The 288,358-nt window shown below is 42.9% G+C and overlaps 1 protein-coding gene and 1 long non-coding RNA gene across 11 annotated transcripts; both read right to left on the bottom strand.

Moving 5' to 3' along the window:
• Positions 1-9,036: 9,036 nt before the first annotated feature.
• Cobl (cordon-bleu WH2 repeat protein) lies at positions 9,037-237,992 on the bottom strand. 10 transcript variants are annotated; one of them, XM_085692229.2, is made up of 16 exons: positions 237,751-237,992; positions 161,919-162,122; positions 152,389-152,599; positions 150,230-150,458; positions 147,732-147,776; positions 144,112-144,209; positions 140,814-140,888; positions 119,291-119,464; positions 82,698-82,836; positions 79,099-79,269; positions 42,976-43,285; positions 30,838-30,935; positions 27,790-29,675; positions 25,727-25,846; positions 24,544-24,807; positions 9,037-10,421 (listed from the first exon to the last, which is right to left on the bottom strand). In XM_085692229.2, exons 2-16 carry the CDS (start codon positions 162,113-162,115, stop codon positions 10,404-10,406), a joined length of 4,035 nt encoding a protein of 1,344 aa, XP_085548355.2. In that variant the 5' UTR covers positions 162,116-162,122; positions 237,751-237,992; the 3' UTR covers positions 9,037-10,403. The 10 variants fall into 10 exon arrangements, with proteins under 10 accessions (XP_085548355.2, XP_085548350.2, XP_085548354.2 ...); XM_085692224.2 differs by having other exon boundaries at positions 237,747-237,992; XM_085692228.2 differs by lacking the exon at positions 237,751-237,992 and adding an exon at positions 182,576-182,710.
• A 3,791-nt stretch (positions 237,993-241,783) lies between these two features.
• Positions 241,784-251,466, bottom strand: LOC146893922 (uncharacterized). Its single transcript, XR_015002801.2, has 3 exons — positions 251,209-251,466; positions 247,592-247,701; positions 241,784-244,249 (listed from the first exon to the last, which is right to left on the bottom strand). It is a non-coding gene; the product is annotated as an uncharacterized LOC146893922 (long non-coding RNA).
• Between the last annotated feature and the right edge of the window lie 36,892 nt (positions 251,467-288,358).

Here is a 288,358-nt window from a genome sequence, read left to right on the forward strand (position 1 = left end):
CAGGTTTGTTACACTCATCCTTCTGAGAGCAGTTCTGGAATTTGTCTCCTCAAGTCATGCACCTAAATGAAGGTGTTTCTGGATCTTGGTGGACACAGCATGAATTCCAAAACACCAGGACTCTAGAGAGGCCTTGGTGAGCACTGTAAACTCCTCACGTTGTGAAGAAGCTCACTAAGAAGAGGTACTTGTCATACTCTACAGATCCTACTGCCAGAAAACCTGTGGCCAAAGCCCAGGGCTTAAGTCTTCTTGCCCCACGAGCACTCAGCATCGTCCCAAAGAGCATGAGTTGGATAGCTGAGCACTCCTGCCTTTCTGTCTTCCCTCTCCCATCAGGGGAGGCTGTGAGGCCGTGGGTGTATTCACTCATCACCTTCTGGTCTCCAGGTCTTCCAGCAATACAGGTGAGGAAACCCAGTGCCTAAACTGCATCATCAGCCACATGGCCTGGGGAATGCATGACAAGCAGGGCTGCCTCTCACCTGGATCTGACAACAGAGCTATATTTGAACCGTGTTGCCACTGGCTAAGCCCAACCCCATCATGTGGGCTAATCTAAAAATCAAAGTAGAGTTCCGGAGGCCAGACCAAATGGCAAAGGGTGTCTTGACTATGACAGCTGGACAAGGGGAGAAAGTAAGGTGTGAGGTCACCAGACTACGGCTAACATAGGTTGCTTCATTAAAATTAAGCCAGAGGCTGTCTTTTTCATGGAGGAGGCCCTGAGGAAATGGGCCAAGTGCTGATAGTGGGAGCTGCTCTCATGAGTTTCTGAGCAATGTTCACAGGCAGCCCTAAGGTCCAGGATCATGCTGAAGTCCAGACTCAGAACTGGGAAGCTGTTAAGTTCACTGGAATTATTGTCCCATAAAGCCAGGAGCATTTGGGTATGACTGTACCAAGATCTGGCCTTCCAACCCAGGGAAACTCAAAGAATTACATGCATACAGGTACTCTGACAGCCTCCTGTAGGCAGGATGCAGCATGGATGCCTACCTAAGTAATTCGGCCAGTGGAGGCCCTGCAAAAACATTTATCACCCTTAGGGAAATGCAAATCCAAACCACAATGACATATCATCCGACCCCGGGGGGAGGGGCTGTAACTGAAGACTCAGAAGAGAACACATTCTGTGTGAGAAAGCCATCAGTAGAGCTCTGTTAGAGACATGGACAGTCAGAGCTGCTATGGAAACCACAGAACACAGGTGGATCCACTATATGATCTATATATCCCATTACTGAGAGAATGGTCAACAGAAATAAGCTCAGTACTTCTGTGTTTACTACATTACCGTTCCCAATGGCCAATATATGGGTCTACAAGTGTTCATCCATGGATGAACGGTTAAAGAAAATGTCACACACACACACACACACACACACACACACACACACACACACACACACACACGAATAGTATAGTATTCAGTTATAAAATGAAGTCCTATCATTTGCAGCATCCAGATCCATGCATGGATCTAGAGGACATCATGTTAAGCCAGGCACAGAAAGGCAGATGCTGCGTGATCGCCTTTACATGTGGAAAGAAAAAAAAAAATAACACTGGTTTTCCAGAAGTAGAGAGAATAGTGGCCACTAGAGGCTCAGGAGGGCAGGAGAAACAGAGACAAAGAGATGAATACAATCAGTACCAAAGTAGAGTTCACCACGAGGGTTAAATTCCAGTGCTGTGCAGCACAGCAGGGTGACAGCATTCTACAATTTATTATACGTTTTATAAAGAACTAGAAGACAGGGTTTGAAGGTTTCTAACATAAAGCAATGCTAATTAACCTAATCTGATCATTTTACACTGTACTTATGTAATGAATGCTCAAATTGCATTCCATAAATATCTCTGATTAGAAAAATAAAATGAACCTGGGAGCGGTGGCACATTCCTTTAGTGCCAATCTTTAGGAAACAGAGGCGGGTGGATCTCTGTGCATTTGAAGCCAGCACGGGCTGCACAATGAGTTCCAGGTCAGTGTCAGTGGAGCTATGGAGTGACATTGTGACTAAGAGAAAAAAAAAAATCCCTGAGCAGGTGACAAGCGTTTGGAGTCCTGGCTGCTCGGGAAACTGAGGCAGAAGATCACATGAGCTTCAGAGTTCAAGCAAGTGTAGCAAGCAGCCAGGTCCTGGCTGAAAATAGCAGCAGTGATTTTAAGTGACAAAAGTTTTCAGGAATTCTGCACAGCCATGCTTCTTGCCTATTGTCCATATGATAAAGTCACTGCTTGGTTAATAAGGAAAAGCTGGAAGTAATGGTGAAAAGAAAAGGAACTTTTCAGGCCTGCTGCCATGCCGTCCACCACAGGGGACAGTTGGGACAGCTATGTCTGGAGAAGAGATGGCTGTCTTCCCTGTGTCTGGCAGGGAGTCCATCAAGGAAGCCCTGCCACATCCCACTGGGGCTCACACCCCTTGGTCCCTGAGGATCCCGGAAGCAGCAGGGGACCAGACACTGACTCGCAGCCAGCACACTTGGCCCTCACTCAGTTCGGTTGCTGGTGGTGCCCTCTGAGGCGAACTGTGCTGTTTCTCTCATGTGTAAGGGAATAGGCAGACTGGCCAGAACAGCTCTGCAGTTCCCTGGATGCTCTTGTCTGATGGCTGAGTGTCTGCTTGGGGAGAAAGCTGAGAAAGCACGCATGTGTGAAGAGAGCTGGGTGCTCAGTCTCTCTCCCTGCTCAGCCTCACCTCAGGCCTTGCAGTCACATGATGTTGGTAGCAGTTCCTTGGCCTCAGGTCTGAGAGTCACAAGTACCAGGCAAGCAGAGTCAGAAGGCCCTTGTGGGGGACTCTAGGCCTGCTGGCACCTAGAAAACTTCCTCCCAGGCCATGCTTCACACCCCCCCTTGGGTATCCTTTAGGTTTTTGTGCCAAATGCTCAGGAATGCATATGGTGGGGTCTAGGCTGAAATGGTCTTTTCTTGTTCTCAGGCGAGATGTATAAGAAGTTAGGTCCTTATCGCTCAAATGTACCCAAAGATGCGAGGATCAACCAAGGGCCCAGCGGTCTTGACTTGATGCTGCTTGGGTGCTAGGAGGTCTTAATGAGGAACGACGCCCCCCACCCCCCGTGAGGTTCCTGGCTCAGGAATTCTGGCAACAGAGGGCCTGCCTACTCTCTTCAGCTGTGAGTCAAACTCATATACACACATACGATCAGGTGCAGCTTTGAGTATGTGAGTCCAGCCAATGAGAAGCATTCATTTCTCCTGAGACTAGAGCTCTTCCTAGGGTACAATGGATGAGGGGAAAGTCAGATTTGGGGCTTAGGCCAAAGTCAGGGTGAACTCAAGTGTGACCATCAGCAAGTCACTTGCTATCTCTCTACTTTGGTTGGTAGGAAGAGAGATCTGACAGAGCCAGGGTTTGGCTTTCGGAGATAGGTTCAGGAAACACTTGTGAATTGGGGCAATGCTTAAGAGGCCCCAAGTTACTTGGTCTGTTAATTACTCCTTTTTGTATCAAGAGGAGAAAGGAGCAAAGCAAAGGAAGGTAGAGGGGAGTGGTAGGCCCTGCCAGCTGACGCCTTAACTCCTGTGTGGTCAAAGATGTCACAGGGCTTTGGGAGCACCCCCAACTTATAAGAAGGGTCCTTAAAAGCCCACTCTGGAAATGACACTGTTTGGGTTGGTATCCATGATGTTACTCAAGAAGATCTGGGATGGTAAATGTCACGGTGCCATCGCTGAGGGACTTTGGCTCTGTGAAAGTCATTTACCCCAGGGCATACTCCAGTCTGCTTTCTAAGCTCAGCCTTAGTCACGTGTGACTCACTTGCTGACTCCCAGCAGCTTCCTCATTCACACAGCCGGATTCGGAGTGGCTTGTGGCCATCTTGTTCTAAGCCCCACCTCAGCCAACTCCTCATCCCCAGTGCCAGTGGCTCTCTGCCCAACCTGGGGCTTGGCCAGCTGTACCCTTGAGTTGGAAACCTGCCAGCAAGCCCATTCTTTGTTCCGTCCCTGGCCACTGCTATCCCTGCAGTCTGGAGGCTTTCCAAGGCCTCTGAGTCGCCCTGCAGGAACACTGCAGCCTCCCTCTCTTGGGCATCTGCCCACTAGCCATTGGCCAAGCAGGTCGTCAGGAGTTTTGTATTCAGAATGTGCTGCCAGTCTGGTTGGGGCAGACTCTGCACCATTCAGCGAATGCCCATGGCACCAGTCCTGTGTTCTCAGACATGACACTCCCATATGAATGAGGCCCACAGAGTTCCGGGTCACAAACACCAACAGATTCCATTGAGAAATGGCCATAGTAACATGACATTCCACAGGGGACTAAGTGGCTATAAGAGGCTTTCCTTGGGAGGTGGTTGGGTTTTGGAGGATCAGTTGGTGCTCTGATAAAGCTTGGTAGAATGAGCCCACATGGTATTTTCAGAGACATCAAAGCTGCTGAGGTTTAAGAGGGGCAGAAACTGAGGAGTAGCGGGAAATCTGAAAGGCCACAACTGAGTGGAGGGGCACCAGCAGAGCTCAGCCTTGAGCAAGCAGGGCCAGTCCCACCTTGGTCACAGAGTCCGGGTACGAGAGGGGTGGCAGGGCCTAACGCTGCTGCTCTCAGAGATCTGGTAGAGGTGAGGGGGAGAGCCATGTGTGGTCCCACCTGGATTGACAGCCCATTTTTTTCTCCCTCATGAGTTGCTAGCCTCTGCATCTAGAGGAAGGGTTTGCAATGCAGATCCAGAACGCACAGTGCATGGCTCCTCTGGAGGAGTATGCCAGGCAGTGTGAGGCAAGCTGCTGCCACCTGCGCTTACTCGGCGCACACCCCAGTTGGGAACACGGCCAAACCACTCATGAGCAGGTGCCAGCATGGTTAATCGCTTCTTGATCTTTCCGCTTTGAACACATTTGTATTTCTAGTGGAACACAGGAGTGGGTGGCAGCAGCCTCAGCCCTAGGAATGTCTGCAGTGGAACAGAGCCCTGGTGCAGAACCTCTAGTCTGAGTCTTCCGCTGCAGCCCTGGCTTCCCTGGCCCTCTGGCTATGCCCTGCTCCATTAACCTGCCAAGGAGCCTTTCTCTTGAAACTCCTGTGAAGGACTTCCACTGCAGCCACCCACCAGGAAGAGCCTCCAATCTTTGCCCCGCATCTCTTCTCCCCCAGGATACTTGTTACACTCTTGACTGGCATTTCCATGTGGCTACTTGCCAGCAGGCTTACTGGAAGGCAGAGACACTAATTTGTAATTGTCTCAGGCACCCATCGGGGATTCCAACTGAGAGAAGCTCTCTAGTATTAGACAGGAAGAGAGAAGGGAGAGGAAAGGAATGAACCAAGGAAGGGAAGAAGGGAGGGAGGAATGATGGATGGAAGGAAGGAATGAGGGATGGGGGAAGACTGAAAGGAGGAAGGGAAAAGGAGAAGGAAGAAAAAGGGGAGGAAGGAGGAGAGAGGAAAGAAGGGGGCATGGGTGTGCCAAATGGTTCTGTACCCTTGGGTTGGGGGGTTGATCCTGAGAACAGAGCCTCAAGATGAGGCAGAGCCGACAGAGGCACAGCATGGTGGTGATTTGGGCTACCTGCCGTCTCCACCTGCTCTTCTTCCCTCCCTGCCTCAAGAACATCTGTCATGCTAGCCATCAGCCTCCTGGATCTCTGGAATCACCCGTCCTTGGCCTTCTGACCCTCTTCTTACTAATTTACGGACCAATCCCCCTTTCACTGACAGTGCAGTTCTCTGTTACAACAAACAAAGAGTTATCAGGAAAAATATATCACTCTGATGGAGTATTAGCGCAAATGCCGGGATCAGTCGGTACCCGAATCCTCTGAGTCCAGGAACAAACACACTTTTGCCCACCATGGTGGTCCCTAAAAAAGTACCCTCAGCGAGCCCCATGGATCTCAACTTGTACTTCTTCTGATGGCTTCTGGTCCAGGAGAGGAGAGATGTCCCCTGGCTCAATCCCCTACTGAAGAAGAAAGTGACAGCATGGTAGGTTCCAGAACTGCCCTCAGGCCAATCGCTAGTGTGTGCTCATGTGCAGGGAGCATACCTGCTCCTCTACTCAGAGTGGAGGGATGTGGCGGCACCCAGGCATAAGCTGGGGTAGGAAACACTTACTTTCTTCCTCTTTCTGAGCCATGTGCACGGGATGAAAAAGGACAATGGAGCTATTGATCTTACTAATTTGCGAAGTGACTCTGTTGGGCTCTTTTATTCCTTTGTGTCTCTGTGATGGAAGAATAATGCCACACTCTCGTCTAAATATTTTGGGTTCCAAACCCATGGGTATGTGTCCCCGAAGTTAACATGATGAACCGCACACAGCACAGCTGCGACCCGCGGGAAGCAGCCTGACCAGCAAGCGCCATGGAGCTACTCCTGAGCCCAGTGGTCAGAACACTGGCTGTATATAGGCCTGGAGGTCTAAGGAAGGCGCTGTGGGTAGAGGCTGAACCTTCAGGAAGCTGGTGCAAGGCAGAGGCAGTAAGGGGAGCCGTGGAGAAGCAGCAATGAGACAAATACCCACAGTCATGGAAGGAGAAAAATCACAGAAGAATTCAGTGATTAGCAAATGTTTCCTTGTCTTTCTGACTTGGAAACCACTGAAGTGAGCCACTCAGGAGGCGCAGGCACAAGGCCCAGACACACACACGACAAAGTGGGGTCATGGTCAAGTGAGGCGAGCTGGCAGGACACACAAGCCAGCAGCCTTCCAGATCGGGAGCTGAGCTGAAGGGCTTTCCAGAGGCCTAGAAAGGGACTCTATTTGTGTAGTAGAGATGCTCATAGCAGGACTTCTGGGATCCATCACTGAAGAGGCAGCTTGGAAAGCAGAATGTGTTAGGCAAGCTGTCAATGGCCTGCCTTCTGAATCAGAGTCACAAACAACTTCCTTCTTGAGAGCCGATCAGCAGGTTTTAGAAGTTAGATCCATCAGGGAAGAGTGGCCAGGATTTGTTTTTGTTTTTGTTTTTGTTTTTTCAGGCTACTAGCCCTGCAGGGGTGCCTGTAAGGACTTCTTCCAGGAGGCTTTCTGGCCATAATGTGCCACACAGAGGCAGCAAACAAAGCAGACAAACCTCAGGCAAGATGTGAGCCTGCGCTCTGATCTCCTCCACTAATCTGGGCTTTCCTAGGAGACGGAGGCATTCACTGAACCTTTACTGCACTGTGTGGGTCAGAATCTGGCAATAGATGCCATGGATTTTATGAGCTACATTGGGATATTTGGAGACTGCGTTTCCTTATTAGCCAGGCAATGACTGGAGCTGAGCCATTTACTTCTTGTTTGAGATCACTCACCTTTTGCTCTCTGCCTCTGTGTTGTGCAACATGGCTGGAAGGGGGTGGCTAGATGTCTTCGCGGGCTTCCCGCCAGGACGGTGACCTGAGTCTTAACCTCTGTTGAGGTTTCCCTGACTGACCTAAGTCTTTCCTGCTCCCTGCCTGGAGGCTCACCTTTGCAGCCAGCAAGGTGAGAGCTGAGAAGCTCGGTGTGTGGAGCACAGCTGATGGAGGCTGAGAGGAGACAAGGTGCGAGCACACTGGAGAGAGTTGTCTAGAACGAGGCTGGAGACGCCAGCTGGAGGGGATGACTAGTGGAAGATTCTGGGCATAGCAGGCAGGGGAAAAAATCAAAAAATATCAAAAGAATACAGTCTCAGGGTCTCTCAGAAAAAGGGTGGTTGGATGTGGACAAAGGAAAGGGTGGAAAGGCTGTTTAAATGGGGCGGTAAAGGGCCTGCTTTCTAAAATCAGAAAGTCACAAACAGCTTCCTTCTTGAGGGCTGATCAGCAGGTTTTAGAGGAGGAGAGATAGGGCCTATGAGTCTGGTAGGCTAAGGAGAGAATTCAGACTTAACTCTGGGCAACAGGAGCCCCAGAAGGTTGCTGCAAGAATGTAAGCCACATGATGGACCTGTCTCGTCTTCTTAGCCTCCAGTTTGCTCATCTGGAAGTTGGTGCTTTGATATCTGGGTTTATTAAGAAGATGAGACAAAAGTAACTATGACAACACTTGGAAGAGACTGCAGTGTGAACCTGGAGGCTGCGATTATTCTACGTCACCTCAGAACCCGAAGCTTTATGTCCTTGGAGAACAGAACACGAGCACACATAGCATCACATTGATCCACATGAACAAAATTAACTAAAGGAGGGGGCCCTGGTGCTCCCCGAGGACCATCTCTGGACCTCTTAGGTTTGGTTGGGGAGCACGGCGTTACTGAAAAGGACTCCAGACAGTTCACAAAGACCTGTAGGGGTTGGGAGTTACAGGCCTGAAAGATGCTCATTCACACTGTTCTTCCATCTACAACAGCCTCTTCCTCGCTCCTCTCCCCTAGGATGTACCCCCAGAGCCCTTGTACTCGCTCTTCTCTCTGTCTTATTTATATCTCTTCATTCAGTGATTTACTCAAACCGAAGCCTTTCCCAGCACCTCCTGTTTGAGTCTGCCGTCCGCTTTTCCTGATGATTTTTCTCTCTTCTATAATCTAACCTATATGGTGATGTTGGCTTTGTCTATTGTATTTGCTGGGACTAAGGAATGCGGAAAGACTCAGTATAGTTTTGACTTTGAAAGGCCCCCAAAGAAAGGCCTGTGCATTAAAAGATTGGTCTCCAGCCTGTGGCACGATTGGGAGGGAACCTTCAGGAGATGAGGCATAGAGGAAGTTAGGTAAATGTGGTTGCACATCTGAGATATCTGAGACAGAGAGAGAGAGACAGAGACAGAGAGAGAGAGAGAGAGAGAGAGAGAGAGAGAGAGAGAGAGAGCAGGATCCCAGTCCCTCCCCCTGTCTTCTGTATCATTCCTCTATAAGGTGAGTTCCAGCATTCACTTCTATCATGATGTGTTGTGTTCCCAGAGGGGCAGCAATGGGGCCAACACCTCTAAAACCGGGAGCCAAAATAAACCCTAGTAAACTGTTTACCTCAGCTGTTTGGTCACTGTGATGGAACACTGATTAACACAGCAGCCAACATATATGTTGGCAGAATCAATTAACTCCTCCATTTTACAGGCAGGACATACACTGGTAGCATGAAATGCACAAGACAGTTACAGGGTTGGATTTGCATTTATTTGTGGCACCAAGAGAAAGAGCAGACAGCTGTGACTAAGAGCAATTGGCTGGCAGCTCTCGCCTCACTGAGAAAGTTTAGCAATGGTAATCATACAGTACCAAGTCCCCATTCTGCCCGGCGCCTAGATTTGAAACAGGGTGAACCAACAAAATGATTTCATGTATATATATATTTTTTCACTAAGGCAGAAATTTTGTATCATGAACTTCTTTTGACTTCTATTGCTGTCATGGTTTTCTCCATATAAGAAAGGGTTTTAGAGACACATGAAAAAAAAAGAAAGAAAACCACAAAACTTCCTGCTGAGCATAAATTCTTTAAAGATGGTGTCTACACACCATGTGCTAAGACTGTCATATAATACCAGAGCAGCTGCTGGACGATGCTGAAGTGTGTCAGGATAAAATGTAAGTCACAGAATATGCAGCACAATTTGGACTGCCCTTGGTGACATGTAAGTACCCAACACCTTGCTTCTTGGCCCTCTGCAGGATCTCTGAAGGCTATTGGTGAAGTCTCAGGCTCCATGCAAGGCTCCTTCAGTGGCCTGCTGCACTTCATAGCCTGCTGGGGCACTGGGGGCAGCTATACAAGTGGGACACAAGCCTTAAGAAAAGGGACAATCCTTCCAGTGTTTTGATCTTTGCTTCCCGTCATCTTGTAAGGAGCCAGGAATGTCCTGCTCACAAAGTCAAGGAGGGCTCCTATTCTGGGCAACACCAGTTGATTGTTAAAGGCTTAGTTGGTCAGACCATGGTCTCAGATCATTTGCGGTGTGAGGACTCACTGTGTGAGGGATATAAATCTTATGCTTTACTGTCCTGCACAAGTCACTCTGTAGCAGCCTTCCTCCATCACTCTTCGTACTCCAGAAACTGAGTATCAGGTAGCAGAATCTAACTGTTTCTGTTGATTTATGCTTTTGTCCACCTAGAATTGAAAAGATCTTAAAGAAGTGATTTTTTTTTTTTTTACCACGGGTATACGGTCAAAGACTCAAAGATGCAAAAATCAATGTAAGGCATGATTCCTTGTGCCCATTACTATACTCAAGTATGAGTGTTGAGTTTCAGCCTGTGCGTTCCCATTACTCTGCCAACAAGAGCAGTTTATTGGCAACTGTGAGCATTCAGAGGCAGATCACATGTCCTTGGCACACAAGCCCCACAGCAAAGCACCATCTCCCCTTTGACGATTATGCAGGAACACCGAAAAATCCACTGTGGGCATTGGCCTGGAGACAGGGAAGTGCCACTTCTTGATGGTTTCGGTTCCTGTCGCATGGATTCCTCTAGTGATGATCCTGGGAGCTGTACAGGTGGTTTCTGCAGCCGACGGACCTCACACGAGCAAGGGGACCTGCAGTGAAGATGGGGAGAGTCACTGTCTCTGTGGACAACAAAGAGTACAGAAGAGAGATGCGCATGTGTTGGAGAACTCAAGTCTAGACGAATGGCCATGCTGCTTACTGTCCCAAAGAGCCTTTGCAAAATACAAATATACTGTAATCTTCCAATGACCTGTGATTACATGTGAGAAAAGAAAAAGCATTGTGGAATCCATAGATATTTGTTTGTAGGTCTCTCCCCCAAAACTATACTCATTGCTTCCTGTCTTCCTCCTCCTCCAGTCCTGCTGGAAGGGACACCTGGAGTGAGGAGCCCTAGCAGACTTACTCACTGCCACATATATGAAGTGCATGACCAGTCTGTGATGTGGAGGAAGGAGCATGAAAGTTCATCCTCTATTTAGCGGGAAGGGCCACATAGCTTCTGCTGGTTCAGTTCTCTCCTGACAGACCAACAACAGGAAATCCTGGTCTAGGGGACCGTCTCTAGTGCCTCTGATCACGTTTCACAGAAATGGATTTTCTACGAAGTAACCACTGTTTTTCTCCTAAAGCATCAAACTGGGAAACAGTTTGGACAGTGCTGGATAGAGAATTCAGCATCGTGCTCTACCCTTACAGTTTATCAACCAAAGCAAATACTCAAAAGACACAAACAGATTCCTTCAGGACTAACACAAGCACACTGGGTCAACAGTACCCAACTTAAGTCCAGTGTATCTGCTGGGTGCCGAGTACCCCGTGTACTGCACTAGTCTACCTTCTGTGAACCAGGTACCACGTGTACTGCACTAGTCCACCTTCTGTGAACCAGGTACCACGTGTACTGCACTAGTCTACCTGCTGTGAACCAGGTACCACGTGTACTGCACTAGTCTATTTGCTGTGTGCTGGGTACCACGTGTACTATACTAGTCCACCTGCTGTGTGCCGGGTACCACGTGTACTGCACTAGTCCACCTGCTGCGTGCCGGGTACCACGTGTACTGTACTAGTCAACCTGCTGCGTGCCGGGTACCACGTGTACTGTGCAAGTCTTAACTCATCTGCATGTCAGCTCAAGGTAGAAGTGACATACTATCACTGTCATTAGGAGTTTTGCCTCTCACATAAAGGCAAGGTGAACTGTGCTTCAAATCAAGTGTCCACACTTGAATTTTTATCTTAGTTTAGTTTCATCTTAGCCAGGCCTGCAGACCTGGATGCACAGGCCTTCTGTCCATGGGCATATACAGCTCTAATTTCTTTTTTTTTCCTTTACAAGCACCAGGAATTCATCCCCTGCAATCCTGTAGGATCCCCTCTACCTCAGTCACCCTGACAGTCAAGAGATTCCCCTCCCTTTGCAGTCTTGTTAATGAAACTTTGGACCAAGGTATAGGGAGATCCCCTGTGAATATCAGCTCATTCTGAAGAAGCTCCCTTGGACTGTCTATCCTGTGTATATTTTCTCAGTTGTCCCTCACAAGGGCTTGGGGTTCTCCAGTCCATCTGATGTCTATAACCCTCCAATCCTCCGCTCTCGTTTCTTTCCTCCACCCTCAGCCTGCATGTATAGGGCTTTACTCCATCAGGGGGTCTCCATTTAGCTGGCTCTTCCCAACAGTCCTACTATAACTCAAGAAGAATGGGCACACTATGTCTGGAAGAGTGTATTCCCTCATGTTTGTAAGCTGAACATCTCAGCCCCAGGTGGCGGCTTTGGGAGGTGACTAGGTCGCTAGGAGTGGAGTGTCTACCCAGGGCTTAGTGTCTGGTCCAGGCCTGTGACAATTCTGTACTCTCACTGCTGTGACATTGGACATCATCATCATGGGCTTGCCATCTGGGAGAAGTCACCGTATGCAGTTCCATCGGCCATCTGCCTGTGGCCTCGTCTCTCAGCAACAGACATGGACCTGGTGGGGGATACTACCAGCACCATCAGCCCCAGAGCTGACCTAACACCTGCGGCATGTGTGGATGAAGGGGGTGGTGTGGCCCTCTGCTTCCACCTGCGATGCAGCCATGGGGGGAAATGTGTGAATGATGACCCTGTAGGGATGGCGGCACAACAGGTGAGGCGGATATACCAGCTTTGCAGTCAAATGAATACTTTCTGTATAGTGACATTTGATCAGAGACCTGTGGTGCAGACAAAAAGCACGTTCAGCTGGGGGCCTCTGGGTCAAATGCTCACAAGCAGCTAGCTCAGTGAGTCCTACCAAGAGCGCAGGTCCTCTGACCACTTGCATGTGCGGTTCAATTCCTGTTGTCTTCATGTGGGCCCAGTAATACCTTCCTAGCTCTTTCAGCATTCTCTGACCTCTGGTGCCTCCACATTCTGGGTTCGCCTTCCTAGTGAAGCTTGGGAGCAAGGAGATAAAGGTGGCAGCCCTACTAACAACTACCAATTATGCAGCCATACCATGTTCCTTACAAGGACTTCTCCTGTCCATCTGACACCTGTAACCCTCCAAGTCAGTGTTCTAGCTTTGTTCCTCCATCTCCAGCAGAAGCAAAAGCGAGATACCCATGGCAGATCTGTTTTTGCAGGGCTCCAGACACCCTGCAGAAAGCTGCTGAAAGCCAACCAAAGTGAGGGGGATCATGGCTGCCTTAGTCACTGGTTACGAAGGGATAAGGGCTAGCATACCCATGACATCTCTTCTGTGTTCCCTTCCCAGGGAGATCCGAGGCTTAGTGAGTCTGATGTAACTTTCTTCCTCTAAACTGCCTCAGCAACACTGTTGCAAATCAACTGACTATTTGTACCGGTTGCTTTCTGGACTTTATTGTATCCACTGATGTAGTTATCTGCCCTCACTTACTGTATCTATACAAGGAATCTTAATATCAGCTAAAGTATGCCCTCTAGCTTTGTTCCTTTTGATTTGAAAGATTATTTTGTCTATCATATGTCCTTTGCATTCCAGTATAAATTTAAGAATCAGCTTTTTCAATAAAAGTTTTAATTAGGAAAAAGGGAGAAGCGAAAAGAGGTCGGGAGCAGAGTAGGAAAGCTGTAGCGACATTCCACAGGTAAGATAAATTCTACTGTGCTGGGACAAGCAGCAAAGAGAAGATAGAGGGTTAAGGGTCCAATGGGGCAGGGTCAGGATGTGGTCAGTTGCCTCAGAAAGGGTGCCTGCCTGCAGGTGCCACAGATAAATTTGGGAGGGCTGGAGTGGACAGCATAGCAGGGATCCCCTGGAAGGTCCAGGAAGGAGGAGATACAGCCAGGGCCATCAGTGTTCCATAAAGAAATACGGTACAAAGGAAGCTGAGAGAGGGTATGAGTTAGGAAGAAGCCGAAGAGGCAGCTCCAAGGGCCATGGTGGAGGATGGGTAAGGGTGGTACCTCATAAAGGACTCTGGCAGAGCCAGAGTACAGGCCAGCAGGCAGGCAGAGATCTGTAGGCTTGTAGAGTAGGGAGCCCATCCTTTATAATTGTGCTTTCCTCCCAACTCCAGAACCTGCCCTCCGTGCTCCTCTAGCCAGGTTTCAGTTGTTAATCCAAACCCACGGAATAAATTCACTTCAGAGTCTAGAACATCAAGAAGCCAGAAACACTGTGCCCAGAGGGTCGAGAGAAACCCATGGGGGACACTTCTTTAAAAAGTACCCAGTAAACTGCTCAGAAGATTTTCTCCGATTCCCTGTGGTAAAAGCCTGCAGGGTGAGAAGAACCCAATGTCTTTGTGGTGACCACTGGGATAAGGGGAGGTCCTAGGAAGAAGACAGCCAGGAGAAGGTGGGCAGTACTGAGGGCAAGAGGGCATGCCAGTGGGGACAGCCTTTAGGTAGCTGTCTGGATGAGGTACATGGAAGGAAGGAGAGTTTGGTTATAAATAAATGATTACTGTATTCAGTAACAACTGAAATATGACACATCATCTCTCTCTCTCAGAGATAGAGATAGATGATAGTGTGTGTGCACACCACACACACACACACACACACACACGCACACACTCATTCACACACATTGCAGACAAAGTCTCGGTATGTAGTCTTGGCTGGCCCGGAACTCATTATCTAGACCAGGCTGGACTACCACTTACGGGCAATTCAGCGGCCTTTGCTGCCCCTAGTGTTGGGATTAAGTTGGTATGTTTTAACAACGCATGAACCGCTGGCAGGCACCACAGCCACACTCAAGATCACAACCGCACTCTCAAGATTTCCTAAAAGTCCCTTCCGTCTTCAAATGCCACCAATAACCCAGCACTACAAAGGAGTTTATAGTTTCCAGAATTTTATAGTCATCAAACAATATGGCATGTGCTAAGTTTTATGGCCAGGTTGTTTTCGGCATAATTGTCTTGAAATTCATCTATATTGCTGCAGTCATCCAAGTTGCTGTTATTGCTGTTATTACAGTAGCTAACTGTATGGACGCATCGTAGCTGACGATTGTTTGCTGATGGGCAGCTCGTCCCAATTTTGCGGCAGTTATAAACGAAGCTACTGCAAGCATTGTATGCCAATGCAAATGCACCCATCTTCTCGCCCCTTCTTTTGCTTTCCTCCACAAGCATTGAAGAAAATCAGATAGAACAGGCGCGTTCTGACTTTTTCAGGTTCTACTGTCACGTATGGGTGAGCTGCCAGTTTTCACTGATGGCCTTTATCAGTGTGAGGAAATTCCTTTTTTTTTTTTTCCTGTTTTACGGAGTTTTCATGAGAAAGGAAGTATACTGTCAAAGGCTTCAAAGAATCTATTAGGATGACTTAAAATGGTCATATGGGGATAGACTTTAAATGCTAGCCAACCTTGCACTCCTGGGGCACAATTCTTGGGGCCACCACACACCATCATTTTCATATTTTTTTTTAAACTGGTCTTCGTCTGATAGTGGAGTCTTAGTGGAGTCATAGGATAGGTTGGGACCTGCTCTCTTCTTCAGCTTTTGGGATAAATTTGTTTAGAGGTCTTATTATTGGTGAAGATATCTAGGAAGTTTGGAAGTGTGTGTGTGTGTGTGTGTGTGTGTGTGTGTGTGTGTGTGTGTGTACGCACACAAGCGTGTATATATGTGATTGAGTGTGTGAAGGCTTTTAGTAAAAGCCTTATTATTTAGTTTCTTTACCAGACCTGGAGCTGTTCAACTTATGTATTTCTTCTGGAGTTCTGCATTTGTATTTTCGTAATCTGAAGTTGATGTGTTTAAAGTAACATACCCATGGCATGAAGTCGTGTGTGATACTCCCTTTGGCTAATAGTCTCTTATGATGTATGCAGAATCTGTGTGATGATATAAATGCCTCCTTCCCCAAACTGACAAAGTATCTTTTTCTCTTGATATATTCTATGCCAGTCTGACCCATGTGCTGGTTTTGTTACAGAATCAGCTGTGGGGTTAGCTTTCAAAATCAGTTTTCTCTTATTTTATTGGTTCCTGCTTTGACCTTTACTTTTTCCTACTAACTTTAGACTTCAGTTTTGCTCCTCTTTTTCTAGTTTCTGAGTGAAGAACATAATCTGGCTGCAGAATAGCAAAACATCATGGAATTCTCTGGAAAGCACACTGCTTAGCAGCATCTACACTTTCATGGTGTCATTCACAATCACCTCAAACTACTTCCTAATTCTTTTTTTTTTCTTTTGCCCATGGGTTATTTAATTTAGAACTATATTATTTCAATACTTGAGAATTCCCTGAGGCCATTTTGTTATTCATTTATAATTTAATCCTGTTATGATCATGAATCACTGTTTTCTAGTATCTGAGTTCGTTACGGGGCATGTCTGAGCCATCTTCAGTGGCTAATGCTGCAGGCTGGCTTTTCATTGGTTACCTGATCAGTTTTGATTGGACTCCAGACAGTGCTAATTTTGCCTTGAGTGTTAAATGGTTTCACGTTCATATGTATATCCTTAAGCTTTGCTCTGAGATGTGGCCATTTGGAGTTTCTTTGATCCCCGTTAGAAAGATTTGGGGGCAGTAGAGGACCATGTAAACTGTTGCCCACTGCTGAGTCCAGCTTCTGGTCACTGCATTTCATCACAGTTGCAGGAACCCTAGCAAGAACAATGGGCCTGTGTCAGCACCCTTTCTACACTCCAGCTCAGCTATTGCTGGGGAAGGAGATGCCTGATGTAGGCCTCACTATCTGCTATGATGTCTCTCAAGGACCATGGACTTCGTGGCTTAATGGTTATTTACTCTGAAGTCACATCTTCCTAAATGTTTAGCTGCTTCAGCTAGGCTGATAAATCCAATCCCTGGAATTACCTTCTGGATTGTAACAGCTCCCAGAGACCCATCGAGTACACTTAAAAAGCTGTGTCCTCCCTCCTGTAATTTGATTCTACTGGCCCAGCTCCACTGTTCTGGGTTAGCAGTCTTCCAACTATACCAGATTGTTTTGCCCTCACGACTCAGCCTACACAAAATGTGCCAAGGCAGAAGCAGGCAGTATGAGCAGCTACACATTCCACACATCCATATACACATCCTGGCACACCTGTAAACTCCCTATAAATACCGTTCCAGCCTTATTCTTCTTGAGATTCTTATAAAAAAAACTAATCTCAAGATGGTTAGGATGGAGTTCCACTAAAATAACCTGTGAGCTTCTTAAATGTGTGCATAGCACCTTATGTATCTGTTCACCTGAAAAACAACTGTACAAAGCAAACTCCAGTAACATGCAGGGGAAGTCACTCAGAAGTCAAGTATGCTAATGTTTGCAACATACTTCTACTGCGCACAAATAAAATCCTCAGCCAGGTGTGAGGGTGACACGCCTGTAATCCCAGCATCCTGAAGATGAGACAGGAAGACCATTGAGCTCAATGCTAGCCCGGGCCACACAGTGAGAGCTTGCTTCAGCAATAGAAGAAACAGTGTGTGCAGGTCAGCAGCGGGGTAGAGAGAGAGGATGGCCACGATGTGAGATAAAACAGATACAGCAAGCTGTCATCAAAACCTTTTGGGGCTAGACATAGGGATGTTGGCTGCACAATTATTTCAGCTTTTTAACATGTTTGAAATCTTTTCTATAAAAAATGATAAAAACTATATTTCATGCAAAAACAAAGAAATGGCGCTTGCTCAACTGTGTTTTAGAGAAGTCAGAGTAAGGAATGGCTGTGAAGCCTAGGCAGGCTTTCAAGCAACTCCTCCAGCCAGCCTTGAGATAGTTCATTTAAAAAATCCCACAATGTAAAACCACAATGTGTGTGAGTGTCGGGAGCACACACTGTGGACTGTGGACTTGCACCTCGGCTGGGGGAAGCTCTGAGAAGCTCGCACCCTTGTCACCCCTGTGTCTTCCACTGGTAAGATGAGAGCAAGGTCTCTGTTATAGCGCTGTCAGGTGGCCAAGATCATTCCACAGGGTGCCCAGCACAATGGGATGGCCAGCACACCTGCTCACTGTGTGGTTCCAGGGCGCTTTTATGTTGGCATGCTTCCCCACCCATTGCAAAGGGCTGCCGTGGCTCTTGGTTTTGGAGGTCTCAGCCCACAACTGGGTCAGCCCAAAGTTTGGGTCTATGGAAGCACATCACAGAGGCAGCAGAGGACAGGGCATGTGTGGCAGGGTACATGCGTTCCTTTCACAGGAGAGAAGCAGAGAGCAGAAGGAGCTGGCCAACAATGACCAGAACTCCCATTAGACTTCTCTTTTGGAGAATACGACAGACACAGACTGCATCACCTCCCAGGGCCAGGGTTAGTGATCTGTAATGAGGGTTTGGCATGGAGCCACAGGCTGAGTGAGCACTCCCAGAGCGCTAATGCTAGGATACTGAGAGCATTCTTCCTGGGGTATGATGATACCTTCCTTACCTAGGAGAATCTCTCAGGACACACGAGGATAAGTGAGAATGGGGCAAGCTGGTGACGGAAGGAGAAGGCAGACAGAGGAGGCAGGGCAGCTACCTATCCTTCGCTCTCACAGACGGTGTAAGGGTGTGGAGGTAATGCTCACTTCTAGCAAGACCAATATGATGATGCAGCATTGGTTGGAACAGTTCTCAGTATGTTAGGAAAAAGTTTTGGAGAAGAAAGCAATGCTCATACTTTCTTTCTTTCTTTTTTTGGTATATGTAAAAAAGAAATCTGCAGAGGAGAGCATGGGAAAGATCTAGCTAGACTGTCACTGAAGCAAGTTTGGGGAGGCAGGAACCTGTCAATGAAGCCCGAGTTTATTCTGACAGCAATTGATGGCAGCTCAGGCTTCAGCTACATCACTGAGTTACTGCCATCTAGATGGGCACCAGGGATGGTCCTACTGTTGAGAGTCCGCTTCTGTGGCCAGCAGACCAGCAGCAGCCTGGGAGACAAGTGTGTGTGCACGGAGGAGAGAGGCGGGGCCTACAGAGATCAGTCCGGATGCCACACACTACAACCTCCTCCAAGACCCATGCTTCCTAAAAGGGTGTCATATTATTTTGTTTAGACAAGAAGAAAAGTTCGTTGGGGGTCACTAGAGAATACGGGAAACTACACATGTAACATTTATTCTTCTTCCTTACTTGCAGTTACCTGCCAAGGAGAATACTCTCTGCATGGAAAAAAGTGAAGTGAACAGTGCTTCTGGGAATTCTGGGAATGCTGCTGCTGGAGAATGAAGTGTGTGTGTGTGTGTGTGTGTGTGTGTGTGTGTGTGTGTGTGTCTGTCTGTGTGTGTGTGTGTGTGTGTGTGTGTTTTGTAAAAAGAAATCACCAAGAGTGCAGGAAATTCTCTAATTAAGTGCTATTCTTCCAGGTTGGGTGGACAGACTCTAGGCACTGAGGAGTCTTGGGGAGACAGCAGCTGATTGACAGCTGAGGGTGCAAACAGGCCAGGAAGGAAGACGGAAGATGTTGAAAGGTCATTTCATTTCCCCAGAGGAAAGGAAGGTGTGAACTTCCAACGTGAATCAGATATCTGGCAAGATTTTCTACTGATTCTTATGGGCAGTGACCTCTCGGTGTATGGACAACAGGACGCATGAGGAGGGCTGAGATTTGCAGTACATCGTGAATGAGGCACAGTCTCCTAGCTCCCCTTCCAGTTCGTGACCCAGTGTCTGCTCTATGCCAGCAGCTGTTGATGGGGCTGCAGATGCAGTGGTGGGTGAGCCTGGTTGTGTAAGGACATGCTGTGCAAGCAGAGGCCAGAGTCCAACAGGACTCGGAGCTGTGACCTGCACTATGAAGGTCACATAGTGAAGGGAAAATGACATAGTGACAAGGTGGGAAAATAGAGCCAGCCTGGGGACTGAAGGAGCCTTTTGGAGAGTTTAGAGTGCATGCGGAAACAGGAAGGATGAGCGCACCCAGTAGTTGCAGTAGGAGCACTCTAGCTCCACTTTCAGAGATAACAGGTAGCGTGGGGGAGCAGTCACAGGATCGTCTTGACTGCCTGTCTTGAGGCCATTCCAATCTAACTACACACAGCTAGGCTTACACGTGAACAACCTGGGCCCAGTGTTCAAAGCAACGTGACTTCGGAGTCAGGTCTGTGCTGACACAGGTTTCTGCTCCCTAGTTCCTGGAACATAGCGTTCCCTTCAGATGCAAAGGAAGAGGTTTGTTTTTCTCCTCCCTAGCTTGGGACCTCCTGATCACGTCATATGTCTAATCAGTTCTTGGGGCTTCCTGCTGAGGTCAAGAGGCATGACATGCATGTGTCTGCATCTGTGATTCCTCTACTGGGAAAGAGGGCACCTGTGCTGTGTGAGCTCAGCGTGGCTCGTGGGCCTTTGCCAAGGCGGCCAGGAGCTGATAAGATGTCTGGGCATTGCAAAGGTGCTGACCTAGGAATGCTTTGCCAGGAAAACTCGCAGAATATCAGCACCCCACTTGCCTATTTATCAAATGGAAGCCACAGCCTTTCCTCCCAGGGGAACAGAGCGGGAGCTGGTCATGTCCTCTCTGTGCTGCGGGGCGGGAATTCTAACCAAGTTCTTCAGTGAGTCTCGTTTTGGGTCTCTGTGGCACAGTGCTCTTTGTAGGCACAACGAGGCTTCGTTCAGCTGTCCCAGTGCCAGCATCCTGGAAGGTGCTGCTGAAGGCTTACGGGATGGAGCACTGCCATGTGCATGTTTACATATACACACGGATAAGAGGAAACCGTGTGCGCTCCAGGGCCCCTGACACAATTCCTTTAGCACACACAGATCTGCCAAAAGCAGGTGGGTGCAGAAGGCTGCTTCTGCTATAAATGAAGGACTGAAATGAGGAGGAGAAAGACACCATGGGGATGGGGTTGTGCTCTGAAACCTATCTATGGGAAGAGGAGGGTATCCTAGGAAGAAACCTGAGTGGTTACAGCGGAGCTGCGTGTGTCCTCATATGGAACCAGAAGCAAATCAGGCAGCTGGGAGCTGCACTGGCAGCTGTTAATAGCCAGAGACCTGGGCCACTCCCACCATGCAGGCAACCGTGAACGCGTTGATAAACAATGATGTCATCTTTAAGATATTTAATCTTTCTCCATCAAACTGATCTTTTTGGATCATGGGCAGCATCTTCCCAAGGAGCCCTGAATCACAGTAGGGTGAACAACCATCCCACTTTGCCTGCTGTGGTTGGTTTCTTTGTTCTTAAAGTTCTAAACCTTCGGGAAGTCTCCCGCCCCAGGATCTGAGCTGAGAAAGGGCTTCCTCAGTGGCAGAAAGCATCCTGTGATGTGGACTGCAGTCTTTTACAAAGTCCTGGAGAGCCAGATTCAAGGACCCATCTGATCAGGAACTTACACTGATCACCCATGTGTGAAGAGCCACACAGATGCCTAACTGTAGAGAGCTCAGTCCAGGCTGCAAAAGTCACAGTCGTACAGGATTTTCCTCAAAATCAACTGGATCAAAGAGGGGAAGTGAAAGAAACAGTAAGAGAGAAAGCCTGTGTGTTTCACACTCCAGAGCCATCAAAGCCCGTGGTCCACACAGCAGGAAAGCAGCACCTATCAGCTTTCTGAACCCATTGCCCGAACTGTGAGCATTTCCCCTGATGCCCAGCTCTACAGAAAGTTGCAAGGGGGAAGGCAAACCAGTGCCCCTAAGGACCCAGCGCCTGCCCAGGAGAGAGCACTGTAGTTAGCTCACGAGCACCTGCACTCCCTCCCCACCAGAGGGGCTGCTGGGGGCTGCTCAGAAAGGTACATCATCCCACCCTGGCTTCCTAAGTCACATTCTGCAGCAGGTGGCAAAGGTCGTCAGGGCACAGTAGTGACAGACGGAGTGACAGGAACCTGTTCATTGTCACCTTGCCCCATATCACCCAAGACGCAGCTTCAAGTGAGTTCACCCAGGTTGACGGCCTGTTGGGTTTCCCATGTTTATGGAATTGGTATACTTCTGAACTTGTATCACGCAGGGCTCAGATGGAATCAAGGGAATCAGATGAAGAACCTTCCATATCCAAGAGGCCTGGGAAACCCCAGAAGTCGGTGATTTCACAGGATAGCCCTGAGCTCAGACAGAGCTTGGAAGCCAGGCGGAACTGTTCCTGCTTCGGGGGGGGGGGGGGCCCGTGTTTTCGACAGTGTCTAGGTGGGGAATAGACATGCAGGCCTGCGTTAGACCGCACACAAAGAGACATGGGGGTAGCAAAAAGTGTCTGATCCGCTGGGAAACTCTGAATTCGCCAAGAGCCCCCAAAGCACCCTTGTAAACAAACAGGCCTTATAAACCCTTAAAGATTACTGACCCACACTTTCCAGAGTGAATAAGGGGAACGCAAGAGCTAAGTCAATCCAAGGAATAATCAAAACCTAGTCTTGTGAGTTCCATTGAAGCAGCTGACCGAAAGCTGAGATCACGCGAGAACTGGCAGCTGTGGCTCCCGCCCCGGCTAGAACATTTTAGCTGTGCTGACCTTGCCCCCAGGCAGGCCTGGGGAGCACACTGGCCAACTTCCTCCTCACCTCCAAGCCTCCCGCTGGCCATGTCAATGCAGACCTCCTCGTTCTCAGCCCTCCACGTCTACCCCTCGCTTCCCTAATCACTTAGTCTCTGCTTTCCGACGGTTTCAGCCTTGCTTCTTTTCACCTCTTTGCAAAGCAGAGGCTCTCGGTCTCAGAGAAAGCAAGCCCGAGATTTAAAAGTGTTAGCTGGACAGCCTTGGCTTTTGGTTCCTCTTGACCCAGCGTCCTTTTCGTGGCCGCAGGAGAAAGGAGCAGCTGTTCTGAAAAACTTCAGCTCTCAGCCAGCGAAACGTGCGAAACACTGAGAACAAGTGTGTTCCCACAGCCCTCATGTCAGCAGCTCCCTCTCCATAGCTTCCCTCCTGGGTGCTCACAACTGTAGCGTGTACCAGAGCCTGTGTACTATGCTTTCAACTAGACCCACACATCTCTGAGCCTGAGACGTTTGTATCACACATTAGCACCGGGAGACATTAACAACTAGGATTCTAGTACCCATTTGCTATAAGGAAAGTTCGCTATAGTTCACCAATTGTTACTCCTGGAAATTTCTACATAATAGCTTCAAACCATGGTTGACTAGCTCACGGATAGGGCAGGAAGGGAAGCCTCAGGAAGGTTATACTCAGTGTTTTTTAGAATATTATTAAAGCAGTGAACAAGACATATAACTACCCCAAGGGAGCAAAATCCCTTGCAGACAGTTTAACTCAGCTGACATATGGGTTCTAACTTCTGAGAAGTCGGATTCAGGACTCAGATGTTGCCTATAGACTTTCTGTCAAAAAACATGACTTTAGGAGCTCAGAAATAAAGACTGGTGACGGTTTTCACTCAATTTCTTAGGACTTCCCCCAAAGAAGACCAGAACTACCAGCTCGAGAACACAGGCTCTGAGAAACAGCTGTCAGGGGTCCAGAGGGGCCTCAGAGCTGTACTCACCCTTATCTTCCTCTGGCTCCCAGGACTCCATCTTAGCCATTCACGATACAAGTTCAGAAATACACCAATTCCATAGACATGGGAGACTCAAAGGGCCCTGAATAAAGCCCCCATTCCCCTTCCCAAGGAACCTGCTTGACACATGTCCCTCTCCAGTGCTGCTGGACAGAAGATTGAAGTGGGCTATGCCTCCAGTGAAGATGGATTGCATCCTTGACAGGAAAGGTCACGTCTTGGGTCCCTACATGGAGTCACACCTGCATATCAATGGCTGTCCTCAAAACGGGACAAGCCCAGGGAGGTGGGGGCAAGCCAGGGAACTGAGCCTAATAGATTCTGAGGGATCTTGGAAAAGTGCAACTCAAGGGTATCCAAGAGACTCTGGGAGAGCAAAAGCTGGTGGCCTGTGAGTGTCGATGGGGCTGTGCCGAGGGAAGTACAGATTTTTCTGTCATATGTCCTAGGGACTGTTCCTCTCCTCTAAGGAGACCTGTCTGTCTGATTCATGGCAATAGCAGCCCTACATGAAAGTAACCCAGCCTCCACTTCATGGGTAACCCACTTTCCTTAGAGGATACAGCCTGGGCAACAAGTACCTCTTGTGCTAAGTCCAGTCCATGTGTGACTAAACCAAAGGACTCCGGTTCTCTAGCCTTGTCCATTCCATGTATGAAGCGAAGATTAACTTTCTACCGACCTCTTCAGGGACAGCACCCTTCAGGATGCAGAAATGATCTCTTAGAAAAAAATCTAAAATTCCCTAGCTTTCTTGTTATTAGCCTGACTTTCCATATCCAGGAGGCCTGTGCAACCCCAGAAGTCAGTGATTTCACAGCATAGCCCTGAGCTGAAACGGAGCTTGGAAGCCAGGTGGAATCGTTCCTGCTTCAGGGCCCATAGGTTTCTGCAGTGTCTAGGTGGGAATCAAGCAGGCCTGCATGAGATCGTCCAAAAAGAGACCCGAGGGTAGAAAAAAAGTGTCTGCTCTTCTGGGAGACTTTGAGTTCCCTAAGAGCTACGCATAAGGCTGGCAGAAAGAGGCAGGCGAAGGTGGGTAAGGGAGGCTAGGTGATGCCATTGCAGCCTAGGGTGCTGCTTTCCTATTAGAAGCTCTAGGAAGCACACTGCACATCCTCAGCCTGTCCATTCTTCTAGCGCTGATTTTGGGTTAGGAGGGATACAGAAGTGGGTTTAGCCTAAACGTTGTCACATGGGTAGCAGTTAGTATGTAGAGTTGGCTTTCTCCTCACTCAGTTCTTTTTTTTTTTGCCCACCCCTCCATGGTGCCCTCCAGAAGCTGGGCTGCACAATCATTTTCCATTTCAGCTACCCATACCAACACCCACCTTTCTCAGTCTTGCAGCTCCTGTGCCCGAGCGGATGGCATCCAACAAGGCTTGCCTGGCATCCACTGTGTTGCTGAGGGTGCCGGTGCTGAACCTAGAAACCGTTACGGAGGCTGAGGGAGTCTGGGAGGGTAGAGAGGGTGGTGGGGGCAGGACAGGTGGAGGTGGAGGACCATGGTCTTCTTGTTGAGCTTTGTCTGGACCTGGGGCCAAGAGTGCAGCATCTCGGAAGCTCTGCAGCTCCTCAGAGGCAAGGGATGACACCTAAGGAGACAGTTAAGCGGTTACTAGAGTGAGTGCTTCTGCACCCCGTCTCATCTGTGACACCCCATGGTGATGACACTGGGTGATGCTTTGGGGGGGGTAATGAGATCATAAATGTGGAACTCCCATGAACAGAATCCTACCCTATAAAACAGGCCCCAGAGAGTTCCTTGAACCTTCTGTCTCGTGAAGCCTTGGTGTGAAGGTACATTGAGCCAGAATTGTTCAGACAACCCTACGAATCACCAGTTCTGTAGCTGCCATAATCGTTGACTTCTACCTTCCAGAGCTGTAGGAAATAAACCTGATGCTTCTAAGCCACCCAGCATACAGTGCTTTGTTGCAGCAGCCTGCCAGACTCAGAGAGAGTTACAATCTGTGTAGAGGTCCCTTTCCAAGAATATAGCACACGGCTACCCATGTCACAGTGACCCGCAAATGGCTCCTTACTGATAAACTACAGGAAACAGACATCTGTCTGCTGATGACTCACCCATATCCCTGCGCTCTTCCAAAGCATGGCTCGGAGGCACCAAGTACGGCAAGAGTATGCTCTAACTTCCTTCACACGTGAGGGCAGAAACAGAAGCTAGACACACGGACTTGACTAACTGGGGGTGGGAGTGATACCCACTAAAACCATAGGGGAAATATGCAAGTCACATCAATTCCTTAAATCCCATGTGTGACAACCACAGGTGCACTATCTTGCTCAATTAATATTCTTCCTATAGTACATGTTCAGGGCTAGCTTCACACAGCTGCCTCATTCTATGGATTTGGGTGCCAACGTGCCAAGCAAGTTGAGTGCCTGCCATCTCGTCAGAGTAATGGAAACATCGTAGTACTGACCTAGATTTTGGGGAGAAGGGTAGGCAGGATTCTAAACCTGTTATGTATGGGAGGTCCTTTTCCTCACCTTCTTCAGGCTGAGAGTTCCACTGTGGCCCCGGATGGCTGCCATAAGGGCAGATCGCTCGCTCTCTGTCTCCATGTAGGACGGTTTCTTTGGCCTTCCTTCTGAGGTGTGTTCTGCAGTCTAGGATATTAACAAAGTCAACATATTTCATTCAGACAATAAGGAAAGGCTAACTCTGTATCAGTGGAGGCCTACAGCATCAGCTCCAGTCAATCTGTCTCTTTAAAGGTCAATTTAGAAGGTCCCAGAAGAGCTTTTTGCTCAGCCACATTATCAAAGCACACAACGATTTTCTTTTCTAGTTTCAGCATAGTATTAAAAAACTTTACTGAGTCATTCAACACATTTGTAGAGCAGGGTTTGCACAAGCGTAGGTTGATATAAATGTTCTGGGCACATGCAGGGAGGTGGGACTAAGGCCAGCTGAGCTCAGTGCATTAAGGCTTTTTCAACTTTCTATGGCTACCATGACATAATCCTGTAGTAAGTTGAGGGGGAGCTATCTGAGAATCAAAGGCTATAGATTTGGGGTTGCAGGCAATGTTGTCTTTTGCTATGAAACTCTTCCTGCTATTCTCCCAGCTTTCCTTAGTTGACATGTTGTAAATCTACCAAAATCCTATAAACCTGGATAAGAATATTAGTGGGTGACATTGGGCCAGACCACTTAGATTCATCCTACCTTGTTTCCACTGAAAAGTAGAGGAAATAAATCTTCATTATTAGCACTGGGTTAGTAATAATATTTTGATGTATTAAATGAGCTGATAGTGGAGAAAGTTCACAATATTCTTGCTTTTTTACTGTAGAATAACAATGCCGTGCCTTCACATAATGCTTCAGTCCACAATAACCACACTGATGGAAGTAGACTCACAAGTCTGAAAAGACATGAACTATTCCTGTCTCCCGGTGACAATGGAACTATACTACTGTCCTACTGCAATGAATCTCGCAGGTATTTGGGGTGATGCTGGTGTAGACAAGCCTATGCTCTGTACCGGTAGACACACAGGGGTATGACACAGTTACATGCAGTTGTGACTCTGAGTTATGGCACAAGTGACTATGTTACTGTATAATGCACTAACTATACTCAAGGTCCTATGCTTATGCTGGTATGGACAACTACCTTTAGCAAACGGTTTTATTCCTTTATCTTCCTCAAAAATGATAAGGCCTGCTACACCAGCAGCATCCTTTTCATCGCCTCTTGATGTCATTTGATGTAACAAGAAGCTCCTGCTAAGTGCCGGCCTGTTGCCATATAGGCTTGTGTGACACTTCATGATGTTCACACGACAATGAAACCAAAATGCCATGCAGTTCTCAGAATGTGAAGCTGTGTGTATCAGTATATGGCTGTACAGAAAGCAGTGGCTGTGTCTGAGTCTTACTATCTCAGCATGTCAAGATGCTCCCCAGAAGCTCATGAAGGCATAGTCCTCAGCCTGTCACCATGAGGAGCTGGGGGAGACTTTAGGAGGTGGTCCCTGGTGGGAGGCCCAAGGTCACTGGAAGGAGATCCTTGAAAGGGATGGTGGGACACTTGTCTCTGTCACCTCCCTGGTTATCAGGTGAGTATTTGACCTGCCATGTGTTCTTACTATACTACGCTGCCTCGGTATAAGCTCAAAAGCAATAAGCTAACTGATCATGAACTAAATCCTCCAAACCTTAAGCCAAGACAAATCTTTTCTTTTTCTAAGGTTTTCAGATATTTTATGATGATAACACAAAGAGAACAGAGTGCTTCTGGACCAGAGTACAGACAGTCCTACACCCTGACCTCACTACTACTCTGTCCCAGCGGATGGGGATTTAGTGATGTCTTTTCTGTTACGCTCTGGGCTCTGACAAGCTAGCGCTCATCGGCCTCTCTAGTGCCTTTTATTCAAATGCCTTAAAAGAAAGAGACAGAACGCAGTGAAAATGAAACCCACAAACTTGCAGCTCTGGCTTTGCAGTCTTCCCTGCCGTCCCATTCTCAAGGTCTATGACAGGGATGGAAGCCCTGCTCGGGGAGCTCCCTGCACCCAACCCCTGATGCCCACCACATTCACCTTGCGGAGCTTGTCCCTCCCTCCTGATGAGTGGATAGCTTCCATTAGGGCACTATGCAGAGATGTATCTTTTGGAACTGGCCTTTGAACCACAGGCTTGAATTTTTTCTTTGGCCCAAAAATGCTGGCTGATGGAGCATCCTCTGCGTCTTGAACATTTGTAGTTAATGGACTAGGCTTTTCCTCTGTCTGCAAGATGATGTAGCTGGTAGGGCTAGACTCTTTTGGACCGCGGGGAGGCTCACAATTTCCTGAGGCCCGTGCAGAACCATTCGTCAGTATCCTCCCAGAGTTACGGGCCTCTGCCAAGAGCAGAGGGGGCGGGTGCGTCCTTTCTGGTGCCTGTGTGGGGTTAGACGGTAAGCTCGTCTTTTGGTTACTTGTAGTTTGCTTTCCATTGAAACCACAGCTTGGTCCCACAGAAACACGATCCCTCTGGGAAGATCTGACTGGGAGGAAATTAGAGTTTCTGTGGACAGCAGTCGGACAGTCTTGAGTCGATGACTTTCCATATGAGCTGCTGACCTCTACCCCGGGATGGTCTCCCGCTGGCATCTGCACACCAGCGTTCCTGGAAAGGCAGACGGAGCCCTGGTCCGCACCATGCTCAAGCTGTGGCGCCTCTGAGCACAGGTTGGGAGCATCACGGTCTTTCCCCGTGGGAGGTGGTCTAACTAGCTTTGGTTCTTCGTGACCCTTCTCAGCAGTCTTCTTATGTGGTCTCACCACATCAGCATGGACTTTTGGAGGCCCCATCTTCTTGGCAATAGCAGAGGCCACATACTGGCTGGATGTTCTTCTCTGAGGCTTGAGGAATGTAACTTCTGTGGGGTGAGCTGCTGGCACTATCACATGACAAGAGCCTGCTGGGCGTGGCCGGCTGCTCTCTTCCTCCAGGTGTGCCCCATGTTCCTCTGGGGCAGGCTGCTGCTGGGGCATGGGCAGCGTGAAGGCTGCCTTCAGTACATTATCCTGCTGCGGTTTCGCCGGTGTGGCAGTGGTGGTGATGGAGGGGGGCCTTTTGGCTGTACACTCTGCCGGCCCATTCAGGCATTTTTCCATTGAGTTGCGCCTCCAGAACTCTTTGACTTTTCCAATAGGCTGTGCATCTGTTTCGACAACCGCGGCTGAGTGGGATATGGTCCTGCTCCCATTCATGTGAGGACTCACCAGATTCCCTAGTTCATCGATCTTAATGGCACCAGTGGAGAGAGACACATCCCTGTCATAACACCTCATCTCTGATTTGGGAGGAACAATTTTGTATGTAGTCAGGCCATACCTGAGTCCATAGCTTCCTGCTGAGGTCTGACCATGATGAGACCATGGTGGTAGTGCTGAGGTGGAGCTTTCAGCGTCACCATCTTTTTGACTGACTGGTAGTGAGTTTACCCTGTGACCTGCCTGTGTCTTCTCACTCTGCGTAGAACCATTCACCTTGCCTTGATCCTTCGCTTTTAGACCATCTATACAAAGCTTTGAAACATATGAAGTGACTCTGGGGTCTTTTTCAACTGGATTCTCATCTTCAGATGTGTTGGCGAAGGCCGAAGACTGATTTCTCTTTCTGACCTCTTGGGAAGGAGGGGAGGGGTCAGGCTCTTTTCTGTTTGCCCTTACGTACGGCTGGTTATGCTCCGTCTGAAATGGGGACAGGCGAGATCTTTGGTTGGCAGTGTCTCCTACGTTGAAGGCGGCAGCATTGTTGCTTCTGCTGGAGAACAGTGCTGAGTCAACAGGCTCATCGGGAACTTCCCCGATAAATGTAACGGGGATGTCATCCATGCCATTATCAGGGACTGCGGCGTCTTGCAGGCTGTGGTTGGACACACCATTTGTAGAGCTGGTTAGGGAGCTCGTATCTGTTTCATAATTGTCTTCCCCTCCTGCAGAGAAAGACAAACACAAGTGACCAATTGGTGTCCCTTGTAGTATTTCCAGTGAGTTAATGCGAGCCATAGCCAATACTTTGATTTCCCCTGGGATTATTACTGTGTTTTTTAAAAGCATGCATGCTAAATGTTATCTTGATTATAATCTCTATCTGTCTGAGACCAGAATCGCCAAGTTTCACTAGAGAGCCGTTTGCGGGTCCACAACATTTAGTCACCACGTCTTGCCAAGTCATCCAATTATAAAACAGATTCCTACATCTGATACTCTGGAAAATGTTCTCAAGTGCCCTGGGATTTTGCCCTTCACATTTCTCGTGCCCACTAGAAGCAAGATATGGAGAATGACTTGTCCTAGCTTTATTTCTCCAAGAGAGGAAAAGTAAGCTTTGATGTCTTCAGAACCACACCGACGCCTCGCAGCACTAAATGACGCAGTGGGTCATGTGGTCACAACGTGTGGGAGACTACACAGCCGCCTCAGATCCCCAGCTGTGTCATCCGAATACCGATGAGCAGAGACAGAAAATCGAATTGAACGAAGTCAGGGTCGGTTTTAATGCCTGATTTTTATCCCTGTTTTGTTTCTCTAGTTTATTTTTGAGTAGAAAAAAAAAAGAGTAATGCAGCTTTCTTTGTCTAAGGGAGTTTCCACGACTTACTGAAGTCATCTGCATCAGCCTTTAACTTAGAGTGTTATTTTCCAAGGAACAGCAGGGATATGGGGTGCTCCTTGCTAAGGCTGCTTATCATGGACAGAAGATTGTGTATTTTACCAAGTAAGGAAGAGTTAGACGTTTTAATAAAGATGGCGGCTTCTCTTTGTGCCATCTTGTGTCTCTCTACATCATTTTGGCACTCTGGATATTTCTGTCTCTAGTGTGTGTAGACTACTACCGAACACACAAAAGCAGTGTTGCGAGTCACATATTTTGAAAACTACTGAGACGCTCCCTTAATATGCAAACAGCAGTCCATCAAGAAGAGCCCTCACCCGAGAGAAGAGTTCAGCCCTTACATACAGGCAAAACACATCCGAACCAGGCTACACTCCCGAGACTTCTTCCTTGTGCAGTCACACCAAACTACTCAAAAAAAGTGACTGCCTAGAAGGTCATATGGGATGCTAGTGAGGTAGGAGGCTTGTGGCTGTTACCTTCCAGGTCTTTATCAAGCTCTGCCAGGGTTTGATGGAAGTGTCCAGTAATAAATAGGTCTTCATCATCATTTGGAGGCATGGTGACTTTCTCGTTTCTGAGGAAGACCAAAGAAAAAGGAAAAGTGCTTAATTATTATTATTATTAGTACTATATATTATTATATTATTAGTACGTAGTACTCCTTTCCAGAAACTTCAGTTCATATTCAAAACTAAGTAGTCCCCACATTCACTGGGTTACCACTGTCTTTGTCTACACAGATTATTTCCATGAGGGATGTGTTTATACATGTGTATTGTATAAGGCATGCAAGTTATGCATGTCACAGATGATATATTTGGAGTGTTATGTTAATATTAGACCCCAAAACGTTACCAATGCCTGAACCGCATGTAGTTGTAATGTGGTCCCATGTCTCCATTCTGCTATTCCAGCCAAGTAAGCATGCTGGCAGGTTTCACGTACATATCTAAGTTGCATTGTACCTGGAATTCTAAGAAGTGAGGCACCTGATGACCACCTGAATGTCATGATGCCAGGGCTGTGTCTCCCTGCTAGACTTTAAGGGGCCAGCTTGTTTCTGAACATCTGCATTTTGACAGTGTCCCCAAGGCTGCAGTCATGTAGGCTTCAGCTCTGGCACAGGACACTTTTGAACTTCCTATGCTGTCAGAGACTCTCAGAGAGGAGCACAGGGGGCTGTATGGGAAGTATCAGAAGGCCTTCAATTTTGCAAGCCCCGTGCCTCCCTCTGTGCTGCCCCTCTGCAGCCATCCACCTATAAGATTTGGAAAGGGGGGAACAAGCCATTCCTCTACGATCAGGGGCTTTCATACTGTCTGGTGTGTATCTTTTTCTTCACATTATTGCATCTTATTTCCTGCATTGTGCAGGAGATGGGAGTTATGAGGACCTGGGAAACCTGATTGTGTCACCCACAGAGGTGAACTACCTTTGGATTTTTTTTAATAACCATAAAGACCATGGCAAGATAAACAGAAAACATTATGCCCACTGTAACAAGAAATTGGTCATCAAAAGAACAAATAATCCAATATAAATGGAGTACGGACCTAAACAGAGAACTCTCAACAGAGGAATCTAAAATGGCTGGAAGACACTTAAGGAAATGCAGTATCCTTAGTCATCAGAGAAATGTAAATCAAAACAACTCTGAGAGTCCATCTTATATGTGTAAGAATGGCCAAGATCAAAAACACTGATGACAGCTTATGCTAGAAATGATATGGGATAAAGGGTACGCTTCTCCATTGTTGGTGGGAGTGCAAACTGGTACAGTTCCTTTGGATATCACTATAGCGATTTCTAAGGAAACAACCTACCTCACGACCTAGCAATACCACTTTTTGGGTATATACCCAAAAGATGTTCAATTATACCACAACTATGTGCTCAACTATGTTCATAGCCAGAACCTGGAAACAACCTAAATGCCCTTTGGCCAAAGAATGGATAAGGAAAATGTGGTGCATTTGCACAATGGAGTACTACACAATGGGAAAAAATAATGACATATTGAAATTTGCGGGCAAATAGATGGATCTAGAAAATATCATATTGAGTGAGGTGACCCAGATATCATCTGTACTCACTCATAAGTGGCTTTTAGATATAAGGCAAAGAAAAACCAGCCTACAGTTCACAATCCCAGAGAACCTAGACAACAAAGAGGACCTTAAAAGAGACATACATGAATCTAATTTACATGGGAAGTATAAAAAGACAAGATCTCATGAGTCAATTGGGAGCCTGGGGACCTTGGAAAACGGTATAAAGAGAGGTGAGAGGAAGGGAGGAGAGTGGAGAAAAATATATAGCTCAAAAAAAAAAAAACCCCAATCTTTAAAAATCCTAAAAAAAAAATCTCCCATTCCTAGCCATCCTTGTGTCTTCCTTCTTGGAGGCCTTTCATAGGGACCTCCAGAAGATGGCAAGCCTCTGTGCTAAAGAGGCAACTGTGGCCTGCTGGCCCCTGAATAGAGACTGTTTGCACGAATCTCCTTATTACAACCCTCACAAGTGATTTATAAGGTAAATGGTGTTGTCATGGCCATTGTTCAGATAGGAAACTGTCCAGAGAGACCAACTGGCAAGAGCAAGGTCACAGAGCATCCACAGCCAGGTGCACCTGCTCCAAAGCCTGAGTAAGGATTGGCTGCCTTGACCAGGTGACCCAGCCATGTCTAGGGTCAAGAGGGACAATGTGGCCCCCCTGTGGCACGGGGCATCCTAAGATATGTCATCCTGCTGCTCAGGAGAGGGAGGTCACGATCTATTTGCGTCACAGGGACAATAGCATAAGTGAGACAACCGCTGCCAAAACGATTTGCAAGCCGCCTCTACGAGGGCCTCTGCATCTCTTTTCCTATTGTGCAGAAAACACAGGCATGTCTAGGGCCATTGTCTGTCTTCAGTGAGAGCTGGAGGTTCCTTTCCGCTGATTGTTAAAATCGAGGACCAATTTCCATCTTTGCTAATCAGGCCCAGATAATGATGCATGAAATGTGCCTTGTACAATCCTCACTTACGCAGCAAAATTCTTATTCGAATAAATGAGTCTTTCTCTCTTAGTGACTATGTCCGTTTGGGAGCCAGGAAGTAGCTTCAGGATCAGTCTCAGCTAATGCTCTCCGACAGGCTAGACAAAAGGGGCTGGTTGGAGATGTGTGTGCATGCAGACCAGTTAATAAGGACTGCAAGAGGTGCCCAATTGTCCTTCCCACGGCTTTGCTTTTGGCCTGTAATTGTTTCAGTGCGGTTTACTAAAGCTGTTTCTTTTTCAGGGAATGTGATGGAAAAAAATACATTCAAATATTTACTAGACTATATGGCAGAGAAAAAAACATGGAAATTTCTAGGAAAAATGGTATTCAACATGTAAAGCAGATCACCTTTTAGATTTTTACTTGTAGTTTAGAATGCTTAAAGTCCAGCCAAAGAATATTATATATAATAAGGATATATATTCTTCTACATCAAAATATTTGTCTTCGAAGAATGTATGGCTCTATCACTCAGGAGACAGTGAAGAGAAAATTCTCAGTAAGAATTAAAGCTAAATACCACCAATTTATTCTAAATGTTAAATTAGGAAAGAAACCACACGAACTGCAATGAATATAACACACAAACACACCTGCTGTTGATTCTAAATGAAAAAAAAAACCATGAAATCATATATCTTATCTTGGTAAGGAAACAATTCAGTGGGAGGAGAAAATAAAACGACAACAGTATTCATTGTGTTCTGTGCGGAAATCTAAAATATTCAGCAGCAAAGAGAGCTGCCTACGTTGTAAAGGGCAATACAATCAGTAATTCTGCTATCAGTGAGCCTGTGGAAAAATACAGTTCAATCAGTAACCATGACAATCAGAGAGCCTATGGAGAAATACAGACTAACACTGCTTCTAGCACAATGCATGAAGAAAGCCAAGACACAGAACTATATGCAGGATAACTGTGATGACGTGAGAACACCACAGACGCCCCGGGACAAGGGCGAGCTAGGTGTGCACCCGTGTGCTTTACTGAGGATGGTTTATGGAGGCTGTTTACCATAATGCATCTTGTGTGATAAAGCCGTTTTTAAAAAGGGCATGTTTATGTATCGGGTCCTTTTATGTGCATGAGTGTGAAAGTCTGGGAGACCGGACCTCTCTCTAGAGCACTCCATGTAGGCTAGACTGTCTGGTCAGTGAGCTATGGGAATCCTCCTGTCTCTGCCTCCATTGTGCAAAAATAAAGACACATGTGTCATCACACTGGGCTTTTTTTTTCTAATGCAGGTTCTGGAGATTGGGCTCAGGTTTTCATGATCATATGATAAGCACTTTTCTAACCTGTTTCCCAGGACTGACATGCTGATTTTACAGTTTTCAGACTCTACACTGTTAACATTTTTTTTGTTGTAAAAGAGTTGAAATGTTTCCCACATGAATGGTATGCAAGGTCTTCTTTCCTCCAGGAGCCTCCTGGCCATCCGTGAGGGAGAAGGCTACAGTCGATTTTGAGTAGGCTCTGTAATCACAATATTTCTACCACCCAGGATCAGTCTCAACTCCTCTAGCCATTAGAAACTCAGCTCTAGGTATGTGGGCTTTCCCCACTGGTTTCTTCTCTGCATCTAGACCAACTGTCTTGCTCAAGTCTAAGGTTCTATAGATTCTACTAAATCTATCCCTTCACCCATGCCCTCTTTCCCTTGACCAGTGTTTTTCCTCTTACTGCCTTGTACAGACGTACAGACTTCCCTCTCCACTCACTGATGCTGGCACCCAGTCTCAGACCCTGCCAGCACACCCCTATTCTCCCATGGTCCTGGCCTTGCTCCCTGGCACTTGGATGAGATTTGTGTTCTTAGGGTCAGAGTTATTTGGGAAGGAGTAGACATATGCCAGTAGGAGCTAACCCGGGTGCCTTATGGAGTACACCAAAGTGTACTCCATAAGCCAGGCTCTTGGGGGCCAAGTCCCTACACTCTCATAAGCCAAAAGTAGCGGTGGTCTTCTCACTGCTTCTTCAGCTTGTCTGATTCTTGATGTACCTCAAGGATTGCTATTTCCTGGCCCTGAGCGTTTGCATGGAGGGCTATCTCGTCAAGGTGAATGCCAATGTCAGTTTACCAATTTTGTTTTCCTAGCTAAGGTTTCTGGGGGTAGGGATCCAGTGGTGTTTGCTTTTCCTCCATACCCCTCTCCATTGTTGCAAAGGGTTACACCGAAGCACGACACTAGCATTCCTCTTTTCATCTTACCTGGACTTAATAACGGGGCCTGAAGAGTCACTTCCTGGGCTTCCAGGAGAGCACAAGGCATGTAGCACTGAACAGAGTATAGTGGGCAGAGGGCAACGCATCTGCTGACATAAAGCAAATGCGCACGGATGTTTCTTTCCCAGGCTTCCTCCCCCACGCCCGGCAATGAGCAAATCTTTAGATACAGTTCTCATTGGCAGTTTATTGTGGCTAAGGACCAAGAAAACAGAAAGCCAACAAACATTGAGTGGGCATTTTGCTATCAGCCTTCCCATGTTAAATAAACATAGCCAGAGCTATTTTCTCACACAGACCTGGAGGTGATGGCTGCAGAGAATGGGACCATGTTCATGTCAGGGCTACGGAAGGCATGAGGGACAAGCAAAGAGCACTGGGGACTTCCAAACCCATCTGTCTGGGCGGCTCGTCTGCCTCATCTGCCTCTCCTTTGGGAACTCAGAGTGGGGAGAGTGGGTATGCCTCTTATCCTGCTGTGGCAGCTTTCGCCCAGCTTGGTCTCAGCGTTTGTTTGTGTTGCTCCAGGCAGATGAGAAGAGGAAATTGTCCTGTCTATTCAGGGCTAGGACAAATAGGAGCATGGTGAGGTTTTCTTTCCATTTGCTATTGGGAAGAAAAGGTGAGGAGCAGGGTGAATCGCACGGTTCTGACTCATCGCGAATCCTAAGAAACCCACAACACATTGTCGTGTTTGCTTTTGATTCGGCTGAGCTTCGCCAAGAAATGTATACGATTGTGGAAAAATGTCTGAGAGGAAAATCATGATGTTTTCAGAGAGGAGCTTAATTTGCTTACGGAGACCAAAGCAACCCTGCTCCTGCAGAATGATAAGGGCAGCCTGGGAGCAGGCAGCCTGGGAAGCTGGATGATTGCTGCATATGCTGACCCCTCACTGCAGCTGTAAGCATTCCCCAGCGATAAGGCTTTGGAGTCTGACACTGGTGTTTAACACATGGGGGTGGGGGTCACATGTGTAATTTTACATTTTCTTGCAATCCTGGTTTAAAAGAGAGAAGCGAACGCAATTTTCCTTACTTTAGTTTTAGCTTTATTTATACGTGTGATTAAAACATTTGTTTACTGGGTACTAGATTTGTGGTTTTTTTTCTACACATACCAATTATTTCAGCTTGGACAGTCATGTGGCAAGTGTTTAGCAGCTAGTATGATTAGGGGCGACAGTCGAGTGCAACACTCCACAATTTTTCTGTAGTGTTGGTGATCAAATCAGGGCCTCTTGTAAACAAGGCAAGGACCCTACCAAATGAGTGTTGTCCCCAAGGCTTTCCACATTCGTGTGTATTCTAATTCTCCATCGACGAACTGTACAATACATAGCATGCTTCTCACTGCTCCTGACGCTACCGAGTGCGGATGGTGATGAACACTCAGGGGTGTACATGGTCATGGTGCAGTTTATAAATGCTCCTGTGGCCCCATGGTTTCTAGACTCCAGGCATCAGAGTCTGCACTACATGAATGACTCCTGACCCTTCTGTGGCCACCGCTCCTGGAGTTCTAGTTTAGGGATCCAGAGGCTGGATGAGGTAGAATCCAGGGCCAAGTTCTACTCTAGTCTCAGTCTACGTGCAAGGCTGCTGGAACCATGTGCCCTGCAGAGAGGGAAGAATTTCTCTCAAACTACAACTATGAACCCCAGTCCTACCATCCTACCACTACCAACAAGCTGGGGCGAGGAAGACCCTTAAAGGGTTGCCAGGTTGAGTAGAGACAATGGATGGGATGGGAGAGGGGTCCCTTCTTACCACAAAAACAGAAGCTATACTTCTCTTCACACATATACACGATTTTTTAAGTCCTCTGAAAATTCCAAACATTTATGTAACACATTTTGACCATTTCTACCCCATTCCCTTCTCTCTTCCTCTTCATAGTTCTGCTGACTCCTTCTTCCCAAGTCCCCTCCACTCTCATATGTTTTGTTTTTATTATTATTATTTGTGACCCACTGAGTTTAATTAGTTTTAACTATGACTAGGATGGGAGATTGTTGATTAGAACATGAATAACGTACCAGTAGCCACAGCACCGAGGAAAGTGAGTTCCCTTTCCTGCAGCACCGTTACCTGTCAACAACTCCTGACAAAATGAGAGGTATGAGGCTTCATGACCCCGCCTGTAAGCATGGTGGATGGTGGACAGGCTCCATTTGGCGCAAGTCTTTTGTCGATAATTACAGCTACTGTGAGTTCATGGGTACAATGGCTGTGTCATGCCTAGCAGACAGTGTTTCCCCACACTCCTCCTCACCCTCTGGCTCTTACATTCTTTCTACCACCTTCTGTGATACTGAAGCTATAACGTATTTTCTACTTTGAGAGGCTCTGCATGTGACTGTATTTGCTCCACTGTTAAGAAAAACTCAACTCCACGGAGTCATCTCTCTTAGTCACACTTGACAGCATTTTTGCCTACTGAAGTTCCCCCAAAGAACCTTAGAACTCAGAGTTTTGTGATGCTGACATAGAGACAGGCTGCCTGTGACAGCTGGGTTGTTCTGGGGATCCACTGCTTCGAAACATTGCTAGCTCCTCCATTCTTGGTCCTCTTAGAGAGGGAGGGGCAGTAACCCTTTTGCTTCTCCCTTCTCTCCCTATTATTTCTACTCAGACACAGATGTTATAGCTGGAAGAGGAGGCAGGCAAGCAGAGCTGGAAATGATCGTAAGGACTATCCAAAGACTCCCGCTTCTTTTACTCCTCCAGGACCTGTAAAGGAAAGCAGGGGCGACAAGAACAGCATCGCGCTCCACCTTTTAAGGCGAGCAATATGCCGGCACCATTCTAAGAGGAAATGTCACATATATCTCAACTTTACTGAGGAAGAAATGGAAAAGGGAGGTGAATTTGCAGGCTAAAGACACACATTTGCCAAGCTATTCTGTAAGAATAAAGAATGTTGGCCCAGGTCATCTACAACAGACAGGTGTAAGAGATATATAAGTCCATCCAGCATGAATTATTGAGCATTTTCCTAGGGCAAAGGTACTGATGAAGCTCAGAGAGGCACTCCTGGGTGTTCCCAGAACAAGGGACCACCACCACATGCTTATGTCACGTTAGGCCAGAATTCCTCTTGGGAATTTGTTTTGTGTACCAAGTTCAGAGGAAGACAACAGAAAGGCGATGGACCAATTTCAGGGCAGAGTTTGAATTCGGGGCAATGAAAACTTTGCAACTGGATCTAATCAATTGAGCTGATGGAAAAGTACCCACTTTTCGAACTGTATCACATACAGTAAACTGGAATTATGGTCAACCATTCCGACTTGCTTTAGTGTTTTAGAAGGCAGAGTTTTATTACTGATGTTCTTCAACTTAAAACCTAGACTCCGAGGACGCTGGGTGGTATTCATCCACACAAGCAGCAATGAAGAAGCAGTCCTAGAGGCAATGAGCTAAGTCTCTACCCTCAGCCATACCAAATCAGGGCAGTAAGTCTACCACATGACTGCACAGTAGGAAAAAAAAAAACATAGCTAGTAGCAGAGGATGGCTCTCACAGTATTCTTAGATGGACGCTTGGGAAGAAATAATATTTGCGTCTAAGATTTAAACATGTAAACCCAAGCAATCCTATACCCCCAAATACACACGCCATTGACACGTAAAGACAAAAGAAAGGAGATGCCTGAGAAAAGGTGGACCTTTTGGACTTTTATGGGTCACGATTCATCTTTACATGATGTTCAAACAACATTTAGTGACTTCCTGAGTACTGGAGGTGCGGCAACAGAAGATCTTCTGCTAGTAACGTGGAAACCACGGGTAGTCCTTATCGGGGTAGTCCTTATCTCCCTAGTGACTGACTCCGTACTGGAGACTCTCTGCACATTGAGGGTATCCATGGCAACTTACTGGAATCTACTCTCATCCTAGAGTCCTGACCTTGCTTGTTATGGCAAAGGGTAACCTTTGATGTCCCTGAATTCCTAGGGTCTGGCATTCAGAGGTGACAGGAGGGACATAATATAGCCTGGTCTCATACCATCATTATGTCTCATGCAGGGTGAACCCATCTGGGAACACAAATAGCCATATTAATATCAGTTGCAGAAACTAGGCATTGGTTTGGAATTATCCTGGGTAGAGGCAGGAGTTTGGAAGGAGAGATAAAACATTAGCCACCCAGAGCAGAGTTCATGCCCTTGGGGTACAAACTCAGGTATAAACACAGTGGGTGGGGAAAGTACTACAAGGGGCAAGAAGCATGTCCTCCTTAGGAGGTTGCCAGGAAACATACTCCTTATTACTTGCATCGACCACTATTTTCTGTTGGTACTCTTTATTATTTTTCTCCCTGTCTAAATGGCCAAGGTTAAGGCTACAGTCCTGTGAGTTCTGTTACTTCACAATCTTACCTTGATTCTGGGCCACTATCCTTTGGAATGGCCTGTAACTTCCCTAATTCTGGCCCCTCCCAGCTTTGGTATCTCTGGAAGATGCCTGCTCCACCAGGCCCCATCTGCATTCTGCTGAGCAGTCAGACCCTCAATCCTGCCCACACTTCTCTGCCTTTTTACAATCCAAGTTTTCAGTGTGGTATTCTGTGGAACTAAACACAAAACTCATCATTGCTTTTAAGGAGTTTATGTTATGTGTATGAGTGTTTGACTACATGTATGTATGTGTACATACTTACACATACAAGCCTGGTACCTGTAAAGGTCAGAAGACTGTATCAGCTTGCTCAGATTATAGTTATAGATAGTTGCTAGCCACCATGTGAGCACTGGGAACTGCAATCATGTCCTCTGTAAGATCAATAAGAGCTCTTGACCATTGAGCCAACCTCCCAGCCCCAGAGCCACCATTTCCATTAAGAGAGTCATTTTTCTCTCTAGTCACATGACTCATGCACCTGCATCTTCACTAAGTGTGAACCCCAGCAGGAGGGTGACACTGAACAGTTTCCAAACAGTGATTAAGGGAGCACTCACCCTAAAGACCACATGGAGGGGAGGCCTTTTGTAGAGGGATGTTTAAACCGGTGGCCTTGTCTGCAAGGTTTCAAGAGCTTGCAGAGATTCACAGCTAAGCACTGGGATGAGCTCCGCATGTCCAGGTGATGGGGGACTCCACAGAGACAGCTGACTGGAGCTTATGGGAGCTCAAAGACTCTGGACAGACAGCTGGGGAGCTTGCATAGGCTCAAACTAGGCCCTCTGCATGTGGGCGACAGTTGTGTGACTTGGTCTGTTTGTGGGGCCCCTGCCAGTGGGACCAGGATCTATCCCTGATACATGAGCTGGCTTTTTGGAGCCCACTCCCTAAAGTGGGATGCCTTACTCAGCCTTGATGCAAGGGGGAGGGGCTTGGTCCTACCTCATCTTGATGTGCCAGGCTTTGTTGACTCCTGTGGGAGGCCTTATCTTTTCTGAGGAGTGGATATGAGGTGGGATGGGGTAGGGGAGATTTGGGGTAGGAAGTGGGAGGAGGGGAGTGGGGGGAAAACTGTGGTTGGTATGTAAAATGAATAAAAAAAATTTAAGGAAAAGATCTGGAGTCAGAGGAGAATATGGTGACTTCCCAAATATATTTATACGCGTACTTATTGAAGTGCTATAGCACAGGAAATATCTGAATAGTTGTATCAATATCTGAAAGTTTACAGATGGGCATTCAGGGTAAAAGTGCTTCTATAGGAATCACATAATAGTGAAGGCATTCCTATACACTTACTGAAGGGCATACCTGAGGGCTGACCGCGGCTGCACATCTGTTTAGTCTGACTGTGGATGTTCAGATTACTTAATAGCGTTTTAAATTGGTGAGATGTGAAAAACCAATCTAGATGCCTGGTACATCTCAGATACTGTCCACATAAGGTCTATATCCTCCTCGCTAGGTGATGTCCAGGAAAGGGCTGCGATCTTCAGGTCAAGCCTGCAGGTACTCCACTCACCCTGTCTTCTCCCTTAATGATGCTCTTTGACCTCACCCCACGCCAGGTCCAGCCCTTGAGTTTCAACCCCTTCTGACACTACAGACATTGCTTACAAGTCACATGGCAATGCTCTGAATTTCATATTCAAAAATACACAATGATATACCGTGGTCTGAGACAGAATAATTGTTTAGCTGACAAAGTTCTGCCAAAAACCTCCTCCAACCTAGAGTTCTTCATTTCCCGACAGGAGAGACCTGAGGGAGGCCATCTCTTGGGATAACTTAGTGTATCAGTCAGGATTAGAGGTCACAGATACTTTTCTTCTTCACCCAGTCAGCAAGGTGACCAAGGTCAGACAGAGGATGGCAATAGGGACCAGTGCTATGCAAAGCAGTCCAGGGTGATGTAACTACTGAAACTTGTCAAGTGAATCCTGGTGAAAAACCAGACTTTTTCACACCATGCCTAAATATAAACCACAAGTAGAGAAGCACCCTAGTGTAAGCTAGCAACAGCATTTCAGCCAATTAAGTCCTTGAGGTAATAGGAACAATCCCTTATATGTGCAGAGACTGCATGCATTTGGAAGGCAAGGACACCTTCAACCATATGACCTAATAAGGCGATTGTGGTACAATTTAAAATAACAAAGTTTAATTCAAACTGCAGACTTAGAAACTCCTCATGGTCAAAAAGCCAACGATGAAGTTACTAATTTAAAAAATGGCAATTAAAAAAAAAGATAAGGTTCACAAAAACAATTCATAAAAAGTAAGATCAAATAGTAAACAGATTACATAGTCATTTTTACTACCCAAGGACTACGAATTGAAGATACTTGAGATGCTATTTGACACCCATGGGATTGGCAAAGCTCAGATGTCTACTAACCACAAACACTAGTGTAGACATGGAATGACAGGGTACCAGAGATACACAGAGCATCTATTTGATGATATTCCATGTAGCCGATAAATTTTCTGATGATCTAATTTCTCCTCTGGAAAATTCTCAATATTAAACAAAAACATATATGTAGTTTACTTATTATTTCCAGTCCTATAAACCTGGAATAACCTAAGCCCATTAATATGAAAAAGGATATATACATGAATGGATAGTATACGAGTTATCAAGGGTGATTTTTAACATTGTTGAGCAGAAAAGCATGCTACAACCACCGTGCCTTTGGATCCGGTGTCAAGGCACACTAAGCATTCTCGACGCATGGCTTACAAACATCTTCATGTCTACACGCAGCATGAAGATAGGACTGGAGTTAACCAATTGCTAACTCCAGGGCACATCCGTGGAAGGCACATAGCACTGGGACACGATCATTATTCGGATCACCATGACAAAGCCTTCTTCCACTGAAAACTAGGAGGTGGGTGTAGGTGGCCCCACCTCCAGCTATTCCATGACTCACCTTAGAATGGAGTTCCCAGAGCCATTTCTCCCCCACGATGGGCTCTTTTGGGGACCAAGTTCTGGAGTTCCAGCTAGGTCCTGGTCGCTGCAGTCCTCCTGGTCAGTGGACCATTTGTCCTTAGATCTCACGCTGTCTTGTTGTGAGTCCAGAGAGATGACATCTGAGGGAGAGCTCATCACCCCTGAGTCCTCGGTTGTATCCTCTGACGCAAAACAACTGCCCACAGATGCTGTCTCCTCAGCCTCTGGTGGCACCTGTGAGACTCCACCCATGCTGCAGTGGCTGCCAGGCCCCAGGGGCAGGCTCACTGGAGAGGACACACAAAGACAGGTCAACACAGGCCACTCAGGGTGTCATGCTTCCTAACATGGGCAATATCCCTTTGACTTATCTGAAATGTGTGATTCAGGGAGATTTAAGTAAGGAAGACTCTCTGCCAAACCAATAGCACCCTCCAGAAACATATTAACTCTGAAGAGGCCTTATGTGTATGCATAATTGAATGTAAACTTTCCCATAAAAACTGGGCACTTGATTAATTAGTCTTTTTCTTTATTTATCTTTGTGGTGCTGGGGATTTAACCAGGGCATTGCACATGCTAGGCAAGTGCCCAACCAAGGAGCTACATCTTCAAACCCTTAATTAGCTCTTTAAACATGCATCCTCCAGGCAATTATGGTGATTAAATATTCAAACTAGTGATAATAAATGCAACTGTTTGTAGTCTGATTATTGACTTAAAATGACTTCATATATATGCACACACATATACACATTAAGTATATAACAACAATTAATGAAAAAAACAGAGCTATGAACTTGAAAAAGAGTACGGTGGGGTATATAGCAGTGTTTGGAGGGAGTAAAGGAAAGAGAGAAATAAGGTAATTATAATTTCAAAAATTAAAGAAATAATATAAAATGACTGCCTTAAACACACAAACAAAAACATCAAGAATAGACAGAAGTAAACCATTCTGGTCTGACCAGCAGCCTCACAGAATGATGCTGGAAATGTGGTCTACATAATCTGCATGCTCATGGCGTTCCTCCTCAACATTGGGTCCTGTCTTCATTTGTAACTTGAGATAATACAAGCTTTTGTGTGAGAGATGAACTTGGAAGGGAAGGTAAAATTAAAAGGTATCAGAACCCAAGCACAAGTGGTTGATTGGTGCCTGTGAGCATTAAGAAGCAACACACAGGGGGATGATGTGCAGAGTTGTGTGTGACCTTCAGCTGACTTCAGAGTTTGTCTCTATTGAGACCTGGTCGGGAACACTGCAGTCATCCTGCTAATTGGAGACACGTTAAATATCCATAGCGAGGATGTCAGAAGGCTCCGTGCATAGAGCTGGAGTTTGTAGGACTATAGTCCACCACTGTAGACTAGCTGTTTTCTAGGGCAGCAGTTGAGTCACTAGACGTAGGTTCTAGATCTAAAGATTCGAGGCTAGAACCAGACACTGTGCTCCAAAGTCAACCCCTTTCCCATCTGTAGCCCCTGGACTTGTGATGTTGATGTAGGCGATAGGTGTGTGCAAGTGCACACTCCAATGACATTACTGTGTGTCAATATGAATCACACTCCACATCTCTAAACATCATATCTCAACAGCAACTAACAGCATATAGCCAACAAACCGGAGGAAAAGCTCTTCATGTCTTTCTTTATGTGAGAGGTTGAACAACAAAAGAACATGAAAAAATGAACACTTATAAGAATACAAATTTCACAAAAGAGCTCGAAGCAAGCGGGAACTCCAGAGGGAGTGTGAGAGGCACAAATGCAGAAGGCAATGCACGAAATTTCAGAGCACTGATGAACAAGAGTTGTTCCGATTCCTTTTAAGGCTATCCTGGAACTCAGCATCCTCCTGCCTCAGCCTCTTCAGTGCTGGGATTACCGGTGGGCAGCACCGTGCCAAGCTGCAAAGCTTAGCAGACTGAAGACTGAAGACGAAACAGTATCTGTTTCCCAGTGGCTAATGCAAGCTTGGGAGGACCCAGTGTCATCTAGGAGACAACTCAGGGCCTGCCTGTGAAGGAATCTCCAGACTGGGTTAAGAGCCATAATTGAGGCAGGCAGACCCACTTTAAGGGTGGGTGACATCATTCCATGGGTCAAGGTGCTAGACGGGATAATAAAATCGCAACCTGAGCACCAACGTCCATTTCTCTTCTCTGAGTCCTGAAGTGAGAAGATCAGATATTTCATGCTACTGCTGCCATATTTCCCCCAGCACAAGGGGCTGTACCCTAGAACTGTAAGCTGAAATCAACCAATCCTCCCTCCCTCCCCCACTGCTGCCTTTTCAGGAATTTCACCACATGAGAAAAGTAACTAACACACACTGACTTACGTAGCCTGCAATTCTTCCTGCCCGTGAGTTGGTGACAAGCTTTATGATTCTTCTTTGCTCTCACCATACAGCCCTTCAATTAGCTCCTATGTCACCTCCTCCAGACAGCAATCCCCAATCAGACTCCAGGGAGAGAGTCTGCCAGCTGTCATTCATTTCTCCCTTACCCTGACTTTCTTGTTGCTCTTTATGGTCCTAGGACTCAAACTCAGGTCCTCATGCTTGTGTAATAAATATTTTACTGACTATTAGCTGAACTAATTTTTTTATTGACATTTTTAATACACATACAAATGATGAAAATACATGTATAAAATCATCAACCAAAATATATGTATAAAATTAGACCATTACTATTAGTCCTCTACTTGTTCATTTATATATGACTTTCACAGAATCATCGGGGAAAAATATCAAACCCTAAATATCAATTTCTTCAATCCTTAATTGATGATGATTCAGTTTAACTTTTTTTCAAATCTAGTATGGTACAAAAATGACAAACATTCATTTGGAATGGCATTTTGAATCTCAATCACTGTTGGGGGTCCCTGCTGTGGTCCAAGGCTCTCTTGTGATGTTGCATAGCAACACTGAATAGCAGCTTCCAGTTAGTCACAGGCTACGGAAGTAAAGCACGGATATTCAGCATCATATGGTGTTAGACAAGCTAGAAGGCTTGAAGATCAGATTTAACAAACCCATTTCTACTTCTAATACTTCAAATTTCCTTATCTTCCTCAAGATGAAATACCATCCATCAAGAAGAATCTAAACTTACAATGGATTCATTTTTTCCATTGTTTTGATCAATAAAGGGAAAATGTTACATAATATTCTTTTGTCACTTGTCATCAAGAAAGGAGAGTCCTCAAGAGTTGATTTCACAATTGATGTTTGTCCTTCATTTCAACCTACATTGTCTTAGTTCTTTGTGCTCTATGTCCTGGGAACAAAGAGAAAATAAGGCAAGTGCTTCTGATGGAGCAATGAAAATTCACACGATGCATTTCAAAATGTTTTTATGTATCTTCAGAATAATTCTAAACAACCACGCTTCTTTTTCCTTTTGAAAGCAGCACTTGAAAATTATCATCTTGAGTTCAAGAGATTACAACAAGTTGCAGCAATTCCACTGGCTTATAAACATCAGTACTTTCATATAAATGTTTCACCAATTAAAAATTGCAACCAAAAGATTCAAGAGGCTACTAACTATATTTTCATGATCAGCACCTTCCGTAGAAAAAATGAACAAAAAAATTCCTCCTCTAATAGGCAAGGCTTTAGGCCGCATCTATTCCTCTTTGAATTAATTCCTACTGCATAGCCCAATAAAAATCTACCTTGACGGAATATACTGTTTGCTCAAGATATATTTTAAACACATTTTCTGCAAAATATGCTCATAAATGAGAGATATATTTTATATTTTTTCACTGTCAGGCAATACTATTGAATTCTTTTTTGTCTAGTGAGATATTGCCTCAGTGATTAGCAGTCAGGAAAACCAGCATAACTCTTTTTTTCCTGGGATGCTAGGCATCAACTTCAGGGTATTTTATATTTTAGACAAGCAATCTACCACTGGTATACACCTCCAGCTACACAAACACACTAAAAATGTTGACATTTATTAAAGAAAATGATAAAATGCTGCAAATGAATCAAATTGAGGCTTTTTCTCTCCCATTCATTGCTTAGAAATGTCTGGAGTCCTTACTGCTAAAATGGGGATGTTTAGCATAAATTCAATTCATAACTTTCATTTTTATCAGAGACAAGGGCCAAAAGAAAAAGCAGAGGTGAAAGAAGGGAATTATCTCATGGCTACATCATTCCACTCAATTTTAAAAAGCTCTTCTTATGTTATATGCCAAAAATAATGGACCTGTCACCAAAATTATGCTTAATGATCTATAATTGGGCAGCATTGTTATCATATCATCATAGTCCTTTATAAATCTGGTAGGAGAGGAGGACTGGAAAATGCCTGATATTCAGAAGGATTTGTCATCACAGTGTTCTATATTTGCTCAACCACATGTCAGTATCTCCACTGGCTTAGTTAGGTTCTGAGGGAAAGACTTGTCTCCTGCAAGAAACTGCACCCTAGTGAGGGTCTCTGTGGTTAAGGAGAATGTCTATAATATAAGGGAGAAGAGCCTTTGCAATGCCTGGATCTGGGGAGGAGACATGGAATGATGCTAGAATTTTCAATATGGCAGTTCTCGAAAAGGTAGAGAACACCTAGAAAAGGCTCCTATGGAAGTCCTGGAGATCTCCAATGGAAACATGTAACTGGTTAAAGCTACATCTAAGCACAGTGCTGCAGCTGAAGATCTGAGGTGATGAAGTCCGTGGTTTTCTATGTCAGGAAACGTAGTGAATGGAACAGTCATTCTAGATGGGGGAATCATGAAGCGGACTACTGAAGCAGGTTTTGGAACAAGCTTGTTGGAAGGTAGAGATGAGTAGTCTGATGAGAAGTGGACAGACCACAGGCATCTTGGGAAATGCTGGGTGCTGCTGAGTGGCCAGGGTTACAGTGTCTCATGTACACAGGGCTCAGTATACATGGCTGCATGTGCACAAATGTGCAAATATTCTGGGGTGGCTACAGGAGGTGGGTTTAAGACTAATCTCTGGGAGACCCTCTGCTAGTAGTGCTACATGGCTAGTGCTGTGCTCTCTTTCCTTCTCACCAATTCTCACAGTTCTCATGAAGTGAACTTATGACTCTTCAAAATCATATCCTCTTTATTTTGGTAGAAACTGCTTAGTATCTTATCGTAATGTCTTTGCCAATTAATTCACCCAAGCCTCTGAAGACCATTCCATGGTGAAGGTGGTAAGTATAGGAAACTCAGCATAGACCACGGCTATGTTGAGGAAAAAAAGATGATGAAGACTTGGAAAGCATGAGCGAACCCCCCCAAAAAATAGAGCTGGTTATATTGAGTCAAATATTTTATTCTTTGCATGAACCTACGCTTATTCCTTCAGAGCATGAAATATGTCTCGCCCTAGAATCCTAATGTACCTATTAGAATTTCAGCCTGAGGAAGCACAGACTTACTTCATTATAAAAACAGAGCTACGTTTTCACTAATGCCAACATTTTGCAGCCTAGTTTTCATTTTCTGGGTGAGTCATTGCTCCCATCCAACCCTAGCCACAGAAGGTAGTAAGAGATGAAACAGACGTGGCTAATGTGAAAGGAATGACTAGTCCAGTAATGGATGTGTGTTTGAAACTGGGTGTATCGAAATCCTCTTATAACCTCTCCATCAGAGCTGCTATTAAGGAAGCTGGTTCCATTCATCCAGGATAGATGGATTGGGAGTGAGTTGTAGATAAGTGCTGGCCATGTTAACTGGCACATGGTTTTCCCACTAGTTGGAAACAGGCATAGACTAAGAAAAATTTCAGTTCATGCATGGAGCTATCACACATATGGTAAAGACTGATCTTATAGAACTTCAAGTGATATAAGCTAAACACACACCTGGTGTGGGAGAATTGTCTGTAATCTGTCAATCACATTTTAAATAAATGCTGATTGGTCAGGCAGGAAGTATAGGCGGGAAAATCAGACAGGAAGTAGAGGTGATGCAATGAGAACAGCATTCTGGGAAGCAGGAAGCTCCCTCCAGCATTCCTGCCCAGACCACCGGAGAAGCAACATGTGAGCTGACAGCTGAAAAATGTACCAAGCCATATGGCTAACATACATCAGAATAATGGGTTAATATAAACTACAAGAGTTAACAAGAAGCCTGAGCTAATGGGCCAATCAGTTTATAATCTTATGGAGTCCTGCGTGTGTTTTTCTTTGGGGCTTGCCGGCTGTGGGGTACTGAACGGGACAGATACCCCAACAAGCTGGCCTTCATGTTACACCCCCCCACACTTTCTGATTAAGTCATTCAAAATATAGTTGTTTCTTAGAATGAAGGACTTCTATCTAATAAATATTTACTTTTCTCCGACTGAAGACACACATATTCTTCATGATGATGCTTCTACTGTAGAAAGCTTTATTTTCAAAGTCACCTGACTCATGCCTTACTTTTCCTAGACTTATTCATTTGTATCACACATGAGTATAATCCAATTTAAGATGTGCTTGAGTAAACCTGGAGAACACTTTGGCAGCCTTCCTTCGTCAGACAGTGAGTTTTCTGACTCATTACCTCAACTTTGTGTATGGAGCAATTGCAGTATGACCTAGAGGCAAATCTTCCTTCCCAGCTTCCTTCTTTTTAGCACCTTTCCCAGTACATAAGAAACTGTGTGCTAATATGATTTGTTTATACAATCTACATGTAGAAGGTTGTAAAATTTTCCTTCTTAACACACGGGCATCAAAACTTTGACCAAAATGTTCTATGTGTATATGTTTTGAAGGATGGATATATAATTACCATGAATGTTTTTTTAAAATTTATTTTAAACATTATTATAAAAATTTTCAAAAAAAACATTCACACACCAAAATTAACCAGATCAGATCCAAATTCTATGCAACTCAATAAACTTCTATATAGTTAGAGTAGTTGTTCAAAATGGAAGCTGTGGAGCTTCACACGGGATTTTATACTTTCACTGTCAAATTTATTTTTATGGACTTATCTACCACCAAAAAGGGAAAAACTAAAGAGCTACAACTAAAAAAAATTAGCTTATATCCTCTTTCACAACTCATGTTTATTGTCTGTATTTGGTCCTTACCCATACCCTAATATGTAGCCTTTCTTGTTCTCCTTTCTGCCTGTTATACAGTACCCCCACACATTGGGTTACATGTGTATCTATATTATTGGATTAGATTCTGCACATGAGTGAGAACATGCTTTCCCCTTTCTGAGATTATCTGACCTTGTTTTCAATAGTTTTCATTCTAAGTCCATACATTTTCCTGATATCATTTTTTTAGAGCTGAGCCTTCATTATCAATTCTCTGCTATAGAGAATAAAGCAACCATGAACATAAACACAGGGATACAAATGGCTCTATTGTAAGGAGTTCCAGGTGTAGGCATAGGAGTGGAACAGCAGGGTCACATGGTAGTTCTAATTTTAAGTTTAGAGAAATCTCCAAAGTGATTTCTACAATGACTGTATTAACTTGCACCCCTCCCCACAAACCAGTGACTAAGGGTCTCTCTCTCTCCTCTCCATATTTCCATAGTCAGATTTGTGGGTGATAGCCATTCTGACTGGAGTGACGTGGTGTCTATAAGTAGGTCTTGTTTATATTTCCCTGAAGGGTTTGGATATTGAACACTTCTAAAAAGAGTGATTGGCCATTTGATTTTCTTTTCTCTTTCTTTTCTTTTTCTTTAATTTTGAGATCTATCTACTACTCAGTTCATTTGCCCATTCATTTATTACAGTTTTATTTCCTTGGTATTTAATTTCTGAAATTCTTTGTGAATTCTGGATATTGACTCTTTGTATGGACTGTAGCTGGTGCAGATTTTCTCCCATGCTATAGACTGTTTGATCCTTTGCTGTAATAGAACTTTCTTCTTTCATATGATCTCATTTATTGATAGTTGGGGCTAGTTCTTGCGGTATTGGTGTCCTATTTAAAAAGTTCTTACCTACCCTTAAATGTGTATGTTTTGAAGGACGAATACATAATTTTTCTGAATGTTTTGATAAACATTTGTCTATTTTTAACAATAGTTTAATTCTGTTTCATGCTCAGGATAGTATACTAAAATTTTCTGAAGTTATTAATAAAGCACCGAAAGTTCTGCAACATTTCTTAAGATCTAAGTAACTTTATTTTCTTTAGAGTCGACTCCTTCAATCAATCAATTTCTTATGCATTTAGAAAGTGGTATGGCTCACTCCTTTAATCCTAGCACTTGTGAGGTAGAGGAAAGAAGTTTTTTTTTGTGAGTATAAGGCCAGTCTGGTCTCCATAGTGAGTTCCGGGTCCGTTGGGGCTACAAAGTGAGATCCTACCTCAGAAACAAAGAAAGAACAACAAAATAAAATGGTCTGGCAGCTGTTGGCTGCCTTTTACGTGTTTCACTGAGGGTGGTGGCATGGGAGGAAGTGAGTTTCCTTGGTACTCAAGAATTTCAGTGTTTCCTTACTTTGGTACAAAACATCGAAAGACAGCAGTCCTAGATGTGGCACATGAACCCACATTGGACTAACTAGAGTTCTACTGCAGTGAAAGACAGCTTGACTTCTTGAGGTGAACAATACATTGATACAGGTAGCTGGGTTTCTAACTACAGTGGCCACAGTGTTGGTGTTGGTAGCGAGTGCTTGAACACAATTCTCATTAAAGTAAGGCTCCATTTTCTGTTTACAAGCTGTCCGTGTTGGGTTTTTTTTTTATTTTGTTTTGTCAACTAGACACAAGCTGAGTTATCTGTGAAGTAGCTCAACTGAGAAAACGCTTCCATCAGACTGCCTAACTGCAAGCCAGCCTTGCAGTTTCTTGGTTGATGATTGAAGGGGGGCAGCTCTCTGTGGGTGATGCCATCCCTAGGCTGTGTTTTATAAGCCTGTGAGATATATATATACATATATATATATATATATATATATATATATATGTATATATATATCTCCCTGTGTTATATAAGAAGACAAGGTAAGCAAGCCATAAGGATCCAGCTAGTAACAGCATTCTTCCACGGTTTCTGCTTCAGTTCCTGTTTCTAGAGTCCTGCCTTGAATTCCTGCCATGACGCACTTCAGGGATAGAGCGTGACATGAGAATTGTCGGATGAAATAAACTTTTGCCTCCTCGAGTTGCTTTAGGTTATAGTATTTTATCAAAGCAATAGAAGTCCTAACTAAGACACATATCTTCTTTAGCATATAGCCTAACAGGATTCCTTTTTTGGTAGTAATGTCATGGCTTTGAGAATCACCTCTAATATTTGGGTATTGACTAATTACTATGAGGGAGAGGTCAGGTCAACACTGACATATTTAAAAGCCTCATCATAGAACCGGGTCTTTGCACTCTGTATTGTTCAAGTGGCTGGCACTTACTTATCTTCTGTTTAATTCTCATGACACCTCCAGTGCAGATACCAGATTCCAATTCTGCAAATTGCACAAGAAGCTCAGAGCTAGAGAGATGGGTCATCAGGTAAAGACACATGCTGTCAAGCCTGAGAACCTTAGTTTGACTCCCACGAAGGTCAGAACTGACTCTTTAAGCTTTCCCCCGACCTCTGCATGTGTGCTATAGCATACAGCCCCTACTCATGCATACAGAGAAAATAACAAAATGGATATAACACTTTAAATGTTCAATCAACAAATTACTTTATCTACCCTTGAGAGTACATGAAACAGAAACACTCTGCTAGGCGCAGAAAAGGGGCAAGCACATTAAAAAAAAATCACAAAAGTTTACTTAGGCAAGTTTTAAATCAAGCAAGGTTCTTTCACCAAGAAAATATACTAACAACTTTACCAGAATATTTGCTTTTAACTTTTTAAAGCTGAATGATCTTTTACATTCAATGGACAAATTCTAGTCACATATACTAGTCACATATACCCAAGATTTTCAAAGTATTTGAAAGTTTTTTTTTTTTTTAATAAAAATGTCTCAGCTCTCTAAGTACTCCTGTGGCCTTGCCTCTGAACGGAACAGGAAGACTGGGAGTGGAGGGCAGTTGCTGCTGCCAAGAACCAAAGGAAGCCTTCGTTTCCAGTGTCAAAATAAAAACCCTGTCTCCAGGCCATCTAGTGTATGAAAACTACGTGACTTTTATTTAATCAACACCTCAGAAAACGGACCTTTGGGACTTGCCAAGTTGCTAAGGGGTTCAATTTGGAAGTAAGTGACTGTGACTTGGGTCTGTCACAGAGCAGGTGAGTCATCTGCCCAAGGACAAGGCACTCTGTGAAAAACATCACCCCCTGCACTTTAAGTTTCTCCATGGCCTATCTCTCATCCTTAGGGCTTGAGGGACAGTGTTTGGGGCTCAGTTCTGCACAGTTTCCCATAATACACCACGGAACTACCCCTTCTGACCTCAATTTAATATAAAATCAGCCAAATAGAGATTATTTTCGCATTTTATATTGAACTGTTAAAATATTCGTATCCAAGATTTTTCTAGGCTTGAATAATGCTTATAATTCCTTTTAACAGTCACTGTTATTTAGAAAGAAAACAGATTTTCCCAATAGAAGAAAAAGACGAGTCAGACAACCCTCTCACAAACATTATGCACCTTTGAGTGTCCTCTCAACCATCCTTGCCTGACCTCGAGATGAAGGTCTAGGACTGTAAAAACCAGGGGCACCTGTGGGCTGGGCACCCCCTAGTGAGGAAGCCTCTTTCTACTGCGACACCATGAACCTTAACTTTATGATGAAACAAAGAATAATTGACACATTCAGTAAGTGGAATGCACACTATTGGTTAAAATGTGAGACTCCGGACATCAAAACCTAATCTTCTGCATGACTAGGGACATACGGTCCTGTGAGTCACCTTACACAGCTCAGAAAAGATGACAAGTGACCGGCAATGTCACTGTGAAATGGACATCTCAGAGACTCTCGTCCATGGGCCTGATGGGCCTGCGTGGCCTCTCATCCAGCGTCAGGCCAGTCACCCCTTCATCTTCACACCTCCACCCCCCCTTTTAGTTGTGCTGAAAGCGAAGGCCAATCATTACAGATGAATCTGCCACTGTATATCTATAACAAAACCCTTCATTTGGTTTTTCAAAAGCAAATTAAAATGCAAGGTGACGGCTGTTTTCTTTTCACAGAGATTACATGTTTTTTTTTTACCTGTTCCTTTTATTTTCATATTGATGGCTTCTAAAGTATTACTATTTATAAGTCCACCGAATGCAAGGAGCTTTCAAGCTGCTCAGTAGAATAAGTACAAGATGTTCTAGCTCCTGTCTTGGATTCAGACCGCATTATAAACCTTACACTGAACAGAGCCACGCAGTGGACTTTTGCCACCTGAGTGAAGGTGCATAAGGGGCTGAGAAGTTCCAGATCAATTGAGATCATTACATTACTTTCTCCTTCTGGTCTAGAGGTGACTGACATCCTGAAATTTGGTCTTCATGGCATTCTTCTGAGGTAGTGGCGGATTGTCCTTGCTCTAGCTCAAGAATCTCTTGAGGCCCCTTCCCCTATGCTGTCTGAGTGGCTCTGGGTCTGCACCTTATCACAGACCCCTAGGTAATGGAGACTGGCTCTACCCTCGAGGAGACCAAGGCATATGAGCATCCACATCCTTTCTTATGGCTTCCTCTTCTTTTCACCAGATGCAATAGAAGCAAACTGGAACTTACCGTTTCCTTAAAACTTTCCATTTCCAGCTATCAGACCACTAGAGGTATCAGCATGGGGCCTACCAACCAACACTTTGATTTGGGATATCTGTCCTCAAGGTCTCAGAGGCAGTGTATGTTCATTATTCTACCCCTTCCCTCAAAATATGTTGCCATGGTGGTGTCGTGAAGAGACATACAGAAGCAAGCCGGCTGCAGGGAGCTTAAGGGATGCTTAATGGCTGCTAAAACCTAGGTCCCTGAGGATTACCCATCGCACATCACCGCCCACAGCTGCAGCCTCATCCGCTTGGCTAGCCAGCTCATTATTTTGCCTCCTTATTTGTGTACATCGCCTAAAGTTTGGGACACACAGCCTAGCACAAACTGTGAAAATGACTTATTCAGACTGCTGCCTGGGTCTGTACTAATGAATAAAAGCATATAGATTTAATATGGAACGCCACCTTGACAGGTGTTGTTTCAAGACAACGTCCCTCCTAAACAGTACCAGAGGTTCCCCCAAATAAAAATATACCATAAAATATGTGAAGAAAATCCAAGTGGCTAATATTTATGCTCATATAATGTGTTCTTCTATAACACACACCTACCCTGCAAAATCACCATCCAACGGCCACTCAGTCCCAGAGAGTGGTTAGCGTACAGACCATGAAAAGTCACACCGTGATTTTCCCACGGAGCCCTCTTGCCACTCCAGCAGGCTTGGTGATGTGTATCTGCTTGTAACGGTGACAAGATCAGCATCTGAGGCCATCATTTGGGGAAACTTGTATAGAATTGTTTCGAGCTCTATCCAAAGTCAACAGACTGCACAGCCAGTAAATTAAACGTTTCATACACAAACCACCTGTCTAACGCACAATTATGGTGGACCAAAATAACTCAGCTTTATTGGTCAGAAAACACTCACCTCAGCAAAACTACCAATCCCCAAAATAACCTGCATGGATGCTGAGTTCCAGCCCCAAGTTTTCAAGGCCAGTCCTCAGGACTTGAGGCATCTCTCACTTTCCTGAAAGTATGGTGTACTATCACCAAATTTTACCTGGTATGTTTCTATTAGGATTCTTTTTTTTAATTTTTAAAAATTTTTTTTGGTCTTAAAGTAAGTATCTTTCCCCTCTGGATTAGAAAGTCAAGAAAATACTAACAATTGGAATAAAATCACTCATCCACTCATCCTTAGGATACTCATGGTGGTTTACATTTGATTGCTTTTACTTCTGGTCTGTTTTTTTAAAAGGACACATATATAAGAAATTTTTATAATGTACGAAGAAAATTAGATATATCATCCCACTACTGGTATATCCATCCACTCTATATTCAATGGTCTCAAGGCAATATTTTTGCACTATTTTTTGTGTCGGTGATGGACTCAAGCTTACAGAAATTCACCGATTTCCCGTTTCTTGACATTCTGGTAGAACTGTGGTCTTTTGGAGACTCAGATAACACTGAGGTAGAATATGATGCTGAGCACAACTCTCAGGAGGCTACATGTATGGGATGCTCTCCTCCCCAAAGCTGGGACTCAAAGGGTGGAACTGACATGGTATCCTCTACCATCATCCCCAAGTTACCCACTCACAAAATTTCTGCTTCCTTTGTTCTGCAGGCTTAAGGTTCTTCACTCTAGAGTTCTATGAGTAGACACAACAATGATTTCACTGGACTGAAATCTAAGACTGCTCACACCATCACTCTGACTCTTCATATCTTTGAAGGCTAAGAAACGGTGAGAATGATGGCTAGGGTGACTAATCCAGACTACCCACGGGAAACTGGACTGTACCTCATAAGAAAAGCAGGGCAGTTCTCAGAATTACAATGTCCTATGGTTAAGGTCAATGGAAAACCATCCTAATCCATTCCAGGCAGACTACTAATGGCTCAAACCCTTCAAGAATGGAGGTTTGGGTTATTTCACTAAATAATCAACCAAAACCAGGCTCTTAATAAAGGCCAAGAAGGGCTATAGAAAGAAGGTGGAGGCTGGAAATACCAGTTCATGCCATGAACAATGTTAGAGAGATGACCACAGTCACCCTTCTTAGGAATATGCTTCTAGCCATATACAAATTATGTAGAAATGTATCACTTTCTTCTGGTCTTCTTTCCTTACCATCTACTATCACTGACATTTTTAAGTCAGTGTATACGTATTATTATTTTTACTCCAGGAAAGAGTGAGACATGTCTCAAGGAGTCACTGCCCCTAGAGGAAGTGAGGACTAAGGTTTCAATATTGGGCAGTAGAGCTGCATTGTACTAGTTGATTTCATTATCTTGTCTGTATCTGTATGTGGAGATCGAGTGTGGTTTGAAGACATCCATATGGTCCAGTTGATGAGAGGAGGGGTAAGCTCCTGGCAGCTGTTGACAGGTCATCTGATGAGTCCAAGAAAGCAAAGTATTTCTGGGGTATCTGAGGCTGGTCTAGAACATTAGCGTTTTAAGTAATACAGATTAGAAGAAAAAGAGGATTTACCGAATTCAGTATTCAATCTGCTCAGGGCAAAAGACAATATACTGCTCTGTTTGCATGGGGACCTCCAGGCCTCATCACCTTCAGAGCTCCTGGTTTGAGGCCCTTTACATTCAAACCGACTCACATCTCTGGTGTTCTTGAGGCTGTTGCCTGCTGATAGCAGATAGTAGGGTTTTCTGGTCTCCAGTTACATATGAACCAGTCTGTATTTTAATTCGGCTTCTCCTGAAATAATGAGTGTGTAAAATACGTGTAGGTGTCTCTATGTATCCACAGCCTCATGAATAAAGCATTATTATATCATTAAAGCATTAGAGACTGAACGTGGATAGACTGTTTTCTTGTCATTGCCTTTAAACAATACAGCCATTCATATAATACTTACATTAGATTGAGTAGTGTAAGTAATCTAGAGATAATTTAAACTATATATGAGAGGATTATGTAGGAGACATGCAAATACTATACCACTTCACATAAGGAACCTCGGCATCCAGAGTTCTCTGTGAATACTTGGGGTGACTGTCTAAGTCATTAGTGCTAAATAATAGTCAGGGTTAACATACCCCTATTTCTTAAAAAGCTGTATTATGCTCCTCATGCTTTGAAGTTGTTCAGAAGATGAATTATACAATTAACAATGGTGTAATTGCTCCCAAATCAGCTTTCCCAGGGTGCAACCCTAACTGCATATCCAGCATGGCTGTTTGGAGCGGTCTCCCTCTCTCCCTCCCTTCCTGCCTCTTTCATCCGTCCCAGGAGAGGTACAGGAGTCACAGCCATGGAAACATGCTTGAGGGCTCAACTGCCTCTCTGTAGCTTGAGGAATTCTCTACTCTGGCCAGACACTGGTGGACGGTGTAGCAGTAGTGCTGGCTCAGGCTTAACTTTTAGGTTTTGTGACCAGCACCGGGCCTGCCTGTAGTGACCGGGAGAGAAGCTTCCAATTAGTGTCAGTTATGTCTCTGAAGTGGCAAGAAGCATCCACTCTAGGCATCTCAATTAAACACTGGCTGCAGTGCTCATACCAGGGCTAATTTATTCCTGTATTTTGTTGCTGCCTAGAAAGACTGGTGCTCATGGGCACTGAGACAGCTGGGAATGTTCTGAAGTACAATGAAAAGTGGGTACAGACAAGTACGACTCTTCAGCTCCTGTCTGCCAAGGACATGCTATCCAGAATATAGTGGGAGTGGGTGGGTGGGACATCAGATTCTCTGAGAAGTGACAGGAGCTCCCAGGTGCAAGGCATTCATTTTGAAGAGCAGTTAAAGATACTTTAAGATTTCTCTCAAAGGAGACATGCCAAGTCAACATCTTAAGAAAAAAGAGAAAAGCAATTTCGCCCCACATTTCTCAGGAAAGGGTATGAAGAAGAAAATGAGGTTTTATTTGGGCTTACTTCATAACATGATCAACATTTTTCTTCTGACTTTTTTGTTGTTGTCTACAAGGAGGACTTGAGTTGCTTACTATTTCTAGTTTGCAGAAATCTGAGGACAGAATTGAGAGAGATCTTGGTACATCTGTGAGAGACAGGCCGAGGGACAGGAGTGATAGGGCACAGAGGATATCCAGAAGGTCAGTAGCCATCTACCAGACATAGGCATGGCTGTATCCTAACACTGTCACAGAGACAAACTGTCTTTTTCTTATAAGCAACAAAAAAGTCTAGATTTTAATGTATAATTTCTTGCATCTTGTATTAGAGCCATTTTCATACTGATTAGGATTTGTTCAGTGCTGATTGTTGTTCTAAATGTCTCTGCATTTATTTGCTTGTGTAAGTCTCAAAAGCAGACTTTTCCATAGAAACTCTGGGAGAGAGCAATTAAATTGCTTGAGATTATCCAATAACAGAGTTAAAAGGTCAGTCCAACTAGTATGACTCTAGCCTGCTTGCCTACCTGGAGAAACTCCAGTAGACACAGTGGGGTTGCTCAGCATCATGTCTACCTCTCCTATTTGGAGAAACAGCCTAGCTTTCCAATCCAGTCTTACTGTCCTTGCTATTGCTTGGTCACTGCAGTTTGGTCTAAAAGAACAGCTGCATGGATCAGTCACCCGGCCTCTAGAGCTCTCATGAGACTTACTTTGGGTTACGAGAGCTAGCTCCACCTCTAGAGCCACAGTTCCTGGAGGTGGCTGAGACAAAAGGCATATTGAGTGAAATTCCAGCAACCCATCTCTGGATCTGTTATGACAAACAATGGAAGCATGGCTCTGAAGAGCTATCTGTACATCGATGTTCCCCGGCATTATTTCTGATGAGAAGTGTAAACAAATTAAGTATCTGTAAATGGATGAATGAAGAAAGATAACACGGCATATACAAACAATGGAAGTGGTTGAATCTTCATAAGGAAGGCAATTCCGCTTTATGTTACCAAATGAATGATTCTTGAGGGTGTTACGCTAAGGGCAATGGGTCGGTGGCAGAAAGACAAACGCTATGTGGTTCCATTTACATGAAGTACCCCGAGCGGTTGGCAGAGGTTGGGGAAAAGGGCAAAACAGAAGTTAATGGATGTAGAATGAAGCTCGGAAGAAGGTGAAGACCTGGAGGTCAGTGCATGGTCCTGTGGTGCACTGGGAAATACCTAATGTTACACATTTTGTGTCATTTCTTAAAGTTATAATTAAGAGCTACTAACTGATTCAGCAGTTTACTCGAACAATTTAAGATGCCTTGCATAGGTCAAGCAAAAACAAGTCTAAGCAAAACACAGAGGCTGCCAGGCCCTGGAGCAAGGTCTCGAGGGCCCTTTTGCTTGCGAAGTCTGCGACACAATCTGTGGCTAATGGTTAATATCTTGGCTCAGTTTCCTCAGAAGTCCTGTTAGCTGGCAGAAATCGGTGACAGTGTGGTAACCTTTAAGATGGATAGAATTCATTACAGTAGAGGAGTGTGAGTAACTGATTTCAGGAGAACATTTGGAGGTTTATAAATATGATGCGTCTTTACAATGCTCTGCAAAACACAGGAGAAACAGGAAGTAAAGGCTGAGCTAACTATGAAGTGTCTGTAAAACCCAAAGTTCAAAGGCAAGCAGGCACAAGATAGGTTTCAACTGTGGTGTGTGTGTGTGTGTGTGTGTGTGTGTGTGTGTGTACACCAGCACACGGGTGCACAGAGATTCACAAATGTTTGATAGATCCAAATGGAGGCTGAGAGGTACATGGGGGCAATGGAGTGGCCCAAGCAGAAGCAGCCTCTGATATCAGTATGGTGTAGGGTATCCCAGTTCCTTATTGTTCCTTAAAGCTTGTCCTGGGATTTATAGGTTTTCTCTGATAGTCAGTGGAGAACTCAGTGTCATCAGAATTGCAGACACTCTATAAACTGTCAACAAGGATGAAATTAGTCAGAGTAAAGGCAGGAATGCATGCAGGAAAATGGCTACTTCAGGGACAGGGCATCATAGGCCACACATGACAAACGTGGACAAGATCAGCACAGCTAGTATCTGGAGAGTGGCAGGATACTGACATGGAAAAGGACCCAGGCCCTAGAGTCGGGGTCTAGTACTGTTCCAAGATTACACATGGGTACATCATACTCTCTGCAGCCTCTACTATCTCCTTAGCAACCACTAAGATGACAGCAATTGTTATGGTCCAAAATTTGCTCTAAAAACCCACAGCAGCAGCAAATTAAGAATGGGACATTATGTGGAAAGGTCTTTAAAGGAGTCAATCAGTAAGTCAGGGTAGGCCTCATGGGTGAGCCGGTATGAGTAGCATTCTTAAAAAACAAAGAGATCAGAGCCCAGAACATAGAAGAAAGAGCTATGAGTGCAAAGAGACAAAATGTCATCTATGAGCCAATGAGACAGCATCCAGAAGAACCAATCCTACTGACATCCTGATCATAGACTTCCAGCCTTCAAAGCTGGGGGAGCCTGCATGTCTTGAGTTGCCAGCATGCTATGATGTCATAGCAGCTCCAGCAAGGCAGAAGACCATTGTGTGGTATGACTCTGGAAAAGAATCTAGCACAATCTCGTCTTGAGAGGTGTCCACATGTGGGAAACTATGTGAGCCTAGTGCCTTGGTTCATTTCTGGACTTGCTCTTGGCTGGAGTTTTAACACAGCGCAGCTGGTGGCGGTGGACTCAAGAGCTTCAAATATGAACAGCACCACTGCCCGTACCTCAGATGGCAAGGGCTGCCATCCTCTGCATCTAAGAGGGGGGAGTCAGAGTGGATGCACAACACCTGGCCACACACTAGCTGACATAGTAAAGGGGGAAACAGACACAAGCTCAGTGTGTGGGACCCAACTGGCAAGGAACAAGGTTTGGCTTAAGTGAGCATTAACTTGTTTTTTGGCCCCGACAAGTTACTTATCTTTGTGCCAAAGTTTTCTTATTTGTAAACTGAGGATGTTAACAGCAGCATTGCTTGCTAGGGCTGTGGTAAAGACTAAAGAATTGACCCATAAAAGTGGGGGCTACCTTTAGTCACTTCTGTCTCACGCTTTTACCCTATAAAGGGTGAATCCATGGAGCACAACACACTGCCCATTTCCAGCAGGGTTCTTGCTGTAGATCCACGATAGGCTCTGTGTCAGGTGGCCCCCGGATACAACACAGCCAACGGCTGCAGATGTAAAGATGAATGGCGAAACACACATATCAATATGGCGGCAGGAGATTCCGGCCCACAAAGCTGTATAACTCTCCATTTCAGCCTCTCCTCAAGTTTTAAATCTCCTTTCAGTGGCAAATTAGGAATCATGGCGGTCTGATACAAGACATAATATTTTCCTATATATTTCAACACATGGTCCCCGGTTTGAGGCACTCCTTTAAAAGCTTATGGCACTTTAGGAGGCGGAGCCTCCCTGGGAAACTCTCATTAGGGCTGAGCCTTGGTGTTCTGTAGCTGACTCTACTTCCCTCCACTCTTTGCATCCTAACCACAGAAGTAATGTGACTAGTGCCTCATGCATGTGCTCTGCCACCATGGACCATCCCCTCTCAAAATGTGCTCCAAAATAAAGGCTTCCTCTCCTTACCTTCTCTGAGGAGTGGATGAGGAATGGGGTGGGGGCAAGGTGTGGGGAGCTGGAGGAGGGGAGGGAATAGGAGCTGGGATAGGTATGTAAAGTGGGAAACTATTGTTTCAAAAATAAGTAAAATAAAATAAAATAAAAAATAAAATACAGGCTTCCTCCCTTAAATGCCTTTTTGTTGGGTATCTAGTCACAGCAGTAAGAAAAGGACCTGAAATAGACAACAAAGGAGGCCAACAATGATTTCTGGGAAAGCTAAGTGAACAGTGTCACAGTTCTTACAAAGTCAAACACAGGTTAATGAATATCATGTGTGAGGTGAACTGGCATCCACAAGCTAATAATATCACATACTATACTAGCCTCATATACTGACATGTACACATATAATGCCCTTATATCTTCTATATGGTTGTATATGTATTATGAATATATATATAGATATATATGGATGAATATAGTGTGCCTACAACAATGATGTATAGACATGCATGTATATGGTATGGATATCCATGTGTATTGTGTGTGCGTATCCATGTGTTTACAACGTGTACCAGTGTGTTTCTACATTATGAATGTGTCTATGTATACATTATACAGAGAGACAGTGAATAAACATGTATACCCCCACAAGGCACACACACATGTATATCTGCACACATACATAATGTTCCCAGATACATGATCTATTATTCACCCCCGCAACAGCAGATGGAGAATCTACCAAGCTGAGTACAGGCCTTTCCTTAATTGTGTGACTTTAGGCAAATCAGTTGATTCTTTTGGCTTCACTTTCTTCTTTGTGTGACTAGAGAGGGATCAGCTTTAAAACTGTAGTCACCAAGCCTGCTTGTTCTGTGCGACTGGCTGCAACATAATACTGGCATAAAAGCAAAGCCCTGGTGTTTAGTTTTTGTATCTTTGTTTCCATTCTGCAGAGCCGTCCATCAATGGGATAACTAGAGCTCCCCCTGGCGGTTGTACATATAAGCAGCTAAAACCACTTGTTTTCCAAGATACCTTAAATGAAACCAGTCCCTTAGGGACCTGCCAAGCTTGCTAAGAATGAGGGTTGATCAGTAGCTGGTCCACATCGGAGCCTGGAAAGATTCTGCCCTGGCACCAGCTCTACAAACTCCTGAGATGGTGAGAAGGAGACTGGTTGAAGCTAGCCCTATCAGTTGGCTGTCAAGTGGGGTTAGGATAGCAAACAGGGAGGTTGACATATGTATGAGAAATACATTTGTGCTTTCTTGGCAGGAGAAAATGGTACTAATAACACTCTCCTGATTCCTATGGAAACGGACAGGGGGACAGAAGGCAACATCTTGTGTGCATGCTTACACATCTGCATTTTCATTTAAAATAACATATCCAGACGACTACATGGACTGTAACAAGCCAGACTCAGTTTTCCTTCTCCCAAGATCAAGACAACTTTATCATTAAGGACATTAATTTCAACGTGTAATAATCTTCACTTCAACAGTCTCCTAGTCAGAAGCTTTACTAGAGGTTATACTTCTTAATTGATTTACAATGTCATTATAAAGTATGTTTTGCTCATTTTCCCATTAGATTTATAATTCTGACATAAGTTGAGGTATGTAGATATATAAATATCGTTTTATTTGTGCACAAAATCCACGTCCTTGCAGAGTAAAAATGGCTATGCATGACAGAAAGAGTAGTTTGAGGAACTGTGGTATAGATTAAGAGGAGTTTGCCTATTTACGAGAGGACTAACTAGAAGAAAGAACGGTGGGGAGAGAGGCTGTGAGTGAGGTGCTTCAGGGTACAGACAGCATACAGCAAAGAGAAACGGCCGTGAGAACAAAGGTTCTCTATTGCTACCAAGAACCACCCATTCTCCTGTACAAACAGCAGCTCTATTAGTAGCATATGCTTAATTTTACACCTCTGTCCACCTACGGTCAGACAGTCAGGAGCCCGACGGTGAGACCCAGTCACACAGCCACTCTCCCCTTAATTCTCTTATTGGAAACGCAGCACCTCAAGAGACCTAGGTGCCAATATGAATGTTGGGGTCAAGGGGACTAGAAGGTTCCCAGCCTGTGCACACAGGCACCTGCTGCCCAGTTTCCCTGGAGGGGTACAAGTCTGTGTGGAAGGCTTCACATACCCTCTAGAGGGACTGGCACTCCACGTTAACGCCAACTTTAGCACAGGGAGTTATACTGAACAGTGAGGCCATGCAATTATACCATATATATGCTCTCTTGCCATGCCCAAGCTCCTTTGTGTTGGGATTTGTGTGAGGCAGGGGACTGTTACATTCCTCAAGGCTACTTCTGGCTATGTTCCATCAGAGGATATATTTGTTCTTTAATCTTGGTCTGTTCCAGGCCCAAGAAGAACGTGTGGCACGCACCAGTTATTCCTGCTGGACTCAGGTTTGGGTTATTTTTCCTCACTTCTCTCCCTTCACCCAATTTATAAATCTGAATACACTCTATCCAGTCTACATAATCCTCCTCTCTCTGTCCTCTTTCCTTTTCGTTTCTTCTTTACTGGAGAATACTGGCAGTCTCTGACTCCTATGGAGTTTCATGCATTATGATAAAATGCACTATTTACTTAAAAAGAAGAAGAAAGGGTCAGAAGTCACTGCGGTCACTTACAGATGGAATAAACAAAGAAATAACGATAGGAAGGAGACTCCTCAGTCAATAGTTACCAACTCCATTCAGCTACTGAAGAGAAACATGACCTCCCCACCCCCACCATCCCAAAAGGGACTCCTGAGCCTCATAGCTTCACTATTTAGGTCTTTGGTTTAGTGAAATGTTTAAAGTTTGCTTGCTGTTTAACCATTGTGACTAATGAGGGGATACTACTTTGAGCAATTTCCCTGATCCACATTCCTTGGGTCTCAATGATGCTACAGTGTGCGTGCGCACATACACCCTCAAGGAGCAAACAGGAAGCAAAAGCTCTGTGACAGGTGAATTCCAGGGCCTTAACCATGTGTAGTTGGTTGTGATGTCTGAATGCACCTTGCATCATTGTGTGGAAGGCCTTTACCTGCCATTTTCATTTTTGGAAAATATAATCCTGACCTTATCTCAAAAAGTTTGTTTGGTTATGGGAAATGTTAGGCCTGTGCATAGAAATATTTTGAATCCGATTATATGAACTATAAAAGTTGTGAACAAACTGAATCATATTATAGATCCAAATTAACACGAAAACTGTGAAAATTAGCAGCTGATAAGCACCACAAACACAGATGCAATGTGTGATTGATTATAATGGGTGCGAAAATGAAATACCAGTGAGTAAACAGTTGGAAAATGTCTCCAAATTATTTCAGCTGCAAAATTAGCAGGTTTTTACATAAAATGAGAAGATTTCAGTTTCCATGAAACTGAAACTCATGCAGTTTACAGACTCGGTGTGTCCCACTGTCCACTGTAGAGATGCTCTCTACGGCAAAAACCGAAGCCTTCAAGCTAATTGTAATTTACAGATAATTACAGTTAATTTTCTTTTACCTGAGAATTTGCTGCAGAACACATATTCTTCAGGGTGTTTGCTTTTCCATGAAAGTGCAAGGGGGCAAGCCAGTTACTAGTCTGCTTGATTTGTGGGTCTCCATTCGGGACATGGGAACTATCATCTTTTACAGATAGCATGCACAACATTCTGGAGACTAGATCTCAACATGCTTTCCCTCCGGCTGGCTTATCAGGAGAAGGCACGACCCACAAAGTCATGGATGGGGTCTGGAGTAAGTCAGAGAGGAGTGCCTTTCTGAAATGCAGATGCTCTGGGGCAAATGAATGTTTCTAATCTGTAAAAGACTCCAGTATAATGCACGGCAGACGCTAATCTGCCTGACTTTAACACAACTGTTCTGAATAATGTTGTATAAGATTTCTAGGTACTCTGTCATAAAGGTAAGTTGGGGATTGTCAGAGATTACCCATCCATGTCTTAGGTGACTTTATGATCAAGTGAGTGGGGTTTGTACAGTCAAGTTGTGCTTGCCATGTACTGAACTGCTCTCCCTTTGTGGGCTGTGTGTGCACACTCTACTTCCTCTCATCTTCAGTATGTTTTCCACCATATCTCTTTTGCTTTAACCAATGACTTCACAAGTACCATCACCCTCCCCTTTTGTACTCATGTTTTGCCTTGAGAATTTTTGCTGCCATCTTTCTTAAGCATAATAGCTACTTCTCACACAAATGCTTATTGCTGTAATTATATACAATCTTCTACAAGCTTTGATGTCTGGCTCATAAATCCTGATGCTTTCCCAACATTTTATAAACATTACCTTTTCTTGTTTAGATTTTCTCCACTTAATGATCTGAGGTCAAATGACTGCTACTTATCAGACAAAAGTCCTTTATTTCAATGCAAAAAAAAAGGAAAAGAAAAGAAAAAGAAATAAAAGGGAAAAAATGAAAAAAGAAAAAGAAATAAAAGAGAAGGAGAAAGCATTTTCTAATGTGCATGTGGGTGTGGAGGGAGGGAGGGAGGGAGGGAGAGAGAGAGAGATTGAGATTGAGATTCCTATCATTTTTGGCTCTTTCTTCCAATGCATGGCACTACATTGGTTTTATGTACCTCTAGCTTGTGTTTGTTTTACCACATATACTAGCACCTGTTATGATCATTCCTGTATTTGCTAGCTAATGTTTTCATTGCGATCAACAAGAACAATTGCTAGCTAAATGTTTTCATTGCGATTGACAAGAGCAATAAAAATTCCTCTAAGCAGCAACCTTTTAAAAGATTCGGAGAGAAGCACGAAAACCTCTCTTGATTAAATGTGTCTTTGAACACTCATAAAACTTCACCAAAGCAAGCAAGAAACATTTGCCTTTTCTGCTTAACCTTGACTCTTCCAATATGACGATCCTTACCTACTCTTTCTGGACTGACAGAGGTGACGGTAACAGATGTACGATGACAGAGTTTGTCAGTTCCCTCAAGATTGCAGAGGCATCTTGGACTCCGTAAAGATCCAAAACATTCCTTGTAGAAATAGTTGTTACATTCTTTGGTACCTTTGCCATCTGTACAAATCTTAGGACCAGTATTTGTCAAATTGAGCCGCTGTTTTTTTCCATCCACAGCTAAGTAAAACCCACGTGTTTGCTATCTACTCTTATCTTCTGGAGAGCGGGACAATGCCCAGCATCAGGTAAGTGCTTGATGAGTGTCTAGTGGGAAAAAGATGGATGATCAATGAACAGATGAAGGGAGAAACAGCTCCCCTTCTCCCCCCCTTTTTTTTGGAAACTAGTCAAATGGCAGAGGATAGAGTAACAGGAAAACTACAGGCACCCCAAGGAGGTGGGCCCATGAATGCCCAAGTGGGGAGGGGTATATCCTAGGACCTGAGTTCACGTCTTCAGCACTTTGTTTTACAAGGTAGATAGACTATTTCCATTCTGCCCAAATTGAAAATACCAGACAAATCATGCATACAACCTACTTTTGAGGGAAATGGAGACTAAATTCTGGAAAAGAACCCCAAGTAAGAAAAGTATGAATCAACAATAAAGTAACAGACTTCGCAGGAAGCGATGCATGTATCAGTGAAGGTCAAATAAGTCAATATTATCAATATTACCAACTTCAAATGTCTATTTCCAAGTCTTTACCTCCTTCAAAGAAATATGAACCTTAAGCAAATCTTTGCCAATTTTTTCATTTATATGTAAATTCTAAAGAATGTAAAGGGGGTACAAATGAGCCTTTTTTTTTTGTCCTGAAAGTGGAAGGACGCAGAACGACAGCAGCATCAGAGCTGGGACAGCAGAGACACCAGGAAAAGTCTGAGGCTGGAAAAGGCCTGTCTATCAGGAGCGCTTGCCATGAGCAGGGAACGCAGCACAGCAATAAACTGTAGAGGAAATAGATGGCAGAGTGAATGTAACATCCCGGTAGGGCAATTGCCTGCTGATACCATGCACTTCAGCCCCTGGGGATTCAACACCGCACACAGAGTGGTGCGGACCAATTGACGTCAGCATTGTGTGACAGCATTGCTTTTTTTAGTCTTTCCCTGGTTTGTTGTTAGACAGGTCTATCGATCCAGCAGTAGAACTCTGTCTCCCATGAAAACAGTGTTATAACTATCATTTCGTTCACTGTAGGTCTTTCAGGTCGCCAAATAAAACAGGCAATAACACCTATTAGTTGGAAGGAAAAAGCTATACCTCGTTTATTTTAGTTTAGGTTTTTATGGTTTAAGAATTTCATACATGCTTATTAAGAGTTTTGATCAAATCCACCTTCCCCCACTTCATCCTTTTCAACTCCTCTCCTATTCCCCCATTTTTTAATTTCAACATCCTGTATCCTTTAAAAAATAGCATTGGGTTCACTTAGTGCTGCCAATATGTGTACGGGTATAGGACCATCCATAGGGGGCGGGCACGGATAGCCTCCCAGGGGATGCATCTCTGAAGAAAACTGACTCTGTCGTTCCCAGCAGTTCTTCATCAAGTGCCAATAATTTTTCAGCTAGAAGCAAGACTACCTCTTGGGAAACAATGCCTAAGCTACATGCACAGCTAGTGAAAAACACATTGTATTGTTTTATACTGTTCTCAAGTTTGGATACCCCTTCTTGATGCTGGTGATACTGGGCAGAGAGCAAGCATAAATTCAGAGGTCAGAGTTCACTGAGTTGGAAATAGACATGAGGTGCCGGTGCAGGTTGAGACACAGTTTTTGAAAGTTCCTAAGCTCTTTTTATTTCTTCTATTTCCTTTAGGACGAGACTGACTTGTGACAGAAATGACAACTAAAGGGAAGTAGTTTGAAATTTTAAGGCCTTATGGTTAGGGACAGAAATCAAGGACTTTGAATTTCTACCATTGCACATAGCTTCCTAAAACACATAGGAATGCTAGGGTCATTGTGGTAGTTTGAATGTAACTGGCCTCCATAATCTCATAAGGAGTGGCACTATTAGGAGGTGTGGCTTTATTGGGGTGGGTGTGACTTGCTGGAGGAAGTGTGTCACTGCGGAGGTGGGCTTTCAGGTTTCCTATGCTCAGGATACTGCCCAGGCTCTCAGTCGACCTCCTGGTTCCTGCAAGATGTAGGACTCCAGTACCATGTCTGCCTGCATGCTGCCATGCTCCCCACCATGAAGATAATGGACTGAACCTCTGAAACTGTATGTGAGTCACTCCAATTAAATGTTTTCCTCTGTAAGAGTTTCCGTGGTCATGGTGTCTCTTCACAGCAACAGAAACCCTAACGAAGGTAATCATGGACCTAATTTACTTTTAAATAATAAAAGAAAGCAATGTTGCTTAATATTTTTCTCACAATTCCTTAAAGAACCAATGTATCTATTCCTTATTTCTTAGGAGGATTTAAATTTATATGAATTCAGAAAGAAGTTCTTATAGCACTTCACATTAAAAAAGTTGTATTCCTAACTTAATTTCATTCTACAAGTTAAGGATTTAAGACATACAATAGTTGTAAGGGTATAATTATTGAGTCAATGTGGTGTTTAATTAACTTGTGGAAAATTTAAGATAAACTTGTCTTTAGGTTTCCTAAACAATTGTACTTCTTTTCTCTATTCTATTTATATTTGCTATTTCTTTCTCAAAATATGATGGTAAATAATAACCAGCTGTATAGAAGCAAAAGCATAAATAATTATAAATTTTGTTAAGGACGGAAAGTACAATATTTATAAGAAATAATGAGATATGTAATACTTCTTTTATAAGTTTTATATAATCAATTAATTCTGATAGAATGCTTTCATTAATGTCTGTCAAAGTCCTTAATTTATAGTAGCCAAAATATAATTTTATTTTTTTCTTTGTACCTTGAACAATTGTGTATCTCTGTCTTAATCACCATTTATAGCAAAAATAAGCTTCTCTGATGAGGGATGAGAGAGGTACTAATTTGTGGGTATAACAGTAAGTCATTAAGAGCTGATTTAATACCATGTGATTTGGCAAAGAAATACTGGTAGGTTCTTCTCTAGGACCTAGGAACTGTTTAGTCATAAGCTTTCAATAATAGTGCCAGGTATAGGTTTCATCTTGTGGAGCAGGCCTTAAATCTAATCAGAAAATGATTGGCTACTCACATGGCATTTGTGCCATGATGGGATGTATTGCCAGGTTAGTTATTACTGTGGCTTGCAAAAGTCACAGCTGGGTAATACTGATAATCACTGTTCTCCTCTGGTGTCATGCATAGTGTACCTTCCAGCGCTATGAAAACTAGCTGGTAGAGATGAGGCTTCAAGGTGAGCACCAGCTTGATTTTTCCATGCTCGATAACTCCAATTTGTGGTATCTGCAGGAACAGGATCTTACTATCAAGTTCTTCAGGGGAACCAAGAGCATTGATAATAGCCTGTAATGTCTGGGGTCTTTGGGACCATATTGGACAACAATTCTAAAAGTAATAACCCATACCTGGCACTAGGCTTTTTATTTGTAAGGGTATGATGTCTAGCAGTGGAATTGCTGCTCTGTTACAGAGTAATTCCATTTAAAATCTTTATATTTGTGTATGTATATATGTTAAGAAGTAGTAGATTTCCTATGACCTTGCTGAAATAGCATTAGTGTTGTTCTCCTTCTCTATATTCCCTCTTTTATCCAATTCTTCCATCCCTCACCCCATTTCTTCTTTCCTGTTCGTTACCCTCCGCTATCCTTTTATGGCATGGTGGACTATCCTTCCTCTCTTTATATCTTCTCAGCCCTAAATGGGATAGCTACATCACACTGCCTCCTCCCAAAACTCAAGGACCACTGTGCAAGAGAGAACCGAAAGACAGCAAGTGTCAGAGGCAGTGGATGACTAAACGGAAACTGTTTCCAAGTCACAGCAGGATGGCTGCACACATGAACTCACATATGTGCACAAGACATGTGTGAGCTCAAGCCAGGCCACATCCCAGCAGGGAGATGGTGGAGGTGGGAGCAGGGCCCATCCCTAGCAAAGCAGTTTTCTTGACAACCAATAGCTGCCGGGAGAGGGAAAGTCAGTTTTCTTTAAGGTCTGTCCCCTGGTAGGTTAACTACATCCCAATGAAAGGCCACAAATCTAATACTATACGGACAGCACAAACTGTACTTGATGGGAATGACCAACAGCAAAAAGAGGACACATTTGGATGGGCACATGGAAGAGGAAGATCTGAGAGGATTTGAGGAGCAGGGAATAAGATCAAAACCCATTGTATGAAATTCTCAAAGAAGTACCAAAAAATTCACCCTTAACAATCTCTCTTCTTATTAATAATTCTACTTAGCAATTTGCTTACAAAATTACTGAAAATTTAATGTTATTCTTTCATGATCTGACACAGGCCTAAGCTCTTGCTTTGTCACTAAATTCTTTAGTTCTCTTCCAAGTCAGGGACGTGGCACCTTATAGAGTGCTGAAAACGACGAGCAACAGGAATTGAGCTCCCAAGCTTCTTTTTTCCCCTCACTGCTGTATACAGACTGTAGCTTTCCTTGAGTCTATATTAAAAAGCATCTAATTCTAGTTCTAGGTGGGGATGATAATGTCCGAGGTACAAAAATAACAGGCTGAAAATCTAGTCAGGGACAGGCTCTGCTCCCAGAGTCAATAATTTCCTGCTGTTTTATGGAAAAGGCTATTCGTTCATGATCTATTTCCTGTTTTCCTGGATGCTCTGCCTTTTCCCATGGCAGCCATAGCAGCTGTGTAGCCAGCTCCCTTGCCATGATCAGGAAAGACAGAAATCAATAGGCGAAAGGGGTGAGTGAAGGTTCCTGGGCCAGCTCTGATCTCTACCCACCTGTGGACCTAAGGAGCTTTTCAATGAATGGGTTTGTGTTTAAAAGCAGAAGGCTCTTGTATTTAGTAGGGGGACGGGTGGATTTTAGAACAAGAGAATAGGTGACTTAGGACCACTGATCCAAATTTAATAACATCTACCAAAGTCTTGCTTCATCTCACCAGTTCTGGGCTCTCTGTTCAGGCAGAGGCAGCTGTCACCAGCCAGCAGCCCTCTGGGAGCATCTGTTCCCAAGGTGCAGTTAGATTCCAGGCAGGCATTTACAAACCACCACAGTACGCTCTAAAATCTCCCTGTGCTTAGCTCCTCTGCTGAGTCATTTGCCTGGAGTATGAATTGTTATTGTTAATTCTGCATCAATCAAATTCAAATTACCAACTTGTAATTCAAAATGGTAATTCCTTTCTCTGAATTTTCCTCCACACCCTCCCCTAGTTCAGAATAGAACAGGGTTTCTATTCAAATTTAAAGGAGGATTCTACACATGATCTTAACCAAAAGACCCAGAAGTGATTGCAATTTAAAATCAAAATGCTAGAAATAACACGATGGTGACTGCTACTGCTGAGAACAGGGGAATGACCTATTTTTCCTGTGCCATTATGATTCTTTGCCAATTCTCTTGTAAACACATACTCGGAGACTTATTTTCCCCAAGCCATGCACAAGAAAATGTATTAGAAAAGGATAGTCACTGGAAATTTACTAAAAAATAAAATATTTAAAGCAATGCTTCAGTATAAGCTCCATGTGCTCTGTTCAAATCCCCAGGGTCTTTTAACTGGTGCTTGTAATTGATGAGCCATTAATAGTCCAATTATGATTGTACTGTAAATCCTGAAAACAAACAATTCAGTGCCACTCATGAGATGATTCCCCAAAAGTGATTCAGAGAGCAGATTCAAATGATAGCAGAACGGAAGCTAGTTAGAAAGCTAGGAAGCAAAATCCAAATGCACACATTAGTATTGGTTTAGACATGCGTTCAAAGAGCTTGCATATGTAAGTAGTGTAAGTAGATACCTAATGGGAAATATGAAAGCATTGATATGAATAAGATTAAAGAATACAGAGCAGAGACCTATTAGTCTCCTGCTCTTACAATTATGTTAAGAACCATTCACATGCAGCCATGTTGGAGATGAACTTGGTAACACGAGGCTTTGGGAGGCTATAGAGCCTAATCACCTTTCTTCCTGTAGCATCCATCCTTGCGGAATCTGAAAGATGTTTTGACCATGAAGGGACTGACTGCAAGTGGGGAGGGTCAGGCTCAAAGAGAAGGAACCTTATCTGTATGTACAGCAATGGCTGGTAGAGGGGAGAACTTATTCTCTGGCAGAGACAACTTCACATATGCCTTCTGTTGGCTTTTCAAAGGCTGTGTTTTGATTATAGTTAATTTGTTTAGGAACAGGAAAGAATGTTTTCTAAAGCAGGAAGTAATTTTAAATGACACTCAACGTTCTTAGGACTCGTGAGTTCAATACACACCTTAACCAACACTACTTTTCTATTTTCTTACTACTAAGATTATCTAGAAGGCAAACACGTTAGACTCTGGATACTGAAAAGGCATACAGCAGCCTCCTCCATCCATAAGGAAGGTGTTCTAAAGCCCCCACCAGATGCCAGAAAATTCTGTGAATATTGAAGTACTTACAACTATACACAGACATAGATATGGACGTGTGCGTGTTGCGTTTATTTTACCACAGATCTTAGCAATTTCAGCGTATGATTTACTTTTCTCTTTCACTTAAAGGAAGCACCACTCCACTCCCACTTTGGAGCCATTGTGAAGGAAAATAAGGATTACTTGGACTTGGGTGCTGCAGTATCCTGACAGTCAGCATTAAAACAGAGATGCTGCCAAGTGGCACTAATGGCTAGGTAGCAGCAACGATGTGGAAACAGAGACAAAGGCGTGATTCGGGTCCTGGGCAGGATACAGCTGAATGGTAGGAGATGCCATCACAAGGTTTAGGAGAGTATGTAATTCAAAATGTATGAATTACGTCTGGGATCTTCCAGTTCATTCAGATAATGTAGCTGAAACTGTGGAACAGATGAGCGCAGGTGAGGAAGGATGTCTACATTCTGATGTCAGGAGCTCTAGCAGTATTCCCTCTGCTCTATAAAAGCAGAAAATGAGATATATAGGGAGATGCCAAGTCTGGGGTAGCTTGTCTTGCATGACAGTGTTCCTCCTTAGGAGGACAGTTCCTAGTGATTTTTGGCTTTCAGGTTCTTGGCTGTGATGTTATTGAGCCTACTCTTCCATGAGTCCTTTACCAATAGACAGCACCTTCTCTTTACACCCATTCATAGCATACTCGATGCAGACGACAACTAAACTGAAGGCTTCTAACAAGCATGGCAGACACCACTGGCTCTCTACGCAATGTTAACCACATTACCCCATTGCCACCTGCCAATTTCCACATCCCTCAAGGAGAGCTGGTTCCAACCCCTCTGTGTAAATGAGCTTGGTTCGTTTAAGGTGATATCATTTGTGCCAGACATTGGGCCGCTGCATTTTCCAGAATGATCAAAGAGACATGGATAAATCCTTCAGTGAGTTTGCTTTCTCCTACAGAGGGATTAAGAAAGACAGTCGCCTCCCTCTGAAGAGTCTGGTGTCTGTATGGAATCTAGGAAAGAACCACAGATCTCTTCTGGAGGACTGAGAAGGAAATCACCCCAAAAGTGACAAAGAAAGGAGAGAAAGAACCTGGATCTCTGGTCTCCAGTTTGGGCCAATCTCTGCCACTCCAGCTCTGTGACATGACTTTCCCTCACTGAGGGGCACCAGCCTTTGAAGATAGGCTTCATTTCCTTGCCACTTGTCTTGGCTATCCATTGCTACTAAACAAACTGCCCTAACATCCAGATGCTCAAAGCAATGGCATTTCTTCCTTCACCGCTTTGCGGTAGGCCTGGAAACCAGGTACACGTAGTTGGGTGACCGTGGCGTAAGATCTCCCACAAGGGATACATCATGAGGCTGGGGACTCACATGCAGGCTCTACCAGCAAGATATCTTCCTCCACATTGACTCAGTGGGGCTGCTGGCAGGATTTATTCTTGTGTTCAATGGATGCAGGGCTTCAGGTCCTTGTCCAAGGGTCTCATGAAAGTAGCTTGCCTATGGCTGCCAGGTCTTTCCAGAAGGATGGAGTAAGGGATGTCCAAGATTAAAGCCACAGCCATCCTCTATGCTCATTTTGGAAGTGACAAGAGTCTCCCTACTACTTTGTCACATTCTCTTCATTGGGAATCACTGGGGCCAGGAAAGGAAATTAATGAGAAGGACATTACTGGGGACCATTCTATTGTATTCACCATATCTGAAGGACTAGCTCCAAGTAAAGAAAAATAAGCATGCAAAAATTGGTGTACTAAACTCTACTGAAATGGTCAATCTTTCTTAAGTAAAATGGACAAGGTCTTTTATGACCGTGGACTCACTGAGGATATCCTAAGGTACAACTAGGATGGTGTTGATGAATTCTCTCTCCTTTCGAGTGATTCTCACTTTGATGAAGCTGAATGGAAAAGCAGTTTCTACTACATCAAGCACTGGGCTGTAAAGTAAACAAAAATATAAGACAACAGCCTACAGCTACCTAAGGCATATACCAGGTACATGTAAAATAGGACACAGAAGGGTGAGCACATAGAAACAACAAGAAAACCTCAAACTAGAAGGCTGGCACTCTCATTCTTAGACAGCAGGGTGCACATAGATAATGCTGTCTGTCTGACAAGCTGGAATGTACAGAGTTCATATGCATCTGGATCTAGGCTGGGATCATCTAATTTTGGCTAGAGAACAGGCAATAACAGAGGGGTCCTTAAAGCAGAACCCATACATTAACGTATGGCTGCTTTCTCTTGCTTCTGGAGCCCTTGACTCCAAATACGTTCAAGAGTCCCAACTCTGTGTGAGAGCGAATACATGGATACTGTCTTTCCATTTTCCCCATTACAGATTTGTGTGGTTTCATGGCCATGGATCAAATATTTATAAAGGCTAAGGAGAAAGTGAGGGAAAAGCTGAAACAGAAAGATAGAATGGGAGCTATCAAGACACAGGACCGAGTTGGAGAGCCTATCTCGTGTCTTCCCATTGCCTCCCCACATCTGCATGGCCATCCATCATCTACTAGCTTAGGGAATGCTCTCAAGCTTAGGAAGGGCAGTTGAGCTTACTGTTTCCAAGAAAAACTAACACCTGAGTGATATATACCTGTGTTACACAAATCACAAAGCGTATTCTAAAGTCAAAGGCGTCCCATAGATGATTTCAGCACAATGAGAGAAAAGAGCAGGGGACAGACAAAGCGAGAGAGGGCCTGAGGCGCGACAGTGAGAGAGTTCACTGCAGTACTTAAGGCATTCGAGCTCAGTTCTCTAGGGAGGCAGAGCTAGGGGAGAGTCCACATGAGACCTTGTTCATGAGATTCCTGGAGGACCATCTAGGCCTCAGAGATACTCAAGATATATTCCCGCTGAGGGTAGGGTAATTCCTTTAAAGGGAATGAAGGTTTTAGAACTGAAAGCAGGAGAAGACACAGAAGAGCTTGAAGCGAGCATTACAATGTCTCTACTGAGCATTCAGGTAGCTCCCAAAAGCCAGAAGTCTGACTGGGAGAGCAGGTGAGAAGCATATGATATGGACATAAATTAATACCAGACACTTTATATGCTCACCACTTTGCCTTTCCTGAGACAGGTAAGAGGGGTAACTAGATATCTGCTTTATGGAAAGAAACAGAAGAATACAAAGGTTTTATTTTTCCTCATATTTTGAATCCCAAATCAAAGATGGCAAGTTGTGGTCTGCCTGGTTGGGCAGGTGATCCCAGTTTTCAATGTCATAAACATTAGTCAGGCCAGTTCTGCTAATTAAGCACTGCATTGGATGCCTGAGATTCTGGTGCACATACAGTCAGGAGAGAGGTGTGGCCTCAGGCTTCCTCCAAAGGGTTGGACTGCATTGAGGGCCAAGGGTGATTGAACAAAGTGGCATTTGTTGACTCTCATCTAATGGTTTCTGGGGCCTCTATCTTGGCCTATTCTTCACTTTATTATGTGAATCTCTGTGGGTAAGGAAGGGGGCGAGGAAAGGTGATTTATGATGTGGAGGGCTAAGGAAATGCTGTACTTGGAGGAGTAATCTCAAAGTCAGATGGCAGTGACCAAAGGATGAGAAGTTGAGCCACAAGGCCAGAAGAAATCAAGTCTGATGCTTTACTTCACACTCTTCAGACCTCCTAGGAAGTCTCAGGGCAGGCTGGGAAATGTCTTCATAGTGCCACCAATGAAGGAGGAAGTTCTGCCTCCCAAGCCCAGTGAGGGCTTCTGTAAGCTCATCCCAGATCCTGTTTGCCAAAAGCCTCAACCCGCCTGCTGGGTCTGAAGAAAGGCAAGCAGGGGAGAGGACCTGAGTCTTTAGCTGGCTCTCCCACCCTCTGTAGAGCACTCCACTGCAGATCTTGTGGATGTTCTTTCTTGACAACATGAGCTCCACTGTGCTCACCAGCTACTCCTGTCCACTTGTCCCCACAAGGAGGAGATGTGAGTCAGGAAAATAGTCACAGAAATGGCCTCTGAAATCATCGTGTGCCTTGGTGTGAGGGGCCCGAGAATACCTTTCTCTTTAGAGATGCCACAATTACTTGAGACCACCATAGCTAGCATTTCACTGACTAGTGTCTAGCTGACCTTTTTAGAGATTTGTTTTTATTTTTATATGTATGAGTAGTTGCCTTGCATGCATATATATGCACCATGTGCTTGCCTGGTGTCCATTGAGGTCAGAAGAAGGAGCAGATAGTTGTGAGCCACTGCATAGGTGCTGGAAACTGGGTCCCCTACAAGAGCAACAGTTGCTTCTAACCATTGAGTCATCTCTCTAGCATCTCTAGTTGATTCTTTTTTATTTGCTTCTTTATTTGTTTTTCAAGACAGGGTTTCTTAATATAGCCTTGTCTATCCTAGAGCTAGTTCTAGAGACCAGGCTGGCTTGGCACTCACAGAGATCCACCTGCCTCTACCCACTGAGTGCGGGGAAGAAAGGTGTGCACTGCCACCACCTGGTGCTAGATGACCGTTAACTGTCAAATACCTTACAACAATTCATTTGTATGAAGAAGTATGTGCAATATAAAGAAGATAAAATTAATTGACACGCACAAGAACTATCTGCGGAGAAAGGTAAACTGAGTCACCATTATTTTAGCTAAAGAAAGGAGGTAAGTTGGTGAGCAGGCAACTGCCATTTCCAAAGTTAGAAAAAAGAAAATGCAATGGTGGAAGAGCACACACTTCCTACGGAGCACAGTTATACAGAGGGTGGCAGCTGGGCTGGTTCCGAGTGACGCTGCTCCACTGGAGTACGTGGGCTGTGATGTAGACAGCACTGTCACAGGCTTGGCATGAAGGTGATGCCTTCCAATCATGTATAGCATGCTAGTCTCTTATTCATCTCAGGGGGAAATGCTATACATATTTATTAACGTTTATTAAAAGAATCCCAAGAGGCTGTGAGTGTAGATGATGCAGGCGCAATAGAACTCTAATTCTGACTATGACTAGACAGAAGCTGCTTCCTCTCCAGGTTTCTCTACTTCTTTACTACAGAGAAGCATTCCAATGCCTACCCATGGACCACAAGTTCCACAGCTGACTTACAAGTGGTGTCCTCCCAGTTCCTGAGCACTGACTGCCCTGATACACACCCATAGCCATCCTGAGAGAGTCTCAGCAAAACGGCAAAGTTTCTTCTGTTGGTGACTGTTGCTCTCTGAACACATTCTGAGGAAACTTCCACCCCCAAGAGTACCATCTCCTCCCTAACTGTATAGCCACAAGCACATCTTCAGCTAAAGTCTCACCGAAGTAGAAACAACCACCTCTTTCTTACAGGCCACTGTGTGGTATTCACAGTACCTTTGCTGTGAAGCTAGATGCATTGCATTGAGCATTTGGAAAGAAATTTGGAAAGAAAAGGTACAGATGTCCAAAAGCAAGAAGGGAATGTCTGGAAACAGATTCATATCAGCAGTGACCAGAAAGACAGATGGGTCAACACACAGACGGAATGGAAACAAGAGGCACGTACGTTTGGGTCTCAGCTCTGAGGTCTCGGAACCAGCGCCTTCCCCAGGAAAGGTGACAGGCTCTGTCACATCTGTGTCAGAAGGAGGGTAGGGTGGGGGCGGGGGGAGCACTAACTGGGGTGGGCCCCGGGCTGTGCCTCTGGGAGGCTTTTGTGGCACCTGACGTCCAACACCTACATGAAATCAATAGGAAGGATTCAAAGTTAAGCCAAAGGGTGTCCTGTCCTGTCTTCTAACCATTGCTATTGCTCCCCTGATGCAAAACCAGTCACGCTCAACACCACAGCCCTACCACTCTGCCCCAAACCAGCCATATGCAACACCAAAATCCAACAACAACGCAGACACATACAACACCAAATTTTATACCGAAGTGGTCACGCCCAACACCAAATCTAACACGAAACAAATCACATCTAATACCAAGTCAAATACTAAAGCGCCCACATTCAGTTTCAAATCCAGCCTCAGTCTGCACCAAACCAGCCACACCCAATGCCAAATCCCAGTTCACTCTACATCAAACCAGTCATACCCCATATCAAAGTCACTCACCCGACAGTACGCCATAGCCAACCATTCCAATGCTTAAACATTTCATGTACGTAGTGTTCAGATATAATTTGGAAAGATTTGTTTGGTTGGCAGCCCTTTGTCTCTTTTAGGCACAATTCCATACATTTCCTGAAACAACTCAGGGAAGCCTGGAAGGCAGCACGGTCAAGTTGAAATGAGACTCTTCCTCCCATTGGCCTTTTCCATGCTCACAAACTTCATTCACCTACTATTAACAGACAGTCCAGTGACTTGGGTTATCTCTTAGCCCCACCTCACTACCAACGTCTTTCATTTCTTTAGGACAAAAGTCTTCAAAGTTTTTTTGAAATGGGATCCAGGTTGCAGAAAGTGTTCGGGGTTCTCAGATCATCTGCACCTTGTATTAAGGATCAGACATTTATAATTTTATGGGAAGATAGACTTATTATACTAATGATTTTGTGAAAGTCAATAACTTAGGTTCATAAATGACATAAATTATCATATATCCATGCTTACTATTGTGTTTTCTTAGAAAATACTTTCTTCAAGATGTACAGTTTAGAAGCTTCTAATTATATAGCCTACGGTTTGTGCCCTTCAGCCTTATAACTAAAATATTGAGAAACATCCTCTTCAAACATGTATATCAAAGATGTGTGTGTGTGTGTGTGTGTGTGTGTGTGTGTGTGTGTGTGTGTGTGTATTTACTCCTTCTTTGGATATGATTCTCTAGATGTGGGAAAATACTGACTTCTTCATGCTAAAACCATTTCTTCTGCAAAGTGCAAATCAGTCTGTGTGGTGCTATTGATGGCCCCTGGTGGGCAGCCTTATGTGGGAAGGAACACACCTAAGGTTGGACCATGGGAGCAAGGAACACTGGAAGGATGCTCCCCCATTCCAAGATTTATTTGTGATTTCCAATAAATTATACCTTGGACCCAAATGTGGGCAGCTGAAATATTATTTTACTTCATGTTACAAAACAAGTCTTCCTTTCCAAAATCTAGATGTCTGAGTAGAAAAATCATCAACTATATGTACATGTGTGTATGTGTGCACACATGTGGTGTGTGTGTGTGTGTGTGTGTGTGTGTGTTTGTGTGTGTGTGAAGTTTCTATCTCTCTTCTAACCTGATACCTAAATTTTACTGCTGAGTTTTGTGGGGTGCTGTCAATATCCTCTAAACTCATGGATTCTTCTGAATGGGAGGGGAGTTCAACAAGACCTTGTCTACCAATTTCTGCCCTCAAAGGGTAACACTACTCTTTACTAATAAAGGGTTTCTGGCTTTCTTATATCCACAAAGAAGTTACAGATCAGGTAGGAGAAAGTATGGAAAACTGCCTCTATCCATGTCTTCTCTTTGCACCATCAGAGATGGAATGTTAGTATAGTTCTCAGTTCTCGATACCTACTTTACATCTCTGCTGGCATCTATGGACACCAGCTGATCTCATGCCCAGCATAAGTCTCAGGTTATTTCATTTATCCTTTCATTTACTTATTTATTGTGTATGTGAGTTTTCACACACATATACATGCACATGGGTCAGGGCATGAGTGTCATGTGGATATCAGAGGACAACCTGTGGGAGCTCTCTCTTCTACGTGTGGGTTCCAAGAATCAAACACAGGGAGCTAGGCTTGGTGGTAGGAACTGTATCTCTGTGCTAATCTCTCCAGTCCTTGTTTTTCATTCTGATATTATATTCCCCTGGGAAATGTGATGAACTGACATAAAATGCAGGTTATTACTTCTTAGGATAATTGATTCTTAGGCTGTGAAATATCAAGCATTAAAAATAAAGTACTGTCAGCAAAAAAAGCTGACAAACAGCCAAGTCACCCTTATTAAAATTTCAGAACTTGACAACGTAACCAATTATCTTTGGGAGTATTGTCCTTTTGGGACCACAGATGCACTGTCAATAGAGAAGCAATGGAATGCCTGAGTCAATGAATGGGCATGGTTGCCTCATGGCTTCAGCCAGGGCTCTGATGCTCTTTTAACCATGGGAATCTCAGTAACGGGAGTAAGTAAATTCAACACTTCAATTTTTAATCCCTCCTTTACAAGGGCTAGTCGTATTCCTACTACAGTGAAACAGCAGATACTGAAAGATTTTAAAATAAAATGAGCTTCCTAAAGATCCTGGACCTGGAAATCAAGCCATTGGCATCTTCCCCCCATGATCTCCAGTCTATGAGGGTGGGGTATAATGATTTCACAGGTTATTCCTTGCTTATTGGTGTCAAGACTTCAGTCTGGTTCTTTTGAGTTTCCTTACTCTCAACATGGGGGCTTTGCTAAATGCATAAACAGTATATACATGGGGGTTATTTTCAAATAGGAAATCACAGGTTGATCTCCAAGTGCTCAGAGACAGATGTGTTTTGGATTTCAGATTTTTCTAATTTTAGAGCATTTGCATATACATGATGAGGTATCTTGGGGATGGAACTCAAATCTAAATACGAAATTCATTTATAATTCATATGCACCTTATATATAGAAGCTGAAGGTAATTTTCATGTAATTTTTAAATGATTTTGTTCATGAAACCAAGCTCCACAGTGCAGGATTTTCCATTTGCGACATCATATTGATGCTCAAACAGTTTAAGATTTTGAAGAATTTCAGATTTCAGTCATCCAAATTAAGAATGCACCACCTGTATACGCCATGAGGGGTCTAAGATGTCTTTCAAATGACAAACACTTTCCAAACAGCCTCTACAGACATCCTTCAGCGACACCTGCCATAGCCACTCATACCACGAGCTCCGTTCGTCACTCTCTCCCGGGGTCCTGGGTTCTCTAACCACAAGCCACCCTTCCCACTATCCTTGCCTCCTCGACACCTTCCTCCATGTAAATAAGATATTAGGGGAATTCAGAGCTAATCATGTCCAGACTTTCTTTCTTTAGCATACATGCTTTCTGGGTTTAATGTAATTAACAAGGAGTCCACTGCCAGGGTTAACAACAGTGCTAATGCATGACCTATGTTACAGCAGGCATCTCAGAGGCATGCACACAGCAGGCTACACTACTTACCCATTGTGCTCTTCCTGTTCTCTTCCTTATCCTCCATGCGATTGGGAACCAAAGGACTTGGTGGTGGTGGCTGCGGTGCAGGAGGAGCTGGTGCCCGCCTCTTCTTCTTCTGTAGATCAGCCTGTGAGCTGAGTGAGGTCTAGGAAACACAATGAAGGATGAGAAGGATTAGTTTGTCTGTATGAGGTCATACACATGTGCAACACGCCCTTCAAAAGCAGGCTCTGTGTGACATGTCCATGAAAGGAATGCTGTGTCACACTGACTGTCCAAGTCTGCTTCTCTTCAGCAGGTAGAAGAGGCCGAGAATACCTGGTGTGGTCCTGAGGTGGCAGAGTGATGCTTTTCAGTTCCCTAGCTTCCCACGCTGTGCAAGCAGTGCCTATTTTTTTAGGCATTTCTGGAGAATTCTATGAGTGAAAAAAATGACCCCTTGTCCTTCCTAAAGTATCAGAGATAACTTGTTCATTTGGGATAGGAGAGATCAGTGTGGCTCAAGGCTCAGGTCCCTTTCTGCCTCTTCATGTGGACATCCCATGACCAGCATGAGCCACATTATGCCCACTCTAGCTGGACAGTGAAGCATTTATGTATAGGTTCCTTAGACCAAGATATGGGGGATCAGTCTCCTATCCGGAACAGAAATCCAGCTCTGGCTCAGAGATGATGACAATGAAATTCTAACGCTGTCGATCAGTAGCTCGGGCAGATTTCACAGTTGAAAGTAGAATACGTTTTTGTCTGTAACCCACCGACTACAGTTCTTGGCACCTGAAGGGCTCTATTCTCTTTCCTTCCTGCTTGCAGTCAAAGTTATCATTAGTTCATTCTCACTTGATGGGAATTCATTTAAGAGGGAGGGCCTAGATGTAAAGGGTGACTTCATTCTTATGCCTTCAGTTGCTCATAGCCAAGTCCTGTCCAAACATTACCAGACCTTTCCAGGGCTGGAACCTGATCACACTGCCACTCTCTAGTACCTTAGGCCCGCCCTGGATGCTCTTTGATTTAGTAATGCAAGCATGCTTCAGGAGTACTAGAATATAGTATCTATACAGCACCATACTACAAAAAAGAACCCCCTTTTATTGACTAGAAGTGTGTGTGTATGCAAAACATGCATCAATTTTATCAGTAATATACTTTTATTGCAAAAAGTTTAAAATGTATATAGAAACAAAAAGGAGAAGAAAATCATTTCGTTCAGATAAAGTGCCAACGGTTGACATATCTTTTTCTAATCTCTAGTTTTCTCTTTTTAAAGTGATTCATGATGCACAGTATATATGTAATATATCATAATAATCTCCTATGTTTTCAAAGTTTTGCATAAAAAGTGGGCCAAACATAAACTCACACAACCCTTCAAAGACTAGTTGTCAGGGTGTCTTGGTTACCCCCTCCACATCAACAGCACCCACAGCAAACACCTTCCCTTAGAAGAATCCACTAGTTCAGTGGTACAGAGGAAGGCTCCTATGCTGCCTAGTTGCATGTGGTGGAGTTCTGTCTTTCTGCTCCAGAAGATGAGGACTTAGTTCTCACATGGGAGGAGGTTGACTTTTCTTCTACATTATGCCCCTTAAATTGCAGCCTGAAACTTTAGTCATCATCCAGTATCTAGTGGCTCAGTATTATATCCTTACCAACAGGTCCAGTTTCTGTTACCTAAAGTCAACTGTAGTCTGAAATTCTTAAACGGAAAACAAGCCGTTCTTAAGGTTTCCTCTGGGTCTGGCTCTGATAACAAAGCTTCACACTGTCCTATTGCCTCCTGCCTGGGATAACTGGCTTGCTACCTAAGTCTCTTTTCCTAGCTGAGCTTCCGGGAAATCAACTTTCTTCTACTCTGTTGATCCTGTTTATGGAACAAGCTCTACATGAAGAAGATTTTTGAGATTTTGAATCTAAAAACGCCTTTATCCTATTACACTGTACATAGATACAGAGGAGAATAACTAATTGCAAAATACTGGAAGCACCAAGGCTGCCCACTCTCAGACTGCTACTGCGCCCACTGGATGCAAAGATCACCGGGGCTCAGTCTTCCCCTGCTTTTGGCTTCCCTTCTGCCCACCTGGATATCCTGTGCCCAAATATCCCGTGCCCTTTTCATCCTTTCCTGAGGCATTTCTATTCCCGAAACCTGCAGAATTCTCTAGTTTCACCTTTCAGCTTTTCCTTACTTTCATTTTCCCTGTTTTTCCTCTCTGAATTTCAGTGGGTTGAGTACGACAGATTGTGAAGCAATTTGCCTATTTTTCTCTAGTGTTCTTGCCTCCCTCTTGGTAATTTCCTCTACTTGATTGTCCAGCTCTTTTGAGTGTTAAAAGTATGCTATGGCATATTTAATTTCCAAGAATTCTACTTATTTTAAAATCAGCATTGTGGTCTTCTTTCTTGGGTATAGTCTCTTTCATTTTTCTTTTTGAAAGCAGCATGTCTACAGTATTTTTATTTTTGGTATTTTTTAACTACATGTTGTATTTTCCTATAAATCTCTTTCCCCTATCTCTTCCTCCTTCTTTCCCCTTCCCCACCTATGTCTGTCCCTGATAATTTCATTTTAACCTGTCTTCATATATCTGTGCTCCTTGGTTGACTGCTTACACTATCTTGTTTTGGAGGGGAAAGTCTGTTCACACACTTACAAGATCCCCTAGCGTATCTGGCTCACAATCTGGTCAGTTGACAGGAAAGAGCCCCACATAGCCACCTGTACAGGGTTCCCTCCTGAGTCAGCCCTTCCCACACAGAATGATTCTCTGGCATCCTTGCTAAAGGTGCACTCTCGGGATACAAAGAGGAACAGGATGAGAAGGCCCCAAGCCTCCCTTGCAGCACATGGAGCTCTGACTTAACCATGTCTGATGTCTGGAGCCACCTTTCAGAAGCTGGAAGTATGGCTGTCTGGCAGAAAGGGTCACATGGTGTTCCTGCTCAGATATACAACAGTCAGTCATCCGTTCATTCTGTACTCCTGGGTGCAGTGGAATCTTCCCCAGATTCTGTAGCCTAGTGGAGTTCTGGGCCTGCCTGATACCAGCCCTATCCCTAGGAGTCATATTTAGCTGCTCCCTCTAGGCTAGGCCACAGGGCCTCCTGAAAACTGCCATTGTTTCAATTCCTATTATTTAAAACTATTTAAAAATAATTTTTATTAATTTTAATGGGATTTTAAAAGGAGAGACATTAATTTGCTTTATAAACCATATTTTACTTTATTTTCAAGTTTACTTAAGTATAGTTGATAAGTAAACAGTACATATAAACTGATGGTTTGATACAGGTATACATTATGAAACAATCATAAGCTACGTAACAAATCTATACTCTCATATGCTTACTGTTCTCTATGTTCATATTCTCTTTCCCCCTCCCTGCATCCTCTTAACTTGTATGTAAAATTTCCAGCATTTTCCCAAGTGCCTGTAACTCAGCTGGAGAGACGAGCCATATGGAACTAAGGCCCCTTGCCTTTAGTCGAATATTAAGAATGTTTGCCTTGATTATTACAGACTGCATTTCTTAGAGCACTCTCGTTTCTTTGCCCAACATTTATCTCGTCCTTTCTTCTTCTGATTTTTCATTAAGTCCATTTATGTTTGACTTCTCAAGATGTGGAGTTCAGAGTGAAGACGACAGAGTCCGGAATTACTTATTCCAATTTCAAAATCCTTTGCAGCGCTGAGATGGGGGGCTATGAAGCCCTGGGCCTTGTTCTATACAAGCAATGACCTAGCATCCATCTGCAGCCTGAAAAGCTCTAATGAGACTTCCTGTGATCAGTTAGGCGCTGCAGCACCCAGGCCACTCAAGGGAGAGCGGTCTCACGAACATGAATAAGAAAGCCAATTCAGTTCAAGTACCTCATCCCTTCCCCCAAGCCAGCATGGCTCAGATCTCCCTTGGGAGGAAAACAAAGGAATCAGAAGGCCTCCAGCTCTCCAGATTTTAAGAAGGCTTGCGTAGGCAGGGACTGGCTCTGTCCTCAGTTACAGGAGAGCTCTTAGGGAGCTGATGTCATCTAGACGTGGGCAGATGGCAGGAACTGAAGAATAAAAATGAAAGGCTGGCTGCTCCGGTGCTCAGAGACTTGGTGGCAATCCACCAATGGAGGTTGGTACAGGGGGGCACAATCAGGAGTAAGCATCAACTTATGGGTTATCCATCGGGGGATGAGAAGAGTGGGAAGGGTATGCAGTGCTTTGGCTTTCTGTATAGGCTTGCATAGTTGAAAGGTTTTGGTCATAGCTGACTGGGAGTAAGGAAAGAAGTGACATATTTCTGATACCTGTTATTTCTGTGTTCATACTCTCTTCCCCCACTCCCTCTACCCTCTTATATGTACAATTTCCAGCATTTTCTTAAGTGATTGCCACTCAGCTGGACAGATGAGTCATATGGAACTAAGACCCCTTGCCTTTAATTGAATGTTAAGAATATTTGTCTTGATTTTTACATACTGCATTTCTTAGAATACTCAAAGTTTCTTGAAGAAATGATGGAGACCTAGAGACTGGCCCCAATGTCAGAGACCTGCAGTACCACAGACAAACACTAGAGGGAGGAAGACATTACAAGCTTCTTGAACAAAAAGAAATTCACATTCTATCTGGGAATACAATCACGTTGGGCCAGAGAAGATACGAACACAGACAAAGCTTGATGTTCCAAGCTCTGCAGATAGACTTACTACCCTGATGGACCTATAAAATGTTATGCTCTAAAGTCAGGGGCAATAAGCAGTTTTGAATTTTTTTTGTTTTTTCCCCCAAATGTACAATTTATAATAACAAATAAAAGTAAAAACTGTACTAAAAAGCCAGAAAACTGTGTCCTGAGAAAAGCAACAAATTAAATCTCTAGAAAGCAGGACCAAAGATATGGAGATTGATGGCCTTAAAAAATTAGAAGTAATTATTTTAGCAGAGTTTGACAAATTATAAGAGGACAGAGAGATAGTTGAACATGAAACAGAATGAAAATTGTATGCGAACAAGTTCAAGGATCAACTCAAAGACAAAAGCTGAGAAAGAGAGAGGGAAAGGGAGAGGGGGAGGGGGAGAGGGAGAGAAAGGGGGGGGGAAGAGAGAGAGAGAGAGAGAGAGAGAGAGAGAGAGTCCTGGAGCTGGAGAACCCAATGCTGAAAAGCCACTCTAAAGGTTACCTAGTAAACCTAATCAAGCAGAAAAAAGGTTTTGCAAATTTAACATGAAACTAGAAACGACCGAGTCAAGGGGCTTCCTAAGGGAGAAGGAAGAGGAGGGTCCTCTCTGAGGCTGCATCACAGGGAGCAATGGATGCATCACAGAAGTCCTAGAAAGAGAAGAAAGGGAAAAGGGTAGCGCCTATGTGGAGAAATAATCAGAATCATCCTATCTAAAAATTCAGGGAGTTCCAAGGATTCAAACTGAATGAACCCAAAGCACACAAAAGACATCTGGAGACAAGGAAAGCATCCAACCAAAGGCAAAAAGGATCAGTAAAGCAGCAAGAAGGGACTGTTAGATGCTACACAGGAGCATGAGGTAATAGCTTGTTTCTCAGAAGGAACTGTGGAGACCAGAAGTGATGGGGTGCTATATCCGAAGTGACCAGGGAAAGCAGAATGACCACCAAGAACACTCTGGCAACACTATCTGCTAAAGACAGAGATCTAACCAACAATAACTGCCCACACTAATGTCACCGAGTTTTCTTTGTATATTTTCTTCATATAATTTTATAATTCAAGACTTACTTCTAGGCTTTGAAAGCCATCTTGAGCTAATCTTTGTGCATGAGATAAAAGTCCAGTTTCATTCTCTACACAATTTATTGAAGAAGTTCTTACTCATTGAGTGCCTTTGGTGGCTTTGCTGAAAGTCAGGTGACTGCAAACTGGTGAGTATATTTCTGATCCTTCCAACCTATCTCATTCGCCATTCATCTATTTTTATGTGATCTTCTGCTGCTGTGATTACAGTAGCTTCACAACACATTATACTGTATGTTGAAATCATGGAATATTGTCTCTGGCTGCTTGTTTCATTGGCTTTTACTCAAGGGGTTTGGTTTATTTGGGGGTCTTTTTGCAGTTTCATGTGAATCATAGGATTGTTTCTTCAGCATGTATGAAAAATAACTTTGGAATTTTAACTGGATTGAACCTGTAGATTTCTTTGGGTATTATGGATATATTAATAACACTAATACTTTTAATATTTAAATAATGAATATCTTTTCATTTATTTGAGTCTTGTTCAGTTTTTATTACCAATGCTTTGTACTTTTGCACTCATTGGTTAAATTTATAAGATTCTGAAAGCAAAAAATAATATAGTGGGATCAAACTAAATGGGCCTCTATATAGCAAATCAAAAAAATGAAGAATAAGAGAACAGAAATTGGTTGGGAGGAATGTTTCAACACAGGGACAACATATTAACTGTATAAGGAACCTAAACAACAGTACAAAAATAATTCAACTGAACAATAGCCAAAGTGTCTAACCATACAGTCAATAGAGGTCAGACATGTGGCTTACATCTTTAATCTTACCGTTCAGTAGGCGAACGCAGGATTGTACAGGTCTGATGCGAAATAAGGAATACAGAGAGAATTCTAGAAAAGCCTGAGTTGCAGTGTGAAACCCCACCTTAAAAAAATAAAACCAGTTTTTTGTTTCATAGAGCAACAGATATATGAAAACTGGTCAATAATGCAAATCATCACAGAAATGGCAACTAAAGCCACAATACCTCACCACAACTATTACAGTGGTTATTATTTTGATAACAGAAGCTGGAGAGGATATAGAGAAAAGCAGTACTGCTCACTACTAGAAGGAACTTGAGTTAGTAGTCATTCCCAAGAAAGAGCATGTAGGCTCATGAAATATGAACTACACGACCTAGGCAGTCCCACACGAGATACATTTGCTAAGGAAGGGACCTAAGTGAGCTGAAGGGCTCTCTGCTCTCTCAGGTTACTCACAAGAGCCAATACACAGAGACACTCTGGATGTCTGCCAGTCTACTAACATAGAAAGAAACTGTAGCGTATATACTATGGAACACAGAGGAGGAGAGAAAGGGAGGTTTTAATCAAAAGGTGCCATTTTTTTTTCGGCTAAACTGGAACGAATTTTCTTGTTGCCTGATGGTAACCATGGTTCCTAACACTGTAGAGTACATTCGCAAATTACTTAGAAAATAGATGATAAATATTTTCCACCCCCAAAAGACAAATTGGTGAGGTAACAAGTTATATTGATTAGCTTAACTATTTCTACATTGTATCAAGGATCACACTGCACCCACAAACACACACAATTGTGATTTATTTAAAATAATCAAATCTTCAAACCGAGGAAGGAATAAAGACCTTGCCAGAAAACAAAAGCTGAGGACATTCATCATCACCAGACCTTCACTAAAGGATTGTTAAAAGTGCTTTCTTACTTGAGCTTAAAGAATATTAGCTGGATAGTGAGTTTTGTGAGTCTACTGGGGCCATTTGAGTGGTATTTTTGTGTTAAAAATCTGTGGTGTCTGGTCAGCTGAGATTAAGAATCAGCCATGATTAATAAGAGATTATCACCACTAGAGTAAAATCTTTGTTTTATGGGGACAACTGATTCTGGTCAGCAGAGGCTCAGAAATCAGAATGCAATTAAATTAAGGCCAGCATCACTGAGGTGAAATCTTCTGAGAGTATTTCCTCAGGGTCAGCACATAGTGGCTGTGGTATAGAGGGGGCCAAGACTGTAACTCACACTGCCAGATGAACGTGGTATAAGAATCACCAAGGTGGTGCTGGTTTCGAAGGCATGAAGGGGTCATGGAGAGCAGCTGAGGGTTGCCACGGTACGTGGCCAGGTGAGACTATGGAAGGAAACACAGCTTCAATCTCAGCAGGTGCCCTAGGGGTCATGGAGAGAAGTTGGGGTTTCACATCACGTAGCAGAGTCAAGTCCATGAAGGAAGCCCAGGAAAAGCTATCAGTGAAGGTACAGCTCAGTTGCGGAGACCCCAGAATTTTGCAGATGGCAAAGAACATCAGCAGCAATGGAGGGGAGCCAGCCTGAGCCATATTTCTGCCTTGAGTTCCAGCCCTGATTTCCTTGATGATGTACCGTGATGTGGATGTGGAAATAAAATAAAGCTTTTCCTCCCAAGAATCCTTTGGTAATGGTGCTTTATCCCAGCAATAGAAACCCTATTTATAAGACACAAAGCCACTAGAGAGGGAGGGACAGTAAGGGATTGTAGTTACCATGAAAGTAGACAATGGGAATACTGGGGGTGGAAGACCACAGCAGAAAGGGATGAGGGGCTATGGCAAAAGTGGGGAGGGGAAGGTTAACACAAAGGAGGGCATAGAGAAAACCATATGAAAATCTACAATTTTACAATGCCATTTAAAAAGTGTACTTGAAAGGATAATGGAATCCATGTGGTGAAAAGAAAGGGAGGCAAAACTGGAAATAAAATATTCAAATGAGAATGGGGGCCAGGGTTGGGGGAAGAGGAGAAAATAGTGGGTAGATTTGCCAAAACTGCAGATATATGACACCGTGCTTTGTAGTCACTAGTAAGCTAATTCCAAAATACAACTTACAAGGGGGTAGGTCTGAATGGAATTATCCTGCATAGATAGATAATACCACTTCCAAAAGACTTAGGTGAATGAAAAATCACACTGTGGTACCTCCCTAAAAATTACTGGGAAGGGAGGCCGCAGAGTTCTCCAAAACAACAAAGACTATTGCCATTGCTCTTACTGTAAGTACTCTATTGATAAGGCTCTATAGCTAAAGACAATGAAAAAAGAAATAAATCTCCAACTGATCTCAAGACACACATGCTAGCCAGCTTTCACAGTGCTGGGAACTGGGAGACATCAATGGTCTTACTCAATTCCGACCGATCAGGCATGATGTGCCCACTAGTATTATAGTATACAGTATATAATATATAGTACTATAGTACTATAGTGGCATTGACTTATTGGTTAACTAATCACATGATTGGATTTGAGGCCTGTCCCAGAAAAGACAATGTCAGATACACGTAATTCTTATAAGAAACGCCCACAGCTGAGGTAGAAATAGGTCCTACGGTAAAAACGGCTATTGTTATTGTGGTAAGTAGCCACGTTGTTAAACTGTCCTGCAAATATTCATGTTTATAGAATACTATAATATAATACTAATACTAATATAATATAATACTAATATAATATAATACTAATAGACCTGGGTTGCAATCAGCTTCTCAACTTCAGCCTTCATCAGAGAACCTTTTGTTGTTACTGTTGCAGCGGGCAGTAGTCAATGCTTAGTGGTATTAGACAGTCCAAGCACTAAGAAGAGATGACTGAGTTCTCGGCTCTGAATGTGAAGTATTTTTCACCCTACCCCCCCCATTACCCACAAGGCACAGGGAAAGAGAAAGAAGGGGCAGAAAGAGTCTAAGAGCAGGAGGATGGGGAGAAGTGCCCTGAAATGCAAACTTCTGTACTCAACGAGTCCACCACACTCAGAAGCCTACACCAGCCACACAAGGCTTGCACATGGCCACATGAGCAGCCCAACTAAAATTTGGGAATTGATAGTGGAAGTGCTCTGTGGCCCCATGCTTTCCTCAGATGCCATCGGCAGTTGATAGCTGCCAGAGGGAAGAAAAGAATTCTTCCTCTTTAATGTATGGCCACTGGTAGGTTTCCCATGCCCCAGGGGATGGCCCCACGCCCATGAACATATGGACAGCACTAATTGGACTTAGCAGGTTATCTCCAAAACAAAACAGGAGGTTGGGAGCGGGCCATGTTGGATGAGAGGAGTTGAAGGGCGGAAATGAGGGAGTAAGTGATAATTCTTCACTGTATACATGTACAAAATTCTCAAGAATAGGAAATACTAATATAAAAACAATGCAGTAATTATGAAAAATGTATGTTAGCTCCTCAAATAATTAAAATGGAATTACTATATAATCCATGATCTTATTTTTGTGTATACATTAAGAATTACAAATAAGACTGAAGTAGGATTTCAAATAAATATGTGCACATCCATATTGGCTGTATCACCATTCCAAATAGCCAAGAGTCATGCGCAACCTAAATTTCTGACGATTACTGAATATATTATGCAAAGTATATTCAACCTCAAGAAATAAGAAACTATAGAGCATGTTACAATATGGGTAAGCCTTTGGAAAACTCTGTTAAGTGAAACATGTCAGTCATAAAACAATAATGCATGATTCCATTTACATGGGATTCCTATAACAGCCAAACCCTAAGCCATGGAAAGTAGAGCGGTAGTTGTCGGGGGTAGAGGGAATAGGGAAAAAGAGAGAAGAAGTAGTTATAAATTATAGCTATCTAACAACATAAAACAGTTTGAGAGATCTGTCCAGGGAGCACATACCTCAATTTTGTACAAAGCTACCAAGATTTATCATTTTCTATTTTTACATGTATGCACCGCCTGCTTGTCTGTGTATGCATGATGTTCATGAAGGCACCTGAGGAAGCCAGAAGAGGGTGTGGGATCTACTGGACCTGGAGTTACTTATAGGCAGCTACAGTTACCTGATGTAGGTGCTAGAAATTGATTGTGGGTCCTCACTAGTGCACACTGAAGGGTGATGAAGATTCTACTTTTGTGGCTTTCTTTTTATCACATTAAAACTAAAAAGAATTTTTGTTAAATGGTTATCTCACACTGACTCTGTAAAATGTCACGAGCATGTTTTTGAATAAATGAACAGCAAACCTTGCAATGTTTCTGCAAGGACCAACTATGGTACGGTATTCTAAATTCTAAGGCCCGCATGGCATTGGTGGTATGGTGAGTCAGCACCCTGGAGCAGCAACTTGCCTTGTACCCAATTAGTGGGATATTTGTAGGCAAGACTGTTTGGCCTTTGGCAGCAATTCTGTTTTCCACTGAAGTTGTTGCTGCTAACACTGAAAGCCGTAAAGCCTTTTGGCCATAAACTTCTTGTCTAGGCTTAACCTAACCCATTCATTAACTGTGGTTATTCAACACTGTGGGTTTTCCTATCTACATTACTTTCTAGCCCACACATCCTAATATTTATTTCTTATGTTTTTGTCTTGAAATTTGGGTTCCTCTCTGTAGGTTGGCTTGCCTGGAACTCAGTATACATGAATATGCCGTATTATCCTTCTGCAGCAACCTTCCGAGTACTAGGATGACAGAGATGATCAATTATACACTGCTTCTCAAACACTTCTTCAAATGGAGTGAGACTTTGGTACAAGCCATTATTTTATTAACTCCTTCAATTAATCAGCAAGAAGCTGCTGAGTCATTGTTGCTGTGACTGAATCTACAATAGATCCAATGATACATACAATCTCCAACCTCAACATGTTCAAGGCCAGTGGAGGACGGGTAATTCTGTAAGGTTTATACCGTCTCCTGGGATGGAAATGTTGCTGCCCTGAACTGTGAGTTGTGGGGGGTCTGTGTTTTTTTACCCCACTGTAATCCACACTGGATAGCAGAGGTTCCTACACTCCCAGTGATGTCTATATAGTGGTATGTTCTAGAATTTTGCTGCCCATCCACAGTAGGTTGGAATTAATTAGGAGAGGGGAGAGGAAAACAATTCAGGCTTACCCAATTTGGAAAAGCAATTTCACCTGCTGAAAGACAGCCACTGCTCCCTCCTCATTATGGATCAGGAGAAGCATTAACATCCGGAGCCCCTGCCAAAGCTGCCTCACGCCACCACTGAAATACTTCCTCAGAGCCAATCCTTCCCACTCAGCCAGCACTTGTGGAACAGCAGGTGCCTTCCAGCCACAGGACCACTCATAGTAAGCTAATTAAGACAGTGTGCTCGCAAAGGGCTTGGCAAAGTCTGAGGCTCTCCAATGAAGATAAGTCCTAATGGGCAAGAGCGTCTTTCGAAGCTTTTGGAGATTTAACATGCTCAAACAATGGCTTTCGGTAGAAAGGTTTACAGACTTCAAGAAAACATGAACAATGGCGCCCACAAACATTTATTAGACATTTATTGGAGTTGTCAAGTGTCTCTCATAGGACCACCCAAAGACCCTTTCTGAAGAGGTAGTTACTCTAATTTTAAAACTATTCATCATTATTGTGTGTATAGGGGGTCTATGATGTGTAGAGGCGGGAGTGTGCCATGCAGCACACGTGGAGAACAATGAACAACTACAGCGGAGTTTCTCCCTTTCCACCTTCACACGGGTTCTGGGCTGCAAATTCCGGGCGTCAGGCTTGGGTCACAGTGTTTTTACCTGCGGAGCCGTCTCACCATCCCCTCTCCTTCATTTACAGAGAAGAGAACAGAGACGGAGGCTAACGGAAGATAAACTTGCCCTTGCTTATACAGCTAACAGTGGGCAATGCTGGCATTCAGCCTTTAAAAGGCACAAACCAGAATCTTTTGAGCTATTTCTTTATATTGTCTACCTGGCCAGGGGCGAGTGGCTCCGGGTCAGATACCTGAAGCTTGAATGAAATATGTCTTCCCGTGATATTATAAACTACTATAACCCCCTAGAGTTCTTTTTAAAACTGTTTTTAATTATGATTTTTAAATTTATGTGCACTGTTTTTTTTTTTTTTTTTTGTCTGCATGTATATCTGTTTGAAGATATCGGATCCACATGAACTTGAATTACAAAGGGTTGTGAGCTGCCATGTGGGTACTGAGAATTGAACCTGGGTCCTCTGGAAGAGTAGCCAGTGGTGCTCTTAACTGCTAAGCCACCTCTAGCCACTCCCACTAGAGTTCTTAATGTCCCATAGGGTAAACATCTGCTGATTGGACACCACATAAACCAGTTTGGACTTGAAAATGTTGCTTCAGAGACACCTAAACTTTAATACTCTAATTAGGGTACTCTTTTTTATTTATTCTTCTCTCATACATCTTGATGGCAATTTCCTCTCCCTCCACTCCTCTCCAACCCCCACTCCACATCTCTCTTCCCCCATCTCTGCCGCTTCTCTTTCTCCCTTCAGAAAAGAGCAGGCCTCGGAGAGATACCAACCGAACATAGCCTAATGAGATGCAATAAGACTAGCAATGAACATCATATCAAGGCTGGGTGAAGCAACCCATTAGGAGGAAGAGAATACCAAGAGCAAGTGAGTCAGAGACACCTCCACTCCCATGGTTAGGAGTCCCACAGGAACAACAAGCTGAACAATCATAACGTCTATGCCGAGAACCGAGTGCAGACCCATGCAGGCTCTGGGATGGCCACTCCAGTCTCTGTGAGCCTCATGAGCCCTGCTTAGTTAATTCTGTGGGTTGTTGTTCTCCTGGGGTCCTGGACCCCTCTGCTCCTACAATCCTTCCTCTCCTTTTTCTTGGGGTTCCCTGAGCTCTACCTTCATTGGGGCACTCTTTGAGGAACACACACCACAAACACCAGTTCAGTGGTTCTGTGGAGCGTGCTTCTCTTCTCTCTCCTCTCTGAAACCAGGAACTGGAGCATCTTGTTACAAAACGAATGTTTTGCATCTTCCCACCAAGCTCATTCTGAAAACCCCAGCTCTGATGTGATGGTATTAGGCTGGTACGCCGTGGGGACCATAGGGGTGTTAGGTCATGCTGGTAGAAGAACCTGTATGGACTGCATCAGCAACCATATAAAGTTTCAGACCCTGGACTGTCTACCGGTTAAGGACCCAGTAAAAATACAGATGTCGGACAATCAGGAAGGGGGCCCTCATCAGATACCAAGTCTGAAGCTCACACCTTCCAGACTTATGAGAAATGAATGTCTGTAGTCTTAAGTGCATTTGGTATGGCAGCCTAGAGAGCATTGGGCTGCTTAGTGATAGAAAGCACTGTTCCCTTGGGCCTCTTTGGTTACTTCGTTTCTTAATCTCATTGTGTCAATTATATATATCACCAGACTCAAGTTCCAAAAGCATCTCAGGGGGTGCAGAAGTTAATTAAAAGATGATAAATATGGCTTGTCACTATGAGACACACAGCGTCATGCCTCTCACCTTGGCCCTTGGAACTTTGCTAGGGCATGATATTTTATAGGAACTTCATATGAGCAGATGGTGTCTTCTGTGAGCCTGGATAGCTTTCATCTCTAAACAGGTATCGTGGTTTGAATGAGAATTACCCCCATAGGCTCACAGATTTGAATGCTTAGTCCCGAGGGAGTGGCAGGCGCTATGTGAGAGGATTAGAAACAGTAGCCTTGCTGGAGGATGCCTGGCACTGGAAGTGGGCTTTGAAGTTGTCAAAAGTCCACATTAGGCCCAGCAGCTGTTCCTTCCTGTTGTCTGCAGGCCCAGTTGTAGAACTCTCAGCTACTTCTCCAGTCCCATGCCTGTTTGCATGCCACCATGCTTCCTACCATGATAATGGTCTAAACTTCAGAAACTGTAAGCCGGTCCCAATTAAATGCTTTCTCTTATAAGAGCTGCCTTGCTCATGGTGTTTCTTCACAGCAATAGGACACTGACTAAGACAGGAATTATATGTGTATTCTTAAGGAGGATGGAAACGTCCCTTTGGGTCTCATGTTCAACAAAGCTTTGAAGAACAATGGACCTAAGGGGCCACATACGTTGTGAAGTATAATGATAATCATCACAATCCATTTATGTGTTTTCTCATCTTTTTATCTATTCATCCATCTGGCCATTCATCCATGCACAAGTGTGCTTAGTGCCAAAAAAAAAAACAACCCAATAGTTTGAATCCACAGACTCAATGTAATGGGGGTTCCCAGGGGCAGATAGGAGAGGGAAGGAGATATGGCTGATAAGTCTAGTTTCATGTATGCAAGATGAAAAGGGCTGGAGATGCTATCATACTTGCACCTGTGGGAACTAATACTATACTGTGTGCCTGAGGACTTAATATGGGAAGAAATATCTTTTAAAATAAAATTGACTTTGAATGTGATCCAATTTGCCAAACTGAAATTTAGAAAGGTTGTATGAGTTTTAATCTTCAACAAATGTTGGTGCCCATTCTTGCTTTTATCAGAATCAATGAAAAGCATTATACAGATAATGAACATTGGGATTAGCAATTTTAATTATTACCATTTGTTTGAGTGTGTATAGAAGAAAACTATTCACACGCTTATAGGATGACTATTATGTATAATTTCCTTTAAATACTCTATATTCCTAAGACTATGTCCACAAATACTATGCACCAGAATAGCAAGGAAAGATTTACAGGAGATGAGAGCCTGGCCTGATGCTCATCAGACTGCCAGGCTTAGAGGTCTCTATCTACTGGCCATCAACACTGAACAAGCCACTTAACTAGGACAGAAATAGTATCTGGCCCTTCCAGTCCCCATGATGACCAAATGGGAGTACAGGAAACACAGAAAATAGGGACCTCTGGGGGAGTTGATGCCGAGTTCTTACTCTCAATCTTGGCTCTTCCCTACCAAGAGCATGTAGCCTGGTGGGAACCTGGACACCCAGAGGCACCTCAGCATTACATCTGCACTGCCTTAAGTCAGAGTTCCTAAGGGAACACAGAGTTCTCAGAGAACAATATTTGCCTCTCTATTTTGGTTACCTGAGCTTAAGCACATTGATAATACTATTCTATAGAAAGCATGGTTTATATAACTTCTGTTTTCCATGATGATCTCCAATGGCTGCAAAGAGAAGTTTCTTTGATGAGGGTTGAGAGTTACACTTATCCGTGGGTATAAAATTTAGAATTTAGATAAGGAGTTATACCGGTATAGTCATAGAGCAAAAATGGCAACAATGAATTCTCTTTTCAAACCCATGACGTCACTAGCCCTGGAAAGTTGGTTAGGTCTCTAGTACTAGACAAGATTTCATTTCTGTTGAGTAGGCTGTAAGTTTAATTAGATAGCCTTTGGTCACTATCAGTATGTGTGTGCCACTTGTTACAGCTTTATGGATGTCCTAACATTTTAGCTTCTCTATAGTCCATAGGCATAACAAGTGTGTAGGATCATTAACTGCTTCTCTCCCTTGGAAGCTTGCAGAATATTTTCTGGTACCATGGAAGCTAGACCACAGGAAGGAGCTTTTCAGATTAGAGCAAATTCAAATTATCTAAGTCCTGTGTCCTAAGTGTGTGGTATCTTGTGATATAGGTGGGCTTTCTGTCTATGTGTTATTTTCATTGGTTAATAAAGAGACTGCCTTGGCCCTTTGATAGGACAGAAAATTAGGTAGGCGGAGTAAACAGAACAGAATGCTGGGAAGAAGGCAATGAGGCAGATGCCATGGAGCCAGCCATCAGGTCAGACATGCTGAATCTTTCCCTGTAAGCCACCAACTCGTGGTGCTACACAGATTATTAGAAATGGGTTAATCAAGATGTGAGAGTTAGCCAGTAACTAACTCTCTAGAGATAATGGGCCAGGCAGTGTTTAAATGAATACAATTTGTGTGTTGTTATTTCCGGGGCTAAGCTAGCTGTGCGGGAGTCGTGTAGGACAAAAAGCAGGCCTGCCCGCAGCTCCTCACTACAATCTTCAGCAATAGGAGTTTATCTTCCACCTCTGAGAGGCAAGCAAGAGCAACTGCAATTATCTCTACTGTTTTAGGAGCCACTTGAATTACCCTAACCAACCATTAGAAAGGAGGTTTCTACACTTAAGGGCCGGCCCATGCCCAGCAGTAGAAGACCAACATGAAACAAACTCAATGGTATTTTTTGAGTTTTAAATTTTTTTTCTTTTGGTTTCTCTTTGCTTTGTTTGGACATTTTTTACCTTATTTGTCTTTGCCTGAATGTTACAGTTTCTGATTTTGTTTTTTAATGTGGTGTGTGTGTGTGTGTGTGTGTGTGTGTGTGTGTTGTAATTTGTATCTATTTATTTAAATTCTATTCTTATTTGCTGGTTTTGTAAGGGAAGAGAAAAAGAAGGCATGCAGTTAAATGGATGGGGAGTTGGGGATGATCTGGGAGGAGTTAAGGGAGGGAAACTGAAATAGGAATATATTGTGTGGGAAAATATTTTCAGTTAAAAAAAGGAGGTTTCTTCTGCATGGTTCTGTTTTTTGGTAGTGTATGTTTTTTGTGGGGAACTCTGCCAACCCAGGTGGCATGATTTCCTTTAAGGTATTCTCTTTCTCTCTCTCTCTCTCTCTCTCTCTCTCTCTCTCTCACACACACACACACACACACACACACACCACCCCTAGGTGTTATTTGTCCCTCCTCCTCCCTCCTTTTTTTTTGTATTGTCCCTTCCCAAATTATAGTCTCACTGTTCTCCCCACTTTTCCATTTCCTGCTCTATAAGCCCCAATGGGTACATCTCCACTGCAGCATAGGCATCTACAGTTGAGGCAACATCACAGGAGAGGGGCAGGAAGACTGCAAGAGTCAGAATACAAGGATATTTGCTGCGAAACAGGCTTTCCTAGAATTGGCTGCACAAACAAGATTATCAATAGACATGCTAATTTGGAAGGGAGGATCTCATCAGGTTCCCTAGACAAGACGTATAGGCGACTAATGGCTGCTGAGGGAGGAGATCTGGTCTCTCTCAGGGATTGTAACATGAGGGGACCTGCTTGTTCGGATTTCTGTCCTGCCCGGCCCCCCAGCCGTTTAGTCCCAGAAAAAAATCACACAAGAGATCTCTATAAGTTATAAAGCTTATTGGCCCATTAGGTCAGGCTTCTTACTGGCTAACTCTCACATCTTGATTAACCCATTGTTGTGATCTATGTTAGCCATGTGGCTCAGTACCTTTTTCAGTGGGGCAGCTTACATCCTCCTGCTTCGGTGATCTGGGCAGGAGTGGGAGCAATCAGCTTCCTCCTTCCCAGAATTCTCCTGCTCTCTTTGCATCATTTCCACTTCCTGTCTGTTTTTCCCGCCTACACCTCCTGCCTGGCCAATCAGCATTTATTTAAAACATGATTGACAGAATACAGACAATTCTCCTGCATCAAGGGGTGAGTTCCTAATTCGTTATAAATACAAAGTGGTTGCACAAACAAGAAAAATAGACTCAGAAGGTTGTATTTCTGTATTTGTGCTCATTCATACATGCACACATGTAACGATAACGAAGAAAGAGAGACTATCAACTTGAGAGTGAGGAAGAGAAGATATGGAAAGAGTTGGAGAAAGGAGACTTTGAAGGGGTTGGAAAGAGGAAAGGTAAGGGGAAAGTGACTTAATTATATTTTAATTAAAAGCGTATTTTAAAAAAGAAAAAAAAAACTAAAAAAACCAAAGAGCTCCATGTTGGAATCAGCCTACCTGGGCTGTGACCTACTTCTATGTGTCTTAGTTGCCTCATTTTAAATGGGATCATGACAGCACTCACCCCACAGAGCTAATGTAAGAATTAATGAGTCAGAAAGGTCCCTGGCTGCACAGGATGTTAGAAAATGCTATATAAGTGCATGTTAAATAATTGGGAAGTCAGCTAAATGACTTAAAAGAAACACAATGTCTCTGAACCAGACATGTACGCTGGGTTTTATAAGTAAGAGAGACTGAAAGATAGACCAAGGTCACATTATCTACCTAGAATGAGATTTCCCCCATCACCAGCCTGTTTTGCAGAGCCATCATCGTGAGGCCTAGAAGACTGAGTTTGCCGAAATCCCTCTCTCAGTTAAAAATGGCTTGTAGGAACCAAACGGAAAGATGCTTGGGTGAAAATGGTTTACTTTCCTGGAAAAAGAAAAAGGGGCAGTGTCCTATCATAATTTTGATAATTTTGGAGCATCTCACTTGGCAGGGTTGGGTAAGTACCAGGAAAGACAGGGTACTCGTCACTGGTGGTGCCTAGCAAGGGATTCTGCAGTCTGAACTTAAGAATTTAATCTTCCTGTCAGAGAATATGCCTACATTTATTGCAATTTCCTTCCAATTAAAGCATAATTTCTAGGAGGGAAGCGTCAACTCATGAGACTCAGCAGGTAAACAAAATGTCCATGTCTAAAAGAACAGAAATTTGGAATATGCTAGAAGGTCTTTACCCAGCAGTACACACACACACACACACACACACACACACACACACACACACACGCCTAAACATCTACTGGGGAGGTGACTCAGCAGCAGAGCTACAGAGAGAAGAGATTCCTAGCCTGTCAAGCTTCCTGCAAGTGGTGCTGAGAGCTTCAAGGTTGTAGCTTTCATAAGCTGTCACAAGTGCTGGGGTAAGCATTCTAGTGATGCACCTGCTTTTGAGCCATCTCTATTCATTATATTCATTATAATAACCTCTCACCCAGATTCCTCATAGTAACCTAATGAACACTCATTGATCCATCCTATTGGGAACTGGTATACAATCATTACTTTGGTCTGCACTGGGGTTCTCTCTCTCTTTCTCTCTCCCTCCCCGTGTGTGTGTGTGTGTGTGTGTGTGTGTGTGTGTGTGTGTGTGTGTGTGCATGTGTGTGTTTGTGCACTGGATTTCCTAAGAACAGTCTGTCATACAGTAACAGCAGACAACAGAATAATGATCTGTGTACACAGACATGTCTGACAGAAATAGAATTCCAGAAGTTCCCATCTAGGAAGATGGATAAAGGATAATTTCTAAATTAACTGATAAAATTATTAACCCTGAAGCAGGAGGTAAGAACACACCTGGGACCTGAACACATTATCTACCTACCCCCAAAGTGTGGGGAAATGAAACAAAGAGTTCGCTGATCTATTACTATTAATTGGTAGAAAATGACTGCATTTTCTTCATGCAAAATCTAGGCTTTATGTAGTATTTGGGGACTCTGCTTTATTTGTAGGTTCCTTTGAAAGGCTGAAAAGAGTCTAAGCAAATAGCAGAGTGCTATCTTGGTTGTCTAAACCATACTTTTTTAAAAAGAATTTTTATAGGTGGGTGTAGGTATGCTGGCAGGGAAAACCACATCTATCATCACAGTGTTTGGTAATTCAAGAAAGAAAAACACAGGACACTCTTCACAGAATGTTAGGAGAATAAACTAAATATTAGCAAACCCAGACCTTCCAGGCAACCAGCCCTAAGCAAAGAGGGCTAGAAGCAAGGCAAGAACACAATTACTGGCTGGGTATCAGAGATGATAATATAGTCACATAATATGGCTCACACATTAACCAAGCCCCATTTTCCTTCCCACATTAAGAATAAATCCTGTCATGTAGTGTAAGTCACTCATGTTCCATGCCCGTCTGTCACATGGCCTAGGAAACACATTAACTAGACCTGCTTCCCAGAAGTGGAAGGTCTCTCTTTTCCTAGCAAACCATAGAAGAAACACTCCGCTTTGCCTGAAAGGTGTAGGGATGGGTGAGAGCAAAGTGTATACATCAGGTTTTACCTACAGCATCCACTAACTCTCTTGCCTAAAGGATTTGGCTCAGTCCTCATTCTCCTTTATTACCTCCTCTTTCTGCTCCCTAAACTACAAAACTGAAGTTGTCTATTAAGTATTTTCTTCTTACATGACTTTAGAAAATGCCTAAGCACAGGATAAAAATGTGTTCTTAGCTCTTAAATGGATATTTAAGTCTAATTTCCCTCCCTACTTCCCATCATAAGCCAGGACTGCGTTTTGTATTTTTATATTCCCTCTCTTTCTCTCTCTCCTTGTCTCCTCCCTTCCTCCCTCCCTCCCATCTTCCTTCCTTCCTTCTCTGTAGCTCATCTAACATTCACATGGACATAAGGTTACAATGGCTCCAATATCACACCTTTAATCCCAGCACTTGGGAGGCAGAGGGAGTGTGGTCTACAGAGCAAGTCCCAGGACAGCCAGGGATACACAGAGAAATCCCGTTTTAAAAACAGAAACAAGCAAACAAGCAAACAAACAAACAAACCACCACCACAGCAACAACAGCAACAAAATCCCTTACCTAAAGACACAAAGACAGAAGATGAGGGAAACAATCATTCTAATCAACTTTCTTTAGTTTCTTTTCCTGTTGCTGTGAGAAAATATTCTGAAAAAAGGCAACTTAAGGGATAAAGGGTTTACTACTCTCACGGTCCACCATGACCGGAAAGTCATAGTAGCTGGTGTCTGAAGGAACAAATTATATTCCATCTACTCCAGAGCAGAAAAGGGGGTGGAAAGATGCAAAGAGCCAGATGTTAGGAAGAACTACTGAGAAAGAGTGTCTTCTGGACATGAAAAGGTTCACGTATTCATGATCTCACTGCAGCTACGGCTACTTACACAGATCCAAATGTGGTGGTTTGAATGAGAATGCCCCTCAGAGGCTCAAATATTTGAGGACTTGATCCCAGATTGGCAGACCTGTTTGAGAAGGATTGGGAGCTGTGGTCTTTTTGGAGGCGTGTCACTAGGGATGAACACTGAAGTTTCAAAAGATGCTCCATTCTCTGTCTCTGTCTCTCTCTCTTTCTGTTTTCTACTTGTGGATTAAGATGTGAGTTCTCAGCTATTTCTGCCCCATGCCTTTGCTCCTCGATCATAGACTCTAACCTCCTGAAGCCATATGTCCCAAACTAAATGCCTTTCTGTATAGTTTGTCTTTTCCTCTTACTTTATTAACGTTGGTTGTCTTGGTCAAGTTGTTTTTTTATCACAATAATAGAAAGAAAAGCAACCCACCATTTTCTTCTCTAACTGTATAATACAAAATGAGATTTCTTTATGCCCATAAAATATATGGAATCCTGAGTCTCCCAAGTCTGACCTTTGATCTCTATTTTGTCTCTAATGATATTCGGTACATGGGAAAGAGATAATTTTCAGATTCTCTGGAAAAGCCTCCGTATCCTAAATGTCAACATATTTTCAGGGACACGTCTCAGCTTCCTGGGGTCTGCATGAGAAAGCATCTGCAATCCAGGAATGAACACAAAATCTTTTCAACCACCAGAAGTTCACCAGCACTGGCAAAGAATAGATCATGTGATTCTCACTGGCTCCCAGCCAACTTCATAAACATAAGCATTTGGCAGGCTGCCAGCTTTCCTTACAATTTTATCTGTCAGCCTTAAACCCAGGAGAATGTTCTGGGAGAGCTGTTTTACTGCTCGCATTCTGACCAACATCGTGAGTTCTTGAACTGTGAATGGTGGGGTTACCAGAGGCAGCCATGACAATTGTGGGTACCACTGAGTCCTGTTCACCCTCAACCTTAGCTACTCTCTTTCTTTAACTTTATTTCCTCTGCCAGCCACAAAACTCAGCCAGCCTTCTTTTGCTTGTGTTTCCTTGATTTTTCTTTCTATTTCATTTGTGACTAATCTATGTCTTTTTATTTAAAACAGGTTCCTCATGATGGTATTTTTACCTGTTCTGACAATTACTTTAAAAAAAATACAAGTTTTAGTCTGTGAACAGTGTAATTGTGAGTATGGGTGGAATCAAGTATCTGGGTATCATTTCTCCTTCTCCATTTTCTCCCCTTTTTGCTCCAATGTTGCTTTGTATTTAACATTCTTGTTCTCTTTTGCTTATTTGACTTAGCAAACATACTAAGAATATAATACTATGCACTTTTAATTCTAATTTCATTCACATCAAGCATGCTATAGTAGGTCTGTGACAATTTCCACAAGTCTAGCATTGGTCAGAAGGTCTCCAAATGATTCCCATGGTAAGATCTTTGCATAAAATGTTCATTGATATAGAGATTTACATATGTGAAAATACTTTCTAATTTTTAAAGCACTGTTATTGATAAACAGGTTAGTCCGTTAGTTGATAAACCCTTCATTGATAAAGCATGTCTTGTTGATAAACACATTGGCCCTTCAAAAGTTCTTTATCGTGTGGACAGGCTATTTTACCTCACAGAAACAGAAGTCAGAAATGTTGACTATTAAGTCCTTTTGAATGGCTTGTCCAAAGTTGTTAAAAATGCATAGATTAGAAGAGTACCTCTGAACTATTAAATTTAATATTAAATTTTATGTCACTGTGTGTATTAGTAATGCATGTATGTATGTGATGTGTATGTGTGTGTGTGTGTGTGAATTTGTGTGCATGAAAATGAGTGTGCAAATGTCATAGCACATGTGTAGAGGTCAGAGGACAACCTTAAGTGTTAATCCTCACCTTTTGCCTTAAGACAAGGTTTCTTTGTGTTTTTTTTTCTGATTGTACAAACCAGGATAGCTTGTCCTCTAGGTTCTGAATTCCCCTGTCTTCCCCTCTCATATCTCCAAAAAAGTGCTAAGATGACAGATGCTCATGCCATGTACTCTTTATGGGTGTGTTGGAAATTTAAACTCAGATACGGATGTTTGCATAGCATGTCCTTTTATGTACTGAGCCATCTTCCAGCACATGCTCTCACTCCTAATTCACTGTAGCTACCTCAGCAAAGATACACTCCGTGCTTCCAGGGTTCCTGTTGCAATAGGGTTTTTGGCAACATATACACACAAGTGTGTGTGTTTGTGTGTGTACACACGTGCGCACATTTGTGTGTATGTGCATATATATGTATGTATGTTATGCATGTGGAAATGAATACATTAAATACGAGAGTGCAAAAACAGAAAGAAAACAGTAGCTTTTTAAAACTCACATTTATCAAAGAAGGTATCAAAGTTGTGCTGACAAATGTAACAATAGTTTTATTTATAAAAACCACATGGATCTACCATCCTAACCATTTTTACATGAACGGTAGTGCATGGTATACAATTAGTCCTCAAAACTCTTCTCTCCTTGCAAGACTTGTTCATTCTTCTTTCTCCCCACATATGACAGCCACCACTGTACTTTTTGCATCTATAACTTGACCACACTGGGCATCTTCTATAAATGGCATCACATTTTGTTTATCTTTTAGTGGCTAGCTTACTTCAATTAGCATAACACCTTCAAGGTTCATCCATATTGATCCAAGTATCAGAATTATTTCTATTTTTAATGTTAATAATTCATGATACAGGTACACTTCATTTTCCTTACTTATTCATCTATTGATGGGTTATTGGGGTCACTCTCACTTATTGATAACAACGAATAGGATGAGTGTCTAATATTTTCTTAGACCCATGTTTTCAATTCTTTGGGGGTACATGCCAGAAGGAGAACTGCAGGACTCAAATTTTGATGTTCTGAGTAACTAACAAGCTCTTCATCATGGAGACTGTGGCATTTCAACTTTTTACCAAAAGAATACACAAGTTCCAATCCACCTACATTCTTGGCGCTTTGCTTTTTCCTTTTCTGCTTTTTCTATTAGTCATCCCAGTAAGTGTGAGTTCATACTGTGATTTTTATTTCATTTTCCTAATGATTAGTGAAACTGAACATCTGCTCACGTGCTTGTTTTCTCTTTGGCTATTTTCTTTGGAAAATGTCTACCAGTGCAATTATAAATTTTTACTGTTAATCTGTTGTTGCTAAATTCTAAATTATCTATAACTTGCTAAATTCCAAATTATCTATAATCTAGATGCGAATCCCTTATTAGATATAATTTTTAAATATCTTCTTGAGTTCTCTAGGTTGCTTCTTTAATTCATCAGGTAGGTCTTTTGTTGTCAAAAGTAAACATGTCACAGACACTAAAATTTCATGAGACTGGTTGAAGAATAAACCAAAAATCTCAAAACATGGAGGTTATTTAACTACTCCAAACCCCAAACAGAGATCAACCTGAGTCCAGAATGAAAGTTTAATACAAGATAATCCTGCTAACTCGGAATTTGGGTCCAGCTTCCAAAACAGACCATGCATCCAAGAAAGAGAGTAGGGTACTTCTCACTGCAAGTTTAAAGTGTGGGTTTCTATTCTTCAACTCACTTTTCCTAGTGCTGATTATCAAGGTAGTTGGAAAGAATCATTAAAATACTTAGATATAAAGAAGCAAGGGGAATGGAGAGAGGGCTCAGGGGTATATTGGGCAATACACAACTGCATAGAGCTCCAGCAGAGGTCTGATGACCTCTTTCAGACACTAAAGGAATCTACACTGACATATACGACCCCTCCCACACACGTATATACACAGTTAAAAAAATAAGAAAATAAACACTAAAGAAGCAAGATGTGAAATTAAGAAAGATAATGAAACCACGATTTCATTTATCTCTCTGTTGAGATGGTTGACGGGCAAACCCAATGACAAAAAACGAGAAAGCACGAGGCAAAGAGCCACACTGAAACTGCCCCGCTTCCCTTTTCCACTGCCCATAAAAACTGTTTCCCACTGGGAAATGGGCATTGTACCTCTCACGTTGGTTTTAGCTGAAGGTCTCTCTAGGATGCCACACTTTAATGATATCTAAAAATAGGTAAAAAATCTAATCTCTTTCAAAGCTACAGTTGTTGCTTTAACAGTAAGTGTCAGAGAGGAAAGAATCCACAATCAAAAGGTAGGTGTCCCGCAGCTAAAATAGCTGCCGTTTCCTTCCACAGTGCACTCTCAGTATGGCCGCCCTGTTGTTTCCACTGAGGAACTTCCTCTGTGGCCTGTTTTCTACAGTGGAAGGGAGACGCCCAGGTTCTTAGGGATGTTTATGTTGGAAAAGAGCCCGTCTTCCGCCATGCCGCTGAACACAATGCTGTGTGCCCTCCCTTTCTCCATCTCCACAGAAGAAGGAAGCCTCCCAAACACCAGAGACATCTCTGCACTTCCACTGACCCAACACTTTTGCCATGAATGTTGTGTTATGTTTCCATATGTTAGATATCAATGGAGCCTCTACTAGGGTACCCATACAAAAGGAATAATCACCAATCCAAATAAATAGTTTTGTGCTAGTTTGGTTCATTTCCTAAAAAGAGAAAAACTTAACACGTGGGACATTTAAAGATTAATAACATACTTCCTTGTAAATGTGAACCCAATGATAGTTAGGCTAGGTCCAAAGAATTTTGTTTCTTTTTTTCTGCATTTCTGTCAAGGTTTGTGAAGTCTCTAATACCACATGAGTACATAAACAGACTTGAAAATTGTGTGGAAGTCGTTAAATAAATTCAGCAGTTCAGAAAATACAGAGAACTACCTTTCAGCTACTGTATTAGATATATTAATAATGCATTTGGCTAGCCCTACGGTAATGGCTTTAGAATGTTATGCTTTTAAGTATGAGCTCTTTGTGCATATGTCTACATATTCAACTAATTTCACCAAGTTCCACTTTTATATGATGCCTTTTATCTTTCATTAGTTTTCGTTACATAAATTTAAATACTCTAATAAAAATAGTTTTAAAAATAATGTGAGCTTAAATTCTTAAATTTATGTAACGTTGAAACCTGTAAGTCAAATGTAGTTGGATACATTTATTTAAAATGGTTCTCTCAAGAGTCCAGCGCCCTTCATCAGCATTATGCCCGTCCAAGCTAATGTTTTGACAAAGGATACATGGAGGTGAACTGATTTTTATCCTATTTCTGCCAAGTGTTCTCCTAGTAAGTTTACTTCTAGGACCAAAGAAATGAGCTACTGAGAAAGTTCGTGGCACTGACAGCAGAAAGAAGCTGTTTATGAAAAACGCATGAGTGATGTGAAATATGGAGTAGGGAGACCATCTTCCTTCAGCATTTATGGACCTTCCTCATCTTTCCAGATGGACCCTCAGACAGCAAGCACACACTCTCCGTGTCAGCGGTGAGTAAGCAAGCGTTTCCATTTCAAGTGCCCTGTAACCCTCAGCATCTCCCTGACAGGCAGGTTCATGGGAAGGACCTCAGAAGTACAACGTTCTTTGCTCTGTCACCTTACCAATGTCAGAGCTGGCAAAGGACGCAGCTCAGACTCACCCCAGCATGTTCCTCACTCAGTCAGCTGACAGGTACATATCTCTGTGATGCAATAGGGATTAATTTCAATGGTAATATGTAGGAAAGACATCAGATAATATATTTTTGTCACTGACTGGCATGGCAGTTGCCCCGTGATCTCATTTCTTCTTTCTAAGTTATTATTTCTAAGTTATTATTGGCAAAATGAAGACAACAACTGTACATTGTTGAAGAAGGAACAACTAGTAGGCTACATGAGATGGTGGGCGTAAAGGTCTTTGGACCACGACAAAAGATGGATTGTTATTAAACCACTATAATTATGTGTATGAGACCTGGAGGCAGCTAGATGCAGGGGAATTTACTGCCAAATAGTTACAAGAAAGTACTGCCATTGGACATTTGTATATTTGTGATTTATCTGGCACAGCAACCAGCTTGGACTTTGGGGTTTTGCTTTCCTTTGTACTTCTTATATGATAGACTGAAGATATTAGTGAAGAAAGGTACAGATGGCTTTTTCTCGTAAGCCTACATGTTGGGGGCCAAGAGAAAATTGAAGTCAAGGGAGGGAGCAGAGAATGACAAGAGAAAAGAGCTGTCTTGGTTTCTCTTCCTGTTGCTGTGATCAAAATTCACCCAACAGCAGCAGCACAAGAGAAACCGTTGATTTCAGCTCCCAGTTCAAGGGTATAATGTGTGAGCTTAGAACAGCTGCTCACATCGTAGCCAGCATCAGGAGTAGAGAGTGATGAACCCAGGGGTCTGCTCGCCTGTCCTCCGTTTATAGAGTCCAGAATGATGGCTAGGACATGGTGTCACATAAAGTGGAAGTGTCTTCACACCGCAATTAATGCGAGTTAGATCATTTTCCACGGGCCAAACCAGAAGTCCACCTCTCCAGTTACTCCGGAGTCTATGAAGTAGATAGCACTAACCATCTCACAGAGGCCGTGCTAGTCTTATTGGCCAAGCTTACAGCCACTCCATAGTAGCAGGATTCTAGAGCCCACCTCAGGCCAAGGTGACCTCTCTGGAGAGCAGACAAAATGTGTTGCTTTCAGAGGCGGTCTTGGGCACCAGCTTGCAGAGTTTTTCCACTAACCCAGCCCACTTTTCTAAAGTCTAACCTTCCCTTCCCCTTTTCTATTCCTTCTTTGAACAGTAGACTAGTGCTTAGTACACTGCAGCTCTCCCCTGTCCTCTCTCTATCTATACTTTTGTATGTCTTAATCTCTACAACCTCCTTTTAAAGAAGCCATGTCCACATTCTGGGTTTATCTTATCTTTCCTCCACAGTGCCTCTCTTCCTTATGGTCAAGACTGCATTAAAATACTGTTTTTAAAACCAACTTATGCTTCATAAAGAAAAGAAAACCAGCCTCTAGGGCTGAAGATGTGGAGTTTTTGCTTAGTGTGCATAAAGCCCTGAACTGGAATGTGTGGGAGACATGCCAGTAATCATAAAACTCAGGAAGTGAAGACAGAAGGGTCAAGAGTTCAAGGCTACCCTTGACTGGCCCAGTACACTGAGTAAACTGGAGGACAGCCTAGGCTATGAGACCCTTTCTCAAACAAGCAAGTAAACAACAACAAAAAAATGACCTTTAAATTTGATGATAAAACAGACACTTCAATTCTTTATGAAGTATTCCTTCTGAAGTGCCCTCAGCAGTTTTATGATTTTCTGTAATAGTCTAACCACTAAATCTAAGAAGGAGAGAAGTTTTCAGTTAAGTTTCTTACATCTATGATCATTCTGCATCTTCACATAATATGAGATATTATGCTTCTATGTGCATACTTTATGGAAACCTGAGAACAGTGAATGGCAGTTCCTGGTCTTAGGGTAGAGCCTTGTATTTCACCAGGATTTACTGAACAAAGAAGCAACACCATCACAGAAAACCTTACTTTGGAAGATATTAATACCTGTTCATAACACAAGCCTTTACATTCTGTTTTTATCATCAACATTGCTAATCATTTTCAATCCCGATGGCAATGAGCCCAAGATTTCATCAAAAAATCTCTGTCATGCTGGAAGTTTCCAGTGTTGAGCATTAGAAGACAACATTTCAAATAATATGATGTGAAAAAAAGTTTCAGTAGCTTTAAAATATTTTCCTTTTTATCATAAAAGAAGAGATATATAGTTTGACGGGCATGGAAGGAGGTACATATTAACTGTATACTTATATAAGGAAGAAATAGTTGTTCATTATGTATTTGTGTATAATGATAACTGAAATGAGACAACACGATCTAGTAAACTTCCCCTGGTTGTTTCTGATCATTTGATAGAGATAAAACAACAAAATGAACTTCTTTGTGATGTGCACAGCTTTGGGGAAATGCAGGTGTCAGCAGACCTCGGGTGGAGGGTGTTGTTGCAGTCTTTACTGGACAATGAAACCACCCAGAGAAGAATGTCTTGTTAATAGATTCTACCCAACTTGAAGACCAGGACATGGGAGGAAGGGCAACCCTTTTCTTCATAACTCTCTGAAGGTACTGAATAGTGGGTGGTGGGCCTGTCCTTTGTGGTTAGGAACCAAATATAAATTATAATAAAAGGCACATATATGTTGAAGATTCATAAGACTGATCAGCTTATGAGAATTTCTAGATAGTGGAGAACTAGAATGTTACAGGTGGAAAGTTGACATCGTCTTGGGCTACAATAGTGCACCACCCACCCCTATCTGACCTAACATCCTTCTGACAATCGGATAAAGTTTTTGGAGTATATTCACTTGGTTCTTTCTCAGCATCTTAAAGTTACAGCAGACACTTCCCACTTCACTGTACCCACTTACCCAACATCATCCCTACCAATGTATTTGCAGAATATTTATGAATTTTTTGTTTAATGACTCTTTTTTTAAAGATTTAAAAAATATTTTATTGTTTTTTTAAAATAAATTTATTCGATTAAAAAATACCAATCCAAGTTCCCACTCCCTCCCCTCCTTCCATTCCCTCCACACACCCTCCAACCTCACCCCCATCTACTCCTCAGAGAGGGTAAGGCACATAGCTTTGTGGAAGGTTCAAGGCCCTCCCTACTATATCTATGCTGAGTAAGGTATACATCCAAAGAGAACAGGATCTCCAAAAGCCAGTACATGCAGTAGGGATAAATCCTGGTGCCACTACCAGTAGTCCCCCAGTGTGCCCCAGCCATGCAACTGTCAATCACATTCAGAGGGACTAGTTTGGTCCTATGCTGGTTCCTTCCCAGTCCAGCTGGAGTTGGTGAACTCACGTTAGCTCAGGTAGACTGTTTCAGTGGGTGAACCCATCATGGTCCTGACCTCTTTGCTCATATTCTTATTCCTCCCTATCTTCAACTGGACCTTGGAAGTTCAGTACAGTGCTCCGATGTGGGCCTCTGCCTCTGCTTCCAGCAGTTGCTGGATGAAGGTTCTATAGTGATATTTAAGATATTCATCAGTCTGACTACAGGTCAAGTCAAGATTGGGCGCCCTTTCCTATTGCTTAGGGTCATCCTTGTGGATTCTGGGAATTTCTCTAGAGCCTAGTTTATGCTAACCCTATAATGGCTCCCTCAATCAAGATAACTCTTTCCTTGCTCTCATCTCTGTTTGTCCTCCATTTTGACTATCCCATTTTCTCAAGTTCTCCTCAACCCTTCCTTTCTCCCCTCCCTCCCTTTTTTCCTCCCTTCTCCCCCAAACCCCCTGCACCCAGTTTTGGCAGGTGATCTTGTATGTTTCCAATTCCCAGGTGGGTCTATATATGTTTTTCTTTGGGTTCAACTTATTACTTAGTTTCTCTAGGATCATGAACTATAGACTCAATATCCTTTGTTTATAGTTAGTATCCACTTATGAGTGAGTTCATACCATATTCATCTTTTTGGGTCTGGGTTACCTCACTTAGGATAGTTTTATCTAATTACATCCATTTGCATGCAAAATTCAAGATGTCATTTTTTTTAACTGCTAAGTAGTACTCTAATGTGTAAATGTACCACAATTTTCTTTATCCAGTCTTTGGTTGAGGGGCATCTAGGTTGTTTCCAGGTTCTGGCTATTACAAATAATGTTGCTATAAACATAGCTGAACAAATGCTTTTGTTGTATGATTGAGCATCTTTTGCGTATATGCCTACGAGTGGTATTCCTGGATCCTGAGGTAGGTTGATTCACAGTTTTCTGAGAAACCTCCATACTGAATTCCAAAGTTCTTGTAGAAGTTTGCACTCCCACCAGCAATGAATGAGTGTTCCCCTTACTCCACATTCTCTCCCCCACAAACTATCACTGGTGTTTTTGATCTTAGTCATTCTGACAGGTGTAAAATGGTATCTCAGAGTTGTTTTGATTTGCATTTCCCTGATGGCTAAGGATGTTAACATTTCCTTAAGTATCTTTTGGCCATTTGAGATTCTTCTATTGAGAATTCTCTGTTTAGTTCTGTACCCCATTTTTTAATTGGGTTATTTAGAATTTTAATGTCTAATTTCTTGAGTTCTTTATATATTTTGGAGATCAGTCCTTTGTGTGATGTGGGGTTGGTGAAGCTCTTTTCCCATTCAGTAGGCTGCCTTTTTGTCCTATTGACTGTGTCCTTTGCCTTACAGAAGCTTCTCAGTTTCAAGTTGTCCCATTTATTTTTTGTTGCTCTCAGTGTCTGTGCAATTGGGGTTATACTTAGTAAGTGGTCTCCTGTGCCCATGCATTGAAGACTACTTTCTACTTTCTCTTCTATCAGATTCCGGATGGTCAGATTTATATTGAGGTCTTTAATCCATTTGGACTCGGATTTTGTGCATGGTGGTTCGTGTAACCAATTTCACAATGAAATGAATTATTTGGGGCAACTAGAAAACATGTTCCCAAGTCATGGTCACTCATATTTGGTTGAGAACGAACTGGCTTTTTTTTTGTTCCTTTTCTGTAATGACTATGTTTTACATCAACAAAGCTGAGAAAGGAAAACATCACTACTAAAAGGGGAAAAGATGCCAGAGTTATTTAGCACACGAATATGTCCCAGGGTGACATTTTAATCATATACCTGGCCTTTCAAAGCTATAAATATTTGATTTTTAAGTACGTTTGGTCTAACTCTGACTAGACCCCCACATCCCTCTCATGACAATCCTTCAATCTCACCTCCACACAAACTTCCCCTGCACCTCCTTTGTACACTTCGCACACTTAGGAACACAGGCACACAGGTGATCTTCCCCCAGGCTCCTCATTCTGACTATTCCAACATGATCCTGTCAACACTGCTTATTGTTTTCATTTTACAGAGGGGGACACTGAGGACCAGAGAGAGAATGAGGGATAGATTTCAGTCAAGCATGTATCTATGCTCATGATCAATCAATGCTTTGCACAAGACAGCTGTAAACCAAGTGGGAAAGCTATGACCAGACAGAAAAGAAAAAAAAAATTCTCCCTGGGGAATTGCTGAAGACAGTACTCAAGTTGTAGCCCAAAGATAGGTTCAGAAAGCTGAGATCCCATCAGACTCAGAGCTGAGGTTTGGGGACAAGCCATTGTAGCATCAGGCGAAGGACAGATGAGACATGGATTTCCCAACAAAGAGGTAGGAGAAGGAAAACGGACATTTTCTTTCTGCTTGATGAATATTCTCAGATCCCAGTGCGCACTACTTTTGAGTTCTAAAATAAACTCTAGGTGTCAACTTGTATGGTAGTTTTTACAGGTGCCGCTTGGTATCCATTTTGTATCCACAAGGATACAAAAATCTGCCAGGGTTCACATCATCCCTTATTCAGAATGGCAATATATTTGCATATGACCCATAGACATCTTCCTGCAAATTATGTCTAGATTAACCAACATAACATAAATGTTATGGAAATAATATTTTTTAGGGGACAATAATAAAAAAGAGTGTACACATTCAGCACAGACACAATGTTTTCCCAGTTATTCTGACTCAAGGTTGGCTAAATCTACAGATATGGAATCTCTGAGTATGTGAAGTCAATTGCACATAATGATTATTTTGAGGTATTATATTTGTTCATGTTGAGATAAACTTTCTGCTGCAGACTTTCTCCATACATTACATTGACTGGTCAGGTTCTGAGGGGAGACAGTCAGGGGTAGTTTGCCAAGCACCACTGTAGAAAAACGGACGTGCTAAGTTGAAAACACTCAGGTTCCTCCCAGACTTGATGAATGAGAACTCTGGTGTCAGGGCCCAGAACATGTGTTTTCAACCCTACTCTGTGTCTGTTCACGTTCGAAAAATATTGACTCAGCACCTAGTGCAGGACCCACATAATATATGACCTCTACCTTAAAGTTCCCCATAATACAGCTAATGGGCAAGATACTATGGCTGAAGCAAAGGGCTCTGAAAAGAGGCCCCTCCTGGAGGGCGGATGCCTGTGTGCCCACTCATCTCAAATGCTCCTCAGAGAAATTTGTATAAAGGTGGCATCGCTTATTTTCCAACTCCAACATCTCCAGGGAAATCTCTAATCAAGAATTACCTTTAGACAGAAATACCGAGAACCAAGTCACAAGTAATTTAACTAAGCAAAAAAAAATAATAATTATACACTTTTTAAAATTTCAGATAAAATGGAACAACGCAAAATTATTCTACCTTTAAGGCACTGATAGGTAAAAATTTAAATTTGCCACCTAGTTGATAAGAAAAAGAGACATGTAAAGATGAAAACCTAAATATTCTCCTAAGCTGGCCAAGTCCTAAAACTAAGCATTTTCTCCGTATTCAGGATTTTGGTTTGAGTAGCAGCTACACATAAATAGGGTTTTCAAACAAGCAACTTATCTTTAGATGAAAGGAAATTCATTAAAAGAAATTGATGTCCTTCCCAACAACCACAACAACATAGGTTTTTGAGTTCTTTTCTCAGAAACTGGTAAATAACAAAATATATTTCTTTTAAAAAAGAAGCATGTTCATAGGAAAGGTTTCAAGGCAGTCTGTATTTCACCCACACAATTAAAAAGGAAGATGGTTTCCAGCAACCAATTTCCCGACTCATTCTGTGCCAAATAAAACAGATTTCAGTAGAAGCTTTTACTGCTGCAGAGGGAACTCTGTTCATTCTGCAGGGGAGAATGGACTGTTTATTTTCCATTTAAAGTTCCCAATTCTCCAGTTACTATATGTTTTTCTGCTCCAGCAGACTATCCAGTATGAGTAACTAAATTAAGTTCAGAAAAACAAAACACAACATCTTTGTATAGAAGACAACGTTGAAATGTTGATGTAACATCTGTGCTACATCACATTAAGGTTTCTTATTGAAGAAAAGTATCTACATAACCCTGATCCCGGAATACATATTTTTTTTATCATAAAAAAATCTATCCAAACCAAAAGGAAAAATGACATCTCAGGGGTAACTGGAAATGGCTAATGTTATCAATATACCTAGGTGTTTTTTTTAAAAGTACAGAAACTAACGAAGAGATGAACTATGGTCATAGGAAACAGCTTCACATAGTGGTTATATCATTCCATCAAGCGTGGGACAAACTGATGTACCCCTGTGACTAAATTTCCTTTAATCAGACAGTGGCTGCAGCTCTACAGAAATCTCAAAAGAAACGAGTGTTTGAGACAAAAAAAATCAGAACATCTTCTCTAAAATGTATTGTAGCATATAGGATTCTGAGATAAACTTCTAGTGACATGAGTAAAGGGCCTGCCTGTAGAGGTAAGACGTGGTCGCTGATAGGCAAGGTTAAGAAGGCCTCTGAAAAAAATAAACACCTTTGGACAGGCATACAGACAGGCAGACAAGGATGCTGTGAAGGCTAGTCTGCATTGTCAACCTGATTTGATTTGGAAACCCACTTCTGGCTATGTCTATGATGTCATTTCCAGAAAGGTTGAACTGAGGAAAGAGCCATGCGGAGTGTGGATGGTATCATCTGATGAACCAAGGCATGGACTGATGAAAAAGGAAAAAGAGCTAACCTCTCCCTGCTTCTTGATAAAATGTAAATAGACATCCATTCTCCTACCACTATGATGTATCTGCCATGCTGGACTGCATCCTCAAACTGCAAACCCAAACAAACCCTTCCCACTTTAAGTTGATATTTGCAGGTATTTTGTCATAGCCATGAAAAAAATAACTAACACATATGTTAAGGAAGATGTCAGAACCCTGTCACCGTAACCTGCAGCTGTCATGAAGACCCAAGGCAAAGCCTCAAATCCTGGTGGAATGGGCATTGTTGCTAGCATATTTAAGTATATTTTCAGGGAAAGACATGTAATGACTAATGCAAAAATGCTTAAAAGCTAAAGACTGTCAGTGTTGTTGAGAGTTAGGATGCAGGGACAGAGCAAGGGATGCCAAGGCATCAGGCAAGAAGGAGGAAGTGAAGTCCATCAGAGAGCCAAAGGATGCTCAGCAGCCTCATGTGATGCCAGAGTTCAGGGTATGCTTTCTCCCCCTGAAGCTGGGATGCAGGGCCAGTTGAAACAAAGCAGTCAATGAAGAAAAAGGCATTCTCATCCTCAAACTGCACCTTAGCATATGGATGGTGATGCACAGCTTGGAAGAGTCAAAAGGTATGAGCCTCTCTCGGGTACCTCAGAAGTGGTCTCCACACTTCACCCAATTGTGGATGTGTTTAGAAAAGTAAAATTTCACGTTTTTTTTCCTCCAGTATTTCCTTCAGAGTTTGGAAAAGAGGAGTACCTAATCCTTGCCCCAACACCTACACAGGACATAGATTGCAGAGATGCCCGAAATCTTAGTACCAAACTACACACACACACACACACACACACACACACACACACACACACACACACTGTGCTTCCACACATATTTACTTTGAGTGTCTCTTTGGCAAATACCAACTGCTTCCATGCTTCTATTACGATTCTTTGCTCTCGGGCCATAATTAAGTCAAAGAAGAATGATGTGACTATAACACCGTAATACGATGACAGTTAGTCATAAGTGAGGTAGCACTTGGTAACTAATAGATGGGAGGTGCATACAATATAGACACACTAGTCAAAGGGATGGCTCATTTCCCAGCTGGGTAGGGTATGGCTCTGAGATTTCATCATGCTTCTCAGAGAAGTGTGGGAGTTAAATATATAAACTACTTCTAGAACTTTCTATTTAATATTTTTTTGGAGTGTGGTTAGCTGTGAGTAACAGAAATATCAGAAAATGAAATTATAGTTCATATTGTCACATGGCTCCCTACTCCTCGGAAGAGAGGGCTTGATATTTTAGGCATCGGCAGGTAGCCGAAAGAAAGAGGACAGCCAGAAACCATGAATCACGGAACTCACTGCTAAGGATGTGATCTTCAGGGCAACATCTAATGACAAAAAACCTTAGAAGTCTTTGCGCTGCTCTGGAGACAAACAGAGAGTGGCCTTCTTAAATACCGGACCTATGAAATAAGCCCTATAACATATTAAAAGCAACATAATACTGAGAAGTTCCTGTTTTTCTGTGAGTCTGAATAATTTGAGGCATCTAAGTTACATACTTTGTCTCTTTCACAAGCCTCGGCTTTCTAGAAGCACCTTTATTTGGGCAATTTGTCTCTTTCACAAGCTTTAGCTTTCTGGAAGTACCTTTATTTGCGCAATTTCTCATCTGCAATCTCTCTGACACCCTCCAAAACTTCAGTGCTAAAATAAAACACACGTTAATCTACAAGCACTGGGTCCTTAAGAACCAAAGACCCTAAAAATAGGTTTCTACCTTAGTAACTGACACGGAGTGATGTCTCACCTTTACTTCTAAACAAAGCTCAGATGCTCACCCTGAACACAGCTCGCTAAAGTCACACAAATAAAGAATTCAGCATTTTCAAGGATCTGCAGTGGGGTAACTGGGTCAGTGAAGAAATGCTTTGGCCATGAGAGGTGCATCTCCTACCTTTTCTGATGCTTTGTCTTGACTCAGGAGTCCTGGGCTCGGAGGAGGAGGGGCTCGGCGCTTCTTCATCTCTGACTTCATAGACACTCCAGAGATGTTGCCCAGTGAGAGGGAGGGACCCAGTGTTAGGGACCGAGAATGCATAGATGGTGAGTTGGGTGTTGTTACGCAGCCCTGTAGGGAAAGAGGCAGACAACACCTCATCAATAAGGTGACTTCTCTCTGTTCAAATGCCCAAACTTTAAACAACCCACTCTAGTTTCTAATGGCATCTATTTATACTGGCAGACATGAAGGAACTGAAGCAAAACACCTATTAACATTCTTCTAGGCAACTTTACAACTTTCCAAACCTATGCAGTAGGGTCTACTTCTTTAATTTTACTGATTTTTTTTGAGGATTTTATGTGAGCATATAGTAGTTATATCATTTTGTCCCTTCTATTTCCTCCCTCTAATTTCTTCTGTGTTCCCTCCATACTCCTCAAATTCATGACATCTTCTTTATTATTGCTACACACACATACATACATACATATATATGAACATAAATTTGCAAATACAGCCTATTAAGTTCATTTAGTGTTGTTCATATGTATATGTGCTTAGGGCTGCCTGCTTGGGATTGGATCACCTATCAGAGGTCATCCCAGGAGCAGACAGATTCTCCCTCTCTCAAAAGTCAGTCACTGCCTATAGCTTCTCGTTACAGGTAGGACCTTGTGCGATTTCCCCCATTCACATTGGCATGTCAGCTGGTATTGCTATTTTCAAGTCTTGTTTAGGCAACCATACTGTCAAGACTTCATGGGTATGTCTCAATCACGAAGCAATCAACTTATCTAAACCTTTAAGAACACGTAAGAGCTAGAATCACTTGGCATTTCCATCGAAACTGTAGGCTTAAATCATCTACCTTAAAGCTTTAACATGTCACATTAGCCATCTTAAAACTTTAAGGTGTCACAGAAATGAATTCTTAGAGATTACAAAGGAGGAACTGCTGAAGCAGTGCATTGCATTGGGGAGGAAGGGCAGTGGTTTACCAGAGACAAATATTTCACCCGTTTTCACTTTCTTCTAACCTTCAAAAGTTTTATAAAAATATGACAGTGGATCCTAAGCACCATGTTTGGAAGTCTGTCAGACCAATAGTGTAGAACCAGGCAAGAGTTGTTTGTGAACAAATATATACCTGCTGCTCTCAACACACTAGCTTGTTGGTCTCTAAAAACAATTTCCATTCATGATAAATGAGCTAAGTAACATATCCATTTTCTTTCAATCAACTGTTGCCCAAGTTTCTTAGTAGGAAAAGAAGATACAGCACTGCTCCTCTGTCTCTTATAATCTTTCTGCCTCCTCTTTCACAAGGTTCCCTGAGTCTTAGGTGTAGGACTTGCTTCAATGCTCTCTACAAGTCTGCATTTTGATTCTATTGCAAAGATAAGCTTCCTTGAGGAGAGGAGAAGAATTCACTTATCTGTGGGGACCAGAACAAATATTTAGAATGCAGTTGGATACTGTACGGGTTTAGTAAAGTGGTGAATGTAGGTTCTCCTCCAAGATTCCTGATCTCCCCAGCCCCGTGTAGTCAGTTAGCTTTCCAGTAACATACAGGATATCCCTCTTGTTAGGCAGATCTTAAGTCCAATAAGAGAACTGTCGGTTACCAACAAGGTATTTGTGACATGAATGTACCCTTATAAGTGTTACCTAGGAATGTCAGAAGTTACAATCATAAAGTCTCACCAACATGATCTAAAAATGAGGTGAACGAGGACAATAACAATAGAAATATTAATACAGATAGGTGACAGCCCAAAAAGCCTCAAAGCTACACCAAGAATTATAGGCAATGAAGGAATGCTGGGAGTGTGAGAAATAGCCTCTTCAGGGAAGAACATTTCAACCTGTTAGCCAACACCAAACATCATCCCTGAAAACATACATACAAGTAACACTATGTGGACTGAGCATGTTGTACCTATGTATTTAAGAATATAAATGTGTGTATATATATATATATATATATATATATGTATACACGTATATATGTGTATGTAACAACAATTAAGGAAGAAAGAAGCCATAAACTTGAAAGAGAGCAAGGCAGGGTATGTTGGAAGATTTGGAGGGAGGAAAGGGAAGGGGGATATGATATAATTATATTATAATATCAAAATATAAAAGACATAATTTAAAGAAGGTAGATTTAAACCTTGCTAATAAGTCAGTGTGTAGTCTTCATGATATCGTATGTTTCATAAAACAGTCAAGAAGGAACTTAGCCATTTAAGGTAAATTACAGCTTACCTACAATAATGTCCAGAAAGTTCTCTTATTTCTCTAAGTAGACATTGCCAGGCTTTAAAATAAAATGAAAAACACTCATCCTAGGAAAACTTAAAGGGATAAAGCTCAAGCTTTCTTGATAAAGACATGAGCATGGTCATTTCTTCAAAAGCAGGAACCTTGCTGCAACCAAGATCAAGAACTCACAGAAAGACATGCTGAGGATGCAGCATGGCCAACCTCCCACCTGTGCACCAAGACCAGCACCTGCAGGGTCCTCGGGCCATTCTTGTGCTTAGATTCATTAGCAGATTATTTCTTCAGTGATCTGATCTGGCTTTATGCCATGCCTAGCTTACCTAGCTCACGATCTTAGGGAAAAATTATACTCTAACTAAAAACAAAACAAAACAAAACAAAAAACCCAAATTTTAATTTACACACTCTGCAACTTTGCCTTAAAGGTTTAGACAGTGTTTGAAAGACCTGCTAATAACTGAAATGGTGAGGCTGCTCTTGTGATATTAATATTCAGGAAGGGCTGGCTAGGCACAGGGCTTGGGCACATTGGACATACCAAATGCATAACAAAGGCAGTTGTGAATTTCTGGCTCAGGAAAGAATTTCAGAAGGAGCCATTTCAACTGCAAGGCAAACAAAAGGCACTCTCTCTGCCTCAGTAGAAAGGTGTTTATATCCACAGGCTGTGTAACACTGCTCTGACTTCTACCTTTCAGATGACCCAGGTATTTGGTACCAGTCAGATGGAGTCAGTGGCAAGGTTCACCTTCCACCTTTCCCTCTGGCTTCACGAAAAGCTCCTGCCAGCTGCTCCAGCATTTATCCTTGCAGAGGTCACTGATTCTGTATAGAAACCATCTCTCTCCAACATCCTTTTGAGCACACTTGCCAAACCAAAAGCAAGAAAAAAGGAATAAACCGTGAATTCATATTTTTCAAGGTTCCCCAGGTAATTCTTCGCGCTGTCAAATCACTGCTTTCAGCGTTCTCACTCATCTCTGGACCCCTGGAGTGCTGTGTTCTGTTGCTAAGGAGAAGCTGGCGAAGGCCAGAAATATTCTGAAATTGAAAACAGCTTTGTACACAGGCTAATGGATAGCACTAATCAGCTTGGAGACAGCATCTTCTCCCCTCCCGGAATATGGATGCAGGGCAGACTTGGTGGCCTTGAAGAGACAAAGGATGCAAATGAACTGAGAGGCAGTTCTGTTTCTCTGACCCGAAATGGAAATGTTCGGGCTGACCCACCAGAATTCTGCAGCTCAGACTTTCAGCTACGGTTGAATACAGGATTTCTCAGAATAGACAGGCAGGACCAAGAGAACACAAAATAGAACCCTCATTCCTTGGACATTGTTTTTTATATATGCTGAAACCCTTAGGGAGTTATTGTAGTTTTGTGCTCATAATACTAAATTCACAAACCTGTAGAATTGACTGTGGATTCTAGTTTTGTCCTCTTCTGTGGGTCCTGGAATATCAGGGTCTTACCAACTGTGAACCATCTTTAGTTAGACACCCAAGGATAAGTAGTCACATAAAATTGGTCTTTCTCTAAGCAATAGAGGAGAGGGTGCCAGAACTGGTCTTATCTTGTAGTCAGACTGATGAATATTTTAAATACCATCATAGAACTTTCATCGAGCAACTGATGGAAACAGAGGCAAAGACATGCAGCAGATCACTGGACTGAGCTCCTAAAGTCCAGTGGACGAGTGGGAGGAGTGAGAATATGAGTCAAGACCATGATGGGGACACCCACGGAAACAGTTTACCTGAGCTAATGGGAGCTCACCAACTCCAGCTGGACAGGGAAGGAACCAGCACAGGTCCAAACTAGTCCCTCTGAATGTGAGTGACAGCTGTATGCCTGGGGTAGACTGTGGGACCACTGGCAGTGGCACCAAGATTTATCCCCATTGCTTGTACTGGCTTTGTTGGAACCCATTCTCTTTGGATGGATGCCTTGCTCAGCTTAAATAAAGAAGGGAGGGCCTTGAATCTTCCCCAAAGCAATGTGCCTTACCCTCTCTGAGGAGTGGATGGAGGGTCAGGTAGGTATGGGTAGGTGGAGGGGAGGGAGTGGGAACTGGGATTGGTATGTGAAATGAAAAGATTGTTTTCTTTTTAAAAATAAAATTAAAAAGAAAAGAGTTGGTCTTTCTTTTGAGGTTATATTACTGTGTGTCTTAATATATTACTGTTCAATTTGCTTTCTTGCTAGCAATTAAGTATTATCGTTAACAGGAGGCTCAGCATATACTTTTTACATACACTAGAATGACAGAAAAATCTGAAGGTATTATCTATACTCTGAGACTAAAACATATGTAAACATTATCCCATCCTAATATCTGAATACTAATAACTCTTTACTGAGATGCTCCCTGGAACTACATATTGTTTTTTTTATTAAAAAAGATGTGGAATATGACTTGGTTTATTGCTGTTCTAACAGCATGTTCAACTAGTTAAAATCGTGCAGAAAAATCTTTTCTTCCCACAAAGTAAATTAACAAAGGAGCAGCTACACTCAAACTATTTTTTTCAAACCTTCCACATTCTCGTCACCAGGAAAGGAAGGTAAGGGACAGCAGAGGCAGACAGGGGAAGGAGGCCTCAGCAACTTTCATTCACAGAAGGGTAACAATGGTTTGGCTAGCTGTGCACCCAACTCCCTCCTGCATTTTGCTCCAACCTCTGTGCTAAGCTGAATGCTATCATCTCCCAGGCTCTCTTGTAGCTGTGCACACCTGTGTTCTTAAACTCTCTCCAATAAAACGGACATGTACTTCATGTCTCTCTTCTCCAGAGAAGTATCTAACCATAGTCACCAAACATAGTCCCCAAACAGAGCCACCCTGGACCTATGTTGTGCTAAACATAGGCTGCTGCTCCCATGTCTACCTCCCACAACTTTTCAGGCACGGTGAGAGTATCATATCAAAGCCTCTGGATTTTGGAAACTTGTGATAACAGCATATCTTTCTCTATGAATGTAGCCACTATGAGAAGCTATTTGAATGCCATGAATGTTACTCTAGAAAAGAAAGCCCGAAGGAGGGCTATGGCACAATTTTAAGTATTTCCCTAAGCAGAAATTTGTTGAGGCTGTTCAGTGGATCTGCGAAGCACAGACCAGCAACTGTGAGACACACGGGATAGACCTCATGGGTAACAAGCAGGTGAGGCCATGAAGCAGACCGGCTTGAGAGCCGCAGAGAGAAGGTAGCAGAGAGAAGTTGTCATTGCAGTGTGCAGTGGAAGAGGTGATATTTTAAAGGGGACAGTAGACCTGGGGGGATGGTATTTTAAAAAAAATCAATATCCTTGTGATTCAACCAGAAAGATTAGACTGAACCCTTTCTCTCCTCTGCTTCTGCCATATAAATTTTCTGCAGGACATGGGATATCCTTTTCCTCTTGAGAGTCAGCATTCTCAACAATGCAGTGAAGCTGGGGTCACCGGCGACATCTGTGCCTGGTCATCCTGACCGCAACCCCCACGGGCTGGAGATGGCGGATGCTGGGGAGGAATGGGCACTCATCATTTTCCACAAACACCCAGTAATAATTGAGTGCACTGCTCTCTCCTTTTAAGGAGGGAGCCTTATACTAGATCTCGGCATTAAAAGCTGCCTTGCAACTGTGACAGAGGTTTTTGCACTAATAAGCTCCTTATTTTTCGTGTGCACCATAGCTTTGCTGAAACACAGCATTCTGCTTTGGTGAGGAATATAAATACTAACAAATGAGCGCAGAAGTCCACTTCGTTGGCTGTACTTGGAACACGACATTTTTACATGTAACTAATGGCTCTGCTCTACTTTCCAGCTGCACTGTCTAATGCGACCTGAATTAATAATTGTAAGATTAATAAGAAACAAATCAGTAAGTGGCACTTGTCCTTTAGAGTTAAAACCATTTACGTGCTACCAAATAACTCCAGTGCTCAAAAAAAGCAGGCTGCAATCGGTTGTTGAAGTCAGAAGAGAACCACAAACACAAATAGCAGAGGTAGATTTTGACATAGTCAAACCCGTGTAGATGACTGGAAAGAGGAAGTCAGAATCACTGTTTGGCAGTGTCATTAGATTTACAGTACATAGAAGATAACATTTTAATAGTAGTGACAATGGCTGTATACATAGCTTATGGGAGTTCACGGCTTTTTATCTGCATAGTCCAAACTCCCTTCCCTACCCCAAATTAAAAAATAAATACCCAGGGGAAGATGGAAGAAGAGTAGGACATACTAAATAGGGTCAATACTAGATTTAAGAGAGCATAAGCAGACCACCCCCTTCCTAGTAATATTTAAGTCAGCTATTTTACTTGTTTATATTTTGCTTGAGGCGTCTATTCTGCGTCCAATTATAAAGATTTCTATGGAGGGCAGCCTACATCAGTCAGAAATTTTCCAGCATTCAGACTAGCTCATCTGAACATGACTAAGAGGAGTCACAATGTGTTAAATAAAGAGAGAGTAAGAATGGGAGAAATCTCACAACTTGCATATATACATGCGTGCGCGTGTGCGCACGCGCGCGCGCGCGCACACACACACACACACTGCTTCTATCCCATCTGAGACAGAAATCCATTATGCTAAAAGAAAACAAATATCAAAGTTATCTTAGGAATTACGATTAAATATAATAATTTTACTTCCAAATACTTAGATTAAAAGCCAGAATACATATATTTTAACAATAAATAACCACTATTTTCAAGTGAGGAAGCCAAACGATTCCTTTCTTACACTTTTATTTTTCACATTTTTTTTCCTCCTTTCAGGAAAAAAAAAAACTCCCCAAAATATCCATGAAGTAGTTATTGTTCAAATTTACCAAATTAGTTCAGTGCGAAACTCAGTGAATCCCTGAAAGCTTTCCAGAAAGTTCATCCTGGCTCCACCCCAGAAGAAGACTTCCAGCTCCTCCAGGGAAGCCATGACAAGGTGCATCACACAGAAGTGTGCAGGTTTATGGGAGGCCAGCCTTCAAAGGAGGCATGCTTTCTAGTTACAGGTGCATAGCTTCCCCAACAGCTGGAAGCACTCTTAGCAGTGACTAGGGAGTCATTCTGACTGTGATGACGCAGGATGTCCTTCTGTACATGTGCTGCTTTTATTGGTTGATAAATAAAGCTGTTTTGGCCAATAGCTTAGTGGAGTACAGCCAAGCAGGAAATCCAAACAGGGATAAATGGAGAGAGTAGGTGGAGTCAGAGAGACGCCATGTGGCTGCCGGAGGTGGCAGGTGCCATGTAGCTGCCCAAGAAGCAAGAGGTAACAAACCACAAGTATCATGGTAAAATCCAAAATAATAGATATGGGTTAATTTAAGCTATAAGAGCTAGCTAGGAATATGTTTGAGCGATTGGCCAGTGTTGTAAGTAATACAGTTTCTGTGTGATTACCCAGGTCTGGGCATCTGGGAAATGAACGAGCAGTTTGCATTGTGTAAATGTAAATATAATTTATTGCTTACATTGTGACACGGAAAGAATTACTTCATCTTTCTCACCACACAGTGGAGGTCATATACGAAGCAATAGGTCCTATGTTCAGCCTGTCTCCGCATGCATGTTTTCAGTAGGAGCCATTAAAAACCACCCTTTATATACATATATACATCCCAGGTGCATGCTCACACATGGGCACACACATGTACACCATGGCCAAAGTTAAACATGTAGGGTGAGCTTGGTAATCACAAAACAATATGGCTGAAGAACTGGACACTTTACTTCATAGCTTTTCATCTCTGTTTCCTTTAAACTCTTCTACACTTGAGCTGGAAGCCCAAATGTCCCCTTAAAAGTTGGAGTTTCCCTCAGGATTCTCATGGAATTTCAGAGAAGAGTTGATCTTATGTGTCCAGGCTTTCCTCCTCTCTCACTGGGAGCAAATTACATCAGTGAGGAAGTAGACGGCCAGCATGTAGGATGGACTTCCATCACAGTACCATTACCTCAGGCCCACAGCATCAGAAAAAACTCAGTCTGTGCCAGTGAGGGTCATGCCTGTGTGCTCAGTGCTGCAGGGGGAGGCTGACCGATTTTCTGCTTCTCACTGTTTATCATTTCCTTCAAAGGTTTCCCCATCCTTCCTCCCTCCCGTTCTCCCCCCATGTCTCCCTTCCTCCCTCATCTTTCTCCCCATCAATACTAATTGGTTTTATTCCATGAATCAAGACCTGACATAAACCATTACTTCAGAAGAGCTGATTACTTTACATCACGGTGATTATATGTTCTCTATGCTGGAAAAGTGCTGATGGAAAATATAAAAAGTCGAGCTATGAAAAATATCTATGATGTAGCAGAGATGTTGCCTTTATTCAGCTATCTCACAAGGTATCTTTGTATGGAAACATCATATTATACAGAAAAAGTTATATAATTTCCATTTATCAGTTAAATAAAGAAAAGGAGTCCTCATTTGTTAAATTATCAAAAAAAAATACCTTGTAATGTTTATGGATACCTGTTCAAGAATAAGTGTTTCAAAATGGTTCTTACCCCAGGTGGGGGAATGGAGCTTCAGAGGGGTCATGACCTCAGGGAGGGGAGCATGAGATGGGATAGGCTTAGAGGGCAACAGCATTTGTATCTCCTGTGTTTCTCGGAGATTAAGATAAATACAAATACAATACAATACAATATAATATTATATTGTATTATATTATATAGCTAAAGATTAAGCCCCGTGAGCCTTGCATGAAGGCAGCTCAGTATGAATTGGGGGCTAAGGTCATTTCCAAAACACAGAAGGACCCTCAGTTGCAGAGTGGAGTCCTGAGTGCAGGAGTTGGATGCTGTGTACCTTCAAGACTCCCCAGTCATGAGTCCACAGCCACGGTAAGAGACAAGGTCAACAAGGGACTCACTTAAGATGGAAAAATCAATAAAACATAATTTAAGTTGGAAGTCACAGCAAAGGCTGGCCAACAGGGAAGGGAATGTAACGCAAACGGAGCAGCAAGGAATTCTGGGTCTTTTCAAGATGCTCTGGGCATGGAGACAAATGTCAAAAGATACCTGGTCCAAGGTCCTAAACAACAAGATGTGATCTCATTCCAGGGCTGCAAAAAAGCAGGGGCCAGATGCTCCCAGGCAACCCATAACTGCAAGACCTCTCCTATTTGCTTGCTAAGCCCAGGGAGAAAGTAGACAAGAGAGTTGGCACAAGAGCCAACACCTGACAGCTTCAGGAAGAAATAACTCATTGTGGAGAAAGCACATGAGATCATAAGAATGTGCAAAGCCCAGCTGGCCAAGTGCCAACCGGTCAACATTCTCAGGGTACAAACTGAAAATAAATCCAGGGGGTTAGAACAAGGGAGCAAGCGGTCTTAGAGAGCGCAGGTGTTCAGCAATGAGTAGAACAAAGACTCTACAATTATTTGAAAGGACATACCCAGGAGGAAATGACAGTCTAGAAAGCCTGTCTCCATACAGATCTAGATCAAGGCACAAGCCAAGCTGCACAGGAAGAGATGAGGTTGAAGAAACGAGGAGGGCCCAGGAAGACTCACACCCTTCCTAGGCAGCCAGACCTCCAGGGCTCCAAGCCAAGGAGGCTGCAGACAGAACCTCTCCAGACGTTAAAGGGCTGTACCAGGACCACAAACCCCAAAATCAGGAGGTGGCTACAGACTGTGCTGGGAGTTGGGAACATCAGCCTTGGCAAGGTGATGGCACAGAGCTGTGCCACCGTGTGCTGTTCTGTGTGCTCCCTGAAGGTCAGGTGACCTGACGGTGGGCCACAGGTAGAACAGTAGACAAAGGAGGCAAAGAACATCCTAGCTTTCTGTTTAGGCATAGAGAACACAGAACTGCCACTTCCTGGATGGAAATGACCATGGGTTCATTGCTCTGCAAGTCACCCCTCCCTAGCATCTGAAGCAACTTAAGCCAGTCAACATGGAGCCAAATGAGAGTCTAGTTTTGTATCCATCTGTTAAAGAATAGGGAGCGAACTAAGGATGTGAGAAACATCAAATCACACTTAGAGGGAACAGAGAGAGGAAATCCGTGTGTTGAGAGGGACATTTTCTACTCCCAGCAACCCTACAAATATTGTGCTGGCAAGAAGTTTAAAGTCTGTGCATCCTTCCAAGCCACTGTCATGTACAAGCATGGGGTGAAGAGATGGGAAAGAAAGAGAAAAGCTGAATGGTTTGAGCATGGCAAGGAAAGCTTGATGGGAAGTCTCAAAGGTGAAGAGGAACACCTGAGACCATGGTGAAGTCCTGGCCCATGTGGCCACTGAGGGCCATGTCTGGGTCCACGGTCATGAAACAGCAGGGGTCTGTGTTGATGTCACCACTAAAGGCCATGTGGACTTCTCTGGTCTAGACTGTCTAGACCAGAGACCTGGGACCATGTTGATGTCCAAGAGCTGCATAGAGTTGGCCCCACCCCTCACCAGCTTTGGAACCTGTACCTTGCCTGGGCAGAATAGTAGAAGTGGCCCTGGTGGTATGGGTAAGGTGGCCCTGAGTGTTTGAGCACAGGAAAATGGCCCTGCCCCTTGCTGCTTGTGGCACTGAGTGAACTAGCCAGGCCATGCTGGAGAGCTCTCTCTGATGTTGAGGATGAGGGAGAGTTGGCAGGCTGACCAACCCAGCTACCACCCAGGCCTAGAACTAGGGCTATGAGTTGGCTCACCCCAACATCCACCTTATATGTGAGCTGTTGGAACATGTGAAGGGGTGGTCCTGCAGATCCAAAGCCCCAGGATCTCCAATGCACAAAGGATACCCAAGATGAGTCCCAGTGTGGGCCCATGATTGATAGTGTAGCAGAAGCCGAAGGACTCAAACCAGACAGATGACTCATGGCAATGAACACTCGCAAGTAATGATGTGTGGGTCTACTGTGTGACTCACCGTATGCTGACTCACTACAGCTTTCATGAGGATTTCTTTTCTTTTAAATTTTTTTTTGTGTTTTGTTTTGGAGGGGGGATGTTGCAAAGGCAGAGTGTGGATACAAAGAGATGGGGAGATGAATAGGAACAGGGTGCATGATGTGAAATCCACAACAACTCAATAAAAAAGAGTTAATGACTGTCAAGCAACAGGTTTCTTTAAGGTTCTGTTATGTATTTCAAGCTAAGCATCTGCAATTCCTGGATGTGGAGTATGCCTGAAAGCCCATGACTTAGCTCTTAGAACCTAGTAGGAGGTGCTGGAACCTTCAAAATGGGGGACTAATGTAAAGATCACCGAAGGAACAGCCTTGGTAGGGACATCTGAATCTCATCCTCGTCTTTCTTGGGTTCCTGACCACCATGAGATGACCCACCTTCTCAGTCACACACTTCCCTATAATCTGCTATCTTACCTAAGCCCAAAAGCAACAGGTTAATTAACTATGAATAGAGACCTCCAAAATGTGAGCTAAGATAACCTTTTCTTAGATGTGTATGTGGTGGAAGGGTGACAGAGAGAGAGCGAGAGAAAGCATGTGTGTGTGGTGTGTTTGTGGAGATGGCACCCAGGATCATGCACACAACAGGACAGGCTGGTGCTCTATCATTAAGCTATATTCCAGATTGACTTAGATACTTTTCTTTCTAACCTTACCATGTAAACGTATGGGCTTGCATGCAGACAATACACATGGATGGCAGGCAGGTATCGTCCTCTATTGCTCTTTACCTTATTTTTTGGGACCTGGTCTCTCACTGAACTTGGAGTTCACTGAGCCCCGGGATCCTCCTGTCTCTGCCTCTCAGTGCTGGAATTACAGGCACACATCGTCACACTTTCTCCTTATCCTCCTTCCTTTTCAAGTGGGTGCTGGCAAGTCTGAACTCAGTTTTTTTATGCCTGTGAGGCAGATACTTTCCCCACTAAGCCATCTTCCTAGCCCCATCTTAAGCCCCTTTGCTTCAGTAACAGATGCTGATGAACGCAGCATCTCTAATTGGACAATTAGAAATCTAACAAGCGCTGACATTCCAAATGTTTCGGGTGTTGACATGATGCTTATGTTTCCCATTGTGAAGCCCTTCAGATCTTGAACTTCTGAATTAAGGACTATCAGCGGGAAAGCCAAACACAAATGCTGCAGATACTTCTTGTGTCAAGTATTTTGGACAAAGGGCACTAATTTGAACTTTCACTGCAAATACTTCAGGAGAAAAAAAACCTCTGACGCTTTAAATATAAATGCCTCTCTGGCAGCTCCCCCATTGGCCCTAGGAGGGGCATAATACGACTATTTTATTTTAACATAATTTTCCGTTTATCTGTTTCATGGGGGGGCACAGAGGTGGAGGTTGGACAGAGGACAATCTGCAGGAGTCACTTCTTTGTCTATCATGTAGGTCCCAGGAAATGAACTCAGGTCATCTTACTTGACAGCACGTGCTGTCACATGCTGAGTCGTCTCATCAGGCCAATGTGAACATTATAATTACTATTTTTCAGAAGCACAGAAAGAAAAAAAATATTTGATAGCTACTCTCAATTGCATACTGAGGTCTATATACCTCCAATGTATAGAAGTTTTACAACGGAATCACGGGAAAAGAAACACAAAACTGAGCTGATTTGCAATGAATTTGGTACTTGTTTCTGGCAGGAACAGGAATGTGCCCTTCTGGAAATCATCGGAGGAACAGAGTCTTGTGAAAGCCACAAACTTCCCATATTCGTTGATTCACTAATTCTCCTGCTAGATACATTAAAATAACAGCTGCCTGGTGGTGGTGGTGCACGCCTTTAATCCCAGTACTTGGGAGGCAGAGACTCTCTGTGAGTTCAAGGCCAGACTCAAGGTCTACAAGAGCTAGTCCCAGGACAGGCTCCAAAGCTTTAAAAAAAAAAAAAGCCAAAAATAAATAAATAAATAAATAAATAAATAAAAGTTGCAACAACAAACATTCCAAATGAAAACAGTTTTGGAGACAACGGTGGCATAGCATGAGTGAGATGCTAACAGTAACAAGTGACAGATACTTGAACTTTATCAAGAAATGACCAAGAGCCTGCACCGCGCTATTTTCTTAAAGATGCTGGGTGGTCAGGTAACCTCGGGTGCATGGGGGGGTGGGAGGGTTGATGGAAGGGGAGAGGGTTAGAGAGAAGGGAGTAGGGGAGGAATGGGGAAAGCTCGGTGGCCTGGGATGGGGCGGGGAGGGAGGAAGGATGAATATGGGATCAGGGAAGAATATATTTCAACTAAGGGAGTCATTTTAGGGTTTACAGGAGACTTGATTATATATGGGATCCCAGGTCCAAGGAGAGATCCCCCAGATTGTTCTCTGGACAGAGGAGAGGGTGCCTGAATCGGCCGTGGACCATAACCATACTGATGTATATTTTGCTTATCACCATAGATCCTTCATCTGGCGAAGGACGGCAATACAGTCGGAGACCCACATTGGAGCACCGGACTGAGCCCCCCGAGGTCCAAATGAGGAGCAGAAGGAGGAAGAACATGAAAAACGAAATCAGTACTGCGAGGGATGCTATCACCCACTGATACAAGGGAACGGATCTAATGAGAGTTTACCAAGGCCAGTTGGACTGGGACTGAATGAGGAGGTGATCTAACCAGATTCTCGGAATTTGGCCGGATTCTCTGACTGTGGCTGGCCCGAAGTCTTTCTGAAAAGCCATTGACTATGATACTGGGACCTGTTTCCTCTGCATATACTGGATTTTGGGGATCCAGTCTGTTTGGACACTCACCTTCCTGGACCTGGAGGGAGGGGGAAGGAACTGGAACTTCCCACAGGGCAGGAAACCCTGACTGCCCTAAGGGACGAAGAGGGAGGAGGAGAGGGAGTGGGGGGAGTGGGAGGGTGTTGGGAAGAGGGGCAGAAATGGAAACTTTTATAATTTAATAAAATTTACAAAAAAATAAAGAAAAGAAAAGAAAAGGAAAAAAAAAGATGCTGGGTGGTGGTGATTTTGAATCTGCCCAACACAGGGAAAGACAGGGCTCTATGAGGTCAGAGGACGGTAAGTGCTTAAATCACAATCCAAATTCAAACAGACATAACCCAGAATCATTTTCCTTTCTGTGCTGCAGACAGAACCCAGAGCCTGGCGTGCAAGGCAATGGCTTCCCACGGAGCTGGACTCCCAGCTTCCTCTGAGCCTGGCAGGCAAGGAAATGGCTTCCCACGGAGCTGGACTCCCAGCTTCCTTTTACGGAAGAGCATCCAGCCTTTTTCACTATGAAGATAGCAGGGCAAACATTTAAGAACGTAATTTTAAATGGGGGAAGGGGAGAGCAAACCTGCAGCTCCCTGTGTACATTAGAGTGGCTCTATTACTGAGAGAGGCGCGAGGTGACAGGAAACGTTGGAGACTAGAAGCGTTGACATGATTCCCAGTCTACTCATGCACATATGAGCAGCACCAACTGGACTCAGTGGAAAATAAAGAAAAAAACCAAAGGGAAACATTAAGTTGAGGAGAGAGACATAGTGTTGTGATCTTGGAGGAGTTAGAGCAATGGAAACGATCAGAATATACTGCATGCATGCATGAAATTCCCAAAGAATAAATAAAAATACACTTTTAAATTGCCATCTGCTATTCATCTTACAATATTGAATATATAATGTAAAGATACAGACTATACAAAATTGATTTCTAGCAAAAGTTAGTTCTACCCTAAAAGCACATTGCTCAGCCCTCGGGGTATATTTTCTTATTAGCAATTTGTGAATGTTCCAGAAACAGCCTTCTTGAGCATTTCCAGGCTAGGGCACGGCTGATTCCTTGTACTTGTGGGAACACTGACACCCTGTGGCAGAGCCAGCACCACACACTTGCTTCCAGCAGCCTCTGGGAGCTCATTGTCTTCAGCCTGGTACCAGAGGGAAGGAAGAGAGGCTGCAGAGCATAGGAAATACGGCAGGATTTCCTTAAGATGATATTTCTAGTGTCATTTCCTAAGATGTCCTTGTGTCCATGGGCTTCCTTCCTATTTTCTGGAGTCCTAAATGGCTGGGTTTGTGGGCAAAGACTACGGGGAGTTAATGAGGGCTTTGCATATGGGATCCACTGCCAAGCCACAGCAATTCCCCTGGGGTTCCTTCTCCCCAGGGGAATCAACGCCAAGGTACCAGTTTTCCTCACGACCCCTACAGGGCAAGAAAATAAACTGCCTCTAGTTCCAATTTTACGTATTTATGTTTTGATCCCTGGTTCTTTAACTCGTTCATCAAAATGTCTTTGAGTTCACAGTAGCAAGACATCAGTATCAATGATAATGAATTTTAGATCGATGTACTTACAGGAATTTTCTTTTTTAAAACAAACAATGGGGCCTAGTAAAGCTAGCTTATTTCCCATGGTTAATTCTAGAAAGGTCAGTATGCCTTGCTCAGTGTACCTTAGCTAATGACATGTCCTCTAAAGCACATTCCCCCCACAAACATAGTAAGAGGAGCGTCCTGGAAAATGTGGGAGTCCAAGAAAATCATTTGAAGCCATTAGAAAAGTACTGGGTATATTTAATTTGATTCAAATAGCAAAGGAAGCTAAATCTTGGAATAAGGTAAACTTCCGCCTATGGGAACTGAATTTTCCTGAGAAGTAGGTTATCTGGACTATCTAAATAGATGTTTTTTTTTTTGTAGTTTGTTTGTCTCATAGATATGATAACCTTACAGCTTCTCAAGAGAAAAAGAAGCAGTCATATCTGCAATCCCTCTGATAAGGCTCTACTCAATGGCATTCAGCATTTCAGAAGGCTTCCTGGTGGTGGAGTTGAGTGAGCCCTGCAAGGCTAATCCTTACACCCTGCTCTCCTGAAGCAACTGTTTTACAGCTGAGGAAGTGAAGATGGACAGGCTCCCCTGTTGGGCTGGAATCTAAGGCTCATTTCCTGACCTTGAGGGAGGTACTAGTCCTCGGGTCTCACAGAGACTTGACCCAACCCCCTCCCACCCTCACACTTCTGACCTTGAGGTAGGTCCTTGTCTGGAGTCTCAGGGAGACTGGCACTACCCCGCCCCCTGTCCCTACTCACTCATACACCTCCTCCTGGGGCTGGAAAAGTTATATAAAGGCACAGAGCAGCCCAATGGCAGAAGAGTCCTCACCTCCCAGCCCTTACAGCAATACTCAGTCCTCTATGGGGCCTAGAAGTAGAAGAAATCAGGAGATGGAGTGCTTGCCATTTATAACTGGGTCTACATACTGGGAGTCTCTCAGTCTAAACGGTTCAACTAGAAGGAGGAATAGCTGTCTTCGATCCTTCAAAACAGAACATACGAAGACACGAAGAGCCCCTGTGACTCTGACCGCTGATGCAAACCTGATCCTGCCCTCTGGTCAGTTTAAGGGTGTACCTCCAGGCTAGAAGACAACAGCAAAGTGACAGGAAATGGTAGCGCCGTGTTCTTAAGGAATGTTGTGCCACCTGTACACTTGGCAAGCAAGAGATCATATTAAACACCCACAAAGGATTCAACGAGTTCAACAGATTGGATCAGTCATCCACCGCTGGAAATAGGGTTTCTCTGTGTCTGCAAAAGGAAGAGTAACCAGATCATAACACTAAGCTGAGCACTGAGGCCAGGCAGGGCTGGGGTAGCAGCTTAGGTCACCTGCAGCCACAGTCACTGTTTTACTACATGTCACCATGTCTTAGGACTTGAATTATGTTAAAAAATCAGTGGTTGACCTCGCATATCCAGGCTTCATTTACAGACTTTGTTTTACATGAAGAATAATTACCACTATTTTTTTTTCTAGTGGAAAAATATATATCCCAAAGAACACTCCACGTCAGTAGGTAACGGTCATTTTCTTACCTTCACTGTTCTGCCGTAAATCATACTGAATCATGGTTGTTTAACCTCTCACTCCGCCACTGAGGGGCTTGTGGGTGTTGTTTAGCTCTTGCTATTACAAATAATGTCATAAGAAATGGCCTCCTAGATCACCACAGACTCTAACAAAGGAGATTTTATGATGAATTTCTAAAAGTAGAATTTCTGTGGCAATGAATAATAAATCTACTTATAGCTTGGCTAGATAGTATCAAACCCCCACTTGAAATGCTAAAGCATTTTACTTTCTGCTTAGTAACACATTTAAGAGTCTCACAGAGGCCACTGACACTGGGACCAGGATTTATTCCTAGTGCTTGAACTGGTGTCTGGGAGCCCATTCTCTTTGGAAGGACACCTTGCTCAGCCTAGATATAGGGGGAGGGCCTTGGTCTTGCCTCCAAGTGAAGTGTCAGACTTTGTTGACTCCCCATGGGAAGTCTTACCCTTTCTGATGAGTGGATGGGGGGTAAGGTAGGGGTGAGGGTGGAGTGTGAGGAGGAGAGGGAGTGGGAACAGGGATAGCTACGTAAAATGAGAAAAATTGTATTATTTTTTTTAAAAGCATAAAAATAAATGTTATGATAGCCCCCAAAAGAGTACCCACAGATTAGCCAACACAAGTGATAGACAAACTTCAAAAATTTTGCCATCTCATAGATAATCAGAGTTTTCAGGAAGTGTAATCAGTATTTCTCACGACTAAGCTATGCTCAGTCATTTCCATACCACATACACCAGTTTTCTTTCTATATCATCCATGCATTCCCATCTGTGCATCAACTTCAGTCTGCCCTCTCTATTCTAAGTGTCCTCTCCCATGTGGTATGTGGAGTTTTACAGATTTAATACAATTCTCATACTCACACCTTCCCCCTCCTCTTTCTCCTGGATTGCTTTCTTATGCCTTGATTCTCCTCCATCCTGTCATTCAAGATGGTTTCCCCCACCGTCCAAGTTATCCAAGTTCTCATTAGCACATCTTGAGTTTGAGCCACAGGTAGAAAATTATTCACATGTTTTCTGCCGGTCACATGCCTGGTTTCAATACACTCACTTAGATTTTGATCTTTGGATTTGCTGTGCATGCTATAAAACATGCACAATTTTTATTTTTCTTCATGGTCATTTCCAGCCGCTCTGCTGCTGAGGGCTGGCTGTACCTCATTCCATTTTCCTGGACAGCTGACTGCTATTGTGTCACTATATTACCTGATAGGGTTTTCTTCAGAGCTTCAAACTCTGCTTGAGAAATCAAAGGGTTTTTCAGGTTTTCTTGGCTATTCCTGTTTTGTTTTTTTTTAATTTTTCCAACTAAACTTTATAATTAACTTAATTAGTTCTAAAATAAAACTCAACGGAAACAATGGTACTAAATCCGTCTGTCCATGAATATGGCCCCTGCTTCCAAATAAACAGTTCTACTGTTACATACATGTGTAGGATCTTAAAATTTTTTTTCAAAAATGCTTTAGATATTTTATGTGAAGTTTTTGCTTAGGTTCTGCCATCTATGAGTCAACCATCCATCCTTTATCCACTTATCCACCTTGCTATCTACTAAACCGGCCAGCTAGTCATGGGCATCATGACTATGCTCTTATGCTCCTAAGCACACAAAATCGCTCACCCAAATTAGCAATGCTTACTGCAAAATTAAGCTACCATTCAATGATGTAGAAAGAGTTTCTACTTGGTTACATAACAGTCTCAAACATGTGAGATGCCAAGCCCTTGGATATAATAGGTTCCCCACTCATGTATAAGCAGTTTGTTTATTGAATGTGTGAAATATTAGAAGATTTTTTTTGCGACATCTCCTGGATAAAACAAGCTGATGAAAGACGAGCCGAAAAGACTAGTGAGTTTATAGCCATCGAAAGCCGTCCTCTGTTGATTTAAGTCTGTCTAATAGCAAAACAAACACAATGCCTGGCTGACTTGATTAGTTCAGATAGGAACTTACTTAAGATTACAACAGAAGAGGGTGCCTTAAAATCATTACAGAATTCTATTCAGGCTGGACTGATTTGTATGGGAAAAAGCATGAACAAGCGTGTGTCCCTGTTCACCCGGGTTCAGGGGCACTTTCTGGGATTGTATTAAATCCTCAAAACTGCAAACATTCTTACTTGCCAAAAAGAAGTGGCTCCGACAAAGGCGGAAGTCTGGTTTCCACAGCGCATTAATAGGAGGCCATTGAAAGGAGGAAACACTTAAGTTCAGAGCACTAAACTTGTGTTTTCAAGTGCACACGGAGAATTAGTGCATCTCAGCACAGCTGTGGTTAGAGGCAGACGTGACATAATTAACTCGGGCACATATTTATTTATTTCCTTGAATCTAAAAATGTAATCAGGCTTTTGTAACTAAGGTAAATTTGACTTTTTCTTAGGCCAACAATAAGGGCTTCTTGTACCAATTAATTTAGATAACAGGCATTTCCTACCGTCTGAAAGAGCTAACTTTCACTAACCCCAGTCCTTGACAAAAAAAGCAAGCCCAAGGTCATTCTCAAATAAAATTCCACATTCTTAACAACAAGAAAGGACTTGCACTTCATGAAAATGCAAGCCATTAAGAATCTGTTTGCAAAAATTAGTAGAAAGTAAGACTATCACAAAGATTTCAAGACTCACAAACATAAGGTTAGAAACTACTCACTGGTAAAAAGTAAAAAAAAAAAATGGTGAGTGTGACAAGCACTGGATAAATACTGACACGGATTTTTCTTCCTTTACACCTCCCAGAAATCAGCAGTTCCAGGGTGACCACAAATCTGATGGCTCCCAAGTTTGGGCCATGAACAAATTTGGAAGACAATTTGTTTACTTTTGGTCATAGGTCACTGTGCCTTGGGGCGCGTTGTCTGGAAAGACATCAAAGAAGTAAAAGGCGCTGATGTGACAAAATCGCTCTACCCTTACAGACTATTTATAGAAAACACTCTGGAGTTTGTATCAGTGAATATGGAAAGATGTGCTGAATTAATACTGAGGCTTTTCTGGGTAAGTGGAATAGGTGAAAGACAATTCATCTTTCACTTTATGAAGAAATGTCTTTGCACTGGGTGGTGGTGGCGCACATCTTTAATCCCAGCACTCGGGAGGTAGAGTCAGGTGGATTTCTGTGAGTTCGAGGCCAGTCTAGTCCACAGAGTGAGCTCCAAAGCAGTCAGGGCACTGTTACATAGAGAAACCCTGTCTCAAAAAAATAAAAGATAAAAAAGAAAAAGAAAGCAATGTCTTTGCAAGAAAAATTTACTTCTCATGTTTAATGATTTGTTATCAACAAATGTAATATCGTTATATTATCTTGAAAAATTATAAGTGATAAAAACTTAACCTATGAAAATAGTTTCTAATTTAAAGCTATATAGCCCCAGAAAGAAAATCTTAGATGGCTATTTCTCCACCAGACTTCATTTTATATTGTTATTAAATGTTTTAAATTATAAAGTGCACGATGGAGAGGAGATTTCACATAGTGATCGATGCGAAGCCAAGAGTGGCAATGTAAAATTATTACTGATACAGAAAGTTTGTCCAGGTAATTTGTGCGTACATGTATGCATGTGTGTATATATGTGTGTGCAGGTAAGCATGCGTGTCCACATGTGTGTGGGGGATAATGAATGTGTTAAGTAGAAGCCAGAGGAACACACTGGCTGTCCTGTGTCACCGACCATTTTATTCCTTTGAGACAGCGTCTCTCACTGAACCTGGAAACTTCCATGTCAGCTAGGCTGGCAGGCCAGTGAGCTCCAGGACCTACTCATTCCTAGCCTCCAATCTGGGGTTACAGGCACACAAAGCAGCCATACCTGGCTTTATGTGTGGGTGCCAGGCACTGAGCCATCTTCCTCTGCCCTATCTAGATACATTTTAGAGGTAAAAATGTTTTTAGTGAAGATGTCGGATCTTCACTAAAAACATTCAACATATAAGCACGTATATGATGCAATGCATGATACTGTTTCAGGTATTTGAAAATTATAAGGAAACCTTCTAGATGCCGACTATGAAATGTGGGTAAAATGGAATTTGAGGAGATTCCTTTCCTGGTTCTGTGCACAAAATGTAGTTGGAGAGCTTAATAAATGCTAGCTCTGGGTAGCCAGTGGCTATAAACAACCAGCCTACTCCTGGTAGTATGAGAAAAACTTCAGAAAGTGTAAGTTCACCTAATCTAATACAGGGTTCTCCTGCCCCGTGCTTAGCGGAATAGAGAAGAGAAGCCTACATACCGAACATTATCCAAATAAGTACGAGCAATGACCCGCAGCCACTACAGAAACCAAGCAGAGGAGCAAACGGAGGCTGATGTTCAGTTTTGTTATTGGCAGTGAGAAGTCGCGCCTGGCTAGCAGAAGCACACACTGAATCAAGTACTCACGTTCAAGTCACCTCCAGACGCTGACTTCAAGGGGTCCTCATCACTATCTGCACCCGACAGCCCGAGATGCTCAGCCTAGAACACAGACATGCACCCTACCGTCAACTCCAGGGAAAATAAGCTTCAAGGAGAGCAGGCATCCTTAGCAGCTATTAAGGCCAAAACACTGGCACGGCAGGGCCAAGCCCCAACAATGGAGAGTGCAGAGTCCACAGCCATCCCTTCACCTTATGAAATGGAATGCTGTCTGAAAATAAATCCTAACCAAAGCACTTCCTCGCTCCAAATTCACACTGTAGAGTCCACAACTCATGGGAACAAGGTCCCCCTTTCCTTTTTCGCTTTCCTGAATGCATTTCTTCACTTTAGAAAATACTTAATTTAAAAATAGTAGGGGCCATGAACTGACAAGTTAGGCCAGCAAATCAACTGATTAACTAGGTCTTGAAGATTTCCCAGTTTTAATCTCTGCACAGTTAATGAACTGAGTGTACACAGAAACCATTTATCAAACAGCTAATTCCCTTTCTATCCATAAAAGGCAAACAATAATGCATCACCAGCCACACGATCAGGTAGGGAGAGCTAATTAGAAAATTCAATTTCCTGACTGCCTAATGAGAATCAGGGGACATGACTCAAGAATTCACAATTTCGATTATATCTTAAGATGACACTTGGGTATGTTTTGAAAACAATTGGTTTAAGAAAATAAATGATGCCAAAGTCATACAAAATTGGCAAGCATTAATAACTAAAATATAAAACATTGGACCAATGTTATGTCCCTCACTTCCTTGGATCAAAATTATGTCCCTTTAAGGTATATACTTTATTGACATTTTCTGGACATAACATTCACTCACCTATATACACCTAATTCTTTCTTTCTTAACAGCAACATACTAGAATATAACTTCAGTTTGAATGCTTTTGTAAGTCCCCATTCTCAGATTTTATTCTGTACTGAGACATGTATATGCCTGTCTGTAATCATATCACAGGATTTGAAGAATCATTTTAAGGTTACTTCACATGCTTTCTGTAGATAAGGAAATAGAAAGTTTTGCTAAGCATTATACAACGTGAATGAGTTATTAACATTAACTTAGAAAGGTGTTCATTTTAGCATTTATTAATGCTATAACTGACTGAATTACAAAGGCACAAGTTGCTTGACCATATTGACCTGTATAATGCGATGATAATTCTTCTCTCCCAGGTCTTTAGGGACAATAGGTAAGGAAGTATTTAGCATGCAAAAACCTCCAACTATAACAAGAAGAGAGTCAAAGTGCTAGGAAGTGTAGGCATCAGACAAACACACATACATACACCGAGTGGGTAACCCAATAAAGACAGGCTGAGCCAGTGGAGGTCTAGAGCAAAATATATTTAAATAAGGCGGTAATAAATGAAAGATGAGGTATATAGAAAGTGAAAAATGACTTGGAAGTCCAAGACAGAAAAGATGAGGTACTTATATGAACAGAGCAGGTTGTACCGCACTGCCTTTCACTGGCAGTCAAGGGTTCCTGGTGTCTGCCCCTTTCTAATTGTCAAAGGTTATATGGTTGTCTCTAAACCTCAAGCTTTGGTGGATGTCTTACTGGCTAAACCAAGTGTATCTTCCGGGGTTTGCCTCACAGAATGAGGGAATTGCAGAATCAGCTAGATCTAAGGTGAGGGATGGGGAAAGGTGGTTTCATCATGAACTGGTGACCAAAGGAACAGCAGAAAACGCAGTTCCAGCAAGCTCATCTAAACAGTACCAGGAATAAAAACACAATTAAGAGCCCTAAAGAATTTTGATTCTTTACTTTCATTTATACTAGACATGAGAGGAAAAGAGGCCAGGAAAGGAAGAGGAAGACAAGGAGGAGGGGAGTGAACTACCCAAGGCTAAAAAGATCTCACTAATGAGACATAGCCTGAGCACAATTGTCAAATAACACAGGAAAGCATGGTAAGGAGCACAAAAATAGACAATCATATACCTCATCATTCACAAATCAGAATGAGAAAACCAGCCCAAGGTTTCAGAGGAAAGAGGAAAAGACTGTGAGATCTCTAAAGACATGAGGGTTTTGCTGTTAGAAGTTGGAGTTCTATGCAGCCTATGCTTAGTGGAAGGTATTGGATGCCTCCGTAACTGGACAGGCCCTGGCATCATTCAAGCACACTGGCAAAGCAAGTTATGTTTCTACGTTTTAGCACCATCACCAGCAACCACAGGGAGAATCATAATTCTGGGGCTGCAGGTTAAAGAAGGAAAGAGCAGGAAAAGTCTATGTAGCATAGAGGTACAGGTCTGCAAAGTAAAGCTGGAAGCCTTCCTCACTCTTAAAAAGCCTGTGCCAACTGATAAAGTGGTATTAATATCAGTTACTTATATTGGTCATTTCTTTAATAAAAAAAAACCAACACAGTGTGTGTGTGTGTGTGTGTGTGTGTGTGTGTGTGTGTAGGGGGGTGGAATATGTGCTTCTTACACACATGTGTCTGGTTTTCCACAAGGAGATGGGAGCCCAAACTCAGGTCTTCATGCATGCACAGCAAATACGCTTACTCACAAAGCCATCACTGTACTCTCAACTTTGGACTTTTGAGCCATAATTATTGGCAAAGAACAGATCTTACATGATAGTAAAATACACTTATTAAAAGAGGAGTGTCAGTGTGTCCTTTGCCACGTAGCCAGGCAGTATTTATAATTTTGAGGCTCTTCTGAGTAGTGAAAAGCAACAAAAACAAAAAAAAGTCTGTCACTTTAACTCTTTGTGGTATGACTTTAAGTTATTGTACAATATTACATCTATAATACGCATATAAAGAGTTATTTAATGAAGAGTAAGAAGATCAAAAACAACTTTCCAGGGTTCAACAATTTGATGTCTTGGTAAAAAGGTAGAAAAAATTTAAAAACTATAGAAAACAGGCCAGTTCCAGACAGATACAAATGGAATTGAGTGCAGCCCTCCCAGACTTTCTACTTTAAGTAGGAAGGGAGACTGACCAGGTATACACTTAGTAAGGCCAGACTCACTCATTCATATACCTACGAGCTATGTGCTGAGTCTTGCAGCATGCCATATGAGTGTGGCACCCAGCAGGGTGTGGCTCACCTTGATCTGGGGAGTCCAGGGGTTTGCCACTCTACCAATGACTAAACATCTTTATCTTAAATAACTGCCTGCAGCACAGAGTGAAGGGTCAGGATCGTGGAACAGAATTCTTTAGAAAAATCTCCAGACAGGCTAACACCTTTCACCCCAGAGTCACGCGCGCATGGCACTACCTTACTGCCGCTCCTTTTATTGACTTTGAAAAATCCCAGAAACTTTTTCTTCTCTTTATCTGTCTCATCATTGCCAAGGGATGATTTCCTGAACATTTCTGGAGAAGAAGGAGAAAAAAAAAAAGGTTGTGTTTGTCAGCATTTGAAGCATGAGATTAAGTACTTCACTTCTTAAAGCCTTAACCGAATCCTTTAATCTGTTAGTTCTAAGGAGAAAGTCATCACGATTTCATTCAAAGCCTTCGGTGCTACCTCAAAGCCCTCTGGCCCACAGGAAATCACATGGAGTTCTTACACAGGTTTTTAGTACTAAGGCAGCATTTTCTCTGAGAGTGGCTCGGTCTTTGTGAAGATGAAAAGAAGCAAATCCATGGAAGTTCAGTGGCGATGCTCTTCAAGAGAAGGCTAATGCAAACTGTGTCATTTTACATTGGCTAGCAGCTGCATTTAAAAAGCTTAACTATGATTTTACCTAATCAAAATATTACAATTTTACCACAGTTAATGTGAATGTGACTGATCTTTTGCATGTGCTTTGGTACTGAGTCTGCAAATGCAGTGTTCAACCAAGACTGACAATTATTTTTCTATTGTGGACTGACTGCTGAAGTTCAAAGAGCAAGAGACGGCCTGCTGCTGCTCATATAATACTGCTGCAAGATTTGTGACATCTGAAAAAAAAAAACAGTCTGCCTTACAAGCTATACGCAAGGTTTAAAAATGCTAAATAAAACATGAACCCCGCCCCCCATGCTCTTTCCTAGAACATGGAGGAACAATAAAAGAGATTTGGGTACCATCTAAACCAGATCTCTAGGGATACTGGTTATCATTCTTTCCCCATAATCTTTCTTCTATATTCAATTAAAATTCAGTTCATTTTATTTTACATGTACTAATGTTCCCTACAATGTATGCCTGTGTCCTGCATGCAAGTCTGGTGCCCACAAAGGCCCAAAGAGGATGTCAAGTCCACTGCAACTGGAGTTACAAATGGTTGGGAACAGTCATATAAGTTCTGGGAACCAAACCCAGGTCCTCTGAAAGAGCAGTAAGTGCTCATTGCTATTGAGCTGTCTTCTCTCTAGTTGCAAAATATTTCCTTTTTAAAATTACATTCTCCCATTTGCTTATTTAGGGCATTCACCCTGCCCTTATCTTCCAACAAAATGACAGAGTTGGGGAACGCAAAAAGCAAACAAAACCCAAAACAAAACAGGTAATTTGTGAAGGGTAGAAAGGTCAACTTTCCCAAATCGAATTGCAGGTCAGACCTCAAGACCACTGGAGGAAATGTTTCCGGGTGGGATCAGACAAATTGCCATGAGTATATCAACCCCAAAACATCCATTAATGTTTGTATCTAATAATGTATGGTTTCATTATCTAAGTTAAAGAACATAAAAGTCAATGGATTTTAAAAATTTGTAATGAAATAATACTGTCCATTCAACAAAGCTAAACCCAGGCCCAGTGATTCTTAAACCATACTGCAGGATGCAGATTCTTTGTCCTATTTGGGCAAGCCAGAACTCTTAATGGCATGCTTCTAAGGAGATTAGTGCTCTCTGCATCACACAGCAACCAAAGGACTTGCTCACATGATGCAATTGTACAGATACGCATGCACATACATAATTATAATTAGTCACATCAAAACCATCACTCAGTATAGAACTCGGAAGAATAAAATACCTTATAGCACAAAATAATATCATGTTTATGCATTAACATGTACATTTCCAGAGTATACCGGTTTTTACAATTGAATGGTATATGGCAAGAATGCATTAAAACTGATAACACTGTAGAACCCCATAGACAAACAAGAAAGAAAATATGTTGCTGTCATATAGGCCAAATTATAAAATCCATGAAAATGATAGATTGAAAGCAAGTGAAAGGTTTTGTTTCTTCTTATGAATAGAAAGTGACTGGCCTCAGGACTGAGGGCACCCCATGAAGATGGGTTATGTATGGTCCTGGCACCAGAACCATAGTGTTTGGAGAGGTGGCATCTTATGCCACCTGTCTAACAACTGTATGGTATAGCAGGGCTTCAAAGTTCACACCCCCAACCTGGGCCTCAAACTGATGACATAATTCTAAAGGCTTTACCTATGGATCGATAAGAGGTTCCTGACACAAGACAAACACCACAGAAAGGCGAGAGGTGAGCATCAGAGATCTCTACATTGGCACAGGCAAAGTCTCCCTAGACATCTTGCTGCTCTGCCAGGGCACTGAGCTGTGGACAGACAGATTTCTCTGGAGAGATGTAGTTTCAGAACTGAAATCATTTGGATGATCATGCATGTGAACCTTGTACTTATATTCAAGGCTCACATTTAGTCTCCAAGAAAGCAATCCCTATTTGGACACAGTCAAATGAAGGACACAGTAAGACAAGAGTGAGCTGAGAGGCACAAGAGGAGGAGAAAGTGGAAATGCCTCCTGAATCTAATCCAGAGCACCTCTTTGTCTAGATGCAGGAGGTGGAAATGTAGCAGTTCTATTACCAGAAAAATGCCACCAAACAAGTCCGTGGAAGACAGAACAGGTGGGAGTGCCCACATGGACGTATCATAGCCTGTCCCTAAGGTGCAGGCACAAGGCAGTAAAAGAGGATGTGGTAAATTTTCCTCTCTCCAGTCCCAGTCTGCCTGAATCCCCAATCTCCCAGAACGGCTAAAGCCGTCACGTGTCTTGAGCATTCAGAACAATGGTGTTCCTTAAAGAGAGCGCTCGTGTGTGCGAAATCCTGTTGTTGATGAGGAAGGTCAGCTATGGGTAGGCGAAAAGGACACTTAGCCTCAGCACTCAGGTCACCCATCACACCCTTGGGCTCCACGCAAATGCTGCATTTCCTTTCATTAAATGTTTTTAAAATGAATCATCACTTATTATGTTTTAATAAATATTTTAGCAAAAATGATAAACTTCCTGCCCAATACAGAAACTCATCGGAATATTAACTTTTTAGCATGTATGTTCATATGGGCATGTGTACACTCTAAAAGGCTCATTAAAACCACAATTCATGCATGTTTATGTTTGTATATGCTTATGCAAATATGCACAAATACATGCATGTAAATAGGTGTACTCTCTTCATGTATATGAGAACGTACATGTACATACACAGAGACTTTCTAAATAAGTGCCAAACTTGAACTAACCCTTTGCATACCTATATTCTTATGACACACGGGGTTTAATATCAATCCCATACTGCTGCTGCATACCCTGCAGCATGGAGGACAGACCCGGGCAGGAAGCCCAGAAGTCAGAACAACAGACAAGGCAAAGGGGCCTGGTGTCATTTTAGTACTTCCAGCTGGAGCTCTGAGCCACAGGCTTCCCTGCCTTCAACAGTCTCAGCCATTTCTACGGATTAAAGCAACACAGCAAATTCTCACACAGGTACATTCTTGTCTAGAACAATTGGGAAACTAAAACCTTAAACTGTAACCTCATGTCAGCCCAGCAAGCCCCCATCCCATGCCCGAGGTGCCTCAAGCCAAACTCAGTTCCTCCGGGGTCTGACACACACAAATCACCACCTCCGTGCATCCTCCCATCTGCAGCCATGCAGAGTGCAACCTGTGAGCTCACTGTACCTTGGTAGCTCAGGGAAGGCTCGGACTGCGTTTTGGTCAGAAGAACTGGAAAAGGCAGGCAATAAGAGAATGAGAACAGCGTGGAGGCCGGCAGCAGCCCAGAGCAAAACTCTAACTGCTCCCTCAGCCTCAAGGGTGGGTTACATCACCCACAAAAGTGACAAGGGCATATATAGTCAGAGCTGGCTTCTATCTCCAAGCCTGGACTCCTTGCCCCAGCACAGGCTGCTAGGCCTGCTGTGAGCACAGGGGGCAGCAGAGCCTTGGGAGTCTTCAAGCATGCATCAGAGTCCAGATGGCTGAGGCATTGGCCAACATCATTTAAGGTCTTGCTGCTGTCTCCCCTTTCTCCAGCAGCTGCAGGACTGGGGGAAAAAGAAGGTTACTACCTGCTGCCCACCCTCTTGCAAAGGCACCCCTAGCAGCCCTGCTGATCAGCTTCAAAAGAGAGACGGGTCCTCCCGGACACCCTCTGGAAAATGCACCTTTCTCCTTAGATGTTTCGTGGTTAGCAGGACGAGGTGACAGCATGTGGGGAGACGGTAAGCACAGACATCACACAGGCATGGCACTGGTGAAAGGCTTGACTTTGGGCTGGGAGGGGTCCCCACCACAGGGTCAGGAGATAGATTGTCATGGCAGAGAGTGGGGTATTCTGGGTCTTTGACGTTCTGGTCAAGACCGGAAAGGCTAATTGGGTGCATTTCGTGTTCTGAAGCTCCCCATGGCTGTAGAATGCAAGAGCTGTGTTCAGTGTCCTGGCCCTGCTGAAGGCGTCAGCTTCCATGTCTCAGACACCTGTGAGTGTGGGGCTTCTTTTTAACAGAGAGGCAGACTTAAGAGGACTTTGCCAGGGAACAGTTTTCTTTTTCTTTTATATTAGAAGACACCCCCCCTTAAAACACCCTATAATCTAAGTTTAAATGTAACCAAACAAACAATCCCTCAGCAACTGGATCTGTGCTGCTGACATTGGGAGCACTCCTGTCTGTGTTATTGACACTGGGAGCACTCCTGTCTGTGCTGCTGACACTGGGAGCATTGTTGTCTGTGTTATTGACACTGGGAGCACTCCTGTCTGTGCTGCTGACACTGGGAGCACTCCTGTCTGTGCTGCTGACACTGGGAGCACTCATGCCTGTGCTGCTGACATTGGGAGCACTCCTGTCTGTGCTGCTGACCCTGGGAGCACTACTGTCTGTGTTATTGACACTGGGAGCACTCCCGTCTGTGCTGATGACCCTGAAAGCATTACTGACTGTGATTTTAAAAGATAATGGTTGGAAACTGATGCATGAGGTCCGGAGTTCAGCCTCAAGTACCACAGACATCTGCAGCAATAAACTTGACTGGCTACAATGTTCTAATCTTCAGAGCACCTTTTCCAGGAATCTAACTACTCCATGTACCTTATACTACCTGGAACTAAAACCCTTTCTTCCATGTCAAATGGGGGGATGACCCCAGAATCCCCGGGAGAGGGTGGACTGAGATGAGGCAAAGTATGGACTGGACCCAGAGAAGACACTACGAGCACTGTTTTCACAGCATATTTGCCAATAAAGGAAGACACATTTTTATTAGAATAAATTATCTTAAAAGCTGTATTTGAAAGGCTATAGAAGAACATATAAAAGGCCAACTGCCTACTTTTCAAAGTCCAGTCTATCTGGAGAATAAATAACAAGCGCAGCAGTAGTGTTCTTTGGACCAGTTTTGTGAGGGTCCCCTGCAGGTCATCACAGCTGCTCTGACTTAATGATAGCAACCGCGAGGCCTTGACCAAGGGCAGAGTCCCACAGACAATTGAAAGTCCATCTTCAAACTATAACATCAAGGACTATCAATTATGTTTTTGCCTGACAGCCATTTAACTAAAACTTCAAGCCATTATGTCGGCCGTAAAAATTTGGCTACATATTTCTCTGTGCCGGCATTACACAGGGGCCGCCCCTCATCTACGGCACTGATGACTGTGTTACGTCCACACCGTAGGTGCAGCCTAGGCAATAAACTGTGTAAAATCTATCTGTAGGACTGATCACGGGAACCAGAATTGGTTGATTTCAGAAGATAGTCAATGTTCTTCAGGCAAGTGATCTTAGATACAAGCAGAGGCTAAAGTCTGGGAGCAATGACAACTGGATCAAAACTCGGGCAATGTTGGAAGTGGTCTCTGAGTGGGGAGGTGCACTCCCCCCTCACCATTTCTTCTTATTTGCTAGTACTCGTCAGAGTTCAGAGGAAGTCAGAACTCAGCCAAAGTCATTTGCAGAGGTGTGAGAGAGGAACAGAGTTAGCATCATAGGATATGGCAAGAAGCCAAATTCCTCTTTTGCCTACTTCACTATTGAACAAAAACCGAGGTGCCTGAAGCTTCCCGTACCCATTTCTAGGTGTTGCTATTGAGAGCTGCAAGGAGAGAATACAGGGTTTGTGTTCAAACCTCATGTCCGAGGCACTGTGCATCAGGGTATGCACATCATGGTGAGCCTCACCTCTTCGATTGTCCCACGCATACAGCTCCTTTATCCCTAATTCATTAAGGGACTTGGACAGCTCCAGCTCCTCCCCAGCGACATTGTCCCTGAGCAGAACCACGTGATCTGGGTTGACCTCACACTTTGCACAGATGACTGGCAGAATATTCTGCAGTGGCACCTCAGGGCTCACACGCACGACAGCCTTCTGTGTTCTCAGGTAATTCACTACCAGACGCACGGATTTCTGCAAGAACACACCATACACAAAAATTCTATGATTGCATCTTTCTATAATTGCTTGAATTTCTGTTTTAATTATAGAATTGAGTATAGCAGGACTTTCCCAGCCCCTGGCCATTCTTCCACAAAGTTGGTAGGTTTGGGAGAAAAAAAAATAACATAATGAATACTGAAAAATAAATGTACAGAATATTAGATGTTTGCTAGGATCTCTCTCATAATTAGCAACTACTAAACAATAGGGGAAACTGACCTCAGCGAGGCATTGAAATTCAAATCCTATATGTGTACAACCTTTCACAGATTCTGGTTAGACTTGAGTGCATGAAAGAAAACTCTCTGTAAATGGTATGAATAGTCTTAAGACTAAGTCTCACAAAACAAAAATGCTTGCTTAACAAGTCAAAATATCCACATAAACATGTGAATATATGTTTATATATAAAGGCATTATATACACTATAAGTGTATGAGCTATGTACAGATGTGTGTATATTAAGCCAGAAATATGTTTAGTCTTTTTCAAATACCAGATATAATACTCAGAAAGAAAAACAATTATAAGTAGCTACAGGGACACTAAGTGTCCCATCAGGAACCTGTAGGAGTCCAAGCTTCATGCGGACTACTTCTACTTCCGTTCATGCTCACTGCTCTCCACAGGGTGCAAAGACCTTGCAAAGGTCAAGGTAACTTGTGAGAAGCATGACAGATAAAGGTCTTGGTCCCCTTGAGCTCTGAGTGGCAGGCTTGGTGGACTTAATGAACTGTAAATTAGGGCGAATATGGGGCACTGCTCCCGCCTGGGTTTCTCCAAGAGGAACCACACACATAACCTGGACTTAACTCTTGGTGGAGTCTAGGCAGTTAAGAAAAGCCACAGGATATGAAAAAGTCCTTTCTCTATGAAGTACTGCTTTTGTTTGAAGTATAATTGAGATTCTCTCACAGATTTAGTATGGAAGGCACCAATTACATGTTACTAATCATTAAAAACTAGAAATTAACAGGAGACAAATTAATGGCCCAACTGCCAGTTTTGAAAGCAAGAAAGCTGAGTATATCTCCCAAGAATCTGATCCAGGTAGTACTACCTTAACTAGAGCCTAAAGACCATCCTTAAAACCATATTACAAAGCACTCTAAGAATTTGGGATTAATTTTACTTGATAATTTATGGCTGCAGTAAAATGACAACTAAGATATTCCCTGAACACAGCAGTCTAAATATTCCTGAAAACAGCAAAACAAACTTTAAATAATATATTTTGATCATATTCTTTCCTCTCCCCCAGCTCCTACCAGATCCAATCTACTTCCCAACCCATGCAACTTTATATGCCCTGCCTGCTCTCTCCTCTCTCAGTACCAAAAACAAAAAGCAAAAATTAAAAATTAAAAATTTCCAAAGGGCCTCTCCTTTCTCTCACTCCCAGACAGTAAACTCTTTTATGGAGCTCTGACTCTTAGGGCCGAAAGATATCTAGAAATATGTGTGCCAAGAAAGTGGCCATCAATTAATTAAGTAAAATTCAGTACAACTAAGAAATCAATTTCTTGATTATACAGGTATATTTCAAGTGCTCAGGTGTGACATAGGACCTGTGACTACCATGCTGGGAAATGCAGATTTAGCCACACTTCCATCTTCAAGGTAGTTCTGACGGATACCTTGCCTTACAGCAGTTCCAACTGGATAATAAGAAAGGATTAATATTACAACCATAAGCATTAGTAAATTTGGAGAGTTCTTAATTCCTGTAGCAAATCCAGTTAGTACCTACCTTCACTTGGCGTAGAAGAAGAAACCTCAATAAAGCACTGTATGTTAGGTACTCAAACAAAGAACAAGCCTGTCCTCGCTAGCACTCCTGCACATTCTGCACAAATCTGTTCCTCTGTATATCCTCAGACAACACACGGGCACCACTGACCTCAGGCACCTTGGGTTGGCCAGACTTAATTTTGTCTTCAGGGACTTTTTCTTTCAGAAGTACAGTGTGTACATTCAAGGACCCAATCAAAGTATTTGGCTTAAAACTCAAGGGTTGTTGGGTCTCAGAAGACCAGATCTCCAGGACATGATGAGAAGGATTCAGGTGGTTCTGAAGGCAAAGATCAACCAGTAGGTCCATCATTGCATGGCTGAAAAGGAGAAGACAAATTATGGTTATCAAGACTGCTGTAGGCTCGTTTCTGTCTAGCTGAGTAAGACAGAACAGACAGACAAGCAAACGCATGAGAAAGCCCAGAGAAGAGGAGGAGGAAGAGGAAGAAGACAATGACGACGACAGCAATTTAAAAACGAGTTCTTATTCATGCTTACATGATTGCGCGTTAACAGTTTCAATGCTAACCAATGTTACTAAAAGAAAAACAAAACATTTTAACAGTCTTTCAAAATCATAGGAGATGAAAATAAGAGTTCCACTTCTAGATAAATCCATGGATCTGCTAGGTTAACTATCTAAATTCTAGAAGCAAAAACTATACAAGCTATGGTTCTATGGAACTGATTTTTCAGTTATTTGTAAATATAAAGTATTAAAAGACTAAATTTTGAGTTGAAAAAATTGATAAGTATTTTGATGAACAATGAGCTAACAAACAGAAACTGGTAGAATCTACCAAGATTGAATCAAAGATAAATGAGAATGTTGAACATACCAACAACAAATAAAGAGATTGAATCACCTCACCAAATTAAACCTCACCAAAAAGGAAAACTTAAAACTAAAAGGTACAACAGAAAATTAAACAAAATAATCAAATAGCACACCAATGTTTCTTAAACTTGTCAAAAATAGTAACAAAAGAATAAAGAATCTCCCAACTACAATATCAGCAAACCACAAGTTGCCATCCAAAATAAACAGGGAGAAAAAAATATCTTCAACAAAATGCTAGCAAATATAATTCAATAGCATAGTAAAAAAATTTCATCCCATGAACAAGTAGGATTTATTTCTAGAATTCAAGTCTGGTTCAATATATAAAGACAAGTCAATAAAATAATGTGATATATCATATCATCAAAACTAACCACAGAAACATATATACACTCAATTCATATTAAAAAATCTTACAAAATTCAATATCATGATTTAAAAATCTCTAACCATAATAGATACTAAGAACTTACTTCAAAACAATAGAAATCTCTCTCTCTCTCTCTCTCTCTCTCTCTCTCTCTCTGTGTGTGTGTGTGTGTGTGTGTGTGTGTGTGTGTGTGTGTGTTGAGAAAGAGAAAGAGAGAGAGGGAGAGAGTTAAGAAAATGAAGGAGAATGCACATGCTTAATTCAGACAATATTCCAGATGACTAGAACAACACATACTGGTCCTCCCTCCTTGGCTCTGAGCAAATCCCATATCAAAAGAGTCTCCTAAATGCCCTATTCCGCATTCATTTATTGTACCTAATGGACATCCAGGACAGCTGATTGATCCAAAGAAATACTCAAGACTGTCTCCAGGGCAACACTTACCACATCTTCCTTCTAAGAAGATGCTAAGAGCACGCGCCAATCAGTACGACAATAACTCACATGAAGCTGGTACCCTGTGTTCACTCAGACATTGGGTAGGAGGGATCAGGACACCTTCAGCCTCCACACATACACTAAGGAATGAGCAGGATAAGCCCTGCTGTGAATTCTGATTCTTCCAGCTTGAATACACACTCACTGCTCTCTTTACACAGAACTTAAAGTAAAAGGAGAAAACACACTGCCATGTACCATGTACCGTAACAAAGCCTTCCACAAAAGAAATCTTTTCAAAAAAAAAATACTAAAATAACCCTGTATTTTTTTTTTTGCTGGTATTTTTCTGAATTTTATTTTTTTCAGCCCTGTTCATTTGGATGGCAGCCTGTGGTGTGCTGATATTGCAGTTTGGAGATATTCATTCTTTGTTACTGTTGTCGAGGAGTTTAAGAACCATTGATATGTTATTTTTTGAATAATTTTCTGTTGCACCCTTTGGTGCTAGGTTTTTCTTTTTGATGGCTCAATACAATAAAATAAGGTCAGAGGTGACGCTCATGGGCACAACTCTTGACACTGTGGAAAGATAAGCTGAAATGAAACAATACAATGGTGTCATCATCAGGCTGAAGAGATGGCACAGTGGTTAGGAGCACTTGCTGCTGTTGTACAGGACCTAGATTTGATTCCCAACATCGTTATGGTGACTCACAACCATTTGTAACTCCAGTGCTAGGACACTCTCTTCTGGCCTTAGATGGTACCAGGAACATACACAATGCATTTAATAGACATGCAAGCAAAATGTTTATACACATAAAAATGCAAATAAATCTTTAAAATAATACTAATTTCCCATTCACTGTCTTTCTGGCAGCCTAGGGCTACTTACTATAGATTCATACTTAGTTCTAATATGAGCAATAGGAAGAGTCATTCTGGGGTCTCTACAAACTGGTAGTGCTGGGACTCAATTTATACCCATGCCAAAGGATATTGATTCCAGCTTTGTCTCAGCTAACCACACTGGGGAATCTATTTACACCATATAAACATATGAAGACAAACTAATCAAAGAACACAAAAAGCACACAGTCACTAACTACTGCCATCCAAACATTAATGTCTGAAGAACAGTCAGAGTCCTTAGAAGCATATCTGAAATGCAAAGTGCCAATAAAGGGAGCATGCAACGTTTGGGGCTTTCTCCACTGCAGAGAACACACCTGTTTGCCTTAACAAACACCGGTACATGCCACTCTATGTATTGACAGTGTTTATCAATTAGGTCGAAGCAAATCACTCAGTGTGAAAATCTCAACTTTCTATGACATTCTAAAATCACCTGACCTAATCCTTCTGCAATACTGTCTTCCATCCTCCCAAATCACACACACACAAAAAAAAATGTAGTTTTCCCATAGAGTGCTTCATCCCCAGGAAACTGCAACTACATTTCAACATTTGAGAGTTGGAGCAGTTAACAATAACCAATAACCCACCTACTTCAACCTATCATTAAGTGGAGGGAGAAGCACAAAAAAACCAAAAAACAAACCCTAAACCCCCAAAACGCAATAAAGTAGACAAGGCTCACTAGGCATGCTACTCAGAGAACACAGAGTCATTACTAACTCTGTCTTGAGAAGCAAACAGATTCCCACACCTTCCTGGTGGCTAGAACCTGTACCCAGTACAGATCAGTTTTTATAGAAAGGTGAGGAGGTTTGGGGGTGGGGGCAGATAGGACTGAAGTCTTAGTAGCTGCCCACCCCAGTCAACTCCCACTGTGAGAACCCTGAGGGAGTTTTCCACTGAGGACTGATGTGGTTGTAATAGGAACTTGGGTGCATATAAGAAAACACAGGATGCTGGGTCAATTTACTATGTGCCATGAGGGGGTTGACAGTTTATTTAAAAGAGGACACTCACTGGCAGGACTTGTGATTTTACCACTATATATTTCTCAAAACAGAGTGTGAGTGGAGCCAGGATTTTTCCAGTTTTTAGCACACCTGCTAAACCGCTACTTGGTGGCATTCGAGAAACTCTAAGAAGCTCCTCGGGTCTCCAAAAGCTCCTTTGATCCTCCTAGAGAAACCTGCCCAGATAAGGAAAGACAGTTCTCTGCATAGTAGCAATGCCTACAAATGGACAGAGGTCCTAGCTGCCTACAGTCCCTGTGGGTTTTTACTACAGATCCATCAGATCCCAGCTTGCCTCCTGTTGTCTATGAACCAAGAACCGATGACTTTGTTAACTGAGTGTTCTGTGTATGCCTCCACACGGTCTTAGGAAGTCCTGTAACCGCACCACAGAGTTTTCCAAAGACTGGCAAGGCTGCTTGGTCACTCATCATTCTCACAACCTGCTGACTCTGGCCTCTCCTCCTCCCTATGATCTCCTAGAGAAGTCCTGGTGCCTGGTCCACGGCTGTCCTGACATCATCCTCTGGTGGGGGACTGGTGTCTACCATGGCAGTGTTCTTTTCGTGGTACTCATATAGTCTGGTTGTGTGGAATCCTAAGATCACTATATGTGGCCTCTCTGACCCGGGGAGACCACTTGCACTGCTTTGTGCCTCAGTTTCCCCATGGGAAGAGCATTAGGCTAGAGTCTGCCTTAGATGGTTGCTGGAGACTCCATTGAATTAACACCTTCAGGACACTAAACATTGTCAGCCCAGATGCAGGCTCCATGCCACGGTTTGTTAAGTAAATGACAGCTCACTGTTCTTTTCCAGGTGAATTGTACACTGCTCTGGCAGACAATTACAGGGTATGTGACTGAGCACCACCCTGCTCTCAGCAAGTGACATCAGACTCTTGAATTGCAAAATAGTTTCCCCTAACTCCCAAGGAATGAAATTCAGCAATCAGAAAGTCAAAGACAGAGTCAGGAATGTTAGGAAGTTAAAAAGTGTTAGAGATCTTGCCCAGGTGATGATGTCATAGGAACACTCAGGAATCTGAATAAAACACAAAATATCCCTCTGTACCTTTTCTTTATCTAACCACCCATCTAAAATTAAGGTGAAACTACAAGTTTAATAGAAGAGTAAAAGTTCTAGCATAAAGCAGGAGTAACCATCTCCCAAAATCAAGTGAGGTGAGCTGGAGGGCTCACTTATAACTGTCGGTCTCTTAATTTTCTCCTCCCATTGATCCTCCATGGCTTTCCTTACTTTTAGCTGCTTTGCTCTCTGCTGCCACACAATACCTTTTAACATTCATAGCACAGATGAAACTGTTTCTGGGCACTCTAATTATGTCTTTGAAAAGTGAATGGAATTTTTACAAACTTCTTTCTCTTAAAAATATTGCTTTCCGCTAGGCAGTGGTGACCTTTAATTTCAGCACTCAGGAGGCAGAGGTAGGCAGATGTCTGTGAGTTCGAGGTCAGCCTGGTCTTCAAAGTGAGTTCCAGGATGGACAGGAAACCCTATCTTAGGGGAAAAGGAAAAAAAGTTTTTCATATACATATATGAAATATATATTTCTTTTTCACACACACATATATTGCTTTTTAAATGTATACAAAGTTCAAAAATAGTTTTTTTTTTTCTGAGTCAGTGACTTCAATAAGAAACTGATCTTCTGTCTTATGTGACTGTTTTCAGAGTCTTACTAAGAGACTGAACAAGAAATGAAGGGTCTGTGCCACCACCACCACCACTGTCCCCGTGCCGGTGGGTCACTCAGAGGCCAACAGACCAAAGCCAGAGGGGCCATAAGTTAACTGCCTTCCTGGACTGAAGGGACTTTCTATCGAGATCGCAGCCTGCTGTTATACCACTCCCTGAGACAGATGGAATAGGTAGAAGGCATGGAAGACACTCTGTCTGGGAGATAGAGATGACGAGGCCTCTTTGTAGACTACATAGACTCCGGTCTCCTTCCTCATGGCATCAGGCCAGGAAGAGCCCAAACGCACTGTCAGGACACAGTACCTGGCCAAGGGCACTGCCCAGAGCTTGCTGTCAGCAGATCTCCTGATGAGGATCCTGTCTGAACCTTTAGGGCTCTGGAGACACAGTTTGGTGGACCCCACCCATGGCATTCTGATTCAGCCCGGCTTGGGTGGGGCTGAAAAACCTATACTCCTTACCTGTTCCCTGGTGGCACCAATGCCACAGGTGTAGGGGCTGACCTTAAAAATGTCTTGATACTGAGTATCATGCCATGCACACCTGGGACCTGTGCTGACTGAATGATAACTGGGTGCTAGGCATGCAAAGTGCTTTCAGGTATATCCTGGCAGTCTTAAAACAAACTGAACTTACAGGCATGGCCAAATTTCAAATGGTTCCAGTGTGCTTTCTTATATGGACTAGGGCCAGCACGTGGCCCTAAGCTCTGGGCGAGGCATACCACAAGGTCAATAATACAAATCCTGAGAGAAAGTCCAGTTTGACAGGTTCGTGCGGCATCAAAGAGGCAAGGCAAAGTGTAATCAAGGTCCTTGGCAGACAGTCTGCACTGAGGATTTTCACCAGGACAAGACACAGAAACAGTTAAGAACAAGGTAGGAGACCAGGAAGAGGTACATCAATAGGGAGGTTGGATGGCCAGAGGCAGGATTTCAGATTGAGGCTGAAATCTCTAGCAAGAATGCCGTTTCGTGAAAGCCTGGGTCCTGGTTCACAAAGGCTAGAGACAGAACAATGAAGGAAAATTCCAGAGACTTATCTCTCAGGGCCACGTAGCTGCTGCTGCCTGGCCATAAAAGGTCTAATAATTTGGGATTAGACAGAGGTGCAAGTTGCTATCTGGAGAGAGCCTGTCTTCTTGAGGCAACTGAACCAGAAAACTATCTGAAAGCAATGTTGGCTGGAATCATTCATCTGAAGAGAGGAGATAAACTTAAGCTGGGAATCCAGGGAAGCCTGGTGCTTGTCTTGTCCAGAAGCGATCCCTTATGATGTGGGTTATGGGAGCAGGTGTGGACAGGTTCTGCCCCAAAGGTATCCCTTTTCTGACCACAGTAACTCCTGTCCTTTCTTAACTCTGTCCTCACTGTTTTTCACCTGAGTGTTAGACATTACCTTCTTCAGAGCCTACAGCAGTGAGTGGTTCTCAACTTTCCTAACGCTGTCATCCTTTAATTAAGTTGTGGAGACTCCCAGTGGTTCTTAGCCTTCCTAACACTGTGATCCTTTAATACAGTTCCTCATGTTGTGGTGACCCCCAACCATAAAATTATTTCGTTGCTACTTCAGAACTCCAATTTCGCTGTTATAAATCGTTATGCCGAGATCTGATATGTTGCAGCATATAGATATGTGACCCCCCGTGAAAAGGTCATTTCAACCTCAAAGCGATTGAGACCCACAGGTTGAGAATCATTGGTCTTTCGCATCCTGTGTCCAGCTTACAGGAGAGGCAGGTGTCTTCTATATGATCTTCATTCAGAGGATATACTGTGGCAGACCTGGACACAAACTAATTACCCTTAAAACAAGGAGTTCTGGTTGCCTTAGAAATTCATCTATAGTCTGCTTGCCACTCAACATGTTTGTTGTTCCTGGGGCTTGAAGAAAATTGGTGCTGCAAAGTCAGATTTCTTACCATCTGTGCAGGTTGCAGAAAAACCGCTGCATGGCAGGGCAGGCAGTTTAGACTCTGTAACACGGACCTTCCTGTTTCATATTTGGGCTGCTCAGCAAACGTTCCACTTTCCCCCGTGGGCTGAGAAACCCTCTTCCCAGTGACTCGCATGAGTTTGCAATTCCTTATATATCTTCCTTGATGGATAATTGAACAGTTTAATATTTAGCAGCCTATCAGGAGCCCACAAAATGATACTTCCCCTCAGGGGGCCTGGGATAGGACCACCGTCCAAACAAGCCCAGTCCCCTCTGCAGACTATCCAGCTGTGTGTTTGTGAAAACACTCCTTTTTCCCAGGATGGCACGCTCTTTGCAGTGTGAATGTCAGACCCGCCGTCTTGCTGCTTCCTCCCAGAAAAGACAGTCTCCTTTATTTAAGAGGAAGGAAAGGCGGGAAGGAAGAAGGGAGGAGGAGGGGGAAACTGGGTATGGAAACTCCTTTCATAATGATGTTCTTTAATAGCCTCCGTCATAAGCCTAATAGCCAGGAAGTGGAAGTCCTTACACTGCTTTATAAGGCTCATGACCTGGAATTCCCTGCACAGGTATGAACTTGTTTATTCTGTGTTGTTTAGGCTATAATCGTCTTAGGGGTGGAGTCACAGGACTGAACACTGGAAAAGATTCCCTCCACTCTGGAGGAAGAAACACTGCCTTTCCCTGCCAGAGGTCCCTTCGCTGTGAGGACCAATGTGGATGTGACTAATTTTGTACACAAAAATGACACAGCCCAACACTGTCAACACTTAAGAGCCTTTTATGAAGCTTCCCCGGGGCTGAGGGTACTGTGTCTTCAAAGATATTCTCTTCACTTGTGCTCCCAATTAAGGCAATGGGGCTGCTGGCTCCCTTCCCACCCGCCATGCAGAGAGCTGGCAGCCCCACTCCTAAAGGCCTGCCAGGCCTTCTCCCTTAGTCAGGAACCGTTCCAAACCCCATCCGTATGTCTTAATATTTAAGAACAGATAGGGACTTTTACGTGCGGTTTTAAATTCCAGAGCAGCTCAAAAAAAAAAAAATCGAAAACTATAATTTGCAGAATGGGGTCATAAGCAGACAGTCACTAGCTTGTTTTCTCTAGTAGATTCCTGTCCATCAGGAAATACAAGGTTCAGGGCTGGCTATGTTTTGTAAACTGCTGTTTAGGGCAACATGGGCATGCTCTTTGCTAAAGCCATTGCTTAAGCAGACGAGAAAAAAAAAGTAACAAAAAAGCCAACAAGAGTGAGGAATCTGACATTCAGTGAAGCATGCCTTCACCTGTAGCACCCAGAGGGCGGCCCAGGGACAGAGGTCTCCAGGCCGATGCTGGCTCTTCCTGACTCTAAGTTTCCCTGCTTAAAGAAGAGAACGCTATCTGAATAATTTATAAGGCTCTTACTAGTCCCCATAGCAATCTTACAAACTGCAATGGTGATAACTGTTGCTCTAAAGGGAAGAAGAAACTGAAGGTAAAGGGAACACAACACATCCACTTGAAAGCATTTTCAGAAATATTTCTACTCTCTGGAAGGAACCCCACCTCTCCTTGTGTTTGTCAAAGAAGACTCATGCATTACTACCCAGATGCCACAAGCTAAGAGAAGAAAAAGCAGTAACTATCAACTTGGACAAAATATAAAAGTGGTTAATTTACATTTACTCGTAGAATAGCATGCACTCTAAAATAATGTTTAAACTATGATATGACAGTATAACAAACTCCTTACTTTGTAGGAAACACAAAAGTGTTTGTGCTGAAGACAATGACTGCTCTATAAACAACTAAACACACATAGAAACTCTTACAACTCAGTCTCTGAGCTGGGCCTGGGAAAATGCCACCAAAGATGTCAGTCTTAAGTTCAAGAACCTTCTTTGAAGCTAATGTGAAGATCTTCCTACACCTGTGACAATGGCTGCAAAGAGAAACCCTACTGAAAAAAATATCTTCTTACACTATGCAGGTGGTAAGAGCTTCAAAATCAATGTGATATTACCAATTATAGCTAAAGGCATGGTATCTTAGAACACAAGAATTCCAGCCATGGATAGGCTGGGAGCAATACTTATCAAGACTATGTTTAATTATCACATAAATAAATTGTAAAATGTATGTATCGCTACACTTTTCTCTGAGCCCAAACACTACCAGGATGGGCTTTTAGCTCCGAGTCTCCTAAAGATTCCAGAGAGCCTGGTTGGGTCAGTTGGGCCACACTTCCCAGTAAGACTTCTGGATCTCTGAGACTATGATCTTGGACCAATTCATGGCAGGCATTCTAACCTGGATCAAATTCAACATGGAACTAAATAGGGCACCATTCTTCCTTCTCTTCCCACATACGTGAGGTGCACACAGGAACTCTCACCCAGGTACCAGAATCTTACCTTCCACTGACCACGCTTTGTTTCTCCAGTCCACTGGGCAGAACCACAGTGATGTCCAAGGTGCTGTTCTGTAGTGCCTCCTTCATTTGGACCAGGCTGTGCTGGGAACCCAGTGTAGAATCATGAGGCAGTTTCTGGTCACTGTGGACATTCTGGGCAGTGGGCTTTCCAGGAGGTGGTGGAGCACGGGCCTTCATCTTCTTTCTTGAAAATGATAACACAGAAACACTAGATGAGGGTTTTATGCTTGGCTCCAGATGATTCATCCTTAAAAGCATTCATGGCTCGCTTCAGAAACACCTTGAAAGCCATGGAGACCTTTCAAAGCAGTATGTCAGCAGTCTCCAGTACTAGCAGATAATATCTTCCCCAAGCAAGTGAAAACAAAGCGCTTTCAAAGAAAGAGTATGATACGCATTTTTGAAAGTGTTTCTGTAAAAGGAACATCCTAAGAATGCGGTACCCGTCTGTAAGCAACACGTCTTATTTTCTACCCACCCTGGTCAAGGTGTAGGTATGTGTAGCTGAGTTTGTTGGTCTGACCCTTTCTGGATTATACATGCTGGCTCATCACTAGTAAGTAGGTGGTCATCCTTAATTTTCTGCAAAGCTCTCGTGTCCCTCCTTTCCAGCTCAGGAACTAGGACGAGATCTAAGCACGTGGATCTATGAATCTATAATACTGGATGCCCTGAGACCAAATTGAGCCATGTAACATTATTCAGAAAACTCTAGTCCAGTACCACTAATACAACTGCTGGCATGGATGTGGCTGTGGGAAGCAAAAGGGTGAAAGTGGTAGTACCCCAACACACAACCCCATTGTTTTTCTTTTCGCCTTATTTTGAACTGTGGCTGGAATTCTCACTTAACCTCGGAGGAAATTCCCAGTCCCTGTCAACAAGACATCCACCTGATGGACACTCTGGATAGTGAGGAAGGCTCCTAGCAATGCGCTTTACATATTGAATATATGATAATGTGTATATATCATGTGTACATGCATATATGTTTATATAGAAAAATGTGTTTAGAATCGAAGATCCAGATATTAATTGACATACACCTTTGAACACCTGATTTTTGACAAAGAAGCAAAAAATAAAAAAAATGGAAAAAAGAAAGCACATTTAACAAATGGTGCTGACATAACTGGATATCAACATGTGGAGGAATGAAAATAGATCCGTATCTATCACCATGCACAAAACTCAAGTCCAAATGAAATAAAGACCTCTACATAAAGCCAACCACAGTGGACTTTATAGAAGAGAAAGTGGGAAGTACACTTGAATGCACTGGCATAGGACATCACTTCCTAAATATAACCCCAATAGCACAGACACTGAGAGAAAGAATTAATAAATGGGACCTCCTGAAACTGAGAAGTTTCTGTAAAGCAAAGGACATGGTCAAAAAGACAAAATGGCAGCCTACAGAATGGAAAAAGTCTTCACCAACCCCACAGCAGACAGAGGACTGACTGATCTCTAAAATATACAAGAAATTGATCATCAAACGAACAAATAATCCAATAAAAAATGGCGTACAGACCTAAACAGAGAACTCTAATCGGAGGAATCTAAAATGGCTAAAAGACACGTAAGGAAATGCTCAACATCCTTAACCATAAGAGAAATGCAAATCCAAGCAGCTCTGAGATTCCATCCTACACCTGTAAGAATGACCAAGATCAAAAACACTGATGACAACTTATGCTGGAGAAGATGTGGGGTAAAGGGAACAGTCCTCCATTGCTGGTGGGAGTGAAAACTGGTACATCTGCTTTGGATATCAGTATGGCTATTTCTCAAAAAATTAGGAAACAACCTTCCTCAAGACCCAGTAATACCACTTCTGTGTATATATCCAAAGGATGCTCAATTGTACCACAAGGACATGTGCTCAACTATGTTCAGAGCAGCATTGTTTATCATAGCTAGAATCTGGAAACAACCTGAATGCCCCTTGGCCAAAGAATGAATAAGGAAAATGTGGTACATTGACACAATGAAGTACTACACAGCAGAAAAAAATGACATCTTGAAATTTGCAGGCAAATAGATTTAGAAAACATCATATTGAGTGAAGTAACCCAGACCCAGAAAGACAAACATCATATGTACTCACTCATAAGTGGCTTTCAGACATAAAGCAAAGAAAACCAACCTACAATTCACAATCCTAGAGAACCTGGACAGCAATGAGACCCCTAAGAGAGATATACATGGATCTAATCTACATGGGAAGAAGAAAAAGACAAGACCTCCTGAGTAAATTGGGAGCATGGGGACCATGGGAGAGGGTTGATGGGGAGGAGAGAGGAAGAGAGGGGGAGCAGAGAAAAATGTATAGCTCAATATAATCAATAAAAATGTGTTTATAAGAATGTATAAAGCTATGTATATATCTATGCAAATGCACAAACATTAATTCATATACAGGAGCCTTAACTTATAAAGACCCTGTGTATTTTATGATAACTGTAGCCACGATTTACTCAATACTTCTCATTTGGGGGATGGTTTATAACAATCTTCACAATTTACTTAATAACTACCTATTTATTCAGAAATCACTTTCAAGATTCAAAATATGTTGCAGCCCAGATTGATTTGGAGCTCACTTGAAGGCCCACAATCACTCAGTATCAGGCAGAGACAGGAACCTGAGTGGTCCTACTGCTTGCTTCTTCTCTACCCTGCACAGCCCTAACCCGAAAATCCATACAGAGGCCATGAGAGCCCCCCACCCACCCTGAGGTCTATTACCCAAATGACCTTTGTAGGCATTTTGGCCTGAGGTTTCAAAGATAGCAGATAGGCTTCTAGAAATTCTTTCTCGAGAAGCTCGTGAGACTATCCTATGTGATATGCTGACATCATTTCTAATGGTGGACAAACAATCTAACCACATACCAACCAATGAATTAAATAACTGATGAAACATATCAATAAAAATCAATAAATCATTTTATAATAGTATATTGGCACCAGCATTTAAAAATCTAAAATTCAATGAACAATAACATTTTAAAGTAATTTTTAAAAAATTAAAAATTTCAAAATATTTGTTTAGGAGAACATTCTTAGAGGGCTACATTCTACTAACAGACTCTATGACAGTCTAGAAAGACACAGTGCACAGTTACCAGTGGTGGCATCTGGGCGATGCCAGATATGACATGTGCTTTGCTACTGCAGTGTATGTTACTTGTAAAACATGAGCCATCATTTAGAAATGTGAACAAGCAGTAAATGGGATCCAGAAGTGGCTGTAAGCTTCCAGATGTCCCCACCCGAGTTAACACACACGGAGGAATGGCACTCTCTGCTATGGTATGTAAGTAGTTATAAATCTACTTAGAAAATAAAAACATAAGGTTTATATAATATTTGCATGTTACGCTATATTTTAATGGCTATTGCTTATTTCTTTTCATCCATAAACATAAAAGTATAAAACATTCAGAAATGGTGGCACATTCATATAACCTCATCAATCAAGAGGCTGAGATAGGAAGGTAGCAAGTTCCAGGCCAGCCTGAGCTACACAGAGAGTCTCATGCCAAATCTGGGCTATACAAAACAATTTAAAATAAAAAATAAAATAAAATCATGAGTATCAGAGAGCCCATTATTTCTTAACTCATATTTCTATCTGTGCCACTTTTAGGGAAAGACTTTTCCTACGGTATAGACAACAGAGGGGCACATTTCCCCAATGTTACAAAGACGTAGAGCTATGCTACCTCAAACCCACATAATTTTCACAGTGTTCAAATTTTAGCCACTATATTGTTGAGTCTCTTTGAAGGACAGCTGTTATTCCCATCTTGGACATTTAAAAGATGAGCACAAAGAAACATCCACCAATTAGCCAACTCCAAGACAGAAGCCTGGCCAATGAATTACCTCCCACAGGGGCTTACACAAATACAATTTTGTTTGTTTTATAACTTTCAGAAAAGAAATACCTTTTCCAATTTAGCAGAGCTGAGTCAAGCAGGAAGCATCTCGGTGTTCGGTGCTATTACAGGAGCACAATACTATAGTGAGGTAATGGGCTTCAACTGTTCCTCTACTCACCACAAAAGCAATCCGCCACCGTCTATCGATACCGGCGATACCGCTGTATCCACCCGATCGTGCTCGTGAGCCCAGTCGCCCAGAACCTCACGACCTGCAGTCACATAACTAGCTTCCCTCTCAGTCAGTTACACTGCCCTGAGATTCCTTCCACAGCATTTAGGGAACATGATCTGAGGGCTGTTCCTCACAGCATACCCCACAAACTCCCTGGTAGACCCCACTGACTACAGCCTGATACAACTTGGAAGACTGTAAGTACTCGGTAGAGCTATTTGCTCAGGACAGCGGTGTGTGTGTGTGTGTGTGTGTGTGTGTGTGTGTGTGTGTGTGTGTGTGTATGCACATGTAATAGAACATTTCAAAACCACAATATCATTTCTAGTTATTTCTGTTAAAGAAGAAGCATCACAATGCACTGAACACACTCCCAGCAAAGGCAGCTGTGTCCATTCGAGCGAGTGAGGGAGTTTCCAGCTCAGTGACATCAGCCCTCCTTGTCCCAGCAGACTATACTGATGACCACACCTTTGGAGTCTTGGTCTTCAGCCTCTCTCCTGTCTCTCCCAGTGTCAGCAGTTTTGTCAAACAGCTAGCCGGCAGTTTGGAGCAGCCCCATCTGTATGAACCTCACAGCCCTCTGCTCCCGCCCTTCTCTTTGTCCTGTTCAGGTCTCTTGAAGACCACAGTTTCCGAGTGCTCATCTCTGGGTGAGACAGGCCTGGGGAAAGACCCACGACCTAGATGAAGAGTCTCCACATCTCTAGACTCGACGTGAAACTCCATAGGGAGCTAAAAATGCCCTGTGCCTGTTACTGACCAGTTAAGTCCTAACAGCTGAAGTGTATGGGTTGCAATCAAATGTCGAAATAGCATTATTACAGCAACAACTTTTATTTCATTTGGCAAAAGCAATTAGTATGCTATAGAGATGGAACACCCATGCACTGCTACCGGGGCTCTGAAGTAGCACAGACACTACAGGAGACAGGAAAGTGACTCCTTACAATTAGATGCAATTATCACATAACTAGGAAGTCCTTCTAAATATAGATGCCAAAGAACTGATAAAAGAGGCTTGACTAGGTTTATCTGTTCATCTATGTTTATAGCAGGTTTGATGAGCAGCCTATCTGATGAAGCAAGGGTGCTAAGCCTGAAGAAGAAGAGGGAAGAGATTTTAAACTCTTAGGAGGTCAGAGGTTGTAACATGAGGGGGCCGGCTTGTTGGGGTATCTGTTCCCGCCCGGTACCCCACAACCGGCAAGTCCCAGAGAAAATCAATCACACAGAGAACTGTATAAGTTATAAAGCTGATTGACCCTTAGCTCACGCTTCTTGTTAACTCTTATAGCTTATATTAACCCATTATTCTCATCTATGTTAGCCATATAGCTTGGTACCTCTTTCAGCTGTCAGCTCACATGTTGTTGCCTCTTCGGTGATCTGTGCAGGAGTGGTGGAGGGAGCTTCTGCTTCCAGAATACTTTCAGTCTCTTTGCTCCATCTCTATTTCCTGTCTGGCTTTCCTGCCTATACTGCCTGCCTGGCCAATCAGCGTTTTATTAAAATATGATTGACAGAATACAGATAATTCTCCTGCACCAAGAGGTAGTATGATGAGTTCCCCAGGAGGGATCCTGATGGAAGGGGCGGGCTGTGCATGGAATATGATCCAGTCTCAATTCTGGCTCCCTCCTGATCCATCTCCCACCAAGGGACAATGTGCTGGTGCAGATATTTTGTAGTCAGGGTCGTCAAGGATATGTGTATTAGGGAGCAGATATTTCTAGTGTGGGTGAAGTTCACAGCCTCAGGATGAATTTGACTTTCTGTCCCTTCTCTATGTTTGCAGGCATGTCTTCTCTTAATGGCCTCCATAGCACATAGTCCTAGCTTGGCATGGTGGCCACAACTTTAATCCCAGCATTCAGAAAACAGAGGCAGGTGAATCTCTGCGTTCAATGTTTGCCTGGCCTACAGATGGAGTTCCAGGACAACCAGGGCTACACAGAGAAACCCTGTCTCAAAAACCAAGCAAGCAAACAAAAAAGCACACAGTCACAATGATAAAGAGCCTCCTCCACTTTTGAATGGCACAGAGAGAATCACTGCAGTTCAGCTGTGAACAACCATGAGCTCCACCAAGTAGATGGCTCTTTAAGATCTATGCAAACCGTCCATGTGCTGAAGCTAAGATTTAAGGGTGTGGGGCCCAGGAGAAGATCAAGTTTCTGCCCAAGTGCCACCAAGTCCTAAGGGTTAGGGCCTTGCCTGGCTCCTCCTGGGCACACCCAGGACAGGTGCTGATCAGCTGTCACCAGATAGGTCCCACTAGGGCTCTTTAAAGGATGAATCACTAGCACACAACTCAACTCCTTCCCAGCTCTCCAAGTTAAAATGGTGGGTGTGCCTGGCGGGAACTGTTTACAAAGTGGAAAGAATATTACATAAGACAACATTTCTGGCACTTCCAAGTCATCGACTGTGGCTCCATATGATGTGGGACCATCATATAACTCAGCTCCTGCGTACTGACTAATTTTCTCATCAGTCCACGGTTCCCAGCTGGGTTTTATTTTATTTTTTCACTGTAGAGAAGAGTGCTTGGAAACTGCCCCCTGAAAGCTAGAGGACCTAGAAAGACATGGGCTAAATGGTCCAGAGGCTGCAAATTTCATGATCTCTGCAGACAGATGAATTAAACCCAAATTCCACAGGAGATGAAAGGCCTTCACTCAGACTACAGGAGGCCCAGGATGAGGGAGTTCAGGATCTGTAGACTTAACATGGAAAATTCATGCCTCTCCCACCTCTCTGTAGCCCCAAGGCCAGCATTTAAAGGGTATCTACTTTTGTATTTCTCCTGTCTCTCCATCAGAGCCACCAACTGAAGACATAGAGTCATAAAATTTTTTGAGCCATGCAGGATCCGTGGACATAGAAGTTAAAGGTTTGCTGACGCTAATTCCCCTGGGGGAAAAAATATGTGATTCCTGCAGTTTACCAAGCCAAATATCCTGCCTAGCTGATGTTAAATAGCACATATTCATATAATATTTTAGTGGAACCAGTAGAGCTGCCTGCCTGCCAATCACATCAAGATGCAAATCAGCATCTGTTTATGGTGCAGCCACAGGGGAGCTTCCATTCTCTCCTGAAGGTCTCTCTGAATTCCTGTCTTTGCTTCCTCCTGGAGGGGAGCCTTTGAGTGCAAAATGAGCTGCCTCTGTTCTGTTGGGGTGTCAGTTACTAGCCACAGCTCTAGAGAGCAACTCCAAGAAAATCAAGACTTCAATATTCTGGTTTCTCACTGACAAGCAAAGTGCTAAGCCCAGGGTGGCTGCCTAGAAACCACTGGACCGAAGAGTGGCTATAGGAATAAATCCCCTGTGATCAGCTGTCTTGGGCTCAACTTTACACAAAGGATTTCAGGAACCCCACTATCACCCCGAGTACAGTCAGGTGCCAAGAAGTTAAGAGGCGTCCTCATGTCTGGCACCAACTCCTGCATCTACAACCCATTAACAGCCTGTTTTCTAGCTACCATTTCCCTGAAATTTACAACATCAAGCTGAACATTGTTTTCTTTTCTTTTTCTTTTTTTTTTTTTTTTTTTTTTTTTTTTTTTTGGTTTTTCAAGACAGGGTTTCTCAGTAGCGCTGGGAACCTGTCCTGGAACTAGCTCTGTAGACCAGGCTGGCCTTGAACTCAAAGAGATCTCCCTGCCTTTGCCTCCCGAGGGCTGGGATTAAAGGCGCGTGCCACCACCGCCCAGCTAAACATTGTATGCTTCCAATCCTCACAGCAATTTTACGTGACAAGTTCCCTCTCTCCAATCTGACGAGGCCCTTAAGGACCCAATAGATTTATTAATGTTGTGATAAGCACATAGCTAGAATAACAGAATTCCAGCTGCAGTGTTTCTGAACCTTGGGTGGTGCCCTTCTGTATTTGTGTTGCTTTTATTGGTTATTAAAGAAACTGCCTTGGCCTAGTTGATAGGGCGGAACTCAGGTAGGCAGGGAAGACAGAAAAGAATTCTGAGAGGAAAAAAAAAAGCAGAGACAGGTAGACGCCATGAATCTCCTGCCTGAGACGAACGTAGGTTAGAATCTTGCCAGTAAGCCACAGTCACGTGGTGATACACAGATTTAATAGAAATGGGTTAATCAAGATGTGAGAGTTAGCCAATAAGAGGCTAGAGCTAATGGGCCGGCCAGTAGTTTAATTAATACAATTTCTGTGTGATTATTTTGGATGTAAGCTAGCCGGGCAGGATGTAACAAAGGGGCTCCATGGTCTTCACAACACTTGGGCATTGCACTAGCTGCTATGTACACTACACAGCCTCAAATACTTTTCAAAACCAAACAACCCTAAGCTAATGTAGAAATGCAGGCCCTCTGCCCTGTCTAGGTTACTGGGACCCTGCAGGGAAAGGGATTAGATTAGGGCCACCCTTTGACAAGGTTTCCAGCAAACAATCAGATACATCCTCTTTAATGAGGGCTATGGCCAAACACTGTAAACAGAACTGGAGTCCCCTGAGAACTATACCCACTGTGAAGGCTCCATGTGGCTCAGACATAATGTCAGGATCGTGTGTCTCCTCACGATGAAGAAATAAATGGACTTGCAGAGAAGGAGCTACATGCCCAGGCTGATGACAGGCAACTGAGCTGAGGCAGGCCCCAGTTAGTCCCGAGGGTTCCTCAATGCCTCTAGGGACAAAACCTTCATTGAATATATAACCAAAGCCGTGAAACTTCTTGAAAACAAGATACACCAAATCTTCTTCCTGTAAACATTTTTTTTTTTTTTTTTTTTATAAAATACAGTTTGTCTCTCGGGGACCTCCACATAAGAAATCCTGTAAGACCTTCTCTCAGGGCTCAGCAATCCCAAAATAGAAGGCATTGTCCCTATGGCAGGATTGTCTTCTAACGCTAGAAAAGACAAATCAGAAAACGACTGCCAAAGCTCTGACAACTGTCCTTGCCTTTCAAAACAGAGCCTGACTCTAAGAAGACATCCAAGGTCCAGATAAACAAAGCCTAGAGTGTGTATGTATGAAACAGACAGGCTAAGAGACCACATTTAAACTGCAGCTTGCCAATGAGCTGTGTAGAGGTGCTGTCTACCACACCGCTCATTGAATGCAGGGATGTAATTGTACCCATAAAAACACCTCCTCTCAGGGCAACAGAAGGGGACTGTCTTTTGGAAGTCAGCCCCAGGATACCCTCTTGTAAGTGCAAATCTAGTACTGGGCATGGCTCCCTGCTCTGGAGTCACTAAGTCTGTCAGGTCAGACCCAGCAAAGTCTCTGATGTACTGTGCATCCTCCAGTAGGTGGCTGTATTTGGAAAAACCATTGTAATGTGCAGGCCTCGGTTTCCCTAAGAGCTGAACAGAGAACATGGAGGTTTACCAGGTAGTGTTTGCATGAGAATTATATGAGAGGAATCCTATGGGAGCCCAGGTAATGATCAATGACCACTACTTGACCACAAGTATTTTTACTCTTTGGGATGGAAGGAAAAACCTTTTATCTGTGTAAGAGTAGAACATTAGCCTATTCTTCCAGACACACAATGAAAAGCTCATTTACACAGTAAACACAGTGAAAACTAAGAAATGCTATTCACAATAAAATTTTAGTTTTGACCTAGGGTGGAGGAAGCTTTCAGTAACTCACCATAAAAAGATGGACTCTCCTGATAGGATTCTCTGCAACAGAGTAACAAAAGCTGGGAGCCCCTACCAGCCTCTGAGCTCCGGGACCGGTATATATGGGAATGGTGGTATCTCACCAGATATCAGGTACGTATTCACAGAGGAACATTTGAGATCCAGCTCTCATAGCTATTACTGAACTCTCTAGCAAGTTAAGAAAGCCGGTAGCGTGCATGACTGAGCTATCAGCAAACTCTCCACCGTGGGGCTGAGGATCGGATAGAAACCAGAGTTGCTGTATTGTTGAGTGTTGCAGAAAAGGAGTAACTACTTTCCAAAACTGCTCAATACTAGTGTACAGAGGTCTGAGCACCATTAGCAAACGAAATGAAGTAAGCTGGGAGAAAACTCACCAACTCCCAAACCATTAGCCCATACACGCATAGACATTTCAGGCTGTCCCTTGCCCAGGCCGGGCAACTTGTTCATCTTAATTACAAGTGAGTATGCGCTTTATTTGGTAGTCAGTGCAGTCTCCGGAGCTAAAGGAAAGACTCCACTGGGCTCAGTCAGCACAGTCCTCCTGGTGGAGGAGCAAGGTGACATTTTTATGAGTGTCACCTGATGTGGTACTTCACAGGTGGGGAGGCTGCTGCTGCCTGTGTTCCCAGTAAAAAGCTAAGAAGGCCTCTAGCAGAATGACATCAGTGGAATTGTGTCCCATTCTCCCCCCTCCCCCGACACCCTATTTAGACTGTAAAAGCATGAAGGAGAACACAGGAGTTATGCAGGGTTCCTATAGGATGAGGATGTCTGGAAGCACCTGCTTCTTCCTCCCAAAGCGTGTGCAAACCTCTGGGAGTTGGCAGTGTGGGCTCATAGGTGTTCCCATGGGGAAGATTCCTAAGTATTCTTAGAGAGATGACTCAGCTCACCTAACACTGCCAGCAGGACTCACGTGCTTAAGCTTTGTTGACTTTGCATAGAGCAATTCTTCCCCTCATCTTCTCAGCTATGATGTAGAGCCGTCTCGTGAAGGAGCTTTGGGTTTTCTTCTTTCTAAAGCTATACGACCAGCAGCTCGCTAGTCCTTTGTAGTCTGCCCTTAAGGGACGGTGAATTTTTTCAAGCCCGAAAGATACATTTTGTTCTACGCTCTACCCACAGTCCTGTCCCAGAATCACAGAGACTGCTGCTGATCTGAAGGACACATGCAAGCAGGTGTGCCTGCGAGCCTGGTGGACTCTCAGCTTTCCTGTAGTCAAGGGTTCAAGGACCCCAATGAATGCACAACAAGTTTCAGGATCCGGGCATCTGGCCATCCTCTCCAGCTCTCCTCCACCTCTGATTGTCACCTCATCTCTTTGTCTAGTGCTGGGTAACCAGAATCAATGGTATACCTGGCTGACAACCTTCACAGTTGTCATCAGCCTCTCTCATCCCCTAGGGACAAAGGTCACTTTCAAAACAGACCTAGGAAAGTACAGAGTAGGCCTCTAGCAGCTCCTCTAATCTTCCTCATAACAAACACCCAGGACACTGAAAGCACTCCCTGGCCCTGAATATACACTCACCATGAGGATCCAAGTCTGTAGCACCCTAGCGCCTAGTGATATCCAGACAAGGACTTCCTTCCTCTTGTCTCTTCAAGTGCTTCATCATCTACTCAGGGTTTAATCTCACACTCTCCTCCACTTTTCCCTTATATCCCCCAACATCCTTCCATTCCTTTCTCTGGGTCCAAGTTGACTTCAACTCTGCCAAAGCACTTTCCCTGTCTCTAAAGTCGCAGATGCTCTAACTGTGCTCCTTTCACCTTCAGACTCTAAGAGTAGACCCTACAAAATCTCCACCGTCTGCCTCCCCAGCTCCTGAGTCCCATCTCAAGCCAAAGAAGGATCTTCTCTAGAAAATCTCCATCCATCTATCCTCCATGATACAAATGTCTCAGTCTCCACTCCCTGTGTGGTCCAGATGGGTCTGTCTTCGAAGACTCCAATGTCATATCCATCATTCTCTGCATCATCCACGACAAGAACCTTGGTGGTTCTATACACAGAGAGGATCGGGGATTCAAGGTCTGTCAATCTTTGCCAATCCCTTCGAGCCTCCACTGAGTTAGTGGATAACAGAGTCACAGGATGGACTGTAAAAGTGTCCCACAGTGAGAGATGAAAAGGGAACTCAGACCGCGAGGAAGTGACAGGGGAAAGGTTAACATGGATTGGGCTCTAATCTCAGTGCCATCAGGAAATGCGTGATCTAACAATATATCCTATGATTGTCTCTCTTTCCCCTCTGTATGATGGGGATGATGGCCACCCCTTCACCCTGGGATTAAATGGTGACTGCAAAAGTCTAATCTTCAAAGTCCATGGCCAAAGTCCAGTTCCTGGTGCCTAAACCTTTAGAAATGACCCTGCAACATAGTGCAAAAATGAAGAAGCAGTTTGTGTTATATACTTGCTGAAACCTATGAGCTGACTCAGAATCCCATAATCAGACACTAGGAATGTGCTTGCATGGGGAGCCCTGGAAAGCAGCAGCAAGCGGCTTGTCCTCCTCTAGCATACTACAGAAAAGATAGGACAGCAGACCGCCCTTCTCACTTGGCGCTTCTGCAATTAACGCACAGACAAGTGGGATTCCTGGTGACCTAGGTAGGGCTGGGCAGGGAGGGGCCAGCAGACAGGACACCTTTAGGCTTGGAGCATCAGCTTGGTGACAAAGGCCTCTGGGATTCTGGAGTGCAAACAATACACAAACAAACACCACAAATTATTTTCAAAAACCATTCTACAACATCCCTTCTCCCTCTCTCTTCCTTCTCTATTGTAACAAGCCTGGGAAGCCCGGCGCATCTCACAGAACCATGCCTAGTGCTCGGTGAAATGATCAGTCAACCCCAATGATGGAAGTACTGTCTTGGGCAATCATTACACTGTTTTCAAGGTTTGTTTTTGCTTTTGCTGTTGTTAGTGGTCTTTGCTTAGACTTCTTGTTGCAGATGTTATCTGGGAAGTGGGTGAAGAGAGCTGGAGCCCAAGGTCTGGTATCTCCCAAGGGTCTCGGCCCTGGGGGTGGGTTGCAGGAATTCTGAGGCGGTGGACAAAGAGCCAAAGAGGCTGTGTTGCCTGTTCCCGCGGAGCCTGTTGGGCCACTGAGCTCAGGTTTCACCAGCCCAGACATCTGCTGTGAGGCCCAGTCTCTATTTTGAGAAACAGCCACAGTGAGGTTATCAAGTGTCATATTTTGAACAGAGAATTAAAAGGTACCCAGCATTTGGTTCTTGGTTCAGAAAATGTGCACATGGAATCAGAGTGACTCTGGGTTGCTGTGTTTTCACACTGTCTTTTCCTTTGCTTTGATGTTTTTACTGGAGGTATCTTGGATTATAGCATGTCCCCCCCCATGTTGTGTCTATTTTAGGTAGTGGAAGCACTGTTTAAAACAACAGCAGAAATAAGATTGGGCGGTGATTTGATTAAATTGTAGGTACATTTATACACAAGTCCAGCTGGTTTTGGACTAAATACATAAAAGCTAGCATATGGCAATGTATGTAAGAGTGCTGGTCTAGAAACAAGGACGGTGTATAAGACATGGATGTGGGCCACGTGGACATTTGTTTCTTTAGAGACATGAGTCTCTAACCCCAGGCGCAGGGAGCTGGCTTCACTTTCCTGAGAACTTCTCTTAGCTCTGTTCAGTTCCCATCAGTTACTAGTTGTGTGGAAAGCTGTGTAGTCAGATTTCCCTGATTTTCAATTATTTACAAAAGTAAATAGAAAAAGAGCTGGCTTATCAGTGGGGAGCCACAATATGTTTCAGAGTATATGGCTTCCTATTTAACTCTCGGCTCTGACATCTTTATCTTAAGATTCCCACTCCACTTGGTTCTTTCCTTTCACGCTTTGTTAGAAGGAATTTAATACAGCTCTGTTTTTTTCCCACTGATGGTGGGGGTGGATCTACACCGTGTGGCTTATTGAAAGCAAATGACTATTTTTTAATATTTTCCTGATGTCTGGGCGTGGCAATCTGTTCTTTCTGAGACAGGAGACATACTGACTTTTGCCCTCACTAGCTCTGTGAATGGATATACATGAGGTCTGTTGATTTTACTGTAGAATTTTAGATTTAAAATGAGTGCCAATGCAGCCCGCATATCTCCTCTGGGGCCAATGTGATGATAAGAAGTAATTAGAAATTGGCTATGCTTCCCAAATTTGATGAATTTTATTTTAGTTAGGTTTGTAAACATTTATTCTGGTACATTCAATAACTGAATTGCTGTTTATACTTATTTTTGCCAATCTCTCTTGTGGCTTGTTTTCCATTTTTATAGTTATATGCTGTACAGTTTACTTGTGGTGGTTTCCTAATTACCTACTATTTAACACTACAATGCCTTGGTAGTTCCAGAGGATGCGGTTGGCAGTGGTCAAAGCAGCCTGGGAGGAAATTGGATAAATGTTCAGGAGGACATCATTTCAAATTGACTTGTTAGTTCAGCATACCTTGCTACCCAGATTTCAGCTCTGGGGCAGTGGGTTCATTTTTGGAAACTGGAGGAGAAGGGGACCCTGCTGCATTATGGAGGGCTGGACTACAGGACTAACGGTTGTGTCTGTCACTCTTCTCCCCTGGAAGATGTCTGGGCAGGTTCTGTGTACTACCTGAATGGCCCCATTTCTCAGAAGGTGAACATGCAGCCTGGGCTTAATCCCCTGCTCCCACCATAAACTCCACAGTTGCGGCTCCTGCTCTTGGCTTCCTCCCCTTGGAGTTCTACCTCCATGGCCCAGGTGGGCACATGGAACAGGGGGTGTCCTTGGCTGATGGTCTCTGTACTTCGCTTGCTGATAGTCTGGCTGGTGCCCTGCCATGTGAGAACACCAGGAGCTTTTTTTTAATGCAGCTTCCCGCCAGCCATTTCCTGTAGGATGTTTGTAAACCTATGATTTGATGTTGCTACCTTTCAGCGATTATTTGATATTTTGCTTGGAAGTTGTATCTCTCTGCTTTGTCTGGGTGTCTGCCGGTAACTATAAATGGCAGCCTCCGTAGGCCTTCGCCAAATGATTTTTGCTGGATACTTCGACTATGATTTGATGATGGTTTGCTATCTCTTACCATATATTCTTTTACTTGGACTTGCTTATATACTTAATAAATTTCACTCACTTAAAGGCCAAACTATGAGCACCATGGATCATTCTCTAGACCTTACCAAACACTCAGTTCTCCCTCACCCTCCACACGCATGCTTCCCAGAGCTGTCTGTTAATTAAAAAGGGCAGCTTTCTCCAATGCAGCAGAACTACTTTCAGGCCAGGGGTATAGGAAGAGCTGCACTCCCCAGCTAGAACCTCCAAACCAGCTATCACGTGAGAAGATGAGCCACAGACTCAGTTCAACAGCGAGACGGGGAAGAGTTGGCTTTTTTGTTTTTGTACCAGTAAAAGTGCATCCTCTTCTTACCTAGCTCCCTTCACTTCCCCCCAGCACAGCTCCAGTAACGGCCCTCCCCCAGCCCCAATCCAGTCTTTTACTCTCTCTCTACTCTCCCAATAGACAGAACACTTCAGTATGCTGTGCCAAAATCCCACCCACTACCTTTCTTATGTAGGAAAAGCAGAAACTGTTATACTTTCAAGTGTGCTCCCTCCCTTACATAAGTAGAGGCTTAGCCTTACCTTACTTGGTCCTCTAAGACTTCAGAAAACTAGCATTTCAGGGACCGAGCATTCCAGTCCTTTGTGGAAACCCACACGGGAACTGCCACCTTACTTAACAGATAGAAAAACAGAGGTTTGCTGTTTTCACAGGGATGGTGGGAAGCTCTAAAAATAGGGAAATCTAGTTCCTGTCGGCAAGTGACTTAAAATAGATTGAGGATTCAGACCTGGAGCAATTATGGTATAGAATGGTAGATACCAGACAAAACACGTGAAATCTTTCAGGAAACAAAAGAAGAGACAATCTGAATGCTCTCTCCGGAACTAACAGAAGCCTGAAGGGTTTATCATGCAGCCTTTGGGGTGGGTGAGGAGATAATTCTGGGAGACCATTCCTATAGGTTAAAGATAAACAGAAAACTCTCCATAAGCCCTTACATCTGGGCAGGGAAGGAACCCTATAGCTACAAAGGACTACTTTTCAGGGAGAAAAACAGTAAAACCTCATACCAGAGACTGAGGGCTTACAAGTTTCGCTGGAAGAATGACCCTTAGAACCAACGGCTTGATCCCAATGAAAAAAGAGAAGATAAGATCCTATCCCGGGAAAGACTGTTGGTTATAGTTCACCAGCATGTCCAAGAGTTCCTTTCAGTGTGGTTAGATACGTTCACCAATCAGGTGAGGGCCTTCCCCTCAGGACAGAGAAGGCCTCTGTGGTGATCCAAACCTTAATTCATGAAACATCTCAAGACCTGGACAGCTACAGGGTATTTTCCCGCCGTCCACGCCCGTCACACTGACACGGAAGTGTAATTACCATGGTCAATGGCACCAGGACTGTGTTAGGGATGATGAGACATGAAGCTCATGGATGCACGAGATTATGATTACTAGAGGAAAAAAAAAGAAACTTCATAAGCTGGAGAGGTGGCAAAAAAGGACACTGCCAAGTGGCAGGGGCTGTATATTTGGAAATAGGTACAGAACTGAGAGCATACTGGAGCGGTGGGTAAAACAGTGACTTGTCTTCTCCAGGCGTACAAGATGACCGCTTTCTTACTAGCAAACCGAGCGCTCCCTTTCACAAGCAATAGGTCAGGCCTCACGGGGCCTAGCCTCTGTTAAAGCCACTTGCTTCTGTTCCCCGTGTGGCCTAGTGCCAAACCCTGCATTCTCTTTGCTTTCTCCCTGGCTTTCTGCAGGGCACTGTGGGAAGAAATGGGATCTCCTTCCAAATGCACACACTTAATGACTTCCAAAGACATGCGAGGTCCCCTGCCTGCTCCTTCCTTTTGCTGCCAAACCTCTTCCTGACCACGAAAGCTCTGCCAAGATCCTCTCCTGAGCTCTAACCCCCACGCTCTCATCAACAGAGCTTAGCAATTTCACGTAGGGAGTGCAGAGCCCAGGAAGGAGAAAGAAAAGAGCCCCTTCCTTGTTCAGCATCTCTACAAGTCAGGCTTCTGTCTTTCCACCTTGACGGGACAGGTAGCTGACCATGGTCAATCTGTAAGAAGTGATCAATGTTACATGCATTGCCCCCTCCCAAGATGGCCTCTCTTCCCCATTCCTCCTGAGAGTCTGTCTCTAACCTGCTCTCACACCTCTTACAGAGTGCAACAAAAACAGTAGCGAGCCCTAAAACGCCACCTTATATTTTTTAACCCTCACCTCCTCTTCATTTCCACCCACTCCTGTGAGAACGAGAAGCCATTTCTGCAACCTCCCAATTAGGATACCAGTTCCGTGGTCCTCAACACTGTCCTCAGAACTCTGCAACGTGTGTACTCTGACCGACTCGGTCCCAGGTGGCATAAGCTTTGCCTTCTCACCAAGTTCTGCACCAGTCAGAAGAGTCAAGAGTAGCTAGCTGAAAATATAAGCTCAAGGCGGAACTGCCAAGTGAATTAATTACACCCATAGAAATGGCATGCAAAGAGCAGAAAATTCAAAAACATGGAAAGCTGGCTTTCTGAATAGGGGTGCGCGACAGTCATGAGTTTAATCAAATACAGAGTGAAAGCATTTTCTTTTTTAAAATTACAGCTGGGTGTGATGGTGCTTGACTGGAACCAATCTCATCACTTAGTAGGGAGAGGCAGGAGGACTCAAGTTCAAGTCCACCTGCACTACATGAGCAGACCCTTTCTCAAAATACAAATAGCATCTGTGCAGAACAACAAGCATTTCCCTTATTAAAATTATCTAAACAATGAACACCCACATATAGAGAATTTACACTATCGTAGGCATTACAAGTTATATAGAGATTACTTAAGCTTATAGAAGCACTGCATAGGTTCTGTGCAAAAACTGTCTCATTATATGTAAGGGCCTGGGCATCTGCAGACTGGTATTTCGGGCGATCCTGGAACGAATGCCTTATGAATGTGGAGGAATGACTATTTAGGACTTTGTTATTTATGGACAGAGTGTGATGCAAATGTTGTATGGTTCCAGATGTTTTGGAAGCCAACAGTCTATTGGAGATGATAAGAAAAAAACACACTTTAGTTTTAAACTGGAAGAAAGCATGCAATTAAGTGATAGGAAGTAAGGAAGGCAGCTAGTAAGCCATACGACAGGATTCAAATGTGAACATTTAAAAGAAATTATTAATGGTATTAAATTATGCAAAGGAAATTAGATGAAAAAACAAGGCTTGCAGACTAACTTACAATTTTGCAAGATAATTATTTTGACAGAAAGGACACATTACCCAGAGGGTTAATTCTCAATATAACAAATATCACTGCAAATATAAAATAAGGTATCTATCAGTTATATCACATAGTAGCATGTGCTATTAACTTTAAGTGAAAATATTTAGTAGCACTTAAAGAAGAACTCTATCATTCCATGAATTTGAAACAAGAAAAGAAAACCCAAATACCCTATCCTCACAAAGAACAATCTAAGTTATCTAAATTCTCTGTTCGAAACAAAGGGGCTATATTCAGAAAAAAGCATTTCATTGCATAATCTGGATGAAAGTGATAGATAATCTACACTCTGTCCAGGCAGGAGCTACAACAGCAATGATTGCTCTTCTCTGCCAGCTTGGGATCTCATGGTAATTGTGGCTACAGGGCACCAAATAAGTCCACTCCTCCATGCTCCCTGACAGCCTTCACTGATCATCTTCCGTCATGAGTCACTGTACAAAGCTACATGAGTGAACTGAGTCCACGGCACACATCTCAGGCATTATCTCGGCCCCACCCCTGCATACTTTGGCCCAGCTCTGAGTTCTAGCAATGTGGGGACAAACTGCTATCTGTACATAACACAGTCCAGCACAAGGTGTGGCACTGGATCCAATAAAACACACTGAGTGCTGATTAATACATTATTAAAGTGTTTATGATATAAAAGTTATCAAGGTTGTTATTCTAGATCATCCTTGACTTGATCAGATACCCAATGGACACTTAGCCATACCTGCTGACTTCTTCCCAGGTAGGACATGAACAAATGAACTTTTGGTGTAGATAACTCGAGTACATTTTAATTATTCTTTTTGAACAACATGATAAATATTGGAGAATATTAAAAGAAAAATTCTAGGGTTTTCACAAAATGATCTAGATGGATCTCTTTACCTACTTTGTGTCAGCACCATTAGGGTCCAGCCAATCACAAAAGCTCATCAGACAGGCATCTAACAGCATCAGACAGCTAACTCAGACAGGCATCTCGACAAACCAGAAACACATCAGGTCTTTAGGCCTTAATGTCTTATAAGATCAGTGGACACCTTTGGGTATCATCTAAACATGCCCTCTGTTATTAAATTAGGACCATCACATTCTTTCTTGTCTAAAATCACAGGATTTGAGACTTCAACAGCACCAGCCAACAAGTCCTTCAAATTACTTCCCAACTGGAACCGACTCTAGAAATACGGTGAACTTGGGATTTCAGTTCCTTAATAGCCATTTGTCTTCTTGCTAGCATTGAATTATCCTGACATTTGCAGGCTGTGGAGATCATGTACTCTTCTTTCTCTCAAGGACTGGACTTTGGTATAAGACTGCTTGAGGCTCTTGATCTCTGAGTATAAAGGGTAAATAAAGCTATTCCTCTTTTAAGAGAGCTGCTATACAGAAGTAAAGAGTAATTTTTGTCAGTTTTAAGCTTGAGACAGTACTAGACAGGTAGATGGATGAAGGTATGTGTATGTGTGTCTGTGTGACTTCATGTATATATGTATGTTGAAAGGTATATATGTGTATTGAAAGAAATGCATACATATTATATGTGTGTGTGTCTGTGTGTATATTTATGTTGAAGGAAAGGTATTATTTTCTTGCCAAAGTAAAAGAGATCTTATACAAGAAAGTTCGATTAAAAGAATAACTTAACTTTGACAAGTTGATTAGGAAGAAGCTCAATGGCCTGAGTTTTCTAATATACAGTAAAATACTGAATTGATTATGATGTTTAAATATGCCTTTTGCTAAAGGAGGCTGCCTATTTGTCTAAATTCATTTTTATCCTCACCCAGTAAATTTAAGTGAGGCAACTTTCCAACCAAGGTGTCTGCCTCTCATTTGTCTTGGGCTCTTTGTGACCCACAGGATTAAGAGTATGTTGAGAGGAAGGCTCTATTTCTAGAAGACAACCAAAGGAAAACATGAGTACTGTAGCCTGGAATGGAATCTGTGATAGAGAAAAGAATACATGAAAACCACAAACTAGCACAGGAAAATCTGCTGCTTAAACCTGCACAGGGCCTTCCTGAACATATATTCTCATCATGTGCTCCACAGAACAAAAACCTAGAAAGAAAGCATAACACGAGTCCATTTTTATATAATAAATTATACTTTCAATGAGCGCAGAACACAAAATCCAGAAAAGACTTCCTTAAATTCTTCAAGAGTAGATCATCGGAATTCTATAAAGATAACAATGTTACTCCCTTTACATTTTTCTTAATGAAATACATTTTGCAATGTCATTTCTTCAAGCAAGACACATCCACATTTCTATCACAGCTTATTACTTGACATTTTCCTCTCTTCTAACTTTTACTTCTCAGTGAAGACTCTTGTTGCAGAGGGCCGCTTGTTTGGTTCCCGGCCCACCCAGTTAGCTTACATGTAAAATAATCACACAGACGCTGTATTAATTAAATCACTGCTTGGCCCATTAGCTAACTTTTAAATCTTAGTTTAACTCATTTCTAGTAATTGTGGCTTACCAGCAAAGTTTCAGTGCATCTATCTCTGGTGGAGGCACTATGACATTGTCTCTGATTCTGCTTTCTTCCTCCCAGAATTCATATCTGTCTTAACCAGCTACTTAAGTTCTGCCCTGTCAACAGTCCAGGGCAGTTTTTTTATTCATTAACCAATGAAAGCTGCACATAGACAGAAGGACCTCCTACACCAGATTCTGATTTCGTTTTTGCACTTTGACACCCTGCAAGTTTTCATTCATCAGAGTAGCAGAACCAGCAGACTGAGCCCTAAGAAGAGTCCCATGTTCTCTACACAGGGTTGGGTCTGGCTGTGAACTCCAGCTCTATCAAATGAAGTGCAGAATGGGCATTCTCTTGATCAAAGTCCACTTGCAGCAGGTCTACAGGCATGTCTTCTTGTCTCTGGTGAGCAAAACCAAAGTCCCTTCAATCCATCACACCCACCAGTCATTCCTCCTAGTGGACTATTATAATTGATAAAGCAGAACAGGCTGTGTGTCCACGTTCGTCACCACCAGCTGTTCATGTGAGCGATTGTGTAATTTAATTAAATATTAGGTAATGAAATTTAAGTTTATTCTGCTGACTTTTCCATTACATAGGCAAAATAGTACACACACACACACACACACACACACACACACACACATGTAATAGTTTTCTTAGCTGGCTTTCCATTGCTGTGATAAACACGACCCAAAGCAACTTGGGGGAAGAAAGATTTTTTTGGCTTACTCTTTGACATTACAGTTCAGCACTAAGGGAAGTCAGGATAAGAATTCAAGCAGAAATCTGGAGACAGAATCTTGAAGCAGAGACTATGAAGGAATGATCCTTATTGATTTGACCCCTCTGGCTTACTCAGCTTCCTTTCTTAAAACAACCCAAGCCCCACCTACCTAGGGATGGAACCACCCACAGTAGACTGGACCCTACTACTTAAATTAGCAATTATGAAAAAGTCCCTATAGATCTGCCCGCAGACCAGTGCCATGGAGGTAATTTCTCAGCTGACCCTCCCTCTTCCCAGCTATGTCAAGTTGACAACTGAAACTGTGACATCAAGGTGATAAATGACAGGGTTTATCTATTTCACATCACAGTTCCAGAGATTTCACCTTGTGGCTGCAGGGCTCCGTTGCTTTGAGCCTATGATGGCACAGTTCTTAATGGTGGAAGCTGGTGATTGAGGACCTCATGATAGTCAGGAAGCAAGAGGAAAACCATGGGGTGTGGAGTCTTCATAGCCACGTGAAAGGTGCACCTTTAACAACATACCTTCCTTCCATTGGATTCTACTACCCTAAAACACCACTCTGAGGACCAAGTCTTTAACCATGGGTCTGGGGGACATTCCAGTCCCAAACTATAGCAACAACAAAACAATTGATAGCTGTCTGTAAGACACTGTGGATAAATCTGATAATCATTATTTTTATCTTTAAAATATTCTTTCTCGAAGTCATCAAGCAAACTGTAAAAGAATGAGAATTACTGACGTGAAAAGGCATTCCCTACTGATTCTGTCCAAATGCCTTTTACTGTCCTTGTCTCTTGTGAAACTTAAAAGACAATCTCAAGTTCTTGCGTTAATAATGTTGTTTAAAAGATGCTCTTCAACCTTAAATATTAAACCCCACGACAACTAAAGGGAACTTGATGTAATACAGGAGAAGGCAGTCATTTTCCATGCCAACACCACAGGCACGTGCAACCGTAAGCAGAGACACCCTGCCCCAGTTGCCAGGTGCCCTGAGAATGCTGAGGATGAGAGCCATGAAAAATTTCATTTACACTTAGAGAAAGGGTCTTACTCCTGCCGTGGTTTGAAGATGGTTTGTCCCCTCCAAAATGCACGTTAAATTCCTGCATGTAAGAACTTGTAAGGAGGTAACAGGCCATCAGGATGAATACAGCGTTTTCAGGATGGGATTAGTCACCACAAGGACTAATGGTTAGTGAATGCTGGTAAGAGCAAGGCCATGCTAGCACTGTGTTTATTCCACAGGCTCACACGTCTTGGTGTTCTGCTGTGTTAAGATGCAGTATGAGATCACCATCAGGTACAGATGCTGATTTTGGACTTCCATACTCCAAAGCTGTGAGCGGGAATAAACCTCAACTTTTTTTTTTCTTTTTGAGACAGAGTTTCTTGGTGTAACAACTCTAGGTGCCCTGAGACTCACTTTGCAGACCAGGCTGGCCTCCAGCTTACAGAGATCTACCTGCCTCTGCCTCCTGAATGCTGGGAATAAAGGCAAGCTGTGCCACCACTGCCTGGCCCTCCTATTCTTTATAAATCAACAAGCCTCATGAATTCTGTTACAACAACTGAAAGACAATCCTATTCTGAAGAATTTACCAATAGATGTATTCTACATGTTTTGTTAAGATAAAGATGCATATGTGTTGTATTTCTTCCTTTAAATGACTTTTTGAAGCAGCTGGCCAAGTATTGGTATTGCTGAAGATGATTTTTTTGAGCACTGTTAAATCTCCTCAATGACAGTGATAGTATTGCAGTATATATTTCAAATTTTAAGAGATTAACATTATCTTAAGCAGTAACAACCCTATAAATAGCACGTGAGTGGTAGAGGACCAGAGATAAACATGCAAATTAAGACAAATGCCATAAATGAAAGAATAGGCAGCCCCAAGAAAATGTATTAGACACATCAGGTATCTCATTTTCCTGTGTGCTTCATACCTCTTTTCTCTAGGAATTTCAAGCACACAATACATTCAACAGTTCTGTATCTTATGCCATTGCAGGGGTAAGAGTAGAATGCTGGAGATAAGTGGCTTTGCATCCTTGCTTCATTACGCTACCAGCTATGTGAAGGAGCACTTAAGTCAGTTAGATGCGATCTTTCTCGAAGAAAGCATCTCTCAGGCATGGAGAAGAACCCTAGTCAATTCCATGACTCTTTCAGACCTAAGCAAACAATACTTACTACTCAACGTAAGCTCAAGATTCTCAGTTGTGCCCAAGCAATTCTTTGCAGATATTTTTTTCAGTCTAAAGCACAGTCAAGTTTCAGGCACTGTGCTTTATTGCTAGACGCTATTTAAATTAGAGCATTCTCCCCTCTGTCTTTGTTTTGCACTGCAGTCCCAGCATTGAATTTTAAAAACAGCTTTATTGATAAATACATATTACATTATTTTCCCACTGACATTCTACCAATTCAATGTTTCATAAATTCATAGCAAACAATTTTACATTTTTATCAACCCCAAAGAAATCTATATGTCTTAGTAACCAATCTCCTTGTTCCTTCCAATTTCTTAGATCTGAGCAACCACTGATCTGCTTTTTTCTGGATTTGCCTGTTATGGACATTTAATATATATGGAACCATATACCTCATGGTCTTTGTGGCTAGCTTCTTTCATATAGCATATATTTTCAAATTATCTGATCATTACTACACCATGTGTCAGCACTTGGTCATTTTGAATGCTGCAAGATATTCCCTTGTATGAACAGGTCACACTATATTTATGAATTCAGTAGCTAGTAGACATTTCAGTTGCTTCCATTTTTTTTCAGTTGTAGTAAACAATACTGCCATTAACATCTGTGAACAAGTTTTTGTGTGGTCACACATTTTCAGGTTTCTGTTTAAGTATAAAATTGCTGTGCCATGTGGCCAACCCATGTTTGACAATTAGAGGAATTGACAAACCATTTTTCAAAGTCACTGAACATTCCCACAAGCAATGCATGAGGATTCTGGTTGCTCCACATTCCTGGTGGCATCTGTTACTGACTTTCCTACTACAGCCATTTTAATGGGTTTTCAGGGGCAGTTCACATGTATGGACCCAATCACTAATAGAAGCAGGCATATTTCATGTGTTTATTGATGATATGGATATCTCCTTTAGAGAAATATCTGCTGAAACCTTTTTGGCAATTCTCTAACCAGGTTGCTATTTTGCAATAGAGATGCAAAGAATTCTTTACAGATCCCAGAAGCAAGTGCTTGCAAAGAAATGGGTAAATATTTTAACGCATTCCATAAATTATATTTGTACTTTCTTTATGGAATTCTAAGAAGCACAAATGTTTGTATATGTAACTTAACCATGTTTGTTTTGGCCTACAGTATACTTGCTGTTAATCTTAAAAATCTTTTCCTAATTCAATATCTCAAAAATCTACTCTTGCTTTCTTCTAAGAATTTTCTTATTTTTGCCTCTTAGATAATGGTCTGTGACCTTGGGTCAGCATTATGGTAAAGGTGCTCGTTGCAAAAGCCTAGCAACCTGAGATCAATTCTTGGAATCCATGTAAAGGTGGAAGAAGAGAACTGACTCCACAAAGTAGTTCCAACTTCCACCACATCACCCACACCCATACCCAATTACATGTGTGCAAGCATAAGGCAATGGTAGTAATACTAATAAATTTAAATCAAAATGTGTGATCCACTGCACGTCTATATAATATAAATACTGATTCCAACTTCATTTTTTGCATGTGGGTCTACAGCTGTCCTGGCAGCACTGGTTGCCTGGCAATACTGCTTGACTGGTAGCACTGGTGGGAAGGCTCTTCTTGCTTGCACTGAAGTCAGGTATGACAAGTCCTGACATGCTGTCTGCTGCTCTTTCTCAGGGTTGCTTTGGCTGTCCTGGGTCTCCTGCATCTCCACAGGACTTAGGATCATGACTCCGAGTGTTATGAAAGGGCTTCACTGCAGCCCTGTTGAATAGTCGCAACTGTGTTATAAGTTTCATACATTCAGACTGCAGTTTTGACTTTTCAGCCTCATGGTTCACTCCAACTTTGGCAACTGTCTTGTTTTCTGAATATGGAAAACACCTTATATCTCAAAATCAAAATTATATAAAGAGGAATGTTTGAGGAACTCTCACTTCTATTTTCATCAGACATTTTTTTCCAATGGACATCTACTATTTCTCTTTATATGTTTTTTCCCAAAAGAAAAATAATATGTGTTTATTCTATTGTCCCCTCAATTCTTGCTCCAAAGACATACAATAAGTAGCTTCGGAATGCTCTTTTCCCTGACAGTGACTATTAGAAATCACTCTGTGTTAACCAGCAATGATTTTTGTCTTTATTTTTACAGCTTCTACAAAGTCCTTTAGAAAATGAGCTAAGACTTGGTATGAAAGAACAGAAAAAGAAGCATCTGCCCTTTGGTAATTAAACGCAGTACTGTCACTGTAGAATGGGGTGTTATTTGTATTTAATTGGATCCTAAATTCAAAGCAAATAGGAAAATGCATTATCTATTTACAAGTAGACAAAAACATGTTTTCAACATTGAACTGTGAACTTGAACTAAATCATAGGAAAACAACCAAATCCTATCATCCACACAGCTCCGTATTCATCTTCTTGTGTTCATTTTGAATTCCTCTTTCATTCACCTCCATTAGGGTAGTCAAGTGGCCTATTAAACACTCTCCAAGAATCCTCCAGATCAAATATTAGAGCTGTGAGTACATAGAATTCTCTAGACAGGGGTCTACTAGTTCTTGGGTTTATTGTGAAGGCATGGTCTTGTATCCCTTGGGACCTGCTTTATTTTATGTCCCTGCAGTCTTGCTCAGACCTCAGCACAGTGCTAGATGAGCGTTTGCTTCAGTGGTACCTTATTCCTCAGTGATAATACAGAGGTCCCACCTACATTGAAAAAGCATTGACATGTCCCATCTTCGACTTAAATATCTATGGATTCTTACTCACTTAACTAAAAGTACTTTGTCACACTGTCAGCCAAACATTTATTTCCCCAAATTACTAATTAGAAACTCAACCACAGGATTTCTGCAAAGCCTGAATTAATCTGAATATCTTATGGTATTTCTGAGCCTGCTGCTTAGAACATGCCATATTCCTTTGTCTAAAAATAAGTATTTTAAATGCACATTCTAATTGAAAGAGGGAGCATCCCAGCTATCTCACATTGCTGCTACTGTGAGAATAAAGTGAGGAAATGTCTTTAAGAGTGTCTGGGGTACTGCTGGGTGCACAGTGACATTCAGCCAGTCTATGAGAGCTTTTCTTCGTCCTTTTCTGGGAAAAGAGCCAAGCAGTCACACTGCAGCCTTTGCCAAGTCTCCTCTGAACAAACTTATTGATGGCCAGACCTCAGACACTATAGGAAATGGCATCATCCGGGCCTTAATGATTGGCTGGTAGACCAGTTGCCTTGTCCTTGTGGCATGTGCATTCATATGAGGCTCACAATGAATCATGACCAGAGCTCTGTTGTCTCATATCATGAAAGACTACAGTTAAAGGAGAACTGTCCGGCTACCAACACAAGGGCAATTCAGGCTCTAGAGGTGGCCTCACCCTTCACAGTCACTCAGCTGACCCACAGGAAATCTAGCCCCACTCTGCTTTATTCCCTAAGTTCTCACACAGCCGGATGCTCACCTCCTATCAGCAAGTCTACAATAGCCTGACACTGGCCTCAGACCCAGGGCCAGCATGTGGCTACCACTCTATGACGGGGCTAGCTTTATCCACTACACTAACATTATTGCTCTTGGTTAGGATTTCTGAAATGTACTCTGGAAAGCCATGAACAGGAATTTGATGTCATGTCAGTTTCCAGGACAAAGGCAATGTTCCCATGTAGTAACAGAGCTACCTGGATTTTAAACTGGCCCTGTATCATCCTGCCTTCGGTACTTCATCTAAAAAAAAAACAAATTAGTATTCTCCCTTGATATATACTTGAGAAGTGAGCTAAATAAAAGGCTGAAGCCAAAGGTACAAAGATCCAGTCATGAAATTCTTACAGGGGCCACTCCAATTGCTCTTCCCCAGGATCCTTTGAAATCAAGCTTGAAGGGCTACAAGCAAGCCTTTGTGTGCCACGAAAGCCCACTGTTGGCACACATAGTCACTGGGAGGCAGAAGCCAATCTTAGAACATGATGGAGATTCAAGAACTGCACCAACATTGTTTTGAGTTGGAATCCAGAAGCCCGAATCTCTGGGAAAAACTATGATGGGAGCTGCCTGCCAATGGTGCCATTGTTGAAGGACATAGCTCTCCTCTGGCCAGCCTACTTTTACGTATTCTCTCTAGTACAAGACAGTTCTAGGTATAGTCTACTCAAAATGAGCCCACAAGGAGGCAGAGCTAGCGTCACTATTATTACCATTGACAGGAAATACAAGCCTAGATGAAGAAGCTAGGAGACTTGATGAAGGTGGCCAACTAGCTCACAGATGACAGGTACACCAGAGAGAGGTTTTATTACCTCATAATTGTTTGGCTCAAAACCATTTCCTGCCTGACAGTCTGCTTCCCTGAGTTTCTACTGTAGGTAAAGAAGGCACATGTTTCCTGGACTAGGATTTTACCATTTCTATCTCCAGCATTATTTATCCATTATGTTGTACCTAAAACAGACAAGGGTATAAAAGGCCCCAGGATGCCACAAATTCTTCAGTCTCTACAGAAGTAGACAGGACTCCAAGCTTCCTAAGCAGTCACAACAAAAACATCACAGCCAGAGTCAAGATGGAAAATCCAGTGCCCTGCAGAAGCATACTGCCGAAGATGTGGTGAGATAGAGGGAATGCCAACTCCAGTAGCATGCTAAACAGAGAAGATACCTAACTCCACAAGAGCTCAAGATGACAGTGTGAACATTTGCTGCCTAAGAAAGAGAATGTGGACCCTGGCAATAATCTGGAGGTGCTGGTTGAACACCTGGGGAGAAGGGTATGAAAAAAGGGAAAGATGGGAAACATGGCTAGACATATAAACAACTGAGCTTACATGTATGGCTTCAACTTAGAATGCAGAGTGAACAGCCAGATCACTATGGAAGAGACTCTAGAAGCAGAAATATATTTAGGAGGTTAACCTAGAGGTTGTAGGAAACCCTTGGAGGATGACAGTCAAGATTGTATTAGCATTCAGCACTGACTTCCCTGGAGAATATCTCTGGAGGGTTCCTCGGGCTCTCCTGGAGGTATCTCCTAAGCTTTAGAAACTACCCACACCTATTCCTACACCATTTCTCCCCTTTCCTGCCTCAACTTCCGTTATTTCTCCTGTGGCCCAATTCTGCATCCAAGCTGCTGGCTTTCCTAGTCTTAGTTTGACCTACCAAACTCAACTGCACCCCAAAGCATTTGACCACCCCTAGTATGGTTCACTTGATCTCTAATGAGCTCTGCACACAACAACAGCTTTTGGAAAATCTCGGTAGACAGTCTACTCAAACAACAAGTCTGCAACCTCTTTTCCATCTGTTTTTATATTTACATCAGTATATTTTATACATTTTTCCCCTACTAGAATAGATGGAGATGTCAGGTTTAAAAGAGACTTTGACATAGTATCTATGGCTTAACAACACAAATATGAAAAGCCAAGGCACACACAGTGACTTTGAGCATGCACAAATGTTCTGACAGAATAAAAGAGTGAAACCTAAGTCAATACAGAAATACAAAATGACTCTGGCACCTCTTCTTGCCTGAAGGGAAAGGAGAGGGCCTCTCATCATGCCAGGGATAGAGATGGAGTAAGAATTCCAGACTCAATGTAGCCAAGTTTGGTTCCTGTGTGGCCCCATGTGGGGACATGTAGAGAGCAATCTGTTTAGAAAACAGCTGAAAAAGGGAACGAGAGATGAGAGGGAGGAGCTGGGGAAGCCAAGTGGCTGTGTTTATAGACTACAACGTATGTGCTGTGACTTATCACAAGATGTCTAATTGAGAGGTGTACAAGGTTTTTTCTTTTGGGCCACCAATCAGCTCCCAACATCATGACATGGAAACTTCTTATTAGTTGTAAGTGGTTGGCCTAGCTTAGGCTTGTTTCTGTCTGGCTCTCTTAAGTCACCTGTTTCTCTTTATCTGCCTTTTGTTTCAGGGCTTTTTACTTTTCTTTCCTTCTGTATATCTTACTTTCACTGCTTCTTGTGTCTGCTGATTGGCCTCAGCCTGGCTTCTGGCCCTGGGCATCTCCCTCATTCTCTCCTCTCTTCTTCTCTTATTCCTCTCTCAAGCCTAGAGTTCTCCTATTTATTCTTTGCCACAAGTCCCACCCATCCCATCCATCTTCTGCCTAGCTATTGGCTGTTCAGCTCTTTATTAGACCAATCAGATGCCTTAAGCAGGCAAGGTGAAACAAATGCTATACATCTTTGAATAATTAAACACACAACTTAACATTGTTAAACAAATACAACATAAACAAATGTAACACACCTTTATGCAGCTGAAGTAATAATCCACAGCATAAACAAGCAGAACACATCTTTTTCCAACTACAATAATATTCCACAACAGAGAGGTCTTGTCCCAGAAACAGCAGGAAGAGCTATACAACATTGACCTTTGTGTTCTCAGAAGGTCACATCCCTAGGAATGAATGTAAGACAGAAAAACTGTGTTTTCTTTTTTCAAGAGTTTTGAGAAAAGAATGAAGAAGGTTTTACCCTATAGAGTGATGCCACAAACATATGGAAAAATCCCAGTAGAAAGTTATACAGGACAGAACACTGAAAAGTCCTCCAAGAAGCTGGGGAAAAAGTGTCTCAGATGAAAGAGTCTCAGGCCATGTGTATACAGAGCAACTCAGCATTGAATTGAGCAAAATAAGATAAAAGTAGCAACAGGAGGGGCTCAGGGCTCACATCAGTGGCAATGATTGAGATAATGGCAGTAGGGTAACAACGTATGGAGTGATTACTAATTCACCAGATGCTTCCCAAACCCAGAGAGTGGCCCTGGGATAGAGTCCTATTTGAGAAATCATTTGTCACTTTCATCCCCACTGGGGCAAGGGAAGAGAAGCATGCTCCCCCTAAGGCTCTGGTGAGCATGAACCACACGATATGAGAAGATATGAACTGGACCCTAGGACCCTTCTCAGATGTTCCTGGGCTGCTACATTTGAGTGGAGCGGTTACACTGTTGAAAAGGAGGGGAGATGATAAGGGTGTGCTTCAAGAACTCTTCTAGCAGAGAGAAGATGGGTGAGAAAGTTGGAGCTTGAAGCAAGAAAGCCTCCGAAACCCGAGGAAGAACTGAGAACCAGGGCTGCACAAACCTCACAGAGAGAATGAGATCACGGAATAGGGAAATGCTGGAGGAGACCACAATGGGTGGATGAGCAGAGGGACTGAGAGTTAAGGAGGCCATGACCCCCTATCAGCATTTTCCTCTCCCTACATTATCTGGCTCACAACAACCATGGCAACCCCACATTCACTATGCCAGTTCCCTACCTGGGCAGAGTAGATTTCCACGATCTCTCCAAATCCAGGCTTGGATCCTCACCTGCTGCAGATTCCAAACATGCCTTAGGATCCACACCCTGTGTGGAGCCAGGGCTTATCGGGAGACAGACCAAGGTCAGCCACCCCAACTAGGGTCTGAAATTAGTCAGCACTCCACAGACTACTCAGGGACAAATTGTGCCAAAGGGGAAAAGTTCACAGTTGGATCTATAACTTCTTCCTGAACAAAAAGGTGTGTGTGTGTGTGTGTGTGTGTGTGTGTGTGTGTGTGTGTGTGTGCGTGTGTGTGTGTGTGTGCGTGTGTGTGTGTAAAACTAGCAGGCGACCTGCTCATGCAGCAGGCAGAAGGCTCTGCTTTAGGGTAAATTGCAAAAGGCACACATTGACTCTTAGATGAATCTTAACCATCTTTTAAGTAGAAAATTTCAAAAGCCAGGAGGCTAAGAATGCCCAGACATGGCTGTGAGGCTCAGGCGTCAGTTCTGCCAGCCTGGCTCTAAGCTCAAGGACTCTGGTTGAAGCCTGGGAGAGAGAACCAGCCAGACTGGTCTTGTTAGATTGTCCCACTGATGGTGACACAAGACTAATGTCACTGAACACCTTTTTGGCGACTTCCGAACATGTCATAATCATTTCTATGCAAAAGTATCTGGCATTGTAGAGTTACCCACTTCTTAAAAGAGGGAGAAGAGACAACTAATACGGATGGAATGCTCACGCTCACTCTGAGATAGCGCCGAGATTGGCGCCCAGACACACAGTCTCCTTGGGTTTTCACGCCAACCCATAAGGGAGGGGTCACTTCCCATTTTTTATAGATGAAACCGAGACTGGGATTAAGTAACTGTCAAAACACAAGATAGCTAGCAAGGGATGGAGCCATAACTCCAGCTCGGGTCTATCTCAGCTCAGTCATGGGGGGGGGGGATGCTCGCTGTCGAACAGAATGGCGCATGATAAGCGTAATCCTATCATCTGAGGCAAGAGGAAACAGAAGCCTTCACTTTCCTTAAGATGGTGGCATCAAAACACACTAGCTGGGGTGGGATAAATGTGGATGAAGTCAAACACACTGTGTTAAAGGAGGCACCACAAGCTGATGACATCTGCACACACACGTATGCATGAAACTAAATCATATAGCTGTAGCAAATGTGTCATAAATTATCTGAAGCGATCCAGAGTGTTCGGGAAACCTCTCTTATATCAATCATACTATTGCATCTCTAGTGTCCCTCCTAAAGGGTTACATGATAGTGGCCTTAAACCTTTGACATAAAAGTCTCCCAAATAACCTGCTCAAGAGAAGTCACAAGGCAGAACCTCAGAGGCAGGGGCATTCTTACTCTTCGGTCAGGTTCTCACCTGTTTCAGCATTCCTTGATTCCTCAAGGCTAGGGGCATTTGTAGCCTGCACCCTCTAGAGTTCAGGATACAGAGTCAGTGCAAAACTTCAGAGGGGATGGTCCCCAACCACTGACTCCTGCCCGTTTCTGCCCCACAAATGACCACTACCAACATGAGGGCAGAATGCCCATCAGCTAGTGGCTGGAGGGCACAGCTGTCATCATCAGTGGCTGGAGGGCACAGCTGTCATCCCGCTCTAGCAAGGACACAGATGAGGAAGATGGAAGGGGAAACTGCAAGCCAGCCAGGCCCAGCTCTGGATGGAATCCTGTTCTCTTAGCAGTCTAGTGGCGGCTCCTTCTGCACTGGGCAGGAGGATGGGATGAAGGCTGGCACCTACAGCTGAGGGGCACAGCTTTGTTTTTCTTTTTGTTCTAAGTTCCCCTCCCACTGTGGCTCTCAATGAGCTCAAAAATTTATTGGTAGAGTCTATGTGGACTAGTATATTTTTTAACATATGTTAAAATGTCCACTAGTACAACCTAAGCATCTCTATACCTATAATTAAAAATTAGGTCCACATGGGATTCAGTCTACCCATTATTCCGTCTATATTTTGACTTGCGATTTCTTTCATAGTAACTTATAATCCTGCAAGCCATCTTGAGTTAATATAATACTTAGTATTTGATATTCACCAGACACCAGGACAAACTGTAGCATTTCAAGCAGCTAATGACACATGCTGTGGAAATACTTCAATTTGTTAGTTAATAACTTTGTATATGAACAAATTAATTGCAAAATGATAATTATCATTTGCAACAGAAAGCAAATGTATAGTAAGTACAGTTTGATATTTAATTTTTCATAATAAGCTTTGGCTTTTTTTGTTTGTTTGTTTTAAAGGTCAACTAGCTATGGCTTTACAGGACAGAGTCAGAAGAGGTTTTTCTACTGGCTGCTTGCCAACGCTTTTGCGCATGTGACTCCAGTGCAACGATGCCTCCATTCTCCCAAATACAGATGGATGGACTGTTGGGCAAAGCACGAACATATTCCTGCTTTATGACTTGCTTCTGAGTGCTGTGGAGTGTGCACTATGGAGAATTGTGGTTTTATTCAGAAAAAGTAACTCACTTGCCTTGGGAGGTATATGGAAAGGGAAATTTGCAAACCGAGTACTGTTTTAATCTGCCCTATTCACACCATTGTAACCTGCATTCACTCGTCTTTTCGGTTTCATCCAGGGATTTATTACACAGCTAAATTAAGTAACGTAACTACAAAAGCAAAACCATTTCAACTTGGGTCGTGGTTAAGTTTCCTAATGGGTTTGGGATAAACCTCAAAGGAGTCAGAGATGTCATCTCAATTTATCAATCTTCCCTCTAACACACTGACTCTTCACATAAACAGGGGTGTGTTAGTAGGAAAACCAATAAAAAAATTATCCCAAGCTGGGCAAGGTGGTGCACACTTTTGATGTCAGTTCTAAAGACACAAAAGCAGGAGTATCTCTGTGAACTCAAGGCAAAACTGGTCTACAAGATGAGTGCTAAGTCAGATGGGATTACAAAGTGAGAGTCTCAAAAAATAACAATGATAATCGTTACCCTCATCATCCTTTTATTTCCTTAAATTTGACTTTTCATGCCAATTCTGATACATTAAATAGCCTGTCTACTTAGGTAAGTTCTCTGAACTGAAGGGTTGTTGGCCTTTTTCCACATACTAGTTGGAGACAAAACAACCCCAGGGGTCCAATCCAAGGACAAAATCCATTCCTTCTGGTCACCAAGCAAGGTCCACATCATGACTGCATCTGAAAAGGCTTTTTGCCACTACCTCCAACTCTGTACATTTGATTACTTATAAACCATAGGCACATTATTAGTATACTGTGAGCATTACAAAAACTACACAAAATAGATGTTTGGAAAAATAAGATAAATATTTTGTGAACAAAACCCAGTTGGATCACGAGGCACAGACAAGGATGCCATACTACCACTCAGGAGAACACAACTCTAACAAATAAACAAATAAGAAACCAATGCTTGGGTCTTATGGTGGCGTGATAAGGAGCTTTCGTCTCCCTCCTTGCCAAGGACAGGAAATGAGGGTTCCAAAGCTAAGAGTACAAGGAGCAGCGGCCTGAAAGGCAAATGCATCCCTTCAAGCATGTTCCAGAAAGCTGCTGGGTCGCTAGGCAACCCACAGCTGGAGGTCTGCTCTAAGGTCATATATTCAGTGGCTGCAGGAAAGGAGAGTGCTGTGTGGTACTACAAGGACCTGCTTGTTACAGTTCCGTAAGTAACAGAAGGAATGGGATGCAGCCGCCACCCAGGGCCCCTGGCTGGCCCAGTTCGCAGGAATGTGAGGCATGTGTTCAAGTCTGGGTGTTGCCTTCACCACAGGGTGGGGAAGCACTCAGGAAGGAGCCCCGTGTCTGCCTCACCCCACTGCTTTGGTTTAGCTCTTCCGTGGAGGATTCCAAGTAAGTGGACAAAACCTGCTCAGTTTAAGGCAAGGAACAATAAGTGCAGGCTTCTTGGTCTCATTATAATTTTTTCTTCTGAGACAGCCAGAGGCAGGAAAGGGAAACCACTTTTCTGTGGGTTCTTTATCAACCTTTTGATATAGGTCTGTGCATCTTTTCAATTAGAAAAATCAATGTTCAGTTATATCAACACTCACCATTGAACAGACAAGGTGTCTGTCCTGCCTTCAGGGGAAAACACAACAAAACAAAGAAAATCCCAAGATAGTCAAAGATAGGCTGTCCTGAAAAAAGGGTAGAGAACATCCATGGGCAGCTTCTCCTCCCTTAGGGCTAAGCTTCAGTTAGCAGAATGAAAATATGCTGGTGTCCAAGTCTTTCTGAAGCACAGGGTTCTGTCTGGAGTCTACTGACACAGCCAGCTTCCAACATGGGCATGGACATAGCCTTGTATGAATGCACCTGTGTTCGTGCAAATGTTTCTACCAAGCAGAACCTGCAATGGAAGCATATTTGGAGCACCTAACAAAGCACACAGGGTTTAGTTGAAACAAGATGAAAGGCATCCTTTTCAGAAGGGAGGAGAAATTTGAAGTTTCTTTCTTCAGCTGAAAGACAGCAAAGCTCTGAGCCAGGACCAGTTCCGAGGTGGTGAGAAGGAGCAGGCCCATTCAGAACAACTTCAAAATGGGGCTCCTTCCAAACTCAGATTCCCGAATTCAGTTCCAAATTTCCTCAATATGCTCATTCATTCCCATTTAATATGTGCTTACTGGGTGCCAAGCTCAGCTTTCAGGAGACGTGTGGCGAAGTGAGGGTAAGAAAGCAAAGCCTGAATTCTGGCAGAGGGCAAACACATCTGGCTTGCTTACACTTCAGATACTATTAAAGGAGGCAGTGCCTTTTGCTGGACAAACTTAATCATGCAAACACAAACATACATAGGAGACATGGCACACAAACATAATTTTAATGACCCACTGTCAGATTTTAATCTTTAGAATGGAGTTTAATAGACTATTTCTATACAATATGGGAGTGCTAACAGGACAGAGAATAACTATGGAGACTAAGGTTTCATAAAAGGCGAGCTGAAAGATTCAAAAACCCATTTACCTCAATGCTGTCTTAATAGCAGTTTACTAGAGAATTACTAAGCATACAAAACACACCTAACTATTAAGACAAGACTGTAAGATTTTAGAAATGTTAAGCAGGCAAGGAAGATAGCTCAGCCACGAAAGTGCTTCCTACACAAGCATGGTCACCTAAATTTAACCTCCGCAACACGTGAAATAAAGCCAGGGCATGGTGGTATACCTCATAATCCCAAAACCAGGGAGCAGAGACAGGGAGATCTCTGGGGCGGGCTAGCCAGCTAGCCTAGTCCACTTAGTGAGCTCCAGACCAATGAGAGACTCTAAGGTGGCGGGTAGGGGAACAGCTCCTGAGGAATGAGACCCAAGGTTGGCCTCTGCCTTCCACACACATATGCACATATGTTCATATGCACCCACACGGATATGCACGCACACATATACACATAGAGAAGTAGATCTGCTCCCAGCACACAGGGCTGAAATCTTAGTAATTTGTTAAATGTATACATGTGTACACGACACGCGGGAAGGCATTAGCTGAAGAGTGTGAACAGGCTGGCCATCCTCTGCAGCAACAATGGGGCTCCCGTGCATCCTTTCCAGGCAAAGAAGACCTGCTGCTGCCAGGCCTCGGTGCAGGCACATTCAGCCCCAAGCACCTCGACCAGCAGGGTTGGCACACGGGTTCACAAACTTTGGTTCGTTCCCTGTTGTAGCTGCAGACCTTACAGAAAGCAGGTTTGCCAGCACATTGGATTCTGAATGTCTAAAGAGCAACTGTGTTAACGCAGTGCTTGCTTGAAAACCACTAGGAATCAGGTTTGAAGGACAGAACAGACTATCTCTATATCATAAGCCTAACCTCAACCTTCTTTTTCTAACACTTAACAGACATTTCCCTAAAGAAGATAAAAGGCTGTCTCAGATGGCGAGGCGAGGAAAGGCCTTTGCGATCTGAGCTCCATTCCTGGGACCCATGTAAAAGAGGAAGAGAACCAGCTTCAGAAAGATGTCCTCTTATTTTCACATAAACCAGCATAGCACCCCCCCCCACACACACACATCTTACATACATGCACACAGAGTAAAGAAAATTTTAAAGAAAGAAGATATACATATGACAGACATATAAAAGACATCCAAGACATTTCCCACTCACCAACATGCAACTAATCTAAAACTGACTTGGACATTTTTAAAATGGGTTGGTGAGAAAACAAGAGAAAAATATTTCCTGTTACACATTTCAAGAAATTCAAGTTCCTCTGCCTATCAACAAATCATCCCTGGAACCCAGCCACAGCTCGTTTATGAACTGCTCGGTGGCCATGGATGTCATGGCAGAGCCAAGGAGTCCTGCAGAGACAGGTGGCCCACAGAGCTGGAAACATTTACCACCTGACCCTCTGCCAAAGCGCTTGCTGACTCCCGCCCTGCTGCACAGAGCGTGCGAGGCTTTCCAAGACATGGACTGTCCCTCTTCCTGCCACTCTCGTGAACCACTTCCTCAGCTCTGCCTGTGAAAGAGTTCCTACCAGGCTCCTTCAGCGGCAAGACTGTGAGGTGGGGACATTACCTCTAAAAGCCAACTCTGATATTGCCAAACTGCTCAGCCCAGCAATGGACTAGCTAGTCACACCATTTAAATAATTTTGCAGTAGATAATATCTGTAAAGAGGCAGTAAAAGTACTTTTACAAAAGTTCCATTTTAATGTTTAAGGAAAACCTAGGTGAGCTGCTAAAATGATAAACAAGTAAACAGATGTTTACCAAGGACGCAGAGAAGGAGCTGAAAGACTAAGGACCGAATCTCAGACTTTGCCACATGGCTTGCCGTTCTTCGGTGACATCAGAAACCCACGGATATATATGCTGGGCATGGCCCTATATCAAAGGACCGCCACATCCACTGTAAATTAGCTTATTTAAGTGAGCTAGCACAGAGAGGGCCTAAGCTTCCTGCTGTTTCAGGTGTGCATGGCTCACTCAAGCTGGGACTTCTTCCACTGGGGTAGAATTTGTTCCCCGTTTGCACCTTGATTATGGGTTTAGCCTGACACGGTCTCACAGCTCGGAGGCAGCACATTTAATCCTAGGCAAGCTGATCCGATGCAGCATCTTTTTCTTCAAGTCTCTATTACTTGCACTCTGAAGAAACCAAAATCACATTTTTGTACAGATAAGAATTAGAAATATTTAGCCCATTGACCCCTCTACCACAGGTAAAACAAAAAACTTGCTTGCATTTGAAACTTTGAAAAGAAAATTCAGATTACTAAGAACAAACTAATTCAGGAGAAGACTAACTCAAGGGTCACTTAGTTCTAGTCTACATCCTAAAATATCAGTGAATATTCTTCCAGCCGTCTAAAACATTCAAATATGCACATACTGTACAAGCTGCCAGATCAAGGGGCACCCAGTATGCACACAAACGCTGCCCAGGGCAGCAGCAGCTGTCCCTGGAGTTCCAAGATGTCCGAACAAAAGGCCACAGCAGGCATGTGGGCTCAGAAAGCTATTCACAATCCACTGCCTATGGGAAAGAGGAGACGCCACAGGACAGACCCCTTTCCTCAACGTGTGCTTCCGCTAAGGAATGTCACACAAGCAACAACAGAAACAAGAACCCAAGCAGTGCCTTCTCCTGTTTTAGAATAAATCCAATGAAAACCAATCGAAAAGCCTTCTCAAAGCACAAACCTATTTCCAGTTTATCATGAAGGTGCTGAAAGGTGTCTGTGGCAACACAAGAAATGGCCCTATCTAAGATTCTCGTTAAATTTATCATAAAGGCAGCTGGTACCTACAGCGACATTTCTGAGGAAATTCTTGCAGATGTCAGATCATAGCACACTGGATCAGGCTTACTCCCTGCCACAGTCCTCCACTTTAGACGGAAAACTGTTCCTCCATCCTCAGCTTGTCCTGTCTGAGGGCTGGGCAGCTTATCCGCTGCATATTTATGGCGGCCTGGTCTAGCTGGCATTTAACAGTCAAGATTCTAAATCAGAATGTCAGGCTTCGCCGGAGAGAGAAACTAATTTTACTGCATTGAAAATAGTTAACTTGCCGAAATTGTCTGATAATCAAAACCAATTCCTAAAATACTTGATCACATCAGTGGCCGTGGAATCCCAACATCTCATAAAACCTATTTTAGATGTCTATTTTGAAGTGTCGCCGAACCCATCCCAGCTCCAGCATCCAGCAGTACTTTCTCTGGCAACACCAGCTCCACCTATTTGTGATTGGGATTTGTGCCAGTCGGCTGTTTTGTTTCATTTTATTATTTTTTTTATTCTTTGTTTTTGGTGTACATGACACAAGCTACAGTCATCTGGCAAGAAAAAGAAAAAGAAAAAAAAACACCAGTTAAAGAATTCCCTACATCAGATTGGCCTATAGGCCAGTCTGTGGAGCATTTTCTTGGTTAATAGTCAATGTGGGAGAACCCAGACCACTGTCGGTGGTGACACCCCTGCGCCTGTGGTCCTCCATGGCCTCTGTCGGTTCCTGCCCCCACATTCATGCTTTCCTTTCCCTCAACGATGAACTATAACATGCAAACTAAAACCCTTTACTCCCCAAAGTTTTTCTTGGTCTTGGTGTTTATCAGAGCAACAGGAAAGCAAGCAAAAGCTAGGACAGGCCTGTGTTCCTTGTAAAAATACAGTACTCCTCGACCACTTGTTCACAGTTCTCGTCTTTTTTTTTTTTTTTGTATCACAGGACACAGTGGCCTCCTTCACCATGGCATCTTTACTACACCGTGAGCTGGCCTTCCTCTCTTCTCCAGGAAGACCCTCATTTTGCCTGAAATTCACTGTCACGTTGTGCCTTGCACTCAACTTCCCCTCCAATATAAACAGACTTTTAATTCATACCCAACCTTCTTTTAGTGCCTTCCCAACCAAATAAATACACTCTTCAACTCCCTCACTGTGCCTCAGATAAACAACACCCTTGAGCAATTATCCTGGCTCATCCTCATATCTAAGTCCCCCAGGCCTGAGGATGGCATTGACTGTAAGACCTACAGCATGCTCTTTTCGGCCCATGCAATAGCTTCTACGCTCTCAAATTCCATGTCCTTTTTATCTGCTTGCTTTACTGTAATAGTGGGCTCCAACCTGCCTTCCACTTCTTACTTCCTTTCTTTCAAACAAAGGAACCAAGTTGAGACCATTAATTATCTGGGAAAGAAGGACAGAAATAAACCACAAAGGGGGGGGGGTGGTGCCAAGTACACTGACATGTAGAGGACTCTTACATCTGCATGTGACTTACTCTGGAAAGCTCAACCTGCAAAGCCCCTCTGGAATCTGTCCCTCAGCATGCTTCTCTGCACAGGCTCAACACGATCTCTGTCTTGCACAGCAGAGGAGGACTGGTAAAAGTAAATAACGTTCCTGTAAGAATTCCAAGTTCAGGGACTCCCTGCCTCCAACATCAGAGTCATTTGAGAAAACACCAGTTTAAATCTCTGTTATTTAGTCATATGGTGAAACGCAAGGCAGTGTTTTGACACGTTGTTAATAAAAAGAATTCTTCTCTGACACCAATAATTTGATTTGATTTGAAGGTCTGCATGCTCGTTATGAGAAACACCCATGGCGGCAACAACTTAAACTATAAACAATCCGGCTTGAGCTCTTGGCTGCCTGAGAGTCCATCTCATCAGGGGCTGAACCATGAGAAGAGCTGTGGACAGGGCTGAAGAGAGAGAATGGCAGAAACAGGGTTGACAGGACAGGTAAACAGCTGGAATAGATACAGAGATGACTACCCCCTGCCAGACATTTGAGAGCAACAGCAGAGGCAGCTCACAAAGAGAGAGGGCACTAGGAAGGGCCAGGCAGTGCCCCTGGGGAGTTCCCTTTCCTGCCTGAAGGGTAGACTCCTTGGGACATTATGTATATATAAAACTGAAGCAACAAACATGTCACCTTCTAGCTTTCTTCTTTTTTCTTTTTTTTTACATTTAGCACACTCCTGCATCCAGATGTGCCAGGGCCGTCCACACAGGGACATCAGATGGAGAGTTCTGGCCCTGCTCTCCAACTAGAGAGATCATATACTGTTCAAGAATTCTGGCCTTTGCAGTCCAAGAGGCCAGAATCCTTTATAGAGCACATTGGCCGCGAAAGAGAGGCTGAGGATAAGACCCCACCACAGCAAGAGGGACCTTCAAGAATGGAGAAAAGGCTTTATGGAGGAAACACACAAAAAAAAGATATCCAAGCATGCCTGCCACACAACGCAGACTGCTTCGAGAGCCACTAGGAGACAGACACAAGTGTCCTCAGCCTAGGCATCTATTAGAGTCACAGAGAAACTTTCCAAAGTTACCGATTCCCAAGGCACCAGACAGCCAAAGACACTGACCTAGTGGTCAGTGACACAAAATTACAGATGCCCAGGGCACTATGCAACCACGGACACGGACACCATGGTCAGTGACTAGTGCTCAGAAGAAACCATACCATCCCACCTGGCTGTGTAAGGGCACAAATGCAATTACCCATCGCTCCTGAGAACGCTAGCAACTGCAGCTTCTGCCTCTCAGTGGGAACCCAAACCTGTTCTCAAAGCCTGACAAACACGGTAGCCCTGTTCTTCACCTCGTTCCCTCTTCCTCTAACCTTCCAGGTGAGATCAGAAGTGTCTACTTGAATATAGAAGAAATTATCCTCATTTTTACCCCCTCTTGGGTAACAATCAGCCCCTATTCTTTTCTCTACAAATTAATCTTCAATTTCTCCAAATAAAAAGTACACTTTGGAGAATCTACTATAAAGACAGGCTTCAAGGCCACTCTTTTCATTAGAGTAAGAGAGGAAGTATAAGGAATATCTTTCCATCCCATCGGTACTCAGCCATGACTGGATGACCCCTGCACATCCTCTGAGTCTATGCAAGAAGATCTCTGACCCCATCGAGTCTTTGTTTTGGAGAACATGAGGAATGGAACTCCTTGACTAGCTACAACTTCTAGACAACTCTGGGCTCTGAAGCCTATGGGAATGGCGAGGATGACCCAAACTTCTGGGAAAGGAGGCACTACCTATGGTAGCGACTGGGTCAGGGTGGCCCCTGCCTGGTGATGGCATCCACTCAGTCACAGATAGTCTGGCTTGACTTCAGGGATAGTCCATGCTGGACTTTCTCAGCAACCTTGCCAGCAGTGACTCTCCTTGTTTTGTCAGACTTCAAAGAACACCACCAGAAAGCCAGAGACCACACAGGGCAAGGAGACCCCAGGAGTACATACTGTCCATTGGGCTGTGGTGAAAACTGAGAATGAACATAGAGGCCAGGGATCAAGTGGGCTGAGCAAGAGCGTAGGTAGTTGGGAAGGAAGATGCCTCCAGAGCAGGGAGGGAAAATTTCAGGTCACTGTTGGCAAACAGGAGGGGAAGGCTGGACACGTATCAGTCAAGCCTAAGTGCACCTGGGCCCAATGCCCAAGGAAGAACTTCGCTTGCACCACAGCGGGGAGAGGAGTCATCTGAAACCATTGCTTATACATAAGCAAATGGGAATTGACCAGTGAGAGTTATGAGATACGGCATAGGAAACCAAAGGGAAGGATTGTCCTGAACCTCCAATGAGCACACATGAAGGCCCTGAGGTGGATATTTTTCATGCCCTCCTGGTTCTGGCCTGTCACCAGCCTGTACAAAGGCAGCAGCCAGGCAACAGGACCCCAAGCATGAACTCCCTCTCAATGCAGGGTGAGATACTATTGTCAAGGCCCAGGAGTACAGGCCTACTGCTTCTACGAAGGCCGCAGATGCTCTGGAGTCCAAGTCCATGCCATGCTGAATCCAAAGGTGTCAGCTGTGCTCTGAAAAAGCTGGGGTCAGTCAACCAAGAACAGACCCTACCCCTGCACTTTCCCACTGTTCGAATGATGCAATGATACTTAACTTGGCAGCACTGGGTCTTAATTGTGAGCCCAGATTTGCCTATCTGTGGGTAAGCCAGCAGATATCTGCACACAGTCCCTCTCCATCCAGAGGCTCTATGGGGGCCCGAGGATCTGCCTTCTCTACATTTTCTACAGATAACATCAAGAGCAAGAATTCTGTAAGAGGCTTTCTGCCCTAGGGATGCTCCTGATGAGAGGAGGTGAGTAATTGATAATGGTGTGTCTCTGGCCTCTACTTATCCAGATGTTTTTATATCTAAAACATTGGGAATATATGTATGGGTTGCATGGCAATGCAAGGTACAGAGATCAACAAAATTGTCCGTTTTTTAATTATGAAAAACAGAATATAAGATTTCTACCCACCAAAAGCCCGATGTCCCAAAGCACACTTTCAAAACTCCGTAGAACTTTCACATATCAGTACAATCACTGTTGGGGGAAGAAAGCAGCCTTCTCCTAGAGAAACTGCCTCCCTTCATAGCTCTGTTCTCCTTTCTTTGAGGTTAAAGGGAAGGCAGGTCTGACTAAGGGGCCAAGCACGTACGGGGGACTGAGAAAATTATGTAATTATACGGAAAGGATTAGGAGCCAGTCCTCTCAGTGCCAGGGAATGAGTTATAAATATGGAGTGTGGGAAGGCTGGGAGGGACAGTGTTAGATTGAGACATAAGGGTGAGCTCTTGAATTAGTATATCTTGCTCTGAGATAAAAGCGAGTATGTGTGCATGTGTTACACACGTGAACCGATTCATGTGGCAATGAGGAGCAGAAGAGAGAGGAAAAGGGAACATTATATCCATGTGAACAGCAGAAATATATGTAGGGAGAGTGCGTCAAGATATTCTCTCTCTCTCTCTCTCTCTCTCTCTCTCTCTCTCTCTCTTTTGAGAAAGGGTTTCTCTGTGTAGCCCTGACTATCCTGAGCTCGTTCTATAGACCAGGCTGGCCTTGAACTCAGAAATCTACCTGTCTCTGCCTCCTGAGTGCTGAGATTAAAAGTATGTTCCACCACTGCCTGGCTCTGTTTAAGATTCTTGAACCACACAACTTCCCATAAATTTGACATTATTCTAAAAATATAAAGCAAGAAAAGGGAAATTAGATTGTTGACCCACAAATATAATTTCTGTTTATCAACATATACATGTGCACAAGAACCTTGCTAACCTCTCCTTTCAGACCACTTTTTAGCACTCCCGTTAGTGCTCCATACCAGCTTTGGCCTCAGTCCTCTCTGCCATCTGCCTTAATTACGCTTGATTTGAAGCAATTTAATTATCTTCCAAAGAAGAAGTTTTAGTCACATTTTTAAAATTTTAACTGTATGGTGAGTATGTTGGTTTTTTCTCATTTTTCTCTAGGTAAAATAATAATTGTTAATATATATGTATGTGTGTGCATGTGTGCTTTATTCTCCTGAGTTGATCCTCCTTAATTACAATGAGATTCTGTAGTCATGGCTAATATTCCTCAGATGCCTGCTGTATCGAACCACTGATAATCAACACAGTAGAGGGGAAACAAGGCTGATGGAACAGAACATCCTATCTCCTGCAAAGTTCTGAAGGTCAAATGCAGGTGGGAAGATCATAACCTAAGTGTACACAGGCTTGCACCATAACCATTACCAAAAAGCAATCTGCAACTGGTACCCATATACAGAGGAAAAATTAATCTTACCCAACAGAGTCTCACTGAATATATTTACAACACTTCAGGGAAAGTACATGCCCAGAAGTATATGGCCCACACAAAGGAGATTGTCTTAGTTAGGGTTTTCATAGCTGTGAAGAGACACCATGACCCTGGCAACTCTTCTAAAGGAAAACATTTGAGTGACTTACGGTTTCAAGGTTTAGTCCATTATCATCAGTGTGGGACATGGTGGCATGAAGGCAGACTTGGTGCTGGAGAAGGAGCTGAAGAGTTCTATGTCTTGATTCATATGCCACAGGAAGTAAACCAAGTCATTGGACATAACTTGAGCATAGGAGACCTCAAAGCCCACCCCAAAGTGACACACTTCCTCCAATGAGACCACACACACCTACTCCAACAATGCCATACCTCCTAATAGTGCAACTCCTTTTGGGGGGGCATTTTTTTCAAACCACGACACTCGATCTCATATAGCTTTGTTAGGGCTTATTTTTGTCTTATTGGTCTATTGTTTGTATATTCTGGTTTCTGATTGTGTGTGTATGTTGTTTATTCTTTAAAGAGAGAGAGAAAGTGAGTAGAACTGGGCAGATAGGGATGCAGGGAGAATCTGGGAGGAGTTGACAGAGGAAAAGAGCATGATCTGAATATATTGTATGAACTTTCTTTCAATAAAAAGGGAGGCTGTTGCAGAAAATTGCACTGCAGCCACTAAGAAGCCAGCAGTCAGAGAATGATCAATATTAACTTCTGATGGGGAGACAGGGAGTCCAGCCCAGCATGGGCTCTCAAATGCATCCTGAAGTCTCGACAATATTCTAGGGTCCCCTCTTAGCATGCAGGAAGTGAAGGAGCTGTGTCTATGATGCAGGCAGCTGTCTAACATGTATGAAGGAGCCGTGTCTGTGGTGCAGACAGTTCAGTCTGACATGTATGAAGGAGCCGTGTCTGTGGTGCAGACAGTTCAGTCTGACATGTATGAAGGAGCCGTGTCTGTGATGCAGGCAGTTCAGTCTGACATGTATGAAGGAGCTGTGTCTGTGATGTAGCCAGTTCAGCTCAGTACACATCTCTGTACTGCACCAGAAGAAGAACATGTCTAATAATCCTAACTGTACTAAAACAGCAGCAGCCTAGAGTATTCAAATACAAGAACACCAATTTCTGATCGAATGATAAGGAAATGTAGAAATTCCACAGGTACATACACGCCCACCAAAAGGGCCATATCTGATCAGATGAGTAGAACCAAGAAACAGGCCAGGCGAGGGAGGGAGGGTGGGCCTCCTCCCAGGCCAGGGGACAGAGCACCCCGTGTACAGTCTCTCCATGGCCCCTTCTCTGGCACTAGAGACAGCTGGGTTATATTTAGCCAAGTCCCTGACTCTCACCTCCCAAGTCAGTGGGTTACAGCCTCTTCATGATTCATCTTTTCCAAAAGCAAAAAACCAGAAAGAAACCCAACCCACAAACAAACAAGAAAACTATAGAGAACAGGGATGGGAATGGCGAGCCTGTCTCTTAATGTGCACTGTCTGGTTTTGTTTAGTTTTTCTGTTTGGTCTTTCGTTTTGGTTTTGTTTGTTTGTTTTTTTGAGATTTCAATTTGGAAAGAAGTGGTCATTACAGGCTCGGCACGGCACTGCACGCTCTGGCCCTGCCTGTGACTGTCCCAGGGCCGGGTGTGATGACTAATAGCAGCGCCCACGCAGCCTCAGGGCAGGCGACAGGGAAGTGCTCTCCTCAGAGACACTTGTGTCCTATAAGGAACGGTACAGCTGCTATCATTCTCAAATTACTACCAAGCCCCACCCTGTGTGCCAGCCCAGCAGTCAGAGATGAATACACTGTCTTAGCTCTTAAAACCCGGTGATTCACCCGGGCAGCATGTGGCAAAGTTCTGAAAAAGGCATTGTACACACTTTCAATTTATCATGAAGATCTAGCATGTTCAAAATTATGTTAGATTCTGGTAATTCCAATAAGACACATAAAAGCAGCCAACAATCATATCGTGGCACCTGAAGAAGAAAGGGGACAAGCTACATTATACTTTCAAAAGCACATACTTCTTTTTTTGATAAATTTAATGTGCTTTAAAGCAAATGAACTGAAGATTTCAACTACAATTCCTAGGCATTGCAATTGTTTTACTATGCAATCTTTGACGTATGTATTAATTTTAAAATAAACGTAAATGGTTTAGTAGTTTAGGTTTGCAATGAGTTTGGAAAGGAGGTGTAGAGGTCACATATGCTCGCTTCCCTCACACATGCACAGCCATTCCCACCATCGACATTCTCCATCACAGTCCTGCATTGTTAAAACTGGCATAATACATCACTATTACCAACAACTATGGGAACACTACATTTCACTCTCGGTGCTGGACATCCAGTAGGCTGTACAGCAAACAAAGGGGCAACGGCACAAGTCACTATTAGTGTCCTATGAGTGATTTTACTGTCCTACAAATCTCTTGTAAGGTGCAAGCTTGTCCACTTTTCATCTCCTTAATCCTGGGACCCCCCCCCCCCAGATCTTTTTCACTGTCTCCATTATTTTCTCCTTTCCAGAAGTCAGTTGGAAGGATATAGTCTGTAGCTTTTTGAGGCTGATGTCTTTAGTTTAGGAATACAGACAGTTAACAGCCCCTCATATTCTGTCCTAGCTTGACTCATTATTTCTTCTTAGTGATGAATAAAGTTTTATTGTCTGGAAATGAATGGCACACGAATTTTCAAAGAAAAAGAAGAGTGAGTGGATCAAATACAAGGAATGTACGACTTGTTCAGTGCAGCTATAGAAGGTGCTCAGGGTACAGAGCTGGGGAAAATGAACAATGGTAGATGAACTGAGAACAAAATCCAGAATTCAAAGTACCACCAGCTGAGTTTGCCACTTCTTTTCCCAGTCCTGGACTCAGCACAGCGTGAAACCTGGGGCAGGCGAGGCTGGAACAAGGACATCAGGAGAAGTACCGTGCACCCACCACCTGCCCTCCCCCAGACCTGGCAGAAAGAGGAGAAAAGGAGGGATGAGAACATGCAATCGGTGAAATACACGACTCAGTGGGACAGGTCCTCAGCAGAATCACCAAACCTAAGAATATCTCAGTGGAATTATCCGATCTGAGTGTCAGAGAAATATCTGTCAAAAGTGAAGGCTTGGGGACATACTGAACGGTACCAAGAGATCTAAGTTTCATGTCAAGTAAAGAGAAAGTGAATATTTCAAGAGTTAATGGCGGAAAACGTCCCCAAGTTGGCAAAAGACACAAGCCTACATATTCACGAAATTCAGCAAACCCCTTGCCGAGTGACAACACTGCACACTCTTGGACATCACAATCTAAGTTAACTTAAAACTGAAGACAAAGAAAGGCATCCTGAGAGCAAACAGCACAAAAGAAACAATGCATAGGAAGAGATGAAGTCGTGCAAGAGAATTTGTACATATGGTGAATATATCCGGGCTGCGATTTAAATTGATTATGTGATCTCCCCCATAGGTTCCCATGTTAAATACTCGGACCTCAGCTCACTTCATGACTTTGGAAAGGTTCTGGAAACTTAAGGAGCTGAGGCCTGCCTAGACCAAGGAGATTACTTCGGCCAGTCTTTGGGGGTCTCTTGTTTTGGGCACTTTCATGTCTCTGCTGCTTCCTGTCTACAACCAGGTGAAGAAGCTTTTGTTGACACCATGTTCTACCAAAACATACATGACCAATCACAGACTAACTCCTCTGAAGCCATAACTAAAGTAAAACCCTCCTTAAGCTGCTTATAAGAGCAATTTTGGTCACAGCAATGAAAAGCGAAGCAATACATTCCTTATATGTTTTTTCCCAACATACAAACTAGGGAAAAAAAGATATTCTCAAATGAAAGCAGATGAAAGCAATTTATTGCCAATAAAACTGTTCTAGAATTGCTACATCAAGCTCTTCGGATAGGACAGAAACATGACAATGAACGTGGCTCACTAAGAAAGGAAAGAGACCTGGTAACATATTCAATCCCACAGACTATGCGTATTCTTATCTTCAGTTCTTGATAACGTGCACAGAGCACAAGGCTCAGACGGCACTGTGTGAGTAGACAAGCTGAGCATTCCTTATATAAATGATTACCATCAGCAGGGCTTTGGATTTCTGAGGTTTGGAGGATTCTGAAATATTTATACATTCTTAGAATACTTTTTAGCTCAAAGTGTTTTATATCTTATAGAATGTCAGATTTCAGGGTTTGGGATTAGAAATGCTTGACCTGTATGCTGTATTCCATACAAATGGTAAAATACTAACCTAAGTAAAAAAGCTTATATATTTTCCATATTAGTAAATTCACAGAATTTTAAGGTTTCCTAAAGTAAATAAAAACCCACCAGGAATAAAAGAAAAAATTGGAGGTAGATAATCTAAAGATATATACCTAAAACTTTGGTTTTTCTATGGAGAAAGCTGTTCAGTGGTGAGTCACATGCTTAACATGCAAAAGGCCCCGAGTTCAAACCCTATCAACATGAACAGTAACAAGCAACTATGAATTTGTAGTTAGGAACACTATGGAATAGGTTAGTTCAATATTTGAGACTTGATTAATGTAACTGATTATACATCAGTTGAAGAAAACCAAATTAAAACAAAACAATAATGTTTTTCAACATCAACAAATAAAGAAGAAAACAGAACACCTTAGTCTTTAAAAAGACGTCTATAGTGGGTTGAAGAGATGGCTCATTGGTTAGAAGCTCTGACTGCTCTTTCAGAGGACCTGGGTTCAGTTTCCATCACCCACACGGCAGATCACAGCTGTCTGTGACATCAGTTCCAGGGAACCCCGATACATCAATGGCAAAACACCAATGCACATAAAATAAAAATAAATAAAAAAATTTAAAAAGACATCGATAAAGCATCTACAGCTGATTCTCTTCTTTTTCTTTTTCTTTCTTTCTTTTTTTTTTTTTTTTTTGGTTAAAAGACTGAATGTTTTCCCACTAAGATGAGGAACAAGATGAAGATGACACTGTCAGTAATTACTCAGCCTAAACACTGGGCAATAGGAAGCAGAAAGGTTTAAAAGCAATAATGCTTAGACCAGAGATGTGAAGCCATGGCTGTTTTCTAGCCAGTCATATAAATTCAAAAGACCCTTCAAATAATATAAGCCCACAGAATTAATAAATTTAGCAAAGGAACAGAACAAGGTTCACATGCAAAATCAATTAAATTCCTAGACTGTCAATCAACAATTTCAAACTCGAATTTTAAAACATCACTTATACTTTCGGTTCCTAAAGAAAAAAAAATGTTAGGTATAACCCTCCTGAGCACTGATAAAATTGACAGACCATGCTGGTGGGAGAAATGGAGGGGACATTAAAAAACTGTGGCAGATATTCATGGATTGGGAGACTGAAATTGCTTTACAGAGTTCGCATAATTCCAGACATTGTCAATTTGATGATTTTGTAGCTATGGATAAACTTATTTAATAATCTGTATGGAGAAACAAAGGAAAAACAGTCAAAATGGTTTTGAAAAACCAAGACTGCTCAGGGTATTAGACGACACCATTTTAATCACTACTATGAAGTTATAACATTCAAGCAGTATAGCACCTGTGAGGAGAAGCTATGAGTCATTAAACAAATTAATCAAGAAATAGATCCACACAAATATGGCCAGGTGATTTTTTTTGATAAAAGTATGAATGAATTATGCAAAATCAATCAAACAAACAAAAAATGGTCTTTTCAATCAGCGGTGATAGAATGGCTGCATCCTGTGTTAAAAGGAGGAGAAAGTGGAGAAGGAACAGAACTATGGCCCAAATCCCACATCTTATCTAAAAAAAAAATTACAAAATGAGATGCATATAAGGAAGCATAAAACAAAATCTTCTGGTTTAGGTACTTAGGCATGGTACCTACATATGGCAAAGACATAAAGTTCAAAGGAAACAAATGTCTTCAGTTAAAACTTCTATTCTTTGGAAAACAATGATTTTAACAATGAAAATACAAACCATAGACTGGGAAAACAAATCACATACAGGGCCGAGGAATGACTCACATTACATAAAGAAACCTCAAAAGCCATACTTTCAAAAAAAAAAAAAACAGGCAAAAGACTTAGATATTCTTTTACTAAGTAGATGCATGGATGGCAAAGAAATGAAACTATGAGTCATCAGGTAAATACAAGAGTAAACACATTCACCGTAGCAACAACTAGACAGTGCACACAAGCACATACCTGCAAGAATGCTGACAACAGTTCTACGGCACAGGCACAACACTGGACCAATGAGTGATGGGTAAGCAGATTGGTGGACCCACCTGATCGACGACTACTGAGCAACAGAGAAGAAAAAAACTGACACACACAGTCACAAATGGAAAGGGAAGGCTCAAAGGAATGCACCATGTTGCCTAGTCTATCAACTAGAAACAAGCTAGAGTCATCTGAGAGGAGGGAGCCTCAAGTGAGAAAACTGGCTGTAGGCAACAGACTTGCCTACAACCTACAGCCAATTTTCTCAATTCTTAATTAGCAGTGAACATGGCTGCTTGGAGGGGAAGGGGCACAGGATCACCTTAAACCCAGTTGAGGAGCTGCTGACAACTGATGACCGCCCAGGAAGAGCTAGTTTTCTTGAAGAATATAGCCCCTGGTAAGTCCACCATTCTCCAATGGATGGCCCAATGGAGTATACTGATATCACAAACTAGACTCAGTGGGGGTAATTTTTAAAACTGTGAGAGGGGCATGAAATTGTAAGGGGATTTAGGGGCAGAGGTAAACCTGGGAAGAAATGGAGGTAGGGAGTGTGCATACATCATAGGCACGTTTGATAGAAAAGGGCACGCAACAGTCACTGCATCTCTTCCAAGTGTGCCAACTGCATCTGTGGTTCAGAACTGGATGAACCATGAACAGACACCACGACAGTGCTTTTTCTTTTAGCTGTCTAGAGTTTGGGGCCATCCATGTGGGAACAGTGCTTCTAAGACTACACCTGTTCCTTCTCTGTCCTCACTTCGCACACGTTTCCTCGGAGACTTACAGCTAGTTGGAGAACACCATGTTCCATCTTGGAAGAGAACATTTTACAGACTGCAGTAACAGCACTGTAACCTGAACTATGAAAGGTCAATGTTTATGTTCCCCTTAAAGTCCTCTGTTGAAACCTAATGCCCAAGAAGAAGGTATTTGGAGGTAGGGCCTAAAGGAGGAGCATGGGCCATGGGTGGAGAGTCTAAAATGTGTGATCAGTACACTTTAAGGACACCAGAGGGGTGGTTCTTTCTATGGCCCTTTTTGTCTCTGTCTCTCTTTGCCTGTGTTTCTATCTCTCTCACTTCAGGACATTAAGAGGGATGCCATCTGTAAGCATTATTGAGGTGGCTTGAATGAAAAAGGCCCCCATAAGCTCACAAGGAGTGGCACTAGCTGGGGGTGTGGTCTTGTTGGAGTAGATGTGGCCTTTTTGGAAGAAGTATGCCACTGGGGGTTGCTTTGAGGTTTCAGAAGCTCAAGCCAGGCCTAGTGACTCACTGTCTCTTCCTGCTTCCTATGGATTCAGACGGAGAATTCCCAGCTACCTCTCCAGCACCGTGTCTGCCTGCATGCTGCCATGCTTCCCACCATGACAATAATTGACTAAACCTCTGAACTGTAAGCCAGCCCCAATTAAATGTTCTCCTTTATATGAGTCACCATGGTCATGATGTCTCTTCACAGCAACAAGACCCTAACTGTGACAGAAAGAAAGCTCTCACCAGGAATCAGAGCCAACCATGCTGGCACTGTGATCCGGGGTTTCATGGTATCCAGAAATTGTGAGAATAAATGCTTGTTGTTTAAATTGTTTAGTCTATGATATTTTTAGTTTAGACTGGCAGAAATCTGAGCCAAATACGTGATAGGACATAAAGCAAAACTTAAGATGCCTCGTTAAATGTGGACTTCAGATAAACAATGTTTTTAATTTTGAGTCATGCTTTTCACCTCAAATTCTTACTTACCTGGGCTTCCTGAAAGTTGACAAGCCCAGGACATGGATGAGATGTGTGTGTGTGTGTGTGTGTGTGTGTGTGTGTGTGTGTGTGTGTGTGTGTGTAACTTGTGTGGGCTGCAAATGTAGGTATATGTGCATGTGTGTGGAGGTCAGAACTTGATATCAGGTATCTCTCTCTATCCCTCTCCCCTTTCTTTTTTCAGACAGGATCTCTCACTGAACATGAAACTCACTGATTATGCTTGACTGGCTAACCAGCTAGCTCCCGAGGTTCTCCTCTCTACATTCTGCCTTCCCTACCAGCAAATGGGTCACAGGTACACACACCTATGACCAGTTTTCTACGTAGGTACTAGAGATCCAACCTCAAGTCTTCACATTTGTACAGCAGCCCTTTACCTACTGAGAGGTTGCCTTAGCTTCCCGGCCCTGGGAAAATTCTTAATCCTCCATGTCACAGTATCCTTAGGGAAGAGGAAGGTGAGACCTACCAGATAGACAGGCGATAAAAACGAGACAGATGGTGTCGGTTTCCACTGCGGCCTTAGCAACCTTTAATCAGAGTTAGTCTCTGGCCCACTGGGTGATCTCCAAGGTCCTTCAGGAGTGTGGACTCCCTGTAGGCACCCAGTCGCTGCTGAGCACTCCAGACAGGCCCTGCTCCCCAGAAATCCATTGCATTCCCTGTCCACATGAAAGCTGGTACTTTGATCCTTACCCCAAATTGATGTCTGAAATTACAGACCTGCTGTGACAACCACCATGGTCCAGGGTGTTGGCAGCTCTGGCTCTAGGCCGGCCTCCACCACTTTGACATTGTGACTCAGCATGAGATTCGAGGAAGTGAGGTTGAACTGGACCTGCCCTGTCCTCTGAAGCATATACGGTGGTACTATCATGCTTACAAAGGCATTTACAAAGAGGTCTTAAAACTATTCTCATGGGCTCATGACCAACCAAGTCATAACACGCAGAACTCAAGAGTCCTTTTCCTTCCCCTATTTGCACCTGCAGTGGGTCTCTGCTCCAACAATGACAGGCATCCTGAATCACCTCACAATTCACAACCTCATTCCTGAGACAGTGCAAAACCTCTTTATCCTCCCTCTGGGCCGCCACTGCCATAGCCTGAGTTCTTGTCTCCCAGCACCCCTGACTGCCACCAGAGCTAGTTTTCTAAGATGGAATCCAACGATCCCTCAGGTTCTTCCAATGCCTCTGGCCAAGGCTGTTGATGGGCTACACAGCTGTGTGGCCTCAGTGAGAGCTTCTGCCCAAATATTCTTTCTGCTGGCCTCCCTTCAATGCAATGCCAACTTTCTTGCCAACCTCATCAGAGGCCTCTGTCCCTTGCTCCAGTTACATTACTGTGCCTTTTCTACTGGAAGTTTCACCATGACAGCCACTGAGCTCAGCACAGGAAGCCTCATACTCCTGACTCTGATACTCAATGGAGCCCTGTGCCCAAAGCAGTTTGGCTCCACAAACACTTAGCCTGCACCATCAATCATGTATCGCCCTCCACACACAGTAGGTGTACTTACAGAGTCTGGAAATTCTGAGTAAACCTTTCCAGCAAGCCACAGAATGGATGGGCGTACAGTGACCTGAACAAACAACTGCAAATCATTGCCCTTTAGTGCCAGGAAAAGTTATGTCCTACTTTCAATAATTGGAATAATGGAAATTATTGTTTCCCTTATGCTCAGCTTGTCAGAGATACCAAGACAAAACTGACGCCCAGTCAGGGCACACTGCTTTGTGTTCACAGTTGAAGACTCTCTTCACTGTTTGTTTGTTTGACTTGATCTGCTACTTCTATTTCTATTACCATCCTTGCAATATGGACCCTATTCAAGCCTTGGGGAAACAGATGGGGTATAGAAGAAAATGGCAGCACAGAACAAAGGGCATGGTGTTGGGAGGCAGCCATTCACAAGGGGCTGGGAAGTAGGATGCTAACTTGAGCCACATCGACCTCACCTCAGAGTGGCTGGAGATTCATCTCAAGTGGAGAAGCAATGTTTGCTCAAAGCACACCCTTACCCTGAAAAAACACAGTCAAACACAAACAGCAACACGAAAGAAGGCCAAGTCACAATGTCATTATATATGTCATGTGCTGTTGACTACCAGAAGACAAAGGACCATTTCTTTTCCTTGGAAATCTGGTTACTGATCTCTGGGACACATTGGTTCCAAGAGACTAAGCAGACTAGAACACACTGACCCCAACCCCCATCACCAGGATCTTCCCAGCAGAGATCATGGGAGTTATAAAATGTCACAGTTCAAGGAGCCTGTTTTAGAATAAAATAAAATAAAAACCTGTCAACGTCATTGAAAGATTTGTGTTCAGTCTTGCTTTAAATCTTGCCTTAAGCAAACAGTTGAACTGTTCCTTCACCCACACAGATAAGGATAAATCCAAAGAGAAAGGGCACTGAGGAGTGTGCATGCCGGCTGTCTTCTGACGCTAAACTAAAGCTCGTCCTCAGCCAGCCTGATCCTCTGGAGCTCCCCTACCATCCTAGACTACTTCCCAGTAACAATGCTCACCATCCGTCTCTTCTTCTCTTTTTACATTTCAGGAGGACTGAATTACCAAAACAATAACATTAACCATTAATATGTGAATAGCCCTTCCCTATAGCTACTGCCCTGACCATCTGCTGTCAGGCACATGCCACCCCCCTACCCCCCACCCAGCATGTGTACACTAACCTTCTGAGGAAGCCCTGGGACACTTCCCCTAGCAGAGGCCTTCCCTGAGGTTTGACTGTCTGTCCCTCTTGACACATCTCACCGGTGTCAACAGCATATAGCCTGCATGACTACAACCGACTGTGTCTTTGTTCTGAAGAGCCACAGCACCAACATCTAATACTGAATCCAGCCACAGCAGAGCCTAGGCTAAGGTCAAGTGTGTGTGAATCATCAGCGAGATGACCAGCACAAGATTCCTAGAAACTGGAAACTAGAAACTGGAAAGAAGAAACCTTGACTCACAGAAGTGAGCCACTCGAGAGTTAGAGCCACAAAGTAAGACTGACTGACACTTCGCTCTGTGTATGTGGGAGGAGAGGGCTAAGTCTCACATACTTGCCACACAGCCCATGCTTGGGAACGAGGTGCCCTTGTAAGCAAGGCTGCCGTCTTTCCGAAGAAAGCTACCAAACATACATCACATCTCAAATCAAAACACATGTAAAATGTAATAGGCTTCATATACATTCAAATGGGGGGGGGACTGCCCAGCAAATACCATTCCTGTGCCTAGCTGTGAACTGTACAACAGCCTAGAAGTTCTTTAAAACATTCAAAGCACATTAACCATGTGCCCCAGCCCTTGCTCTCCCAAGTATTCACCCAAAAGGAAGGGAATATATGTCAAATGAAGCCTGTATGTGAATGTCACAGTAGCTTTACCTCTAATATGAAATCTGGAAATCATCCAAACGTCTGTCAATTGGAGAATGGTTGGACAAACTGTTACAAGTTCGTGCATGGATGAGTGCCTGCCAATAAAGAGTGTGAAGCCAAGAAGTACCACATGAGAGTGCATATCAAAACCATTGTGTTCAGTAAAAGGGCATAACAAAAACAGAGTCCTGTTACACACAATACTACATACATACACCCACATATAAATTGGCAGGAGCACCGGACAGAGGAACGGGGGAGGAGGGAGAGCAGAGGTACGTACCTGAATTTCTGGCTGCAAGATAAACACTTTACATGGTGACTATAGAGATGAAACACACATCAAATTTTCTGAGATGGCCCTTCATGAAACTAAACTGGATGTATCTGGGTCCTACACTTCAAGCAGAGCTGGTCCTTTAACCATGAGTGCTCCCGAAGCCCTTTGTACTTACCCAGCTCACAGTCCTGGTTTTAACAGCCATGCATATACCTCAGTGCCCTTTCTCTTTGGATTTATGCTTATCTTTGTGGGTGAGGAAGAAGTTCAACTTTTGGCTTAAGACAAGATGTAAAGGAAGACTGGACATTGGATATTTCAACAACATTGGAGATTCTCTCTCACTTCTATATTTTCGGCTTAGTCAGGACAGGCACATCCAAAGTGCAACATATAGATCCAAAGCTACAATTGCTATACAAATAATCATGATCCAATTACTAAGTAGTTTTTAAAATCATAAACATTAGTTAAAATGGATCATTTCTTTGTTAAGCCTTTATAATATTCAAAGAAACCTGACCAAACAAAAACAAAACCCACTAAAACAGAGACAATCAAACAGACATGACTGAAATTTAAAATTTATCTTAAGATGTAAGATGACTGATAAAATAATGGCAATCCAAACAAATTTAGAGATTCTATTGCTGTGATAAATCACCATGACCAAAACTAACTCAAGGAAAAAAAGGTTTATTTCATCAATTTGTATTTCATTATCCGGGGAGGCAAGGGGTAGGAACTTGAGACAGAAACGGATGCAAACACCATGGAGAAGCACTGCTCACTGGTTCCTCGTGGCTTGTTCATTTGGCTGTCTTAGACCACCTGCCTAGGAATGGCACCATTTACAGTAGGCGGGGCCCTCTCACGTCAATCATCAACCAAGAAAATGTCCTACTGCCTACAGGCAATCTAATAGAAGAATTTTCTCAGCTAAGCTTCCTCTTTAATGATATCTCTAGCTAGTGTCAAGTTGACCGAAAATCAACCAGTGCGGGGATATAGCTCCATAAGAGCATTGGCTCTTGTCACGTATGAGGTCTCGGGTTCCATCCCCAACACTACTGACTCAAAGTTTTTAAAGGTTGTCTTCACTTCCTTTGTCTTTTTTCTTGTTTGTATTTATCTGAATTTTATTCTCTTTTGTTTTGCTTTTTAACTGAAATATTATTTTATACAAATTACTTATCCCATGACTTTTTTTTGACTTAGGAAAACTTTGTTTACAGAAAAACAATTCTACAGGAAATCCATTACCTAAATTGCCATGGAATTATTTTTACACAATTCTTGTTTCATGCTGGCCACACAAAACAGAGCTGCAAAGGTTTTATACCTATTTTCATATTGCTGATTATCCAGAGAGTGTTGACCCTATCAAAAGCTTGCCAGCAATCTGGTTTCAACTGTCTTTTCTCTAAGCAACAGGAATGAAGCATGTGAAATGCATTAAAAATTACAGCAAAATGAACACTATTCGGAACAACGTGCAGGTAACAAGTTTAAACGGACTGTCCCAAACTGATATACTTGGTCACTTTTCAATATCTGAGGGTTCTGTTGTCCTTTGTTATTAACAGTAGCAAGCTTTCACCGTTTTGAGAATGTTTATGTCAAAAACAATATATACTCATGATGTAAAGAATATTACCATACGCAGTTCTCTGTACACAGAGAAAACAACTATCAGAATGTCTTGTGCCAGTCCCATCACAAGTGGGATTTGGTTATCAAAGTCTCCTCTTTGGACCCCTGATGGAAGTTATTAATGGATTACTAAAGGGTCTTGACAGAGTTGCTCTGGAGAAAGGCAATCCAGCTGACTGCCCCACGAAATTCCAAAACAGGTGTTCTATAGTAACTGCCCCAAGAAACACCCACGGCCTGGTTTGGACTTAGTGATTTGTTTCTAACCAATAGAATTCCGAGCTAGCACGTGTAACTTCAGAGGCGAGGTCACAAAAGGCCTTACAGCTTCTTCTTTCATTGCCCCACGTCATTTCTTCATCTGCAGGTGTCAGGTACCAGGTGTGAGGACATCGAAGCATATGGAGAACGATGACCACATGGCAAGACCTCCCGCTGAAAGTTAGCAAAGATGGAGCCATCTCCTAGATATTTTATATGAGTGACTACATGTAGCGGCTACAATATGGGAGCTTGCGTCGCATTTAGAAAAGCTGTTCCTGCTGCCAGCTGCACAGTTCTAGGGCACAGCTACGAAATAATGGATCACTACTGTCTGTAGTCTCAAACACAGTCACTTTCCTTTGTGATTAGATGTGATTTCATCACAGCAAGTAGCAGCCATTGACACATACAGGTTACCTCCCCAGAGCCAGCCCCAAGGAGCTCCACAACCCAGCACAAAGGCAGGTAGCTCAGCAAGGTGATTACTTCATCAGTCTTGCTTTATTTGATGCCTATTAGTTTGGAGGTGGGATCTTCCTCTGTAATCCAGACTGTCCTGGAAACTCACAATGTAGGACAGTCTGGCCTTGAACTCAGCCCTTCCGCCTCAGCCTTCCCAGTGCTGTAAAAATACAGATGTGAATCATAATGGCTGGCCTCCTTTGCTGTCATTAGTCAGTACATTGGCCATTCTCCATCTGGAAAGTAGAGAATGAAATGCCTTTCTGAAGAGTCATGAGCTTCATGAAAGTCAAGTGCAATGTATCAAGTACCACTAAATAGACCCCCGTAGTAACAGTAATGACCCAATTAACTAGGACAGAGAGCATCCTGCACAGTAGTCAAGACCCCAGACAATCCACACCTATAAGCAAGCTTGGCATGGATTGGTTGTGTAGAATCCGGTAGACTCTCCTGCTCCAGTCCAGTCAACTCAACCCAGCATAATGATTCATTTCTGTCATTTCAGATCTCCTACACTTACCCCTAAAGACCCCTCTCCAAGACTCTCCCCAGCACAGTCAGAGTTCCTGTAGTGGGGAAGAATCACCTGAATAGACTCCCTTATGGTACAAAGGGTGTGGCCAAGAAAATACAGCTAGAGGCAGGCACTGCTGAAGAGCATGGTGTCTTATTCTGCTCTTTCCTAAGGCCACAAGCTGATATAATATAGCCCCTCAAAGACCAGTCAATACAACCTTAACTACAGCTCGGCTACATTACTGCATTTCCCAGTATCTTAAGAGTGCTGAGTCCTGTGAGAGGTCTGCGCACTTACAAATGCGTACACACACACACACACACACACACACACACACACACACACAGAGCACACTTCTCACAGTCCTCACTACCTGGCTTCCTAGAAGGTATAATGGTATAAGGTTTTCTGTTAAGAAAGCATTACATTCTCCGAGGACACAATATTTTCCAGCCCCCAGAATGCTGATGCACATATGACCCCAGAGAGACTGAGACGGCATGTATAAGACCTGCATAAGTTCAAGCCAGATGAAATCCCGGCACGGCTTAGGGGAAGTAGGCACAAAGCCTGGGGGAGAGGAAAACGTGATCAAAATGTATTGTATACAAAAACACTTTTAAAAGTCAAGAAAATTTTTAAAAAGATATTTTGTGTGACTTTGCTGTGGAACCCAAAAGAATAATCATCAGGGATCAAAGTAATCTAGATTTTACTCATCTTTTTCTGTCTGTTCCTATTTCTTCCCAAAGTCATAAGCTTAAAATCCCTGCAGGACTGATGAATCCCGGCACGCCAGCATTGGTTTCAGGGGTACAAACCTGTGGCTTCCCCAAGCATTGCACATAAGGATGGGCCCTATGGCCCTGGGTCAGTGGAGGCTGATGATCCTCTTCAGAGGACAGATAGCATTAGCAGCACAAATGCTACCCAGGGCCAGAGCATGGGACTGTTTCCAAGTTACCCTAAACTAGTGCTCAGTCTGAGTCAGTATGTTCAGCTCCAAAATGGGGAGTATAATGGTCCTGCATACAGATCTATTGAGATGGATGAGTGACAAAATCCAAGAAAAGCACCCAGTGATCCAGGTGGCCTGCTCCGGGTCTAGAAGACCAAAGATGTATGTATCCTTCTCAAGGAAACAGCTTAACCTCATGGTGCGCCTGGGTGTCTCCACGAGGTCCTGAACGTCTTGGAGCAGTCATTCGCTCTCAAAACCATGCTTACCTCACAGACCAACGGTGAGTGACTCTGCGCATGTCTGCGCGGAAGCCCACTAGCTTCCATTCTTGCTGGCTTTATTTGCATGTGTGTTCACGCTTGATTTAAGTTTCAGACATCCTATTTCTCAGAGAGCAGGCTGCACAGTGTACTAGAATAAACAGTGCACACTCACATTCCTTGGTCTATGTCCCTGAGCCTGTCACCACATGACTCATTTCTGTCATTTCAGACTCCCTACACTTATCCCTAAAGACCCCCTCCAAGACTCTCCCCACCACAGTCAGAGTTCCTGTAGTCAGGAAGAACCACCTGAATAGAGTGCCTTATGGTACAAAGGGTGTGGCCAAGAAAAGACAGCTAGAGGCAGGCACTGCTGAAGAGCATGTTGTCTTATTCTGCTCTTTCCTAAGGCCACAAACTTACATAACAGAGCCCCTCAAAGACCATTTACTGTGTGCTGCAGTAGCAGTAGGTAAACAGGTTAGATACCTTCTCGGAGGAATGAAAGAATAAACAGATAAACTCCAAGACAACCACACAAGGACCAGGCACTGCCTAATTAGACCCAGCCTTCCTCCCAGGTCATCTGCCTTCCAAGGACTTGAGTGAGCTGTCACTGCTCTTCCCTCATCTCCTGCTTTCACCTCCGACTCTGGACTTTCCTCAGGGCCCCCAGCACGTTATCCATGAACATCTGAGCAGGGCAAGAGATTACATCAACATAATTAATAGGCGAATGTATCAAGTTAGCTATCCTTGGTCATGAGCATTAACTCTCTGTGTTCTGCAGTCCTCAATTTTAATATAGGATTAGAACCTACCCCACAAGGTGTGTGTGAGGGGTAAAGGTGAGAACACATACAAAGACGTTGTACATCATATACCCCCACCATACTTCTGCTATCCCCTGGAGCAGCTGTCTCTGACCCCATGGCCAATAACAAAGTTTATCAATCCTCAAGGAAATAGAGGCACCTGCTGATTGTCACATCTGATGAACATTAATCCTGTGGTCAGAATACAACACACTTATTCCCAGCACAGTGAAATGAATGAAGCTTTTCAGAGCCTGTGCTTCTGCCCAGTTCCCATTTTGTGATCTGCCCAAGACACCAACACCACCAGCGTTAAGGTTTTACCCCTCCCAATTACACTCCCTCTACCATGACTGTGGAACAGGGTAACACCCTACCACCATGACTCATCAGACTAGGGCCACTTCAGGATACCAACCCTATTATTAATGAGACAGCAGGATCAAGACATTGTCACCACGACCCAGCTAACCTCCACCTTTATTCTCCCCACTCTCTCTCTCTCTGGAATCATGAAATATTCTAAGAACATCCTTTGTCCATTACTCTCCTGTTGTACTCAAAATGCTGGCCTGATTCCCAGCTCATCAAGATAAAGCGATGCTCTGCATCACCCTCCTGCTGACACTCCACAATGCATTCTCGATGCAGACATCCAAGTCACGGTCTCTGCAGCACACGACCGACCTATGCACTCACGATGGTGACTATAGCCCACGCTTTCATCTGCCCTGTGCTTGCTATTCATGCCAGTGACAACCCTTCTGCAATCCCCCTAGCTGTACTTTATCCAATTTTTGAGCTCCAGCTCAAACCCTTACAAGCTCTAACACCCCTCCTAGCTCCACAGAGGCATCATTTCTTAGGAACAACAGCCAGGCCTTGCCTTTGATTGCCTCCACCTGCTCTTAACTGCCTCAACCTCCCCTCACTAATATTCCTCTCCATTCCTATGTTCTCTCTGAGGACATTAACTGTGCCTTGTGCTAAGCACCTGACCTCACTCTTTGCAGAGGAAGTTTGGAATAAACCAGCAAAGAAAGCAGGAGTGTCCTTCCTAGTGCTTAACCCTGAGAAGAAGCTTTGCTCTCAGACAAGGTTATTGTAGTAACCAAATGCCACAGATTAGGAAATTTACAAAGAATAGAGATTCCCTAACACCATGATCCTGGAGATGGAGTAGTCCAGAGCATGGCACCCACATTTGCTTAGCATCTGATACAGTTGTGTCCTGCTTTATTGTGCAATAAAGCAAAGCTTGTAGGCTAACTGGATCTTGCTACCTTTTCTGAAAAGCCACTGATGCAAGCATTCAGTCATCTCCCCCATGATCTTAAATTCCCATTACCTCCCAGATACCTCTCCACTAAGATTAGAATTTGATAATTTTAAATTTTCAGCCTACAATGATTGGAAGATACTTTCAAGTCATAGCTACATTCTACTGCTATATTGATGTAGGTGGGTCTTCTGTCTATGTGTTACTTTCATTCATCAAATAAAGAGACTGCCTTGGCCTTTGATAAGACAGCAGCTTAGATAGGCAGAGTAGACAGAACAGAATGCTGGGAGAAAGAATCAGAGTCAGGCAGACGCCATGAAGCTCTGGCCCAAGATGGACGTGGGTTAGAATCTTCCCAGTAAGCCATGACCCCGTGGTGATACACAGATTATTAGATATGGGTTAAAGCAAGATGTGAGAGTTAGCCAAGAAGAGGCTAGCTATAATGGGCCAGGCAGTGTTTAAATGAATACAGTTTCCGTGTGATTATTTCGGGTAAAGCTAGCCGGGAGCCGGACTGCAGCCCACCACTCCTAACACTACACTATATAAATTGATAAAGGCATTTCTCCTCCTAAAGTATCAGAAATGTATTGATAATCATGCTTTCAAACTATATATACGGCCCTAATGTGGACTCATTATACCTCTTGATGATCAATTTCTACTGCCAGTTTGCATCTATTTTTAAAGGGGGCATCACATACTGCACCAAGCACGATTATTAGAGTTGACACAGACACCTGAAAGGCAGCAGGGGAACCAGGTTTTGGCACATATAAAATCACTAGTTCAATGGTTCCGATGTAATGCTAAAACTATGATAACACATACCATTCACAGACCTACATTTTCAAAACGAGCTATTGCTTCTATCACTGGCATATAACCTACACTTTATAAAATAGAATGGTTAAAATACTATAGTAGACTGATGCTTTTCTAAGCCTCCTTACAGAGTTAATGCAAAACACTATAACTTCAGAGTCATGCTCTGATATTCATTGGCAGAGGGCAAAGATATGGATAAATGCTTGTTACCCTGTATAAAGTCTGAGGACATCAAATCTAATTGAACAAGAAAGGAAAAGTTCACTATCTAAACCATACAATCAAATCACTGTTCTATCTATACCAAGGTAGCACCATCCCTGGTGGGAGAGGGCATCCTGCCCCATCTGGACCGTGGAACCTTAGAAAGAAAAAGGAAAGGGCAACTTATTGATGACTCTTGGATGTTCCATGTGACAAGAACAGATATAGATATATTGTTCACAGGTTAGCTTAATTACTGGTCCAACTCCCAGAGAGGCACATGCAAACATCCTCTGGAAACACCTACACTCATGTGCGGCATTTTACCTCATACTCGCACACTGATGTCTAGGTAAACCATCCTGATTCTTGGTGCTTCTTTTCAGAACACTAATGCGGACAGTACACAAACACCAACCTCAGAGATGCTCTTTCAAACTCATTCTAATTGGATAGAGGATGACATACGACTTGTTAAGGGCAGGCATCGCTTCATCCCAGACGAGACCTGGCCTCATCTTCACGGAATAAACAACAGCTAGGAGAAGAGAAGTCAAAGAAACATGGAGCAGACACTTCTGTTTGGGAGCACAGCACTGAGTCCCCAGCCAGGGTGACCAAGCTGATAAGAGGTGCAGCCCACACTCAAAAATGATAACAAAACTCTTCAAGAGAGACAAACGGGTCTGTAGAGTTTCTCCATCAACCATGAGTCTTTCCTGTCCTGTCCATCCCAATACTTCCCCAGTAGCTCAGCCCACCTGACCCATGTACAATGCTGTGTGCATAACATCTGCACAAGAGCAATTTGTGAACACAAGATATGATCTCGATCGCATTCCTACTGCTGTTTCCCTGTGTTAATGTAGCAGACCCATTTGAGCGCTATTCTAGTTTTCGGTTTCCTATGACAGTAGCATTGGCTCTGCCTCCCCTGTGTGCAAACAATGGGAGCTGTAGAGGATGTCTCCTTACAGACATGTTCAGGGACAGTGTGCTGTATTAGTGCCTAGAGTCTGTTCCTTTGTTTGGCCTGATGGCTTGCTGGTAGAAAAGAACAACAGAGAAAAAATAAGGAACCACCATATGGCAGGCACTCCACGAGATCCTTTTACTCCTTGTCAAATTATCTCATGAATTCTACAACCCGGGGCCAGCAAGATGGCTCAGGGATAAAGCACTTACCACATAAACCTGATGGCCTACGTTTGAGTGCCCAGTCTCATAGTAGACAAAAAAGAAACAACTCTGGAAAATCATCTTCTTACTTCCACATGCACTGTAGTGCGCACGCACGCGCGCGCACACACACACACACACACACACACACCTGCACACATGTGCGCACATGTACACTAATAATAATAAATAAAAATTTAAAACTTTAAAAAAAATCCTATAATCTATGTAATTCCAAAATAATCAAGAGGACCTGGTGCCAAGGAAACTAGCCAATTGGTTCAAGTTGCACACGTCTCAGAGGCAGAAGATGGTTTGGAAGAGCTTACTTTTCCAGCCCACAAGCTCTGCAGTTCGACATGCTCAGCATGAAAGAGACCAGAACTGCAAACCACAGCCACAGTCCTGCAGCAACATCCCCCACCCTCCCAATGCCAGAAAGTACACACAGAGCAAGGCTTTATCTCTTCCATCACTAACAAAAGAAAGAGGGATTGGTTGGGAAAATCTTTCAGAAAAATCATATAACACTTAGACATTTTTAAAGCAAATAAACAAAAAAACAGATGTTTTCAAGCCAATAATTTTTTCACACAGAAACACTGTCTTTTGTAGATAAAAATGTTATGCAAATGAGTGTATTGCCCTTCCCTCAGGGCACAGGAGTTTATTGTGAAGGCTAACTCCTTTAAAGGCAAACAATCGATTACTTCCCACTAAGCTCCATGTTAAATTGGACATCACTGCCGTAAGAAACCTACATAGTTTTGAAAAATCAGCGCCAAGAAAACATCTCAAACATACAATTTTCCTCCGAGGTTGTTGCTCAGATGTCCTGTCTAAGGAGAAGAGTGTCCACAGGCCAAGAGTTAAAACAGAGTAAGGGGTACACCCTTCCTTCTTCGCCTGTCTGTCTATAGCAACTTGTTAACACAGAAACAAGGGTTCTGCTTGTGCTCATTGATCCAATATCACCACAAAGAACAATTCTGCTTAAAAAGATAGGATGAGGGATGTTTCATGTGCACAGACCCGCACGAAGCTAAGCATGTAATCTGAAAAGGGGATTCAACACAAAAACAACTCACGCTTGGTGCCAAATGCATTAGCCATGAAGAGGGCATGGTTTTCCACTTTTGTGTCTCTTAGTAGGCAATGTAACGTTTGGATATGGAGAGTCTCAAAGTATGGTATTTTAATTGCTTGGTCTTGAACTTGGTGCTACTGAGGCATAGCATACCTTAAGGAGATGAGCCTAGATGGAGAAAGTTGTATCACTGGCAACCCTGCCCTTTTGGTCTCTGCTTCCCAACCAACATAATCTGAGTAGCTTCCTCTACTGCATGCCATACTATGATGTACTGCCACTGGTCCAAAGGCAACAGAAGCAAAAGACCACGAACTAAAGCCACTGAAAACCATAGCCACAAGAAATCTTTCCTCCTGATAAGTTAATTATCTTAGGTAATTGTCACATTAATAAGAAACTGACTAATAAAAATGAGAACCAGGGAACTGTAGGAATGTACACAATTCCAGGCACAACCCAGTAAGAGCCACACCAAAAAGCCACACACTATCCTTCCCTATCTAGCATGTCCATGCAGGACACCAGCCCTTAGAAGTCTTAATAAGTGTCAAGTACACTTTGTCAGTGAAACCCACTTACCAACAACAAAGGGACCATTAGGAATCACCCAGCTCTCACTGAAGGTTACCTAAAGTTATACACAAGAAAACACAACTAGCAAATTTAATTTACAAGGTTAGGTTCTCCAAACTTCTACATTGAAGGAAGTACATTTACGGAACAAAGCAGAATTCTGTACCTCTATCAAATGTATCAGCACAAGATGCAGAAAACCAAGTCACATCAGTACAAAGGAAGGCTTTTCATGTTTATTAATTCATTAGCCAGGCTCAAGGCAGAAGCACTTGCTAGATGGGAGGAAGAGACTGGGCCCAACTTATATTAATTCAGTCATGTTGCGACTGCATCCACCAACTTCTGAGTGAGGTCCTGTCCTGACACACATGCATACTTCTTTCAAAATCTTAAGTCCCATCGAAGAGTCTCAGGCAGTGTGCTTCCTGGAAATGCAGCAGGACAGATGCATCCACCAGGTGACAGATTTCAAGAGGCTTCATATGGATGCCTACGGTAGACTGCTTCTTTAGCAAAGGCTGCTGAGAAGCTATAGCACACCACAGATATCATATCATCCTGCAGGAAGCAGAAGAGGCCCCAGCAGAGGGGACTTTAAAACCTCAGTTCTGTGTTTCCAGATGGTGCAGCAGTGTAACCAAGGGATGAGGAGTAGGGGGCCACATGCCAGGCCGGGAAGTTACAGGGCAGGAGAAAATCACTATTGTCTTTCTGATTGGGGCTAGCCTGAAGAGTCAAGCCTCACAGAGCATGCAAAGACTCAACACATCGTCAATATGGTAACACCTAAATGACAGCCTGTGAACACTTCTGTTTCCCTCTCAAAACAAAAAACTATCATTTCAAAATTGTAAAATTCTAGGTAAACTGAAAAATAATAAGAAAATTTCTCAAATTGAAGTGTTGCTTTCAAATCAAATTACTCTACTTTACAAACTAGACTTCATTGCCCCATCTCATGTGTGTGTGTGCATGTATGTGTGCACGTGTGTGTGCGTGTGTGTGTGTGTGTGTAGATGTGTGGGGAAATACTGTCATCTGTGTGAGTGCCAGTCTGTGTGTGTAGAAGCCAACGATCCATGTGAGGTGCCCCCCTCTGCCACTTCCCACCTTCTTACTTGGTTTACGGTGTCTCACTGAACCCTCAACTCAATATTTCAGTTTAAATCTAGCTGCTAGACTGACAGAGCATCAACCCCCAGGGATCAGCCTGTCTCAGTGCCCAACACTGTAGTTTACAGAGTCATGCCAGCACACCCAGCTTTTACTTGGGCACTGGGAATTGTGAACTCAGGTTCCCATTGTCTACATAGCGAGCACATTACCCAGGGAGCCATCACTCCAGCCTCTCATTATGGTTCTTGATGTTGTGAAATTTGCATATGATCTTCATTTGGAGCATTTTCTTTGAAACTGAATCACTCCATGAACAGCAGTCAAAAACATCTCAGAAGTAGCTAAGGATAGGAATGCAGAGGGCTGGTGTAGCATGAGAAACACTGAGTTTTCTATAGCCCAAATAACACTCTTGAAAAGATGCCATGCGATATGGTAAGGGACAAAAGAGACCTCTAATTCATTCTCCACACAAACAATGCTGTTAGAGCATAAATGACCACTGCAACATAATAAGTGACATGGGCACTGAGTAGGATGGACAAGGTTTTACTTCTACCTTAAAGCTGAGTCAACCCAAAACTATAGGCAAGAAGATGGGTGATCGGAGATATGGGGACCTTGACAAGGAACTATTTGCTGTGGTCAATGTCTAGATTCTGCCTACAACACACTAGACTTTTCCAAGCTAACTGCTTGTTTAATGAATATTAGTGAGTTTTGTTCCTAATTATTAAGGCTCTAGTCACCTGGACGAAAATCTTCACCTCTCCAAATTATCACTCCCACTCAAGCCTATTCTTAAACAACTCCCAAACTATTAGGTTTCGGGAGACCCTGCAAGGATTGATTGAGGAAGATATTTAAGAATGTAAATTGCTCAGATTATGTACTCAAAACTGCTAAATCAGTCACTGGGTACGACTCAGTTTCAGTTCTCTGGCTCTTCCAGCCACTCACAGCATTGAGGATAATGAACTTCGTAGACAATCCTGATCACAGAAGAACAGGTACTCTTTGCTCATCCTGCCATCTGCCAGGAGCAAGGCAAGAGGCTCTCCAACTTTCCCAGACACAGCTAGCCTATGGCTGTTGCTAAGGAGTTCCCTTTCCAATCTGCTCAGTTTTAGACTGCTGCACAGCACGAACAAAAAGAAGTTGGAGTTAGGCAGTGGTGGAGCACGCCTTTAATCCCAGCACTCGGGAGCCAGAGGCAGGCAGATCTCTGTGAGTTTGTGGTCAGATGGGTGTACAAGAGCTAGTTCCAGGACAGCCAGAACTATTACACAGAGAAACCCTCTCTCAAAAAGAGAGAGAGAAAGAGAGGAAGAGAGGGAAGGAGGGAAGGAGGGAGGGAGGGAGGGAGGAGGAGGAGGAAGAAGAAAAAGAGGAGGAAGGGGAGGAAGTGGAGGAGGAGCAGGAGGAGGAGAAGTTGGTATGACAGGAATAAGGGAGATGAGAATCATAAAAGTTAAAGCATGCCAGTGCTCTGGCATCTGACAGCCAGAAAGGCCTGATTGCTTCTGTCCTTTTGGTGACTGTCTAAATGTCAGTTCCTCCTGGGGATGGACAGGGAACTCCTGTGCTCTGGGTCTGTAAGGTCCTGGAGAGATGGCAGGGTGAAGGGTCTGCATTTTTTCCACACCCAGGACTGATGTGGAGACTAGAATCAGAAGCACCATCTGCAAGAGGCCTGAACTGGGCTAACACATAACCAGTCAGTGGAGCTCAGACCCACTTCCCGCCAATTATAAGCTGAGCAAAATAAGGATAGATTTCCCAGCACAGTCTAGAAACTATCACTACTCCTCCTGACAGTTGATTTCTGAGGCCCCTACTAGGAAGCAGAAGAGTCACATGGGCATTAAGATCACCTGCCCCCATCAGTCTAACGTGTCAAGCTCCTCCTATTCCTCATTGACCATGGTCAGGGACTGTGACCCACTATGTCATGTCTCCCCTTAATGACTGTATGATGGGAGTTGGGCCAAGACCACATGTATAAGAGGACACATGTACAACTTGTGTCACAAAGGAAAGGGCAGGTGATTCTCCTGTGTCCTGCTAGAACATGGGGAAGCCACATATTGGCCATGACAAAGCAGCAAGGCAGGGAAGGAGCTTTGTGATAAGCTGGGACCACAACCCCGGCCCAACCCACTGGAAAGTCAGTTAAAAAAGAACACATTGTCCCAAAGCCACCATTGCTCCATGTTCCTCAATAAGGCATTTGACACCTCTCAAGTCACTGAAGAACAGGGGACACATGGCTGGCAAGCTTCTTCAGAGCAGAGAACCTTCAATGCCAGCTGATCTGTCTGTTCACACACAGTCTGGCAGAAGCAAAGGTATGCGAAAATTTAATAAAATGTTAGTTTTTTTCAGAGAGAGAGAGAGAGAGAGAGAGAGAGAGAGAGAGAGAGAGAGAGAGAGAGAGGCATCCAGCACATTCTGGATCACTGAATCATAAAACACTAGGCCCCTTTGAGTTCTAAGGCTATCTGACCCAGCCACAAATGGTAAGGGGAGCTGGTTTACTGGATGACAGCTGTCTCCTGTGCTACAGGCAGATGACACTAACACAGAGGAGGGTGTTTACCTCTGGGGAGCTCTGACTTCAGTAGGAAAGAGATTTTAGCAAACTAAAATCACAGTTCCTACAAGGGCTCTGATAGGGGAAAGTGTGGAGATGCGATAGGAAATGCCAGGGAACTAACTTTTGTAAAGTCACTGGAGGCCTTGGATGGAAAGCCCACATGGCCTAATGCCTGCCAGGAACCATCCTAGGATAGAAGACAAGGCTTCCAAGGCCAGGTGATGGGGAAAGAATGCAACAGTGGCAGAGTTATAGGGAAGATGCTGCAGTGGTCACCAGAGAGTGAGAAACCACAGTCAGAAACCTGACCAGTTTCCTTAGGCTTCCAAGCCACACAGAGTAGCATTTAGAATGAACTGGAAGAAGGACAGGTGAAGAACTCTGTCATTCAGGTGCACTGGCGCCTCACACAAGGCAGCCTTGCTGGAGTGCAGTCACTCTCTCAAACAGTTCATACAGAGCCGTGTCAGGAGGGCTGCAGACCATGTTATCAAAGGTATACATACCACCAGCATCCAAATCTCATTCCAGTCTTCTCTCTGTTTCCCACAGGAGAATAGAAGTAAGAAGCAAAAGCTCTGGTCACCTCAATGGTACCCACTAACCCCATCTTCTCTTAATGCAGAAAAGGGAATGGGTACTCTTGCTGCCTTTTGTCTGGAGCAATATGGGGCTTTCCCTAGAACAATGGCCCCTTCACTGGTTTCAAGAACATCACAGACTGGGTAGGAACAATGTTGGGAATGAGGTAAGACAGAGAGGTAGGACTCCTGAGTTCAGTGATTTACAGTTGGAAAATTTCAAAGGGATAAAGGTTTATCCCTTTAAAATTGTGTTCTCTAAATCAATTCAAAGTAGACTTTTGTCGTTGTTGTGTGCCGGGTTGGTTTGTTTGTTTGATTGGTTTTAGGTTCTGGAGGGTCGGGGTGGGGAGTTAAATCACTGAGTAAGAATCCTAAGTGATCATCTCAGGCCACATTTCCACCCTTCCTTTTCACTTCAAGGAAGAGTCTAAGTTGCCCAGGCTGGCCTTGAACTCACTCTGGAACCCAAGAAAACACTGGACTCAGTCTGTAGCTCAGACTGGCTTAGAACTTGGGATCCTCCAACCTCAGTTTCTCAAGTAGCTGATACTGCAGGCTGTACCACCGTGCCCAGCTTCAGCCGCAGTCTATAAAATGTGTCACTTGGTTTTATGTGGGTGGCAACTGGATCTACAAGCACATTCATGTGAAAGCACCTGTGACCTGGGAATGCATCTCATCAAATGAGCCTAAGTAAAATATATTTTGACAGTTGATCTTAAAGCTTCTTCATTTTTTTAATAGAAATATGTTTGGCTAAGGAATTTATTTTAATTGGACTTGGCCTCTGGAAGACACAGTCCTAGCCAGGAGCAATTTACCTCCTGTTGAGGGGGGACTAGGCAGATGAATTTAAAATCCTAAATCACCACAGGGTGCTGTTGGTTGAGGGAAAAGGTTATCTTATAAAGCGACTTGCTGAGAACCATGGGAAAGGTCCTGGGGCTGGCCTATGGGGAGCACACACACTCTTGAAGGGTCTGGAGTGACAGGGACAAGTCTTGAAAGGAACCAGCATTCTTAGCTTTATAAAAGGCAACTGACACCTTGTCAAGCATACATAATGTCCCCCTAGCAAGAGAAAAGTTGAAAATATAGAACAGTGGAAGCAGGGAAGGCAAAAGGAAACCCATCAAGAGGCCCTTTAACCATACAGTGGAAGGACAGAAGGAAGGCAGCACACACACACTGATCACGGGAAGGGTAAAGGCTGAAATGGACAACCCACTTATATAAATATTTGTGTATTTCAAATGTGATTTGACAGTAAATATTTCTGATCAGCTTTTAAAACTTTTGATGAGTTGCAAAAGCAAATATAATTGTAAACCCAATCACAAAGTTCAAAAGGCCTAGTATCTTAAGACAGTGATTATGGGATACAGATACATCCTATAATCACTGTTTTCTTAATAATTACAGATATATAATTGGGTACACACAAGTCATGACCTCATTTTTGCAAGTCGCAAATTAAAGAGGCCACAGAATTCAAGCCTGCATAAATGGGGATTGTTATATTTCCAGGCCACAGTGCCACCCAATAATAATCTAATATGCCCATGCATGGAAGATCATGAGAACGAAAAACCAAAGGACGGCCTGCATTCTAAAATCCCAGAGACAGGAATCATTCAACAGCTTGCAAATATCTTTGAAGCAATGTTCACGGCCGTTCACAGCCATCATCTGAACACAGCTATTCAGACACAAGAGAAATGACTTGCGATTATTTGACACTTCAAAAAGTAAAATCCCTAGGAGTAATCTCCACACCCAGAAATTTAACATTATTTAAGTGGGTTGATGGAATAAAGAAGAGCTCAGAGTAATATCTTTAAGAATGTAGCTCGTTTAGTGTTGAAGTTTTGTAACAGATAATCCTTATTCTCTCCTTCTTAAGGATCTAGACACTCTCCAACACATCATCCAAAAGCAAATCTAAATGTCTTATGATATATACTTACCATTTCCTTATGATCAGAACACTTATGGTTTGGAACAAAACGTGAGTATGGCTGGTCATATTCCCATCAAAAGGGATAGGCACTCTTTTGTGATACTGTGTTGGCTGCTGACCGATAAGAGGGTCTCACATTTCCTACTTTCAGCGGGGCTTTGTGATACATGCCTGTCATCCTAGAGGTCTGAGGCAGGAAGATCACAAGTTCAAGGCCAGTCTGGGCTACATAGAAAGATTTTATATCCCAAAGCAACAACAACAAGACACCCACTTATTTTTTCAAATTATTTCTTGTTCTAATAAGTCTATTAAAATAAATATACATATACAAGTGAGCAAAGCTTCATCCTTGTGAAGTCCACTGATTTGTATTAGTGACTCAGCCTTTGCTCAGGTGTACCCAGCTTTGAAAGTTCATGTTAATGTATACTTTCCAATTCCACACAATTATGCACATTCTCAATAGAAAAAAGCCTCAGTATCCACCATCCCGCCAAATGCCGAACAGTCTCTCCCTTATTCACATAATGTTCAGTACAGAATTCTGTCTCAAGTTCTATAACCACCAACTTCTAAGATGGATCCCTTATACTCAAACAGATACACTAAGATACATTAAATATGGGCTTGACTATATTTTAAAACTTCACCAAAAGGCGACTTGCCTAAATCTGTATTCTAAACTATTCCACCAGCTATCAGTTGTGACTAGTCAAAACCTGAGGTGAGAACTGACTTCCAGGTTGTCTTCTAGTCTCCACATATGTGCCACAGACTGTGTGCAGCCAGTCACACATACCAATGCATGCACACACGCATGTGCACACACATACAGATACACACACACACACACAGAGACACACACACAGAGACACACAGAGAGAGAGACAGAAACACACAAATTTAAAAATGAGCTCTGAAATTACCTAAGCCACACATCCAGTCTACACACAATCTCCTAAAAGAAGGCCTTCCCCAGACAGACACTCATCACAGTCGCTGCTTTAATGGTACTACTCAGAAAAATATGATTTCAATCCAAGTAAAATTTGCATCTGTGTTCTTAACAAAGATAACACTCTTAGGAGATGATTTTACATTCACCAGCCCATCTGTGCCTTCACTATTCCACGCTTTATAACATTCAACATCTTGCCCACTGCAACCAGGCTCTACAGCACAAGGATGACTGAGTTTTTAATCAATAATAACAAACTCATCCCACCAGTTGACTGCTGTCACATGGGGAAATGATAGTTTACACAAAGTTTAATTTTATAACTAGCCTCTTTGGTATCAGATAGAAAACAAACTTGACTCGGGCACACTGCAAACACCGACTATTCTCAAGAGATAAAGAAAACAGTAATTTCAAAGACAAGCCAAGTAAACCTAATTGCCACCGATAACACTGTGAAGCCCAACAATGTCACAATCCTTTGTGAGAAGCAAGCAATACAACTAAACAGTATAAAATATCCGAAACTCAAGTGCCATTTGCTTCTTCGAATTCAAAAGATACTCTGAACACCAAATAGTTAACACTGAACCTGTAATTTTTGTTGAAAAATAAAAGCATATTTATTCTTTGTTTTTTTTTTACTCAAAGTATAAACAAGTGACAAGTGGGAATAATAGACGTTACAAAAATAGGTTTACATGTCTTGGACAAAGAGGTTGAAGCAGGCAATATATGCTGGGGGTACAGGGGCATCAAGCCTCCTAAACTCTGCTAGCACACCTATGGTGCAAGTCGTTGGTTTTCCTTTGTGACTAGCGGTGAGGAAGGCAGACCTGGGTTAGCTGAAGAAGGTGGTTTCACTATTACCAGACTCCTTCACTGGTTTCTTCAGAGACTCTAGGAAATTTTGCAGGCCCCCTAAATAGTCCCTGAATATTTATTTATATGAAAACGTGATAAAAAATAAGTCAATTCCCTTTAATTGACTTACGAAATAATCTAGAAAAGCCATGCATTTAAAAGCAATTCTGTTTACAACCCCCGGGTCACTTTGGGCTTTCCAGTGACCGAGAAAAAAGTATTCCCGTATTTATTTTCTTTAAGGAGAATCTATTTATTCAAATGGATTATATAACCACACCTAAGTGTAGTGGGGTTAAAGTCTTTATTTTTTTTTTAACATTCCTTGGCTTGAGTTATGAGTTACTAATGTAGCTTACTCTTTGGAAACCTCCAGGGGAGATTTTAAGAAATAATAAAAAGCTGCTTTAGAAGTGTTTTATAAACACTTGGGCAGCAACATCTATGGGCAAAGGACAGGGTGAGTCATGGGACATAACTGCAAAAGAAAAGAGATTTGTTGTCCCCAATGCTGCCTCGGAAAACCCAGTTGCTCAAGTGGAAAGCGGGCCATTCCCGGAGCAGGTGCAGGCCCAGCCCACCTCATTCCATTCGCTACACTCATGACAAATTTGCTCCAGAGAGCAGAGGTCAAAGGTCGGTCCCATGGCACTCTCTAAAATCTACCTAGTCCACAAAGGTTTTGCCAACTGTTCAGACAGGGATGGACACGGATGGGCACAATTCTGGGGAGGGATTAAAGGGCAAGATTGTTTGACCCTGACCCGTGTTAGGCAAGTTTCTCTGTCCGCAAGTAAAATCCTCAATGTGACAGGAAATCTCTGCCGACAAGGTGTGGGAACAGCAAAAAGAAACTAAAAAGGTTGGGGCACTAGAGGATACTATAAGACAGGGGTGACAGCTCTGCTTTCCCGGTCAGATGAAGGTGTCTTCACCTTTTCGAGTCCCGATACAGCGAAGGGAGGCCCCAGCAGGAAGAACAGTGTTCATAAAGTCCCTTCCACACACACCTCCCAAGATCGCCTGGCCACATGGGCTTCACCAGTCCAAGTGCATGCCCTTCTGTCATGAGGCAGGGAGCAAGTCGGCCACAGGGCCTGCCAGGGGGTAGCTGGAGGAACCCACACACAGGACCAGATGGGCATGCTGGAGTCCGAGGCCCGGAGTTCTGTTGTCCCCTCGACTTGCAGCGGCCACCATGGCAAAGGACAGGAGGTAGCTCCAAGTTGAGGTTCTGCACGGAGGGACCTCCCCCCCCCCCCACCGCCCCGGACACGGACATACACACACACACACACACACACACACACACACACACACACACACACCAGCACCGCCCGCGGAAAGTGCTCCCGGGTCAGGCCTGCCACGGTTACCGGTGCAACGACCCTGGCGCCCCAAGTCCTCAGCACCTCACGGAGACCCGTGCCCGCCCTTCAGCAGCACCCGCTTACCCACTGGGGGGCTTGGCCGCCAGTGCGCGCGGCGCGTCCATGGAGCCGGCGGGCTGTGCGCGGGGCTCTGCCGGCCGAGTGAGGCGCTGGCTGGCGGCGTCGCCGTCCTCATTCACTTTTTCCGCGCTGACCCATCGTCCTCCCACGCGGGCCTGGCGAGGACAGCGGCCGTGCCGAGAGAGGACGGAAACGATCGGAGGCGTCCGGTCGGGCGGGGGCGCGGGGAGGTACCGACGCGGCCGGCCGGGGCGCGGGGAGCAAGGTGCGCCGCGCCCCCGCCGTGCTGGCTCAGCCGCGCCCACCGCGGCGCCGCCCCGCGCCCGCGCGCCGCTCCCCAGCGCCCGCCTCCCCGCGCGCCCCCGCTGGCCGAGCGCACCTGGGCGGGGCGCGCACCCCGCGGTGGGCACTGGGTCGCCTGCCTGGGCGGGCTGTCAGATCTGGGCAGGGGAACTCCTTGCCACCTGTGGCTGTGTGGGGGCGAGGCGGGAGGGCTAGCTGGTGAGAATTGAGTTGAAAGAACCGAGAGGGGAGTGCCTGGGATCCCCATTTCTGCCCAGAAACCAAAAAGAACCTTTGTCAGTGCCACAGAGCTACTGCCTGGGGCGGGCAGAGTGATCCATGAGGTTCTTGATGTGTGCAGCACTGGCGACTGGAGAGGGATGCAGTTTGGGGTACAGGTACACGTTTCTGAGAAGTCAGAAAACAGTGGGGCTGGCTGCTTGCCAGCCTGGTTGGCTGGATAGGAATGGACATTTCTGTGGCGGTTCCTGTGGGGACTGGTGGGCAAAAAAACCAGCGGAGGCAGCAGGTGCTGAGGCCTCCGGGCAAGTCAACCTGAAGGCCCGGATCCACCATGCCTCACCGCTCCACTCTGCTAATTGACCCCAGAGGAACAGCAAAAGCACTTGGTTGCTGTGAAGTTCAGCTCTACAAATACAGCAATTGTTCTAGGTTCTTAGGATTGGAATAAAAGACTAGTAACAAAATTTTGTGACTGAAGTCGCTCTCCAGAAGCCAGCCTAAGCCTTTCTTCCTCTGAGCCCCAACTTTTTGTTTAAGGAAAGAGGGAAGACCAGACTTTGTGCAAATTCTAAGTCCTGCTGTGGCTGCCAGGCCTTGGGGCCCCAGCCCCTGTTCACCACTCAGAACAGGTGAACCCCTTCACACTTCCAGCAGAGTCAGGCCTTGTTCTGAATGCAAATACTCAGAGCACTTTCCCACCCGAGGGCCTCGAGGCTCTGTATGTATCCTCTTGGCTATGCTCAGATACCTCCTCATCCCGGGGATCTTTTCTGATCCAAGGTGTTAAAGCACACCCCCATTGTCAATTCCCATCTGCTGCTTGTCCAGTGTCTTGAATTTTGTTTGTCATTCTTGCTCACTATCTTGATGAATGTTTATCATTTTAGTGTGTTTGTGTGTGTGTGTTGTCTGTGTGTATGTGTGTGTATGTCTCTGTGTGTGTATGTCTGTGTGTGTATGTGTGTGTGTGCTTTATGTGTCTGTTTATAAAGTATTTCCTTGTATATGCTTATAAATGTTATCTTTATATAAATATAGGCATATGAATCACATATACATGGAATATAAATATATGCATATGTCCATACCATATTGGATATGGGTTTTGTTGGTTTCTATGTGTTTGACATGGATCTCTTTTCTAAGCATGTGACTCAGTGAAGAGTGCACCTTATTGACTATTTTCATTACTCTCAACATTTGGGACAGGCAATGAGGGTGGATTAGGGCTCACTACAAAAAGAGAACAATGAGTGAATGAGTTTCTAGGTTTCTCTCCAGGCCTGGGTGTGGGTATCAGAAGCTCTGTACTAGAATCTCTAAGAACTCTCCATGCTCTGGACACCACTGTGGGAAAGGGTAGCCTGGGAGAGGCCAGTAGGCCAGGAACTAGGAACCTAAGCCCCAGGGAATATCCGAAGAAACAACAGGAGCTCAGATGGTGGTTCTCAGAGAAGAGAGAGAGAGAGAGAGAGAGAGAGAGAGAGAGAGAGAGAGAGAGAGAATACCACACAAAAAGATTTCGAGGAAGGTAGGCACTGTCCACCTCAAGACTGATTTTCCTATTTCTGTCCTAGGGGAAAAAGCCATGGTAGTGTTAGACTTGGACAATCTCCAGTTCTAGGGAAGCCACTAAACCTCACAGTCTGAGAAACCAAAAAGGGAGATGGAGTGGGCGGAAGAAACTGGGAAGACTTATCAAAATGAAGCAAAAGGCGAGGCTGGGGCTTAACACCCGTAGGAGGGTCTAAGCTCCCAACGCCTCTGCTTGCAGCGTAAATAGGCCAGCCCTGACAATCAGGAACTGCTTCGCTTATGGAAAGCATCTCAACAGAGCCATCTATGTACAGTTGTTTCCAAAAGCAGAGCATCCCACAGATACATATGAAGAACTAGACAGGGAAAACAGAAATAACAGGCAGAAGGCATAGCTCTTCCAGACAGAGGCTGTGAAACGAAGGTCTCGGGGGACTGCGCACAGTATCATTTGCCAAGATTACTTGACCTTTGTGGTCACTGGATACTTTCACGTACTCCTTGATCTGAGTCGAACAAATAATATCATGGCGTGTAAGGACACTGATTCCAGGAAGAGGATGATTTCCCCCTTTATACACTTTAAAATGTCTGTCAACAAGCCAGCATTCTCTCAAATATTGACCGTCACAAAATATTTTATAGAAATCCAAGATGTTCTGATAGATATTTGTAACGACTGGGGCTGAGGATGTAGCTTTTGTCAGGGACTGAAGATGGCAGGCTCCCATCTAGGTGTCACTGAATGAAGGGAGAAGTAACCGGGGGCCACTTCTTCCGAGCTGAATGTCCCACATGCCACACAAAGGCTGTACCTCTGTCCCATTCAACAAGGAGCACAGCTCAACAGCTGCTGTGCTTCTCAGGGCTGTCACTGGTGATCCCGGCCACCTCACTGAGCTCTTGCCCCAGGGGAAAGAGCTAGCACCAGAGTACAGATCACTTGAGGGACTTTCTTGTCATCTTCTTCGGTCCCAATTTTCCTTCTACCTCGTCTCTCAAGTCTTACCTTTCCTCTGGTAGGGACACCTGGGACCTCAGAGACCCTACTAGTGTACACCCAGACCATATGTATACAAGGCTCCCAGGGTCACATCAAGGACACATCAAGATGGGTAGAGGAGAATCTGGCTGTGTCAGTGCCTCCTGAATTTGAATGTGCAAAGGATGCCGAGCCTTATCCAGTGAGTAGTGCACCTGAGAACTCAGGGCTGCAAAATTTGCTGGCCCAGGACTGAAGGTCACACATAGTAGCTTCTGGATTGATCTTGCACTGACTGGTAGTGTTGCCAGCAGCAAATCCCTTCTCTCTAAACATTCATTTCCTTCTGTGCAATGTCAGAGCAATCTAAACGGATCCAAGTTTTGTAGAGTCTCTATCTTTTTTACAAATAATAATGTGATTGGTATAAACTGTGATTATAAGGAGGTTATTTATTGTATGGATTGAATTTTGGTGACCTCTAAAAATAATAAAGTCCCAGTTTATAATGCACAGTATTTGGAGAAAGGCTCTAGGGATGTAAGATAAAACAATAGCATACTGTTGAATCTCTAATCCCATATGGTAGTGTCCTGTAGAAAAAGGAGAAATACCAACATTCTTTGAGTATGTACAACAAAGGCCACCTGAGAACTCCGAGAGAGGGTGGAGGTATGCAACCCAGGGAGGAAGCCCTCACCAGAAAACAAGCCTAGCAGCATATCAATCATGTCTGTTTCAGCCTTCAGAGCCATAAGAAAATTAATTTCTGCTTTTTAAGGTACCTGTTCCATGGCATTTTTGTTATGACAGTCTGAAGAGACTGACAAAGATTTAGAAAATAAACCATTAAAATAATTATTCAAAGTCGACACAGCACTACAGGCAGGGAGATTGATAGCATATCAATAAGTCAGCCCCCAGGGGTAAGGATGAAGAGAAAGATTTATCTCACAGGTTTGGGTAAGTATTAAAGAAGATATCACGTATCAACTGCTTAAGGTAGCGCCTGGCACTTGTAAGAAATCAATCCACTTTAATTCTGATTGGACGGATAAGATATTCGTTTTCTTTAGGTACATAGTTTCCTTCAAAAATGTGAGATCAGACTTCCAGCCCCTTGAACCATTGCTAGGACACAAACAACAGTCACACCCCAGTCGTTTGGCTTTGGTAGGTGGCCAGAACTGGGCGGTGACAAAAAGGTTATTGGCAGTAAACACTGTCAGAGTGGGGATGCCTTTCTCCTCTTGTGAACGAAGGTGAAAGAAGTAACTCCGGCCCGAAGTCTTTTCTTCAGCCCTCTTGCTTCAGTGCTTGAAGTCCCAGAAACCACTTTCCTGGGGAAAGTGTGAGTTCTACAGCTGAAACTGCTTGGTATTTCTGTTCAGCTTGTGGTACCCAGGGGGGAGTCTTCAACAAGGAGTCCTATATTTAGGCCCAAGGTCTCTTGAGAAAAGACCTGATGACCCACGTCCTGACATCCACTTTGCTATTGCATTCTCAGCTCTGCTTTAAGGTGGGGGTTGAGTTGCTTCCTCTTTGGGATGGCATCTTTGATAATAAATTTTGTGTGTCAATTTGATTGGATTGGGAAATACCTAGGGGATCAGTAAAACGCATCTCTGGGTGTGTCTGTGTGGATATTTCCAGAGAAGATAAGTTAACAGAGTGAGGAAGACCTACTTTGAATTCACTGTCTTTATGAATTAAATAAATTGTGAAAAGGAGAAAGTCAGCTAAGGCCAATGACGCCCTGTCCCTATAGTTGCTTCAGTGGGGTTTGTTCTGTTCATCACATCCTCTCCACCACAAGGAAATGGCACATCAGAGACAAATTGTCCTTCCCTTAAATTACATCATGCATTCTGTTACAGCAATTCAAAGGCCAGCTAGCCCAGTGTGTCTTAGCCGGTTTTGTGAGTCCTATAACAATACTTGATACTAGGTAATGTATAAAAAACAGAGATTTGTTTATCTCATAACTTTGGAAGCTAAAATTCCAGGATTGTGTTGCCTAATCCCAGAAGGCTGGCTATGTCATAATAGATGGTATTACAGAGGAGCAGAGAGATGGAGGTGAGGAATGACGCAAGGGAGGGACCAGACTTACACTTTCATAACAATGTACTCAAAGTAGGATAAACCTGGTCCTAAAAAAGCTCCATAACTCCCTTCTGAAGGTGGTATTGCATGAGCTAATTAACTTTTAAAGGTTCCAGTAGGTCAGCAGCATTGCACTAGGGACAAAGCTTCCACTACATTAATCTTTGGTGACAAATCATATCCAAAATATAGCAGAACCAAGTTATTTGAATGACATATTTACATGGTATCATTAGTTAATGATGGCTTAAATATGTATATAGATTGCTTTGCTTGGATGGTGATTATAGTTTCTATACCATGAAAGGCATCCCTTTTGATGTATACAGTTTGGGACTGGTGAAGCAGGTCAGTTAGTGATGTGTTTGCAGACAAACATGGGAAACTGGGCTTGATCATTAGAACCTAAGCAAAAAAACAAAAAACAAAAAACAAAAAAACAACATAGACAGGCATGCTCATAATCCCATCACTGGAGAACAGAAATGAGCAAATCTTTGAGGCTTGTTGACCAGCCAGTCTAGCCTAATAGTGAATTCCAAACCATGTAAAAAATCTTGCCTCAAGAAAACAGTGGAGTACAACTAAGGAGTGACATTCAAGGCTGACCTCTGACCTCCAGGTGCACACACGAAGAAGAAATAAAGAATATAGTTTAGTAGGTATGCGTACGTACACAGGCTTTTGTAACAACCATCACCATCTAATCTCAGAACATTATATTCACCCCCCAAATAAGCCCTGTATCTATTGGCACTCATCCTTGGGATCATTAATCGTCCTTATTAATTTGCCTATCCCAGAAAATTTATATAAATGATACCTTACACCATATGGTCTTTAATGACTAGATTATTTTACTTAGAATAATATTCTCAAGGTTTATCCTCATCATAGCATTGTGCTAACCTATCTTTTAATACTCAAATAATACTCTATTGCACAGACAAACTACATTAAGTTTAACTGTTGATCAGTTGATAAATATTGATTGCATTTCCACTTTGGACATTATAAATGCTGCTGTCATGCTATATATATCGAAAATTTAGTGTATGTATATTTTGGGCTCTCTTTGGCAATACTTAAGAGGTATTGCCAGTTCAACAGGTAACCCCATGCTTATTCCTTCTGGAATTTGCCTTGTTTATTTCCTTTGAACTGTCCCCAGCAATTAAACAGTATCATTTGTCTCTTCCTTTCTTTGAGAAATAATTATAATAACTTCATGTACCCAGTGAAAAGTACCCCAATGTTTCTTGAACCGTAGCAGACATTAACATTTAGAAGCAGTGGCTCTAGGGGCTGGTGGTGGACAGTTGTGGGGGCCAGCATGTGGGTGATTCAGCATCCAACACTGCAAAGAGTAAAACAAAATCAAGTTATATGTTAACTTGTTAACAAATCCTAGTCACTTAATGTTTAAAGTGACCCCCTAGGGGCTTGAATACAGCTCAGTGATGGGGTGCTCATCTGGGTTCTATTTCCAGCATTGCCTCCTAAGGAAATTCACCACAAAGCATAGGTCCTATTGTTGTCACCCTTTTACAGTTGGGAAGAATCAAGAGTCAGGGAACCTCACAAAGTCCCTCATGTTTGCACACAGCAAGGGCTTGATCCCCTGGAGTCTTACCCTGCACACTAGGCTCTTCACCAGCCCCAAACCACGTGTGCTCTCATGTATGCCGGCCGCCCATCTCTTCCGATGATGATTCAACACCCAAGTAGCGCCAACACTTCGAGTTTGTCAGAAAGTGTGTGCTGCGCTTGCTGCCAAACAGCAAATGGAGAGAATGTGTAGGTGTGGCGCTCCCGCCACGTTGTCGTCACGAAGCTTTATTTAAGCCACCAGCTGTCCTCATTTTTCTACTGATGAGATCATTCCGGGAGCCCTGCTTCTGACTGAGGGAAGCATCGCCTGGCCGCTCTGCCTTGACGTGCAGTCGGGGTGAACTTATATAACACCGCACCTCCACCCTCAGCCCACACGAGGATTATGCAACCACGTGTAGGATTCCTTGCAGGGTTTTCCGGAAATAGGAGCCCATGCAGAAAAGCCATCAAGCAGTCCGGACTAAAAAGGATTTTCCAACCTGGGTCTGTGTGTTCTGTCTCTATGAAGTATTTTGCTTCAGAGAACTTGCCCAGTTAAAAGTCAGTGGAATGCAAATATCAGTAGTCAACAGATAAGTACATCCTTCTTGATAGCTTTGTTCTGTTCCACTTTAATGCTATTCTGAAAACCAAAGCTTGATTTGTCACTGTTCCCTCCTCTACACCTCCTTCATTGCCACAAAGTCTCCTATTCACCAGCCCCTTCATTCTTGATCAAGTTAGGAAAGGAACTACATTCCAAATGTTATTTGAATATTGGTGAATATTATTTTTGAATATTGGTGGTGTTATGTACTAAACCATGAGACTCTAACCTGAATGAAAAATGTCATTTTTCCACTAAGCCGAAACTCTACATTTACACAAAGAAGAAAGAGGGGGGAGTTGTTTTTACTTCCTGCATTCTTGAGTATTTAATATTTAACAGGGCTCCCAGACAGCACCTATACTTTAGTCTCAGGCTGGACCAGGCATACCAAACAAAAGAGGAGTTGGGTTGTCAAGACACACATGGCAGGAGAAGCTGTAGAACCTTCTAGAAGGAGCTTATGCCCAGGGTTGACGGAGAGGGAGGACAGGGGAGGTTCACGGACAGTTGGTGCTCCCAGTATCAAGGGTGGGGGATGTGAAAGCTCAGACTGTGTCAAACACATTGTGATTTGCTCCAGTCTTTCCTAGTTCCAGCAGGTATGGGGCAGAGCAACATCCGAGCATCATCATCTTATGGTGCAGCTGTGGAGGGAATCCCTAGCATGGGGTTTCATCAGAGGCACCAGCATCAAGGACGGTCATTGACTAAATGAGAGGCTCTTGGGAAATCACCACTTGTGGCAGGAACACTGGTCTGTGGAGTATGAAGAAAGCATCTTGGGGGCGTTTTGGAGATGTGGGTGCTTTGGATTTCCTTATGGAGAATAGAAGAGAGGCAGAGACATCCCCTTGGTATGCTAGTTGGGCAACATTTTCACTCGTTGCCTAGGGCAGCCAAGAGAACCTCAGTTGTGAAACGAACAATTTCTCCAGGAATATTTTTCAAAGGCCTTCAAGACTCTGCAGATTCATCATGACAGACACGGTGATGGAGGGTCCCAGCCTCCTTCAGAACAACACCGCAAGGGAAGAGGGCTCTCTAACATGTGTGCATGCCTTCCCCACAGAAGTTCTCTGTGGAGCTGGCAAACCTTCACACACAAACAACAGGCAGAAATGAAAGTGTTTTTTAGCTGTAAAAGCAGCTTATGCTCGCTAAGTCAGAAATGTCATGACTGAACTCCCTCGAGGGGATGGGATGTGTCAACAGCTGAGGGCTTCCCCTGGTGTGCATCTCATCCCTGCCTGGGTGGAGTCACACTTTCCATCTTAACTAGATCTTCTGGGATTTTTAGAAAAATGAAAACGCAGGCTTTGGAATCTCGGTCCAGAAAATGTCACAGCCTATTATGCTCAACTTCCAATCCAGTGTTTTCCTTTGTTTCACTCATTAAAAGACAGAGCTTTCTCATGGAGGGCATGCCAACATCAGCATGCTCGGCTGCAGAAATAGCTGCTTCCCACACTTCCAGATGAAAAAGTATCTCAAGAGACGCGATCTTAAATGCAGGCAGCTCTGTCGTAGTTACTCTTCAAAAGGCATTACTTTTATTTTTCCAACTAATCACATGAACATCACAGGCCCCTTTGACCAAAGTCAAGTTTCTTGTTGTGAGGGGCCAGCCCCTGTGGAATGTTCCAAGCACCCTGAGAGATAAGACCTTGCTTAGCATCAGCCGCTGAGGGAGCTGCAGATCAGTGATGAAGTAATATAACCCTGTCAAGCCATGCAGAGATGGGTGCTGCGGATCCTGCATGTCTGAGTCTTCGAAAGCCAGCCGTTGACTGCTGGCACCAGGACTTCTCTGGCCCTCATGAAGATGCTTATGTTTATACTTCTAGGTATACAGTTAGAGATGTTTCCAGGGTACATATTTAGCCTCCCAAAATCAGAAGAGAAAATGAACGAACGAAATCAATTCCTGACTCCTGGAATGGAAAGACCCAAGATCACTTCTCTGTCCACCCCTATCTCTCCTCCAACGAGAGTGTCATAAGGATTATAGCTGCTGCTCAAAAGCACAGTCCTGAGAGTGCTGTTTCTCTGAGGTCAGAGGTACCTTATGTCCCACATCTGCACAGCTAAGGAAGCCGTTGAAATAATGCTGAGAAGAACGAGACAGCTAATTCTCAGTGACTCCATACCTCCATTTGGGTCTTACTGCAGCTGTCACTCTTTAAAGAGCAGAAGGTAACAAAGCTCCTTATGGTCACCCGAGGGATAGTGATTGATTTTGTTGTCACTAGTATAAAAGTGGGATCATGACTCTATCATTGTTGTCCAGGGACTGGGGAAGCAAGGCAATGACAGGGCCTCTGGATCAGATGCTCGGGGTCTTGAATCTGCAGTGTAAGTGATAGAAGCTAGGGTACTAGGAGTGGAAGCTAACATGGAAAGGCAACAATAGCAAAGATTTACTGATTCATGTCAGTCAGCTTTTCATCATTGTGGCAAAATAAATAAAATAATCAATTCATGAGGTAGAACGTTTACCTGGGATTTCAGTTTCAGTCCATGGTTATGAGGACCTCTTGTCTTGGGCATATGGCAACACAGTGTATCACGAGAGCAAATGGCATAGGAGGCTACTCACACCATGGCAACTGTAAAGCAAAGACAGACAAAAAGAAGCCAGAGTCTCAATGATCCCTTTAAAAGCATGCCTCGAAGGATCTACCTTCCTTCGGCTTGTCCTGAGCTCCTAAATGTTCTACCATTTTGCACAAGGGACATGAGTTATAAGCCAAAATTTCAATACATGGCCCTTGAGGAACTTTTCACAAAGTGTTACCTTAAAATTTCATACTTCATTTATTTTTAAATTGTGTTTTTTTTAAAAAAGCAGATGATAGGTATCTTCATTTATTCATTGATTTTCCTATTTTACATGATGGATATGGATGTTTTGCCTGTGTGTATGCCTGGGTACCATGTGTCTGCAGTGCCCACAGAGGCCAGGGTGAGCATCAGATCCCCTGGGACTGGAGTTTCAGCCAGTTGTGAGTAACCGTGTGAGTACTAGGAAACAAACCTGGGCCCTCTAAAACAGCCAGTGCTCAGATCACTAAGCCTATGAGGCTGAAATGGTCACAGTTATTTGTCCTCCTGTTTCACTCTGGTGATTGCCAGTGACACACATTTGTAGGAACCTCACATTTTCCTCAAGGGTCACCAGATAGCATCAACCAATTCCAAGGAAGTCTGGAGTAAGGCCTCCCTAAAGCTTAGTGCAAAATGAAATATGACCCATTCCCAGTATTTGAACAGGGGCATTTCAGGTTCTAAAAGTAAAGCATTTTCTTTTCTATTTTTTTCTGTATGATTTCTCCGAACTTTTCATAATGATTTCTACTTGCTCATTGTCATTCCCAGTGAAGAACATTCTGAAACTTTAAATCCTGAATGTGAATTTTTCTTTTGATCTTTCTATTGCATAATGGCACTTTTAAATGAAAAGAAAGACAGGGACAGGAGAGATGGTTCAGCAGTTAAGAGCACTGACTGCTCTTGCAGAGGCCCCACGTTCAGTTCTCAGTACCCACATGGTGGCTCTCAATTATCTGTCACCCCAGCTTCAGGGGGTCCTATGCCTCTTATGCCCTTTGCAGACTCCTACATGCACATGGTGTACATAAATACAAATAGGCTTTCACGCACAAATAAAAAATTAAAAGACCAATTGTCTTTAATTTATATTGGACTTATCAAAATGACAGAGCATATATTTTGTAGCTTTCATGTTTCTTGTTCATAGCAGAACTTGCTAAAACTTCAGAAAACTAACTGAACTGCTTTTATTTCATTTCTGTCAATGATTGTATGAGGGAAGACAAAATGGAAAGGAAACTATGAGTTGTCTTAATTTTCCTCTTTCCTTCTTTGTCAATATCTTCAGCTTTGAGTGGCATACGTATTCCAGCAAATGCAATCAGCAGAAGTTCCAGAAAAGAGGAAAATCTCATGACTTCAACACTGCTCAGCATTGGTTAGATATTCTCAACTAATCCAGTTATTGTGCTAGCCACGGAAACATGTGTATGTGTGTGTGTGTGTGTGTGTGTGGTGTATGTGTGTGTGTGTGTGTATGGTGTGTGTTTATGTGTGTCTGTGCTTGGATGAATGTGTGTATTTGAGAATGTGTCTATGTGGATATATATATATATATATTTGTTTGTATATGTATGTGTATATACATGTGCAAATGTATTTCTATGTGTGACTGTACTTCTCACCACACTCACCCAGAAATGGAAGAGGGTATGATAGTTCCTAATTTTTCAGGGACATCAGAATTGTTTTAATACCAAAACCATAGAGAGATAAAACTCAGAGAGAGACAATAACCAACACTATCATGAATAAACTATGCAACCATAGATGTACAATCAGTAACCGAAGATTCTCTTGAGAAAGGAGAATCAATAAGAAAGAGAGAGGGGGGAGATTTAAAATAATTGCTTGGCTTACATGATTACAGAGTCATGAAATGACCATGTACCATCTGCAAGCTGGAGGCCAGGGAAAGTTACTAACACAGTTTCAGTGCAAACCTCAACATGTGGAAACCAGAGGAGTCAATAATATAAGTCCTTATCTCGATCCAAAGGTTCCCCAAATCAGAAACAGAAGAATAATGGATTCTCCAGAATAAACAAAGAAAGGGATTTGGCTTTCTCCTCCTGTTTCTTTCAATTCAAGGCCTCAGTGGATTGAATGATACCCACGTGCATTAAGGAAAGAAATCTTCTTTACTCTGTCATCTCATTTCAATGTTAATTTCTTTCCCAAGCTCTCTCCCAGACTCTCTAAGAACACATCTTTTGGATGAAGGGATGGCTCAGCAGTTAAGAGCTCTTATTGTACCCATTAAAGCGCAATTCCTCAAGCTCCTTCTTTCCCTCCAGGCCTGGCAGCTAGCATTTCACTTTCCATGAATTTGATGGTGGAGTGAAAGTTAAATCATCTAGCGCTGTTCTTTTTGAGAGTGGGTCATTGCACATAGCCTAGCATCCTCTGTCCCTGTGTACTGCAGCATGTGTCAGCATACCCTATTTGAAGCTGAACATGACACCCTTGTGAATATCTGCTGCATGGATTGCTGCCATCACTTTGCTATTCTCAATAATCTTGTCAACATGGGTATAATTCTCCCTTTAAGATCTTACTTTTAGGAGTCACCAAGCTTGATGACCTGAATTCAGTCCCAAAGCCTCACAGAGTGCAAGGTGAGAACCCACTCTTGCAAATGATCTTCTCACTTACACTCAACCACTACGGTTGAGTGTAAAACAACCACAACTCAACCCACAAAATAAATAAATAAATAAATAGACTTTTAAAAGGCTAGTTCAGCTACAATTAGCAATGTGGGGTGGGGAAACAGAGAGGAACACCTGATGCTCTTCCATAGGACCACAGTTCAGAACCCTACACACATTGTCCAATTTATTGTCATCTGTTACTCCAGCTCCAGGGAGTCTAATGGCCTCTTCTGACCTCCATGGGCATTAGCACACATATGTGCATGCATGTACGCTTGCATGCATAGCATACACACATACACATAGAAGTGAAACACAAAAAAACATATCATCGTTTGCCAGATGTAAAGACAAAGAGCTTACTGAAATAGTTACATAAAAGAAACGTTCTAAAGCTTACCTCCCATCAACTTGGAGCATATTCACATCACTCTACTTCAAATTAAACCTCCAAATAAAGACAATTATAAAGTTATAGTTAGACCTAACACAACCCAACTCTTCCATATCCAACCAAAACTGACTAATTCCTTCCTGGAATCAACAGTAAAGACCTTGAGTAATGTTTACTCTTCCCCTGGCAGTCTATAACTTTAGTGCTATGATGGAAAACTGACAACACTTGAATGCTGACTTATGTAAAATAAGTACATTTTCCCCTTCATGTAACTGGAATAAGACGGGAGCAAAACCAAAGATGCTTGCTAGCTATATGTACATAAGCATGTTCTCAAATAAATAAGGCTATTAGAATCCTCATTTCTATAACTAGGCACATGGTCACAGCTGACATATTTACTCTTCTACTATTAATTCTGGGTTCTTTCAGCAAGTAACTTTTTTCTTTACCTGGTGGAGTAGCTCAGAGTTGCATTCTTGAAGGGATGTCAGATATCCTGCCTATATTGAGCGGTTGCAGTTTTCCATTGACCTTAATCACGAGGCAATGTATTTCTGAGCAATGTTCTCAGAAATGGCCTGTGCTTCAGAACCATGCCTTCCACACCTCCATTGTGAAATAGCAGAACCGTTTCCCCCTTGGCAGTCCGGATCAATCACCCTAGCCAACATAGTAACCGCCTTCTCAGTCTATTGACTCAGAGACACAACGAGCCCAAAGTGGCCAGGTGGCAGTGTCAACTTTGAGTTCAATGGACTCATTGTTTTGTTACCTGGTGGAATAATTCTTTGATCTGGAACTAAGAACCTTAGGTCAACAGAGCATAAGTCTGTGGGAACAGGAAACAAACTTTTTCTAGTAGGTTAATAGGGGTGATGGTGCGTGGTGCCACTCCCAGCCCCACCCCTTCATCTCTGGCTCCTTGCATGTCAACTATGAGAAAAACAACACTATAAAATAGGACGTGATTCACAACATAAGCAGCCTTCTAAAGAACTGTGTCCGGTTTGCAAGACATGCCACAGAGCAAGTGTTATTATCCTCAGAGGCCATCCACTGTTCTGCAGATTAGCTGCTTCAGGGTGCTAAAGTTCTTATTAAAATTCCATGAGTATGACACCGATGCTATACTTTTATGGCTGTGACAGGAGAGTTATGATCAGAGCTAGTACTGTGTAGCACATCGCATTTGATTAGGCTTTCTATAGCTCTAGGGATGGTGGTTAAAAAACAAAAAAAGGCAACGTAGGCAGAAAAGTCAAATTCAGATTTTGGTAAGTATCAAGTAAGAATGAAATGATACTTCTCCCACTAAGGAAGTGATATCATATCTTCAAACACTGTCAGATACTGTCTGCTCACTACATAGAATAACATCATGCCGGGGAAAATGATGTGACTGGAACTAGTTCAGCCTTGACCAGAAGCTCATAGTAGTAGCATATGACTAGCTTCTTTTATCCCTGTCACCATAGCTAGCTTGATCATTGCACACCAGATGATGATGGAGGTGGCTAGGGAAAGAGGCTGACACTGGGGTCCACAGAATGGGTCACCTTATACACCTGATGGATAAAATCCTCCTTTGATGCACATTGACTTGGATGCACCAACACCTTCTTGTCCCCCATTCATGAAAAAGAAGTGTAATCAGAGATCTTTTCTTCCATTTTTTTGCCACCATTTTTCCAATCATGTTTTCACTGATTTTGTTCAGCCAAACCAGTGAATTGAATTAAGCCCCTGAATATATCCAAATGTCTTCTAATTTTCCTTCTAAGCATGTATACTGCTCTAGAGTCTTCATATATAGAGGGCTTCCCTCTACCGCCTTGCCTTAGAGATGTGACAGAGGGGCTGTAGTGCTGCAGACATCTACTAAGGTAGAAATTGCACACCACAAGAGCCAATTGCAAACAGGCTTCAGTTCTCTCTTACTCTGTCAAAGTCAAATCTATGTCCCTGCTCCTAGGGAACCCCTAACAAGATGTAGAATGTAAGACAGAAAGCAGTGTACCCAAGTAGGACCCTGGGTACTTGTTTTACTTTTCCATAGCTTAATTATACCTTCAGAGACTGATCATTTACATACCACTCTGATCGATGGTGGAATATTTCTGTGAATGCCAAAATTTATAGCTTGATGATTCAGACAATACCCAGTTTATCAAGGACAGTTAATAGTGCATAAGAACTTGGTGGCCCATGATCATGATTCTGTTTTCAGTAAAGCACCATAGGAGGTCAATCATTCTGTCTAAATAGAAGATATCTTAGGACATGGCAGGACCTTTTTCCAAATCATAAGGCTCTGTGTTTCTACAGAAGGCTTTGTGTTCAACTAGAAAGGCCAAGTCTCTTCTATATATCCAGTGACAGTTTAAGGTCATTGGATCTGTCATAACACGTGGCCCAAACACAAACAGCTGATCAACCCATGGCAACAAGGACTTAAGCAACATCTCTGCAAGTTCTGGAACCCGTTCAAAAATAGCATCTTTTGTGTGTATCTATTATATGGAAAGAGAGAGTAGCAAGGCCGTATGTGAGATGCCTTACCTGCACTGTTCCATGAGGCCCACTATGCAATGAGCCCCCATTTCAATTGTAAGAAAGGACAGCTACAGACATGGTTCCTTTGCTTTAGAATGAATGTCTCACCCTGCCACAGGAACCGTGAGCATTTGTAGAAGGTTCCCGAATTTTAGTAAAATATGCCCAACCCTGGGATATGTATTATCAACACATCTAGAGTAGCTTCTTTTCTTTGATTATTAATTGAAAACACCATGGTGCCATAGCAGGAATGTACTGTGCCACATATTATACAGGAGAAAGGGAGATAAAGTTCCCTTAGAACTAAATGCAATAGAATTGAAGAGGTAAGAGAGAGAAAGTACACTGTTAACCTTGTCAGCTCAAACCAAACTTTTGGAAGTCTTTCATAATGTATATAGGAAGAGAATTTGTCAGATCAGTAGCCACATACCAGGGATGTGTTAATTTGTTCAAGCAATGAAAGCACACCTTGTACACAAAATAATAACCCAGAAGTAAGTCTACACACATCTGGACAACTGGCTTTCAATAAAGGGTAAATTCAATATAGAAAGAACACACTTTTCAACAACTAGTACTGTAATAGGAAAATATTCATAATTTAAAATATTTATGTGGATTCTAATTTTTGAAATATACAAAATTTATCTCAAAATTGCATATAAAACTTTGAGGAAATAGCTTATAAGAAAAGTTTGTGCTTGGGGTAAAATTTATTAGCTATAACAATAAAAATACCAATAAGAGAGAAAAAGCAAAAATTAAACTCTGCCAGAATTTAAAATTCTGCTCTTGGAAGATGGAAAAAGTTCTCCAGAATATAAGAAAACATTGGCAATGCACCTCTCTGTCTTCATCTCTGTCTCTGTCTGTCTTTCTCTTTTTCTTACACACACACACACACACACAGACACACACACACACACATACACACACAGACAGACACAGACAGACACCAAAGACAACCCAACTGAAGCATTGGTGGAAGATTTGAAATGCATAGCACAAAGATGCATCTTTAAAATATTAAAGATGCTCAAAACGTGTTAGCCACAGAAGACTCAACAAAACAGTACAACATGGGAGATTAAAGTAGCAAAAGAAAAGAGATTGATTTTCCTGGTCGTGCTGGAATAATAATGAACTGGCACTTTCAGTGACTTCTAGGAGTGTGGAATGGTGCCAGCTTGATACAAACCTAGGGTCACCAGGAAAGAGGGAAGTTCAGTTGAGGAACTGCCTCCACCAATCAGCCTGTGGGCAGGTTTGCGGTGAGTTTTATTAGTTGTTCATTAATGTAGGAGGGCCCAAACCACAGTGGGGAGTGTCATCTCTGTGCTGTATAAGAAAAGTAGCTGAACTTGAGCCTGGGAGCAAACCAGGAAGCAGCATTTCTCCATGGCCTCTGCTTCCGTTCCTGTCTCCAAATTCCTGTCCTAAATTCCTGCCTTGGCTTCCCCTGAGAATGGAAAGTAACTTTAATTTTGATCTGTGTTTTGTCACAGAAACAGAAAGCAAATGAGAGTGGATTCTACCTGGAAGGCAATCGAGAAGTGGTATATGTTTACCACGTGCTCTAGCCATTCTGCTTCTAGGTATTTGCCCAACTTAGATGGAAACTTATATATATTAGATATAGGCCAGGGTTCTAAGGAGTTTTATTTATCATACTCTCAAGCTGGGAAGAACTTCTTTACAGAACAGGCAAATGAAAAAACTCATAATGGTCTTACAGAATATTATGCTACTTGTCAATCAAAACAGTCTGAGGACTAAACCTAACATACTTTCTAACCAAATATATAACAAGCTGCTAACTTCAGTCTCTGAGAAAAAGGAGTGCTAGCAGTTTTCCATGCTCGAGGTTATTACTCGTCTCATTATTAGTCCAACCATATCACCCTCAAATATAAAGCCTCGCTGGAAGTCTGATCTAATCAAACTGTGTGATGTGGTGTGGTAGTGATGGTGGTGATTGTGTGTGTTTGTGTGTGCACTGTGCACATATAATCTCCTTCTGACTCCCTGCCATGTTTCTTGAACTTGTTCTCATAATGATCTCTGATAAAGGAAGAACTGATACCCTTGATATACATACATATTAAGTTTAATCTACTTCTTAGGACAAAAATATCCTGTTTATTGAAGAAGGTAAAAGGAGGTTTCTTAACCAAGTCCAGATCATACCTCCTCCATGGTACTCCATGAGCCCAGAGTTTCCATTCCTTATCTCAGTTGGCACCAAGCTCACGCTTCCTTTGATTTTTCATGTTTACTTCACTCAGCATTTATCATGATAGCCTTCCTATGCTGTGTACTCAGAACAGACAAATCCGCAATTAGATCTGAGGAAGCTTGTTAGTGGTCCTGGGTGCAGCATTCTCAGGCATAAAGGGAGCACCATAACTCTGGATCACATACAAAGAAAGAAAGAAAGAAACAAACAAACAAACAAACAAACAATAAGGTGGGAAAGGAGTTAACTCCCACTATACAGGAATTAACACTCTTTAGCAATTCACTGAGTGAATGGTATGCCTGTTGGTTTTCCAATCATGATAAGCTTAAACTTTTGTATAAATTTAAAGGAGAAATGAGAACCCGCTCCATGTGTCATTGTCTAGAAGAAGCGAATTCAGGGATTACAAGGCTAGTAAAAAGGGCCTAGCTAAGGCTCACACTGTATTCTGTCCAACTTTACTGATCTGTTTTGCCAGGGCTCCATGTTTAAACTGCCACAGAATCCAATACCTCAGGATTTATGCCCTCTGCTAAGACATTTGATTATACATTGGAAATACGTATCAGAAGGTTGCATTATGCCCTGTAAATTTGTAGAGATGTTGTCCTAGCCCATTAAAATACAGAAACTTCATCTGGCGATGGATGGAGATAGAGATAGAGACCCACATTGGAGCACTGGACTTAGCTCCCAAGATCCAAATGAGGAGCAGAAGGAGGGAGAACATGAGCAAGGAAGTCAGGACCACGAGGGGTGCATCCACCCACTGAGACGGTGGGACTGATCTAATGGGAGCTCACCAAGGCCAGCTGGACTGGGAGTGATGGAACATGTGATCAAAATGGACACTCTGAATGTGGCTGGTAATGAAGGCTGACTGAGAAGCCAAGGACAATGGCACTGGGTTTTGATTCTACTGCATGAACTGACTTTGTGCGAGCCTGGTATGTCTGGATGCTCACCTTTATAGACCTGGATGGAGGCAGGAGGACCTTGGACATCCCACGGGGCAGCGAACCCTGACTGCTCTTAGGACTAGAGAGAGAGGAGGAGGTGGGGAGGGGGAGGGAAAAAAGAGGTGGGGAGAAGGTGGAAATTTTTAATAAATAAATAAATTAATTAATTAATTAAAAAATAAAATGAAAACATAATTGGAAGACAATATCATAATTTTTAAAAACAGGAGGATTTATGATTCTGTAAATGTTTGTTAGAGATGTCAAAATTTAATTATGTCCACTTAGAAAAGACCATGGAAGGAAACACGCTTCCCTACTGAAAGTAGTATTTACTGAGGAAGGAAAGGCAGTGCACAGAGCCTGGGTGACAGGGTAAGTCAGTGCAGCTTTCTACCTTTCCCATCTTTATCTGTTGTGCGTGAGCCGTGATTTCACTGATTACAGGCTATGGCATCTGATTTGCATGGTCGTTAAGACATGGGAGGGAATGGTGTTTTAAGGGCTTTAACTAAACAAACAAACTGGAAGCAATCAAACCTTTTCTCTGGAGACCCACCAGTTATATTAAATTATGTTGCACAAAATTCTCAGTTGAGTTCATGGCGAACTGTGGGAGCCGTCCCTGTGTGTCCGCATCCTTTCTCCTCTTTCCCACCAGCTTCTCACCGCAGTGAAAGTGCGGTTCTGTGCTTTGTTCAAAGACATTGAATGTGAGGGCAGTAAAACACACTGCACGGGAGAGTGAAGTCATGTAAGCCCATGACCTTTCACCTCAAGGGAGCCCAGGAACTGCTCCGTGATTGCATTTCCCGAGTGGTGTCACTGGCCCATCTTTCATGACACCATCTGATGTCCTTTGAAATGTCCTACGACCTCTGTGCCTCTTCTCTGATCCTCATTGTTCATTGCTCTAATAGTTAGTTACATGTTTTGACATGACTAAGGGATATCTAGATATTATGTATTTGCCTATATAGTCAATACAGACAAAACTGTTTCTCCTCTTACTTTGAAAACATATTCCTTTGCTTTAGTTGTGTGTATATGGGTGTTTTGTCTGCATGTAAAGTCTGTGCACCTTGTGCAAACCTGGCCCCGTTGGAAGCTAAACCACTGAGACTTCTCTTAAGCTTCCGTTTCCTCTACTTTTGACCCAATGAGTTGAGTTTGTGGATGCAGAACCCGAGGATGAAGAGACCTAAATAGACTAAATGAGCACGTATATCTGCCTCTTTCTGTTCTAGCTCTTTGAAAGTTCTGACTAATAGAGCTAGCTACCTCGGTGATTACAACATAAGTACAGTTACTCCTAGCTGGGGTTGAGTTATGCGTTGACAAGCCTATCATTAACTTCAAGATACCATAATCAGAAAACGCATTTACTATATCTGATGCTGCACATCCTTGCTTAACAGCAGGGCACAGCAGAGTTCTGGTTAATAAACCACACGCTGGAGAAGCTGACTGAAGTTGTGGATCTCTGCCTTACTCTGAACCCTGAGGGAGTATAAGCCAAACAAATCACCAGGTTGAACAAGGTCAACATCCAGCCTCAAGGAACCATATCTGTTGCATACATGTTGTCTTCATAATGTCATGGAGTCAAGCCACCAGAAGACAAGGAATGTCTGCTATCAGAAAAGCCTTGCATTCTCTTCCTAACCTCATGGTGACTTGCCTAAGTACCTATCTGCCTGCCTCTCACCTTGCGAATGGGCTCAAGGTCTTAACACCTAAGGCTACCTCTCTTCAACCTAGGGCTTTGCTTTGTTCCCCTAATCTTTACAACCCCCATACTCACCTTTTTTTTTTTTTTTGATCACTGCTGTCACTAAGCCCATGTTTCAGCAGAGTCCATTTTAAATATCCACAGCTGCTGGTGTCTTGGTCCCCCTTTCATTGTTGGCTTTCAAAATCAATTCCTCTAAGAGTACTTTCTATGCTTACCATTGCCTGATCCCACCCGTCTCCTCTTCAGGCCTGTGCGAATCCCATTTCCCTGCATAATTATGGGGTCCTGCATCCTGCATGCTCGCAAAGCCAATGGCCAGTGTTTGGTCTTTTTCTTTCATGCTACCCTCTTTAAATAGCACCTGTTTACAGTCATAAACATACAAAAGAAGGATTCAAGAGCCAACAGGAAATTTAAAAATTGTTTTTAAAGCATGCAGAATTTTTAAAGAACTGAATTGAAATGCATGAGTTTTTAACATTAAAAATATCATTTCAAATGTTTCTAAATAATTTTAGACTTACCACCAAATCTCAAAACAGTACAGAAAGTCCACAGGAGCCCCCAATCAATTTCCTAGTTAATATCTTATATAACAATGGCATCATTATCCAAACCAGGAAACTGACACTGGCGTGAGCTTATTTATTAACCTACAGCAGTTATTTAAAAGCTGCCAGTCTCTCTATTATTCTTTTTCTATCCCCAGATCTACTCTGGGGTCCCAGACAGCATTTAGTTGTCAGTTTGCCAGAGCCCTCAACAATTTAAGATAGTTCTCTAGTTCAACTTTGATGTTTTCAGACTAATGCAGTATCTTTTGTCTTTGTTTAAAACATAACTTTTTATTGATTCTTGGGAAATTTCACATCATGCACCCCAATCCTGCTCATTTCCCAGTTTCTCCATTTCTGTTCCTCACCCCTGTGGGGTTCCCTCCCAAAGAAACTTAAAAAGATATGAATTGAAAACACACACAAAAAATGAAAAAACAAAACAAAACAAACCACTTTGCTCCTGTCTTTTCCACCTCTTCTATACCTTTTGTCCACTCAGCTTTACTTGCAAATGTTCATTGCAATGAGTTGTTGTTCTGGTTCAAGGCCTCTGGCTTCTGATTAACCATCAATACTGGACCCTCACCAAAACTTCTCTCAGATATTCTGCTGTTGCCCTGAGTCAAGGAGATCCTGTCACTGTGGGTCTTCAGGACCAGTCCCTTAGCCTTCTCGTGCAGGTCAAAGGTGGAGTAGATGTTGGGGTGGGCCAACCCAAAGCCCTTGATAGCTGATTTAGGCAATTCTGGCCATTGGAACTGTCCCCCTCGGTGTGGGGCAAGGCTAACTCTTATATGCCGAGGTCATGGGGGCTAGCTCTCTCATGCCTGTGGTGATGGATGGGACCATCTCTTCTGAGTATGTGTGGGGCATCTCTCCCGTAAGGGTTAGGGTATGATCTTCTGCTGCACTGGCCAGAAAGGAGCAGGGCCAACTCTCCCAGGGTCAGCAAAGGGCAATGACGGTTCATCACGGTCTTTAGATTCAATATGCATGGTTCCTATGTTCCCCTGTGGTAACATGGGCCACGGAGATCAACAGAGACTTCAGCTGCAGTAGGACCACAGATCCAGACATGGCCCTTGGCAGGCCCGTGGTCCTGATGCCACCATGGCCCCAGTCAAAAACATATAGGTTGAGCAAACCTAATCTGAAAATCTGAAATCTAAAACTTTGAGTAACAACATGACCTCAGAAGCCATAAATTGCACCCCTTGAAGTTTTAACACACAAAATTACTTAAAATATTATCTAGACTTACCTTTGGGTTGCATAAATAAAAGATAGCATTCATATATAAATTATAAATATGAATAAAATTGTATATTTATTCATAAATTTACCATCCATAAGTAAACTCTATATTTAGATACTCCAAGTATCTCAGTATGTGTATGATAATAATACTCTAAATTTTTTCCTCAAATCCTGAGGAAGCACTTCTGGTCTCAACCATTTTAGATAAGACATACTCACTCTATAGATTTATAGATTTGCTAAAGTACTTAAAATCCTCAAACTGTTGTTTTTCATTTCGTTTAACAAATGAAAAAGAACTATGAAATTAAACAGCTGCCCAATCATTACATAGCACGTTTATTAGTGACAATGTGGGGACAGACGCCCCTGCTGTGTTCCAGTTGCCTGTGTATGTCCTACCAATGACTGGTTACACAGGTGGCCAGGAATGCAGTAATTCAATGTTGAACAAGAAAAGGAAGAAACTGCTTTACAATGCTTTTTTGTTTGTTTGTTTTTAATCATCTGTGTACCCGGTGGCGATAGTAGGTGTTCTTTTGACACAGAGTTTCACTATGCAGCTCTGGCTGACTGAACTGGCTGTGTAAACTGTCTAGCCTGGTCGTTCTGTTTCTGCCTCCCTAATGCTGGGACTGAACTTGTACACCAATACGTACGATCAATCTAGAGAGGAGAAACTTCTAATACCACCACTAAAAGCGGGGCCAGGACATCTGTAAAGTACCTGAAAACCCTGGAAAGGAAGGCCTTCAAACCATCACTTGACATGTCGAGTTCAGTCAACGGTGTGAATTGATGAGCGAGGAAAATGAAACGCCAAGCTTTTTCTGTTTTCTTTTTTTTCTTTCAAGATTGCAGGCCACACGCAGACACAACCTCAGAGACTCTTCAGGGAATAATCAGGTGAAGGCCGAAAACCGGTTATCAGAGAAGCAGCAAACACTTTCAACAGATGGGGGGAAGAAGAGGTTACATCCAGGGCAGCGGGCGCTAATAGAAAAGACACCGGAAAAAGCCTTCTACCACAGAGCAGAGGCAGGACGCCATTTCAAAAACACGTCTGCAGCAGTGAACCGTACTCCCAGGTAGTGTTTTAGGACTGTTGCTGAAACCCGAGCAAGAAAATACAGAGCGACCGAGGGAAGGAGGAAGGGGAAGAAAGAGATCAGGTCTGTACTGCATTCAGTGAAGATAAAATCTGGTGGTAGCCAAACTTTACAGGGTCTCTCATACAGACAAACAGTGAACAGGCCATTGGTAAGAGCTGCACAGGGGCGAAACCAGTGTGCCCTAAGGAATTTGCGGAGGTGCACCACTATCTGAGTCTCCACCTATGAGACACTGCCCATGGATCCCGTGACAGCATCAAGACTCCCACCGTGCAGAGGAAGATTAAAGTGCCGAGGGAACCACTTCATCACAGAGGAGCTCCCAGACCTGAGACCGGCTTCTGGGAGCCAGGGAAGGAATCTGAGAGACTCCAGAAGGAATTCAGCTCCCACGCCGATGAGTTTCATTTTCTACATCCTCACCTGGCTCTCTTTCTGTCTACAGGTTTCATCTTTAATACCCAACGTTTATCTAGCAGGCCAGCTCTGCTCTTGCCTTATACGTTTTTTTTTTTTTTCCCCTCCTTATACTTCCCTTTTTCTTTTTCCTGGCCTGGTTTTCAGTGTCTCAGTGTCTTAGCTTCCAAGATAGGAGATTACTCTATGCCATATAAAAAAAAAAAAAGAGAGAGAGAGAGATTATGGGGGTTGGAGAGATGGCTCAGTGGTTAAGAGCACTGACTCCTCTTCCAGAGGACAGGGGTTCAATTCCCAGCACCCACATGACAGCTCACAACTGTCTGAAGATCCAGTTCCAGGGGATCTGACACCTTCATACCAATGCACATAAAATAAAAGTTAAAAAAGAAGAAATCACATCTCTTTTCAGTCTTTCCTTTAGCCAGACTTTATATCTTGCAGCTTGTGTATGCATGCATGTGTATGCATGCGTGTGTATGCATGTGTGCATATGGGTGTGTGCGTATGCATGTGGGTGAATGTGTTTGTGCATGTGTGCATATGCTTGTATGTGTGCATGTATGTGCATATGTTTGCATATGCACATGTGTGTGTGTGCCCCTAATCTGACAGTTCCCCACTCCATTCATGTTCCCTCTCCTATTATCCCAACACTAATCACTAGTCTTGCTGCACTTTGCTTCCTTTCTTTCCCTTCTCGTCTGTAACGGCCAAGACATGGCCACACACAGTACATGTGGTGAACCTTTATTCTATAAAACTGTTGATGCTTTCGGAGAAGTTGTTTTGCAGTTAATTATTACACTGGTTTCTGAGTGGAACCATCCCTGCTGAGTAACAGCTATTACAGAACACGGTCTATGATCAGTGAAGGATGAGGGATAGAGTCTAGTGCCCTGGATAGCAGCTTAGTAGAGGAAATGACACTTCAACCCTACTACAAATTAATCCCTCTTGAAAATGGCAAGTATTTTCATTGAAAGAAGAAAAATGACTTAAATAAAAGAATTCAACCAACAATTTAACTCCTGGTGTGCAAGCCCTTATGTAAAAACACAAGTAATATGAAAAACCAAGGCTACAGGACTTAACAAAAGCCCAAAAATCCCAGCATAAAGGATGCCAAAATGACTTTGATGAAATTATGGGCAATGAATTCAAAGGAGTGATTATAATAATTTCAAAGAAATAAAAGAGGGTATTAATGGACTCATTAATAAATTATAAGGAAACAAATGGCTAAATGAAATAAGAAACTCAACATAGGATACATAAAAAGTATTCAGAAGAGATAGAAGTACTGAAAAATAAACCAAGTAGAAATTATGGAAGTGAGAAATTCAATAAGCAAAATACAAAACTTCAAACAAAGTAGACTAATTAAAAGATTTAGTCAAGGACAAAAAAATGTATGAGTGGAATGTGCAGGATCTTTAGTGCACCATAGAAAGACTGCATCTATGAATTGTTTAATAGAAGGAGAATTCCTATCAAAGACATATAAAATATTTTTCATTAAAACCATTACAGTAACTTTCTAAAAATGTAGGAAAAGGCCCATGCATGTATAACAATAATATAGAGCACCAAGCAGACAGAATGAGAAAAAGTTTCATGTGCCATGTTATAGTTAAAACTAGACACACAGAACAAAGACAACACATGAAATCTGCAAAAGAGAAAACATCGTGTTTACACAAAGGCCAAGTCCATCAGAATAGCAGATGAGTTCTTAAGCAAATTTTGAAAGATAAGAAGTCTTTGCATGATTTTATTTCAGTTCTGAAAGATCACAGCTTCTGTAGTGGTTTGAATGAGAAAGGCCTCCATAGGATCATAAGTTTGCAAATGTAGTCCCCAGCTGTTGGAAATATTTGGAAAGGCGTAAGAGATGTGATCATGTTAAAGGAGGTGTGTCATTGGGGAGAGAGCTTTGGGGTTTAAAAAGACCCATGTCATCCCAGTGTGCCCTCTCTGCCCTCTACTTGTGGTTCAAGATGTGATTTCTCAGCTGTTCTGCTACCACGCCTTTGCTCTTCCAACATGGACTCTTGCCCTCTGAAACTCTAAGTCCAACTAAACATGTTCTTTTATTAGTTGTATTCATCATGGTGTTTTATCACAATAATGGGAAACATAACTAACCAGGAGGAGGTAGTAGGATACCAGAAGGCAACTATTGCTGTGACATACTTGACATTTTTTTTTTTAACTTTAGTGCTGTAAGTGAAGCCTCTCAGTAGGTGCCTGGAAACCATCGCAGTGAAGCTATGAAGACTGTAGAGTCAAGTTTAAGAGGTTTCAGAGGCAAACCCTATTAGCAAGTGGGCTAGAGACTGTTCTTGTGAACCTTGGCAAAGAATGTGACTGTCTTCTTCCCTAGTCCTAAGGATTTTCTTAAGGCAAAATTGAAAAGTACTGTGTTAATCTCCTTGGTACAGGAAATTTCGGGACAACCTAGAATTGATTCTTTTTACATTGTTACCAAAATAAGGCTTGTGTAGGTCTACAGTGAAAAAGTGTAATTGGGACAGAAAGAAATACAAAATATATTGTTTAGAGAGAAAAAGAGCACCAGGAAATTTGATGTTGGGGGTCTAGCTTGCTCTGGAAATAATAAAGAGATTAAAGAGAGGCCTGATCTGCAATTGGTAAGAGAGGAGTGCCCTTGGAGAAGACTCCACCTAGTTAATCTTCCAACTTGTGAAAGGAAAAAGTCTAAGAAATTTTGTGCTCTTGAAATACCATAACAAATAAAAGTGCTACAGATGTGATCTGGGGAGGGGAGAGTTCCATCACAAGCAAGTAACTGAACTTGTGATCTTGTCTATGTGGTTCTGGCTTTATTGTCATGAAAGATGCATGACTGAAGGAGCGGTGGACTCTTCCTTCATGGTTAAGAACTGGTAAAGTCCAGCAATGTATGTCAAGACAGTCCCTATATGAAGGCACTGAAAGATCATTGCATGAGGTTGTGAAAGTGAAGCAAGGATTGCACTGAAAACCCTAAGATTTTCAAAGTGCTAGAGTCACAAGGTCACTGCCAAAGAGAGCTGCATACAGGTATTGGAACCAGGCCAAGAGATGTCTACTGAAAGCATCATAGCTGGAAGAATAGAACCATATAATTCCTTTGAATCAGACACAGAGCTAAAGAATATGAGTTTTATCTGCTAGATTTTCGTCTTGCCTTTGATTGGTGTTTTTTTATCCATGCCCTAATTCTTCCCTTTTGTATTGGTAATTTATATTCAGTGTCATTGTATGTTGGAAGTACATAATATGGTTTTTATAGGGAATTATGATGTAGGATTCCCCTTTATATGCTGTGAATACCATTGGTATGCCTTCATCATGGACTACAACTGTCTGAAACCATAAGCCCAATTAAAGGCTTTTTTTCTCTTTTTTTGCAGTAAATATTTATTTATTTATTTATACATTATTTTTTACTGACTTTATTGAGCGGTACAGTCTTCTCTGCTCCCCTCTCTTCAACCCTCTCCCATGATGCCCATGCTCCCAATTTACTCAGGAGATCTTGTCTTTTTCTAGTTCTATGTAGATTTTATCCATGTATGTCTCTGTTAAGGTCCTCATTGTTGTCTAAGTTCTCTGGGATTGTGAATTGTAGGCTAATTTTCTTTGCTTTGTGTCTGAAAGCCACTTATGAGTGAGTACATATGATATTTGTTTTTCTAGGTCTGGATTGTTTCAGTCAATATTATGCTTTTCAGATTCATCCACTTGCCTGCAAATTTCAGGATTCCATTATTTTTCTCTGCTGTGTAGTATCCCATTGTGTAAATGGACCACATTTCCTTATCCATTCTTTGGTCTCTTCTATAAGGTTCAATGTGGTTGGCTTTATGTTGAGGTCTTTGATCCATTTGGGTGTGAGTTTTGTACATGGTGATAGATATGGATCTATGTTCATTCTTCTACATGTTGATAACCAGTTAGGCCAACAGCATTTGTTAAATATGCTCTCCTTTTTCCAATTGATTTTTTTGCTTCTTTGTCAAAAATCAGGTGTTTGTGGGTGTGTGGATTAATATCTGGGTCTTCTATTTTGCTCCATTGGTTCTCCTGTTATTATGACAGTACCATCATGTTTTCAGTACTGTAGCTCTGTAGTAGCATTTGAAGTCAGGGATTGTCATGGTTCCAGAAGTCCTTTATTGCACAGGATTGTTTTGGCTATCCTGTGTTTTTTGTTTTTTTTTTTTTTTGCATTGAACCTTGTAGTTTGCTTTTGGTACAATTGTCATTTTTGCTATGTTAATTATACATACTCAAGAGTATGGGAGATCTTTTCATTTTCTGGTATTTTTTTCAATTTCTTTCTTCAAAGATTTAAAGTTCTTGTCATACTGGTCTTCCACTTGTTTGGTTAGAGTTACTCCAAGATATTTTATGCTATTTGTGCCTATTGTGAAGGGTAATGTTTCTATGATTTTTCTTTCAGCCATTTATCATCTGTGTACAGGAGGGCTACTGATTTTTTTTTAGTTAGTTGTATCCTGTTATATTACTGAAAGTGTTTATGAGTTGTAGACGTTCCTTGGTAGAATTTTGGGGGTCTCTTATCATATCATTAGCAAATAGTGAAAGCTTGACTTCTTCTTTACTGATTTGTTTCCCCTTGATCTTCTTTTGTTGTCTTATTGCTCTAGCTAGGACCTCAAGAACTATATTGAATAGATATGGAGAGAGTGGACAACCTTATCTTGTTCCTGATTTTAGTAGGATAGCTGGGAGTTTCTCTCCATTTAGTTTTTTGTTGGCTTTTGAATTTCTGTATATTGTCTTTATTATTTTTAGACATGTTCCTTGAATCCTTGCTCTCTCCAAGACCTTTATTATGAAGGGATGTTGCATTTTGTCAAAGGCTTTTGTTAGTATCTAATGAGAAGATCATGTGGTTTTCATTTTTCAGTTTGTTTATATGGTGGATTACATTGACAAATTTTCATATGTTGAATCATCCCTGCACCTTTGGGATAAAGTCATCTTGATCATGGTGGATGATGTTTCTTTAGGTTGGGAAAGTTTTCTTCCATGATTTTGTTAAATATATTTTCTGTGTTTTTGAGTTGGACTTCTTTTTTAATTTTTTTTTATTAATTTATAAAATTTTCCACTTCCTCCTCCCACTCCCCTCCACTCCCTCTCCTTCTCCCTCTCCAATCCTAAGAGCTGTCAGGGTTTCCTGCCTTGTGGGAAGTTCAAGTTCCTATCCCCTCCCTCCAGGTCTAGGAAGGTGAGCATCCAAACAGACTAGGATCCCAAAAAGCCAGTACATGCAGACGAAACAAGTCCCAGTGCCATTATCAATGGCTTCTCAGACAGCCCCCATGTCAGCCACATTCAGAGAATCTGGCTGAATCACGTCCTCGTTCAGTCCCAGTCCAGCTGGCCTTGGTGAGCTCTCATTAGATCAGTCCCCTTGTATCAGTGGTTGAACGCACCCCTCGCGGTCCTGACTTCCTTCTTCATGTTCTCTCTCCTTCTGCTCCTCATTTGGACCTTGGGGGCTCAGTCCAGTGCTCCAATGTGGGTCTGCGTCTCTATCGCCATCCATCGTCGGATGAAGGTTCCCTCTGATCCTGCCTTCCTTGCTCACGTCTCCCTCCTTCTGCTTCTCATTTGGACCTAGGGAGTTAAGTCCAGTGTTCCAATGTGTTTCTCTGTCTCTATCTCCATCCATGGCCAGATGAAGGTTCTATGGTGATATGTAAAATATTCATCAGTATGGTTATGGGCCAAGGCCAGTTCAGGCACCCTCTCCTCTGCTGCCCAGGGAACAATCTGGGAACCTCTCCTTGGACTTTAGTTGGACTTCTTATTCTATGCCTATTATTCTTAGGTTTGGTCTTCTCATGGTGTCCCATATTTCCTGGATATTTTGGGTTAAGCTTTTGTTAGATTTAATGTTTTCTTTGACTAATGAGTCTATTTCCTCCATTGTATCTTCAGCACTTGAGATTCTCTCTTCCATCTCCTGTACTCTGTCATTTATGCTTGCATTGTGGTTCCTGATTGTTTTCTCAGGTTTTCTGTTTCTATAATTCCCTCAGCTTATGTTTTCTTTATTGTCTCTCTTTCAGTTTTCAAGACTTGAATAGTTTCTTTCATGTTTGATTGCTTTTTCTTCGTTTTCTTTAAAGGATTTGTTTATGGAAAGGATTTGCTGATGGAAATGGAAGATTTTTTTCTTTGTCTTTTCCTCTACTTCTTTCAGGGAATTTTTCATTTCCTCTTTAATGACCTCAAACATTCTCCTAAAGTTATTTTTTAGGTCAGTCTCTTCTGCTTCATTTATATTTGGTTGTTTGAGTCTTGCTGTTGGAGGGGTACTAGTTTTTACTGGTGTTATTTTGCTTTTTGTAGTGTTGCATGTGTTCTTAACCTTGTCTACCCATCTTTTCCTCTGATTGGTGTAGTTGGGGCTGTCTGTGACTCTGGTGATAAATCTTCCAGGTGCCAATGGATCGAAGGCTCAGGTGGTTGCTCCTCATCGTACAGTCAGGACCATGGTTCTAGTCACCTGTTGGTCACTCCCTGTTCCTGGAGGTCACTTGGCACTCCCAGTGTTTGCTCTGCAATACCAGGAGTTGTTTGGGCCTTCTTGCACAGAGATTGCTTGCTTGGGGCTCTTACTGCTGAGGTTACTGCCTTGGGTCTTTTCTGTCAGAAGTTCTGGCTCAGGCCTACTCCTTATTGAGTTTCTGGATTTATGCCCCAGACCCACAGAGGTCTCTGGTTCCAGTCTATTTCCTCAGAGGTTCCAGACTTGTGCCCGGACCACAGAGGTCCTGGCTCAGACCTACTCCCTCGGTGGTCCCAGACTCACACCCGGACCTGCAGAGGTCTCTGGTTTTGGCCAACTCCCTTGGTGGTCCTAAATGCTTTCTTTTATAATTTGCCTTGGGGCATGATGTTTTATCACAGCGATAGAAATCCTAACTAAGACAACTTACAACACAGATTGCCATACTTAGTCAAACTATCACTGGTAGAAAAAGAAAAATATTCACGAGAGAGGCAGGCTAAAGGGCTATGAGATATTAAACCAATCCCACATAGGATACTGAGAGGAATTTTTCAGACTGAAAAGCAAGATAAACACATATAAAGGACCACAAAGTGAAAATAAGCAATGACCAAACAGTAATTCAGCAAATGAGTAAAACCCCAGCCACTACAAAACCAACAAAATGACAGACATTAATACCACCCTTTCAAAAATAACTGAATATTAGTGATCTCAACTTTCCAATCAAAAGGCACAGACTATGGCTGGAGACGTGACTCAGAAGGAAAGGACATCTGCCCTCAGTTCTGATAACCCAGGTATGATTGCTATGGCTGACATAGCGAATGGAGAGAGCCGACTCTAACAAGTTGTCCTCCAATCTCCACACACACACACTGGCAAGAGCATTCCTTCCTCCAGCCCCAGCCCACACCACATAAATATATGTAATAATTTTTAAAAAGCCACAGACTGGGGTTGCCTTTAAAAGCAAGATTCATGTATTTTTCGACCTCTAAGAAACACACTTTTCCATCAAACATAGATACTACCTGTGATAGTTAATCTTGCCAACCTGACAAATACAGGGTCACCCTTCCTTCCTTACGATGCTTTTACCATCCACTTTGTTAACTCAATGAATGATCAACTAATACACTGCCCTATAGTCGAAGGATGGAAAAATATCCCAGGACAACAGAACTAGGAAACAAGCAGGAATCGCCGTTCTGATACTGTACAAAATAGGTTTTGAGCACAAACTATCAGGAGAGAGAAAGAAGATCACTTTGAATAGATTAAAGGACAAATCTAAAAAAATACTTATATTCCAAAAAGTGGAAATCCTAAAAGAAATTGAAGGATTTCAGGTCAGCACCAAATTGCATAAATAATTTAAAAGACTTAGAACAAGCAATGAGATTGAAAGAGTAATAACAATAATATAAAAACTCTCCTAAAGTGTTCAGGTCCACAACAGATTCACTGCAGACTTTTACTAGATCATTTTAAAAGAGCTAGCATCAATACTTCTCAAATTATTTTGTGTAAATAGGAATGAATGCTTACAAACTGTTTTTATGAAGCCAGTATCACTGTGATATCAAATCATATCAAAAAACAAAATTACTGAATTACTAGGTTCTCTAATGAACCTAGTTGCAAAACTTCTCAATAAAATACTCAAAAACTGAATCCAAGAGTAAATCTAAAATATCATTCAACGTGATCAAATTGACTTAATATAACAGATGCAGAGATGGTTCAACATATACAAATGAATAAATGCAATATGTCACATAAATGGACTAATGCACAGAAAATCACACAATCGTTTTCCTGCAGAAAAGACCATTGACAAAATTTAGAATGAAAGTTTGAAAAGGCAAGAAATGAGGGGAATGAGGGGAACATATCTTAACACAGTCATGACTTAATATGAGCCAGCCAGCATCATGCTACATGAAGTAGAAAAATAAAATATTTAAATTAAAATGGGGAATGCTGTGGGACAATGGTCTTTTATCCTGTCACTTGTAATATTTTTTTAATAAAATGCTGATTGGCCAGTAGCTAGGGAGGAAGTATAGGCGGGACAGTGACGACCAGGCAGTAAGTAGAGGTGTGGCAACGAGAATTATGGAAAGAGGGAAGTTTCTATCTTTAGTTGTCACTCAGACAGAGAGGAAGCTGGACACAGAACAAGGAAGAAGTGACTGCCTTGCCAAAAAAGGTACCAAGTCACATGGTTAACACAGGCAAGAATTATGGGCTAATATAAGTTATAAGAGTTAATAAGCCTCTTGCCAACCCTAAAATGGCTCCCTTAATTAATATTTCTTCTTACCTGCTCCCATATCTGCCCTTCCTCTATCTCAACCATCCCATTCTCCCAAGCTCTCCCCAATCCTCCCCTTCTCCCTTCTCTCCCCCCCTTTCCTTTCTCTCCCACCCCACCCCCACCCCCATGCTCCCAACTTTTGCTTGGCGATCTTGTCTGCTTCCAATTTCCAGGAGGATCTATATATGTTTTTATTTGGGTTATTCTTATTATTTAGCTTCTCTAGCATAGCGAACTATAAACTCAATGTCCTTTGTTTATGGCTAAAATCCACTAGTGAGTGAGTACGTACCATATTCATATTTATGGGTCTGGGTTATCTCACTCAGGTTAGTGTTTTCTATTTTCATGCATTTGCATGAAAAAGTCAAGATGTCATTGTTTTTTTGCCGCTGAGTAAAACCCTAATGTGTATATGTGCCACACCTTATTTATCCATTTTTCCATTGAGGGACACCTAGGTTGTTTCCTTGTTCTGGCTATTACAAATAATGCTGCTATGGACATAGTTGAACAAATGCTTTTGTAGTATGATTGGGCATCTCTTGGGTATATTCCCAAGAGTGGTATTGCTAGATCCTGAGGTAGGTTGACTCCCAGTTTTCTAAGAAACCGCCACACTGATTTTCAAAGTGGTTGCACAAGTTTGCATTCCCACCAGCAATGAATGAGTGTTCCCCTTACTCCACATCCTCTACAGCATAGGTTATCATTGGTGTTTTTTATTTTAGGCATTCTGACAGGTGTAAGATAGTATATCAAAGTTGTTTTGATTTGGATTTCCCTGATTGCCAAGGAAGTTGAACTTGGCTCTAGAGGGGTTCCCAGGTGTCCACAGGGATGTCCCCAGCTAGGTCCTTGGGCAGTAGAGGAGAGGGTGCCTGAACTGACCTTGTCCCGTAGTCAGACTGATGACTATCTTGAATATCACTATAGAACCTTCATCTGACAACAGATGGAGATAAAGACAGAGACCCACATCAGAGCACTGGACTGAGCTCCCAAGGTCCAGTTGAAGAGCAGAAGAAGGGAACAAGGAAGTCAGGACTGCGAGGGGTTGATTCACACACTGAGACAGTGTGCCTGATCTAATGGGAGCTCACCAAAGTCAGTTGGACTGGGATTGAATGAGCATGTGATCAAACTGGACTCTCTGAATATGGCTGACAATTGGGGCTGACTGAGAAGCCAATGATAATGTCACTGGGATTTGTCTCTACTGCATGTACTGGCCTTTTGAGATCATAGTCTGTTTGGATGCACACCTTCCTAAGCCTGGATGGAGGGGGGAGGGCCTTGGACTTCCTACATGGCAGGGTACCCTGCCCTCCTTTAGGACTGGTGGGGGAGAGGGGAGGGTGAGTGGGGGAGCAGGAGGGAAATAGGAGAATGGGAGGAAGTTGGAATTTTGAATGATATTATTTATAAAGCAATAAAAAATTAAAAAAATTTAAAAAGTTAATAAGAAGCTTGAGGTACTAGGCCAATCAGTTTGTAACTAATGTAGATCTTCTGTGTAGTTTCTTTGGAACTTAATGACTGTGGGACTAGGTGGAACAGAAACCTCGGGCAACACAGGAACAAGATGAGGGCTTCTATTCTCTCTATTCTCCTGAAGTTTTAGCTAGAGAAATAATTACCATAAAACAAGAGAAGGAAATGAAAGGGCTAAAATTAAGAAAGGAAGAAGTCAGTTTCTTTACTATAGGTGATGCTCAGCTCCTTCTAAAGAGTCCACTAGAAACCCTATGTCCGACTTAACATCCCTATGACTATTGGGTCAATCCTTTGAAATGTAGACACAAACCACTAGGTTCTACCAACCAACAGTCTGAAAATGACAGCATCTAGGTCAAATATCTGAGTTTCTCCCGTTTTTCTGTAACCTGCTCATCTGACATTTCTACCAATGTATGTGAAAAGCATTATGATTTATGACTTTCTTTATTCTGTTACAATAAAATCTCCATGAAACTATTTCTATATGTGAGCATAGAATTTGGGGCAACTTGAATCTCTCTTCTCAGACCATCATTATTTATATTTGTTTCCAGTATAAATTGACTCTTACTCACTTGGAGGCAAGAGTTGTACTTTTGTGTTGTTAATAGTCTTGCTCAGCTATGGACTCTTCTCTAACACTACTTACTTATCAGCAAGATGTAGCCACTGTTCAATAGCTTCATGTCTATTATGGGGATAACTAGCTACTTTCAGATTGGATATGAGTTCTATTGCATGGGAAGGAACTTACATTTGGTACAGTAAATTCAATCAGAAGTCTGTGGGTCCAGAAGGCATAGGCCCTATTCGGGAGCCTACTAATCTAATATTCTACATGGATGTGATCTTACCATCAAATTGCATTTTAAATAATTGCATTTATAGCCACAGATGAGTGATGGCATAGCTTTGGTCCAAGAAGCTTCCTTTTTCAGAGCAGAGCAGTTGAAATGATATCTACCAGTTGACATGCTAACAACCAGGGACAGTTGAATATTCAGCCGGAAATGGGGCATCTATATTATTCAATGTAAGACTCAGGAAACATTGCAGAACAGAGCAGAAAGAAAGTCAGAGCTGGGGAAGGAGTAGTGTTGTGACTGTTGTCTTCAATGCTCAATGTAAACATTCCACTTATGGATTCATGGCAGCTGTGATTACCTGCATAAGAACTCCATGACTTATGCAAACTGTTGATATTTTGTCGTACAGGAGAGAAGAACCCGCGAGGTCCCACTCTCATGGTTATACACAGTTAATGGCTGACTAGGCCCAGAGACTTCTTCGGTGGTATAACCACTAGTAAAGTACATTATTATATGTGATTAATATGTTTTAAGGAAAATCATCTAAGCCCAAATAACTTAATTCAATATATTGTTAAAATTTTCTGTTCATTATTATTATAATTTTCTACTTTTAGTTTTTTATTCTTTCCATCTTGTGCCTACACATTAAACTACCACGAGTAAATAAACATCTTATTTTTAAGGAATCTCCAGATGAAATTGCATAAGGTTTCCTCATTCTTGGGCTCCAACACTTTAAGGTGTGCTTCTCTTGCATCCTACTTTTATCTTAAGATATGTTATGACCTAGTATGATTTCACTGAGTCACAAGTTGTTAGATAAGAAAATAAAGGCTGGAGATACGGCTTAACTGTTAAGAATGTGTGCTGTTCTTGCAGAAGATCTGAGTACAGCTCCCAGCACGTATGCTGAGCAGCTCACAAGTACTGTGTCTCCAACCTTGGGACTATTTGATGTCCCTTGACTCCTTAGGGACACCTGTATTCAAGTGCACATATCTACACACAGATATACAAACACTCCTAACCAAAGGTAATAAAAGTAAATCTTAATAAAATGAAGAATATTCTTTCTAAGGGGAAAAATACAACTAATGTGAGACTGTTATAAAACCCATCAACTCTGCCTTTCCTGAAGGTTAATCAGAATGTACTTGTTAGGAATATTCTGCCAACAGTTCCCTGAGCTTCCTCTCCAGCACAGAGCAAAGACTACTTATTCAACAGTGCCCCCTTATGCAACTGTTAGTTGTTTTACATAGAACACACACTAATAAATACTCTTTTACACAGCAAATAATTAATTATTATATTAAATATTAATCTACACTGATAATTGTGCGTGAACATTGACCATTGAGCACCCTGGAGCAGATCACTGTTTCCAGATCACAAAAGTCACCAGGAGGAAAATGCACCTCACACATGACAGGTTGACTGGTCAGGGGTCAGTACTGGGAGTGGCTATCACCTATCAGTGATACCTGGACCTAGAGAGCAGGTGTTCGCCCAGCCTGGGTCCAGCATTCCTTAACAGCTTTATCAATGGCCTGGTGAGATGTCATGGGAATCATGTCTTCCTATATTTGCAGCTGATGCAGAGTCACATGGGGACAAATAGGTCTCTGGAAGGGATGACTGGGATTCATATTGGCCCTGGCAAAAATAACTCTCACTATTCAGTGTTGCACGGATAGCGGGGGTGGGGTGGGGGGGGAGGTGGGGGGGGTGGGCTTTGTTCCTTCCTGGCCACCCAGCTAGCTTACACCCGAAATAATCACGCAGAAGCTGTATTCATTTAAATACTGCCTGACCCATTAGCTCTAACTTCTTATTGGTTAACTCTTACGTATGAGTTTAACCCATCTCCATTAATGTGTATCACCATGGGGCTCTGGCTTACCAGTAAGACTCTAACCAGCGTCTATCTCAGGCAGGAGATCCATCGCTTCTCCCTGACTCTGCTTTCTTCCCAGCATTCAATTCTGTCTACTCTGCCTACCTAAGTTCTGCCCTATCAAAAGGCCAAGGCAGTTTCGTTATCCAACAAATGAAAACAACACATAAACAGAAGGAACTCCTATTCCAATTCAGTGCAGCGGTGAGTGTGGTACAACTGCTAGGAAAGAAAGGCAAAGACACAGACAGGCAACACTCCCCCAAAGCAAGAGACACACCTGTAAGTGTACAGCGGACATTATCTCTTCATTGCTCTCTAGTGGACAGGTGAAGAGGCCGACTTGGGCAGGGGAAATGGGCAAGGTGTGAGGGACTTGATAAGCAAATAGGAACTCAAGGATATCTGTGACAAGGCGGCCTGCTCCAGAGGGCTGTGGCTTGATTTAAAGTAAATTGGAAAAAAGAGAAGATTCCAAGCTGTGTTTGAATAAGTGTTAAAAGCTTACAGTAGGAACTGTGACTTGTGAGAGCACTGGAAATCTTGCAACTGGGAAAGGCAGAGCGGCAAACATTCTATTTTGCTGTGAGTTGGTCTTTATATTATATGCACTGTCTCCTATGAAAGCTCAGCAAGCAAGAAAATACACAAAAACTTATAAGGATGTTTTCATAAGTAAGGTTACACAGAGTGGGATTCCCTTTGGAACTTGTCCATTGAAATATAATTTGTTTATCTTAAAATTCACCCCCTTTAATGTCTCTCTTTGTGTCCATGTGCGTGTGTGTGCATGTGTGTGTGTGTGCATGTGTGTGTGTGTATGTGTGTGTGTGTGTGTGTGTGTGTGTGTGTGTTTGCATACAGACTGGAGTGCACTACCTAAGATGATAAACCCAATTTGTTTAGCAGGAAAACTATGACTCTACACCTTATGGAAAAAGTGTGATTTGGAACAATGCAAGTCACCTTTCATGGGTGTCATTTGGTTCTCTTAAGTCAGTTCTCTGTGTTGTGTTGAGATGTGTAACTTAGAGATAGTCCATAAATAGGAAAATCAGCAGTCATTAGCCATGTGGGCTACTGTGTACTGTAAATGTTCTCTCTGATTGTACAAAATAACAAAATGAGCAGCTGCCGCCTCTCCTGTTCATCAATGAACAGCACAGCGATGCTCTGTGATGGAGTTTTCTTCAGCTGTCACAATGAAACCAGATGGCATGCACCAGTGCAAGCAAGATACCAACTCTTTTGCCAGTGGACTGAGAAGGGAGCTGCTGTCAATCTCTAATACCAGAGGGATGGTGAGTATCTTCCCATCACGGTCCTCACTCACTGCAATGGGCTCCTAGCCCTGCTGTCATGTCCTGCAATCTGACTACACAGAGGCTACCCTTCCACCCTGAAAAGAAACCTCTATGTTGCAACATAACCATTTGAGAATTTTTTCTATAATTCTGGTATTTTGAAGTCATGAATACAAGTCAATCATGCTTATTGGGCATTTATAAAGGATACTGGGATATTTCCTTTCAATTTAACAATTGCTCTTTGATTAGCCTTTAATAACTGATGTGTCTAATCAAATTCTGTCAAAGAACTGCAGACTACAGGTGGTTGTGATAAGTTATTAAGACCCCAGTAATACATTCCCATAAGAGAGTTTGCATATGCCACTAGACGAAGTATGATGTTAATATTAAAATATGATTACTGCCCAGGTATCTTAACTATGCATTTTTGGCACATAAAGCTTTTTTCATAAATGTATTTTAATGGAATGTTGTTCATTATCTCTTTTTATAGCTCAGACACTATCACATTTGTGTGCCCACAAATACTTGACGTGCCATGAGCATTAAGAATGCTTATTTCTGTTGGAATTTGTTCTAATTTTATGCCTATACAAACTTGTGTAATTCCATACATACCATATATGTGAATTCTTATAAAATTAATTTAAAATAGAACTTAAAAGTATTAACTAAGATTCCGGCCCCTTTTAAATTAGAGCAGTAAGGAAATCTCTCAGTATCCACATCCTGGTAGCCTTGTCAACATAAAAGCATGCTTTATCATAAATATTCAAATCCCTCTGTTCTTCCTCATGCTGGAGATTGAACTCAGGGCTCCTTACATGCCAGGCAAGTGCTCCACAACTTTCGCTATACCTTTGTTTTAATTTGGCTTTCACGTTACATCTGCATTTGTGAATGGGCACATTACCAATTCTCTTCCCCAGGATTGAAGGGAACTGGAGCAGATAAGAGGACATGAGATCTCTGGCTTCTGTGGTCCCAGATATCGTAATTAAACTCCATTTCACTTCCTCGTGTAAATTCGGGAATATCTCCAAAGAAAAGAAGAATTGAGTTGATTGGACAAAAACAGTTCTTGATTGACGAATCAGTTTATATTGATGGACGGTAAAAGAGAGAGTCTTCACAGTCTCCCACTGCTGCAGCTGTGGCCACAATTACAGTTTGCTGGTATCAAAGCGTCAGCCTGTACACTGAAACATATTCAGTCCACTGCTATCCAAGCCAGAGACTCCTGAGCGGAGTCTCCCAGAATGAATGCACGAGCACCTAGCACGCCTGGGCCCTGACGTTCCCAGGACATACAATACAGCCTGTCCAGCAGCCGAGCTGCTTGGGTTTCAAGCTAGTGTGGTGCGAGTCCCTTCCAAATAGGGAAGAGGATCGGTTGGCCGTGTGCTGTGAAGGCAGGCATTGGGTTTCAGTCCAGGAGGAAGAGCGTATGGGATCCCTGGTGTCAGGTTTGGTTCTGGCATCTTTCCCTTCTTTGCCTTCCGGAAACTTCAGACACTCAGGGCAGTGTCTAAATTCTCTGAATCATTAGCCAGTGTTTCCCTGGTGTGCAGAACTCATATTTCTGGGATACAAAAGTGGAACATATATAAAGTTCTGTTTTAGGCTTTTTGTGTGTGTGTTTATCTAGATTGATATCCTTCCTGACTGTGTCAACCAAAGCAAAGAGTTACAGGAACATATCGGGCTAAGATTTCCTGTAGCTGTGAAAAGACTAGTATAACAGATTTGAAGTTCAAATCTCCATGATTTGACACACAGCTTGTAATTATCAGGAATGGAAAGCTAGGGCTTCAAACTTTTGAAGTGATATTTACTTTATGAAATAAGGGTAACACTGTTAATTAGAAGTTTATATGGTTGTTAAGAATTGACAAAACACATGTTCTTGCTTCATGTTTACAGTTTGCTGGCCTCTGACCATTGGCTCATATAGTGAAACACCCTTAGGCCCCTGGTTTTCAAGCCCCACTGATCTAAGAAACCACTGTATGACAAGTGGATTATATGATATGCAATATAGCTGATGGCTAAGAGAGAGTCTCAACAGAAGACCCTTGGGAATCTTGCAAGAAGAGATGAGCCAGGTCTGTACACTGAGTGGTGTCTGTACATATTCTTGCTCTGCTTTATGGGAATATGTAAATTTTAGGCTTATTTCTTCTTGAAACCATAAACTTCAGGTTGAAAGAATTCTCAAGTAGACATCTTCTCTAGTCTTCCCTATGTGCTTAAAATGCACAGATTCCATAACTTGCTTGGAACAGGTCAATTTTTTGGCTTGAGACCCAGAGATATTTAGTGTCGGAATAAAGAGACAATTGTGGGCCGTGTACATGGTATTGTTTTGTGAGGCACTCCTAAGAACTTGGGCATCACACCCTGAGAGTCCAGCAGACAGTAATGGTGAATAATTGATGGGCCTCAGAGTTTATAGAAGCTGCCACAAAGGATGCACAGGTCTGAAGGTGTAAAACTCTGCATCTTGTGTAATTGTTTTCTGTGTAAACTTTCCCGCAGAAGCATGATGCCCTCTGAGTGTAATTGCTATCACTTCTTAGGATCGATATGTCCCGTCACAATTTATCAAGTGGGTGTCCTATTCCTCTATTGTTCTTTTCTGTATTTGGGTAATGGGATTCTTTTTTCCTTAAACAAATTGGTATTAAGTTCACATACACATGAAAATTTCCGCCTTTGAAGGTCATGGTCTCTTAAGATCTGGAATTTCAAAGATCTGGCAATGCTGAAGAACCATAAGCTGTCAATCATGCACTGCCTTTACAGGCACCGTCCTGTAACTTCGTCAGAACCACACTACCAAATCCTAACGTAGGATCCAAATCTTTGCATTCCAAGAAGAGCTGTGGTAGCACTAAATCTTCTCCTTTCTCCCATTTCTCTTCCGGTAACACTAACCCCTTCTGCTATGTGTTTCCCTGAGCCTAGGGGTGGTCTACTCAGGTAGACACTGACAGACTGTGAAGTCGGCATGCATAATCATAGCCACACAAATGCACTCAGAGGTGGCTGATCAGCCTGAAGGGACAGATCTTGGAGTTTCCATACCTTGGGACTGAGTGAGAGTTTCGAGAATCTGTTGCCAGCTCTATTGTATCTCTGTGCATGACAGTCACCCCGACATTCTTTGGATGATCATATAGATGTGGTTGCTGGTGTTTTATGATTTGACTGCGGCAGCCCAAGAAAACAGACATATATGCTTGTTTTTGTTTGTATGTGTGTTTATAGCTTGTAATAGTCTGTGAAGACAAGTCTCTCAGTCCATTGGATGACAGTGTTCTTGAGTGGGATGCCATTTCTCGGAGTAGCAGTAGATGGGAAAACTTCACTGGGGTTCATTCTACCTGTTCTGTGGTTCGTGGGTCTTTTTTAACAATAGATTGAAACTGGCAGACCATGAGGTCACTCTCCAGTTTCTACACTTTCCCTGCAAGGCAGGTTTCACTGGGATGGAGAAGTTTGACAAAGGCAGCTTTTATTATCTTCTGTGGGAGTTTCAGGTTACTGTTGTTTCTTTGGGGACTCCTAAAACTTTGGACCCAATCCAGAATTCCTTAATTGAATTCATACCAAGTTTAGAAGGCTTCCCAAATGTATCAGATTTATAAAAATTGAAACAAGTTGCAATGGAGCCTTGGTTCTACCTCAAATATAAACTTCTTGAAAATTAAAGAAATATTTGTCATGAGAGAGCATGTTGAAAAAGCATCATTTTGCTGTTTCATCTGTTGGTTTAAACTAATGTTTTTTTATCTCCACGTACTTACTTTTTGTGTTATTGGATCAATGCTTGTTCATTAATTCTATTTGTTAATTACCAATTTATTTATTGAGTGCCTACTTTTTCCAGAAAAAGTGTCTAAGCCCAGTAAGGCCAGGGTTAGACTGCTGCATTAGAATTGAAAGAGTCTTTCTTTCTTTCTTTCTTTCTTTCTTTCTTTCTTTCTTTCTTTCTTTCTTTCTTTCCTTCTTTCTTTTTGAGAGAGACAGGGCTTCTACTTTTTAAGAAACTTTTGTGATTTACCTCTTTTAAGGTCTGATATTCTGTTTTCAAAGGAAATGGGTCCTATTTGTGTGATAATATTTTAATTTTTCTTGTCGAACTCCACTCAACATCCACTTAAATTCTTTCAGTTTTGATGTTTGTTATATACCATGCTTACTGTCAAGGCTCTGTTATAGATGTATAGTTCCCTAATCTTCCAAAGTATATGTTTCTGTGTTATCATTCTGGAAGGCAGGATAGAAAACAAAGGATATTTTTAGGATGCCTGATGTTCCTTTCCTGTGTGAGCAGCCAAAGGAAAGGGTATGTGTTCTTGTGTGGCTTTTTCTGACCCCGAACTTTGTCTATGGAGCTGCATGGCTAGCTGTTTGCTCTGTATGTTCCATTGTATGAAAACATTCTAATTCATTTGTCAAACATAGTAGTAATTCACACATGAGTTGTCTAAATTTTTTGCTACTATATGATTCTATGTCCATTCTAGTGCACGTGCTTGTATGGAATTGTATAACTGCTCCCCTTAGTGTCTTATCTAGGAAATGAATTGTTGAGTCGTGGGGAAGGCACCTGCTCAACTTTAGATGCTACTTTTAGGTTCCCAAGGTGGACATGCCAATGAATTGTGAACCAGTGCTTATTCCTGAAGAAGCAGTATAAAAAATACAGGGCAGGTAAGAGGACATGGGAGGGGAAATGAACCATCACCCTGGAACCTGGTTTAAGTCTCTTGCTGGCGGAGATTCAAGAATTTCAAATACAATGAGCAACAACAAACTCCCCTGTGTCGATCGCCCGTGTAGACACAATCTTCCTTTCTCTTTGAGAGGTATTTCAAATAAGAATGTTAAAATAGCAATGAACTATGTCTACAGTAAAAACATACGACCTGACTTCCCTGTAGCGTAAGAATACCTTTTACACTTTTGATCTATGCTTCTATTTTATCGGCCCATAAACTTGTGCAATTTACCTCACAAACCACATTCTAATCTTATTTTTTATGGTGCATTTTATTAAGCATCTTTGTCAACACTCATGCTTATATCCACCTCGAATCTGTTTTCTTAATAAGCTTCAGCTTTGTCTTCTTCCGGCTTGCCTTGATGCTCTTCTTTCCTGTTGTTTAAGTTAAAAATCCTAGCTTCATCTGAGTATGTCTCTGACGAGAGTTCCTTAGATTGTGCTGCTGGCAACACTGAGTGGGGTTTCCTGCTAGCATAGACACCAATACTTGGTGTGGTCACTCTTTTCTATTGCAGCTCTGATGGCTTGTACGAACAGAGATCTCACTGTAGATTTCATTCCGCTTCCCTGATGATGCCTGCTCATCACAGGTCAGGCAAAGCACAGTCTAATTTCTACAGGCGGCTCTTGTAAATTCAGTTAATGCAAATCATTATCTTTGATCAAATCTGTGGTAGGCCATATTTGACATGCTGAGAATAAGACCTTGAACTCAGATAGTAGTAAGGCAACTGTGAGAGGGCCTATGCAAATAGCTATGACCACTATCACAGACAAAGCTTATACTTACTAGAACTATATGCTTGATCAACTGTCTATTCGAATCTTAATTTCCTCCTTTTGTTGTTCTTCACCAAGCAATGTCTAGATACTGCATTTGCTGTGTGTATCCTTGTCTACTTCAAGTCCTACTATATTGGTCATTCATTTCTTTATGTGTGTGTATGTGTGTGTACGTGTATATATGTGTGTGTGTGTGTGTGTGTGTGTGATCATAGATTTTATTATAAAGATTTTATTATAAAGAACTCTTTTGTGGTAGTTGGTCTTGATTAAGTGTTCCATTTCTTTTGGGATCAGTTTTAGGAAAATATGTATTTATTTAAAAATTCAAGTTATATCTAATTATAAAAACTATCTGTGGAACATAGACTAATGCATAAGTTTTACATTTCTCTTATTATTTTATTTTAAAAATGCTTGTGTACATATAGTGTGTGATCACAGGGGTTTACATGGAAAGCCAAAGGTCAACTTCAGATGTTGTTTCTCTGGGGACATTTGCATCACTTTCTGAGCCAGGGTCTCTCCTTGACTTGAAGCTCACTCGAGGTTGGCTGGCTATTAATTCCTAAGTATCTACCTGTTTTGCACATCTAGCGCCAGGATTACAATTGAGTGTCCTGGAACCGGCTTTTCTTTTGTCATGGCTTCTGGGGATCAAATTCAGGTCCTCAACTGTGTGGCAAGTACTTGACTGAGTTCTCTCTTCAACCGTTCTCTGTCTATTTGAACATGAAACAAAGACACACGATGGGGCCAAGTGACCTTGGTTTAAATTCTCAATGCTGCCCATTTCCCTTTGGCCTTGAGTACTCCGTGCTCTTGCTCCTAGAGGAACGAAGGTACAGGAAGCAGGCTTCCCCACCTTCCCACACCAACACTGCCCTTAGCCTTTGTTAGCATTTGAGTCACCACTGGACCTTGAAGCCTCAGGTTTGCTTCTGCATTTTCCTCATCTATACAGACGATGAAAGGACGCAACTTTTAATGCCTATCATTTATGCTTAGGGTGATAACGATTAAAACTGAACTGAAGTAAATCCTGAGATGGATCTGAAACATTTATCTAATTCTGCAAGATTCAGTATGAAATTCAACAGCCAAACACCAGTGCTCCAGATGTGGTTTAGTGGCAGAGTACTTGCCTACCACATGTGGAATCTTGCAGGGCATATAAAGTAATATAAGTACACTAGTCTCTCCTCACCCATGGCTTTATTTTCTGTGGTTTCAGTAAGCCATAGTCTTACTGACTGTGTAGGTATTTCCATACTGTAGGTATTTGGAAAATTATAGAAATAATCCATATAGGTTTGAAATACTTTCTTTTGACAAAGGATTAAACCACTTGTTTAATTTTATTATTATTGTCACAAATACCTTACTGTGCCAAATGTATAAATTACACCTTTTAATAGATATGTATATATAGTTAGCCTTTCCGATTTGCAAGTTCTGTATCCACAGATTCAGTCAACCATAGGTAGAAAATATTTGCAAAAAAAAAAAACCCTCTCATCCATACTAAACATGTGCTGACTTCTCTCCTGTCAGTATTCTCTGAGAGTAAGATTAACAGCTACTTACACATTATCATCGGTATTGTAAGCCATCTACAGATGATTTAGAGGACGTAGCAGGATATTGGTGGCTTACAAGCAAATACTCTGCAGTTTGATGAAACAGACTTAAGAGTCTTCTGACTTTGGTCACTGTAGGGTACGCTATAGCCAGTGACCCTCAGAAACCAAGTGACAACTATATAGGGAAAAAACAGCCAGCCAGTAGAAACCTTAGCAAATCTGAGGTCTCAGACATCCCCTGAGGTTGGAACACAACCTCTGCAAACAAAAACGGGTGACTGTACTCCATGTATAGATAATCTCTGCCTTGCGGAATGCTGGAAATTTCCACCTGGCTAAAGGGCATCTCGGGAAAGGCTGCACCAAGCTACGGGATTTGAATTGGATGTGAATGTGAGAGGATTTGTGGGAAGCGGAAGCACAGCTGGGGAGTAGATCAAGGTCAAGTGCTCAGAGTCCAAGGGAAATGTCTGTCTTTGAGCCTCCAGGGAAAAGCAAACAAACACAAATGATTCGTTTTCATGCTCTCGCCAGGGTCTTTGAAGTGTTCAAGAAAATAAGGTTTAATTTGTCTGCTAGAGTCTTTGATTTCTGTATATTTTATCACTCTCTAAGCTCAGGTCTTATTGCCGGAGGGAATGCATGGTGCGCGCTTTCAGAGGGAATGCATGGTGTGTGCTTTCGCCTGGTTTTCATCTTGTCCATGCAGATGACCGCCCCCCTCCGGGTCACTAGAACCAGGGTGGGGGTCTCTATCTGGGTGTGAGGCTGCCTTGCCCTTTCCATTCACTGTGAAAATAAACACAGGTGCTGGTGTCGGGAGGCCCCTCCTGCACAGCGATCAGAACAGAGACACATGAACAGGGCACAGCCTGCTACCTAAGGCTGCAGGGCTATGTCTCAGGAGGGGCCTGGCTGCCTGCCATCTCCGGCTCAGAAAATTGCTTGTGGCCCAGGATCTTGCATAAATCAGTTTCTTTTCTTTATTCATGAATAATCAATCATACTGTAATTGTGAGATTTCCTCATTTGCTGTTTTTTTTTTTCCTTTTCTCACCCATGTTTAAATTGTCATTTCATATTACGCCTGCTTGTTCGCTCCTTCCCTGTGACCTCGGGAGGGATACGGCTGTGGAAATTTGGTTCCTCTTATCTTCTCTAAATGTCCTTTGTAACGAATTATAACAGCGTGCAGAAAGCTCCAAAAGGTGTCGGGGGCCTTCGTCATACTGTGACCTCACTCTGTTTTGTTCTCAATGTTACAAAGATCATGCTTGACCATGTTCTCATAGCATTTGCAGATAGGCAATCAACTCCTGTAGAAATAATAGGACATACTTTGCCTATCATTTGCGCAAACACAGTAAGTAAATTGTGGTGTGAACGCCAAGTAAAGAACAACTTTTCCACTCACTCTGAACACATCAGATTTCTAATCTCCCTATTTGCTTGGCCTGCTGTGACTGTTCCTAATGGCAAAGGCTGACGCCATCAGAGTCAGCCTCTCACGTACACCGTTCTGAGCAGAGCCCTGACTTTTCAGCATGATAGTCTTCAATATTTTATCAGACTTGTCTTGTTTGACTGGTAAGTAGAAGACAATTTGTTTGCCTGTGGTGATTAATGATGACCAACACTTCATCACTGAAGTGTTTACTGATATGAAGCTAGTTAAAATCTCATTGTTTTCTCCTATGCATGAGTGATGTATACCTTGTGTTACAAACAGAAAGCTTGTCTGGGTAGCTTTTCTAAAATTGAAGGTGTATTTCTATGCCGATACCTACTATGAGGGTCTATGGGGTTTGTTTCAAGAGTGGATTCTCTGTCAGGAGCCGGCTTTGTAGGTGGTGGCCTGTCTAACCCTCTTGTGAGTGGCTCAGGGCACGTCCTTGCTGTCACCTTTGACTTAGCTCTGCCTGTGTGTATGTCCCCACTTCGTGCTGGTACCCCCACTTTAATACAAGCCTTTAAAGCAGTCCCAGCGCTGGGGAAGCCGAGGGAGTAACTTGAGAAGCCGAGACCAGTCTGCCTATGGGACACAGAGAGGATCCTCTGCTCCGTGGCTGTACACCTTTCTGTTTTACTCTAAATTATCTTCTCTGTAATTTCATTTCCTCTAACCACCTTATTGGAGAGATCTATTACCAATACATATAAAACTGTATTTCCTAATTCTTTGCTCTGACTTTATTTCCCCTTGTATTTGTCATCACTTGATAGAGCATCAGTGCCTTATTATTAATGTTATGGGCTGTTATTAATGTTATTGATGTTATAAACTTGATAGAGCATTGATGCTACGGACCGTCATTAATGTTATGAACTGATTGTGCTCCCTATGATTAATATGATAGAGTCATAATCCTTAGTGCCTCAATATAGTATTGTGTTTGACCAGGTATGTAAAGAAGGAATTCAGCTAAGTTAAATTGGTCGTATCGTTGTTGCTATGGTTTAAATGTCTGTGTCCCTCTAAAACTCATACGTTGAAACCTACGACCCAGTGAGATGGTTTTTGGAGGTTATCTCACATGAATGGGATTATCTTAACAAAGGTACCTTAACATGTGAAGGCATAGCTAGAACACACCCATATGCAAACCAGAAAATAGATCCTTATCCGATGCCCCAGGGATTGCAGGCAAGGTATGATGCAGAGGCACTAACCACCACTTAGCTGGACAACCCCTTTCTCTAGTGCAGGGATGGCCTTCTGATATAGACTGTCTACTAGATGATTACAACCTCCAATGTGTACTTACCATCTGAGACAGGCCTTGTCTAGCCTCTAACTCCTGTTCTACCTCCTTAGTGTGCAGGCATTTATGAAGTTAAACATTAGTGTAAACCAATTATGCTAGCAGAAGTGGCAAATGCAGGAGACTTCCCAGTCATGCCTATTCTGTCTGTCTGTCTTGGTATGCTGGACAACAGCTCTGCAATCTTCTTAGGCAAGCATACTGCTTGCACTTGGCCATTATCCCAACAAGGTAAGAGTGTGCCCTTTACTCAGAAGACTCCAGAATATTCTGAAATCACCTGCATTTAATCTTCTTTCCACATTTGCCTTGGAATCCAATCTCCTTAACGAGGAAAGAATACTTTTTTGGCCTTATAATAGGCCCTGAAGATTTTGGCTAACCAGTGGATTCATATCGTTTTATGGTTTGTATATGAAGTGTTCCCCCTAATATTTCTTATGTTTTGAAGGCTTGGCCCTTGCTACAAGGAGTGTTCAGAGTGACTTTGGGAAATGATGAATTTTTGAAGGCTCTGACTTGCTGAGTGGATTAATCCCTTGATGAATTCCTAACATGGCATTACTGGTGTCTAACTGGAGGAAGCAAGCCACTTAGAGTGCACCCCGGAAAGATGTACCTTATCCCAAGCCCTTTTCCCTTTTCTCTGGCTTGTTTTCCTGCTATGATGTTCTCAACATGGACCCAGAAACACGAAACCAGTTGACCATTAAATAAAACTTCTGAAACTGAGCCATGGTGAATCCTTCTTGTCTTGAATCAAATGAATCCTTCTTCCTGGAAGTCATTTTACTTTGATGTCATGGTGACAAAAAATCTGACTGACAACATATTACTTGTGTCTTTTGCAGCACAGAATGATTCTACACTTTCCTGGTATTCACTGTTCTCTAAGTGAAGGCTTCCCCTTCCAAGTCTGTGTCTTGAGACTCCCCCCCTCCTCCCCTCCCTCCTTCCCTCCCTCCCTTCATCTCTCTCTCTCTCTCTCTCTCTCTCTCTCTCTCTCTCTCTCTCTCTCTCGCTCTCGCTCTCTCTCTATCTCTATCTCTCTCTCTCTCTCTCACACACACACACACACAAAACATCACATCACACATACACATACACATCACATCACACATACACTCACATACAAAATCCATTAAACAACCTGTGTGGGAACAGTAATTCCTTACCATCAGAGGGTCAGTCCCATTTTATTGACAGCCATAATCACTGTGACAGACCCTGAAATTCTGTTCCTATCAGACCAGGGCAAGCAGGAGGTTATTTTGCATCTTATTTTGTACATTTTGTGAATGTATAAAATCTGGTGAATTCTTTCTCTAGATGCCCTTCTACCGAGTGGGACATCCTCAGTGACAGTAGTGGCAGTGTATCTGGGGCTTTGGGAGAAGTGAAAAAGAAAGAGACATGGTATATGAAAGCATCAGCTATGAGTCTGGCTAGGGAGGCTCATGCTCAGGAACTGAGCCTTGTTTATTTTATTGTGTGACTCTGTATGACATCCCTTTGCGATATTTGTGTTCTAGGTAAATAATAGGATGGGAGGCCATGAAATATTGCACCTACTCCAGGATTCTAACTGCATTCAATTTCTAACCCCATTTCCCTCCTCTCCCCACCATAGATACAATCAGAAGAGGGTACTGTTCTGTAGCTGACTTACTGTCTCCCTAGTGTATCATGGGCAAAACATGCTTGAACAATGTTGTCTTTTGTGGGTGTGGGGGGGGAGGGTGTACAGATACAGATACATAGCCTTTGGCTACTGATCACTTTCCTACAGTATTTTAGCACTGGATCTCATTACCTATTTGAGAATTGGGCTGTTTTGTTCCTAGACTCAGTAGCTCAGTTGTGAATATTTCATTGCACATTGTGTTATTTTAATCTTGGTTGCAAGTCTCACCTCACCCATCCCAGTCTGGTTTCAGATAGGAGATGAGATTTTCTTTTTTGATCCAATGAGAGGGTGCAGCGTAAGAGTGCTGCTGAGTGTGTCTGTGTTTCAGACAGGTCTTCTTTCCCAGCAGAAACTTGTAGAAATTGAGAAAACATGTCTGCACTGGTGCAAACACTCACAGAAACTCATGCTGTCCTGAGGAAGTAATGCAGACTTTGGTTAATACAGTTTCTAATTCTCCACACTTTCTTGAACTCAAATGTACATATTAGTTGATGATGGATGTTTGTTTGCCCAGTAGATACCAAGTGTGCTCAAAATATTAAGTGGAACACATTCACTGGGTGCTTTCAAAGACTCTAACATCTTTTTCTTCTTGTACTTTGTTGTCATATAATGAGACCACCCCTACTGAGCATCACCGAACTCCTTTCTAACTAGTTGTAACCAAGTATTCGTAGTAGCTTTGATAGTCCCATTGCCCTCTTGATATTGACTGGGATCCTTTTCTGATGAATGAGCCATGAGTGCCCCTCT

The sequence above is a fragment of the Myodes glareolus genome, chromosome 8 (genome assembly GCF_982192425.1).
Source record: "Myodes glareolus chromosome 8, mMyoGla1.1, whole genome shotgun sequence".
Taxonomy (NCBI): domain Eukaryota; kingdom Metazoa; phylum Chordata; class Mammalia; order Rodentia; family Cricetidae; genus Myodes; species Myodes glareolus.

What these genes read in the sequence shown, in the direction of transcription:
- Cobl (XM_085692224.2), bottom strand. Translation starts at nt 237,787, where the DNA reads ATGGACGCGCCGCGCGCACTGGCGGCCAAGCCCCCCAGTGG. An exon ending in GCCAACCCAAGGTGCCTGAG is followed by an intron (nt 150,459 to 152,388) that starts GTCAGTGGTGCC and finishes GTGTTCTTGCAG; the next exon opens with AAATCCGTGCGTCTGGTAGT. An exon ending in ATAAAAGGAGCGGCAGTAAG is followed by an intron (nt 140,889 to 144,111) that starts GTAGTGCCATGC and finishes TCTGTGTTCTAG; the next exon opens with GCTGAGCATCTCGGGCTGTC.